Source organism: Triturus cristatus, chromosome 2_2, assembly GCF_964204655.1.
Source record: "Triturus cristatus chromosome 2_2, aTriCri1.1, whole genome shotgun sequence".
Taxonomy (NCBI): Eukaryota; Metazoa; Chordata; class Amphibia; order Caudata; family Salamandridae; genus Triturus; species Triturus cristatus.
This window is the reverse complement of record NC_140582.1, coordinates 115027600-115315957: the sequence shown is the minus strand read 5'-3', so window position 1 is coordinate 115315957 and position 288358 is coordinate 115027600.

Genomic DNA, 288358 nt, shown 5'->3' with positions numbered 1-288358 from the left:
GGAATGTAAGTGCAACAATGTTGAACTTTCAGCATTCCACAGACTCCACCCTCCTTGGCCAATAAAATATCAAGGGCAATTCGATTCTGCATAGACATGGCACGTACGGCAATCATCTCCGTATTTACCAAAATAAACCCTCCAGCGGTACTTGTTGATAAGCGATCCACCACTGTTGACAGTTTCCGAATTCCATATGCATTTAAAGAAATTCCCACTGCTGGAATTAAAGCTCCAAAAATATCACCTACAATCTCTGACCAAGTTTCTCTTTTAAAACGTGTTAGTAGATTAATGTGTTCTACATCTTCTATCCTATCTATATGAAAAATCTTTGGAAAGACCAGGCCAACATAACACGTGCCATACCAATGGTCAGGCAACCTGTAATAAGCCTTATTCCCACAAATATAATACACTCCCGGGAAAACTGGATCTTCTCCACCTTTAAAACCCCATCCTGTTGCAATAAAGTATGTATCATGACACTCACTAGTCCCAACAAAGTAGTTATCATATTGGGATTTCTTTCTGGTAATGCATAGTTTACCCTTCTGTGGTGCATCTAAAGCCAAAGTTGGACTGGCCCCATTCCTCAACTCCTTTCCCATCTCAATATCCCATATTGTCTCACTCACTTCATATTTCCCTGCCTTTTCATGCATTCTCACTCTCCTTTTCTCTACCAAGTCTAGGAAAGCTATTTCCTCTTCTTTCAAACTGCAAGTTAAATTGTTTCTAAAAATGTAATCTAATGTTAATTCTTCTGCCTCAATAAAAATCTCACCAAAAATGTTAGTTTCTTTAGCTGGATTCAGCTTCTTATCCATAGGTAATTGCCCAAAAATGTTATCTTTGTTAGACATCTCATAATCTATTTTCCCCAACAAATAAAAAACACTACTTAGCACACTACATGAAATCCCATACGTAGCTGGTAAATGGTGATAAGTAACACCTTCTGAAACGGATGCAGGTAATTGCATACAGACGTAGCAATCCCTAACTTCCATCGTCTTTACGTATTCGTACAACAACTTTGAAAAAACATTGCTAGAAAAATCATTAATTGACCTATCTTTATGTATGTAAATGTTACTAATTCTAGTTGGAACTACTTTCTGTGAAATCTTCTCTATATTAGTCATATTCTCAGTATGTATTCCAAAAGTGTCTATTGTAACCCTAAAGGTAACTAGTAAAGCAAGTACACCCCATAACAGCATTAATAATCCAGTACAGCAGCAGCACATTCTACACCATCTTTTCAGGAAGGCACATCTATTTTGATTATTTTCTGTGTTAGCCATTTTACTACTTTGGCAGTGTCTTTTGACTTAGCCTCTTCTACTCCACTACTAAAATTGTAGATCCCTATATTATTTCAAACAGCTAATTTCAGACTCTCTTCTTTTCAAGTGACTCCTTTAGTTCACTCAATTTGGATTTTCATCACTTTTCACTTCTTCTTCAGCAACATCAAATTGTATCAGATCTTCAACAACATCCTGAGCATCCGACTCTTCTCCAATGTCAGTCAAGATAACTTTCAGGATTCCAACAGTTTTCTCCTCCTCAACCACTTCTTGTACGGTCCCCTCTGGATTTCCTTGACTTTCTGTCTCTTCACCTTCAGACAGTGCCACGTACGTCCATTCCGGTGACCTATACTTCTGGTTAGGTTTTCTGATTCTCTTGATCTCCTCTGGTTCTTTTGAGACCTTTTGTTTTTCACCTTTTGCTTGATTCTGACTCGACACCTCATTCACCTGTTCAGCTTTCAATGAACTTGAACTTGCACTTGCTCGTGTCAGTCTGTACCTTAGCCTCTTTATCCTGTTGGGCCAAAGATCTCCTCTTACACTCCTTTTTGGTCTTACTTCTTTATTATTTCTTTCTCCGATCCAAGTTCTATTTCTCAGAACTCGACCCTCTGATTTCTCATTCTCACTTTCATCTGATTCTGTTTCATTTGCCTCTTGTTCTTCAACAATTCTCTTTTGCTCCACAGACTTCTTCCTAGGCCTGGGCGGTAAATTCCGTTCCGTTTGCGTAATTTGCGGAATTTGGGTAATTTCGCGTTCCGCGGAGAACGCGAAATTGCCCAAAAATCTGCATTCCGCAACTTCGCGAAATTTTTGCTTGTTCGCGTTCTCAATATGCATGTTCGCGAGATATTTCACCCCGAGCACGCAAACAGCGATCGCGAACAAGAAAAAAGTATCGCGAACAAGCAATTCCGCTTGCTCGCGGAATTTCTACATGTTCGCGGAGATTTTTTACCGTTTCGCGGAGATTTGCGTAACGCGATTACGCAAATTCCGCCCACCCCTACTTCTTCCCCACCGATTGAGATTTCCCTGCTACTGTCCCTCCTCGGGTCTCCGACACGCAATCTTCTTACTGTCTACTTGTCCCTTCACCTAGCTTATCAGGAATGTTCCCTACACCTCCTCGGGGGTCTTCCGCAATCTGTCCCTCTCTATCTTCTACTGACCCTGCTTCTTCAGAAGTAATCTCAGGTGGATTTTCAACCTCTTCATCTGATTCAGGTGTAGTCTCTGTGGAACTGCTCTTTTCTCTTCTTTCTTCTCCACTGCTTGTTGGAACTTCAGGCACTCTTACAGAATCCGATCTCTCCTCTGAGACTCTCAATGTTTCTCTTGAAGCCTCTCTTGGAAAGAAAAAAGAATCACCTGACTCTCTTTCTCCTTCCCCCCTTTCAGGATTCTTTTTTCTTCTCACTGGTTCAGTTTCTGCATCATCACTGGAATCTGACTCTTCAAAATACTCTTTACCAGTCCCATCCTTTGGATTTGGAACTCTCAGAGTATGACTCGCATGAACCCAGTTTTTCACACCAGCACACTTCACTGCAGTTGTCGTAGTCAGAATAACTTGTCTTGGCCTTCCCCACCTTGGAACCAAACAATTTCTACTTCTGTGCACCTTAATCCTCACCCAGTCCCCTGGACTCAGATCATGGGCTTGCTTCTTCTCAAGTGTGGTAGCGTCTTCTCCAACCTGGTGAAACACAGAATGAACTGCGTCAGCCAGGCCTTTACAGTAATCCAAAATCATGTCATCAGTTATTGTCATCAACTTGTTGACAGGCACGAAAGCATGTCTCATCGCACGTCCCATCAATATTTCATGTGGACTCAACCCTGTGGTTCTATCTGGAGTAGACCTAATAGTCATAAGCACTAGAGGCAAGACATCAGGCCATTTCATTCCAGTGGCTAAACACATCTTACCAATTCGGTTTTTGATTGTGCCGTTCATCTGTTCAACCACACCAGAAGCCTCTGGTCTGTCTGCACAATGTAGCTTCTGCTGTATGCTCAATGCTTCACAAATTAAACCCATGAGCTCATTGTAGAAGTGTCCACCTCTGTCTGACTCAATTGTCCCTGGGAACCCATACCTAGGAATTAACTCTCTTAACAGTAACTTTGCCACTGTTATTCCATCATTCCTCCTAGTCGGATAGGCCTCCACCCATCTTGAGAACAAACAGACTACCACTAGAACATACCTCAATCTGTTCACTTGGGGCATTTCAATGAAATCTATTTGCATTCTGGTAAAAGGACCTCCTTCTCTGCCTATTGTTCCTAGGCTCACCACTATCTTCTTTCCAGTATTTAACTGCTGACAAATCAAACATCTTTGACAGATGCTCTCTGCAATTAGCCTGAAATTTGCATTGTACCAGGTTTGTTTGAAGGACCTAATCATTGCGTCCCTCCCCAGATGTCCCTGACCATGATACATTCTTGCCATTGTTGACAACATGCTATTTGGCATGACTGGTCTTCCATCTCTATAGATCCAAACATGATCTGTCTCTCTTGGGGCACAACCTGCCTTGATCCAATCTCTCATTTCCTCATCTCCTGCTTCATCCTGCAACTGTTTCACTTCATCCCACGTTTCTAGGACATTAGTAAACATCACAGAACAAAAAGACATCTCCCTTTCTCGTCCCCGATTAATTGAATTATTGTTCTTTGCACAATACTGTGCTATGTCATTGGCAAAACGATTACCAAGAGTAACAAAATCATCTCCTTGTCCATGAGCTGCACACTTTACAACTGCTAGCTCTTTAGGCAGCTGTATCGCCTCAAGCAACTTTCCAATCACCTCAGCATTCTTTATTGGAGTCCCACTCGACGTCAAGAAACCTCTCTGAAGCCAAAGTTGGCCAAAATCATTAACCACTCCAAATCCATACTGACTATCAGTCATCACAGTCACTCTCAGATTCTTCCCAATCTTGCAAGCTTTCGTCAATGCCACCAATTCAGCCACTTGGCAGATCTTACTCCTTTCAAAGACGAAGCTTCCATAACTTCTGAAACCTTGCACACTGCATATGCTGCACTCAGCACACCATCATCAGTTCTCAGACATGATCCATCCACAAACAGCACATGATCACTCTCAGGTAATGGCAAATCTCTTATGTCTGGTCTTAGTTTTGTGCAGTAATCAAGCACATCCAAACAATCATGATCAACATCATCTCCCACATTCACATTTTCAGCATCTGGTAAAAGTGTCACTGGATTCACATTCACACATCTCTCAAGAGTCACATTTGATGCTCCCAGAATGATTTTCTCATACTTAGTCAGCCGACTATGTGACATATATTGAGTCCTGATTCTTGTCAAAAGAATTGCCACATCATGAGGTACGAATACCCGTACAGGATATCCCATTATTATGCCCTCACTCTGTTCCAAGCTTCTGCATGTAGCAGCTACTGCTTTCAGGCACACTGGCAAACCCACAGCTACGGGGTCAAGTGTTGATGAGAAGTACGCAATTGGCCTTCTCAGTTGTCTATGTTTCTGAATTAACACTGAAAGTGCACAACCATTTCTCTCACTACAGTACAACTCAAACTCCTTCTCATAGTCTGGCATTCCTAAAGCAGGGGCTTCACACATTCTACTTTTCAACTCTTCAAATGCTGCCATTTGTTCTGCATCCAGCTCCAATGGGTCTTTCACTTCACTTTTGGTCAATTTAATCAGTGGCTTTGCTATCAGGGAGAAATTACTTATCCACTGACGACAATAACCCACCATCCCCAGAAACATCCTCACTTCTCTCTGGGTCATTGGGGCTCTCATTCCTCTGATTATTTTGATCCTGTCATCGGTCACCTTTCTCAGACCCTTTTCAATATTATGTCCAAGATAATGCACCTCTTTTTTGCAAAATTGCAATTTGGCTGGAGATACCTTTAACCCTCCATCTGCCAGATGATTCAGTAAAGCTATGGTATCTACTTCACAAGCTTCACTTGTCTTCGATGCCACAAGTAGGTCATCGATGTACTGTACTAGTACTGAGCTTTCAGGCATGATTAAACTCTCCAATGATTTCTTCAATAACTGATTGAATATCGAAGGACTCTCTGTATACCCCTGTGGGATACGACACCATGCCAAAATACGCTGTCCAAACCGAAATGCAAAAATCGGCTGACTGTCATGATGCAATGGAATTGAAAAGAAAGCATGACACAAATCAATCACCGTGTACCATTCAGCATCATGAGGAATCTGATACAAAATCACTGACGGATTTGGCACAATGGGACAACATGCCACCACAATTTTGTTAACTTTTCTCAAATCTTGTACAATCCTGAACTTTCCATTAGGTTTCTTCAGCCCCATTATCGGTGAATTACACGGGCTACTCAGTAACTCTCTCAAAACACCCTGTTGAATCATCTTGTCAATTATAGGGGTTATTCCCTCAATTATCTCTGGTGTCAATCCTTGTTCACTCGCTATTGCTTTTAACCTGTCATGTGTACTTTTAGCCCTCCAGGTGATACTCTTGCACATAAATAACAACTCTCCATCATGATGGTTTTTCAATATTTCTGTAGGAATTGTTCCTGCAATAAGCCCCTCCAATTCTATGTGCAACCTGGCTACATCAATTGCCTGTGAATCTTTATCCTTCTCTTGAAGAACTTTCAACCAATCATTCAAATCTTCAGCTGTTATTTCAGTAGACTTTTTCACTGCACCCACTTGTTCTGCCATCCTCTGTGGTTCCAAAACCGTTCCTCCCAAACAACCAGTATTCAATCCTGAACTAGGCTGTACATCTGATCCTCCACTACATGTGTCATGTCTCAGCTGTCTCAAATTATTTTCTCCCGTCCTCATTCTTGATTCCTCCAAAGTGCAAGAACCAACCAAACCATTTCCTACATAGGGAACCGTCAAACCATTTTCACCCATTCTTTGTTTATCAAAAATAGGCACAACCGGACCAATGGTTACAGGCACTGTAACAGCTTCTAGATTTTTCGTCAGCTCTCTAATTTTCTCAGTTAGCTCAGATGTCGTTCTGGCTAATTCTCTTGTTTTCTCATCACCGATTTGATTCTCCCTCTCTTGCTCTCTCTCTCTCTCCCTTTCAGTGAAAGAGCCACCACTTTTCAGATCAGGTGTTACAACCTCAGTTTTAACAATTCGCAAAGTATCTCTTATAGGAGTAGCAACTGGCGTTCTTTCTTCTGGTTCTGGTCTATATGGAGGTGGTCTCTTGTAAATCATGTCATCCAAGACCTCATCCTCATAATCATTAGCCCCATACCTTCTCACTTCTGCATCAGGCACCTTTTCCGCACCTTTCCTCCCTTCCGCTTCCTCAACAGTTCTCATAGGATATAATCCCTCTGACATACTAGCATCTCGCCATCTCCTCATTCGATCATGATGAGTTTCACGATCATATTTCCTCCCGAACATATACCTATAATTGCCTCCACTCCTCTGCTTTTCTCGCTCATGCACCTCATCTTCCCATTCCACCAATGCCTTGAACTGTGTCGGCCTTGGTCTAGGCTCTAGACACATCATCTTTTCCCGTAAATTTCTCAACACGGCCAGATTAAATGAACCATGTTCCGGGAATGCTAAAACACCATCATCCTTAGTGTACTTAGCCCAGTTGTCTAACCATATACAGGTATGATACCCATATTTCGCAACCATGAAGGATGCAGGAGTTCTTGTCGGAGGTAGCAATTCACCTTCTCTAGTTATTATATTCTTATCCTTGTCGAACCATCTTTTAATTTTACCGAACAAGGATTTCTTTTTCTTTTCCTCCGGTTGATAATACATTTTCGCGTTTACAACAACCCTCTAGTCCTTTCCGTGACTGTACGATCTTTTGTCCAATAACAGCGCGACTCACACTAACGCACCAATCCTGGAGCGTTTACGTCACCCTGTACTCCTTCCAATCCCTGCGCGGCTCACGCCAACGCACCAATCCCAGCGCGAGCACGGTTCTGATCCACTGCCCAATCACAGCGCGGTCTGTATGACGTCAGTAGTCGCTGGCTGCAGCTTCTACTCCTGTCTCCTGTCACTCGTCTACCCCTCCTTTACAAAGCCTTCTTAGTAGACTTCGTTTCAGATTTCACAAAATCTATTAGTTACAACATATAAACATCTCCATTGTCTGCTTCGCTAACCACAGAATAGTAAAGAAAGTTATTTTTCACAGGAATCCCGCTTCTCTCTAGAACAGCGCTTGCCTCTGCTCTACCACGGAATAATTACTTTCGTTGACACAGTAGCACATCCCTCTACTCTGCCCTTCTAACATGCATCCGTTAACTGTTTCCTCCAGGAATGCTCCAAAGAGTCTCACAATCAACTAAATGCTCATACATTCACGCACTTTCACACCAGAAAATGTAGCACATCCACACAGAATCCTGCTTTTCCCGAGAACAGCGAACAGTCTGTCCCACTACAGAATTATAACACGCGTTAACCAAGCAGCGCTTACCTCTGCCCAGTCCTTCAGACAAGCTCAGAGAATACCTATTACTACTCCAGCAGTAAGCTTTGACGGCGAACCTTACGGATCCCTGGGACTTAAGACCAGAGTTTCACAGATAACCTTCGCTACCATACGCACTCCTTTTATACCGAAAATATGTCCCTAATAGTAACACACGGCGATGTCACTGATTCCTAACCCAGACAATGTGACGCGCAACTTCAATTGTCACACGTTTTTCCCCGCATACGTACAGGGCCAACAATCCCGTCTTTCCCGAGAGCAGCACTCACTTCCCTCTGCCCTACTACGGAACCGTCACCAGCTCCCTACGTTCCAGAAGCCGTACACACTACATAGAACTCAACTCAATACGACGACTTCAACATATAGTATTAGTACATATACCAACATCAATCAATAAATCAATAAATCAAAGCCTATGTACAAGCAATCTATCAGATCAAGACAATAATCTCAACCATCCTCTGCTACCAGGAAACTGCTGCAGATCGGAGCATATAAATTCTCCCTACTTCCACGGACAGAGTAAATCCACAGTCGCACGCACATACACTCATCATACGCTAGGGCCCATTACACTAACATTCATTCTATTACTCTATCCACACTGAATATATAGGAGAGAAACCTAAACCAATCTGCATCTAAAGTGAGGTCAATGCGACCTTAAAGAAATTGTCCTGAGTCATGATTTTTAAACATAGGAAATACATTTGAAACTCAATAAATGACAAAGAAATAACCACCCGACACTGGAATTCAAACAAAAGTCATCTTTTATCTAAATTAGTTCAAAGAAAGTCAATCAATAGCAAAATCATTATTCTCATAGTTACCTATTCTAGCTAAATGGGTCAGGACAGGTCTCTCAGTAAAGTCTCCCGAGTCGCCGTCCTCCTAATCAGCATCGATCCTCACGAGCATAGGTTCGGGAAGAAGTGGCCTTAGACCCTCTCTAGTCTAACATTATTTATAATGAAACTTACAAAATAAAAGTAACAAACAAACTCTAAACGTCCGTTGAGCTGCTGAGCAGAGCGAGCAGGAAAGGATGTTGACTGCCAACATTTAGAAAACCTCCGCTCAGAAAAATCACAAAAATAAAAACACGGAAGAAGGACACTCAAGCTAGAAAAACGATACATTCATGAATGCTTTTCCTCGGAACCATAGTGAAGCCACCGCAAGTTTATCAGAGTTCATTGTGGCTTTATTCTCCTCCAAGGGCAATTGGCAGCGAGCCTGGAACTGCTGTCCTCACGGAAACTTTTAATTCAGACAGAGGCTGTGGTCAAGTGACTTCCAACCATGTTCAGCAAGGCCTCTCGTCACATTTCAATCACTCGAATGCAGGCTGCAAATAGCGGCCATCTTGGTTTAGGCCAAAACGGACCATCTTAATTAAAAGAAACACAAAACAACGTTACCACATCGTAATGATTATACAGTGTTAATCCCCACTAATACCCTTATGTGTATGTAATTACCTAGCCGTCTGCAACACAAAGAAGCATTAGAGCACGTTATTTAAAAGCGCAAACACGAAACAAATAGCACTTTTGCGACACTCATTTAATTAATTTTCTCGCCAATTTAGTTCACGTATTAATAAAGCAACATAAACGCATTCCCACGTGTAATTTCTCTCATTAGTAATGTTGATTAATCAAGACTTTTAACAAAGCTAGTAATTAATGATTATTTATCAGTAATTTTAATCACGACATATAACATAAACTGGAGTTTAAATCTCAATAAATTTTCAATAGAAAACCCTGCTCCAGCAAGATTGCTAGTAAAAAACCAACAGTCCCAATATTCCCTGACGAATTTCGGCAGGTTTCAAACCTAAGGTTCCAAATTTTATTTCATTTGTTTGGATTAATTTAATTCGTGTGAGAATATTGCTTCCTTGTGCATATTATAGCCTGATGAATTGATGGCCGTTTTGTGATTGCACCTTTTTTGGTGTAAAAATGCGAAGTGCTTAGCTTTTCTACTGGCTAGGTTGTCACTAGCCAGATTCCTATGCTTAGGTTGCCATCTTTGATTGCGCTTCAAATTATTTTGCTAATCTGGTATAAATACACAGCAGTAGGCACGATTTCTGTCATAAAAGGTTGCTTGGCGCACGCTTGTGTCATCAAATATAAGTGGTGTTTTGGCTGTTATTGCACCCAAGTTGACTCTTTTGAAAGTATGTCTGTCTTGTGCAAGTTGCCATCTGTATCACTGATCCTTCTGTGATTATGCTTTTTCAGTGTAAATATGCACCATGCTTCTCTAGCCCTCTGGTTAGGAAGATGGGAATATTTATGCGCCTGGATGTTTTTCCCCTTTTCCAGTGACTGTGGGCAGAGCATATAGAAATCTAATTCCCGCATTCAATAGGAAGCACGAGACAGAACACCGTTCCCAGATCCAACAAAATGCAGCTTAGCTGCAGCATACAGGCCTCCATTACAAGTGCTGTGTAACTTCTGATTGAGCTGTAACTCCACTTTTGGGTGAAAAGTACTGGAGATGTTCTGGCTCCCTCTCACATGCTCCCATGGTCATTTCACCATGTAAAACCTTGTGAGATCTAGATGTGGGAATCCAGACAGAAATGGGAATTACAGCAGAATTAGTATATTTTAATCACATCATCTCTGGGTAATTTCCAGTTTCTTAAAGAGCCACCAGGGCCTCATCCAGAACAGATAAGTAATACAGCATCACAAAATCAGTAATATCAGCTGGAGAGTTACTTATTTGAGGTTATTGAAAAGCTTGTAATGGAGGCCATTGTTGGATAGTGCTGAGCGCACAAAGCATTCTCCCCAGGCACTAACACACATATTTACAAAACATCATAGTTGGCGCTCTACACACTTTTCTACACAGCTCATAAATTAAATATAGTTGAGTATTATCAAGCTCAGTACAGCACAAATGTTAGAACAACACACAACAACACACAACAGAGCACACTGGGCAGGGCTGCACATATTATGAGCTGGGCAGATGCTACTGGTACTTTGGTGCAGTGGGCACACAACCATCTACTAGGAAACTATACAGAATATGAAAATAACACACTAGACAAAACACTAACCACATGTGTCATACCTCAGACCTTACACATACATGGTTACCAGTGAGCTCCTAACAGCACTAAACAAAAAATACAACAATCTTAAGCTGCAACATAACACATTAAACAGAACATTGCACAAACATGCGATACAGCTCTTATAGTCAACATAGTTGAATCTCACAGAGCTCGCAACAACACCCCACCCTTCACATGCAATATAACAGTCCAGAACAATACATAATGGTAGATTAGCAGCCACCTAACAATTCACAGTTTGGGCTAGATGTACGACCATTTGCTTTTGCGAGAAATTACGAGTCGCAATTTGCGAGTTGCAAAAGCAAATGTACAACAGACACTGTTAGCGATTCCCAATGGGGTCGAAAAATGCGAGGCTCATGAATATTAATGAGACACTCGCAATTTGCGACGCCATTGGGAATAGCTAGCACTCCCAGGGATGGTGGCCTGCTGGGCTCAACAGACCTCCATGTCTGGGACTGCTTTTCAATAAAGCAGGTATTTTTTTAAATGCAGCCCGTTTTCTAGAAAGGAAAACAGGATGCATGTAAATAAAAAAATGAAACGTTCCCGTTTCATTTTTAAGGGCCTGTAGTGGTCCCTGGGACCACTGCCTGCCCTTAAAAAATATTTTTGGAGCCAGTCACAAAGAGGAAGGGGTCCCCTCGAGACTCCTTCCCATTTGCAACTCCATTTCCACCCTCTTGAAGAGGCGGTAATTTGGAAGTGTTTTGCGACCGCAATTGCGGTCGTAAAACATTCTTACATTGGGTAGAGACTCACTATTAGGAAGGGACGCCCTTGGCACGCCCCTTCCTAATAGCGACTCGCAATTCCTAATTAGCGAGTCACAAATAAATTGCAACTCATTATTTATGCTCCCAAATATCACAAAAAAATACAAGCCTAATTAGGGGATACTGTGGACCTTAACAGATCACCATAAACATACAAGTCATGTAAAACACGTACCAATCTTCATAACTGCCATCGACCACCAGCTACACACCAAACAATAGTAACCAGTGTAAACACGTACAATCGGCTATACGCAGAAGAAGCATACTATGCACACAGACACAACACACACAAACAAATTACTAGAAAATAGTCTTTGGGCTGTGAAAGAATCCTTGAGTCTGCGGTGTGAATGGACCTTTACTTTGACAGGCCTTGAGACATTAGTAAATGCAGAAAGCACCCTATATCTCTTTAGCATAGTTTAACATATTGTCCTTTTTCTGACATCCGCCAGCCTTAAAAAATCCTCACTGAGATGGTATAATCCATTTGTAATTAGGGCTGTATATTTGAAAGCTTTGCATCGCTTTTGTACCACTCAATGGGGTGCATGCGCAGTGCATCCTTTAAATGCAATTTATCAAGCCACTCAAGGCTGCCTTGCGTGGTTCTGAGTGGCTTGATAAATCCAGAGGAAAGCAACGCAGAGCAAAATGCTGTGCTGCGTTACTCTGACCAAGGGAGGGGTTCCATGGGTGGTGCATGGGTGTTCCCAGACATAGCCCATGGATTTTGATGCATTTCCTGATTTACCATAAGTGGTAGACCTGGGACTGCGTCAAAACTGCTACTCTTCCCCAGGTGAGGCAGAGGACATTGCTTCAAGGGATTGTTTTTGTGCAGGAAGGTGCTCCTTCCTGCACAAAAACAAACCTGCTTAGATCGCAGGCAGTCTTGCACCATGGTGTAAAAATGCCTGCATTGGCACTAGGCAGCACATTGTGCACCAGTGCTGGGAAAAGGAAGGAATGCCCCATATTATGTTTAATACAGTGCATTCCTTCTCTTTCCCTCACACACAGTGCAGTACAGCAACTTGACTTGCTGTGCTGCGTGACATATTGGTGAATACATGCCCCTTGATGCATAACTCACGAATAGGCAGAAACAGAAAATGTATCACATAGTGCAACTGTTCAAGGTATTATATTGTGCAATATGGTTGAATTGGTGAGGTTACAAAGCCAATATTAAAATAAAAACTGTTTAGGTACTTAAAAAAGAACTATAAACCTGGACTGTTTAAGTGTGGCCATAGAAACTCAGGGCCATACTTATGACTCGTTCTGCGCTGCTCGTGCACCACGTAACGTGGTGCAAGAGTAACGCAAACCTTAAGTCACATTTTTTAAGTCATGCAAAGCCACTTTGCGTTGCTTTCAGTGGCTACAAAATCTGGAGTAACGCACCTCAGTGCAACTCACTGCATCGCGTTTCTCTGCCCTGGGAAGACATTCCATGGACGTTGCATGGGAGTTCCCATGGTTTTTGACACATTCCAGGATTTACAAGACCATATAAACCTGTGAATGCATGAAAAACATACACCTCCCCAGGTGAGGTTTAACGAGGGGAAATGTCTTTATTTTTCCTTGTTACTTCCTCTTTCTATGTGTGCTGCAGAACATAGATGAAGGATAAAGAAAAAGAAATTGAAAAATGCCTCTCTGGATTGTTTTTGTGCAGGAAGGTGTACCTTCCTGCACAAAAACAATCTTGCATGCAATGAAGGTTCCCCTGCACCATGGTGCAGTGGGTCTGTGTTGGCGTTAGGCTTCCAAAAGGGCGCCAGCGCAAGGGGAAAAGTCAGAAATACAGCGTATGCCTTAAATATGGCAGATTCCTGCCATTTCCCAGTGATGCAGTGCAGCGCAGGGCAGAAAGGTATCAAGTTCATGATAATAGTGAAAAATAGGTACATTTGTATACAGCACTGGAATTGAAAGAAAACACAAAACTTGTTTGACAAGACAATTCATGATATCACTAATTAAATGAACTGACATGTAAAAGCGCAGTAAAAATAAACATATTATACTTGTCCGCCTCTCTCCAATAACCAGCTTTGCAGAAAATACCGCACTTCTCAGAAAAACAAATTATACCAACATATTGTCAGTGTGGGCTGAAGTGCCCACATGATCAAATTATGTGCTCCAATGTCTAACTCTATTATCAAGTCAAACCCTCCAAACCAGAGATGTAACAACAATCTAAAGAATTACCGTCTCTGTGCTGCATGTCTCTCGCCGTGGGAAGTATCTGCTTAAAATAACATACGTTGTGAAAACCATAGGTTTTATCCACATTAATAGAGGGGAGAAGGAAAGATAGATCATACCGGAAAAAGTAGTTGTAACAGCGACTAATAACATAACTTTCCTTGTCATTTTATTAAAACATCAGTTAAAATTTGAAGCCAGATTCACTGCATTTAAAGGAAAACTTTAGCAGATCTTGGCTTCTAGTTCCTGGATATACCCTTTTCGGCTAGACGGTATCTGTGGGAGCAAAAAAAAAACACAAAGCCCTACTGACCTGAACACTGAGGCACCACTTAGGAAATAACACATTCATTTCTCCTGGTTACCCTCTATCTTGGCTGCATTTTCGTCCCGAGGTGTTGGCTCTAGTGAGCCGCCAGAGTCCCTGGGAGAAGCAGAACAGGCCCCTAATCTTCCTGTATTTCTCATAATCTCGGATTACGGTGGCCGTCTGCCTCCAATCGTGAACGGTCTCACTTGCTGGATTTTTCACTTATAAATCATTGTTTTCATGTGTCTTAGTCTAATGAACTCAATGGAAGCAAAGCAAAACTACAGCATCCAGAATGCATTATGTAATCACCAAAAGTTCAGGACTGGACTGTACTGGACTGGTCTGAAGTGATCCGAAAGGTGGTGGTCAACCACCCTAGCCGCGATGGGCTCAGTGACTGTTGTTAAACCACATCAGGTGTGCACAATAATTTAGCGAAGCCATTCTTGTGCTCGTTCACTTTTACTACAGCTCTGGATCTCCATGTGGTGAAAATGAGATCACAATAGTCGTGAAACAATAAAAACAGACAATGTGGGGCATATGTACAAACCCCTATCACCACGGGAATGTCACTTGACGTGGCTTAACGCTGCCTTGTTCATAAGGCACCCTTTCACGCTATGTTTAGAGTGAAAGGGGCGTGCAGTGGGTGTTGTGGTGGGCGTTCCACTGCAACACCCATTGTATTTGACGCGGCCCCCTATGTACAAGGGTGCATACATAGGAGGCAGCACCAAAATTAAGACAAGGAAAACCCTGGTCTTAAGTTGGCGAAACGAGGAGAAATGCATTATTTCTCCTCATTTTTGCTTTTTCCATGTATGCTGCCTTGTGCAGCATACATGGAAAAAGCAAAATGCCATGGTTTGTTTATGTAGAGGAAGGTGTCCCTTCCTGTACTTAAACAAACCTTTTTAAAAAAGTGAATTTTGTAACTTTCATGTGTGCTGCATTTAGGCATTTTAGGATTGTGCAGGAAGGTACACCTTCCTACACATAACCAATCGTTCCTTGCACACAGACACCCTTGCACTCTGGTGCAAGGGTGCCTGCGTTGGAGCTAAAGTTATTTACATAAACCTGACAGAACTTTGACCAATGTGATGACGACTAGGTGACTCCATCATAAGAATTTTAACAAAACTCCAGTTTTCATAAAAGACTTCGGCCTATTCAAAAAGCAAAACGTAAATATGAACGGAGACTTGCACTTTTTTTTACTATTCACTATTTTTCCCTGCAGGTCTCGGAATGTCATGTACATCTCTCTTAGGGCCATATGTACGATGAAGTGGTGGAGCGTGTCGCTAGCTCCTGGGCTTAACAAAATGCTCTGCCACTTCGGAAACGCAAGGCTGCACCATATTTACAAGGATGTGGTGCAGCCTTATGTTTCCACCTACGATGGCGCTAAATTTAGTGCTGCTTCCAATGTAGGCCACCCTTATACATAGGGGGCAGCGTCAAATACAATGGGTGTTGCGGTGGAACGCTCACCACAACACCCACTGCACGCCCCTTTCACACTAAACATAGCATGAAAGAGTGCCTTATGTTCAAGGCAATGTAAAGCCAAGTTAAGTGGCTTAAATCTGCCTTGTACAACAGACAAGGCCCCTATCGCCACAGGAATGTCACAAAATGTGACCTTTCAGTGGGGATAGGGGCGTGTACAGATGCCCCTAAGAGTCACATTTCCCCTGCACAGTATTTAATATTGCTTAGAATTCTGCACTGGATGAAGTTTTACAATTCGCAAAATTCTGCACAGGAAGACTGGAGCCTCTTGAGACAATGCACATTTTTCCTGTGTGGAAATTTTTTTCCTTCTAAAGAAAGCTTTTCCCTTGCAGCCCCAGCAAATCCAGCGATGATTTATTCCCACTTTCATCCTGGAAGGGGAGTACATCTCCACCCACTTCCAATGTGGAAAGAGGTTAGATCAACGTTTAGCATAGCCCGAAAACATATATGGGGCATATTATCAAGCACGGCGTTAAAATTATCGCCGCTGTAGCAGAAAACTGCCGCTAAAGCGGCGATAATGGGTTTGATAATATGCAGCAGAGAATTCCAATAGAAGCCCATGTTGACACCAGAACATGGACTTCTATTGGAATTCTCCAGGGCATATTATCAAGCCCATTATCGCCGCTTTAGCGGCAGTTTTCTGCCGCTAAAGTGGTGATAATATTAACGCCGTTTCTTGATAATATGCCCTCTCTTTGTTAGCACTCCCAAACATCCAAGGCAACCATGCCTTGAGATGCCCACTTTTCAACCTTGTTTGGTATTTATTACTGTGGCGTTCTCAGCACTCTTGGTTGAGAAATCCACACTAGTAAATGCATTTAAGCCTGCCAGGAATCGCTTTCTGGATTCTTGGAATGTGTGAAAGTGGTATTTTGAGCCACAAACTTACATTTAGGGACAAAAATATCTTTGTGAATAGACTTCAACCTGTTTAATGATATGTTTGGCCTGCTGTGATGAATCTAATCTCTTCATTACTCCCACTCTAGTGTCTGTTACAATTATTGCACTTGGTTTTTGTATCCTTTTAATCAATTTGTTATACATTTTTGTACAGTGGAAACAGTTGTGTGCATATACAAAGGAGACATAATCTTTTTTGTATGTTTCTTTTAAAAAAAAGAGATGAACTTTACCTATACGTGAGAATAATGAAAAAAGAAATCAAAAATAAATAAAATAGAAAAATAAATACACATACAAGGTTGTTGTACTTTTTCCATGCGAACCCACAAATAATTAAAAGCAATCTAGGTCTAGAGGGATACTGTATATTATAGTTTGTTGTTCTTTGTTCCCCCTGTTCCCTGACCTGAAATTAACTTAGTAGGGGGTCACCTCATTTCATTTGATTTTATCAATACTGCACCAACAATTGTCACTTGCGCGAATTCCTTCTGTACTACTATACCTCTGAAACAGCTATGTCTAGTTTTTAACTTCTTTTGATGTAACTGTTGTTGGTGGTTTTTTTAAAGGCTCTCTGTGACACGTCTAGGTATGCGCTCTAGAAGTGCCAAAAACAAATAAAAATGAATCAATAAACAAATGGTGGCATTCGTATCTAGGTCACTAGTAACTAGAACATAGATTAGACACATTCAATTAAAATTAAATAAATATAAGCTCTAAAATGTTACTATGTATGACACAAAATTCGGGGGCATATCAGCAAGGGCCGGCGATAATTATCGCTCAGCGCTCTTAGCGTGAGGATAATAATCGCCGGCCAACTCTGAATTTTATCGTGGAGATAGCGTGCTATTAGCAACATTTATCTCCAAAGCGATAAAATTCAGAGCGCTAACAGCCAAATGTGCGATTATCACTGGAAATCCAGCGATAATCACACAACTTTTGGCGATAGCTTGCTGATAGGGCCTCACATACTTAGCCATGATATCCACCTTCCATAGGATATCATGGCTAAGTCAGTTTCAAAGCAGGCATAAGGAAAGTGGCAATAACAGAGGTTATCGCTACTTTTCTTGTCGCTATGCTGCTTTGAGTGAGGCTTGATAATAGGAAAAATGTCGCCTAGCGACATTTCTCCCGTTATCCTGGGGAGTAACGCCCACTTTGCATCTCATTAGAGATGCAAAGATGGGCATTAAGGGAAATGGCGATCAGGCAAGGTTTCATGCGATAGCTTGACCTTCCTGATAAGGCGATAAAATTATCGTCGCTTTTCGTCCGAAAACGGACGCAAAAGCGTAGATAATTTTTTATCGCCTGCTTGTTGATATGCCCCTTGGTACCCTATGGCCATCATTCCCAGATTCGGGGAATTACTGTGAGGTAGTTTCACATGATTTTTCCTGGTTCGTTAGTTTCACTGCACTCCTCGGTCTACAGGATATGGGAGTTAATATTCCATGTATTCTTAACATCCCATTTCGAGTTTCTCAGCACAGTATCCCCAGGAGTGTCCTGCTCCTGACAACTGCAAGTGATCTAGACTCTTTTACCTGGTGCAGATCCACCCCAGCTAAAACCACGGCTGGACAGTGGCAGTGGCTGCAGGCAGGGGAGCAGTCCTTTCGACCCCTGCTGCCCACTCAGTGGGACAGCAGACACAGCCTGGTATAGCACAGAACAGAGGGGTGGATTTCAAATTAACTGGCACATCCCTGCATATTAGCAGGTATACGCCAGTTATTTTGCATGACGTTAAAAAACCCTTGCACCACCATGGATTACAATGCGGCTCACTGTGGCCCAAGGATAGACAGATGCATCACGTATCTGTCGGCATAAAGGTGACGCAGTGCTGGAGTCGTGCCGCAAGCGCGACGCAACTCCAGCACTGCTCAGGGGCGGCCTATACTTGCTGTACTGCGTCACTCCTTATGCCTGTTACGAGCAGGTGTAAGGTTTTGACGCAACGGGGTAGTAAAAGTGACTCAATTAAATCTTGTAGATTTCACTGCATCACTTTTACGAGGCTTCCTTGTGATGGAACACCCACCCTGCATTCATTATACCTGATGCAGGTATAATGTAGCGCAGGGCTTTACAACGTGACGCATCTCCCTAGACGCATCACGTTGTAAATATGTCCCATAGTGCCACATTATTTACGTTGCCCCTGCGTCACACAAGTGATGCAACGGTGTCGTAAAGATGTCGCAAGGGGCTTGTAAATCTGCCCCAGACTCTTCACCTCCCACCTCTACCTCCCAATACCCATTTACAACTTTCTGTGGGTATGTGTTTAATTGGGAGCTAAAGGAGATACATTCCTAAACTGCTTTTATGGTTTGGCTGGACAGCACAGCATGCACATTCCATTGTAATGCTATTAAAATGTCTTAGATGACTAGATAATTTATTGTGTTTTTCTATGGCAGCAGCGCAGCTGTAAGGAGGGCAATTGTTAATCTACTTGCATTTTTAGATCTGGTTTGACAGTGCAACTGCCACCTGACCTTTTTTCCTACACCAGTATCATTCGAGAATTCTTTGCTTCCACACAAATCCATATCCTTTCCCATGCTAGCTACTTGTAATGCTTCAACATTCTTTTAAACCCAGACTTATTGGCATTGCCATTGCTTGTTTTGTCTTCCGAATGTTCCTGCTAGCCTGCTCTTTGCACCATGCCGAGCATTTTATTACATTATCTTTCGATTATGAATATTAATAGCCCTTCTCATCCAAGTTTATCCACACCAAAGTATACATTTCTTGCCAACAAACTGAAAGCGGATGTGGTTACTGTTGTACACACAAATGCAGCATGTGTGTGCTGCACTCGTGCAATGGAGCTTTAGTTTCTGCTTGTGTTATTGTTCAAAGTAGACACAAGTATGATGCTTCCCGCACACTCGGGTCTATTCCATATAATGATTGAGTTGTTGGTTGTTTTGTCTGCATGACTGGGCATGTTTCAAATACCAGGGTATATATAGGGGTCATGGCAACTGTTGCGGCATTCAACATGTTATGTTATGGTATGTTATGTTAATGAACTTTTAAAGCGCACTTCTACCCAAGGGTGTCCTGGCGCTGAGCACTGCCTAACTGGTTTCCAGGATTGATTTATGTCTAGATTACCTCTACCAGTACAAGAGTGGGAAGATGTCTGTTGGAAGGCGGACCCCGAGGAGTCGGCGAGACCACCGAGGGGGGCCCTCCCACGGTACGAAGTAGCCGAGCGCTGCCGAGAAGTCTCCTGAGAGATCCTTCTCCTATCACGTACTAGCCCAGTAACACCACCACACAGGACTCAAGGAGGTTGTCTCAAGACAAGCAATTCTTTATCAGCAATAAAAAGGTTACGAGGTCAATATTTACACGAAGGGATCGCGGGATCCACCAAAAGTCTCAGTGTCTCTTTGGAAGGGTAGGGGTAGCGGGACAGTCTTTGGCAGGAGTGCGGTACGAGGGTACCTGGGGCCCAGTTCTTATCCTCAAGCTGGAGGACCTCCGGATCTCGGAGGGGTCGAGCCGCGACGGCGTCAGCAGGGCTCTGGCGTACAGTTCGTGGAGAGCCGCGATCCAATCAGCAGGGCTCTCAAGATGGTTTCTGCTCAGCTCGAGCCGCGACGTCGTCAGCAGGGCTCCGAGGGAGGTTTCAGCGAGGTTGGGCCGCGACAGCGTCAGCAGGGCTCCGATGTTCCAGGTGGCTTCAAAGTGGTCACAAGACGGAGCCGCGACGCAGTCAGCAGGGCTCGTGATGGGTCCGACAAGAGTTCTTCTCCGTAGGGTCAGCCGCGATTCAATCAGCAGGGCTCTCGACTCCGGGATACAACTGCCGATCTGTGGCGGGGTTGCCCCAGATATAGGTCTGGAGCCCTTTGATGTCCGGACCCAGGCGCCCGGTGGGGGCGGAGAGGCCGGGTGGAGGTGGCCAGACGCCCAGCAGGAGAGGCGCCAGGCCCAGGGGAGTTGCAGGGCGATCACACCTCGAGAGGGGCGGACAGTTGGGGGTCCCATCGATACTGTCCTCCGCCGGGGGCGATGAATGGTTCCTGCGGCCCCCCCCTGGCCAGTTCGTGGTGCCTCGATGTCGGGGCTTCGCTGGGGTCGAGGCCGGGTTGAGCGGGGTCGCGCTGGCTGGTGCACAGAGTCACGTGGGTGCCAACAAGATGGCGGAGCCACGAGGGGTATGCGACCTCGTGCAGCTCCGGATGAAGGGCCTCGGTGCAGTTCAGAAGGGTGGCCCGTGAAGGCCGGGGCGGGGAACGGGCACAATCCACGGGGGTAAGGACCATGCCACGAGGCCGGGTCCAACAGGCGTCCCCCCCAGCCGAAGGCATGGAGAGTCAACCATCTCCTTGGGGATTCTCCTCGTCAAGGCGGAAGAAGCGGGACAGGCCGTCGGCGTTGGCGTGGTCATTGCCGGGCCGGTGTTCAACGTCAAAGTCCATCCCTTGTAGCGAGATGGACCACCGCAGCAGCTTGGGGTTCTCGCCCCGCATTTGCATTAACCACCGCAGGGGCCGGTGGTCGGTCTGGACCCGGAAGTGGGTACCGAAGAGGTAGGGCCGGAGTTTCTTAAGGGCCCACACCACAGCGAAGGCCTCACGCTCGATGGGGCTCCATCGTTGCTCCCGGGGCAGTAGCCGTCGGCTGATGAAGGCCACTGGTCGGTCGAGCCCCTCTTCATTGGCCTGGGACAGGACGGCCCCGATCCCATACTCAGAGGCGTCCGTCTGTACCACAAACTCCTTTTTGTAGTCAGGGGCCTGTAGCACCGGGGCAGTACACATTGCGGTCTTTAGGGTGTTGAAGGCTGCTTGGCAGCGGGGTGTCCAGTGCACCTTCTTGGGCTGCTTTTTGGACGTTAGCTCTGTGAGGGGGCCAACAATGCTCCCATAGTCCCGGATAAACCGCCGGTAGTATCCAGTGAGACCCAGGAAGGCCCGGACAGCGGTCTGGGTAGTGGGGGGTTCCCAGGCCTGGATGGCATCTATTTTCGGTTGGAGAGGGGCCACCTGCCCGCTCCCCACTTGATGGCCCAGGTAGGTCACGGATCCGTGGCCGATCTGGCATTTGCTGGCCTTGATTGTAAGCCCGGCCCGCTGGAGGGCGGCCAGGACGGCTTTAATGTGAAGGAGGTGCTCTGCCCAGTGGTTGCTGTACACGGCAATGTCATCTAGGTAGGCCGCGCTGAAGGCCTCAAGCCCGGCCAAAACCTTGTTCACCAGTCTTTGAAAAGTGGCCGGGGCGTTCTTCATTCCGAAGGGCATCACCCGAAAGTGGTAATGCCCATCCGGGGTCGAAAAGGCGGATCTTTCTTGGGCGCCGGGGGTGAGCTGGATCTGCCAGTACCCGGCGGTGAGGTCCAGCGTGCTCAAGTAGCGGGCGGCCCCTAAGCGGTCGATGAGTTCGTCGGCCCTGGGTATAGGGTGGGCGTCCGTCTTGGTCACAGCATTCAGGGCTCGGTAGTCCACGCAGAATCGCAACTCCGGGGGGTGGCCGGGAGCTGCGGCCTTTGGCACCAGGATGACAGGACTGGCCCACGGGCTGTCGGAGGGTTCGATGACCCCCAGGGCCAGCATCTTCGTTACTTCGGCCTGGATGCATTCCCGCACTCGGTCGGGTACCCGGTAGGCTCTGTGTCGCACGGGGGGGCTCTCCCCGGTGTCGACGTCGTGGACGCACCAGTGGGTCACCCCCGGGGTGAGGGAGAAGAGGGCTGCGTAGTCCTGCAGCAGTTGCTGGCAGTCGTTGCGCTGTTCCGGAGTCAGGGAAGAGGCGAGTTGGACACCCTCGATGGTTCCATCATGGACGTTGGACCGCAAGAGGTCGGGCAGGGGCTCGGAGTCGTCCTCGCCCCCCTCGTCGGTCGCCAGTAGCAGGCTCAGTTCGGTCTGGGCAAAGTGGGGTTTTAGCCTGTTAGCATGTAGGACCCGGAGGGGGTTCCGGGGGGACTCCAGGTCGACCAGGTAGGTGACGGGACTTTTCTTCTCCACTACCTTGAAGGGCCCGGTCCACTTGTCCTGGAGGGCGCCGGGTTCAACCGGGGCCATGACCCATACCTTCTGACCTGGCTCGAATTCTATGGTAGAGGAGTTCCGATCGTACCACCGCTTCATGTCCTCTTGGCTGGCCTCGAGGTTGGCTTCGGCCATGGCTCGGAACTTGCGGGTCTGGTTTCGGAGGGTCAGGAGGTATCGGTAGACGTCAGGAGGGGCGCCTTGGGGCTTCGTCTCCCAGCTCTCTTTGACCAGGCTGAGCGGTCCGCGGACCGGGTGTCCGTACAATAGTTCAAAAGGGCTGAACCCCAGGGACTTCTGCGGGACCTCCCGATAGGCAAACAGGAGGCACGGCAGCAGGACATCCCATCTCCGCCTGAGGGGCTCTTCTAGCCCCTGGATCATTCCCTTTAATGTTCTGTTGAACCGCTCAACCAGTCCGTTCCCCTGAGGGTGATAGGGGGTCGTGAACTTGTATGTGACCCCGCACTGCTGCCACAGGGACCGCATGTATCTGGAAATAAAGTTCGTGCCTCTGTCGCTCACCACTTCGCGGGGAAATCCCACTCGGGAGAAGATCCCCATTAAGGCCCGGCCTACCACGGGGGCCGTTATAGTTCTTAGCGGGACCGCCTCCGGGTACCTGGTGGCGTGGTCCACGAGGACCAGGGCGGTCTGGGGGTCCAGGGGCCCCACGATATCGATTCCGACCCGTTCGAACGGGGTGCTGACGGCTGGAAAGGGTTGGAGGGGGGCCTTGACCCGACCCCCCGCTTCCCGCTGGCTTGGCAGGTCTGGCAGGACCGGCAGTGGTTGTCCACGTCTCTCCGCATCCGGGGCCAGTAGAAGTGGGTCACCAGACGGCTGTACGTTTTGTCTTGCCCCAAGTGTCCGGCGAGGGGCACATCATGTGCCAGGTTGAGCAGGAACTCCCGGAAGCGGAGGGGGACCACCAACACTCGGCTGGCCCCGAGTTCTGCCACTTTCTGCTCACTGTATAGCAGGCCCTCGGCCCAGTAGACCCAGTGGGTGCCGGTCTGGTCCCCGTTGGTTTGGGCGGCCGCTTGCTGGTGGACCCCTTCGAGAGTGGGGCAGGACTGCTGCTCTTGTTGGAACTGCTCCCGGGTGGGGCCCCCTTCGTGTCGCCATTGTGTCAGCTCTGGTAGGGCGCACGGGGAAGCCATCTCTTCGGGGGAGGATTCCCTAGGTCCAGGGTCGGTGTCCGCCTCCCCCTCGCTGCTGGCGGGAGGTGGTGCGAGCCCCTCGGGCTGGGCGGCCCCGGAGGCTGAGGATGAGCGGGGGGCCCGGGTGGTCATGGACCGGGTGATGGCACAGGCCCAGTCAGATAGTCCCAGCATTCGGAGGTGCTCTCGTCGCTCTACTTGAGCCCAGGGGGAACTCTCCAAGTCGTTCCCCAGGAGGCAGTCAACGGGGGCGTCATCGCGTACCGTCACCTTCAGCAGGCCCGTCACCCCTCCCCACTCGAAGGGGACCCGGGCCATCTGGCACAGGCTTTCGCTGTTGTCGGCCGTCCGGACGGGACACAGCACATTCGGTAGGATCTGTTCGGGGGTCACCAGGTGGCAGCGGACAGCGGTGACACTAGCGCCGGTGTCACGAAGGGCTTCGGCCCGTTGTCCATTGACCGTGACCTGCTGCTGGTACTTCTGGGTGTTGCTGGGGATGGGGGTGCAGGGTACCATTTCTCGGCTACCCAGGCAGACCAGGGACATGGCTGCCGGCTCCCATTCAGTGGTCCCTCGGTCGAGGGTCTCCTCTTCCTCTTCTCCTTCTCCCAGGGCGGCGGCCGCCAGCTGTCGGGGCGGGGGCCCGCCGGCCCCGTTTCTTCGGTTCAGGGGGCAGACCGGATCGCTGGCATAGTGTCCGGTTTGTTGGCAGCCGTAGCACGTTACTGGTGGCCGTGGTCCGGGTCTGGCCGGGGGCGCCCCCCTTCGGGCCAGGCTCGGGGAGAGTTGTTGCTGCGGTGGCCCTCGAGGGGGGCTCCTGGGGGCCCCGGCGGGAGGGTCTCGGTTCCTGTTCGGCCCTCCCCCTCCACCGCGTTGGCGGGGGGGTCCGGTGGGGTTCCTCTGGTACTCCCCCATTGAGTTCCGGGGGACCCGGGAGTTGACCCATCGATCGGCCTCGACGGCGAGTTTTCGCGGGTCGGTCATTTTGCTGTCGAGGAGGTGCTGTCTCAGTTCCACGAAGCAATTGTTGGAGAGATGTTCCCACACGATGAGGTCGACCAGCTGCCCGTAGGTGGTTACTTTGCTACCTCTGATCCACCCTTCTAGGGCCCGACTGAAAAAGTCCACATATTCCACCCAGGTGGTGCCCGGGATTTTCTTGCAGTCTCTGAACCGCTGGCGGTACATTTCTGCGGTTAGCCCGTAGCGGGTGAGCAGAGCCTCCTTCATGTGATCGTAGGAGGTCATCACCTCCTCCGGCAGCTGGAGCAGTGTGTCTCGACCCTCACTCAGGAACCGCCCCCACAGGCCCGCGCCCCAGTCTTTTCGGGGCACCCGATGAGAGGTCATGGCCACCTCGTAGGCCTTGAACCATTGTTGGATGTCGTCATTCTTGTAGTACTCCTTGACGACCTCTTTCGGGATATGTACCTTGGTTTCGGCAGGCGGTAGAGTGTCTCTAGTACTGGGGGCGTTGGTCCCTCCGTTCTTGGCCTTGATTTCGAGCTCCTTGAGGCTGCGCTCGTGCTCAAGGGTCAGTTTCTTTTCCTCCAACTCCCGGTGTCGCCTCTTCTCCTCTATCTCCTCTTGAAGCCGTAGCTGCTCTAGGGCCAGTTTCTTTTCCGCCAGCTGGAGTTTGCCATCCAGCCGCAGTCGTGCGAGCTCTAGCTCATGGTTCCGGACCTTCTCCCGCTCTCGTATTTCTTCTTCGGAGAGGCCGGTTTCTAGGCTCTTTCTTCCTCCGGTTGCCGGAGTCAGTGCGGTTGATATGGTCTCAGTCAGGGGCAGGGGACCTTCTTCCTGGGAGGGGCCTGCCCCGGCCTCCAGCCATGTCCTCAGAGCTTTCTGCATGTCCTCTTTGGTACTTAGGCCGGTGGTTGCAATGCCTTTGTCTTTGCAGAACTGTTTTAACTCTTTGTGCGTATATTCTTCCAGCCGTTCGGGCTGGAACTCCATTGTCGCGTTGTTTTCCTGGCTGCTCATGATTACTGTCCGTTTGGATGGGTAGCTAGTGGGTACTGGCTGGTACGTACTGCGTTCGGCTCGGATCCCGTCGCTGGCCACCAAATGTTGGAAGGTGGACCCCGAGGAGTCGGCGAGACCACCGAGGGGGGCCCTCCCACGGTACGAAGTAGCCGAGCGCTGCCGAGAAGTCTCCTGAGAGATCCTTCTCCTATCACATACTAGCCCAGTAACACCACCTCACAGGACTCAAGGAGGTTGTCTCAAGACAAGCAATTCTTTATCAGCAATAAAAAGGTTACGAGGTCAATATTTACACGAAGGGATCGCGGGATCCACCAAAAGTCTCAGTGTCTCTTTGGAAGGGTAGGGGTAGCGGGACAGTCTTTGGCAGGAGTGCGGTACGAGGGTACCTGGGGCCCAGTTCTTATCCTCAAGCTGGAGGACCTCCGGATCTCGGAGGGGTCGAGCCGCGACGGCGTCAGCAGGGCTCTGGCGTACAGTTCGTGGAGAGCCGCGATCCAATCAGCAGGGCTCTCAAGATGGTTTCTGCTCAGCTCGAGCCGCGACGTCGTCAGCAGGGCTCCGAGGGAGGTTTCAGCGAGGTTGGGCCGCGACAGCGTCAGCAGGGCTCCGATGTTCCAGGTGGCTTCAAAGTGGTCACAAGACGGAGCCGCGACGCAGTCAGCAGGGCTCGTGATGGGTCCGACAAGAGTTCTTCTCCGTAGGGTCAGCCGCGATTCAATCAGCAGGGCTCTCGACTCCGGGATACAACTGCCGATCTGTGGCGGGGTTGCCCCAGATATAGGTCTGGAGCCCTTTGATGTCCGGACCCAGGCGCCCGGTGGGGGCGGAGAGGCCGGGTGGAGGTGGCCAGACGCCCAGCAGGAGAGGCGCCAGTCCCAGGGGAGTTGCAGGGCGATCACACCTCAAGAGGGGCGGACAGTTGGAGGTCCCATCGATACTGTCCTCCGCCGGGGGCGATGAATGGTTCCTGCGGCCCCCCCCTGGCCAGTTCGTGGTGCCTCGATGTCGGGGCTTCGCTGGGGTCGAGGCCGGGTTGAGCGGGGTCGCGCTGGCTGGTGCACAGAGTCATGTGGGTGCCAACAAGATGGCGGAGCCACGAGGGGTATGCGACCTCGTGCAGCTCCGGATGAAGGGCCTCGGTGCAGTTCAGAAGGGTGGCCCGTGAAGGCCGGGGCGGGGAACGGGCACAATCCACGGGGGTAAGGACCATGCCACGAGGCCGGGTCCAACAATGTCGAAATGGATAATTGTGAAGTGGCTTATACTGTGTGCGATGTTAATCTGCTTGCCATGGAGCTTCCTACTGTGCAAGAGGAGAAATGGCATAAGGAGATGGACAATAACAGGGAACTTACCTGTGTGAGATAATTTATTTTAAAGGGATTGCCAGAAGAGAGGAAGGTTTTTGGGGGATTAATGAGTTATTTCGAAGTGTGTGAGGAATTGACAGTTGAAAATGTTATTGTTGTGTGAGCGGACAAGCTGGTTCCTCCTTTCAAATTAAGGAAGTCTGTAGTGAGCCACCCGGCCACTGCAATACATAGTAGCGCAGTCAACTCCCTGGGCCGGGCGCGGACCAGGGAGTATATAATAAAAGGTGACGTCAGCGCACGTGACTGACGGCAAGAACTGAGCAACTGAGTAGACATCTTTTACTGTGCTCCGCCATCAGGAGTTAGGCCTCCCCTGCCCCACACCTCTAGAAGTCGGCTGAAGCTCCGGCCACATGCCCCAAGGGGTTTTCCCCCCTATTCCCTTTAGGCTACACGTGTGACTTGGAGGCATTACATTAGCGACGAGAGGAGAGCGGACCCCGCGGGCTGCCGCGTGGTGTACGTTGGGGCAGAGCAATCGCCTGTTGCTGGGTGGAAACTGCCTGGGCCCTCTTGGGAGGCGTGGCGTGGCCTAGTACACCCAAAGTGGCGCAGTTATCTTACCCTGCGGCCTTGGTGAGCAGCGACTACTCTGGTGAGGGAGTGTGATTTGGTTGAGGGGGGAGGTGTTCTCCGCAGTGATGCCCGATTCTCCGGACAGAGGTGTCGCCTCAGGAGCGGGGGCGGCAGGAGCCAGGCCTGGTCACATGCTTGCGAAGGCGCTCTCAGAATTCAGCCAATTGGCAGACCCAGAGACGGCGGCTCCGGGCTGGCAGAAGTGGTTGGGGCAGCTCGAAAACTACTTTGTCACGGGAGATGGATAACTCAGTAAAGCAGTCACTGCTGCTGCTGATGGGTGGTGATGAATTGTACAACCTGTTCCAGGATTTGCCTGACACTGGTGATCGAGATGACTATGAGAAGGCAGTCAGGGCCCTAAACCGCCATTTTGATTCGCAGGTCAACCCGAATTTTGAACATTTCAAGCTGCGGCAAGCGAAGCAACGTGACAATGAGTCCATAGACATGTTCTTCACAAGGCTGTGGAAATTGGGCAGTACCTGTGTGGGGATTAACCAGCAGTTCGAGACAAGAGCCCAGTTGATCGTGGGGTGCAAGTCCGTGGAGCTCCGCAAGTTGATCCTGCGGCAGCCAGGGATCACGTTGGATGACATCTTGGTGTTGGGACGGTCGCATGAGTTGGCTGACATGAGGGCCGGTGAGATGGAAGTAGCACTGGCGCAAAGGTCTGGAGGGACCCAGCCACTGTTCCTGACACCTGTCAAGGAAGAGAGGGTCGAGGCACTTAAGAGGGGGTATGGCCGGGAGAGTGAAGTTGGCGCCAAACGGGAGGAGAGGCGCCGGAAGCGTGAATGCCAAAACTGTGGCATGGGAGTGCATGCCCCAAGAGTGTTTCCTGCACAAGGGAGACAGTGCCTCAAATGTAACAAGTATGGACATTTCGCCAAGGTGTGTCAGAGTTGGTGCGCTGCTGGGCGGTGGTAGGCCTCAGGGACGAGGACTCCCGAAAAGTGCAAAGGCGGTGACGGAGGAGGAGGATCTGAGTGACTGGTGTCAGCAGCTGGCGGTCAATGAGGACGAGGAGTACAATGTATTTGTCATTTCCCACATCCGGGGGGTTAACACTGCCAAGAGATTGCCCCTACGTGCCAGGTGTGGATTGGGGAGTCGTGTGTGCGGGCCCTTATCGACACAGGAGTGTCAGTAAACATCCTGGATGCCGATCAATACAAGCAGCTCAACCCAAGGCCTTGGCTGATGCTGACAGCAGTCAGGATCCCCACGTACGGAGGGCATACTCCGATTCCGTTGCAAGGAGTCATTCATGCGGAGGTCAAGTACAAGTACAGGATCACCCACACTCTATGTCACGTGTGATCGAGCTGGATCGCTGATAAGTTGCCACACAGCCGAGGATCTGGGATTGGTGATGTTCGCAAAACACATCCACCAGTCACAGGCGAACCGGATTCTGGCTGAGTTCCCTGAGCTCTTCCGCAGATTAGGTTGCTTGAAGGGAGTAGAAGTTCAGCTATATGTGGATGAGACTGTTCAACCAGTGGCGCTTTGCCATCTAAGGGTGCCATTCCATCTCCGACCGCTGGTGGAAGCCGAGTTGGATCGTCTGGAACGGGACAGGGTGATCGAAAGAGTGTCAGGTCCGACACCATGGGTGTCACCACTGGTGATAGCGCCCAAGCCCAGGCAGCCGGGGGCCACCAGACTGTGCGTAGACATGAGACTGCCCAACAAGGCCATCTGCAGGTAAGGGCACATCACCCCGACCATTGACGAAATTGTCACGGACCTCAATGGGGCACAGTGGTTTTCGAAAGAGGACTTCAATTCTGGGTACCATCAACTGATGCTAGCAGAAGAGAGTCGATACATTACCACGTTCTCTACACACGCGGGGTTGCGATGGTTCAAGAGACTGAGTTTTGGTGTATCATCGGCGTCGGAAGTGTTTCAAGAAGCCATACAACAGGCGCTATCGGGCCTCGTGGGTGTTCTCAATGTCAGCGATGACATCCTGATTTACTCGAAGTCGCTGGAGGAACACCATGTGAGATTGCGGGCAGCTTTGCGGAGACTGGGGGAGCAAGGTTTAACCTTGCATCGCAACAAGTGTGATTTCTATGCTACGGAGGTCAAGTTTTTTGGGTATCGGTTCTCAGCCCGAGGTGTGCAGGTGGACCCCGCGAAAGTGGAAGCTATCAGGACAGCCGTGATCCCGCAAACGGCCTACCAAATGCGGAGTTTCTTGGGTATGGCTAACTACTGTGAACGATTTATTCTTCGCCTGGCCACCATCTCGGAACATCTACGGTGGCTCACAAAGAAGGATGTACAGTGGCAGTGGTCCGATAAGGAAGCACAAGCATTCTCCGACGTCAAGAGGGCTCTACTGAAAGGCACGACAGTGGCATATTTTCGACCAGGAGCGGCCACTGAACTTATAGTGGAGGCGAGCCCGGTAGGTTTAGGGGCTGTACTGCTGCAGCGGACGGAGCACAATGAGAGGGTAACGATAGCCTACACCAGCCGGGCCCTCACGGCGGTGGAGACCCGTTATGCTCAAATCGAGAGGGAACCTTTGGCCATAAGATAGGCGTGTCAACACTTCCACATATACATGTGTGGGCATGAGTTCACAGTGGTGACTGATCACAAACCGCTGGTGCCTCTCGTCGCAGGTACGGCCAGGAATGGGCCTCCACGAATTGAGAGGTGGGATGTCCAGTGCCAACAATACCATTTTGAAGTGGTTTACCACCCTGGGGCGCAAAACCCAGATGATTACTTGTCACGGCACCCTCTAGCGCCAAATTGTGTCCAGGGGCAGGAAGTGGATGAGGGAGCCGAGGTATTCAAAAAACAGTTGGTGGAGGAGGCACGCCCTCAAGCCATGCTCCTAGAGGATATCAGGGAAGCGTCGCTACAGATTGAGTGTCTGCAGGAGGTTGCCCAAACATTATGTGACCATCAGTGGAAGTGGTTCCTCTGGGGAAATAACAGCAGGATGGCCAAAGACAAGGAGTATTGGGAAGGCCTCTGGAGGTGCCATGGAGATCTGAGTGCATCCGGGGACGGTATCATGTTACGGGGATCAAGGCTAGTAATACCGGCAACGCTGCGGGCCGGACCGTTGATCTGGCACATCAGGGACACCAAGGGATAGAAAAGACCAAGGCCTGCCTGAGAGCGAAGGTATGGTTCTCAGGCATGGATCGGCTCGTTCAGGAGAGGTGCCATGCTTGCCTGGTGACGGGAGCTGACCCCCCGGAAGCGCCAATTATAACCAAAGGGCCGAGTCTATCGCCATGGGCGCGAGTCAGTTTGGACTTTGAAAGTTTTCCAGATGGTCAGCAAATGGCCGTGTTTGTTGACAGTCATTCGAAGTTTCCGGTGGTGGAAGTAGTCCCATCGACGGCATTTCAATACATACAGCCGGTGCTGGAGAAAACGTTTGCACTGCTAGGGATGCCAGAGGAACTCCAAACAGACAATGGGCCACCATTCCAGGATCAGGAGTTCCGTGATTAACTCGATAGGCATGGCATACGACATAGAAAGATAACCCCCCAATGGCCCCAGGCGAATGGAGACGTGGAACGGTTTATGAGGACTTTAAATAAAACATTAAGAATTGGGGTGGCTCAGGGCACCAACCTGGAGTCCTGTTTGCACCAATTTCTTAGTGCCTATCGTCAGATGCCGCATTGCAAAACTAAATGCGCGCCCAATGACATCCTGATGAAAAGAGCAGTGAGAGATGGTATACCGAACAGTGAAGCATGGGTGCCTGCGGTTCTAGATGTGGAGCGGTCCCAGGCTCGCTGATGAGGCAAAAATGAGTGAGCCAGCAGGAAAGGAGGGTCTCGATGGGCCGACATCCAAGTAGGTGACTATGTGGTGGGAAAAGACCGACATCCCGGATCCAAGTTCCGTACGCTGTTTGAGCATGAGCTCTGGAAGGTGGTGAAGGTCCAAGGAACTCTCATTGTGGCCGAGAAAGGAGATCAGCGGATTACCTGAAACATGTCCTGGTTCAAAAAAGCTTGCGGTCCGAGTGAGGCTGTGGCAGAGTCCGAGAGAGAGCTGTGGGACGAAGCAGATGCCGAGGTGCCGGGAGAAGGTAACCCATTGATCGAGGGTTCCCCCGAAGGACAGGAGGTGTGGCCGAGCAAAGTACCTCTGACCACGGCCATGACTGTCATCACCAGGAGGCCGACGGCAGGAAAGTCCGGAGCAGGCACACTCCTTATGGGTTGCGCAACAATCCGGAGCCGAGTTCCAGGCTGAGAGACTTTCTATGCTGAGGGCGGCTGGATGAAACAGTGGACATTCAGACTGCCGTGCAGCTGCTCCGGGAGGCTGATTATGTAAGTGACTTTAAAGACCTTCCATGTTGTTTTGGTTGACTTACAGTTATAGGTTGGATGCGATGTAGTGAGCCACCCGGCCACTGCAATACATAGTAGTGCAGTCAACTCCCTGGGCCGGGCGCGGACCAGGGAGTATATAATAAAAGGTGACGTCAGCGCACGTGGCTGACGGCATGAGCTGAGCAACTGAGTAGACGTCTTTTATTGTGCTCCGCCATCAGGAGTTAGGCCTCCCCTGCCCCACACCTCTAGAAGTCGGCTGAAGCCCCGGCCACATGCCCCAAGGGATTTACCCCCTATTCCCTTTAGGCTACATGTGTGACTTGGAGGCATTACAGAAGTCTATTGTGGATATTTCCCGTAAGGGACACTTTGGTATATTGGCTACTAGAAGACGTCTGAAAGTTAACTTTTGGTGGCCAGGTATCACTAATTCCATGGAACATCAAGTATTGTTTTGTGAATTGTGTGCAAATAGTAGAACATCTTCCAAGGTGCTAACCACCGATCTTCAACCTGTTGTTTTCCCTGCTGCACCTTGGTGTAAATGAGGTCTTGTTATTATTGGTCCATTTGCTGTCCAGCCAAGACAAGAGGCTTTTGGAATTGTATTGATATACTATTTTTTGTGTCTATTTCATATAATGCTTGAGTTGTTTGTTGTTTTGTCCATGTGGGTGGACATGTTTCAAAAACAGTGAGCAGGGGTTATATTGGGGTTATGGCAACTGTTGCGGCATTTGTTACCTGGCTGATGTACTTACTACTTACATTCAATACATGTGGATTATCTACTTACCTGCGAGTCGTCTCATCTTTTCATACTTGTGCTGGATTTCCTCCAGTTACCTACACATCAATGGTCTAATAAAGAGAAAAGTGACAATTTAAAATCCGGCAAATACCAGTACGTGTGTTATCGTCGCTGACATCCCATCGATGACGAACACACCATTGGATTTAAAACTATCAGTCCATTTATTTGGGTCTTTCAGATGTAAGGGTATATAGATCAGCATGCATTGTTTAAATGGTTATTGCATGTCTAAAGTAATCATACCAGGGTATGTTCTTAGAAAGTAGACAAGCATTGGTATAGCAAATAGGTCTCACCTTTGGGGCATTATAAGTGTTTAGACAGAGCTATTAGCTGTTGTTAATGTTTTTAATATGTGTTGTAGAGCATTGTGAATGTTGTGCAGCATGTTGAAAATGTATAAGTTATAATAAACTAAGTGTTATAACTATTTCTGTCCCCTTATATCGAACCAAAACAACTGAAGTATTTTACTAAAAACCTAAATGAATACAAAAAATGTTTTCTAGTTTATTTGTTTATGCAATGCTGTCAAATTTTCCTTGCTTGTTGTAATTAATTTTCGTTATAGTTTTTATTGTTAGGTGTGGGATATAAACAACAGGAGGGTGGATGTTGTGAAATAGTATTTTAATTAGATAGGAGTAGTGGAGAGCTGTTTGTGGAGAATTAATAGATGTAAAATTTTTATGCCACACTGAAGTGGTGTGGAGTGATGCTGAGGTGGTTGGGGGTAGTGGCGGAGGTGATGCTCAGGTGATCCGGAATGATATTGAGGTGATGCTGAAGTGGTGGTGCGCTGGTTCTGAGGTGATGCTTATGTGATGCTGAATGATACATATGTGGTACTGAGTGATGCTGAGGTGGTGCTGAGTGATGTTGTGGTGATGAGTTATCCCAATGTTGTGTAGCTGAACTGGTGCTTATGTGGTGCCAAGTGATGTTGTTTTTGTTCTGTTTTGAGGTGTTGCTGTATTGATGCTGAAGTGGTGCTGCGTTGGTTCTGACTTGCTGCTGGTGTGGGGCTGTGCAGGTGCGGAGCTGGTGTTGCACTGGTGGTGTTGCACTGATGTGGAGGTGGTGCTGTGCTAATGCTGAGAGGGTGCTGTGTTGATAATGAGGTGTTGCTGCAGTGCATCAGAGGTAGTGCTGTGCTGATGGTGACTTGTTGCTGCACTGGTGGTCGTGGTGCACTGATTTAGAGGTGATACTGAGTTGATGCGAATATTGTCATGCGTGGGCGGGTGAGGAGCCAGTGAAGGGAGATAAATTGGAGTGATAAGAAACAATACACAGACTGTTTACTGTAGAGCCGTCTGTTGGAAGTGTGGGAGAGGTGGTGGGTCTGCCTCCTGTTACAGTGGCTGTACTGTTGTGCTTCCTGTCTGGGCAGCACAGGGGCTCAAATGTTGCTGATGATGATTTAAAAACTAACAAATAGTGTTATAAAGGGCAATAATGTCAATGCCAAAGTTGCAAGGAATAATAAAAATGAATAATATTATTGTACTATCACAGCAGCTTGTGGCAGAGGAGTTTGTCCCTCGGCCGCGGTGGAGATGACGCGCCTTGTAAGGAAAGCTGTAAGGTCCAGCGCCTTGGTGCTTCTGTCAGGGTGCTTTATAATCCAGCTTATGGCGGTGGGGTCTGTCCCTCGGCTGGGGTGGAGGGGACGCGCCTTGTAAGAAAAGCTGCAAGGTCCAGTGAGTTCACAAATGCTAACATTGAAACCTGGGCATCTGTGTGTGAAATGTGTTTATTAAACAGAAAAAGAGAGAACCACTTGGGTGTGATGGAGGGGGCACGTGCAGTGGGGTGAAAGGAAGCACGCACCACAGCTGTGCAATGTGCAATAAGGTGAAAGGAAGAATGCACCACAGGTGTGCACTGGGGTGAAAGAAGGCACACACCACATATCTGCACTGTGCAGTGTTGTGAAAGGAAGCACGCGCCACAGCTGTGCAGTGGGGTGAAAGGAGGCACTCACCACAGCTGTGTACTGTGCAATGAGGGGAAAGGAAGCCCGAACCACAGCTGTGCATTGTGCAAAGATGTCAAAGGTAGCACGCACCACAGCTGCACAGAGATGTGAAAAGAAGCACGCACCACGGTGATGAAAAAACGCAAATGTTAAAAGAAGCGGTCCATTTTGAAGCTGTGTACTGTGCAATGGGGTAAAGGAAGCATGCACCACAGCTGTGTACTGTGCAGAGATGTCAAAGGTAGCACGCACCACAGCTGCGCAGAGGTGTGAAAGGAAGCGCGCACCACAGCGCTCAAAAACGCAAATGTTAAAAGGTGCGGTCAATTTTTAAGCTGTGTACTGTGCAATGGGGGGGAGGTAGCACGCACCACAGTTGCGCAGACTTTATTTAGCAGCCGGTGCCAGCAAGCACGCACAAAAATCAAGTGCTAATAATTAAGTGCCCATGTGCGTACCGGCAGACACCTGCTCAAATTAAGCCCCCGGCAAGGGCCTGCGTTACACCCCTGGATCGAGCGAGCCCCAAAAGCAATGTGGGAAAGGAAACACGCATCACAGCTGTGCACTATGCAAAGATGTCAAAGGTGGCACGCACCAAATCTGCCCAGAGGTGTAAAAGGAAGCACGCACCACAGTGATGAAAAAATGCTAATGTTAAAATGTGCGGTACATTTTTAAGATGGTACTGAAAAAGAGGCGACTATAGAGGCCAACTACAGAATACAGCAAATGTCTTGACAATAATCTTAATGCTGGAAAAAGAAGCGAGCACTCTTGTGGCGGTGAGGTCTGTTCCTTGGCCTGGGTGGAGGGGACGCGCCTTGGTAGTATCTTATTGTCATGAATGCGAGTGCTGGAAAAGAAGCGGGTACTCTTGTTGCGGTGAGATCTGTCCCTTGGCCGGGGTGGAGTGGATGCGCCTTGTAAGTAAAGCTGCAAGGTCTTGAAATGAAACATGATCCACAACCGATGGCACTCTGCGCGCTGCCTCTCGCTCCCAACAGAAACGTGGTTTAACTCCAGCTCAGAGCCAGACATCATCCAAGCACTACGCCCGGGATACTTAATGCAGGGGGTGGACTGAACGAACGACAGGCAAGGGCGGCGGTATCTCTATTATTTATAAAGACCATCTAACCTGTTGACTGCTAGGCAGCCCACTTTCAGACTGCGAAAAAGGCCCACTTTTCAATAGAATTTACACCTTCCCTCTCCTTCTCGGGCATTCTAATCTACAGTTCCCCCTGGGGTAACTGGCACATTCTGTAAATCTCTGCTCGAAGCAGTTGATATCTGGCCAGTACTGCCCCTAATTTCTCTCTCCTTGGAGATTTTAATCTGCACTTTGCCGATCCTTCAGCACTTACCACACTCAAATTAGCGCGAGGCCTCACAGCCTTACAACTAACACATAAGATCATGCAAGCGACCCATGTCAAAGGGCACCTCCTTGATCCCGTTTTTTCTACTCTAGGTGACTTAAAAGGGAAAGATCCCATCCCCCTCCCGTGGTCGGATCATTTCCTCATCCCCATTCTCTGGTCCCCTATTACTATCCCACCACAAACCCAGTCCATACACACCATAATTCGTCCCTGGTCCAAGCTCCCCTTGGACAATTGGGCTCAAGGACTAGACCGAATTCTGATCCTAACCCAGTCAAAGCCAATGGTAGCTTTTGTAACTGGATAGAGGAATCATTAAATGTGGTGCTCCCAAAAATATCAATCAAAAAGACAGGTGGACCCCAGGGTGCTACGAAAAGGCAATCCTGGGCGCTTGCCTAGAGTGTCACATGCAAGATGCGTTCTGGAAGCATTTGCACCAGTTGCCAAGTGTGTTTGTGTGTGTACGGGGTCTTGCTTTGCCTAGAGCACCACGGGGCATATTATCAAGAAACGGTGTTAAGATTATCGCCGCATTAGCGGCAGAAAACTGCCGCTAAAGCGGCGATAATGGGCTTGATAATATGCCCTTGAGAATTCCCATAGAAGCCCATGTTCTGGTGTCAACATGGGCTTCTATTGGAATTCTCTGCGGCATATTATCAAGCCCATTATCGCCGCTTTAGCGGCTGTTTTCTGCCGCTAAAGCGGCTATAATTTTAACGTTGTGCTTGATAATATGCCCCCACGATTTTGAACTAATCATTTCTCTCACTTATGTTACTATACATGAAAACTCCTAATCACCTGATATAAATATCTTCAAATGTTTTGGGATAAATAAACAATGCGGTTGCGCATCTAACAAAAATAACCTTGGTGACGGCACTGCCTTGGAACATCTGCAATCTGTTATCTGAAAATTGAGGGTTAAAAAGAAAGCTCCCGGCTGTTTCATGATATACCAAGCCCCAGTGTTAGTAGAGACAGGTTCCTATGCGGCATCGCTGCTGAAGCGAAACCCAACTTTCAAGAAATAAAGGAATTATTTTGTATTCTTGGAGGAAACGAGAAACCTCTTCACAACAGCATGCTTCATTTATTTAATCATTACTGGGAGACAAAGAAAACAAAATGCAATTTCCATTGCGCGAATGGATGAATCTCAATGCATGACGGTGTGCGTTTATCATTCTCACATGTGAAACCAATAGTGAATACATTAAGTAGGCAGTCTTATTGTGAGAGTATGTTTGATTCACGGGTGAGTTCACTTGCAATCAGCAGGACAGGACTGTGCAAAACCATAATTCTGTAATTCTAATAGGAGAACTAGGTTTTCTCCTCGCAGTCATGACGGATTTTAGGATTGATGATTTCTTGATGACACGCTATTTTTCCTCAGACATAGGTCAGGAAACATTTACAAACTATGGTGTGTAACGCATTAGGGGCTGAGTTAAACAGGTTACTCCATGACAAACATGGAGGATTTACATCCACCTTATTACAAGTGCATTATATCTGATGGCGCTTGTAATAATGTAAACAAAATATCCGTCATGTTTGTGACAGGGTACCCATCCGTCAAACTCTGAATCAGGCCATTAGGGCCATATTTAATAACAGTGGCCCACCACAGCCTGCCAAGCAAAGTCACTGCACTGCGTTGCGCCACCTGGAGAGAGCAGGACTGTGTCAAATCTTCAAACAAATGGTGCGGTTCTGCTCTCTCCTCTGTGGGTGCACTTTGTGCGGCCCAGCGCTCACACAGGCAAACTTGTAACACAGTGCAAGTTTATCAATGTTGTGGTCTGGATAGTTTTGTACAGGAAGGGGTACACATACAAAGGGAAATAACAACGGAAAATAAAGATATTTCTTACCATTATGCCCGCCTCAGGGAGGCGCAGGATTTTGGCGCAAATCCATGTCTACACGTCATTGTAGAAATTGTTTATTTTTACTAATTTCATGGGCAGTGTGAGAAATCAGGTTGCATTTCAACAAAAAAAAGTACCTTTATTCAAAGGCAATCACAGACATGATCAGCAGGCCACCATCCCTGTGATGAGAGGCCTTCCTAATGGGTCACAGACTGCAACCTACCTCAATAATATTTATGAGGTAGGTGAGTGACCCAATAGGAATCGCAAGTATGAAACAAAACGTTTCACACATAAGCAATAGCTATTTCTATATGGTTATTCAGATAAAATAGCCATTTGTAAATCGCTAGTCCAACTCTTTGTACATCTGGCACTTAGTCACTTTTTTGGAATACAAAACTCTCCAGTGTGGCCAGGCAGGATTCTGTAGCTGAAGACAGTTCCAGGAGGTCAATACCCCTTTGGCGAAGGACTGCAGAACTGAATTTGGTGCTGTGGAGAAGGACATAGGGGGAGCAGCCATGAAGTCAGGCTGACCGGCGATGCACTGTGGGCACATCAATATGCATACTGGTCCTGCTCTTCCCTCAGTTGGGAGAGGTTTCTTGAGGTTTCTCTTTGAACTGCTTGGAATATGCAGACTCCTTTGCCCTGGCTCCAATCTGGCTTCAGAGACAACGTGGAGGTGGAATGCCCTTTGTGTGAAGGCAGAGCACAGCCTAGTGAGTTGCAAGTGGGGCTGTGCCCAGATCTGCCCCTATCCTGTCAGCAGATGGCCCATTCAAGCACACCTAATCCCGCTATTGTGTGACTGTCTGCGAGGATTCACAAACTCTGTCTGTTAGACCCAGTCCTGTGACCCATGAGAGGATATAGGCACAAACTGGCTAAGGGCATCAAAAGGCCAACTTTCTAAAAGATGCATTTTCAAAATTGTAATTTAAAATCTGACTTCATCATTAAATAGGATTTTTAATTGCAATTTCATAGATACCAAACATGAAATGTGTATCTGTCCTCAATCAAATTTTAGCACTTACTACATTTAATAAGGCAACCCGTGGTTATCCAATGAGACAGCTAGGAGGGATCGGGGAAGTGGAAAACTAATTTAGGAGTATTTCACTGCCAAGACAAGTAAAACTTTAAAGTGCATGTCCCACCTTTGAATTACAGTTCACCTTGCACTCTGGGCTACCTAGGACCTATCTTAGGGGTGACTTATTTGCAATAAAAGGGGAGTTTAAGGCTTGGCAAGGGGTTTATATTGCCTAGTTGAATTGATGGTTTAAAACTGCATTCAGGCTGCAATTTCAGATCTGGGACATGTTTTTAGGGGCTACCTAAGTGGGTGGTACAATATGTACTGCAAGCCCATCATAAACATTTAACTTACAGGCCCTGGTATCCAATTATGCAAGAGACCTATAAGTAATTTAAATATGTCAACCAGGTGTAAGCCAATTTAACCATGTTTAGGGGAGTGAGCTCAAGTACTTTAACACTGGTCAGCAGTGGTATTTAGCACTCAGTCCTAAGGCCAACAAAAATGATTGTCAGTGGAATAATGTAGGTAAGTAGGCAAAGGTTTTGGGAGAAGACCACCCTAATGCAGACAGTGTAACAGGCGGATGCATGGAAATGCTCATACACCACCCATGGATTGCTGTTGTGATGTTAAGCAATGCAAGGTAGTGCAATGTGTTGGGTACTTTTTTTTGCACAAAGCAATGCAAATAGCCAATTGGTTGCCTTGTATATACCAAGGAGGATTTTGTGTTGGGTCTGCATTAAAAAAGTAATGCAAACTGAATGCTAAACCTTCGTTAATTTGATCCTTAATCTTCTTTGAACGTAATTGATTATTGATCTTTTTAGATATGCTCTCTTAAGAAAGACAAATGTTTCCCAATGTGATCAAACTTGGAAATATGTTTTTTATTCTACGTCCCATATTGCATTCTATTACCATACATAGAATAACCAAGTGAATACTGTACTTGAAAATGGCACGTCGCTTTTGTAATTCTGCATCAAAGTCACATAAACTGCAGGCCTTGGACGTTAGCAATGTTTTACATTATGCTATCTATTCATATCACAGTATGCAATCTATTTCATAATGAATTTAACACATATAATATTGTGTTAAAGTTCTTCTTCAACCTGCTTTCTAAATTACATTACTTCTTGGTAGTAAACCGGAACATAAATCGCATTGTGAGTCATATATAGAAAATTTGTTTCAGTTTTGGGGCTAGAAAATTATGCTTTTCAGATTTTTAATAGGATTTACTGAAGAGGTCATCCACTGACAGATCACAGTACCTACACTGAGGGTTCAGTTGAGAACACAGATGGTACTAAATCAGCATTCTCTTTGATGCAATTATCTTTACTTTTTGGTAGAAAGGAAAGATATTTTTAGGGTTGATGAATACTGCAGTTTCCTTTATATGAAATGCAAATTTTTTCGAAAAACAAAAAATTACACAAATATATGTATTGCATGAAATGTACTTGGCCACTATATTAGGTTAATATATCATATGAGGGTATCATCATTGAAAACGTTCTCAGAGGTAATGGTCGGAGTCTAATTTGAGAAAAAAAATTCTCCTCCAAGATATTTTCTTCACATATCAGTCCTGGACCAGCAAAAATGACACCAGATTGTAGAACGGCAGAATGGCAAAACAATGTGCATTATGTGGAGCACAAAATGTCCTCTTTTCACATGTGTAATAAAATCACAGGTTCAACTATGGATGGCTCTTTTTGCATGAGAATAAGACTGAAATCCTTCTTTTTTGGCCATTTAAATCCCTCTGCACTCCCTGCGGCCCATTGGGCATCCCTCTACTGCTCACAGGACAAATCTTAAATTTTGAAGTGTGGCCCTACAGTAAGGTATGATGCTTATCTGAGCTAAACCTTGTTATGAAATCAGCCTTTTGTCTTCTCTTTCTTCTCCTAAAAATCCAGTCTCACTTTTAAAACGCTCTAGTCTGCACAGTGGTTATGACTTTTCTAGACCACTGTATTGGAATGAAATGATACGAAAAAAGACCTTGTGCTCCACTGCTCTGAAAAAGGAGCAAGTCTGAAGTCCAAGGAGTGAGTGCTGCAACAGAAGAAAGATAGAAAATGATGTGCTTGCATTAGTACTGGAACATGGAAGGTACTCCAGCATGTTCTATTGATACCCTTGTGTAAAATCATTACAATTGATTAAACTGCATTTGTTTTGACACTGGATAAATAGCATTTGGACCCAGGGGTTTGCTGTTAGTAAGAAATGTGCCACTAACAGAAAGACTCCTGCACCTCTGCCACTTTTCTTTTGACAGGTGGTGCTCTAGCACTGTTAGAGACGAACAGTGGAGGGAAGGGTCTGAGACATACTTCAATGCTATCGGGATGTTAATTAAAAAACGATTGTGTTGTAATTACCCGTTTTCCCTTCGATTCTTGTAACTGATAACGGGGTGCAATTTACCTCTGATGAAATGAAAACTTTTCTGAAGAACTTCAACATCAAACACGAAAGAACGGCACTCTAGTGTCCCAAGGCAAATGGATTAGCAGAAAGAACTAATCGCATGATTAAGGATCATATCCAACTAGCGATATCAAATGGGTTCAATATCGATGATTCCCTCAGAGACTGTTTGTGGGCCTACCATACTGCACCCAACTGTGTGAGCGGCATCTCTCCGTTTGTGGCCCTAAGAGGGAGAGAGCCGGGCACCAAACTGAACCCTCTCTGGCTAGATGGGGGTAAAACAACGGCCTATGACAGGAAGGAGTGTCATCTCAAAGTCCAGCAACACCAATCCAACTACAAGGGTTGGTACGACAGGAAATATGGAGTGAAAGGTTTTAATCTTAATGTTAACGACCCCGTGGTGGTAAAGAGGCCCACCCGTGTTTAAGTGGGGCAGAGCAAATTTTTCCCTCCACAAAATGATAAGAGCTTTGGGAAAAATGTGGTGCAGTTGGAGGATGGACAAACCTGGAGTGGGGATAGACTGGCTACGTAAATCTTTTCCTTTTTGACAATTGTGTTTTGTTATATGGGTAGGGAGATGTGTTGTAATTACCCGTTTTCCCTCCCCTTGGTACCTTCCCTCCACCCCTTCCCTACACCCCTTATTAGTTTGTTCGGGAGCTCACCTTAGAATGTTCACAGTGTGCCTCGTGGATTCTGAGAGCGGATGGCCTGAATAAAGGACCTTCAGTTTTGTTGTACCGAACCTGAGTCTGTTCTTCATTACAATAGATTGCATTACTCAGAAAGATTTAGGGGGCATATTATCAAGACAGGCAATAAAATTATCGCCGCTTTAGCGGCAGAAAACTGCCGCTAAAGCGGCGATAATGGGCTTGATGATATGCTCTATGGAATTCCAATTGAAGCCCATGTTAGACGTCCTTCACATCTAACATGGGCTTCAATTGGAATTCCATAGAGCATATCATCAAGCCCATTATCGCCGTTTTAGCGTCAGTTTTCTGCCGCTAAAGCAGCGATAATTTTAACTCTTTCCTTGATAATATGCCCCCCAGGACTCTGAGGGTAAAGATATTTTTTTTAAAAGAATGAAACAACATCAAGAAAGGGGGTAAGAAGATGTAATCGACGAGTAGGTGTCTGCTCCTACGATAGTTGGGAAGATGTTTACTCCAAGGAAAAATGTAGTCAAGAAAGGCCACTTTTATTTTGGAAGGGAAAACCAATTGATAACAAACGACAATGTCTCAACAGGTAATATGTTTGAGAGACAATTCGATACGGTGCAAAATAAATTGCAAAAGGACGAAAATGGGAAATGAGATCAAACTTGGATGGTGCGTTCTTTGTTCAGTCTCTTAATACAGTACGTTTTAGTTATGTCAGCAAAATTACATCATATGCAAGTGTAATCCAAAAATTCAGAGATTACCAAATTCTCGCGAAAAGGTGACCGGCGCAAGTGAGACACAGGTTATAGGGGAATAAGCAGCGAATATGGTGCAATGTTTTAAAATGGAAACATAACATGAACAGTGAGAGAACAACCATTTGAGAACAAGTTAGGAGCCAAGAAGGCTTAGAGTACACTGAGTAGTCAATGGTGTTTCAACCTGTATGAGTTCAGGTCATCATTGAAGCGAAGCCGGTGCAATGTTTTAAAATGGAAACATAGCATGAACAGTGAGAGAACAACTATTTGAGAACATGTTAGGAACTTGGGGGCATATTATCAACAAAAGCCATTAAAATTTTAACGCCGTGCTTGATAATATGCCCCCAAGAAGGCTGAGAGTACTCTGAGTAGTCAACGGCGTTTCGACATGTATGAGTTTAGGTCATCATCAAGAAAGGATAAAACAATGAATCAGTCATTGCTGTAGGTTGAAGAGAAAACTTTTGGTCTAGAATAAGATACAGGATAGAAATGGGGAGAGCAGTTAGGAAAGGGGAAGAGGTGCTTGGTGTGTAAATAGCAACCTGATGGGTTTGTAAAGGGAGGGTATCCTAATTGACACCATTTGGTTTCAGGTGAGCAATTTAACCCAAGAGTTGATTGGGGAAGATCTGGATGAGGTGCGTAGTGGACTGCGCCTGTGAGATGAGGTGCATGGGCTGTGCCGAACTCATTCCATTCTGAAATAAAGGGAGGGTGTATTTAAATAAGGGGGATGATCACGCAGAGGCTATGCGAGCCAGTTTGGATACAGAAATAATCCCAAACGATGGAGGCGGTAAAGGCTATAAAGTGTATGAAAAGGAGGGGTCAATCGCACTTACCATCCAGGTTTGAGGGAGTGCAAGTGACCCATTCTGCCCGAGGATCGGGCTGCAGGTGCATGAAGGGATACAGTGGTGTTATCCCTGGCACCAAATACCACCAATTGTCCGGCGTTACGAGGCGAAAAGGAGAACAAAATACTGTGGGGCAGATTAACAAGCCCCTTGCGCCACTTTTGCGTCACTTTTATCATGGGAAAAGTGGCGCAAAAGTGGCGCAAGGGGCTTGTAAATAAGCCCCTGTATATATAATAAAATATACAGTTCGGGGCGCAATCTCTAGTGTATTTTTAGCATGGGCGGCATGGGGCACGTGTCAGCTTACCTCGTGTACGTGTTTCTCTATCGGAGATTTTCCATAAACGGAAAATGAGTGGCGGTCGTTATTCTTGGGCCGGCAGGCATACAGTTTGTAGCGCGGATGCAGCAATGGCTGCTAGGATTATACGGGTCCGGCTACTGAGAACACTAGACCGGGCCCGAGAGGGAGAAATCAACTGTTCCAGTAGCCCTGGGAGATGTGGAAGAGAGACAAGAGGAAAAGACTTGAAGAATGGAGCGGAAAACATGTGTCTATGTAAAGTGAAATGTAAAATCAGGGAGAGATATTTATACATAAAAAATGACATTTCTAATAATCTGTACATGTCAATCGAATCACAGTAGTAGGTATAGTACCCTCTGTAACATAGAAAAAGTAGAGGAGATTTAGGAAAGAGGAGTACATAGAATGAGTTCTAATATTAATCTAATTATATACATACTTGTGTTAATCTGCAGTTTCATAGACAATGGATTATGGCATGAGGAAATGGGGATATATAAAGGGGGCCCTTGTGTAAATTACACAGGTTATGCACATGTTATATTATATCCAATAAATACCAATCTCAATATCAAGTGTATAGAATAGAAAATAAGTTATTAATTTGTACACAACAGGAAAGGAATGGAATTGTCAGTTTATATATGATTCAACAATTGGGCAAAATGTTCTATAGAGGCCAAGGAGCCTTCGTTCATAAATAAATAAATGTGCAGAGAGAGAGAATACCAGCAGGTGTTTGATGTAAGAATCTGGAGCGAGAGGACATGTCTATGTGGAGAGTGTGCTATTCCACTCCTCCGGAGTATTGAGACTTGGGATTACTGAATTATATTGTGTTATCCAGCAACTTCAGTGACCCCAACTCCACCACCGTCCTGGACAACCTTGCCAACATCGGCCTGAAACAGCTCGTCACCATGCCCTCCCACAAGGCAGGGCACACCCTCGACCCCATCTTCGCAAGAGGCAACAACATCCACTTCAGCCACACCACGCAACCACCCTGGAAGGACCACCACTGCGTGCACTTCAACGAGGAAAAACCCACCACCCCAAAAATGGCAATGCACCCCCCACGAAGGAACTGGAGCAAAATCACTGAGGAGCAGCTCAACCACACCCTCAACCGTGACACCCCCACCACACCAACCAATGCCAACCTTGCAGCCAAAGAACTCCACAGATGGATCTCCAACTGCACAGACAAACTCGCACCCCTACGCAACTCCAACAGACAGTGCCCTAGAAAGGCCATCTTGTTCACCACCGACTTCCAAGAATCCAGACGCACCTGTAGATGTCTCGAGAAGAACTGGAGAAACAGCAAAATGCCGGAATATCGCACCACGTGCAAGAACGCCATGATAGAATGCCACCAACGCACAGATCCACCATAAGGACCTTAATCCAAAACAAGATCATTGCCAACTCCAGCAACTCCAAGGAAATTTTCAGCGTCATCCAGGAATTCACCAAGACCCCAGAGAAACCATGGACATCACCCCCTCCCAGGACCTCTGCTACAAGCTCGGATCCTACTTCCAACTGAAAATCAAGGGCCTCTACGACCACTTCAATGACCAGACACCTGACGTATAGACCACCTCCCTCTTAAGCAACGCCAGCTGGCCAAGCGTCTCCTCCTGGACCCCAGTCACAACCCAGGACACCACTTCGACCATGAAAGGCATCCACTCATGGGCCTCCATGGACTCCTGCTCACCGCACATCTACCACAGAGCTGCCATCGCTCCCAAACTACGGCGCACCATCAACACCACCTTCAAGACCGGCACCTTTCCCAATGACTGGAAACGGGCAGAAGTCAGACCCCTGCTCAAGAACCCGTCAGCAGACCCCATGGACCTCAAGAACTACTGACCCATCTCCCTACTCCTCTTCGCCGCCAAAGTCAATGAGAAGATCGTGAATGCCAAGTTAAAAATATTTATCAAAGAAAACTCCATCCTCAACCCCTCCCAATCCGGTTTCCGAAGCAATCACAGCACCAAGACCGCTCTACTCGCCGTCACAGATGACATCCGCACCCTCCTCGACCAAGGACACACCGCGGCCCTGATCCTACTCAACCTCTCTGCAGCGTTTGACACTGTCTCCCACCACACACTCACCGCCAGACTCCACGACGCCGGCATACAGGGAACTGCCCTCAAATGGATCCACTCCTTCCTCACCGGCAGAATCCAAAGAATTAGACTGCCACCGTTCCTCTCTGAACCTACGGAAATCAACTACGGAGTCCCCCAAGGATCATTGCTCAGCCCCATGTCTTCAACATCTACATGGCCCCACTTGCCACCATCGTCAGAAAGCACGGACTCAGCATAGTATCCTACGCCGACGACACCCAGCTCATCCTCTCCCTCACCAAGGACCCCGTCACCACCAGACTCAACTTCCAGGAAGGAATGAAGGATGTCGCATCCTGGATGGGCAGCAGCTGCCTGAAGCTCAACTCAGGGAAGACAGAGGCCCTTGTCCTCAGACCCTCCCCCTCTGCATGGGACAACACCTGGTGGCCCACCACCCTCGGCAGCCCTCTCACCCCCACGGACCACCCACTGGATCTCTGCATAGTGCTCGACTCCTCCCACTCCATGACCCAACAGGTCAACACCGTTGCCTCCATCTGCTTCAATACCCTCTGCATCCTCTGAAAGACCTTCAAATGGATCCCCCCGAAACAAGGAAGACCACCACCCACGCACTCATAACCAGCACACTGGACTGCATAAATGCCCTCTATGCTAGGATCAACAAGTCTCTGCTCCACAAACTCCAGACCATACAGAACACCGCAGCCAGACTCTTCCTTGGCATCCCTCGACACGAACACATCACCCAACACCTGTGCAACCTCGACTGCCTCCCTGTAGAGAAGAGAGTCACTTTCAAGATAGTCACCCACGCCTACAAATGCCTCCACAACACCGGACCACAATACCTCAACGAGAGGATCTCCTTCCACATACCCAAGAGAAACCTCCGATCCCCCAACCTCGCTGAATCCCCCTGCACCCGTAAAGCCAGAACAGGTGGAAGGGCCTTCTCCTACATAGCAGCGAAGACCTGGAACGAGGTCCTGATCGACATCAGATGCGCTCCCTCCCTGAACATCTTCAGAAAGACACTCAAGACCTGGCTCGTCGACTGAACGGAGCTGCTACCCCCACCCCCCGTGCCTTGAGACCAACACTGATTGATTGATAGGCATTTACCTCTGTTCAGGAGTTGTAAAAGGTCACCTCCACGTAACGGGAAGATATGCTGGTCAATCACTTGCCATATCATATCTGTTTCTGAGTGCTTTTTTTTCAATAAAGTGGGATACCAAATGGGCATTTTCCACTTTGTATCTGATGCGACTTTTGTGCTGTATGCTTCACGTGCTGTATGCTTCACTGTTTTATCATCTAGGTGGTCTGGCCTATATATAATAAGTTGCATGGGCAGCGTATGGCGATGAATGACATATGCTGTGTGACAATTGCTCAATTTCTTCAGTTGGTAAACATAGTTTCCCACTGTAAAGCACCCTGAAAGTATAATGAAACATGTAGGATTCTTTTCATTTTTTAAACACAATTTCTCAAGATTTTCTTGGAATTCTCACAGAGATGAACATAAATCCCAAACTTTAACTAATTAAACGTTTCACTGAATGTCCTGTGCCTGGCAATATGAAATATATAAGGGTTCTCATATGGGCGTGGTCTGTACAATCGGTTCTAAATTGATGCTGAATCAATGTTTATGGTTCACTCTTCATTAGAAGAGAGATATTAGAACCAGGGCTATACAAAAAGCATAACATTTAAATATTTTCTGATTTTCTTCAACCTAAGCAGGCTATTGGTGCCTGCCAAAGCTCCATCACCATGATTGGTTGGTCAGCAGAGCTTACAGAACATTGTCACTGTGCTCATTTTACTTTTTTTCATGACATTGTCAAATTATGACTTTTCTGTTGAAGTACCTTCACAAATTAACTGGTCAGCAGGGAAAGTGGCCAGTATTTTTAAGTTCACGTGTCTCCGGGGTATGAGGATAATAGTCATACATGGATTTTTATTAAGTTTGTTGGATTACTATGAAGAAAAAGGTAAGTGCATGCTTTTATTCCTCTTTGTTTTTCTGAATGTTGGGATATTAGGCATTTGTAGTTGTACATCTTAGTCTATTCCAGCAGCTAAAGGAATACCTCCAAGAACAGTTTTGAACTCTATATAGACACAAGCCTTGCATTCCTTTTCATAACCACCACAAGAATTTATGGTAGACTATAGTGAGAAAGTGGATTACTAGTTTGGATGGGGCGTAGTCTACCACAAGTGATAATGTCACTATTCTTATTAGGCCTAGTAAAGATTTCAGTAATTTAACCTTGATTTCAACCTCTGGTAGCCATGGCACAGAGCAGGCAGGCTTGACTTAAGAAAATGCGTGAAACATGCAGAAGTACAGAAAAACAGTTAAAAGGTCAAAAACACAGCACAATACAAATCTCACTCCAATCTATAAAAAGAGAAAAATTATGTAACAAAATGACACCAAAACACCAAAACTCCAATGGGGGAACCGGAGATGTGAATTTTTAAAGTTGTAATATAAAGAAAGAGTCAAAAAGCATTAAGGGACAACTGCAGTCATTTGTGCATTTGAGCAACAGTTTGGCCCAATTTAAGTATGATCATGTTGGAGCACTGGTCAGATACAGACACTTGTTTCTTCTCAGTCAAACATTTTACTGAAGTAAAATTTCCTCAGCGGATCAAAGCCGAGAATGGCTCTACGGGACCATATAGCAATCAGACGAGGACCTGGTGAAGTTGTTGACTTTTGGCTGGAAAGCTCAAAGTGGCAGAAATTAAAAAATCACTCCCAAGGAAGGCGTGTTTCCAGACGGATACTTTTGGTGCATTCACCCAGTGAAGAATTAAATGTTCAGACTTAGGGCACTTTTTTGCAGTTCATATTCTCCCAGTGGGCCAAGGCTACAAGCTATAGCCAAACAGGGCTCCACAAGCCCTTATATCTGTCTACATGCCGTCCCGCTAAAATAGATTTGCTACTGCAAAATGGCTGCAAGATGGAGCAACCTGAATCTTTGGCCCTGCAGCAATGCACCTTCACCAGATTGACTTGGCATGTTTATCACAATCTTCCAGAGTTCTTTGAAGCCTAAAAGTTTATAGACTTATATTTGTGTATAAAAAAGTTAATAAAGAGTAAACAAAAGTAAAATGGGCACAGTGACAATGTTCTGTAAGCTCTGCTGACCAACCAATCATGGTGATAGATTTTTGGCGGGCACCAATAGCCTGCTTAGGTTGGAGAAAATCTGAAAATATTAAAATGTTATGCTTTCTGTATATCTCTGGTTTTGATATCTCTCTTCGAATGAAGAGTGAACCATAAACATTGATTCAGCATCAATTTAGAACTGATTGTACAGACCACGCCCGTATGAGAACCCTCATATATACTACAAATGATGAAGGAAGTATTTGAATATGTTCAATTCACATATAGATTATCAGCTCCCCACCAAAATCTGTTGAATTGTTTTAAAATGTATGCCAGAAGTACTACTAGCTCAGTGGGTGGAACAGTTACCAGCCCAGGCCTGCAGTTTCAGTCAACACTTAACCTTCAGTATTGTTAGATCATACAGCTCCCCTGACAACTGAACCCAGGAAAAAGACCTGCTTATCCCGTAGTTGGTTTGCTACAGGCCTCTGGTAGCTTTACCGCTCATGATGCGACATTGAACGCCGATAGTCTTGCAATGACCACTCAGCTATTAAACCGCAGTGACAAAAAAGACAAATATGTATACAAAGGAATGACAGAGATAGTGGAGAAGGCAATGTTGAACGCAAGCAAGATGGGAATCGGGGATGCCACCTGAAACAGTGTTCCAAAAGAAACTTTACATTACATCTCAGCATCCACAATTATCTTAGAATGATCAAGGGGAAGGAAACCAAGCCCTCTGCAATGTTTGTGGTTCTTAAACCAACAATCCTGGTCAATATGAATTCTAAAGCTCGCATCAGCGTCCGTAGAACAGCCCAGGATTTTACATAGCTGGAAAACTTGTTAAGGTTGGCAAGTAGAGTGGAGGGAGATAGACAGAGAGTCACTGAGACTCACTGATGTTTTGGGGCAAGCAGGTTCTCCTTGGTTTTTTATGCATTTAACTCAAATCCATTGAAACCAAGTCAGTGAGTTGCCCTGACATAATTGATGTTTATTTCCTCACTGTTAGTAGCCGAAGCTAACATCTGCCCGTCACCAGTGGCCTTTGGGTACATCCAAAGACGAAGATGTGGACTCGCTGCGGATCCTGGCGCCCCTTGCATCTTTCTGGAAGTGGCAATGTCTCACAAGAGAACCCAGGGCAAAAGAGGGAAGGGACGAGAGAGACACACAGGAGCTATTCAGGTAGCAAAACCCTGACCAGATTAATGTTGGTTTCAGCAAGTGAGGCTGGTGGCACCAGTGGAATGAGGATATCTCTGGGGTGCTCTGGGTTGGAGACGGAGAGTAGAATTAAGAAATAATCCGCGAATGGTTATTAGGTCAATATTAGGGAACTGAGCGGGAACAGGAGAAGGAGAAACAAAACAAAGGTAAGAGGATGCAATACAGGTATTCGAAATTAATTCAAGTAAAAAAGCTAAGGTAACCTCAAAGAAATGTTGCCACAAAAAAAAGACCAGCTGTGAGTGAGGTTAAATGGTTTAATAGAGAGTGAATAAAGGAGGGGTGACAACCTTTGGGGCACCGTGCAACTGACTCTGAATGGGGAAGAGAGGGTGCCAGATCTATTCACTGCAAACATTATCAGTAGCAGCATACCAGCCATGATGACAAGTAGTTAAATGTCAACATCTGGCGTTTTGTAACCTAAATTCAAGTGCTTAATTTATACATCTTGTTACAGATGGAGGCATCGGTCCTAATTTTGGGAACTGGGATTTTTGTGTGTGTGTTTTTTTTAATTAAGCACTGCCTAAAATAGAAGGGAGCATCTCAATGTGCAATTAGGAGCTCCAAATGAATCTTACTAATGAAGCCTAAAAAGCAGAAACGTGTTTGTCGCTTATTGTTTTTTTGTTTTGTTTGTTTTTTTTGCTGCTCTTAAGTGGGCTTGGTCGAGCTTCGTCATACTTCTGGTTGAGTGAAGTCAGACTGATTTGCATATTGTTTGATCATTTTTTATGATGACCTTTGACCCTAGCAAAGCAAAGATGTGATCCAATGCAGTGCAATGGGCATATATCTGATAGCCAAATCAAGCGTGGTCATAAAGACGTTTGCAAGTTGCATAACAAAATCAAACTTTATTCAGCATTTTTCTCCTTTTATATCTACTGCTGAAAGAAAGAAAATGGCGCCCGAGGTACTGAGTTGTGTGCAAGCCCCTATAACAATGGGGGAAAGAAAATGTATATTTCTTACCAGGTTATTGAGATCCACTTGGCATCTATGTATCCTGTTCAAATTCCAATCTAGAATAAACACTGCAAAACCATTGTTAAGTTATTATGATTTTCAGTTCGAGCTCCTGGTAACGCCACTTAATATTTTACTGCAATGCTAAAATATTAATACGCACATTTATGTCTTCGCAAAACCGTCTCTTGTAGTACAAGGAAATAAAATCCCTGGAAAGATATTTGCATTTCCACAGCGGCTGCTCGGAATGCATTCTTGCAGCAACAGCCAGGAGGGAAGGAGAAAGCTAGTCATGTTTTTTCAATGTATGATAATTCGGTGTATTTTTTTTTTTTAAACAATGATTGCCCCGGGTCTCCCCAATCCCACGCGTATGGCCTGTTTCCTACTTTTCCAGCAGATTTAACTGCTCGAGGCGGGAATTCAGATCACCTGCAAAATGTCTGCGTGCAAACTCCAGGCTCTCAGAAGCGACTAGGTGAAAAGAGCAGCTTCGCTTGAATTTGTAGAATAAATCCAATGTAAACAAGGAAAAGATGATCTTGAAGTTTTATTGTAGTAAGAGGAATCACACCACGGGAGTGCGTCCTTCCTCTCCAAAGTATGAACGGTCACTGTCCAACAGAACCGTTCATAGTTCAGGGAGGAGGTTGAAAGCACGAGAATGCATGTTCATGAAACGCTCATTTAAAAGATACACACATAGCATGCGCGTGTAACATCCACACGCGCATGTAATTAACAGAATGTAGAGAAAACACGAGCTCACTAAAACAACATGAGCTCGTGAATATGTTATGCCGCAATGACGGTAAACATGGTAAGCAAGCTGTCACAATTAGTATCAAACAGTATACAGTATATTACACTAGGGGGCATATTATCAAGACAGGCGATTAAATCATCGCCGCTTTAGCGGCAGAAAACTGCCGCTAAAACGGCGATAATGGGCTTGATAATATGCTCTATGGCCTTCCAATTGAAGCCCATGTTAAACGTCCTGCACATTTAACATGGGCTTCATTTGGAATTCCATAGAGCATATTATCAAGCCCATTATCGCCGTTTTAGCGGCAGTTTTCTGCCGCTAAAGCGGCGATGATTTTATCGCCTGGCTTGATAATATGCCCCCATGTTAGATGTCCTTCACATTTTATCGCCTGTCTTGATAATATGCCCCGAAGAGCGCAAATTCAGAACCCATCTCGGGGATTTACCTAGCCTTCGGTGAGATATGGAGATGTCTTTTAATAGCCTCGAACCGGGGCCCGCTTTCAGCAGATTGTACGCGCGTTATTCACACCCGCGACATTTCTATAAACATCTGCGGTGTAAGGATACTTCATTCTCGCTTTTAGAAACAGTTCGTCCTGAAAGTGACTTACGATATTGAAAATGCGCAGGCTGAACTTTCCTTTTTCGCTTGTTTTTGTAGGATCGCACAAAAGAACCAACAATGGGGCTCATTTGAAAGCGCTGAACTCGGATGATATCAGATTTTCTTTCAGCGGCTCTAACGATGGAATTGTACAAACTGGGCTTTACAGGTTCACCTTGCAGCGTTGCACTCATAGCCTTTTATCCCTCGGAAGCGAATGAGATGAGAACCCAATTGTGCTCGGGTAATAACATCCTGTCGCCTTCATGTGAAGAGCTGCTCGGCCTCACACAATAATCTCGAAGTCGATGTGAAAGCTCCCCATTATTTCAAAAAGACCATACTGTCTAAATAAAACCTGAAAAGGCATAACAGGCGCTGCACTAGCTCCACCTGCACCCAAAAAGAAAGGGGCATATTAATGGACAGAATGGTGTCACTCTTGCACTATGCAACATGCTCCTAGTGCGACACAAGCGCAAAATGTGATTTTTGCAGCTTTGCAAGGCCACCTTGCACGGCCCTGAGTGGCTTCATAAATCTGGAGTAACGCAACGCAGCACCAATCGCTGCATTGCTTTACCCTGCCCTGGGAATGCGTTACATGGGTGTTGCGTGGGTGTTCCCACAAAATTACCATGGTTTTTTATGCATTCCCAGATTTACCAAGAGTGGTAGACCTTGGAATGCCTCAAAATATAAGCCTCAGGGGAGGCATAAAGAGGAGAAATATCTTTATTTCTCCTTGTTGCTTCCTCTTTCTATGTGTGTTGCATTCTGCAGCACATGTAGAAACAGGAATATGCCTCCCAGGATTGTTTTGTGCAAGAAGGTGCCCCTTCCGTCACAAAAACAATCCTGAAAGCAACACAGGTACCCTTGCCCCATGGTGCAAGGCAACCTGCGTTTGCACTAGGCAGCCAAAACGGCGCCAGTGCAGGAAAAAAGGCAGTAATGAACTTGTATTCTTTTAAATAACAGCACATTCCTGCCATTTCCTTGTCATGCAGCGCAGCAAGGTGACTTGCTGCACTGCGTGACATTGTTATAAATACTAAACTGTTTAAGCGAGGTCCTAGCTTGGCAGTTTGGGGATGACTATTCCTTCCTATTGGAGCAGGAACAAGGATGATTTATATAGGCCTGGGTCTATTGTGAGGTGGTATAATTAGTCAAAAAAGCATGGGGTTGAATGCTTTCCAGAGTTATTGATTGCCCATAGGCTATTTGCAAGCATTCCTCTCATCACCTTTTGTTTGTTTAATGTAACGCCCTAGGTGGTCCTGGGTGTGTCCAGACATGGGTTCTGTACTCATCGTTCCACTGAAACCAAGCTGCAACTGATAGAGGAAGCTCAAATTACCCCAAAACCAGGCTTTGATTGCTATGTTCCAGTTCAGAGAGGCTCTGCCTTGGCAGTTTCAACTGGACTGTTCCTATTGGAGCAGGACCAAGGCTGATTTGCATATGACCTAGGGTAATAGGAGGTGGCATTGTGGGCAAAAAAATAATTGTTGCATTAGTATCTAGAACCATTTCCATAGTTAGACTACTTGAAAGCATTTTTCCATCACCCTTTGTTTAACGCATACAGTTTTAAACAAACAATGCTTGGTTATTTCACAGAAATTCACAAGTACTCTGTCACAAATATTGTATTACAGTGAAATTTATAAAGCTCTTTGGACCCTACCAAAGCACTGACGTGCTTTGTGGACAGGTACACACTACTCATATAATACTTACATTAGATACATTTCTTATTTATATTGACTTACAATTTGTCATGCTGTTTTTCACGTAGTTGTCACACAGTTTGTAAGCAGTCTGAAATACAATTTGTCCGGAAATCTGTTTTATTAAGTGGTCACAGACTGTCATGTAGCATCTCATGTGATATGTCTTGAATAGATTATAAAATCTGTCATGCTGTCAGCCAATGAGGTGATTGTACATGTGTTGTGTATTGGTCCTGCAAGCAGTCATGCTGGTGGCCATGCAAATGACCATACATTGGTTCAGGCAAGAGGTCATCAATGTGGTCATTTTAATTCAACATTGCCACCAAGGTGAGATCTAATTTCCTAATCTCATCATTAAATGACAATGAGAACAGTCAACAGAAATGTGTTAGAGGTGCTCTCCAAAAAGTCAAACCCCTAAAAATAAAAAATATGGGCTAGCGAAGTAATAGGATGCAGGATCTCGTATCAAGTGCTGTGTCGCCTCCCGAGTGCGGTCAGGTGTCCATCGTCTCTGCGTCTTCGTGTCTGTTGCTACGTCAGCCCATGTTGCAACTTAGAATGAGTTTGGAATCTGCAGACATGACAAAATACCACCTAAATAAACGTCAGAACGTCACAGCCCTGAAGAATTCGTAGAGTGACCACACCTGAAGACGAAACACGTGTTGGCTGGTGGGAAGCTGAAATATATACCAGAATAAAATGAAGATCTGATGACTAGAGGACAACAATTTGATTACCTTCTTTCTTTATTGTTGGACACTAACAAGAAACATCTATTACTCAGTCCCAAGATTCCCTTCTGGGTGAATGTGTGCTTTGCAAATGCAAATGTTTGGTTATTTGGAGACACAAAATAGGTTTTAGCTTTAAACATGGTAACAACTTTTCATGCACCACTTCTAAATTCTTTGCCATGTTAACATGGCCATCTCTGAAGGGTCAACCCAAACTTTTTGCCTTCCTCCTCCTATTTTTCTCATTTTCTTTTGTTGGCTTTAGGACTCTGAACCTTTTATCACTGCTAACCAGTGCTAAAGGGCACGTTCTTCTACCCTAAACATGGTTACATTGGAGTAAATACAATTGACATATTTAGTTCACTTGTAAGTACCTTGTAAAAGTGGTATAACATGTACCCAGGGCCTGTTAACTAAATGCTTGTAGTGGGCCTGCAGCACTGATTCTGCCACCCTCCCAAGTTGCCTTCCAAACCTGACTCAGGCCTGCTATTGCAGGGCTTGTGCATGTAGTGAACTGCCACTTCAACTTAATATTTAAAACTTACATTTAAGTCACCCCTAAGGTAGTCCCCAGGTAGCCATAAGGGCAGGGTGCTGTGTCAGAAAAAGGTAGGACATGTACTTTTAAGTTTTACATGTCCTGGTAGCGACAAGCACCTACATTTGTATCTACTATGAGGCCTTCTACTCTCATAGGCTAGCATTGGGAATCCCTTAACACACTTTTAAGATGTAATTCCTAATCAGAAAGAAGTAGCTGCATAATATTTCATATCTTTGGCATGGTAACGACAAATCCTCCTTGAAGGTAAAGTTGGATTTAACATTACTGTTTTAGGAATGCCACTTTTAGAAAGTGGACATTTCTCTGCTCTTACTACTCTGTGTGTCTTGCAGCCTGTCTCCAATACACGGCTGGGCAACAATAGAGGAGAACTCTCAGCTGAGGGGAGGAGGACTCCCCCTGCCATGGGGCAGGGTATCTGCCGGAGGCCTATCACATATGGGGTTGGATAACAATGCCATTGAGAACTACAGCATGACTGAGCTGAGGAAGTTGTGCAGAGAGAGATAACTGCAAATCCCTGAGGTTGATCCCAGATTGCCCTTAGAGCCTAGTAGGAGGTCCTCAGACTACAATCTGCACCACAAGAAGAGCGTGAAGAAGACCACTTCACTTCTCTAGAGAATGCAACACCCTGGTTACACCTGACATCAGCATCAGGGCCACAAGAAGGCAGTGACCCTGAGAAGGAGGGGCAGAAAAATGACTGGAAAAAGCCTCCAGTAGAGAGAGGGGATCCCACAGATAGAGATTCCCCTGCTGGATCCTATCCAAGAAGCAGTGTCTCCTCCCAAACTCTCTCTCCTGAGGAGTTGAAGGGCAGACAGGTTGAGGGACCTGAGGCTGCAGCTGGCCCAGCTGGTTGCAGAGAAGATAAAAGCTGAGGCTGAGAGCACCTTGGCAGAGAAACAATCTGGCTTGCTGGCTCAGGATCTGGGTCTCAAGAAGCTGGACTTGAAGACTAAACATCTGCAAAAGTCTAGCAGAAATAGTTACAGCAAAACGCATGAGTCCATTGTTGAAGAAAAAGTTCACATACTCAAAGACTTGGTACCGGACTTCAAGGGGGTGGAAGACATAGACATGTGTTTTCAGACATAAGAGGTCGTTCTAGAGGTGCACAGGATCCCTGAGGAGGACTGGGGAGCTGGTGTATGAAGCCATATTCCTGGTGATTGGAGAGACGCCCTACTGGCCCTAGAGAAGGGAGAAAGGCTAAGGTATCCCAACATGAAGGAGACCTTTGTTAAAACGTATGGATTCACCACAGAAGGGTGCAGGTTGAGATTAAGGGGCAGTCGAAAACTTCCTCACCAGTCCAGGAGGAATTTGTGGAGTTCTTTTGTAAGGCACTGGATGGTTGGGTGAAGGGTAGCATGGAAAACACTTAGAAGGGGCTGTACAGTTTTATTGAAAGAGAGCACATGCTCAGTCACTGTTTTTCAGAGCTATTCCAACACCTGGTGGACTGTAGGTTCTCTGACTCTAGGGAACTTTCAAAGGAGATGGACATCTGGGTGGCTACCAAAGTGTCTGAGAAGGCATTTGGGAGTACGCCAAAAGAGGGTGTTTCACGTTCTCCTCAACAGAGTGACAGTGAGGTTCTCAGTGAGCCAGATAGGTCCCAGTATGGGAGGGAGAAAGGGCCCCTTTTATGAGTAGGACGAGAGGTGGGCAGAGGCACAGGGTGTACTATTCCCAGCCCCAGAGCTTTGAATGTTCCCAGAGGGAGCATAAGCAGGGATGCGAGGTCTGTACCAAGAGACTATGCACTGATGTGAGCCCCACAGTGTGGGGAGAGCTGGGGGGAGGGGCGACTGCCACAAGTGTCCTACCAGTTATGCCTTATGGGGGTACCACTCCACAGCAGAGAGTGTAGAGGCCCAGAGATAGAGACAGGAGGTGGAAACAGTCCACAGTGGGAGGACCAGTAGGTCAGGAGTTGCCAGCTCTGAGATCAGAGCATCCAAGACTGACTCTAGTCATGCCACTTCTGGCCTGGGGGCCCCATGCACTGTCACATGGACTAAGGGCTGGAAACCAGTGCCAGGAAGACTCTTGCACAACACATGCAGAGTGTGTTTCCCTTAGGGGGGTAGGTGTACTCCCCTGGAAGTCCTGGCTTGCCAGGCACATATTCAGCCTGAGGGTACAGACACTAAGTTGAGTGACCAGGTTTAGAAAATTACCACTGACTGGTGGGAGGGAGAGTGGAAAACAGTGCAAGTCACCTGGGGCTACTGCCCCCCACTCTGAGAAACCACAGTTGACAGAGACCCATGGATGGGCTGTGGCCTGGCTCTTAATACTGGCAGCTGTCAGTGGCCTCTGTTGGTTGCTGTCCTTGTGGGCAGAGTTTTCCTTGGGTTGTGGACATAATACAGACTGAATGGGTGGAATGGGCCACTTATCTTTGTTGGCCCTGGTGGTACTATCCGCCTACTTGGATACAGCTGTCAGTAAATTAAAGTTAGGTGCTGCACAGATGGGGCCACTGATGAGAAGGGTTTCCCATGAGTCAGTTCAGTGTCCGCATAGAGCATAGACAGATGGATCCAACTGGGTTCAGAAAGGCATAGATCTGGCAAGTGCCCCTGCAGTAGTGGACTATTGTCCATGTTATATTGCCTAGGCAGGGAAGTCCGTTAAGTTATTGATTCATATATTCTGGCTTTAGGTTATAGGGGGGTCATGTTGGAAAATGGCCCTCTCCGCAGGGTCATCACAAGCTATTTAATTCCTCCTGCTATTATTCTGACCTTCTTTTTGCTGACTTTAGAACTCTGAGCATTTTACCACTACAGAGCAGTGCTAAAGTGTATGTGCTTCTCCCCTAAAGATGTTAACGTTGGTGTATACACAATTGACATATTTAGTTTACTTCTAAGTTCTTTGTAAAAGTGGTATACCATATACCCAGGGCCAGTAACCTAAATGCTAGTAGTTGACCTGCAGCACTGAATGTGCCTCCTTCACAAGTAACCTTTCAAACATGCCTCAGGCCTTCCAGTGAAGGCCCTATGTGTGCAGCTTACTGCCACTTCTATTTGGCATTTAAAACTACTGGCCAAGCCATAAACTCCTCTTTCCTTCCTCATGCATAAGTCACCCCTAAGGTAGGCCCTAGGTGGGCCAAAGAGCAGGGTGATGTGTAACTTAAGGGTAGGACATGTACATTTCCTATGTTCTGGTAGTGACTTTCAGCTAAACTCGTTTTTCACTACTGTGAGGCCTACTCCTCTCACAGGCCTATATTATGAATTCCTTAAAACACTTTTAAACGGCAATTCCCGATCAGAAAGGAGTAGCTACCTCATGTTTTCTATCTTTGGCATTGAAATGATAAATCCTCTTTTAGGGAAAAGTTGGATTTACCATTACTGTTTTAGAAATGATACTTTTTAGAAAGTGGACATTTATCTGTTTTTACTGCTCTGTGTGCCTTGCAGCTTGTCTCCAATACAAGTCTGGGGTGGGAGACAGCTACACTTTGTGCATTTCCTCTAGACAATCACAAACACAGGAAGTGTGGGTATTACAGAGAACTAATCTGCATTCCTCTACATTCTAATAGCTCTTCCTGTGCAGAAAGAGGGGATGGAGCTGACACTTACACCTGAATAGGCAGTGTCCTGTGTCCCACACAGAGGGCTAATCATTACAACCGAAATCCTGGCACACAGAGTTGGAAAGAAAGGGGACCTGTGCACTTCAAGGGCCTGATTTGAAGTCACCCCCACTTCAAAGGAACATTTGGGTATAAGTAGTGGGACTCTGACCTTACCAAGACAGTACACTACTGGGTCTGTGAGGTCTCTACCAGGAATGAAGAATGCTGTGACATATGGATTGCCACTTTGCCTGACTGCTGCTCTGATTGAACTGCTTTCTGCTTTGCCGAGCTGCCCTGCTGCCTGCTGATCTCTGCCCTGCTTAGGACAAGGACTGGACCCACCCCACTTGAACCCAGAGAGACTCCAAGGGTTTGCTGGCTTGACCCCTGTTCTGAAGTCTCAGAGCCATCAAATACTTCCTGAAACTCTGCCATCTATGAGCCCTAGCCTGTCAAATGGTGCCAATCCAGTCCTGGACCCTTGAACGGTGATTTCTGCTATCCAGAACCATCAGAATTGATGCAGTGCTGACTTTGCCCCTATTGGAATCAATGCAGCGCCCTTCGAAGCTGATGTAGTGATGATCTAAGGACATCCCTGTGTGGCTCGATGATGACGCACGACCCAACAGTGTGGTTCTACGACAACCCAGCACCTGCATTGTAAGGGGTTCAACTATGACGTGGGACCCGACTGCAAGGTGGACTGAACTTTGGATTTACCCCCGTCAAGTGCAAACTTAAGTAACCACTAAGCCCTATCTGACTTTAAGCACTACTTTTTGATTTATTCTTAAAAAAGTCATAACTCTGGTTCTACTTATTGGATTTTTGTCATTTTGGTCTTGTGTTATTCATAAACACATTTCCCATGTGTCTAAACATGTGTGGAGTATTTTTGTGATGTTTTCATTGTGTTAGTCATTGTGTATGTTGCACAAATGCTTTACACATTGCCTTTTTTGATACGCATGACTGCTCTGTGCCAGGCTACAAGAGGGTGAGGCCCAGGTTATCTTTTAGTGTGTATCTAGCTTACCCTGACTCTAATTGTGGTCCCTATTTAGACAGGGTGCATACCTCTGCCTACTAGAGCCCCAATTTTTAGCACCATGGTTGGGGATGAATTTCTATTTTTCATATACTTTCTCTTTAGTTTGCAGGGTGTGATATCTATCTGTTTCTTCTATCTGTTGCAGATGTGGCATAAATATTTTCCTGTAGTATATTCAGTAAATGTCTACATGTTCCTGCATTCTTGAATGGCATTAGCGATTTTCTGCTGTAAAGAAAGAGTGAATCCAGGCACTGTGGAACATAGGGAGCTATTACAATATCTAATGAATAATGCAATTTAAAAACTTTTTTGAAAATCTATGGTATTAGAAGGCACACATGTAATCAATCCTTTTACAGAATTATTGAACTTAACAAGCCTTTCACCCCTCAAGAATCGAACTTCCCATTTTGTGGCATTTGCACTGATTTTGTTTTAAAGTTCACTGGCAGGCACAGGTGGAAAGAGCCATTATGGTTAAAAGATTTAGGGTGATTGATAAAAAAAGCTGACAAACACTCCTTTCAATTACAAAAGTTAGCATAACCGATTTGATGGTACTCAATGTATATTTAAAATATCCTACTTTCTTTTAAAATTGGCAAGTATGAGGTAGGACTCACTTTGCTCCTGTTTAGCATTTGTGCAACCTCAATAGGCAAAAGGATGAGCATCATACTTGTTGTGCACAGGCCAGTTTGGACACATTTTCAGTGTCCTGTTTAGTTCTCAGCCTGCAGCAGCCTTGTGGGAAAACTGTCTCAATCCATGTGTCCCAGCCACAGTCTATGAGTGAGTATACATGGAAGCAGGTTGGCATTTGTTTCCATCTGGTGTTATTTGTTCTGTTTTCTTTTTAGTCTCCATGAACTGAGGGTTACCTGGTCCGGTGAACCACTGCGTTGAATCAGGGCACGGACTGATTTGCAAAGATGAAGAGCAGAAATGTGGGCTGCCCGTAGTCCACGAAGGGGACTCTCCTAAGAGAGTGGCCGCCTTAGTGCCACATGAGGGCACACGAGACAGGCTAGTGTGGTGGACCCTCCCTTGAGGGGTCCGAGCGCAGCATCACTTCCGGTAGGGGGTGGGTGGGGGTAAGGTATAAGGGCCTCTCCCCACCCACCTGGCGGCCTCTTTGCCGCTGCCCTCGATGCCGTTTGGGTTGTGTCGCATCATAGCGTTCATGGGACCAAGTGTTGACCGTGGCGGTGAGTTTTGGGGATGGCCCTTGTCCTTCATTTGGGCGTGGGCCTCCTGTTGTCCCGGTTGTGTGCAAAGGCAGGGCAGACTGGGTGTTTGTCCCGTGTCTGGATGCGGTCTGCAGCACATGCAGTATTTTATCGGGGCAGTGCTGCGCGGTGTCTGTCCTTTGGTCCCAGGACAGAGTGGGTATTCGGATCGGCACGCGGAGTGTCCTGCGGTTGTTTTGGGCCCTCACCTACCTCAATTGGGACCAGTCTAGATATGGTCCATATGTATGGGTGGTCTGTGAGGCGTCATAAACTAATGTTGGTAGAGGTGTCCGTAGCGAGGGGGAGGGGATGTAGATGTATGCATGTAGGTTAGTTGCGTTGTGAACAAAGGTGCCATTGAGTTCTCAACTTTCTGTGTGAAAGGGGCGGGGCTAGTCCTGTTAACAATTGTCACGTATTTGATTTTAAACTGCCTCAGGCGAGCTACATGCTACCGATGCCTGTCTTTACTGAAGCCCTTCTTAGCTTTCAACTTTCTGTGCTCGTCCGCCTCTCCAGGTGCTAGTCACGGCGGCACCTTCTAATGTCGCACACATCAATGTCTAGCACATAGCAGATGGTGCTGAACCCTGCATATTATCACACCCCAGGTCCGCAGAGCACGTTCAATGCACGGGGGTATGTACGTAATATTGCACCCCAATTAGGTGGTCATACACGTTGCTGGCAGTGCACACCGACTAGTGGTCCACCTGTGCCCAGAGGGCGGGCCCCAGTTTAAAGTGGATTTCTGGCAGCGGATTGGCAGGCTGGCGAGATGAGGTGGCTCTGGGCTATCCCACCCACACACGGGCAGGACTGAAGGGGCTAATGCTGGGCGAGGGGGCAGGGTTACGAGGAATATCTTGGATAGACTGTGCACCACCCCTCGCAGTGTGTGGGGCTGAGGAGCCTGGCTGGCATCGTTGGGGGCACCTTTTCTTGGTTTCAGTGTCCTGGTCTGGATGGTGTCCAGCATGTAGCTTCCCCACAGTAGTTTGGTGGTGGAGCTGTTGTATTTTGTATGGGGGTAGGATGTACATGTGTTTGTGTACTGTGGGATTCGCTCCAAGTTGGTGCCATATAGGGCGGAATGGTGAGTGTCTTTTGGGTGCATCGGAGGCGGGGACAGATCAATGGCTGTGCTGGCCATGCTATTTCTCAAACTGTTAGGTTGTGAGGGAGGAGCTGTGCTTGAGCATTGGCCTCCATGTGCGCTAGCATATGGGGAGGGTGCGAGTGGAGGAGTACCTAGTCGCTGCCCGCATATGCAAAGTGTTTGCACTGGAAGTTCAACTGCCCCCTCTTATTTGCATGTGGTTGTGATGCTGCCGAGGGCACTGATCTATGCACGTATGGCCCAACTTTTAAGAATCCGGCGACCCTTTGAGAAAAAGCATCCACGGTGGGGGCTGGTGCTCTCTTTCCAAGACGTTTCTCCCCCGGCCCCACCTTACACTTGATGGAGGGAAGGAAGGACAGCAGATAACATCTTGCCTTTCTGCTTCCTGTGTTTTAAATCATCGTTGAGGGATACATGAGTACAGTATTTAATTATGTTGTCTTTGCGGGCTTGGTTTTCAGCCTCATGCTGGGTGGCTTGCGACCGTGCGGTCCTGTGGCTGGATGGACCGGTGCAGCGGCTCACGGGCAGAGCATGATTTTCAGTCGGGTGTTGTCCGTGCTGGAAATTTCTCTTAGAGTGATCCTCCTTAGCGCTGTGCCTTACCCGTTAAATCCCAGAAAACAGCGGCGTCGGCGGTTTGGTTTGGCCCAAGGATAGATGATTTCCACCACAGAGTATTCGAAACCCCGAGTCAAACATGCGTGAGTCAGTGCGGCAACCAGGGTGAAACACAGCTTCTGACTGTCAAGAAGCCCTTTAGATTGCACATATTATGAAAGTTAAGAATTCTATTGTCTCAAGCAGCTTAGACAGGAAAAGCAGAAAGGAATCAAGGCAAAAGTCACGTAGCTTGGAGCGTTCAAAAGATGGTCTCTTCAGCGAAGGTGACGCTGGTTTTACCAACTTCTGAACAGTGGTAATACATTGCCATGTGGCGTCTGCCCGATGGCGTGGGGAGAAATAATTAGTTTGGCGATGGCACATTGTGCGCTCCAGTTAATGCACAGAGTTCATCGTAATTTTAAATCCTATATGGGGCAGTTCTTAATTTGAGCAGGTGCTTTCCAGGGCTCGGCACCGGCACATATAAGTGGGCGCCGGCACTTAGGACAGCTGCACATTTAAAAATGAGCAAAAAATGTGTTGTTTAATGATTCAATACATGTTCAAAACAACTAATACCTGCCACCCAGACAATTCATAAAGATTGGAGGGCTCGACCAGTCTGAATTGTCACACTGGTAGCAGTGTGATGGTTAGTAGTTGGGTACGCTCTGACATTGGCAGCGCTGGCAGTGGCAAAGTGAGGTGCAAATTGCAGTGGCCCCATCACAAGGGCTCAGGCACTTATTCCTTTACAAATTATGCACTGATATGGGGCCATCGGGTGACTGTGCCACCAGATGACGCCACCACACTGTTATAGTCCCCCCCCCTTTTTCACCCGAGTTGTCATATTTCTATTCCTGATTTGGTGGGCTCTCACTTTCACGGAAAGGGCTTGAGTTTGGGGCAGTGGTGCTGCTATGGGGAGAGACCTTCATTGGGATGTTTGGTTACATGTTTCACTCGGGTCCACGTGGCGCAGGTGACTCGAGCGGTGAAGGACCTAGGGGAGATGAGTGATGTGACATGGCATTTGTCTGGAGGGTGGGCACTGTGGGACAACACAGGCTGGGTGGGCTTTGGCATACACGTGTGTCTTGGAGCCGATGCACATGTTGTCCACAAGCAAACGCAGATCCAGAATTTTACGTTTCAAGTTACTTGGTTTTTGCCCACAACTACTGAAAGCAGACTGGGGCAGGAGCTAAATCACAAAGGCTGGGATTCGACATGGGTGTTGGGGGCCACTCGTAGGCGAGGGTTCAAGCCCCCACTGGATGTAGCATGGTCATCTCCACTACACACTTACTCCAGGGTGATACCTTTAAATTGTCTGCTTTGACCCATTAGTGCTCCCATCCTTGCTTACCCTCGTCAGATGGGGGTCCTTGCACCAGCTGTGCAACAAGCAGAGCCAGCATCGGTTTTTTTTCTGTGCAGTGAGGGGGCGTGGGGCCTGACGTACCACAAGTTTCTCTGCGGGTTGGGCAGACACAGAATTCCCCTGTACCAGACAACCTCATTTAGAGTTAATAGTTTTGTTTTAAACTCTTAAGACCGAGAGCTAGACCAGCGCCCCCATGGCCAGGCCCGTCCGAGATGCCAGGGGTCCATAAACGGGGGTTCGGTCACCTGCATGATTTGGCATGCCAGGGGGAGGTTATGCAGTCTCTTCACCTCACTGGTGGGCTTCTTCCAGGTTTTCCCATGGGTGAGCACATCATTGTGTCTTTAACCTTATTCCACCATGTATGAGGCAAGCAAGGTAGCACCTGTTTCTGTTTGGTAATTTTACAGCATTACCTGGTCGCCTACATGTGTAAGTTAGGAACGTTGCAATATTGGAGGAGAGACACAGTCATGTGGCTAGGCCCTTCTCCGTCCCAGGCAATATCCAGGCCATATGCCACATGTGCATACTGCTGGGAGAGGAATTGTGCAGGGATTTTATTATGTTGTACTGGCACTTCTATTCTTGCGCCACCATGGGTGATCTCATTCTGTCTTTATTTAATTTAATGAAGGAATGCTGCCACGGTACCGATAGAGCAGAACGTTAATCTGCTGTGACTAGGAGGGCCCGGCGAGAAGGGAGAAATCTTTCTCTCAGCGGGGGTTCGACCTGTGATCAGGAATGGGAAAAGTCTGTCTTGCAGACCCTTACTTAATTCATGGCCAGGGATTATGTGGTACTGGTAGCTGCACTCTTTGATGTGAAAAGAGGAACTCTTGTTCTCCCGGGCCTGCTGCAAGACTGTGCAAAGACACAAGCTAGCAGGAAGGCATTTAGCAAGCCCCGAACTCAAGGAGACCATAATTGCACACATGACCCACAAGCAGGGAGCCTATTGAAACTACTCGGGGCAACCTTTACTAAGGTCATCCCTGTAGAGGTGTGCCACCCCCCCTCAGCTTTTCACCCTCCTGAGGCAGATAAATTGAGTACCTTCGAGGTGGGTAGCAATAACAACTGTTAATAAGTGCCAGGATATAAACAATATTTATTTAGTTGTTAAACAGGTACTAAGGTGGGGATACCTTTGACAGTATTTCCATGCCTGAAAGTATGTAGTGATGAAGTAATAGTGTCCCAAGTTGCGCAACATGATATATGCATTTGTATAGGGTGCTTGTTAAAAGCTTCCTTTGGTCCAACGAGTGCCAGGGCATCGGGGACGACTGGTACAAGAGACGAACATGAGTGGTTACTCAGCACTGTTTGTTAGAAGAGATGTTGTTTACAACAGACCTCCAACTAATCAGCCTTAAACGCATGATGGAGACGTTTTAAGTGACATGCCTATAGCTGTAAACCTTGTGCTAAAGGGATGGCATGCCAAGGGAGATATCTTCCACATTTCACGGGAGCCCCTCAATCCAACGTGCCTAAAGTAAGCAGAGGATGCCCGATTGATTTTGTTAAACCTGTTATTAGTTTTATTAAACACACCAAGTACTATGAAGTAGTGACATTTGTACTCAAATCATAAGTACTTCCAGGACACATTGCTTTCAGTATACACACCTCCAGACAGGACTGCTCTCCCCATGAGCACAGGGAAGTAAAACACCATATGCGGAATAATGCCAACATCGGGAGGCAAGAAAGATGGTGATGGAGGGTGAGCAATGAATATTGGGCTGCTTGCACAGGCTAGCGATTTCTGCGGGGGCTTCACTTGGCTTGCTACCCGGCAGTGGTCTTTTCCAACTAATGTGACAATGTTGAAAGGGTTGCAAGCAGGCGCCAAGAGATGGGTCCTTCAAGACCATCCAGGATTTCAACATGGTTGGATTCAGGCCAAAGAGTGCTGGAGATGGTTTGTTGGGTTGGCATGCTTTTACAGAAAGTGGTGGCAAGCTCGCACATGTGGTTGTTCCGCTGAGTTTGGGGGCATATTAGCATGCTTCTCCATGTCTCTTGTCAGAGCCAGCAAACCCCCAGGGTGACAGTGCGCTCAGATTCACGTCATGTTGGCACATACATACAGGACTCGTAGGCATAGCCAAAGGTTCATGCTTCAAGGATAGAGTAAGAGATCTGAAGGACCAATTTCAGCTGCATGTGTACCATCAATTGGTCAATATTAGTATAGATATAACTGATTTCAATAGGGACAAGTATTGGAGGCGCCTAGGCAGCTACAGCAGTCTGTGCCGCTATTAAAGGATAGGAAGGTTAGGACTGAGAGGTCCTGGGTGGGCCTGCCACATGGCTACTTGCAGGTTTCAGGGTGCTTTCTAAGGGCCTAGGAGGGGTCAGGCCAAAGAACCTTGAATGATTCACCTGCTGGATGTGGTGTTGGTTTCAACAGCAGGGTCACAAGGTCAAACTCCGGGATCTATTATCCTAAAAGAATGAAGTTACTGATAGAATTTAATAGGGTTAAATGAGCAGGGGACTGACGGACTGGGTGAGGCACAAATGGCAATTACCCAAGGGTACGGGACTATGAAACAACATTTTTTCAATCCTTTTTGTCAATAATTCAGGGTAGGTACAAACTTAGTGGCCAGTTAACGGGAATGTCCCTCAGCATAACCAGTGGGTACCACAGGAATGTCATCAGTAGAAGGGATAAGCGAGCGCCTGTTACAGTTTGCCCGCCTTACCGCCAGGCAACTGGGCCGATTGCTTAGCTGGTCATCCTAAACCATGTGGTGGTTTCAAAGCTCCAGGAAACACTGGGTTAGAGCAACAGGCCACAGTTAATTGAAAGCAGCCAGCACTCCCACGATTTAAGAACATGGCAGGTAATCAGGGATGTGGTTCTCTTGCTCCCACCATTCCATAAGCGCAGCATGGGAATTTGCAATTGTATAGGCATACATCCGCCCATATACAGGGTCTGGTTCACTTAAGACACTCTTGCGCTGAAACCGGATATGACAGATTATGAATTTTATCTGTCATAGTTGTATTATCAAGTTGTAAGGCAAACAGACGGGTCAAGACAACAGAGATGTTAGATAGTACTGGGTTGCAGCACAGCGGCTCATTTTATGGGACTCTCCCCAACCACCTGTCGGCCTCTTTGCCGCTGCCCTCGATGCCGTTTCCCTCCCTACCGCTTACCCTGCGTAAGTGCATGGGTGGGGGGGAGAAGTGTTCTAACATGTTATTTTGTGTTGCAGGCGGAGTTATAGGGTGATCCAGAGGCTGTAAGGTAAAGAGAGGTACCCATTGCAGAAGCACAACAGGGTGCAAAAGCCAAATATCCCCAGGGACGTTCTCGAGTTGTACCTTGGAGGAGTGACAGTGCCATGTTAGTCCTACGGGTGGTTCTGGACCTGAGCAACCGGGGGCATAAGTAAGGGGGTGGACTGACGGTCCACCGGTGGGAGGGGGTAGCCCCTCCCCCAAAATTGGTAAGCACCGATTGGTGATGGCCACGGTGTAACATGGCTCATCAGGCGGGCAGGCGGCGGAGGGGTTGCCTGCCCTTGCATCGCCCGTAAGATAACCCACCATGTTGGCATATTTATTATGCAAATAAACCTGCAGCAATTTTCTCCACAAACAAGATGTTGTGTGGTTTATTTCCAAATAATATTGCTGTATGCGGGATAGGAAGTGTTGCTGATATTGGCACTAAAGCAACGCCAGTTCCTTGCATGCTCAATTGGTTGTGAAAATGAGTTGAAAGTTGTCACTGTGCCTGCTCATGTATGTAGTAATTTTTTCATAAATGTACATTGTGGCAGTAACAGACGTTGGCCCAAATGATGAGTTGCACAGAACTGAGGTGATTTTACTGCATGGTAAAATTGCATGTGACACTATTTCCATGCGGCAAAATTACCCCAGTACTATGCAATTACAAGTAGATTTCTATAGAATGAGGAACAACAGTGTGGGGTCCTTTGTCCAGCCAGGAGAGCACAGCGAATCCCCATTCCACGCAGTCTTTCGGTATACATTTACCACCTGTTCTGAGCTGGTGGTAAATGTATGCAGGGGCAGGCTGGGCTTTAAGTGGGCCGGGCCCTGCCGTGCTCAGGACCGTCAATTCTAAAACACCGGTGCTGAAACGTGTCTCTATCGGGCTCTACATTTTTTTCCCCACCCTCAGGGTGAAAAAAATCTTAATTCTGCAGCAGTACCACCCTTCACTGCCTGGGATATAAATTCAAAGAGACTCCTTGTAGGTCTTTCGCAGTCTCATCATTTCAGAATTGAAGCGTTTTCAATATAATATGCAACAAAGCCATGGCTGTTGCTTATTTATGCTAGGCAACTAACAACCATTGACAAAGCCAATATTCCTGGCTTGTTGCAGGTATGATGTTACTCGCTGTATTATATATCTGAATGAAATGACAGAAACAGCAAAATTTCCAGTCCAGCGGCACACTATGCTAAGAACAGATTTTAAGATGATATGCTTTTAAGCCACGCCCCTTTGAGAGACCCCCCCCCAGTTTTTTAATCCCACTTAAAGCCCTGGGGGCAGGTATGAAGGGGTGGGGAGTTAGGGAGGGGATGGTTAGAGTAGGTGAAGAAAATGAAGAGTTATTTTTTTTTACGCGGGGGGGCGGCGGAGGCCCTGTATGCTTCCCCCTGTTGATAAAGTAAAAAATCTACCCCCTGTTGATAAAGTGATAAAGAAAGATACAAATTGAACCGTGTTTGCTCCTGCTTCCAAAGTCTCGCGATGTTTCTGGAATAGGATCAGGTTCGGCCACACCCGGTAAACCCGGGCCTGGAAAACCTAACCAAGCGGAGATACAGTAAAACATGCACGCATACTTTAATTTTGTTATGCCAGACTTGCAATCAGGCCCATGGTGGTGCCAACTTTATTGCTTTGATTTCGTTTTTGTTTGTCGCCCTTGTACTTTTATCAACCTGAATGCTGTCTTTCTCAAGGTATTAGCATAGCACCTGAAGAACATTTTGCGCGACATAGTGAACTGAGAAGAGATACGCAAAATCTTTAGCGCTGTGCATATGTGCTGGGGCCAGCAAAGCAAGCTGATAGGGAGAGCAGTTATCAAAAATGTAACGCAGAGTCTCAGCTGTTTTTCTTTCCCCTTCAGTCGTCAGAAATCGATTATACTTTCTGTATGTGCCTTTGTATGCTGTCAAAACTACTCATGTCTTAAGATGGGCAATTGATTCAATTCTTTCTGCTACGGTAATCCTAACGGGACTGGCTAAGTCGCTGAGGGACTCACCAAGGGCTGACAAGTAGATACTCATTCTTTAAAATATAGATCACTAAGCATGACATTTCAAGGTCAGCAGACTTAGTTCATCATGCTCTGTCTTAGTCCTTTGTCTTTGCGCTGCGGGTCACGCTATCCCAGCCACTGAACTACAAACACAACCATAGGTGAGAAATGTTCCCCATTCATTGAAATTACAGCACACGTTATCTCTGTCTCTGCTGTATTTTTGGCAAAACAGAGGCAGGCACAGTCCATTTTTAGGTCGAGCCTGGGAAGCGCATGCACTGCTCTGTGAGCCATGCTGTATTGGAGTATGAAATAGAAGCCCCGCCCACTCTCCGCCCATATTTGTCATTGGCTTGTGTCATTGTGCTTCTTAAATGCTGCCTTCTGATTCCTTAATAGGTTTGTTAGTCCCTCCTTGGTACCGAATTGTTGTAGCTGGCTGTGTTTCAGCTGTCCCCTGTCAAGTTAGCAAGAAGCAGATGAATATCCATATCAATAATCCTTTTACACATTCTATTCCATTTGTTTATTTAGACACATTGTGCCAAGCCTTTAGTTGTGATAAGCAATACAGCAAAGAAAGGGCCTCACATTTTAAAAACACTACAGGAAATATGTTTAGAAGATGCTTTGGTGTGGTGGGTGAAGTTTGGTACCTCAGGTTTCCTTGGCTAAAGCTTGCAATGTGTCGCTTCTTAGATTAGCGTCAGGCTGACGATATTTAGCAAGGAATGCGAAGCCCTAAAAAACAGAATGTAGCTGTAAAAGTGAAATGAGCACCCTCCAGTGCCAAAGCCCATGTTCTCATGAACTGAGGACTCATTACTTCATCAGTACCACACATGATGTGGGGAAGAATGCAGAAACCAGATGAAGGAAAACACATATAACCCCCCCATGCCCCTGGATTTCATTACCTGAGTGAAGTTGCCACATCACTTGTGAGATGCCACCATCAATATGCTCCCTTGGCTGCTTGTTGAGTATCAGGCAGTAACCCCATGTGAATCTTAGTGTTGTTCTCCACTCTCCAATGTGGGTGATGTCCTTGAAGTCTAGGGCTGGGTCTTCTCCTGGCCTACACATCTTCCCACATTGTACTGAGTATTCATTTAATCTTCTCTATTGTAGGCTCATGAACATAATCAATTCAGGAATATTTTTTCAGGCATCTGTGAGATGCCATCAATATGCTTCTTAGGTCTGCTTTGCTCAGTTAGTGCCTGCGGATCTATATATTTCCTCAACGTCAATATTGCAATGACATAACAGTAAATCCTCAAGCATAAATCAGAAGAGAGGAAAGTGTATTAACCTAAAGGACTTCTATACTGGATAGGTACAATAATATGAACATCTCTGTATAAATGCATTCCATGTAGAGGCAATATGAATGATTTCAGTGGAGAGTAGTTAAAAATATTGAAAAACATTGCAAATATAACACTTTTACATCCTCAGCTTGCTGGAACATCACACGGGATTATGAAAAATGTATTGCAATTGCAAGGATACCATGAATACGAATGCAGACCACGTAAATGTGTCTCTTGCCTGTTGCGTAATATAAGGCAGTCATAACTGTGATGCAGTGAGCCCCTTACACCTGTGGACCCAGGTGGACCATTCCTGCTGCACTAATTATACCTACACCTCTGGAAACAACATCTAAATCCTTTAAGATAGTTAAAAGATCCCATAAACATACAAAGCTATACACCTATACATCTATTACCTTGTAAGAGATCATGGAACCATTTTTAGAAATTCTGTAAAAAATCAAAGCCTTAAGGGCCTAAACAAAACCCTTAGTGATGCTGTAAAATATGGGTATATGATGTTTGAAAGGGAACCCCCAAAATCTCTTAAATTTTGATCATATTTCCTATTCTATGGTCTTCACATCCTAAAGTTAGCTTTCAGATGCTTCAGAAAGAATATCTTTGAAATCAAAGGCTCTGCTTCATATTGCTTTGTAAATCATCTAACGGAAACCATTTCTAACGCCCAATAAGGAGGTTTACATTACATAGATGATCCTATTGCATTGTTGCATCTGAAACCTTCTTCATGTGTGCCCACAGTACCACTTTCCCTCTCTTATCTGCATCCACACTGGGGTTTTCATTTATCTCTCAATCTTCGTCTTCTAAAATGTAGAAATTACGGGGAACAACCTTTACAACGCAACTTTTACAACGCACTACCTTTACAACGCATTTTTTACAACGCATAATCCATTACAACGCATGACATTACAACGCATACCATTACAACGCATTTTTAAAAACTACCTTTACAACGCATTCCATTACAACGCATACTACCATTACAACGCATACCATTACAACGCATAATATTACACTACACTATCCAACACTTACCCTACTGTTGCACCCCCTGGAGTTAGAATAGTAATTTTTACCCCTATATTATCCAACACTTACCCTACTGATGCACCCCCTGGAGTTAGAATAGTAATTTTTACCCCTATACTATCCAACACTTACCCTACTGATGCACCCCCTGGAGTTAGAATAGTAATTTTTACCCCTATACTATCCAACACTTACCCTACTGATGCACCCCCTGGAGTTAGAATAGTAATTTTTACCCCTATACTATCCAACACTTACCCTACTGTTGCACCCCCTGGAGTTAGAATAGTAATTTTTACCCCTATACTATCCAACACTTACCCTACTGATGCACCCCCTGGAGTTAGAATAGTAATTTTTACCCCTATACTATCCAACACTTACCCTACTGATGCACCCCCTGGAGTTAGAATAGTAATTTTTACCCCTATACTATCCAACACTTACCCTACTGATGCACCCCCTGGAGTTAGAATAGTAATTTCTACCCCTATACTATCCAACACTTACCCTACTGATGCACCCCCTGGAGTTAGAATAGTAATTTTTACCCCTACACTATCCAACACTTACCCTACTGTTGCACCCCCTGGAGTTAGAATAGTAATTTTTACCCCTATACTATCCAACACTTCCCCTACTGATGCACCCCCTGGAGTTAGAATAGTAATTTTTACCCCTACACTATCCAACACTTACCCTACTGTTGCACCCCCTGGAGTTAGAATAGTAATTTTTACCCCTATACTATCCAACAATTACCCTACTGATGCACCCCCTGGAGTTAGAATAGTAATTTTTACCCCTATACTATCCAACACTTACCCTACTGTTGCACCCCCTGGAGTTAGAATAGTAATTTTTACCCCTATACTATCTAATACTTACCTTAAATGTAATTTAATATAATGCGTTGTAATGGTATGCGTTGTAAAGGTAGTATGCGTTGTAATGGCAATGCGTTGTAAAGGTATTTTTTAAACATGCGTTGTAGTGTCATGCGTTGTAATGTCATGCGTTGTAATGGATTATGCGTTGTAAAAAATGCGTTGTAAGTGCATGCGTTGTAAAAGTGTGCGTTGTAACATCATACATCCAGAAATTACTGGCAATCCCTACTTCCAAGTACGACTGACCATCGATTGACTGTCTCTTGTCGCAAAGTGTCATGGATCATGCCATCCTGACTGCACCTTTCAATAGCATGAGTATGAGTTTGTTGATATATATATATATATATATTCAATGAAAAAACCATAGGTTTCACACATGTTATAGTTAGCTGGAAATTTTACTGATAAAAAACCAATGAAATTCCCCCGTTATAGTTACTGTAGGCAACTATAACTCACGCGACCGCAATCCTCTGCTGATGCTAATACTGTATTTAGACACTTATTTGCCCATGTCTTCTTCCATTAAATTTTAGCTATACATATATTACAAATATTTTTTTTTCATAAAGACACATATGTCATCAGCAGAGGATTGCGGTCGCGTGAGTTATAGTTGCCTACAGTAACTATAACGGGGGAATTTCATTGGTTTTTTATCAGTAAAATTTCCAGCTAACTATAACATGTGTGAAACCTATGGTTTTTTCATTGAATTAGCAAGGTTTTTTAAATGCTAATTCCTAACTATAACGTGTGTGAAACCTATGGTTTTTTCAGTGAATTTGTACGGTTTTTTAAATGCTAAGTTACTTTACGCCATTCGTGGCGTGCACGCCCACTTAACGCAGTTCGTTCCGTGCGCGCACGGTGCGCTTCGCGCACCGTGCGCGCACAGTGAGCACCGCGCGCCCACTTTACGCAGTTAGTGCCGTACACGCAAGGTGGGCACGCTACGCGCTACGCGCACCGCGTGCCCACGTTACGCACCGTGCGCACATGGAGGACATATTATGCGCTTCCTTGTGATAGGTAATCTGTTAAATTTAATTTGTAAGTGATGACAATAATATGCCATGCACAGAGAGTGTTTTTTTTTTTTATTAAAATTTTTAGCGTAAGCGCACCGTACGCGTACGGTAAGCGTAATCGGCGAAATTTTCAAAAAATAAAAATTTACAGTTTTTGGCCTTGGGGGATCTTTGAGGACTCAACTAACATGGCTATGTGCATGGGCGCTGTCTAAACAGCCCCTTTATATGTTTTTTGCCTTTGTTTACAGCCCCCCTCAGAGTGCGAGAGAGAAAATGGCGGCCGCCGCTTCCTGGTTTCGACCGATTCGAATGTTTACTTAGATGTAACAGCCAATCAGAATCGCGCTCGCGCACGCCACCGTACGCGTACGGTAAGCTTACGGTAAGCGTACCGTAAGCTGGCTCAGATATATATATTGATTTAAAGGCTATTTTCTCAGAATCTACTGAACAGATTTACACCAAACCTACAAAAGGCACTTCCTTGACCTGAGGACTACCTCTCTGCCAAATTTCTAGTAATTCTGTTCAGCCGTTCGGGCTGTAGCCCTGTCTAAAGGTCCTATGGAAAAATGCATGGGAAAAACGTGTTTTGGGACCCCCCTTTTATCTCAGCCCCCGCTTGACGAATCCCCCCGAGACTTTCAGGGTAGGAGCGGAGCGTAGCGCCCCACCTATTTTGAGAAATTCGCGAGGATTCGTCGACCGGCGCCAAAGTTATTCAAAATAGAATGTTGCGGATTTCCTATGGAAACAGGGTCCTAACTATAACTACCTACTGGCGACCGCCAGTAGGTAATATATATATATATATATATATATATATATATATATATATATAAATTCAGTGAAAAAACCATAGGTTTCACACATGTTATAGTTAGCTGGACATTTTACTCGTAAAAAACCAATGAAATTCCCCCGTTATAGTTAGTTCAGCTAACTATAACTCGCGCGCCCGCAATGCACTGCTGATGACGTCACATATTACATCACTCATGACATGGTCAGTGACATCACTCATGACATCACTGATGACATCTCAAATGACATCACTGATGACCTCACTGATGACATCATCCAGTGAATGTGTGTTTTTCTGAAAATTAAATATGTTTTATATATGTATATCTCAAGGTCGATGGAAGAATAAATGGGTATATTACTGTCTAAATGGATGATTTCTTTTTGAAAAATTGATTGTGTAACTGACTGATTAAGTGTATCATAGTGAATACATGGCTTAGTGAGTAATGTTTAAATATATAAATATCTGTATCAGTCTCTCACTTTGTGTATAAGTGGCTGCATGGGTTGGAGAGTAGCTACATGGGTGTCTATATAGGTTATTAGTTGGTTTTTTGAGTATCAGTATGAGTGTCTGCATGGTTCGGTGGGGGGTATGACGTAGTGCATAGGTGCATGAATGAGTGACTCACTGTTTGTATGTGTTGAACAGAGCATGTGTGCAGGACTGCATGGGTGGATGAGTGTGTGTATGGGTGTGTTAGTGAGTGAATGACTGCCTCAATAGTGTCTTTATGAGTAACTACATATGTTTAAAACTAGTATATGTGACTATTGGTTTATATATGTGAGTATATGTGAGAGTGAGAGATTGAAAGAGTTCCTGTATGAATAAGTATGTATTTCTATAAGTAATTGTTTAAAAGACTAAGTATGTGTAAGTTTCCGTAGAAGTAAGTGTGGTGGTGTGTGTATAACTGTATATGCAAGTAAATGTATGTTTGATTCTTTATTGGCATGAGTGACTATGTGTGTGAGTAGCTCTATGGATGAGTGGCATTGTGTAACAGGATGTATAGGTGTATGAGTACATATGATAAGTGAGTACATGTATGAGTGACTGTATTGGACTGTTGGTGAATGAGTGGATGTGTATGTGGATCTTAGAATTACTGAAGAGGTTGTTGTAACTGTTATTGGTATGTCCATTGTTTTGTAAATTTTAGTCTCTATTTTTGAATGTGTGTATCAAAGGTTTTATTAGGGGAAGAGGAGGTCTGCCACTCTATCACAAGGATGATGTCATCAGTGAGGTCATCAGTGATGTCATTTGAGATGTCATCAGTGATGTCATGAGTGATGTCACTGACCATGTCATGAGTGATGTAATATGTGACGTCATCAGCAGTGCATTGCGGGCGCGCGAGTTATAGTTAGCTGAACTAACTATAACGGGGGAATTTCATTGGTTTTTTACGAGTAAAATGTCCAGCTAACTATAACATGTGTGAAACCTATGGTTTTTTCACTGAATTTCTAAGGTTTTTTAAATGCTAATTCCTAACTATAACGTGTGTGAAACCTATGGTTTTTTCACTGAATTTCTAAGGTTTTTTAAATGCTAATTCCTAACTATAACGTGTGTGAAACCCATGGTTTTTTTCAGTGAATTTGCAAGGTTTTTTAAATGCTAATTGTTTTTTTTTTCTTCTATTTTTTTTAACATATTTTTATTTTAATTTTCTTACCTTTTATAAAGACTATGGTTACATTTTTAAAATTCTTTAATATGTTTTTTTTTAATATATTTTTTAAAATAAACATGTAAAATTTATTTGCAGTACTTTTTTTTTTTTTTTTATTATTTTTTTAGTACGCGTACCGTAAGCTTACGGTAAGCGTATGGTTTACGCAACGCCCGTAATTTTTCTACGCTGCTTGCGTATAGTTACGCAATTTGCGTAGCCGCGCGTACTCCGCGTGGGACGCGTGCGCGCGTACGCTACACGCGCACGTTACGCGGAAGTGTCGGGTAGTGACTGTTATGCGCATGCGCGCAAGCGCGTGTCTTTTTTACGCGCATACGCACTTTTGCCATAAGCATACCGTAAGCGTACCGTAAGCGTACGGTAGGTCATGTGATCATGAAACACAACTTTTGATTGGTTGAAACTACTTTCAGTTCTAGAACTCTCCTACACCACACCCATTCCTCTCATTTCTGCTTGTGATCCCTTAGGAGAAGGAGCTGGGTTGTCTTTGTGATACGATGGCAGAACAGCAGAGCTCTTCTGAGAGTGAGGCTAGCACTAGCAGCACTGTTTTGAGGCAGAGAGCGAGGAAACAAAAGCCCTCTTATGTATGGGATTATTTTACTTTTCCTGAAGGCCAGCAAAAGGTGAATGCACCCTTAGTAACTTGCAAGCTGTGTCAGCGTGTACTTTCAAGAGGTAATCCTGACAGGAAGTATTCCTTTGGGAATCATACCATGAAGAGACACCTCAAGGATGTACACAGAAGGACACATGGTCATCTTTTTGGAGGTAACTCTTCAGAAAGACAAGCAAGTACATCCACAGCAGCTCAGCCTGGACCATCATCTGCAGAGCTGACTCCTTCTTCTGCAGGTCAGGTGAGCCCTTCATCTGTGGGGGGAGCATCTCCTTTTGCTGGCCCTCTGGAAATGAACCCTCGATTTCGGAGGGTTGATATTCGATGCGCCTTTTGTCAAGATCTAATTTGCCATAGGGAGACCAGTGTTTCCCTAGTGAACAACAAAATAGATCAGCACACTTGTCGCTTTGAATAATTTTCCCATTCTTTCTTTCCTCTGTCCCTGCATGAACACAACGGTTCTTTTAAGAGCCAACCTTATCTTTCATCTTTTTTTACATATGTTTTTAAAAACTTTTTTTTTTTTTTTTTTTACCGTACGCGTACGGTGCGCGTACTTTTTTTTTTTTTTTTAAAAACACTAAAAATCAATTATCACATTACAAGGTCCTTGAGAGACTACAATTATTATTATTGACTTACCATACCCACTCAAAAAAACTGCTTTTTCAGACCACCACCATGTGTAACCTGGGTGGCTGCCTACATTCCAGCAAGGGCAACCAGCCTTAGTGATGCTGAATGTATTTGCATTACTGAGTCCAACCTCAAACCCTTAAACTATTCTTTTTTTTTCCAGTACACCTTAATTTATCGTGAAAACATAGTCCATATTATTTTACATGTTCCTCACGTTTAAATTTCTCCCAAAACAGAAAATGATAAACGCAACTTCAACAAAAAGAATTTCCATTTCTATTATTCATTTCTTAATTTACCATATACATCTCCTCTCAAACTCTAACCTCACCTTTAAAATTAGTTAGTTGTGAAAGAAATGTGGCACTCAAACAGCAGATTATCAGAGCCAGGATCTCTGTTCTCTACACCTCTCTCCTCTCAGCAGAACCAGATAATGGCAAACTTTCCCTCTATTTTTCCACACATATACATGTAAGTTTCAAATCTCAGTGCTTCCCCCTTTTTTTCAAATGTAATCACACATTTCTATTGGTTGAAAACCAACCCTTTTCCAAAAGTACCCTGCCCCCAACTTGACTTCTGCCTAGTACCCTTCCCCCAACTTGACTTCTGCCTGCTACCATAGCAACAGCTCATGGAACACTGCTGTGTGGAGTTAGGTCAGAAGTTCGCCACACAATGTTTCAATTCCACAGAGCAAGAGTGCTTGACTTTTCAAACCTAACAGCAAATCCATACTACTGTTCTTTGGTAACACATTTTTTTGTACCAATACAAAACATGCTTCTATTAATTTACACATACAGCCTAGTTTTTATTCTAGAATGGTATGAAACAGCCAATCAGTTCTTTTTGTTTTGAAAAAAATATGTATGCCTCCATTTCCAAACTGTCTTTCTTTTCATATTGCCATTCTACTGAAAGACACCTCCTGAGTGCATCCAGTTCTCCTTTGAAGATGTTCACAGTGTGGATTGTAGGGCACAGCTATGTCTTCTGGAGTGAAAAGTTTGCAGAGAAAACAGATATGGTGAGAGACCTTGCTTTGCCAAATGTAGACATTAAATGGATTGGTCAGAGAGGGTTAAAGTGGCACCAATTGATGCCATTGGTGAAATCCTTCATGCAAATCCAACACCCTGACCTCATAATAGTGCACTGTGGTGGCAATGACCTAGGCACTTTGACTGGGGTAGGTCTGGAAATGCTTATGAAGGACACCTTTGCACAACTGTTTTCACTTTTCCCTAAAACTGCCTTTGTGTTTTCCAACATATGCCAAAGGCAAAAATGGAACTGGTCCAATCATTTCTGTCCGCAGATTGACAAAGCAAGAAAGCACGTCAACAAATCTGTTTCTGCTTTCCTCCGTGACTATGGTATGGGTGCCATTTACCACAACAACTTGCGTTATGACATGCAAGACATTTATAGAGGAGATGGTGTGCACTTCAATGATGAAGGGAACAGAGTCTTCCTCTTGAACCTTAGACTCTGCATCGGTACTTACTTGTAGGTACCACTAAAAAATCATTTCATAAACACAACGGCTCTTTTTAGAGCCCCCTAATATCTAAACACTTAAATCTGAATTTCATTTTTTTTTTTATTTTTTTTTTCTACCGTACGCTTACCGTAAGCTTACCGTACGCGTACCCCGTGTTTTTTTTAAAAATCAATAAATGTTTTCTTTGTACTTTACAGTCCTTCTTTGACCCCCTCACACATGTAAGGGGGTCTGTAACTCTCCTCATTGCCCCCTTTTCTTGTTTTCACTCTTTTTTTTCTGAGTGAAACACACAAAATGGCGGCCGCCGCTTCCTGGTTTCGGCCGATTCGAATGTTTACTAAGATCTAACAGCCGATCAGAATTGCGCTCGCGCACGCCACCGTACGCGTACCGTAAGCTTACCGTAAGCGTACGGTAAGCGTACCGTAAGCGGGCTCAGATATATATATTGATTTAAAGGCTATTTTCTCAGAATCTACTGAACAGATTTACACCAAACCTACAAAAGGCACTTCCTTGACATAGGGACTACCTCTCTGCCAAATTTCTAGTAATTCTGTTCAGCCGTTCGGGCTGTAGCTCGTTCTAAAGGTCCTATGGAAAAATGCATGGGAAAAACGCGTTTTGGGACCCCCCTTTTATCTCAGCCCCCGCTTGACGTATCCCCCCGAGACTTTCAGGGTAGGAGCGGAGCGTAGCGCCCCACCTATTTTGAGAAATTCGCGAGGATTCATCGACCGGCGCCAAAGTTATTCAAAATAGAATGTTGCAGATTTCCTATGGAAAAGGGGTCCTAACTATAACTACCTACTGGCGACCGCCAGTAGGTAATATATATATATATATATATATATATATATATATATTGCCGCAGAACCAACTGTCCATAAATTCATCTGGGTTTCGATCAAGGGTCTGCTCATCTGCAAAATGTTTACTGAGGCTTGGATTTGAGCGTGTGCAGTAGTATGCAATGACTTCTACCTCCCAAACCAAAGTCTGTATGTTGAGTGGGCACAACACATGCTGTGTGAGAATCCCTATTGTTTGACTGTCCTATGAAGTGTAGTACTCTCATTGCAACATCATTGCAACCAGATTGCACGAGTGGTACTCCTACAACGCACTTTTACATACTCCTACTACATGCCTTTGTGAACTGGCCCCAAAACATCTAAAATGGGAATATTCCTGCAGTAGCCATATACAAATAGTATTAATATAATGGACTATTGCCTATTTATACTTTCACCAATAGAGAGTTGGACACTTCCGTGCATGTAGAACAACATAACAAGTACTCTTGTAGTACTGCTTCCCATACTCATAAAGTAATTGTAAATCAGCCCCATCAATGGGAATACAATTCGAGGATTCAAGGAACATCCATGTATAATTAATAGGAAAAGAAAAGACTGTGCACTCTTATAAATAATGGCGCTGATTCCCAAAGGCTTTCATAGGTATGTAAAAGAGTACTCCTTTAGCACTACCTCCCATAGTCATCAATATTTTTGTGAATCACCCCCATATGTTGATTTTTTTTTTCAAGTGCACCTATAGAGCGATCTTTGGATTTCTGTCCCAGATATTGGTTTCCTAATACTCTGTTAACCAACATTCATGGACAGCACATTCTGACACCCACTGCCTGCTCGCACCTTATGCAACTGAATAAATAACTAAATAATGCATTGTTTTAATCCCTATCAGACTCTGTAAAATATGTTAATACATACCAAAAGTAGGCCTTTTTATGTTAGATGGGGTTCTGATTCGCTGGCATGCAAGATTTTCCCCATGAAGTCCTTAACAAGCATTGTAATTATATACATATTGAAAACACCTCGAGGTGCCAAGTGATTAATTTTGAAAAAGTCTGAACTAAATTCCCTTGACATTTCGAAATAAAGAAAGCAACATCAGATGAGAGGCACTGCCGAAAGCACTTTTAGCAAGCCCTTTTAATAAGAGTGCCACTATTACCACGTGTTTCTAGTAGGAGCGCACTGCCATCGAAATGATGATCATGAAAACAGCCATCTTGACTACTCGCAGGCCATTACCCTAAAAAGGCTTTATTCACTCAGGCGTTTGCAAGTTTCAGTAAAGCGTGTCGATCAAATAAACACCGGCAGGGAGCAGAACGCATTCCTAGTCAACGTTAATCTGTTTCTCGGCGAGTGACGCATTTCCTCTGCCACTGCTTGTTACAGCATGGCGAAGGCAGCCGTGCTGTTAAGCCCTATTTAATGGGATACTGACGCGAGGCACAAACATGGTTCCTGGAAGGATGCTGTGCAGGGAGCAGGTTTGTGCATCTTTGTAATGTTCACCATTGTACACTAGGAAAGTGTTTAGTGGATTCACCTGTGTCAAACTACAAATACATGCATACTGTAAACGTTAAGACCTTGTGAATTTCACTACACCATGTTATGTATCTGTGTCACAGTGGTACCGATCCATCCATTCATTCTTCTTTATTTTCTCCTCCTTTCTGCCACCCTGGTAACTCGAAGTAATTTAAAAGTAACTGTTGGAAGCGTCCTTTTAAATAAGACAGTTTAAAACAGGAATGTGCAGAACACATTATAATGAATGTAGGAAGTTCCGCCCATTTGATCTTGTGGGACTTTTCGCTTGTTGACCTCCCAGTTCATGACTTTTACTGTGAGTGAGTCGCACTACCTGAATCTCACTCAGTGTACATTCTGTGAAAATATTGAGAGTGCTAATCTCCAGTGCCTGCTTCTAAAATAAGGCCACAGCTGCCCAGCTAGGGTAAGAGGGTCTGGGCTGATTACACCCAAACATGTAACCACATATGTATGCTGAGTGTGTTAGATCACCGTCTATCTGAACCTGGCATCTGAGCATAGGTAGCCTGTGACACAAGGAACTCTTCAGGGATTAATGCCAACCTATCGTGTGCCTCATAATGTGCATTAGCATTCACAGTGTACATGTCTAAATGTCTCAGAGTGCTGCACAGGGGGGTTGGGGCAGGTATGGGCTGATGATGTGGCACCCTAGAAATGGGCAGTGGTACCTACCTACCTCTTAGAACTTTCCACCCTCATTCAAAAACACCTGTACACTTGGGAGACTGTTAAAAAACTCACTGGATCTGGGAGCGACAATGGCAAAAAACATGCCTGGTTGGAAGGAGAAGTCACCTGACCAAACTGCAAGTTTTAACTTAAGGACTTCGACTCCAACTAACCCCAAGGGACTGGGAGTGATTATCAAGTGTCAGTAGTACTGGCCTCCTCATACCATCTTAAGGACTGTAGCGGGAAGGACCTGCTTGGGGGGACTCTTTTTGGTTCTCCTGGACCTTGAATGGCTTGGTCCTGCGGCTGGGTGACCCCCATCAGTATGGGGGAACTCTGACTCGGGTGCTGACACACAGCTGCCCTGCAGGATGGCCAATGACTCTGCTGGTGGCCTGCAGTGGTGGCTGCAGAAGAAGCCCCCGGATGAAGGGAACTACCAGAATTCCAGACAGGGGACAGGCCCAGTAGTTGGAGCAGAAAAACAATCTTTAGTGATAATAAACAAATCTAGAGGCTAGCAGGCCTGAATAACAGTAATAATAATAATAAGTGCTGGATTTGCTAAAGAGAGAGATCTCTATTTTTAAATGTCTGCAATTTAGCCAGTATATCACATGGGAGGAGACACACCAACAAATCAAAGAAAGAAGAAGCTGAGGGAAGCTGACAACCCTTTGGAAAGAGGAAGAAGAATGTAGAAATAAAGGGGCATATTCACAAGGAGCCATTGCCCAATTATCGGCACTTAATCGCAGCCAAAGTCGTGATAAATTTACCTCCCCATTCACAAGCTGGTGTTAACAGCCCACAGCACCAGTTTACCCGCGATAGCAGCCGCAAAAAACATCACCACAGAGGACCCCTGCAACTATCGCTAATCAGATGCAGAGTAGGCGTTCCCGTGCCAAAAGCCACGACAACACCACACCACAACATTCTCAACGACCAGCCAGATCGGCGATAAGGACGCAAATCCGGCGATAAGGCGTGTTAGCACCAGGAATTCTACACCTGCTCTGACCTGGTGTAAAGTCGGACGGCAGCCAGCACCACAAAATGGAGCACAGCCCAGGGCCACATCGGAAGTGCAACAGGTGCCATGGAGCCACTCATCATGCGGCCCGGAAACCCTAGAGGCCCACAACACCCACCAACACCACCCCCGAACCACCCCTCCCTGGCACCCCCGAACAAAGACATGCTACATCAGCTACACCCAAAAATGCACACAAAAATCTGCTTGATGTCGCACAATCACAACAGGTGAAATGCATGTTTTGTGACAGAAATGAGCATCACACATACATTTCCGAAGCAACAAATAAAAATGTATTTAAACGAACACAGAAGTTAAATGAAGACACATGGTGGCTCCACTCGGGACACTCAGTAGGTCACAGCCTGCAAGACAAAAAACATGATGAGAAGGTGTGTCCTGCGCACATCAAAGGACAGAGAGAGAGCCAAGGAGAGAGAGAGAGGAAGAGAGAGAGAGAGAAGAAGAGAGAGAGAGAGAGAGCAAGAGAGGAGAAGAAGAGAGAGAGCGAGAGAGAAAAGAGAGAGAGAGGAAGAGAAAGAGAGAGAAAGAAGAAAGAGAGAGAGAGAAGAAGAGAGAGAGAGAGAGAGAGAAGTAGAGAGAGAGCCGCCCCTGCACACCCAGGCCACACTGCTCACCTGCTGCAGCCGGTGTGTCTCCAACCACGTGCCGGTATGTATAGCAGTACACCAGGTCACACATCTGAGTCAGAGCCGTCATCTGTAACAGACTCCAGATACATGACTGGTACAGTACTCCCACTTGCATATGATAATATCACCTACCCGCCCATGCACACCCAGGCAGAGGCATCACAAAGGCTCCCGCCGCCCACGGAGCATGCCCGCCCATGCACACCCAGGACTCACTGCTCACCTTCCGCCATCGGTGTGAAGACAGGATGTCCCACCATGTGCCGCTGCAAGCCAGAAGGCCGGGGCCTGGGGACATGGCACCCTCCACAACATGCAGCCACGCTCCGCAGGCCACCAGGTCTCACGTTTAGTGCTGGGTCTTGATTACTCCATGGCATGGGACATACCAGTGCAACCGGCAACATCGCAGGCTGCACACCCGCTCAGTTTTGATTTGTTCAGCATTACGTACATCAATTGTGTGTCTTTTGCACACCCGATCAGCCCAAAGGGTGCCACTAACTCTGTGAACCCGGAAGCCACGCAACGTGGTGGTAGGCCCGCACTGCCCACTGGCTCTGGCCTACACTGCGGTCCAGCAGGGCACACAAAACCTGAGTTGACTAGACCATCGCGACGGGACATCATCGCCGGATGCCCACCCGCTCAGCAGCCTGAGGTGCCACTGACTCAGTGCACCCAAAGTCACTGTCCCGTGGTGGGGTGCCTGTGCCATCCGCAATGTGCCGGGTGCGACTAACCTTGTGCAACCCCAGTCAGTGCCACGTGGTCGGCCTGTGCCGTACGCAGGCCTGGGTTGCCACTAACCCTGTGCAACCCCAGTCAGCGCCATGTGGTGGTCGGCCAGTGCCATACGCAGGCCTGGGTTGCAACTAACCATGTGCGCAACAACTAATGGGCCCTTTATGTTTGAGGACCGTGGAGCGTCCGTCATCCAGTCACCACCCGCAGAGGGGAATGTGACGTCGTCGGCCACTTATGTTAGCGGAGTCACATGGCCTGTGATGCCTGTGCCGGATGGGAGTGGTGTGCGTGCGAACCTGCCCTCCGGGAGTGGCTGTGACATGCTGACAACTAGACCAGTGACTGGCACACCACCAGCGAGTTCGCCTGCAAAGGGGAGCAATGAGGGCCCCCCTCGGAGCGTAAGCAGCGTGGTCTGGCCTGCCATACACCAGACCGCGCAGGGCTTGCAACAATGACTCGTGGCCTCTGGGTGTGGTTCAAGGAAGTGAGTGATGCGTGTGTCCCGGTTGTAGTGTCCACGGGACCCGGTATACAAAATGCAATGTAGCACCCTCTGACAGGCATCCCACAGGATGAGCATCATTAACACAAGGGAAATCACTGTCCCTGCATTCATCCACACATGCATACATGACAGATGAAAGACATGACACAGCAGTGCGTCACTGGATGTTTATTGCACATCCAGTGCAGTCATGCAGCTGGAGCGGTACAGGGCAATGCCGAGCACACTACACGATATGGGCCCATGGAGGGCCAGCCTGAGTCCATCCGGGGATGACAAGTCTTGCGGAAGGGAAGGGTACAGTCCGCAGTCTGGTCGCCGTGTCATTGGTCATCAAACAGGATGTGGCAGTCCATGTCACTGTCCAAGGTGAGTGCACCGGAGTGTATCGGGGGTCAGTGGAAGGTCATGAGGCCATGTGCGGGACCAAGCAGAAACAGGCCAGGTGATGGAAATGAATGCTAGTGCCTGGTCCTTCTGACCACAGTCCCATCCACGTCCTCGTAACCGGGTGTGTGCCCTGCCCCACCTATGGGTGTTGCAGAACCGGCTGTGGCACTGTGTGCTACTGACACATCAGGGGCCTGAGTGGATATGCCTGCCACACTGGGAGCCACTGACACACCAGGGGGCGGGGATGTGGATGGTGTGGGGGCAGCAGCATTCATCAGTACCATGCCTTGTGGCGGCAATGCCATGATGGAGGTCTGCAGATCATGATAGATCCCAGCTACATTTTGCTGATGTGCAGTGGTGGCTGCCATCCTTTCCGTCTCCATCCGCACCATGTCCTCCATGAGCCTCCGCATGTGTGCCAGCTCACAGCTGACATCGCTAGAGCCACTCTGAGCGGACAGGTGTTCTTCTCTCTGCCTCATGACTCCAGCGATGTCAGTCAGGGCTTGTTGGAGACCATGGGCAGACATAGACACCCTAGGACGGCGTCCAGTTTGGCAGCCATGATGCCGAAGCCCACCCGCACCTGCTCAGCCGTCTCCATCTGGCACTCCAGCACACGGCATTGGAAGGCCATGTTTTGTTCCTTGAGGTCTTGGAAGAGTGCCGGGGCTGTGGGTGCCTCCTGCTGGGTAGTTTAAGTGGTGGGTGGGTCTCATCGATGCAGCTGGGCTGCCCTGATCATGGAGGTGAGTGGCGGATGAGGTCAATGATGTATTGGATGGTCTGTGTGTCGATGCTGGTGTTGTCCTCGTCGTCGTCAGTGAAGAGTGGCTGGGACTGCTCTGCAGGAGGTGTTGACGGTGCCCCTGCGATGTGAAGGGGAGATGGTGTATTACAATGTGTCCACATGTATGTAGCCATATGGTACAGGTTGACATTCAGACAGCATGGCATTGTACATTGTGACAGTCTGTAGATCTGGGCGAGCACCCTAAGTCATTGTGGGTGTGCAGTGTGCTCTGCTTGATTGTGCATGTGTGCCATTGTGGCCATCTCCACCCGTCCCCCCAGTACCTGGTGGTCACTCACCCTGTTGCGGTTGTGTTGTGTCCTGTCGAGCAGTGTCCACTCCCTCGACTCCGGCCACAGTCTCCACACTGATGACTGTCAACACCAGCTCCTCCATGTCATCCAGCTCCAGCTGTGGCGCTGGCCCCCACCTCCGGTCAGCGTTGCTGCCTTCTGGTTGGTGGAGAGTTTCTTCTTGGTCTTCCGCTTGATGTCATTCCATCGCCTCTTGACCTCGTCCGTTGTCCTCTTGTGCTCTCCGACGGCATTCACCTTGTCAACGATGTCCCGCCATATTCCAGTTTTGGTGCCCAGTTACACGTTGGAGGTGACGAAGAGTTGTTGATGGTGTTGCATCACCTCCGTGACTATGATCCTGTTCGCCTGCGGACTGAACTTCGTCTTCCTCGTCTTCTTGTCCTTGCCCTTCCCTGTCCCAGAGGTCCTGTGCTGGTCGTCCAGGGTGCTTGTGGGGTTGCGCTCTGTCTCTGCGCCTGCTCCTGCTGCCTCCATGGTGCTTGGGTGTAGGTCAGTTTGTGTTTGTTTTTGTTTTTTCTGCTTTTATGGTGCCTATTCCCACCTTCCAGGTGTGTGTTGCAGGCCTGGCGCTGCTTATCCCTGATTTCCTCATCGCGCTTTGGCCCATCGCAGGTTTTTTGGTGTTGTGGTTTGTGTTTTTATCTCCATCGAGGTGGTTGTATCGCGGACATTGTCCATGGTTTCGGCAGACTATCGCATGCTACCGCCTTGTTGTGAATTCCACGTTGACACAGGGTTATTTTCCCACGATGGGCTGCGATATTGAAAGTTGTGTTACGCTACTCTTGCGGTAGTTATCACACGTTCTTGTGAATATACCCCAAAGTGTATTAATTTGAGATTGAAATAGAAAGAAAAGTGGGTTAAGATGGAATGGAAGAGTTAAAAGAGAGAAAGTGAGAAAAAAGTTGAGTCAGACCAGCCATTCGGATAAGCAAGATGAGAGTGTGATGGAATGTAAGGGAAGAGTTAGTAAGAAAAAGAGGAGGAGCTAAAGATGTACCATTCACTTACTCATTTCAAATTTGGAAAGCAGACACTTATCAGCATGAGCAGTATTTTACTGCGAGCACACTGGAAGAATGAAATGCAAAGCGAGAACCTTTCCATGAAACGTCTATCAATTTCAAACAATTATTATTTCTACTATGATTATGATGATGATTATTATTTTTATTATTATTATTATTATTATTATTATTATTATTATTATTATTATTATTATTATTATTATTATTATTATTATTATGCCTTATTTATCCTGTGACGAATTTTTCATCTCACCAAACTGGTGTCTAGGCAAGCAAGTGCCTGCAACTATTTTCTTTTAACACACTTTAATCATTTTCAATTTCAAATGTTTTTTTTTTGTACATTTCACTTCAGCACTTATGTGACTGATCTGCCAGTCATAACAGTGCATTAGATAATCACAGGGCAGTCACATGCGTTGTACAATGTTTCAGGCTACAAAGCTAACAACAACAATTACAAAGACAAAAATTCAGGTCACCATGGGCACATGTCCAAAGTCATGACAGGATAATTTAAGCAGGGAGAGGTTTTGATTCATTACCATACCAATCTTCAGATGTGGGGCTTGGCAAAAATGACCTTCTCCCTTCATCACTCCGTAATTCTTACCTATATTGCTGGGTTTCTAGTATATCTATCTCATGAAGGGGACAATGGAAGTAACAAGGAAGGTGAATTGATTTTTGAGTAGCTTTGTTTAGCTCCGCTTCCCACACTCTGTGCATTTTGAGCCACCCCCAATGCCAGCATCCTAAAGAACTACTGTCCCCACCAAGGTTCACTACACCCAATCAGAGCAGAGGGTTGTGGTGAGCCTTTCACCACATGTCCCTCCTGCTTTTGGCTAATAACAGCACCAGGTGTGCCAATATATTAGTATATCTTGCCTTGCCGGATTGCAGAAAGAGCCCCAGGAGACAAGCCTCTGTGGAAATGTTCAGGGTGCCTGCGATACACTTGTTAATGTTCACAAGAACTCTGCCCCTGTGCCTGACATCCTCACACCATACGGTTGAAATCTGTATCTGAGATTGACTCCTAAGACAGCAACCAACGTGGGAAACCAATATCTTGCACATAATTAAATATTATTACTATACTGGTTAGTGGGGCAGAATCTGTGTCTTATAGTGTCACTGGTTGTAACCGGCAGAGTGGCAACACACACATCTTGCTTTTATTTACCCCAATGGCCAGGGTATATGAATCTAACTCCTTTTGCCAGGGCCAAATCGTCCTCTTTAATACATATAGCTTATCCCTGGGATAGGCCCAGGACAGAGCCCAGAAGGCAGGGTGCAATGTATTTGCAAATAGGACATGAGAACAGGTAACCTGTTCATGCTTAGTGTTTCTGGAATTAGAATTTGAAATCCTAACTAATGTTGAAGTTAAATGTAAAATTACAATTTTGAAACTGCAATTTTACGAAAGTTCATCAGTTAATGATGCCTTCATGGAATTTCTTTATCATGAAAACGTTTGTTACAATGTAGCACTTGCTTCAGATCACTCACCATGAAATCACAAATCATTTACAACAATGAATGTATCAGTTTGTCTAAGGAAATTAATTCCGTTAGCCAGGTGCATTTCTTCTTTCTGATTTTATATCAAAACAAAAAAGAATTAGGGGTCCAAAACAAAGTCCTCTCACAACATTGACAACAGATGTTACAGGTATTATGAAAGAAAGTTAACTAGTTATCAATGTATGAATGCCAAATTCCTGCAACATTACCTTTAGTGTCTGTCATATACATAGGAACTAGACCTCTTAAATTAATTTTAACAGTGACTAAAAGGAAGTTGGGTTACGTGCCGGCGTTTCAGTCTCTGTTGTAAATAATCTGTAAGACCATCTTCAGGGCACACAATTCGATTGACGATCCAAGACCCCTAATCAGGGAAGGCAGAATACTTGGGGACTTTAAAGCAAAACCTTTAGAAACTTCTCCCCCACGTCAAAGGCACAACTGGGTATACATACTGTACTTCAGACTTCAAAAGAAAATTCAATAAAATCTGACTTCAGTACACTTCCAGACCCATGGATACTCTTCCAAGAAGAAGGAAGGCTATGCTGCTACATAGATGGTCATTTGGCTGGACTATTGCTCTGAAAGAACTGCTACTCTGCTGCATGCTATCCTTTTGCCTGGGTAAGAAGCACTGTATCTGCATTACTTGAACCCAGCGTGGCTTAAAGGGCTAGTTGGCTGGACTCCTGATCTGAAGTCTCAGGGACACAACAGACTGCCAATAACCTTGCAACCTGGACTCTGCCTTTTGTGAGTTTACCCTGCCAAGTCGTGGTACTCAAGCCCCGGACCTTTGAAAGTGGGCCTAAGGTGTTCTGCCAGCCTCTGTGGACCAGGCAAAACATATACATCTACTGCTCATCGCAACCCTGAGCAGAACCAATGCGTTGCTGCTGCTGTGTGGATTGGAACCTCTGCCAAGACCCGCATCGCAGTCAGTTGTGGCACCAGAACCACCCCTGCAACAAGCAGCCTCGGTGCAGGCCCTCGCATCCCTTGCTTAAGGCATCCTCGACGACAACTTTAGACTCTGCATCACAGCCTCGCAGCTCTTCGGAACCAACGCATCAACCCGACAGCACAACGCATCCCCAACACTGGACTTCACATCGCAAGCCCTCATCAGTGGGATATTCTATGATAACGTAACAGGACCTCACACCACAGCCTCATCCCATCTTGGAAACAACAATTGATTTGGCTGCATGACACATCTTCAACGCAGATCCTCGTAACACTCTTCAAACCAGAATTGAAGTTCAGCAAGCCTAACTGGGTCCCTGCAGCCAGCCCACACTCCATGCCGGTTGGCCAGAACCTGTGACTTGTACCGGTTCGGTGCGACCAGATGTCCACAGCTTTATGACTTTTGGGGCTATTTACACTAAAATCGTTTAAATCGAATATCTACATTTCTACAGATTGGATGTTCGTCATTTTGGTATTGATATATTTAATACACATTACTTTATTTTTCTAACTCTGTTGTGGGCTCCTTTTGTTGTGTGTATTTACTGTGTTACTGCTTGAAGTGTTGCACAAATACTTTACACATTGCCTGGGAGTTAAGCCTTTACTGCTCTGTGCCAAGCTACCTGAGGGTTGAGTACAGTATAATTTAAGGGTTTGCTTGTGACTTCACCCTGAGGAGAATCGTGGTTGCTGCTTGAGAATGGTTTCAACCCCCACAACCAGTGACCCAATTTCATACACTGGTGTTCAGCGGTGAGGATATGAACTTGTGTCTGTGCAGTGCCATACAGTAATTTTGTAAGACCTATGTGCATTCCTCCTGTGTCCAGCCGGACAGAGGAACATTTATTTTGAAATTTACAAGGTTTGAAACAAGATAAAGAAGCACGAAAGCAATGAAACAAGGGCACAATCCTGTACCGAGTTTTCAACAAGGGAAAAGAGAAGTAGAAAAAAGTGGCGGGCAAAAACTTTGGGAGCAAACATGGAGGCTTACAATACAATAAAGAACTAAAGTAAGCTCAGACCAACAGAAACCACAATACATTTTTACAGTGGATACAATGTGGTACTGTTATGGAAAGTCGACGTATCGATCCCTAGCTCCTAATACAGTGGGATCATCCTCAGGACTTCAAATTACAAAAGTTGCCTGATATGAATTATACGCCTGTTGGAATGAACAAGGGAGAAGAGGGAGACAAGAAAACAAAACAAAAGCCCACCGTTAAAAATAAGAAAAGGAAACAAGTCAGCATTCATTAGAGGTGTACAATAAACAGTTGTGAGATCCTAGAATGAGAACGTGCCACATGCACTGATTGTTGTTTGAATGACAGCGAGCTAAAAAATGGGTTTAGTGAACAAAGTGAGCCAAATGAAGCGCGGTTTGGTGGCCATGAACGGGTGAGCGATCGACAGTGAGGATAAAGGACTTGTTGGAAGGTCCTGTGGAATAACGCGGTAGCGGTTGTGAGGGGGTGAAGAGGGCGACGGCGTCCTTGTGGATTGCATGCCGGTCCACTTGGAGTGATTGAATCTAATTGAGTGCAAAGCGTTGTAGTGATGGTGATCGCTTGGTGGCTAACCTTCAATAAGGTGGTAGCGTACGAGGCGTCGTCGTGCTGGCGCTGGGCGTAAGCCGTTGTGCTCAATCCACGGATGGCCAACTGGTGGCACGGTGGTGGGATTATTGCGTGGAGATGCCTTGAAATGAAGAAGGCAGAATGGTTGGCATACTGAAGGTGTGGGGAATTGAAGCGAGTGGAGGAGTCTAGAATACCTTGAAGACAGCAGATGGAGCCGCTCGTGGTTGCGTCCGGACGGTGTAGCAACCTGGCTGGAATTGAGGCAGGGATGGATTATGCAAACAAGGATAGGGAGCAGCTATCGATGGCTGCCGAAAATGGACAGAACTGCGGGAGAAGGAAAGACTTTAGGGGATGTGATGCGAACAATGGGGAAGGTGCCTGCAGTTGAGAATGGGGTTGCGGGCTTACCTTGAGAAATTCTCGTGATCGCATCAGGGAGGTAAATTGCTAGAGAAACCCCGGCTGGTCATAGAGCAGAGATTTCTTCTGCGTGTGGGGCAAGGAATGGGCGGCAGCAGCGATGGCTGTCGGTGTTCAATCAGAGCTGTTGAAGAGGGAAGCTCATTAAGGGGAGTGGAAGGCAGAGTTAGAGAGTTGCCTCTAGTTTGTCGTGGGAGTAGCGGGCTTACCTCAAAGGAGTCTCGATGCGTCGATGCGAATGATCTGTGGATAGCCTTGGATGGGGACTGGGCTAGCGGGTGCTGTCTGATTTGAAGCCACGAGATGGAGTGGACATAGAGGAAGGACTGTGCAACTAGTCAGAATGTCGGCGCAAGTGCGGGGGCCATTTTGGAGTGGGGGACCTAAGTCTAGTGTGGGGGCCATTGTTGGTTGGGTGATTGTGTAGTGAACTCCCGTGAGGGTAGGGTCGGCGAGGGAGGTGGTCTTGCTCATTGGTGAAGGGAATTTTGTGATTTTCATATGTGAATTGCAAAGTATAACCCAGTATGTTGAGCTGGTTAATAAATATGACATTTGTTTACAACAAGGAAAAACAAGATGAAAAACAAGGAAGCAACATTCAGGCAATCGGTCAAGGAGTATGAAACAAGTTAAAACATCTTGATAATAAATCACAAAATAGTGATTGGAAGTAATATGCACACTTGCAGTTCAAGGGGGCGGTTAACAAAAAAATTGTCCTGTAGAACTGTAGGTACAATATTGGCATGTTCAGAATAGAAGTTCCATGGGAAGTTGGTAAAAGAACTATGGAGTGTACTTTCACTATTACATTGCGGTCCTTAGAGCAGCGTTGTCCAGTCCTCTGTTCTATTCAAACCGTTTCGTATTGAGTCAAAGAGGATAATTGATTTCAGTTCTTCTCTGTTCAACAACTGAGCCATATTTCCTCCGCGTTGGGGTAATTTAAGGACTTTCAGAACTGTCCAACGGATGTCGTCTTCATTGTGATGGGCCTCAACAAAATGGTCAACAAGAGGCGCATTTGGAGTCCTACAACGGATGCGGCTTCTGTGTTGGCAGATCCTGGTTTTCACTCTTTGTGTGGTTTGGCCAATATAGATTTCTTGGCATGGGCAATGGATGAGATAAATCACATTCGCTGTATTACAGTTGGAGAAAGAATGGCTGTGTACAGTGATATCCTTAAAAGTAAAACTTTTACCCTCAACAGTAAATGCACAAACATTGCAACCACTACACTTGAAATGTCCGATGATGGGGGAAAGACCCCAGACAGCATCGAGAGTGGAAGCATTTGTAGAAAAGGTAGAAAGGCTCGGATCAGGTGATCCTTAAGATTTTTATTCTTTTTGAATGCAAACAGGGGTTTATCTATATTTAGACTTCCTACATTCAGAATGGGCCAATGGTGAAGTATCATCTTCCTCAATTTGTTTGACACCGGAGAGAATGTTGTGACACATGCTATTCTTTGTGTTTCTTTTTTGGGTTTAGGGGTCAGCAGGATTTCTCTAGGACAATAGCATGCTCGCTTTGAAGCGTTTTTAACAATTCTTTTAGGATAACCTCTGGCTTTCAATTTAGAGGAAAGATAGGTTGCCTCTCTAAAATAATCTGCCTTGCAAGAACAGTTTCTCCTGATTCTGAGAAATTGGGAATAGGGCAATGAGTCCCTAAGGGCCCTAGGGTGATTGCTGGTGTAGTTCAGAAGTGTATTCCGCTCTGTGGGTTTACGGTACAGACGTGTGAGCAACTCTCCCTCGGAATGGAAGATTGTCAGGTCTAGAAAGGCAATAGAGTTATTGTCAGTCGTGATTGTGAAGGAAAGGCCTGAACAGTTATTATTCATCCAATGTACAAAGGAGCGTAGAACTTCCGCATTTTGTCTCGAAATAATAAAGATATCATCTATGTATCTACGCCAGAAGCCAATACATGAAAAGAAGGGGTTTGTGGCAGTGAGAATGACATTTGTTTCAAGTTGGTCCATGAAGAGCACTGCTAAGTTGGGGGCAAAAATTGCGCCCATAGACGTGCCTTTGATTTGTTGGTAGAAAGTGTTGTTAAACATGAAAAAATTACTTGTCAGGCATAGTTCGAGGAGTTGTAAGATGAAGGTACTGGGGACAGCATGTGGGCGTGGACGTGAATCAAGCGTCTTTTGTATTGCCAAAAGAGCAGCTGTCTGTGGTATGTTGGTGTATAAGGACTCAACATCCATGGTGCAAAGGGTTTCAGATGTAGGGTTGTAGGGGTAATGTTCAATTAGATTTATCATTGCCATTGAATCTCTCACATAGCATTGGGTGTTTGGGACAAAGTATTTGATGAAAAAATCGACATATGCGCCAAGCGGTTCTAAGATTGAGCCGCATGCTGAGGCGATTGGGCGCCCTGGGGGGTTGGTTGTGTCTTTGTGAATATTGGGAAGTGTGTATATTACGGGAATGCGTGGTGTTTTCACATTCAAGAAATTAAATTCCTTTTTGGAGAGGAAACCGGCATGGAGCCCTTCTGTGGTAGTCTTGTGGATAAGTCCCTGAATAGTGTAGTGATCTTTAATATCTAGCTGGCGTTGGATTTCGGCTATATAGGCTGTTTTTTCTTGGAGGACTATGCCACCACCTTTGTCTGCACTTTTGATGACTAGGGTGTCATTAGCTTTGAGGTGACTAATCGCTTGTTTTTCTTTCAACAACATCACACTGAAAGAAAAACAAGCGATTAGTCACCTCAAAGCTAATGACAGCCGGGGCATCTCTAGCAATTTACCTCCCTGACGCGATCACGAGAATTTCTCAAGGTAAGCCCGCAACCCCATTCTCAACTGCAGGCACCTTCCCCATTGTTCGCATCACATCCCCTAACGTCTTTCCTTCTCCCGCAGTTCTGTCCATTTTCGGCAGCCATCGATAGCTGCTCCCTATCCTTGTTTGCATAATCCATCCCTGCCTCAATTCCAGCCAGGTTGCTACACCGTCCGGACGCAACCACGAGCGGCTCCATCTGCTGTCTTCAAGGTATTCTAGACTCCTCCACTCGCTTCAATTCCCCACACCTTCAGTATGCCAACCATTCTTCCTTCTTCATTTCAAGGCATCTCCACGCAATAATCCCACCACCGTGCCACCAGTTGGCCATCCGTGGATTGAGCACAACTGCTTACGCCCAGCGCCAGCACGACGACGCCTCGTACGCTACCACCTTATTGAAGGTTAGCCACCAAGCGATCACCATCACTACAACGCTTCGCACTCAATTAGATTCAATCACTCCAAGTGGTCCGGCATGCAATCCACAAGGACGCCGTCACCCTCTTCATCCCCTCACAACCGCTACCGCGTTATTCCACAGGACCTTCCAACAAGTCCTTTATCCTCACTGTCGATTGCTCACCCGTTCATGGCCACCAAACCGCGCCTCATTTGGCTCACCTTGTTCACTAAACCCATTTTTTAGCTCGCTGTCATTCAAACAACAATCAGTGCATGTGGCACATTCTCATTCTAGGACCTCACAACTGTTTATTGTACACCTCTAATGAATGCTGACTTGTTTCCTTTTCTTTTTTTTAACAGTGGACTTTTGTTTTGTTTTCTTATCTCCCTCTTCTCCCTTGTTCATTCCAACAGGCGCATAATTCATATCAGGCAACTTTTGTAATTTGTAGTCCTGAGGATGATCCCACTGTATTAGGAGCTAGGGATCGAAACGTCGACTTTCCATAACAGTACCACATTGTATCCACTGTAAAAATGTATTGTGGTTTCTGTTGGTCTGAGCTTACTTGAGTTCTTTATTGTATTGTAAGCCTCCATGTTTGCTCCCAAAGTTTTTGCCTGCCACTTTTTTCTACTTCTCTTTGTCCTTGTTGAAAACTCGGTACAGGATTGTACCCTTGTTTCATTGCTTTCGTGCTTCTTTATCTTGTTTCAAACCTTGTAAATTTCAAAATAAATGTTCCTCTGTCCGGCTGGACACAGGAGGAATGCACATAGGTCTTATTTAAGTCTATGTTGAAATAGTTACATTATTTACGTTTAAGCTAGGGACCTTTGTTCTTTTAAAATACATAATTACCTGAGGTCCAAAAGCTACCTATATCGGGTCCCCTTGTTACTTATAGTGTGATACAGTAATTTTGTATCACACTACCAACCCACATACATAATCTAAGACCAGTTAGAGTTTAAACTCTTCCTGACTAGTCTTTTTGATTTTTCTAAGTTTTCTTTCTGACTGTTGTGCTTCAATCCACTTCTATAGGTGTGGGGTTTGAGATGGCAAATGGCAAATGGCAAATATGGAGTCCTCCACTCTGGCCCAGTTCAAGGAGTTTTGTAAGGAGTGAGGACTTCCAGCTAAGAGCACCACCAGGAAGTAGGAACTCCAAAAGGTGCTGAGGGCCTGGGGGGAAGTCAACCTGACTCTGGCTCCACCAGCTAAAGATGATGAGATGTTGAGATAAGGAGAGGCTTTGGATACCAGTTCTGAGAGGCAGGAGTCTGCTGAAGGAGATGACTTGACCCCTGGTTTGGAGCTCCCTGCCCATGAAGGGAGTAGTTTATCTTCCTACCGCCTGTCCCTACATTAGCAAGCTGAAGATGGTTACGCTCAGGATGGAGGAGAGGAAACTTGTCATGGAGGAGAAGCTAGTTTTGGAGCACTTGCCTCACGTGAGGAGCCTTATGGCGCTGGAGCTAAAAGCAAAGCAGGCAGATTCCAGCAGCATAGGTGGCAGCATACCTGCAATGTCTGAAAGAGACAAAAAGGTCCACACCCCCAACGGTTGGTGCCCAGTTATGTGTTGGAAGATGTTATTTTTTTTTTATTCTGTCTACAAAATGGCCCTGAGGGTTCACTAAATCCCAGAAGAGCACTGGGGGTGGGTTGTGGAAACACATGCATGCAGTGCAGGGGTACACACAGTGCATACTTTAGAGGTTGAGGAGCAAACCAGGTACACACCCATGAAAGCCATCCTGATCACTAAGTTTGGGCTGACTCCTGAAACGTACTGCCAGAGGTTCAGGAACAGTTAGAAGCTCCCAACCAGAGGTGGGTAGATTTTGTGGACTACGTTAGCAAGGCACTGAATGGCTGGGTGCGAGGCTTGTAAAATCTAATTTTGAGAGAGTACCTGCTCAGTATTTTTCCTCCGAAGCTGCACCAGCACCCACCAGGAAGCCAACCAACCCCAGGTCGCTTTCTGAGGAGGCACCGGTTTTGGCCAGCAGGGCAGTGCAGGGCAGTGCAGGAGGTGCTTGGCAGGGCGGCTAGCACCAGAGTGACTAAAAAGGTACCTGGGGTGACTACCACAAGGGTGGCCAGGTGGCCCATCAGAAGAAAGAGGGGGCAGAAAATCTTAAAAGCAAGAAGTTCCCAAAAGGCTCCAAAAATAAGTCCCAATGTGAACTAAAGAAGAAGGGGTGGTGTGATAAGCAGACAGGGAGGTTTTGTACCTAAATACACAGAGTGCTACAAGTATGGGCACTCCAAGGGTAACTCCAAATGTCTCAAGCCTTCCACCAGTGTGATACCATTTTGTATAACTGACTCCATTTTCTATGCTCTCACACAGTTGCAGGGTGGGGAGGGGATGTTTTCTCTCTTTACCTGTTTTCGCTCTTCACCTTGCGGAATAAGCTAGAACAAATTGTGTTGGATGCATACTTAGTAACGTTCATAGGGTCGAGATTGTTTTTGTCAGAGAAATGTGCCGAATGTACAGCTCTGCCTCAAAGCAAACATGGGGGCCTGGCCAGCTTTTGTGAGTGACCTTGACGCAGACCGGTATGGCCAGCCTTGTTTTTGCAATAGAAGGAAGGGGCGAGGTTTCTAGAAATCTCTCCTTGGGTTTAGTAAAAGGTATTCCAGACAGGGAATCTTGGCTCCCCGACAGGCGAGTTGCTGCAGAGAACTTTTGAGGGTCCCAAGGGCAGTATGCCAATTGGAGTTTCTGGCAGAAACAAGGAAAGAAGAGGGTACCTTCAGGAGTTTGAGCAAGGAAGTTACCAGATGCTATAGGGCAGTACACTCCTTTCAAATAGCAGTTTCTTGCATGTTATTGGGCCCTGGTGAATACTGCTAAGTTGACCCTGGGGCACAATGTGATTTTGAGACCTGAGATTTCTATAATGCAATGGGTGATGAGTTCCCCCAAGACTCACAAAATAGGCCATGTGCAAGAAGCAAGCATAATCAAGTGAAAATGGTACATACAGGACAGGGCCTGAGTAGGTCCTAAAGTCACTACGTCATTGCATGAGCGGGTGGTGCAGGCCCCAGTGGAAGATACAGAGGTGTTACAGGATGTGCCCGAGATACACAAGTCCCCTGTGAAGTGGGGTGAGCCGTTTGCAGCATTGTCTTCAGAAGACAAAACACATATGTGGTTTACTGATGGCTCAGCGAGGTATGTGGGGTCTAAGTGGCATTGGAAAGCAGTGCCATACAATCCTTTGACCAAGAAATCATTGACTACTTCAGGAGAGGGAAAGAGTAGCCAGTTTGTGGAACTATACGCTGTGTATCAAGCTTTGATACAAGAATTGCCAGACAAGTTCCACATCTACACTGACTATTGGTCTACTGCCAATGGGTTAGCCACCTTGCTAGACACATGGTATGCCCATAACGGGATGATACATTCAAAAGAGGTGTGGGGTAAGGCGTTGTGGCAAGAAATTTGGGAAATGTTACCGCAAACTACACTTATTGCGTATCATATAGACGCTTACTGTCCCACGGACACACAAGATAGATGGTTTAATTTCTTTACAGATAAAATGCTAATATATCGGATGCCAATGTTTGGACGCAAGATTCTGATTTAGTGGGAATGGCACAATGGGTGCACCAAAAAGTGGACACCTGAGAAAATGCCACTAACAGGTGTGTAGGTAATAGAGGGATTCATTTTCCCCTAGATTTGATTAAAACTTTGATTATTAAATGCCCTTGTTTAACAACAGATTCAACACTGACCAGTCCCACAAATTGGTCAGCTAGGTAGAGTAAAATTACCCATGCCAAATAGTAGAGGGTGTCAATACGTGTGCACAGCATTTGATACCTACTCTGGCTATTTGATAGCATTTCCATGTAAGTGTGGTACTCAGTTGAATACTTTTAGAATGTTCGACTTGTTGATTCTGTACTATGGAATTCAACTGCAGATCCAAAGTGATAACGGATCTCGTTTTAAAAGCAAGTTGGTGGAGGATTATTGTGCACAACACAATATAGAGTGGATCTTTCACAAGTCGTAGCACCCGCGGGCTGCGGGCTTATAGAACGGATGAATGGAATGTTGAAAGAGCAACTTAGAAAGTTGTCAGATGAGTCATTGAAAAATTGGAGAGGTCATTAGAATGAAGTGTTACGATTGTGAACAATAGACCAGAATGTTGAAAGACACTCTTTCGGTGATGTATTTCTCTTACCTGCTTTGTGTATATATGTTATAAATTGCATTTCTCTGTGTATATATTTCACATGTTTTTATGCTGTGTATACAGGCTCGTTATGTTTGACTCTTTCATTTGACATTTGGGAAGAAGGCACCTTACTAAACATATATTTTGGTCTACCTTTTTAAAGTGTGGTACAAATAAATAAGTGTGTTTCATTTGCAATGCACCTGAATCAGTTTGCCTTATTTTGAGAGTGCTGAGTTCCTTTTCTACGTGTGTCATTTAAAGGTGCAGTAATGCATACATTTGCTTCATTTTGGGAGTGCTGAGTTTAAGTGTGCCCTATTGTTTCAGGTCAGAAGCAACACAACCGGTAGGCAGACACCTGGGTTGGTGAGTGTAGCGCTCAGGGAGCAGGTGGTCCCAGTTATCTTTAGAAAATGGACAGAGGAGATCCTAGTTTTCCTGGGCGATAAGGAGATGCTGCCAAAAGTCTACATGCCTGCCAATATTCCTAAGTACAGGCAGTGGGTAACCATCAATGGACAATGGGTGGATCCTCTGAGGGACACATGAGCCAGCACAATTTCCTCAAGGTGTCAGCTGGTGTACTCAGAGCAGGTCCTCCCTAACACATTCCAATAAGGCATAGTCACATGTGGCTCTGTTTTCCTTTTATGTGTGGGGGAGTCTCAGGTTCTCTAAAAGTAGCTGTGAGCTCTGCCATGCCTGTAGATTGTCTGTTAGGCATCAACCTGGAGCACACTCTCTGGAGGGAGGTGCAGCTCAGGAGACACTCAGAGATATTGGGATTGCCTGAATGGGTATATATGAACAGGAGTTCCATGGCTAACCTTGGAAGGGAGTGAAGGGCACCTGAAGCCTAAAACCATGGGCCAAGCAGCTGCCAAAAAGCATGAGAACAAGGGGTGTGGGTAACCAACCACTGAAGTCCCCCTGGTCTAGGTTGATGCGAAACCAGAGAAGCATTCCCTGAGCCAACCAGGGAGGACATTGCCACCCTGAATGACCTGTCTGAGCTTGATGGTTGGCAAGTTGAGGGTGGGCACACAAGGGAGGAATTATACAAGGTGCAAAAAGAGAGCCCCACTCTAGAGGTTTTGAGGCGGCAGCTGAGGCCCAGGCAGCAGATGACACCTCTGGGATAACTTGATCTATTGGAGAATGACCTCCTATATGGCTGATGGAGATCTATACTAGTGTGGGGTCCCCAAAGAGTTAGTGTCTGGCAGATGCGCTAACTTCATGGAAGCATACATGAAGTCCATATTGGACACGTGCGGAGTAACACAAGCCCCTGGAGGGCATGATAATGGGCCTACCTGAACTCATGAGGTGTAAGTGGGACATCCTCATTCCATACCTTTTCTTGGCCTACAGTGAGGTGCCACAGAAGAGTGTGGGTTTAGCCAATTTGAGCTCCTCTTTGGTCACCATCTTAGGGGACCTCTTGGCCTTGTGAGAGAGGAGTGAGAGCAAGCTCCCCGGAAACCCCCTGAGGATGTGGTCAGCTACATGCTTGCCCTCCACAATCAGATACACAGCTTCTGGGAGAAGGCGAAAAGCAATGTTGAGGCCATTCAAGAAATTATGAAGCTCTGATATGACCAGTAGGCCACTCTGGTAGAGTTTCAACCTGGCCCGAAGGTGTGGGTTATGGAGCCTGTGGAGCCCAGAGCTCTCCAGGTTTGCTGAACAAGCTCATATGAGGTGAAGGATTGGAAGGGGAAGTCCACCTAATTGATGGATCTCAAGGCCCCTAGAAACTCCTTAAGCGTGATCCACATGAACTGCCTAAAGCCATACTCCTGGTGACAGATGAAGGAGGGGAAGAGGAAAGCGAGCCCCTCCCTGACATCCTGTCTCCCTAAGAACACAAAGGCTCAAGGGCGGGCGTCAACCTCTGCCTTACACGTACCCGCAGAACAACAGAGTGACTGTCTCTAGTTGCTTGGATAGTTCCCATCTCTGTTCAACCTCATCCCAGGACTCACACAACTGTGCGTCCATGACATTGACACTGGAGACATTTCGCCTGTTAAAAATAAGATTTACAGGTAGCTAGACAAGGTGAGGGCCAGTATTAAGGAGGAGGTATCCAAAATGCTGGTGCTAGGGGTGATTGAGCCCTCCAACAGTCCCTGTTCCAGCCCCATGGAGCTGGTATTCAAAGCTGCCCCACCTGGCGCCAGTCCAGAACTTGAGTTTTCCCTACTGTTGCACTCTTGGGAGTTGGAATAGTTATTTTTACCCCTACGCTATCCAACATTTTCCTTACTATTGTTTTTGTTGGAGTTGGACTAGTAGTTTTATTGTGTCTGATATTTAATATGTTTTGTAATATTTTAGCTATTGTAATATATAATTTATAATAAAAATTATTCAAATTAAAAATATTGATTATTATTTGCTATATGTAATTATTTAATATTTGTTAATGTTATTGTTTTATGTGTATAGATGTATTGGTAATTTAAAAAAATATTTAATAATTTATATGTTACAGAAATTATTATTAAAAGTAATTATTAAGTAAGTGTATATATTATATATTATATATTTTTTTTTAATTAAAGTTTTATTTAATTATATATATTAAATATAAATTTTACATATTATAAAATATATTTAATTATGTTTCTTTTATTTATAAGTATTATTTGGTTTATTTTACATATATTTTTAAAGTAAAAAAATAACGATATTTTTTAATTACGATATTTTTGACATCGATATTAAATTATCGATATTTTTGTACTTACCATGTTGTAGATAGGATGTCGATATTCTTGACCACGATATTTTTGTTGCGATATTTTTGTAGGTCGATTTTCTGTCTTTCGAAATTATGTAATACAACCCTAGCAGATTACTCTGACTGAGGGGGAAAAAGAGAGTTCTGCATTCTCAACCACAGAGGATTACTGATAGTTTAGGGTGATGCACATTGGTTTGAAGAATGCCCCTGCCATCTTTCAGAGGTTGGTCAACAGGGTAGTAGCTGAGAAGAAGGCATTCTGTGTTGGCTACCTGGACGGCATAGCTGTATACAGCTCCAGCTGATAGGCACACCTGTACTACCTCCAGGAGGTGCTTCAGGTCCAGCAGTAAGCGGGCCTGACTATCAATGCAAGTAAGTGCCATATAGGGCAGGGTTCCGTGGTGTATCTGGAACCCATGGTGGATGGGGGCAAGATGCAGTCCGTCCAGGCCGAGATTGAAATTATCCTGGCTTGGCAACTTCCTAAAACACAGACTGATGTGAGGGCCTTCCTGTTCTTCACAAGATACTATAGGAGTTATGTTAAGTGATATGGAACTATTGTTGCCCCTTATCAGAGATGACTTTAAAGAAGCAGCCCTAGACAGGTGATCTGGACAGTGGCCTGCCTGAAAGCCTTTGATACCCCCAAGGAGGGTACAGCCCCCATTCTCAAGGAAACTGACTTCTCTAATGAGTTCATAGTGCAAACAGATGCATCAGAACATCACAGTTAAATGAGGAGGACCTAGACAAAACGGTAGCCTTTATTAGCAGATGGTTATGCCTACGGTAGCAGAGGTTAAGTAAGATTGAAACGGAGGTCTTTGATGTGGTCTTGGCTACTGAAGAAGCTGAGACCATACCTGTTTGGGACTCACTACTGGGTTCAGACAGACCACAGGCCCCTCAGATGGCTCATGCAAATGAGCTGTGATAATCCCAAAATGTTGAGGTGGTCCATCTCCCTTCAGGGAATGGACTTCAAGGTGGAACATCATCCTGGGCCAGACCACGCCAATGCTGATGGTCTATCCGGATTTTTCTGCCTTAGTGATGAGAACTCTCAAAGGGCTGGGTAGTTCTCCCTGCTTTCAGCTCGGGGGGGCACAAGTTAGAACTGTCAGCTTTAGGGTAATCTTCCCCTAAACATTTTGCCTTCCCCCTCCATTTTTGCTGATCTCGTTGTTGCTGGCCTTAGGACTATGCGTACTTTACCACTGCTGACCAGTGCTAAAGGGCTTGTGCTCTCCTTTCTAAACATGGTAGCATTGGCTCATACCCTATTGTTATATTTAATTTACATAAAAGTCCCTAGTACTGCATGTACTCAAGTCCTGTAAAGAAAATGTTACTTGTGGACCTGCAGCACTGATTGTGCCACCCACTTAAGTAGCACTTTGAACATGCCTCAGGCGTGCCATGGCAGCCTGTGTATGTAGTTTTAAACTGCGGTTTCAACCTGGCAAATTAAACATTTTGCCAGACCCAAACCTCCCTGTTTAATACAGATAGGTCACCCTTGGGGTAGGCCCAAGACTGCCCGGAGGGCAGGGTGCAATGGATTACAAATTTGGGACTTGTACATTTAAGTTTACATGGCAGGGAAGTAAAAAAACTCTTAAATTTGTTTTGCACTATTGCAAGGGCCACCTCTCACCTAAAATAACAATTTATACGTGAACTTTCCAAATGGGAACGGGTGACCTTTTCATATTTGGTGTCTCTGGAATTGAAATGTGAAATCCTAAATGATGGTGGAATCGAATTTTAAATTGCAATTTTCTTTTTAAAAACAGATTTTATTAGGTTATTCCAGTGAAGTCTGGGCAAGAGCCCTACATTTACCTGTAAAAGAGCAGGAATGAGCAGGAATACCATCATTTCAAAAGGTTTCTCTTTTGCAATCCTGCCAACATGCAGGAAACTCAATAAAACAATATGCAGACAGTTCAAGATTCCAGTCAATAGTTCCAGGATACAATCGTTGAACTACAGACTAGCCCAATGAGGAAAAGAAATAAATCTAGGAGAAATACCTACACAATGACCACAGTTAGATGTCCATTGATGGTAATGGGGGGGAGCTCAATCCCACAGTACGCTGCCCAACGGGCCCATATCTTGCAATGTTTTTGGGGACAGCAACATGCCATAAATACTGTAATTTCCGCACCTATACACCTATCTAGCTCCAACTTCCATTTGCCCAGGGTTGGGGAGGAAGTCCCTTTCCATAGCTGTGTAATGTCGCGTTTAGCAATAGTGAGGGCTAAAAAGAGAAAATGCTGCTTGTACCTATTGCCCCTATCTCGTCAGTGCTGTGTAAGAGGAAGTTAAATTGCATTTTTGAAAATGCCACATTTAGAAAGTTGGCATTTTTGCCTTAGCCATTTGGTGCCTGCACGTTGTACCTGGAGCACATGACTGGGCATAGCTGACAGAAGAGCTGTGTGTATTCCTCCTAGACAGCTACACACAATAGGGAGCTTAGGTGTGCCTGGATGAGCCATCACTGGTAGGATGGGAGGGAGAAGCTGGGCACAGCCCCACTTACACTTGAATAGGCTGTGTCCTCCCTCCACACAAAGGGCAAAAACAACAAGGTGATGGATGGAATATTTGAATGAATCTCAGTCACTGCCAACTGCCTGGGGCCGCATTCCATTCAAACATTTTTTGCCCACCATGCCACCTTAGAATGGACCCAACCATATGCAATTCAGTCTTAGCCCTGCTCCTCATAGGAAAAGTCCATCCCAAATAACCAGACCAGGTTCTCCCTGAGCCGGAACACAAGCAACCCAGGACATGTTTTGCGCTTTTTATGGGCTCTTTAGCTGGGTATAGCTTAGTTCCAGTGGCACAATGAGCCTGGGTCCCAAGTGTGGGCATACCTGATGCACTTAGGGCATCAAATGTAAAAACAACAAGGTGCTGGACAGAATGCTTGGGTTAATCTCAGCCGCTGGCAATTGCTTGGGCCACATCCCAAGCCATACATTTTTGCCCACCATGGCACTTGAGTTTAGACCCAAGCATATGCAAATCAGTCTTGACACTGTTTCTCATAGGAACAGTCCAGCATGAACTGCCAGGTCATGAATTGATTTATACTGGAATACTTTATCTAGCATGCCAATGCTAAAGGCGTCTTGGCGCTGGTGTCTGCTACATTAAGAAATCAAAAATTTACCGCCAGAAAGGGCCTATACCTGATCACACCAAATGGAGTAAAAAAACAGATTTTCAGATGTTTTCTGAAACTGGAAAGTTTGTACTGAGTTCTAAGCTGGTAGGGTAAGTTATTCTACAGTTGACATGGAATGTGGCTAAAGCTCCTTTCCCCTCAGCTTTCTCTTCTGATTTTAAAGACATTGACTGTCCTAGAATTTACTGAACATAGGGTTCTTGGGGGGTATACCAAAAGAGATTTCTCTTCAGATATGTAGGACCATCGCCATACAGAGTTTTATCTGCCAAACATAGGGCCTTCAACATCACTCATTTTCTCACAGGGAGCCAACGGAGTTCGGATAGAGCATCAGAGACTAGCTTAAACTTGGGAATTTTCTTCAGCAGTCAGGCTGCCGCATATTTGTAGGCCTTGCAGTTTCTTAACAGAATAAATCAGCCTTGTCAAAGAAGCCACATAAATATTAAAGAGTGTAGGGCTCAATGATGAGCCCTGGGGAACACAACACAGCAATGAGAAAGACTGAGATACAAAGTCCCACAGGGTGACGGATTGCTGTCTGTCTGAGAGAAATAATTGAAACAGATCAAGAGCCAGTCCTCCGAGTCTGATTTCCACCAAGCGCTGCAGCATGATCGCATGGTTCACAGTGTTTAAAGGCAGCTGATAGATCCAACAAGTCATCGCCACCTTACCACCATTTTTTCGAATACTTCTCAGCTCTTCTGTGGCAACTACCAGCGCTGATTCAGTTCCATGGTGCAGTCTAAACCCAAATTGAGTCTAAAATGTCATTTTCCTCTAGATATTTAGAGGATACAATACTCATGTACTTCTCGAGAATTTTTGCTGGAAAGGATAAACAAGATATGGGGCGGTAGTTCTTTACTTCTTTAGGTTCCAACATAGATGTTTTCAATAGTGGGAGGATCAAGGCTTTTTTCACTTGGTCAGAGAAAACTGAACCAAGCGGTTAGGTGAAACAAAAGTTGTTTCTTTTCAGTAGAAATTTATATTTGAATTTATGTATGTGCCGTGTCTTCAAATGAGGTTGGACTAGTTGCATGGACAGTCAGAGTCTAACAAGGGCTTCATTTTAGATGCCACCCTCCAGAATGGAGCAGGTACATACTTCCTGAAACAATGTGCCAGAAATGAGAACGAAGTCATAGAAGTGATGGTAGCATGCAGACAGGATAGGAAAGATTAGGCTCTCTGGCATGGGTGCAGAAGTCTCCAGGGGAAAACTAGCTCATGGTCTGCCATCAGATGCTTTAGTAGTCCTCGTTCCCTACCGGCAGTAGTCAGTCCTACTAGCCTATTCATAACGGGTGTAGAGGCATGTTCTCATTCTCTCGCACCACTATCCATGCCTACCCAAATTCAGTCAGGGTACTCAAGAGGTCGTACAATTTCCAATTTCCTACAGTTGTGTGTATAAACCAAGCACACTAGCAGCATTTAGCTCTGCATTAATTTTAGCAGTAAATAAAGATTAACACTTGGGGTATGACAAGGACGTCAGTATTCTGAGCAGGATCGATTTATAGAATGTAATAATTATGCCAAGGAGGAACTACATGTACACAGCACTTTCATCATCAAGTCTCTTACTAAATAATTTGTTATTTTAGTGGACAAGTGCGGCTTCTCAACAAGTCCTATATCAGGGGACTTAGTGGCCAGGTAGAATAGTGCCTTTTTTTTTAACTTAATGTAGTAAGTGGGACCATTCAATTTCAGGTATAAATTAGAGTGATGCTTGAGTACAAGTTTATTATCCCTATTCCCAAAATGTTGATAAAGATCAAGAGCAGAGGAGAGTTATGCGAAAGAGTGTGATGCAATGTAGACCTACAAGATTCTTGATCTTGGACCTACCGGCGTAGCGCAGGAAGAGGAAAGAAGGGACAGAGAAAATCTCTTTCCTGACAGTGCCCCACCCCCTTAGACCCTTAGACGGATGGCTGCAGGATTGTGAAGTTGAACTAGTTATTCATGGCTACCAATTGATAGACCAAGTAATGCTTATGCAGGCTTGGCAAAACTGCTCCACCTTCATAATTATTTCAATACGGGGATTCATGGATCTATTCCATGATTTTCCCACTATATCAGTTTGTGCAGCTCCCCCTTCAGTTGGTGAAAGGGTGCCACTGGGATTAAGAATGGTGTACTTCCGAGACCACAGACAAATTTGAGGTGATTTAATTTTATTTGTAACTTATTGGACAATGGTTATTTCTTCTAGTGATTAGCATTCTCACTGTAATTGTTCAGCCTTGCGTCTAGATAGATTGGTATGTATGTGTGGCTCTTTCTGTCTAGACCAAGTTGGCTCTGGAGCAGCATAATTTTGGCTCCACCCTTTTAAGTTTTGACCATGATATATATATGTGTATATGGTCTCATGTATTTGTGTGGTTTAATATCACTAATGCAATGTTGTGCACTTAAACAGATACAGAAGTGTTTTTACTATATAATCTTGACATTTATATGAGGGTGCGTACTAATGTTTTTCTTACAGTGTTTTCAGAGTGCATTTCTCATGCATATACGCACTTGTGTGGTTTGATAAATATTGTTAATTCATATATATTTACATACTCATTTGAAGAGTATTCTGCATTCATTTTATAACTGAATATGTATCTATAGCCTTGCATTTAAACGTGTTTTGAGATGATCAACACGTTAACTTGACTAAAGGCGATAACATTTGAATTTTATGTTTAATCTACAACATGAACGTTTTCTCAGGTTGCAATCTTTTTCTCTCCTCTGCAGGTGCATTCATATGATCTCATGGATAGAGAAAGACTCATTGTGTATGAGAGATAGTGAGGTTAGGGGGAATACTTTTGGCAAGAACAAGAGGCGCTAATAAACAAACAGAGGACTGCTATCTGTGCTGAATTGGGAGACAGAAAGATTCCAAGGACGTTCTAATGTGCAGACCAAAGGATCAAGTGTAGTTGCCAAGTATTACTGTGTGCAGCTGGAAAATACAAAGACATGTGATATGAGATTCTCGAATATTCTTTTGTGGGTTATATTGGTGATTATAATTCAGCTTTATTCAGATTCCTTTTAGAGCCTTTTGACTGTTGTGTGACTTTATTCTAGTAAATTCCACTGATTTTGGAGAACTTCTATAGAAGTCTCGGTAATGCTGACATCTTCCTACTTTTCTGGATATAATTATGGTTCCCCCAATTAGTTCTACCTAGAGAAGGCTTGGGTTAGGTAATTTAGATTGACTCATGCCTAGGCAAGAGGAACGCAAATCATATTCTGATCATCAAACCCTGTTCCTCATTTTCTGCATTGCTATTACTGAATTTCTCGTATGTTTCCTGTTGCTGAGACTTAACTTTGTTAGGCGATTTGGTTTGCAGTCGTGATTCTCTATTTTACAATATATTTTTGAGATTAGAGAACCTCAGCTTGGCTTTGAATTTGTAATAGATCTATACTTAATCCCATTTGCTGAATTTTAGGTCCTCGCTGTGTGGCCACATTGGTTACACTGTAAATTGAATTTGTGGAGGATGTTAACCCCCTTTAATTCCTTAGGCTGCTAAAAAGATCAGTTGCAGCAAAAATTGGACAAAGATCTCAGTGCTTTAGAAGCTCTCTTTTTTGCTTTCATCTGTAGGACACCACCTATTTATTCTCTGCTCATAATGATGACTTTTTAATTCTGTGCTTCCTTACGTATGTGGATTCTAAGCACTGTTAGTAAAAGGTGCCACAGTTATCCAAATACATAATGCTCTATTTATTAAACTCAGATGGTTTGAAGGCTAAGGGGGTAATTTTCTAACATTTTGCACTGGATTTGCATCATAAAAGTGATGCAAACCAGCACAAAATGTTTTATTTAATAGTTAATTTCCAATGCAAAACCTGTTTTGCATTGGAAATTGACTAAAAGTAAAGCAGAGAAGAGCAAACGTGCTACTTAGCATCAAAGGGGCATTACATGGGCATTCCCATGGAATCACCCATCGTTTTTGATGCAAAACCCTACCTAGCAAAAATTTGAAACAGGGATTTGCGTAAAAAAAATAACGCCAGGCATTAAAAGGAGAGATTTTTTAATTCATCCTTTCTTTTTCGACTTTGCATGTGTATGTCAATGTACAGCCTACATACAAAGAAGGAAACGTTTTAGAAGTTGTCTAGACATAGTATTCCAGTACAAAACCTATGCTAGACTCTCGCATACACCCTTGCACTATGGTGCAAAGGTGTGCGTGTGGTGCACAGCAACACAATTCTACCCTGGTGCTAGGGAGAGGGGATGAGAGTGCCATATCTCTGCAAATATGGCACTCTCGTGCTCCCTCCCTGTCACGCAACGCAGCATAGTATGTTTTGCTGTTGCGCTGCTTTGGGTGACAGTTTAGTAAATCTGCCCAAAAGTCCACACTGCTTCAATTTAAACTTGTGGTCTGCCTTTTCTTCTGCAAGAGAGTGTTTAGAAGGAGATTTTTAGGGAGTCATCTATCATTTCTTGATCTATCCTTAGAAAAAAAATACCTTTTGATACCATGTCACTAACTCTGCAATATTCCCATCCTCTTTTACCAGTTCTCACTATATCTTCAACATACCGCACATGTTCATCCAATTTCATTTTCTTTCCAGAAGTTGGAGAAAAGTTTGCTCTGGCAATAGGATGGGTTATTTCCGGATGACATTGTTAGGTAATAAAGCATATTTGACAACATTCTCCCTTCAACGATACGTATAATTCACCATGTTTCAATCAAATTTATATGAAAGCAAAGTTCAAATAAGTCTTATTCAAATGCTTACTAGTAAAGTACATTAAAACCTCAGGCTTACCCTTCCCTTCATTTGTGCTCCCACCTATCTCAGCCAAACACTGACCCTGTTTCCATTTGGAGTGACCTCAAAGTCTTCCCCAAACACAGAATAAAAACTCTATACAACACCAGCAGTATTAGTAATAATAGAAGGTCCCATCTAAGGGTCTTGTGAGGTGGTGCTTCATTCTAGAGGGTGCCCAGAACACCCAGAACCTCCCATTTGTAGTGATTTCTGATGTGGCCTAATGAGGGCCCCACTAGGCCCCAGAACCTAGCATGTGTGTAGCCGTGCAGGAGTAGACGACAGACATTGATGCCATGGCTGCTATTCTAGAGTTGATTTATAATCCTCAAAAGAGGGTTGTTCCCAATGTCAGAGGAAGTATTCTTACTGTAACGTTTCTGAGGAACGCCACAAGGTGGTGGTATTTACCTTACACTAAAACAACCAATCCTGTCACATAACTGTAAGTAAGGCTCCCGGTTTTCCGTTTAAACGGATTTTTACATATAAATGCAGACGGAAAACTTTTTTTCCTTTGTCTGCAATTATAAATATAAACGGAAAAATACTAACAAACAAGATTTCGACAAAGTGCTTTAGCCCAAGATTGTCTAATCTGGTGCACAGAGGAATGCTGCTGCACTCAGAGTGTACCACGTCTCGTAGTCTGAGAGTGCTTCACTTCATTTCGGTGAGCTCGGGCAGTGTTTCACTCCAGGGTTGCCTAATCTGATGCAAAGAGAAATGCGGCTGCCATCTGCACATGAAAGGCACCCTACTGAGAGGGCGTACTCTTAGTACCGCTTTTGAAACTCTTCTTTCGCAGCTCATTCATCAGGGCCCCGGGGGAGGTGGGGGGAGCCTGGGGTAGTCGTCCCCATCGGGCATGCTCACCCCTTGTCACTTCTGAATGTGTGCTGGGTCTCGTGGTCTGAGTGCTTCACTTTATTCAGGTGAGCTGGGCAGTGATGGAGCCTGTTGCTCCTGCCTTCCCCCGTTGAATGTGCATTACTTTACCTTTCAGCGGCCCCTTGTCTTTAGGTTTGCTCCAGGGGGGAAGGGGGAGGGAATGGGGAGGGCGAGCAGTGCATTGCTTTATTGTGTGCGCAATTTCGCAGCCCTTTTGTTGCAGGGCGAAACACTTTCGGCCAGTTAATCAAAGTACTTTCATTGAGTAATCTCGGATGCTGCATCTGAAAACCATCATGTGATTCTGGGCATATCACTTAATTTCCACATGCTTGTAAACAATGCATAGAAACAGGTAAATTGAACTAGTGCTAGGGTAAACCACTCGAGACCTCAGGGCCCAGTTCCATTGTACATTGTGTATGCTCCGAAAAAGAATGTTTCCGATTTTAAAACAAAGCCTTTTACACACTCCTCCCCTCAAAAATATGAATAGTCACCTTGCGTTTTAGCAAGGTATAAATAGTGTACACTGGAAAATTATCTCCTCCCTTTAAATCGAAATAGAAGAAAAATCCGCCAAAAGAATTCCTATGTAGTTTTAATTAATCCCAGTGAAATTATTCTTGTTAGAATCCGGGGTCTCTGGTTGGCGCAGGTATGCACTTGCGACAAGTAGGGACCCTTTTCATCTAAGTCAGGGCAAAGGATCACCTCTTTAAAAATAACCCCTGCTCACCCTCTAGGTAACGTGGTGCGAGCAGTCAGGCTAAGTTTCCAGAGGGCATATAGGTTAAGCGTTCAAGTTGTCCCACACAATAATCACCACCCCACCACACAGAGCCACAAGGCTGTATTTATATCCAAAATATAATTCTTTATATAAAAGGTTTTCTTTCAGGCAGGTTGCTCAAATACTGTTCTCTTGGTAAAATTACGTTCCAGTTACTTTTATAGGCTTAAGGGCAGTCCACAAGTCTTAAAATGCCACAATTCTGATTAAAAGGAAGTCTTTTGAGTATTTATACGCTTCGTAGCGCTTCTAGCCGCTTCCTACCGCTATTTCCAGCCGCCGTGCCGTTTCCCACGCTTCTCGCGTGAGGTACGCGACTACCGGCCTTGAACCACACGGGCCGTACTTGAGCAAAGACGCGTCGAACGTGCGCAGGCCACGTCCCACGCTTCTCGCGTGAGCGCTGACACTGCTTTGGTTACTGTACGGTCCGTACAGTGAGGAGGACGCGCCGTACACAGGCGGCAGCACCAGTACGGCGCGAACGAAGGAAATACGAGGCAAAGGCACAGCAAGGTCCTCACAGCAATTTAGAGGTCAGTGCGGTCCGCATGCACTTGAGTAAGAGCCGTACTAGCGCCCCAGGCACCGGCAGTTAAACAGCAGGTATGAAGCAAAGCTCCACACTCTGAAGGTGATCACGGCTCGTACGAAGCATGTACGGGCCGGACAAAGCAACCACAGTCCCAGGTACTTCGGTGTAGGTACGGCTCGTACAAAGAGCAGTACGGGCCGTACGTTGAGCGCGGAGGGGCACAACTACTTTACTTCTTTACCGGGAAGGTTTGTGGTGGGCGGCAGAGGCTGAACACGAGTGTCCCACGTCGCGTCTGGGTCCCGGCTCCTCCGAGGACAGCGATGCTTCATGGGGCCACTCCTTAGTTTCCACACACACCACGAGGGCAGGAGCCGAGGGGGGGCAGCCTGGGGGCAAGATCACAGCGCAGCGCGCTGTCGGCTTCGTCCGGTTGGGGCGAACAGTGCCCAAGTCCTCACGGTGATTTCTGCGGCCCGGGGGTCGCAGAGCTCGATGTTTCAGACCGGAATCTCCTCCTCACTTTGCGAGCGATGGCTCACGGGGGTAGTTGTTCACTTTGTTTAGGCTGGTGGGCCCTCACGATGTTTGCAGTCACTTCCAGCGGCAGATGGTCGCGTTGTTTAGGGGGATCGAGGCACAAGGTTCTCCAGAGTCAATGGTGTAGATTCACCCACGGCAGTCTCTTCTCCTTAGAGGGGGGGGTAGCGCCCAATGTTCCTGGGGCGCAGTTCAGGAGGCAAGTTCTCTAGCAAGCCCTTGGAGATAGTTCAGCACAAAGTGAGACAAAGTCCTTTCTTTAAGTTCTTTCCTCTCCTTCCAGCAGACAGGCACCCACTGCAGGCCAGACTCTCAGGCAGAGAGACAGTACTCCTCCTTCAGCTTCTCCAGGTCCTTCTCCTTCAGGCAGAGGTTCGTCGTAGTGCAAACAGGATCTGATTTCTTAGGAGCCAGGCTCCTACTTTTATAGCACAATTCTTTTGTTCTTTGTCGCCAGGGGGCCTGGGCCTGGCTCAGTCCAGTTTTGGAGCACTTTGTTGTGGCGACTCTGCGCTTTCCTTTCAGCAGCAGGGCAGAGACATCAGCCGCTCCACAGGGGGCGGAGCCGGCTTTGTGCTGGCAGAGCACAGGTCTATTCAAGAGTCAGGGTGTACTCCTCCCACCCATCCTGGTGTAATCTCTCTACCCACCACCTGGCAGCCAGCCTGTCCCTGGGGATTCCCCAGCCCTGCTCTTCCCTGTTACTAGGCAGAACACACACACACAGCGCAGAGGCGGACTGAATGGCCAGATCAGTAAATACTAACTTTCTAAAAGTAGTATTTACAAACGCAGGATATTAAAATAAACTTTACTAAAAGAAGTATTTTATTATTCTGAGTTCAGGCATACTAAACATAACTTTCTACCATGCTCTATGAGTCCACTGGGATTACAGGGTGTAGTAATTCCAGTAGCCCATTCTGGCCTATGGAGAGCAGGTAGCCTTCAATAGTGAAAAACGAAAATGGCTGTAATTCACTATTAAGACATGCCACACACATCAGGGCATGTCCTACCGTATGCCTACAATGCACCCTGCCCTTGGGCCTACCAGAGGGATGACTAATATGTAGTTAAGGGAAGGTTTAGGGACTGGCAAGTGGGTGCACTTGCGCAGTCAGCGCAACAGTACCAGACTGCGCGCAGGTTCTGCAGTGGCAGATCCTAGAGACATATTACTAGGCCGCTTCTGTGGGTGGCACAACCAGTGCTGCAAGCCCACCAGCGGTATTTGTATTTACAAGCCCTGGCACTCCTGGTGCACTTTACTAGGGGCTGATAGTAAACCAAATGAACCAATCATGGACACCAATCAATGTAGACTTTTTACCATAGGGAGAGCATATGCACCTTAGCACTGGTCAGCAGTGGTAAGGTGCCCAGAGTCATAAATCAGCCAACAACAGGTCAGGAAAAATACAGGAGGAAGGCAAAAAGTTTAGGGATGACCCCACAAAAAGGGCCAGGTCCAACAATTCTGCAATGAGGAAAAAAAAGAAGGGGTTGCTTCCTCAAAGACACAGCTTGACATTTGACCTCTGTCTTTGAATGCACAGCAAATGTACCAAGATAAGAATGGGACTTAAAGGCCTGTTTACAATAAGCTAGTTCTATCCTCCCCTCTGGTCCCTAGAGGCCCCACAGTAATGGTTTCCTAATGCAAGTTACTCAAGGTCTATTTAGGCCTATGTTCTCTCAAAATTATTTTTGCGAAGTTTTTAGATGACTATATTGTTTTTACTTGATTAGAGGTATATATATAAATATATATAAACCTATAACAACTGAGTGCAAGTGTGCAGTGTCTATTTAAATACATGTGAAAAAATACTAGCTGCAGCATCTTCTTTTGTTTGCGACAAAAATAAATGTGGATAAATACAGATAAAAAGACCCAAAAATAAATATGGATAAATACAGACGGAAATGTTAAAAAAATAAATACCATAAAACCGGGAGCCCTAACTGTAAGCCACCTTTCTTGCATAACAGTAAATCCCCCCTCACATAACATTAAACCACCCCATCACATACCAATAAGCACGCTGACAGAGCTCCACTTGATGGGTGAGGATTACATTCCCAAGGGTGGGCATTGTTTGCTAGGGATACTTGCCACAGGGGCAATTCTTTCACTCCAAACGTGACTTTAGTCAAACTTTGGACAGATGGTGCTTTTTAACTTGATTTGAGATCGGTGGCAATTAACTCTCTTTCGTTTGTATTTTCCATTTTCGAGTGTAATTTATAACACACTTCCTGGAAGTACAAACTGCCATTTTTGTACCATTGCTGCAGTATTAGTGGAATGAGAATTTAAGCTAAAGGAGAACATGTTTATGACCAGTAGTTAAACATAAAAGGAAGAGCGATCCCCTTTTTGTCAATGTTTATGGATAGATTTTTGAGATTTTTCTGCAGACTGATCGATCCGTGAAACCATGGAGTGTTACTAGATCTGATATCTCATATGCTGTTGGAAGGATCAGGTCATCTTCTGCAAGACTACACAGGGAAGAGGGCTGCCGGCTGGCCAGCACTGTGATGTCATTGATCATGTGATGTAATTGCTTGTGTGACGCCACAGCGCAGAATCCGAGCCTATAGCAACCAGAAACAAGCTTCTGAAGAGAGACGGTGAATGGCAGCAGGACAAGTTAGAGGGGACGAAAGGAGTCCACGTCTCCTAAAGCTTTGAGGGCCTTCATTTTTATTTTTTTGCATCTTTTATATAGCGCGAACTCGACCCGAAGGTATTGGAGCGCTGTACATGAGCACCGTATTTACATTACATATTCAGGTACGGGGAGATTAAGTGATTTGCCCAGAATCACAGTATGTGGACGCGACTTCGAGGCTCGAACCCTGGTTTCCTGCACCAAAGTCGGCAGCGCAGCCGACTGACCACATCCCCTCCCTTCATCGAAGAGTCAGCAACCAAGCGCCGTTACTCAAGAGATATCAGGTAAGAAAGCCTGGCAGCCGAGCTCCGAATGAAATTACTTTAGAAGGATTGAATTTGAGACACTGACGGGCAGAAAAACATTCGTGTCTGTGTCCCTCAGAAATGAACGACTTCCCGTGTTTGAGCTCCTGACACAAAACACCTCCGTGCTTAAATTATTATCAACAAGTGAACATTAGGAAGATATGCTTGGTGATATGTGCGTGTAGTGTATGTCGTGGGCGAACACTTTGGGAATAAAACCTTGAATTTACCTTCAAGTTCCGGACTCTTTCTCCACTACAGAATGTCACTATCTTTACTATTGTCAGGAAACCTCCGCCAATCTGTTTTGTTTCTGCTTCATGACGACGGATCTTCATGGGCTAGTAATTATAATTATAATATCACTTATCAGGTCTGTGTGGGAGCAAGAGTATGTTTTCCCAGTAGCTGGACTGTGTCCCATTTACAGAACACTGGGAAATAATGAACTGTTTTTTTATATTCAGCAAATGTGTGGCTTATAAGCGACGACTCCTGAAAAAAAGAAGTCAAGAGGACATTAAAAAAGAAGCACATTGTGGTTAAATAACAAACAATAAATATCTAGGGGAGTAGACGAATTAAGGTCTGTTTTAAAAACATGTTATGACTAATAAAACAGAAGAGAAAAGCATTGTGCTGACAATGCAGGAAAAAGTTTGGATGTGCTATGTAATTCAAAGGCGCGAAAGTAATATTTTCAAACGGGCGTGGTGCAGTACCAAATGGACCGCCTAGCGCTATGCTCCTCTGCTACTGCCCAGTGTTCTTCTCACCAACATTCACAACATCACTCCCATCAACTGATATCCGCCAGGCATGCAGTGGAGTAAGGCATAGATTTGTTAATGCTTTGTGCCAGGGTTGCATCACTTTTTGGACACAAACCTTGCGTAAAGTGTTAGGGTGGTATTCACTATTCAACACGTATCTGGATTTGCACTGGACAGTATCCCAAAGTAACTCAAAGTTGCATTACAAAGTTGAGGCATGTTCAAAGTGCTACTTAAGTGGTTGGCACAATCAGTGCTGCAGGTCCACAAGTAACATTTACTTTACAGGACTTGAGTACATGCAGTTACAGATGGCGGAAGTGGCCTATGGGTATTTAACCAACTTGTGACTTTGTTTTTAAGAGAGTCATAGGTTTCTGAATCAGAGTTGGTACACTTAGGAATTCCAGCCAATACTAGTACATAGGGGGCCGCCTCGGGGGGTAAATTACCACATCCTTCTTGCTTAACTTCCCCTGAGTATTAGTGTTGGTTTCCACTTTAGTACTATGGGCATTTAATTCACCAACATTATCCATAGGCCTAAGTTGAGCAAATGAACGGTTCTGAATTGGGTGAGGGGGAACGACAAAAGCCTGTTGGGGATTCAAGGATTGAGGCAGATCCTGTGAGTCGGTAGCCACCCCCACTCCTACCTGTTTGGTGGTGGCACCAGAACTAACCACACTAAGAGACGAGGACTCTGGGAATTGTATTTGAGGGACATTATCCGTTTTAGAAATAGAACTACCTTTATTCATTAAACAATTAGTAATAGTTCCTGTTGCTTTTTTTATTTCTATGAGCGTCTCATTAATAGAATCAAATCTAGCCAAAAGAGGGTCAATTAAGACTTTTAGCGCATTTACTAGGGAGCTAGTTAACAAGTCAGTCTCTCGCCCTGGTCCAACAGCACTACTGGGAGGGGAGGGGTGTTGAGAAATTTGGTTACAACTTGGGGTGGGTGATAAAGTATGAGTTTCAATAGTGCCTGGTAATACAATAGGTGAAACCTCAGTATCTAACCTGGCCTTTTTCCCACCCTTCATCTTCATCTTCCTCACCCTTTTCCTTTTGGATATCGCCCCCTCCCGTGAGCCATGAGCTAAACTTAAAGGTATTTCCTTCTCCAGCTCCGTAGCAACATCCGGTACCAAGGTTGAGCTAGTTCTTAGATCCTGGAGTACAGAATCAATCGTTTGGTCAATACTGTTCATTAAGGCAGTATGTGAGTTATCCAATCTCTCCGGGGTTCTTGCAGCTGCAAGTAAGCCGAGGGAAGATCTCCTGGCATTTTCGATACCTTCCGAGAGTCGTTGCTCCACCATTACCAGCTCATTATTGACCACCGAATTAGCCCTGATAAGAAAATTGTCCAGTGTACCTGAAAGCATCGAAGTTGATGCCTGTGTTTTCGACCGTGTGGCCATTTTTCCTCTACGAGGGCGGCGCAGGAAAGAGAAGGGGCCCGGTCCGGTCTTCACCGTGCTTGAACGGGCTTAAACGGGCCCGCCCTTTGCCCGGGCTTCGCCCCGGACTGCGCCCCGCCCGCGTCCCGCTCACGCGTAGACAACTGTCAATTAAATAGCGGTAGGAGGTGTATCCGGGAAGAGGATCAGGTGCGTTCAATGATTGTAACCCAAGGCACCCTGGGCCTCGCAGTCCCTGCACAGTAGCAGCCTCCCGTGATGACCGCGCCTTTCGGTCTCCCCCCGCAGTTCCGAAGCAGCTCCTCAGGGATGGTGGCAGGTAAAATGATTATTAAAACAAAGTCCGCGCCTACGAGCGGCACATTGGATCTTTTGACTGTTGAGACTCCCCCACATGTGCTCAATGCTGTGGGCTGTGCACCTATACTGTTGGCCGCCATCTTCTCGCATTGTTGAGGTTGCAGACTGTACTGACTGGCATTAAAGCTGCAGGTGTTCCTGAGCCGAGACTGTGATTGAGCTGCCATTAGATTCCATTAGATTCCTGGTAACACGACTAAGGACTTTGCACTTGCCAGACCTCTTTCATTTCAGACTCAACAGGGTTCTTATTCAGAAATCTCTTATCTATGCCGCTAATCTGGGCAGCATCAATTACCTATTATTTACTCTCTATATTGTGCTTGACTGTAGAGTGCTGTCCTTCCTTGCTGTCTGTTTAGATACTGCGTAACAAGCCCTGCAGTGTCTGCGACTGCACGCCGGGGTGCATAGGTGATCGACGACGGCAGTTACACTCACGCCAGACACTGCAGCTCCATTTACTGGCTGTTCCTTCTCGTTACCACCACTACCCTCCAATCTGCTAACTATGGGCAAACCCGATAAGCAACAGCCTAAGTTGTCCTTTGACACCCGCTGCACGCCTAGAGAGACGTCGACCCACTCTGACACGGAACTGGACGCCAATCATGCCGAAAAGTCCAAACTGGAAGACACTTTACAGGCTATTCAACAGAGTTTGCAGGTTATAGCTAACAAGATTGACACCCTGACAATGCGGCTGGACAGTATGGCAACCCAAATTGATAAGCATGGTGAACGCCTAGATGATGCAGTGTTGCGTATCTCAGCAGTTGAAAATGAATCCACCTCCACTACTAGAAAATGCTTAGAGATGTACAAAATACTAGAAGTTATCAAGAACAAAAACAAAGATTTGGAGGCACGATCGTGATGCAACAATGTTCGCATCGTAGGTATTCCAGAAAGTACCAACACCGGCCACATGGAGACATTTGTGGAAGACATGGTGTGTGAGATCCTTGGAATGGAGGCACTCTCCTCTGTTTTTATCGTTGAACGGGCACACAGAACTCTGGTTCCCAAACCAGTTCCGGGTGCCCCACCAAGACCCATTATTGCCCGGATCCTTAATTACAGGGATAGGGACACGCTCTTGTGTTTGGCTTGAGAAAAGCAACAAATCAACTATAAAGGTAATACAGTGGTGTTCTAGCCTGATTTTACAATGTCTGTACAATCAGCTCGCAAGGAATTTGCGCCCATGAAGAAGAAGCTGCGTGACATAGGAGAGGAATACGGCATGCTTTATCCCGCAAGGCTGCGTGTATCTCATGGAGGGCGTACTAAAATATTAATCACGCCTAAAGCCGCACAGGACTTCATTAAAACAATTGCCGAACAACATAAAACACTAGACAGGTCCACTGCAGCGTCAGACTCAGACTGATGCGGCATGCATCTCTGGTAATGTACCTACTGGGTTTCGGCCTTGCATTGTATTACTTGCAGCATAGTGCTTGCCTAAATGTGTATTTTGTCATTATTTTCCGTGCATCAGGCATGGAGTAATCTGGTACAACGAGGTGCATCGAGCGTCCTGCGGCATTGTTGCTGTAGTTATACATGGAAATGGTTCTGCAGTTGCCGGTTGGTAATGTTTAGAAAGTATGTCATCAGGCAAATTATCAACTGTTGATTGTACTTATGTTATCTTCCCCTTGTCCTTTGAAGATTGTCTGGTGTACCAATCTATGGAGCGCAAAGTTATACGTTCTAAATTCTGTAGGGTACTGTCGCCACATTTGTAGTAACAACTCTCTAAATGTGACTAATTATGCTGCAATGATTGTATGGAAGTTCTGATACTATAAAGGCCATGTAATATTGGTCTCTCCCGACCACATCCGCCTATGCGGGTGCTATTGTGAGCACTTAGCGGTGCCCCCATTGGGTGCTCCCCGTAACAGTTGATATGATGTTCATTTTGTTCTTCTGGGTGTGTCTTTGGCATAATTGGGATGCTTAAATGGGTGGGGGGATTTGGGTATTGTTAGTTTGTTTATCAGGCACTTACACACAGGTGCAAACTGGGCTGATAAAAGTATGATACTAATACACTACCCTTTCATAGGTGTTCTGGCGCATATACACCACCAGGGGGCACACCCATACAATACGATATCTCCTACTCGTCATAATGAGCAGTAAGGTGTTGCAGACGCAACTTAGGTTCTTGACAGGCACAGCATAGATATTGCCCTTCTGCAAGAAACTCACCTCACGAAAGCCACCAATCATCACTTAGGACGCAGATGTGCTGAAGCCACTTTCACATCGTCATATTCCTCCTACTCCTGGGGTGTTATGATTCTAGTGAAAAAAGGAGTCAACTTTACTGTAACTCACACACACACTGATGATATGGGCCAGTATATCATTATATCCGGTCATCTCAGAGGTCACCATTTGCGATTAGTTAATGTCTATGGTCCCACCATAGATGACCCTGATTGTTTTGATAATATCCGGGAACGGTTGAGAGAGTTATCTGTGATGGAAACATTATGGGGAGGAGACTTTAACCTGGCATTAAATGATGATCTTGATAGGTCTGGTACCACTAAAGAACCGCACATTCGAGCCGTAAGAATGCTACATGAGGGAATGGTGGAATTAAATTTAGTAGATGTGTGGAGATTAAGAAACCCTTCTGCGAGGCAAGCCACTCACAGTGACACAATACATCACAGCTGGTCGCGTATAGATTTTTGGCTCGCACCACATCAGCAAGTACTTGGATAGGCAAAAAACGCCATTTGCCAAAGACACTATCGGATCATAACCCAGTATTATTTTCTCTTGACCTGCCTAACTATATTCCGCCACCATGTATTTGGCGGTTTAATCCCAGAGCATTGTTAGATGAATCCTATAGAGTGGGCATTCAACACGCTATAGAGTAATATTTCCAATTTAATCAAAACTCTGTAGATGATGCTAGCCTAGTATGGGAAGCCTTCAAAGCCACTGTACGAGGAGCCTGTATCAATACTACTGCGGGCATTTTAAAGGACATTCATAACCAGATTAATAAATGTGAAAACAAACTTCAGAACTTAGAGCGGGAATACAAGCATACTCACAGCACTGCTTTATTGGGCACTATCCGTTAAACTCTCTCTGAATACTAGAACCTTGCAGATAGTGAACTTAAATATGTAACAAAGAGACCAATAGAAAGAGCACACAGAGAGGGTGGTAGATCAGGGCTTGTGCTAGCATATAAAATCTGTCATGAAGGTACACCACAAGTGGTAACGAAAGTTAAAGATTTACAAGGTACCCTAAAATATGATATTCAGGGTATATTGCAAGCATTCATGTCCACATATGGGGAACTCTATGCCACACGCATCACAGCTCAACAGCTTGAAATATTTGCATACCTTAAGGACATAGTCATAGCTTGGTTATCGGATAATCAACGAGAATATCTAGCACAACCAATTACAGTTGAAGAGGTCGCGGAAATAATGAAAACTCTGCCCATTTGAAAAGCCCCTGTCCCCAATGGGTTCACAAGTGAATTTTATAAGGCATATGTTGATCTTTTGGCACCTCCCCTTGTTGCAATGTATGGTGACGCACACGAAAACCAAATCCTCCCACCCACACTTCGAGAAACCATGAATATAGCCCTTCTGAAGCCTGATAAGGACCCTGAGAGCTGTGAATCTTACCGCCCACTCTCTTTAATAAATACAGATACAAAAACACTAGCCAAACTTATAGCCACACATTTGCAGCCACTAATGACCAATATTATACTCCCAGATCAATTGGTATTTATACCAAATCGCTCTACGGCATACAACATTCGCACCCTCTTCGCACTCTCCCACCAGCTTAACACAGAGCTCAAGGCGGCGGCGGTCTTGTCAGATGCCACCAAAGCATCTGACTCGGTAGAATGGACCTACTTATTTACAGTACTGCAAAAAATTGGCTTACCCCCAATCCTGTTGCAATGGATTAATATCCTATATACAAAACCTTTTGCACGGGTCAAAATAAACCAATATGTTTCCGATGAGATACAAATTACACGGGGTACTATGAAGGGGTGCCCCCTGTCACCCCCCCAATTTGCCATTGCTCTTGAACAACAGGCATGCAAAATTAAGGCAGCATCACCAACATACAGCATTGCGCTTTTTGCAACGACCTTTAAATATCTTCCTATATGCTGATGATATGCTGCTTTATGTCCGGGAACCGCAAGATAACTTATCTCCCTTATTACGGCAATACGGTAAATTTGGTAGGCAATCGGGACTCCAAATAAACTGGAGTAAATCCACCATCATCCCCCTGACGGAAATCACAGTACCGCACCAAGTAGACTTTCCACTGGAGTGGAAATCAGATCCAGTCCGATACCTAGGCATCTGGTATCAAAGGGATCCAACGGTGGTCATACAAACTAACTATGGTACTGCCATCAGTAAGCTGGAAGACAAAGTTGACAGGTGGATACACCTCCCGCTGTCCCTAGCAGACAGAATGGCTGTAGTAATAATGGTCATACTACCACAATTTCTATATTTATTTAATAATATTCAAATAACTCCACCAAAAGCAGTATTTAATAGACTGACATCCTGCGTAACTTGTCTTATCTGGGCTGGCAAGCAGGCCCGCATAGAACTGCGTGCGCTGACACTCCCATACTCTGCAGGTGGTTTTAAAGTCCCTGACTTTCTGCTCTATTATCTTTGTGCTCAGGCGCAATATGCGCATTTTTGGTATCATCCAATTAAATACCTCCCACATATGGAGGTCGAAGATGGAGACGCCCACCCAATACCACTTCAATATATTTTGCCACACCCTCGAGCACATGTATCGAAACAAGAAATACATACCATCCGTATGACAAATCTGGCATGGCAGAGGATGGGGAAATTGGCACACAAACTCCTGTTGTATGCACCAGCGTTACCCTTGCCGCAACATCCAGCTTTATCAGTAACTCAGGAACCGGTGGGCATGACACTATTGCAACAGGTTGGAATAGACAAGATGGGAGATTTATATAACAATGGCGTATTTATAGAAATTGATGACCTTCAATATATTAGCAACCATACTTTTTAAATTTTAAATTCACCTATCACAGGTTGCGTGGTGCAATCAAAGATCTCTATCCCTAATTTTCAGTAGAACCACCGGCTCTTCATGCATTACAAATGATCATCACTAATCCACACAATGTTCACTTAGTGACCAAGCTATGTGTCCTATTACAGACAGACATAGCAGAAAACACATACACAGCACATAATAGATGGTCGATAGTTTTAGACACGCCTATTCTTGAAGAGGAGTGGTCTAAGTGTTGTGCCCAGACTGACCTACTTACACCAAATGGTAATTTACGAATTATCCATTATAAATATTTGCATCAAACTTACTATACACCGGTTAAACTAAAAAACATGCGGTCTCCGTGCGGATGCCTGTTGCACACGTTGCGGTGCCGATGAGGCAGTTTTATACACCTAGCATGGCATTGTCAATATGTTAGCAAAGATTGGGAATCTGTAACAAAAACATGAAGTGCTATGTTGGGCATCACAATTGACTGTACGATCCGTCTATGTCTGCTGGGTCTGGTGTCCAATCTGAGGTCCAATAATCGTAAACTCTGCGTGATTGCGTTACTATTGGCTAAACAAAGGCTGTCTATGTACTGGAATGGAAAGAAATACCCCAGATGTAAACAATGGATACAGAATATGTTGTATTGAAAGGACACATTGAAAACCTATGAAGAAGAGCTTCCATCAGGATCCAAACCAAGAGATTACTGGCAACCGTTGACGGTCTACCTACCGTCCCATCCGATTGATTAATCCTCCTCGGTGTATCTTGTGTTGTAATCTAGACGGTAACTGTGTCAGGAATGTAAGGAGTATTGTACTGTATTACTGTGTCATACCCGCAGCTTGCCAGTTGGGGTGTGTGTGTATATTAGCCTGTATGTTTATTTTGGTTATGTTTTTCTTTCCTTGTAAGTCTTTACAATGTATGATTTTGCTTGAATATATAACATTTAATTTTTTTTTTAAAGTGCACGCATTTGCCCAGGGCCTGTAAATTAAATGCTAAAAGTAGGCCTGCAACACCTATTGTGCCACCCACTTAAGTAGCCCTCTAACCATGGCTCAGGTCTTCCATTCAGAGCCTGGGTATGCAGTTTACGCTTCCATTTTGACCAGGCAAGCTAAACCGCTTGCCAGGCCCAAACCTTCCCTTTTTACATACAAGGTAACTCTAAAGTAGTCCCTGGATAGCCCGAGGGCAGGGTGTAATGTATTTAAAAGACTCCACATGTACCTTTAATTTTTACATGTTTTTTACTACTATAAAGGCTAACTCTCCCATAGGATAACATTGGAATCACCTTATTCAATTGTCTAAGTGTAATTCCCAATTGTGAAGAGATAGACTATCCAAGTGTCTCTCGAATCACAATTTAAAATCCAACCTTATGGTAAAGTTGGATTGTAAATTGCAGTTCTGAAAATGCACTTTAGAAAGCTGACACTTCCTTACTTTAGGTATTTTGTGCCTGCTGCCTGTCTCTGATCGCATGCCTGGGGTGGGTGACATCTGGGCTTTGTGTATTCCCCCTAGACAGCCTCACACAATGGGATATTGGGTGTGACTTGATGGGCCATCCTGCCAAGATGGGAGGGAGGTGCTGGACCCAGCCTCACTTACACTTATATTGGCTATGTCCTGTCCCCCACAGAAAGGGCTGCATTCCCCCTTTAGTGAGTCTGGAGCCAGGGCAGGAAGGGATGACCTCTGTGCACTCCAAAGGCATGTCTTTGAAGTTTCTTCTGCTTCAGTGGAACAACTTTGTAGAAGTACTGGACCGCAGACAGCACCACCTCAGTACACTTCTAGACCTCAGAAGGCCCTGCCAGGAAGAATGACGGCTGTTCTGCTGAAGGACTGCCTCTCTGGTGGACTGATGTTTTGCTCGCCTCCTGTCTTGCTGCCATGCTGCCTGCTGTTCCCTTGCCTGGGCCTGCATCACTTGAACCCAGAGTAACACCAAGGGCTAGCTGTCTCAGGGACATAAAAGACTTCTAACCATCTTACTTCTGCACCTGGACTCTGCCATCTATAAGCCTGCCCTGCCAGGTGGTGTCATCCCAGCCCTGGACCCTTGGAAGTCGGCCTATGGTGCTTGTTACAACGGGACTGATGCATCCACTGTTGATCTGAAGCATTGCTGCTGCTGCGTGGATCAGAACTGGCGCATCATCTCTGCTATATGGATCGGCACCAACGCATCTATGTTGCTGCGTGGATTGGACCCGACGCATCGCCTTTAGAACCACAACTATGGGACGCTACCCAGCGCAAGGTCCTCACATCTCCGTCAATGCCGAAACTTCCACATTGCAGCTCATTGGAGCTGACGCATCACTACTGCTCCATGGATCAAGACCAGCACATCATCATCACTTCCGGGATCAACAGCGAGGCATCATCTCAACTCTGCCACACATTCTCAATGTTGAGGCACCCAGGATTAAAGTACTTTTGTTCAGCAGATTTCACTGATTTCTTGTATCCGGCCTACGCTCCATCGCAGTTGGCCTGAACTTTTGACTTTATAACAGTCTGATGCAACCAGATATTCTGAATAGCACTTTTTGCTACTAGGATTTGCTTTTACCTAAAAACGTTAAAATTCAATATCTCAAGTTCTCATACTGGATTTTTGTCATTTTGGTCTCGTTTTATTTTTTAAATTAAGTTCTATTTGTTTAACCTGGTGTGGATTACATTGCACATTTCCTCTAAGATTAAGCCCGACTGCTCTGTGCCAAGCTACCAGAGGGTGAGCACAGGTTAATTTAGGGTTTGCCTGCTTCTTACCCTGACTAGAATTGTGGTTGCTGCTTGACTGGGCCTCACACCCCAGTCAACCTACAACCCAATTTCTAACAGCATACAAATGAGAATATATGGAAGGCTGGTTCCTGCAAATATTTAGCATGTGCACATCACCAAGTAAAGTACTGTGATTTGTTTTGATCCTATTAAAATATTTGTTTCCATCACACTTCAGAACTACAAAATAATGTGTCATTTGTTCTCTCCTAATTGCTGAAACTAGATGCCTTAAGAATAGGATACTGCAAAGGTGAACAATTCATAGGTTGGTGATTTTAGAAAATCACATATTGTACCTGGCCTGCTGCCAGGCTCTATGGCCAAACCCCAGCAGATAGCCAACCCAGGGTGTGAGCTTGGTCACAGGTCCTGCCAGCTGGCCAGACCCTGCGGCCAACCCTCCGCAGGCTGCCAGCACCACACTGCATACAGCCTTTTGCAGTGTACGGTTGGTGTTTGGGCCCTGGAGACCCATCCCATGGGATTTGTTTTTAAGGAGAGGGTGGTTGGGTGGTCCCCTCCCTGAGCCACTTTGGGTTCGGGGCACCTCATCTCCTGGGGCCAAAAGATAGTTGTAAAGGGGAGGGGGGCATAGATGACTCTCCCTAAGCTAGAAGCGGCCATGGGGATCCTATCCCTAGGGGCCTTTATGGGGCTGGGGCTCACAGCCCCCTTCCCAAGCCAATAGTGTCGCTGGGTGTCCCATTCGCCGGGGCCAAACCATGTATGTTAATGGGAAGGAGGCACCCGTTCCCCCCTCCCCGAGCCTATATTGGCCCGGGTATCCCATCTTCCGGGGCAAAAACATATATGTTAACAGGAAGGAGGCACACGCCCCCGCCTCCCCAAGCCAATACTGTCCACGAGAACACCATTTCTCAGGCCAAAACATATATATTAAGGGGAGGGGATGTGCAACCCCTCTCCTTGTTCCTTAACAGACCCTGGAGACACCACCCCCAGGGCCAAAACATATACATTAAGGGGAGGGGGTGCACAGCCCCACTTCCTGCCTTACTAGGCCCCAGGGGCCGTATCCACTGGGGACGAATGCCAATAAAAAGAACAGGCCCCCTCTCCAAGCCTTAATAGGCCATAGGAACCCCATCTCTTGGGGACAAATTCCAATGAAAAAGGGAATGGGCATACAGCCCTCCCCAGCCCGGTGGGAGCAGCTATTTATGATTGCTCCCACCAAGCGAGAACAATGTGTGATTCTCTGCCCCTGGAACACAGGCAGGCAATCAGAATTCTCCACCCACCAGATGGGAGCATTTTTAAAGTTCCAGCCAAGAAAGAGAAGACATGTCATCCCAACCCGCGCTTTGCCCACCTGCTGCCCACTCTCCTGCAGGCAGTAAGGTCATGTTTGCTCCCACTCATCAGGAGCTTTAAAAATGCTCCCTTTGGGTGAGATCAAACATATGTTTCCCTTCCCGCTCCAATGCAGGCAGGGAAACTATTGTCAGAACGAGTAGAAGAAATCAAGTGTTCCCCGGAATTAATTCCAATTTAACCATTTTGGGCCATATGTAGGTAGCTAAATACCGGTCGGTAACGGCCAAAATTCGGTAAATATCCCGTTACCGACCGGTATTTAGTCAAGTGAGATGTAGGAGGCCAAAAACCAGTTTCCGGTAAATATGAATCGGTAAATACCGATTCATATTTACCGAATTCTAAAATACCGATTCATATTTACCGAATACATATTTTCCGATTCGGTAAATATGAAGTGGTAAATATGAAGTGGTAAAACGGGAAAAGATATGTAGGTAAATTCGGTAATTAAGAAATCCATGAAATTCGGTAATTAAGAGTCGGTAATTAACACAGATTGAAAGCAGGTGGTAAGCTTCAACAGTGCATATAAGCAATCCCAAAATGCAACAGCGTGGACAACATGGCCGCTCTGTATGTCATTGCAAGGCGCCTACGTCTACAGGCAGCAGGTCTGAGGATTTGGAGACGGTAGGAACGCATTTACAGACAGCGCATCACACTCTTCCAACAGACTGACGCAGAGATACATGAAAGGTACAGGCTACACCCACAAACCATCATGGACCTGATAAGGGACCTGCACCCACTCCTGGACCAGCCAACAAGGGCGCATGCCATACCACCACATGTGCAGGTTCTCTGCAGCCTACATCTATTCGCATCTGGCAGTTACCAGGGGGTGATAGCTGCGGTGGGCGGTGTATCCCAGAGTTGCCTGTCCCCTTTCTTCAGGAAGTTCCTGGATGCCATGATGCAGAGAATTCACCACTACATCAGCTTCCCAAACACACAGGCTGAACTGCAGAAAACCAAAACTGACTTTTATCACATGGCACAGTTCCCTCATGTCATAGGCTGTATTGATGGCACACACATCCCAATCTGCCCACCAGCTGCCACTGAGCACATCTACAGGAACAGAAAGTCCACCCACTCCATCAATGTGCAGGGTATCTGCGATGCAGGGAACATCATCACTGATATTGTTGCGAAGTTTCCTGGGAGCACCCACGACTCCTACATCTTCCAGAACAGTGGGATCTACACACGACTGCTTGCCGGAGAATTTGGAGAAGGATACCTGCTAGGTAAGTAACAGTGACGCTCCATAATACTTAGTGCAAATCATAGTGTATTGAGGTATGTGACTGATGGTTCCCTTTTACTCACCTAGGCGACAGTGCATATGCCGTGCGGTCATTCATCCTCACTCCCTACCTACACCCATCAACCCAGAGTGAGAGACGATATAATGTGGCACACAAATCTACACGCAATGTGGTGGAGCGCACGTTCGGACTATTGAAAAGCAGGTTCTGCTGCCTCCATAAAAGCGGAGGTGCATGCCAGTACACACCCATCCTCTGCTGCAAGATAATTGCCACTTGTGCAATGCTGCACAACCTTGCCACGAAGAGAGGTACAGAGGTCGAAATGACATATATTGAGGACAATGATGATGAGTCTGCACAGCCAGAGGCCAACGCAGCAGGAGTGGCAACAGCAACAGATGGGAGAGTGAGACGGGCAGAGATCACATGCAACTATTTCTGAATGAGTAAGGGGACACAGCCAGTAGTTGGATGCCATGACGTAGTTTAATCAGGCAGCACTACGCCACAACACAAAGGGAAACCTTTACCATCAACATTGAGAAATAAACATATGTCAGTCAAGGGTTACTTCACCCAATAGTGTCTTTGTTTTTCCTGACGCATTAGTGTTTGCGCCCACGTGCACCAGTGCAGGATGGCATTGAGTGAGCGTCTTCACTGGCTGTGGGACCAGTGGCACCACCTTGCCGCCTGCTGCTCCGACGTGTGTCTGGGACAGGGGGGTTATGCTGCTCCTGCTGGTCGTGTCTTCGGTGTCACCAGCATCCACAGCGCCAGTTGTTGCAGACTGGCTGGTGAGCAGCACTTCTAGTGCACTCGTGACCCTCACCATCCCCCTTGACACATCTGTGCTGCAGTGCGAAAGGCCCTCTGCATCGCCACAGAGCGCCTGCAGAGCAGCGAAGTGGCAGTTGCCAGCCGGTTCACTGCCCTTGAGTTCTGATCTTTTCTATGATGTTCCCTGCGCCGTGCTGCCCTGTCCTCATCATACTTTGAGCACAGCAGCATGATGGACTGGGACATGTCCCGCATGCCCTCTGCCATCTCAGCCATTCCCCCTGCCATGGCGCTGATGCCCTTGTCAATGTTGACAAATGTCTCATTGAGGCCACGCATTTGTCGCTGTACGGACACCATTGCCCTTGCCTGGATGCGTTGGATTTTCACCATGGTGGCCTCAAGCCCTGTGGAGACTCCATGGCCCAGCCCTAGGGGAGGTGAACTCTGCGGCCGAGCCCTGCGGCGCCGTCTGCCACCTGTGTGTGCTCCCTCAGAGTCGGAAGGCACACTGGCATGGGTTACATCCAGGGGTACAGTGGACGTTTCCGCCCCCCTCGAGTCTTCAGAGGATGAGTCTGTCACATACAACCTGGCAGCAGCACGCCTCCTCGACCTGTGCACTGCAGGTGGTGAAGATGGTGGTGACACCTGCAGGAGCGGTGATGCTGGCTGGAGTGGCGATGCTGGCTGGGGTGGTGTGACTGCGTGTGGTGCCGTTCCCTGGCCAGAACTGGTGGTGGCCTTCTCCGCGCTGTCTTTGTGGTGTGCCCTCTCTCACTTGTCATGGGCAGTTCTGTGCGCAGTAGTGCCTGTGGACAGAAATGCAACATCAGCTAAGTGTACCTGAAGCATAGATTTGCTGCCATGACAATACATTTTTTAACCAGTATCTCAATGTCCTCTGCCTGCTTCTCGCTACTGTGTGTTAAATGCCTTGTTAATCTGTGCTAATCGTATCATGTATGGCCTTTCAGGGACTACATCTCCCATGATACATTGCTAGCATGCACTAACACCTGTACTGGAGTGGGATTCTCATTGCACATTTGGGGAGTTGGGATAGGGGTAGGGGGGACACATTGCTGTGCAAGCGTCTTACCTTGTTTCGAGGTGCCTCTGCCGGAGCTGTCAGCGTCCCCAATCCCCACGATGCTTTCTGGCTCAATGGTGGTCTCCACTAGCTCCTCCAGTTTTGTCAGGGCTGGTGCCCTGTTGCGTCCACCTCCTGTCCGGCTGGCCTCTTTTTTCAATTCTGCCACCTTCCTCTTCATGATGATACGGATGTCGTACCACCGCTTCTTGAGGACATCAATGTCCCGGGGGGTCACTCCCATGGCATTCACCTGTGCCTGGATTCCAAGCCAGATCTTACGTTTCTCTGACTCAGCCACTTGCTGTGACTGTTTGCCAAAAAGCTGCTGGTGCTGCTTCACTACCTCCTCCACCAGTACCTGCAGCTCCTTCTGGCTGAATTTCAGCTTTCTCTTCCTCTCCCCTCCATCCCTCTCTGTGTCCTGGCTGGCCATTGTTGCAGTTTCCAGGGCTGAATCAGGCAGTTGCTAAGTTCCTCTCCTCTGCACTCCCAGCCTCTCCAGAGTCTGTGGATTGTGTGCACCTGCCTGGGTGTGGCCACTTCCTGGTTGGGTGGGGTTTAGGTAGCACAGGATTGGCTGATTCATCAAGTCATGTGTATTTGAATTACCGATTCGGTATTTACCGATTCGGTAAATACCGATTCTGTAAATACCACTTCGGTATTTACCGATTCGGTAAATTCCGATTCATGATTACCGAATATTACCGAATCGGTAATGTTTACCGATTGTTTACCTACATATAACTTACCGATTCTTAAATACCGATTCGGTAAAATTCGGTATTTATGAATCGGTAAAAATAATTTACCTACATATGGCCCTTTGTGTTTTATTGCAAGGTCACAGCATTTTATAGCCAACACATGCTTCACCCCTTTACAGCGGCCATCTGGCCTGGGGCATCCTCAGGGCGTTTAAGATGGGTAACTGGGATCAGAAGGGAGATCTGTCCTTTCCCAGAAATTATTGCGGTACAATAGAGCGTGGTTAGAGAGAACGTCTGTAGTAGTCAGTCGGCGTTTGGGCCCAAATGCCCTGAGGAAGCCCCAGGCCGATGGCTGCTGTAAAGGGGCGAAACACGTGTTGGCTATAAAATGCTCTTACCTTGCAATAAAACACGAAAAGGGGAAATTGGAATTGATTCCGGGGAACACTTGATTTCTTCTACTCGTTCTGACATATCCACAAGTACTCTAACACTAATGGGGAAGGGGTTTCCCATTGTCATGAATGAGTAAACTTCACCTGATCAGCTCTATTACTATTGGTTCACTGAGGCCTCGGACCCTTTAGCCCCCACCCCTTGAGCAGGGAAACTATTGTGTGCTGGGAGTGGGCTCCCTGGGACATAGTAACTGAGCAGGCCCTGGTGAAAGGGGTCTCCGGGGCCATTACCAGCTCAGGGAAGAGGGCTGCCTGGCCTTCCTTTCCCTTTTATTGCACTTCAGCCACAGGGCCTAGTAAGGTTCAGGGAGGGTTGCCGTATAGTCCCTCCTCATCTTTTCTATCCATTTAGGCCAGAGGGGGTAGGGTCCCTGGGGACTAATAAGTTTCGGGGAGGATAGGCATGTGGGCCCCCTCCCTTTTTTATGTACTGTGAGCCCAGGGGACGGGGCTCCCATGAGTCTCAGGGGGCGGGGCCATGTGTCCCCTCTCAAAAAAATACTTTGAAGGCCCACCAGAGGATTTTTTCATAAGAATTGAGAGGAAATACGCACTGTTTCTTTTGTAAATTGGCTGCAGAGTCACAGATCCTCTGTGAATTCACTTAAAAAATGTAAAAAAATTATTTTTGACCCCAAGCGAGGTCCCTCTGGATTCCAACCACCATACCTAGGGGGTCAGGGCATCCCCACCCTGCCTCCCTATGTCTTTTTTTGGCACTTTTTTTAGGATTCAAGACTGAGTTGCAAGTTCTAATGTAGTAGGTCTGGGCATTAATTTTGTCTCCGCTCAAAGAGTTTTCCCACTAGGCCTACCATGTAGCGCATGGAGAGTTTTTTTCTCACTCGCGCTCACCAATGTTAAGTTGGCGAGCGCAGAAAATCTTAATACCGTCTACCTGCTGGCAAGATTTCTCAACGTGGGTGGTCGCGGTTGGTCGCTGCCAGTTGCGTTGAGACACCTTACTTTCGCTTTGAGGAAGCTGCTGCTCGAGTAGAACATCTACTTGGGTTGCAGAAATAATGTAGTGCCTTCTTGCGCTGTGTGTGGTGCCGTTTGCACTTATTTTCCAGTGAGGGAAAAACACCTGGCGCTAAAGACCAGCACGAACGGCACAATATAACACACTTCACCCCTTGTGGAATTCCACGTAGAGCGGCAGAGTTTCTTTGGTCACTTTGATGAGTGCCGCGTAGCGGAACTCCACAAACTCCATGCAGGCCTATAATATAGCTGCTGCCACATCGTTGTTTCCCAATGCAATTACCCATATGAACTTTAGACAACGCTACAGCCAAAATGGCCGAACATAGTTGGCCCAAATTTAGGCAGAAAGCTAGATCTTTATCCAGAAAGAGTGCTTTTTTGTGATTTGGTGTAAATCTGTTCAGCTGTATGAGAGATATTAAGGGACAGATGTACGACCGTTTTTGCGATTGCAAACAGGAAATCGGCCCAATTGCGTCTGCAAAATTGGTCTGATGTATGTACAAACCATATTTTGTGAGTCGATAACCAATTACCCACTCGCAAAATAGGGTATGTGACTCACTACTAGGAAGGGGCGTGCAAAGGTCATCCCTTCCTGATAGCGAGTCCAAATGGTATGTACCATTGTTTTGCGACCACATTTGCGCTTGCGAAACACTCACAGTTTACCAAGGGGACCCATTCTCCTTTGTGAATGGGTGTGAAAATATTTTGTAGGAGCAGGCATTGGACCCAGGGACCACTGACCACTGCCTGTCCTTAAAAAACTAAACTGAATAGTTTCATTTTTCTTTTTTAAATGCTGCCCATTTTCCTTTAAAGAAAACAAGCTGCATTTGAAAAAAAACCTGCTTTATTAAAAAAACAGTCACAGACATGGTGGTCTGCTGACACCAGCAGGCCACCATCCCGGGAGGGCTAGCCATTCCTAATGGGGTCGCAAATAGCCCCAGCCTCATGAATATTAATGAGGCAGGCAATTTGCGACCCCATTAGAAATCGCTACCAGTGTCTGAGACACTGTTTTAAATTGCATTTTGCGTGTCGCAAATTGCACATCGCTAAGTGACACAATTTGCGACTTGCAAAATGTAAGGGTTGTACATCTGGCCCTAAGCATCAAAATGTGTAGATATCTAACAGTGAGGTATTACTGAAGGAGTACTCAGGGAGTACCGAAAGAGTACAGAGGGACTAAACGGCTAATGAGCCATTCTGATTGGCTGGGTCCGCTAGACCAAGAATGTTCCTGCCGAAATGAGGGCTCCGGGACTCAGTCCTCATGTCCTGAAAAAAAAAATTAAACACATATAAGGGGGAAGAGCAGAAGTATCCTGATCTCCTTGCCCTTGCATGGTGGAGGTCCCTGAGGAAAACTGGAGAAAAAAAAATTGCGTAGCGACAGACTCGCAGTATTCTTGCAGGACTCAGTGGGGAAATTTGTGGCTGTACTATGAATAGGCTTTATTAATGAAATTGTGCACGCAATTTACAAACATACTGAATGATGAGATAGACCGCTCTTAAACAATTGATTTATCCCGCATAGGTTTCTGTATCCCAGTGTTTCGGTGTCTTCAATCTTGAGCAGTATCAATGAGTGCACAGTAATACACAAGTTGAAGACAGAGTTAACAATTTTACAATGATGTTTAGACATGCCACGTAGAAAGGCTCACATTTTGCCCATAGGGCTATCGGAATCCATTCGCACATTAAAAAAATGGACTAGTTAGTGTAATCACTTCTAAAGAAATCTTCCACCTATATAAATTATACCACTGATTTTTATAACCATTGATTCAACAATTCAAGGTTTGTGCCGAAGCGGTCTTAGAAGATGAGGAAAGCTTATATATATACACACATTTTTTTTAAATGGCCTAGTAGGGAAACATGGGGATCCACTTTCTCTTGTTGCGTGTTACACTGTATAAAGCGTGATAAAAACAAGCATATTGGGTTGTAATTTATTGTGACATAGCAAACGAATCATCGGGAATTCAACATCATTATTGTGCATGCATGATGTCAAATTAGAACAGTTTGTACAATACACTCTATGTTTGTCCTACTGCTTTTGTTTTCATTTCAAAGGAGAACAGTGTTTTCTCCTACCCTCACATAGAGCGAACAAACCAAGCAAGGGGAAAGTGTCTCGACTGGTGCAGAAAAGGGATCTATCCATTCTTTTGGTCCTGATGGAAGCCACCGACTCCATGGGACGCAAATAGGCTGAAACATGAAAACTTGTTTTATTTTCTCGATGTGAGGGATACCTTACATATGCCTGCACACATTTTGTCTTTGTTTTCAACCTTACCCCTACTTATATTTTAATAAATCTCATTGTTATAGTTAGGAGGTCATTTTAGCTCACTCATTTGTCTGTTAACACGGTTCCCAAAAAGTCTCTTGGTTCTGGGACACTGCCTCCTGGTGGAGGTAAAGACCCGATGATGTTTGTTGTTAGTAAGTCAGCGACAAAAATATTCCATTGACCGAAGATAACTGTTGAGGGTCCCGATTAATTCTTTAAAATAAATATTTTGACAACATCTGGTCCCACTCTTTTTGATTCTTTGGTACATATCTTTGGAAGCAGATTGGGAAACAGACATTTCTTGCTTCTCTTCCCCCCTTGATATTTTCCATTTATGTGTGCTATGCAATTACCATAACATTACTGCTAGACTACTATAGCACAAATCCCCCCCAAAAAGTTGGGTGGGTGTCACTGGGTTATTGTGCGACCGTGGAGGTTTGTCCAGCAATGGGGGGTAGACCACTCACGGGGAGTTTTGTGCATGGGATGGCCACCCGCGAGGGGTTAGGTGCACTGCCTGGCCAAAAGCTGTAGCAGCATGGGGTAGGCTGCCACAGCTTTCGTCCATAATAAAATATTACTTTACATTTGAAACAAACCTACAAATTCACTGAAAAAACTAATGTTAAAGTTACTTTAGAGTTAAGTGATAATGTCTATTAAAACTTTACATATCTAACTCTAAAAACACTGAAATTCACCAGTTATAATTAACTCAAGGAAATATAACTCCATGAAGGTACACCACAAGTGGTAACGAAAGATAAAGATTTACAAGGTACCCTAAAATATGATATTCAAGGTATATTGCAAGCTTTCATGTCCACATATGGGGAACTCTATGCCACACTCAGTCAGTCAACAATAGCTTTATTCGGTTAATAATTAAAACCATTAAAGCATACACAAAATTTCATTTGCAAATAGTTACATTTGAAAATAATTAACAGAGAAGTTTCAAACAATACGCAGTTCACAATTATACATAAAAACATATTTTGGACAAATAATTGACGAATATTGACATTAAAAGGCAAGGCAGACCAAAATTTAAAAAACTTATTTCATGATTTCAGGAGAAAAGATAAAAAGGCCCGGTCTCAGACTGTCAAACATACTAAAAAATAGGGCTGAGATATATTAAACTACATTCGATTTCTACTTCTAATAGCCCCCGAAAGATAGCTGGCAACTCCGAAACAGACAAAATGAGAACCCAGCATTTGCAGAAATACCAACGCGGGCCTTACTTGCTCAAAATGGCAGTTCTTAAAAATGGGGCAAATGAATTTCTTACGCAACAGGGTGTAAAATTTACAGAAAAAAATCATATGCAGCGTATTTTGTTCGGAGGCGTTATCACAGGGACAGGGGCCCAAAGTTCCCTCTTTAAAAAAGCCCTTCGGGTGTGCTAAGAGCCAAGGTAGCATGCCATGTTTAAACCTAATCAATAAGAACAAGTGAAAAGGGTTATTTATATAGGTCAAGTATGGCTGAATCTCATTGCCCATACTTAACATGACAAATCTCCTAACGGACGGTTTACACACTTCCTCGCCTTCTCTCAACAACTTTGCCCTGCACATGAACTGAGACTTTAAGTCTTTTATTTCTAACTTAGACAGCTCACATGGTCTCTCAAATAATTCTAAGCAGCCAAGAATCTCCATCTTAGATTTAATATATCGTAGCCAAGGAATACACATGGCTTTGTCAAGGGCCAGACAATCTTGTATAATGAGCTGGTTTAGGCTTGGTGGGTGCTGCGCCCAAACCCTTAACCAACCCATTAATGGTGCAACGGAAATCTGATCCACTAGGTACTCAGCCCCCAAATCTTCATGAATATTAAAAATTGAAGTAGAAACAGGCAATGACAAAAGTTTCTGAAAAAAGGCATTCTCCGTTAATTGAATCTCCACTGACGACTTATAGCCCCAGACCTCCCTGCCAAACAGGGCCATCGGCACGCACTTAGCGTTATATATCTTCAAAATCGCGGGCAAGGGCTTACAGCCCAGCCGTTTTGCAAAGCCCAACAATGCTCCTGTTGCCCTAGCGAGAATGTTCTGTTTCTGTGCGCGTTGCGCGACCCATGATCCTCTGTCATCAAAGGTGACCCCCAAATATAGAAAGGTCTGGACTCTGGTAAGCTCCTGCTCATTGCAGAAGAATTTAACCTTTTTTGCAGATCCATCTCCTATTGTCATTGAATGTGATTTTTTAAAATTTATAACTAAGTCCAAGGAGACCATAAAATCATTAAAACCATTTAAAAGGGCTTGAAGGCCTCTCGCAGTTCTTGCCAGTAAGACCGTGTCATCTGCATACAACAAAGCGGGAATCATCTTAATACCTGCTCTTGGTATGTCTTTACAAGATAAGGACAAAACTTCCCCCAGGTTATTAATATAGAGTGAGAAAAGCAGGGGCGCAAGAATGCACCCCTGTCTTACCCCACGCTTCACCTGCCCGGCATCAGATAGGTTCCCGTCCTTATTATAACGGACCGCCGCAGTAGTGTCTTCATGTATGAGTGCTAAAAAGGAAATCAGCACAGGGTCAAGACCCATAGCTGCCAGTGATGCCCATCATTTTTGACGATTTACCAAATCAAAAGCAGTAGAAAGGTCCATAAATGCTAAGTGTAAGACCCCCTGCTTCGCAATCGTATACTTCCCAATAATGAGATGCAGATTAAGGCATTGACCCACCGTGCTCCTTCCCTTTCTGAAGCCATACTGGAGGTCCGAAATAATGGAGTTGTCCTCCAGCCATGATGTTAACCTTGCTAGGACAACTTTACCCATTATTTTCATTGCAGAATCCAGAAGAGAAATAGGCCGATAGCATGCCGGATCCTCTCTAGCACCTTTTTTTAAATATTGGTACTATCACGGCCTTACCCCAAGAACGGGGAACACCCTCCTTTGCAGCCGCGTTAAAAACTAAGGTTAAAAGTTTCACCCAGTAATTTGAATCTGCCTTGTACAGATCTGCGGGAACACCATCGGGGCCAGGTGCTTTGCCCTTTGCCATCGATTCAATGGCGTCCCGAACTTCAGCCTCAGTAAAGTTAATTTTCGATGACTGATTAATATCCCCAAAATTTACTGAATTCTGGTCAGGAATCTCAGAATAGAGCCCACTAAAGTGAGACACCCATTTATCTGGGGTAATAAGACAATCATTAATAGTATTTTCCATTTCATTAAAAAGTGGGCTGTTGATTACTTTCCAGAATTGGGAGCTACTTTTTAAAACACTAGCGTCTGACAATTCTTCCCACGCCATACTTTTTAGACAAATTTTCCTTGCCTTTAGTGTTTTTTTGAAGGATCTTCTTGCCTCCACAATCCTGCTGGTATCTTTAGCACCATCTTTTAGGGCCAGTAAAAGAGTGGAGTGCGCGCTACTACATGCCTGATCAAACCAGATTTTATGCTTCTTAGGTCTCGGTTTCCCAGCGAGGGTTAGATTATCCTTAATCTGGCTGGTTATTCTCTCAAAGGCACCAAGAATATCCCCTGGTTTAGATTCTGTTGCTACGCAGATATTAAAGTCCTCCAAATTGCTGTGATACAATTTCTCAAGAAAATCACTAGGGGTAATAACGTCCCATCTCAAACGTGTTCCCTGTTTAATAGGGACTATGTTTGAATTAGAGATTGTAGACAAATGGTTTGGCCTAAACACAGCATTAATATTTAATTCCAAAGATAGTGGATTGTGATCACTAAGGACATGTGCAGTGACACAAAATGGACCTATCAATCCCTTCAAAGTGCAGGAAATTAGTATGTGATCGATAATACTGTTGTGACCCTGACCAGTGAATGTGGGAACAGGAGATACTAAATTCTGCATTGGCACAAATAAATTAAAAGCAGATACAATACTGTCTAGAAACATCCCACCTTTTGAGAGATCAAAGTGGGCTTCCTCCTGCGGGCAATAAGCCTGTTTAAAATTTCCAACACAATTGGTTTGTCTTAAATGAATGTTAAAATCGCCAAACAATAACAAATAATAAGGAGTAACATTATTTGCATCAAAATCCTCCAAGAAGGTAGATAAGGCCTTTAAATGCTCCAATTCGTCTATCCTCGTAAATGAATTATAAAAATTCACAACTAACATTGATGGAAGGTTAACACCTACGGCTTTAACCGCCAATATGTTGGGTGAACTAATCTTAACAAGTTCTGTGCTATACAGTAGCTTAAGACTGAATAATAACAAGAGACCACCGCTAGGTCTCCCCGAGGATGAGGGCACAGCATATTTAATAAATGACTGAAACCCATCCAAATAAAAGGAATCTCTAGCCTCCCACGTCTCTTGTAAAGCAATTATGTGAAAGGAAGAGAGAAATGACTTCCAGCATGTATCCTCTCTTTTAGCTCTCAATCCAGCTATATTCCATGACAAGGCTGAAACCCTATTTGCTAATAAGTTTGCCCCCTCAAAGTCATTATCGTGTGCCACACTATTTCCCATAGACAATGGTTGGGAGGAGGGGTCCACTACCTCCTCGCTGACAGAAGCCCTTACAGGCGCAAGATTAAGCGCGGCAGCGGGAGCATTAACCTGATCGTCTTGAGTGAGCTTAATTAGTGGCCGGGTGATACCGTTATCCTGATAAGTCATTCGGGTGGCGGGACTAACACCCGAACCATAAGAAACGGTATTATCATTAACAGGCATCACACTTCCCTCTTCTTCCATACACACCCCACTGGGTTCAATATCCGAAGACTGGCTGTACGCTACATAGAGTCAGTCATTTGTGTCCAGAGAACTAAGGACCTCGTATCTGTTACTCAGGGCCAGGGTACTAATCGCAGGGACAGGTTGAGCATTAGAGCCACTATTCCCACTCCATCTCTGTAAATGAGGTGGATAGAAAAACCCCAGTGGGAGGATATTCACATAATCCTCATGTAATCTAGACGTCCCTGCCTGTCTAAAAATATTAGCTACCAATTCCGGGGAGCTAAAACTCACGACTACACAGTCGCCCTTAAGTGTCTTATTTAACTTCCCCACCCAGGGAACCCTTCTTACCATTTTAAAACACTCAAAAAGGTGGCTCCCCAAAACTGTCTTTCCAGCTAAAAAATGTAGGGCTTTGTTCCTCAAAGAGGACCAATTCTCTTCCTTCCCATCAGTAGGTGGTGGGACATTTGCCAGAATGACAGTATAAGGACAAGCCTCCGGTGGCAAATGCAAAGGGTATTCTTTAATTACCTGTGTGGGGGGCAAGCTTACTCTCCTTGACACATCCCGAGGTCTCAAGATAACACCCCCAGGTGGTTCAACAGCCACTGCGGGTTGGTTGGTAGCACCTACAGTAGTAAATATCATAGAATCAGCTAGGTCGGATACTCTGGAAATAGCTCCAGCTAAGGTAGGTCTCTCCAATAAATTACGATTTGCTAAAATTGTTTCCTGACCAGCTATGTGGCGTTCAATTGAAGTAAGTCTGTTCTCAATTTTATTGAGTCTATTCAAAACCGGCGACAGAGAAACCTTCAATTGCTCATCCATAAGCTTTAAAATTTCAATCAAGTTAAAACCAGCAGAAATAACAGAAACCTGCGCAGCATTAGCATCTAACCCAAGCGTCTTAATCCCCTGTACCAGAGGGGCCAATGTAGATTCCTGAGGAACTAACTCAATAGCAGACTTTACAGTCCTAGATTGTTTTACTTTTTGGCGAGTTCCATTAGGACCCTTGGTCGCTTTTCGTTTACCATTGTTTAAGTTAGTAGTAGCGGACATTGATACTCGAGATTGGCCAGAGCGAGTAGCTCGGGGTGAGAGAAGAGGACCATCAGTATGCTCTAATACAAGTGGAGCAACAACATCTCTCACTTCTGGTGCAGGCTCTACAAGAGATGGACAACTAGGCAAGCTCACATCAATGTCAGCAATAAGTGCGTTCAATTGCGATCCAGGGTTAGACAATAATACTGGTTCCTAGGAAAGTCTCCTCTCTACACTTGCGATTTCTCTGGCAACAACAGTTTCTGCTTTCTTCAAAAAGGCATCCAAAGTCCCCGCGCCCCCTTTGGCCACAATTTTGATATTATCTTTAGCCATAAATGCAAGCGTGCCGGACCGAGGAATAAGATAACCTGTTTAGACAGTAGAGCACACAGATACTGAAACAGTTATCATCACAATCCTTAGCAGCAATACGAGCGTGGCAGTGCTCCCAATTACCTTCAAAGTAGAAGAAATGTTGTTCATTAACTCAACGAGAGGTCCGATCAGTGGGAAAATCAGGCCCGAGGTTAGGGGAATGGCCCAGCCCAGCCACAGACGGCCCCGCCCTTGTCCCGGGCTTCTCCCGGCGCCACCCGCGCGCGTCCCGCGACGCGGAGGAAGCAGAGGGCTTTTAGTGCGCCTCCGGGCGCGTGGATGGCGTCAAACGGGCGCTGATGTGCAGAGAGCCCAGGAGCCCAGGAGCAGCTACAGCAGGGCAGGTGAGTAAATGCGCCAGCAGGGACCCAGCTACCAGGTTTGCAGGTCTCCGTTTCAAAGTTTCCCGCTCCCCCGAGGGAGCAGCGGGCTTTTAGTGCGCCTCCGGGCGCGTGGATGGCGTCAAACGGGCGCTGCGGCACCTGGGGAATGTAGTCTCCCCGCTCTCCGGCCGCTGAGTAGAATGGCGGCAGCGAGGGAGACCCGATGTGCAGAGAGCCCAGGAGCCCAGGAGCAGCTACAGCAGGGCAGGTGAGTAACTGCGCCAGCAGGGACCCAGCTACCAGGTTCGCAGGTCTCCGTTTCAAAGTTTCCCACACTCATCACAGCTCAACAGCTTGAAATATTTGCATACCTTAAGGACATAGTCATAGCTTAGTTATCGGAAAATCAACAAGAATATCTAGCACAGCCAATTACAGTTGAAGAGGTCGCGGAAATAATGAAAACTCTGCCCAATTGAAAAGCACCTGTCCACAATGGGTTCACAAGTGAATTTTATAAGGCATATGTTGATCTTTTGGCACCTCCCTTTGTTGCAATGTATGGTGACGCACACGAAAAACAAATCCTCCCACCCACACTTCGAGAAACCATGATTATAGCCCTTCTGAAGCCTGATAAGGACCCTGAGAGCTGTGAATCTTACCGTCCACTCTCTTTAATAAATACAGATACAAAAACACTAGCCAAACTTATAGCCACACATTTGCAGCCACTAATGACCAATATTATACTCCCAGATCAATTGGTATTTATACCAAATCGCTCTACGGCATACAACATTCGCACCCTCTTCGCACTCTCCCACAGGCTTAACACAGAGCTCAAGGCGGCGGCGGCCTTGTCAGATGCCGCCAAGGCATTTGACTCGGTAGAATGGACCTACTTATTTACAGTACTGCAAAAAATTGGCTTACCCCCAATCCTGTTGCAATAGATTAATATCCTATATACAAAACCTTTTGCACGGGTCAAAATAAACCAATATGTTTCCGATGAGATACAAATTACACGGGGTACTACGCAGGGGTGCCCCCTGTCACCACCCCTCTTTGCCATTGCTCTTGAACCAGAGGACGGCAAAATTAAGGCAGCATCACCAACATACAGCATTGCGCTTTTTGCAACGACCTATAAATATCTTCCTATATGCTGATGATATGCTGCTTTATGTCCGGGAACAGCAATATAACTTATCTCCCTTATTACGGGAATACGTTAAATTTGGTAGGCAATCGGGACTCCAAATAAACTGGAGTAAATCCACCATCGTCCCCCTGACGGAAATCACAGTACCGCACCAAGTAGACTTTCCACTGGAGTGGAAATCAGACCCAGTCCGATACCTAGGCATCTGGTATCACAGGGATCCAACGGTGGTCATACGAACTAACTATGGTACTGCCATCAGTAAGCTGGAAGACAAAGTTGACAGGTGGATACACCTCCCGCTGTCCCTAGCAGACAGAATGGCTGTAGTAAAAATGATCATACTACCACAATTTCTATATTTATTTAATAATATTCCAATAACTCCACCAAAAGCAGTATTTAATAGACTGACATCCTGCGTAACTCGTCTTATCTGGGCTGGCAAGCAGGCCTGCATAGAACTGCGTGCGCTGACACTCCCATACTCTGCAGGTGGTGTTAAAGTCCCTGACTTTCTGCTCTATTATCTTTGTGCTCAGGCGCAATATGCGCATTTTTGGTATCATCCAAATAAATACCTCCCACATATGGAGGTCGAAGATGGAGAGGCCCACCCAATACCACTTCAATATATTTTGCCACACCCTCGAGCACATGTATCGAAACAAGAAATACATACCATCCGTATGACATTTCTGGCATGGCAGAGGATGGGAAAATTGGCACACAAACTCCTGTTGTATGCACCAGCGTTACCCTTGCCGCAACATCCAGCTATATCAGTAACTCAGGAACCGGTGGGCATGACACTATTGCAACAGGTTGGAATAGGCAAGATGGGAGTTTTATATAACAATGGCATATTTATAGAAATTGATGACCTTCAATATATTAGCAACCATACTTTTTAAATTTTAAATTCACCTATCACAGGTTACGTGGTGCAATCAAAGATCTCTATCCCACATTTTCAGTAGAACCACCGGCTCTTCAAGCATTACAAATGATCATCACTAATCCACACAATGTTCACTTAGTGACCAAGCTATATGTCCTATTACAGACAGACACAGCAGAAAACACATACACAGCACATAATATATTGTTGATAGTTTTAGACACGCCTATTCTTGAAGAGGAGTGGTCTAAGTGTTGTGCCCAGACTGACCTACTTACACCAAATGGTATTTTACGAATCATCCATTATAAATATTTGCATGAAACTTACTATACATCGGTTAAACTAAAAAAATGCGGTCTCCGTGCGGATACCTGTTGCACACGTTGCTGTGCCGATGAGGCAGTTTTAAACACCTAGCATGGCATTGTCCATATGTTAGCAAATATTGGGAATCTGTAACAAAAACATTAAGTGCTATGTTGGGCATCACAATTGACTGTACAATCCGTCTATGTCTGCTGGGTCTGGTGTCCAATCTGAGGTCCAATAATCGTAAACTCTGTGTGATTGCGTTACTATTGGCTAAACAAAGGCTGTCTATGTACTGGAATGGAAAGAAATACCCCAGATATAAACAATGGATACAGAATATGTTGTATTGAAAGGACACACTGAAAACCTATTAAGAAGCGCTTCCATCAGGATCCAAACCAAGAGATTACTGGCAACCGTTGACGGTCTACCTAGAGTCCCATCCGATTGATTAATCCCCCCTCGGTGTATCTTGTGGCGTAATCTAGACGGTAACTGTGTCAGGGATGTAAGGAGTATTGTACTGTATTAATGTGTCATACCCGCAGCTTGCCAGTTGGGGTGTGTGTGTATATTGGCCTGTATATTTATTTTGGTTATGTTTTTCTTTCCTTGTAAGTCTTTACAATGTATGATTTTGCTTGAATATATAACATTTAATTTTTTTTTTTAAGTGCACGCATTTGCCCAGGGCCTGTAAATTAAATGCTAAAAGTAGGCCTGCAACACCTATTGTGCCACCCACTTAAGTAGCCCTCTAACCATGGCTCAGGTCTTCCATTCAGAGCCTGGGTCTGCAGTTTACGCTGCCATTTTGACCAGGCAAGCTAAACCACATGCCAGGCCCAAACCTTCCCTTTTTACATACAAGGTAACTCTAAAGTAGTCCGTGGATAGCCCGAGGGCAGGGTGTAATGTATTTAAAAGACAGGACATGTACCTTTAAGTTTTACATGTTTTTTACTACTATAAAGCCTAACTCTCCCATAGGAAAACATTGGAATCACCTTATTCAATTGTCTAAGTGTAATTCCCAATTGTGAAGAGATAGACTATCCAAGTGTCTCTGGAATCACAATTTAAAATCCAACCTTATGGTAAATTTGGATTGTAAATTGCAGTTCTGAAAATGCACTTTAGAAAGCTGACACTTCCTTACTTTAGGTATTTTGTGCCTGCTGCCTGTCTCTGATCGCATGCCTGGGGTGGGTGACATCTGGGCTTTGTGTATTCCCCCTAGACAGCCTCACACAATGGGATATTGGGTGTGACTTGATGGGCCATCCTGCCAAGACGGGAGGGAGGTGCTGGACCCAGCCTCACTTACACTTATATTGGCTATGTCCTGTCCCCCACAGAAAGGGCTGCATTCCCCCTTTAGTGAGTCTGGAGCCAGGGCAGGAAGGGATGACCTTTGTGCACTCCAAAGGCATGTCTTTGAAGTCTCTTCTGCTTCAGTGGAACAACTTTTTAGAAGTACTGGACCGCAGACACCACCACTTCAGTACACTTCTAGACCTCAGAAGGCCCTGCCAGGAAGAATGACGGCTGTTCTGCTGAAGGACTGCCACTCTTGTGGACTCATGTTTTGCTCGCCTCCTGTCTTGCTGCCATGCTGCCTGCTGTTCCCTTGCCTGGGCCTGCATCACTTGAACCCAGAGTAACACCAAGGGCTAGCTGTCTCAGGGACATAAAAGACTTCTAACCATCTTACTTCTGCACCTGGACTCTGCCATCTATAAGCCTGCCCTGCCAGGTGGTGTCATCTCAGCCCTGGACCCTTGGAAGTCGGCCTATGGTGCTTGTTACAGCGGGACTGATGCATCCACTGTTGATCTGAAGCTGTGCTGCTGCTGCGTGGATCAGAATTGGCGCATCATCTCTGCTATATGAATCGGCACCAACGCATCTATGTTGCTGCGTGGATTGGACCCGACGCATCGCCTTTAGAACCACAACTATGGGACGCTACCCAGCGCAAGGTCCTCACATCTCCGTCAACGCCGAAACTTCCACATTGCAGCTCATTGGAGCTGATGCATCACTACTGCTGCATGGATCAGGACCAGCACATCATCATCACTTCCGGGATCAACAGCGAGGCATCGTCTCAACTCTGCCACACATTCTCAATGTCGAGGCACCCAGGATTAAAGTAGTTTTGTTCAGCAGATTTCACTGAGTTCTTGTATCCGGCCTGCGCTCCATCACAGTTGGCCTGAACTTTTGACTTTATACCAGTCTGATGCAACCAGATATTCTGAATAGCACTTTTTGCTACTAGGATTTGCTTTTACCTAAAAACTTTAAAATTCAATATCTCAAGTTCTCATACTTGATTTGTGTCATTTTGGTCTCGTTTTATTTTTTAAATTAAGTTCTATTTGTTTAACCTGGTGTGGATTACGTTGCACATTGCCTCTAAGATTAAGCCTGACTGCTCTGTGCCAAGCTACCAGAGGGTGAGCACAGGTTAATTTAGGGTTTGCCTGCTTCTTACCCTGACTAGAATTGCGGTTGCTGCTTGACTGGGCCTCACACCCCAGTCAACCTACAACCCAATTTCTAACAGCATACAAATGAGAATATATGGAAGGCTGGTTCCTGCAAATATTTAGCATGTGCACATCACCAAGTAAAGTACTGTGATTTGTTTTGATCCTATTAAAATCTTTGTTTCCATCACACTTCAGAACTACAAAATAATGTGTCATTTGTTCTCTTCTAATTGCTGAAACTAGATGCCTTAAGAATAGGATACTGCAAAGGTGAACAATTCATAGGTTGGTGATTTTAGAAAATCACATATTGTACCTGGCCTGCTGCCAGGCTCTATGGCCAAACCCCAGCAGATAGCCAACCCAGGGTGTGAGCTTGGTCACAGGTCCTGCCAGCTGGCCAGACCCTGCGGCCAACCCCCCGCAGGCTGCCAGCACCACACTGCACACAGCCTTTTGCAGTGTACGGTTGGTGTTTGGGCCCTGGAGACCCATCCCATGGGATTTGTTTTTAAGGAGAGGGTGGTTGAGTGGTCCCCTCCCTGAGCCACTTTGGGTCCGGGGCACCTCATCTCCTGGGGCCAAAAGATAGTTGTAAAGGGGAGAGGGGCACAGATGCCTCTCCCTAAGCTAGAAGCGGCCATGGGGATCCTATCCCTAGGGGGCCTTTAAGGGGCTGGGGCTCACAGCCCCCTTCCCAAGCCAATAGTGTCGCCGGGTATCCAATTCGCCGGGGCCAAACCATGTATGTTAACGGGAAGGAGCCACCCGCCCCCGCCTCCCTAAGCCAATACTTTCCGCGAGAACACCATTTCTCAGGCCAAAACATATATATTAAGGGGAGGGGACGTGCAACCCCTCTCCTTGTTCCTTAACAGACCCTGGGAACACCACCCCCAGGGCCAAAACATATACATTAAGGGGAGGGGGTGCACAGCCCCACTTCCTGCCTTACTAGGCCCCAGGGACCATATCCACCGGGGACGAATGCCAATAAAAAGAACATGCCCCCTCTCCAAGCCTTAATAGGCCATAGGAACCCCATCTCTTGGGGCCAAATTCCAATAAAAAAGGGAATGGGCATACATCCCTACCCAGCCCGGTGGGAGCAGCTATTTATGATTGCTCCCACCAGGCGAGAACAATATGTGATTCTCTGCCCCTGGAGCACAGGCAGGCAATCAGAATTCTCCACCCACCCGATGGGAGCATTTTTAAAGTTCCAGCCGAGTAAGAGAAGACATGTCATCCCTACCCGCGCTTTGCTCACCTGCTGCCCACTCTCCTGCAGGCAGGAAGGTCATGTTTGCTCCCACTCATCAGGAGCTTTAAAAATGCTCCCATTGGGTGAGATCAAACATATGTTTCCCTTCCCGCTCCAATGCAGGCAGGGAAACTATTGTCAGAACGAGTAGAAGAAATCCATTGTTCCCCGGAATTAATTCCAATTTAACCATTTTGTGTTTTAATTAGGCCTGGGCGAAGCACTACGCTACGCTCGCGTAGTTTGCGAACTTCGCGCTACTTCGCGCTACGCGAACTGCACATAGCACAGTGCGAACACGCGTAGCGTAGTGTTGCGTAGTGCTGCGGTCATTTTTTGCTTGCTCGCGGTCCTCAACGTCAAGTTGGCGACCGCGAGCAAGCAAAATGACATCCTGGCGAGACTTTTTCCTTGTTCGCGATCGCGAGCATGGAAAATAAACCTCCCGGCGAGATTCCCAACGCGAGAAGGTCAGGTTTCTCATTGCGAGGGGTCGCGTATGCTCGCGACCGCTCGCGATGAGAAACTACCAGTTCGCGTTGAGAAAGCTGCAGCTCGAGTAAAAATCTACTCGAGCAGCAGAAAACTACAGCTCGCACTGTGCAAGATGCCATTTTCAATGATTGCACAGTGCCGGTTGCTTGTCCGCACTGTGCAATCATTGAAAACAACATCTTGCACAGTGCGAACATGTTACTTCGCAGTTCGCGAAGTGCTACGCGTAGCTCGCGTAGTGCGAACTTCACTTTGCGTAGCTTCGCGAAGTGCTACTTCGCGAACTACGCCCACCCTTAGTTTTAATGCAAGGTCAGAGCATTTTATAGCCAACACATGCTTCACCCCTTTACAGCGGCCATCTGGCCTGGGGCTTCTATAGGGCGTTTAAGATGGGTAAGTGGGATCAGAAGGGAGATCTGTCCTTTCCCAGAAATTATTGCGGTCCGGTAGAGCGTGGTTAGAGAGAACGTCTGTAGTAGTCAGTCAACGTTTGGGCCCAAATGCCCTGAGGAAGCCCCAGGCCGATGGCCGCTGTAAAGGGGCGAAACATGTGTTGGCTATAAAATGCTCTTACCTTGCAATAAAATACGAAAAGGCAAAATTGGAATTGATTTCGGGGAACACTTGATTTCTTCTACTCGTTCTGATATATCCACAAGTACTCTAACACTAATGGGGAAGGGGTTTCCCATTGTCATGAATGAGTAAACTTCACCTGATCAGCTCTATTACTATTGGTTCGCTGAGGCCTCGGACCCTTCAGCCCCCACCCCTTGAGCAGGGAAACTATTGTGTACCGGGAGTGGGCTCCCTGGGACATAGTAACTGAGCAGGCCTTGGTGAAAGGGGTCTCCGTGGCCATTACCAGCTCAGGGAAGAGGGCTGCCTGGCCTCCCTATCCGTTTTATATGCACTTCAGTCACAGGGCCTAGTAAGGTTCAGGGAGGGTTGCCGTATAGTCCCTCCTCATCTTTCCTATCCATTTAGGCCCCAGGGGGTAGGGTCCCTGGGGACTAATAAGTTTCGGGGAGGATAGGCATGTGGGCCCCCTCCCTTTTTTATGTACTGTGAACCCAGGGGACGGGGCTCCCATGAGTCTCAGGGGGCGGGGCCATGTGTCCCCTCTCAAAAAAACTACTTTGAAGGCCCACCAGGGGATTTTTTCATAAGAATTGAGAGGAAATCCGCACTGTTTCTTTTGTAAATTGGCTGCCGAGTCAGAGATCCTCTGTGAATTCACTTCAAAAATGTAAAAAATTTATTTTTGGCCCCAAGCGAGGTCCCTCTGCATTCCAACCACCATACCTGGGGGGTCAGGGCATCCCCACCCTGCCTCCCTATGTCTTTTTTTAGCACTTTTTTTAGGATTCAAGACTGAGTTGCAAGTTCTAATGTAGTAGGTCTGGGCATTAATTTTGTCTCCGCTCCCAGAGTTTTCTCACTAGGCCTACCATGTAGCGAATGGAGAGTTTTTTTCTCACTCGCGCTCACCAATGTTAAGTTGGCGAGCGCAGAAAATCTTAATCCGTCTACCTGCTGGCAAGATTTCTCAACGTGGGTGGTCGCGGTTGGTCGCTGCCAGTTGCGTTGAGACACCTTACTTTCGCTTTGAGGAAGCTGCTGCTCGAGTAGAAAATCTACTTGGGTTGCAGAAATAATGTAGTGCCTTCTTGCGCTGTGTGTGGTGCCGTTTCCACTTATTTTCCAGTGGGGGATAAACACCTGGCACTAAAAATCAGCACGAACGGCACAATATAACACACTTCATCTCTTGTGGAATTCCACGTAGAGCGGCAGAGTTTCTTTGGTCACTTTGATGAGTACCGCATAGCGGAACTCCACAAACTTCATGCAGGCCTATAATATAGCTGCTGCCACATCGTTGTTTCCCAATGCAATTACCCATATGAACTTTGACAACGCTACAGCCAAAATGGCCGAACGTAGTTGGCTCAAATTTAGGCAGAAAGCTAGATCTTTATCCAGAAAGAGTGCTTTTTTGTGATTTGATGTAAATCTGTTCAGCTGTTTGATAGATATTAAGGGACAGATGTATGACCGTTTTTTGCGATTGCAAATGGGAAATCGGCCCATTTGCGTCTGCAAAATTGGTCTGACGTATGTACAAACCATATTTTGTGAGTCGATAACCAATTACCCACTCGCAAAATAGGGTATGTGACTCGCTACTAGGAAGGGGCGTGCAAAGGGCATCCCTTCCTGATAGCGAGTCCAAATGGTATGTACCATTGTTTTGCGACCACATTTGCGCTTGCGAAACACTCACAGTTTACCCAGGGGACCCATTCTCCTTTGTGAATGGGTGTGAAAATATTTTGTAGGAGCAGGCATTGGACCCAGGGACCACTGTCCACTGCCTGCCCTTAAAAAATTAAACTGAATAGTTTAATGTTTCTTTTTTAAATGCTGCCCATTTTCCTTTAAGTAAAACAAGCTGCATTTGAAAAAAAAACTGCTTTATTAAAAAAACAGTCACAGACATGGTGGTCTCCTGACACCAGCAGGCCACCATCCCGGGAGGGCTAGCCATTCCTAATGGGGTCACAAATAGCCCCAGCCTCATGAATATTAATGAGGCAGGCAATTTGCGACCCCATTAGAAATCGCTACCAGTGTCTGAGACACTGTTTTAAATTGCATTTTGCGTGTCGCAAATTGCAAATCGCTAAGTGACACAATTTGCGACTTGCAAAATGTAAGGGTTGTACATCTGGCCCTAAGCACAGTAATACACAAGTTGAAGACCGAGTTAACAATTTTACAATTATGTTTAGACATTCCACGTAGAAAGGCTCACATTTTGCCCATAGGGCTATCGGAATCCATTCGCACATTAAAAAAATGGGCTAGTTAGTGTAATCACTTCTAAAGAAATCTTTCACCTATATAAATTTTACCACTGCATTTTTATAACCATTGACTCAACAATTCTAGGTTTGTGCCGAAGCGGTCTTAGAACATGAGGAAAGCTTATGTATATACACACATTTTTTTTTAAATGGCCTAGTAGGGAAACATGGGGATCCACTTTCTCTTGTTGCGTGTTCCACTGTAGAAAGTGTGATAAAAATAAGCATAATGGGTCGTAATTTATTGTGACATAGAAAATGAATCATCGGGAATTCAACATCATTATTGTGCATGCATGATGTCAAATTAGAACAGTTTGTACAATGCACTCTATGTTTGTCCTACTGCTTTTGTTTTCATTTCAAAGGAGATCAGTGTTTTCTCCTACACTCACATAGAGCGAACAAACCAAGCAAGGGGAAAGTGTCTCGACTGGTGCAGAAAAGGGATCTATCCATTCTTTTGGTCCAGATGGAAGCCACCGACTCCATGGGACGCAAATAGGCTGAAACATGAAAACTTGTTTTATATTCTCGATGTGAGGGATACCTTACATATGCCTGCACACATTTTCTCTTTGTTTTCAACCTTACCCCTACTTATGTTTTAATAAAAAGTCTCTTGGTTCTGGGACACTGCCTCCTGGTGGAGGTAAAGACCAGATGATGTTTGTTGTTAGTAAGTCAGCGACAAAAATATACCATTGACCGAAGATAACTGTTGAGGGTCCCGATTAATTCTTTAAAAGAAATATTTTGACAACATCTGGTCCCACTCTTTTTGATTCTTTGGTACATATCTTTGGAAGCAGATTGGGAAACAGATATGTCTTGCTTCTCTTCCCCCCTTGATATTTTCCATTTATGTGTGCTATGCAATTACCATAACATTACTGCTAGACTACTATAGCACAAATCCCCCCCAAAAAAGTTGGGTGGGTGTCACTGGGTTATTGTGCGACCATGGGGGTTTGTCCAGCAATGGGAGGGTTGACCACTCACGGGGAGTTTTGTGCATGGGATGGCGACCCACGAGGGGTTAGGTGCACTGCCTGGCCAAAAGCTGTAGCAACATGGGGTAGGCTGCCACAGCTTTCGTCCATAATAAAATATTACTTTACATTTGAAACAAACCTACAAATTCACTGAAAAAAACAAATGTTAAAGTTACATTAAAGTTAACTGATAATGTCTATTAAAACTTTACATATCTAACTCTAAAAACACTGAAATTCACCAGTTATAATTAACTCAAGGAAATATAACTCATGCCCTCCTCATTTACTACTTATGACCTCACATGTTACATCACTCATGACATGTTAGAATTCCCAGGGATAGGAATTACTCAGATGTTTGCTTGGTAACAACTATACCACTGTTTGACAAATCTTCACAACACTTTGCAGACCTATTCCTATTTCTGCATTGGTGGATAATGCAATGTTTCATAGTGATAGCTTAAGCGAGTGAAAAAAGTAAATGGCGGGCCACAAAACACGTTTTCCCTGTGATTTATTTTCCATTGTTGTTTACTCATACGTAGCACCTAAAAGGCAAGAGGTATTTTATTCAAAATTGGCAGAAATATAGATTATGGTGTAGAAAGGGGCCTTTTTGTTACTAGATAAGGCACAAAACCTTTGTGATATATTGAGCCATACTATACCACAGTAATCTGTGACATACCGCCGATGTACATGCCAATGACAAGCCAGTATATGATTGGATAATCAAAGACCTTACAAACTTTAAAGGCAGCTATGTCGTGTAACCCACACGTAGGGGCCGATTATGAAGTCGTTTGGAAAAAAGGGGGGTTGGGGAAAACCATGCACCCTGTGATGGGCACCCCATAGTGCCTGCCACATTGTGCATGGTTTAACAGGGGGGTCCCTTGGCTACCCCCATGAACCCCAACCGCAGACCTCAGGGTGAAGAGGATCCTGCTTTGTTTCCCCAAAGTCAGATTCTGACAGCCATTTCATGTCGGGCAGACCAAATTAGACTGGCTGTTCGCATCGGTCAACGTAATCGCTCGTTCGGAGACCGTGTCCATAGAGCTGTACGAGTGGGCTATGAACAACTCGAGCTATCCGAATGTCATTCGGAACCGATTTGGACATCCCGAACCGTTTCCTTGCATCATAATCGGTCATCCGGAAAGATGTCGAGTTCAGTTGGAAACAAAAGTATCATATCGGATTCGCCGAATCTACGTTTTTGTGGTTTATAACTTTAACGCTACCAATCCAATTTAGATCTACTACCAAAAAGGACACTTTCCATCCCAAAATGTATATTCCTCCCAAACATCATCTACATACATTCAGCCATTTTCCCACTACTTCTATTTAAACTGCACTCCACTCCACTCTGCTGTATGACATGCCACTCTACACTATGACATGTCACTCCACTCTATGACAGTACACAAAACTCTATGACACTCCACACCACTCCACTCTATGACACACCACTCCACTCTATGACATGCTACTCCACTCTAACACATACCACTCGTATCTACCACACGCCACTCCACTCTATGACCTGCCACTCCACTGTATGCCACTCCACCCTGCTACATTCCAGTTCACACTACTCCACTTCACTCCATGCCCTTCCACAACACTGAACCACACACTACTGTATGAAATGCCACTCCACTCCACTGTACAACACGCTCCTCCACTCACTTCTAGTCTACTGTACAACATGCCACTCCACTCTACGACAGTAAACTCCACTCTATTACACTGTTCACCACTCTACTATACGATATGGCACTCCACTCTATGACATGGCAGTCATCTCTACGACACGCCACTCCAATCTACGACCTGTCACTCAACTCTATGTCACTTCACTCTATGTGACAACCCACTTCACTTTGCCCCACCCAATTTATGAACCTCCTTTCCAAGACACTGTGTGACTTCCACCCTATAGCATGCCACTCCATTAGACTACGGGCACTCCACTAAACAACATGCCACTCCACTCTTATGCCACTCTGCAACACTTTTTGCCACTCTATGCCACTCTACGCTTCTCCACTCATTGTCATTCTACTCCACTCTATGCCACTCTGTGACACTCTACTACATGCCATGTCACTCTCCAGCACTCTAATCCACGATACAACACTCTACAATTACCTCTACGTCACTCTACATCAAATTACTCCATGAGCATCTCATCCGAAGTGCTGAGCCTAGCCAGAGTATTTAAGGTTGCAAAACTTTGGAGGAGGTCAAAAATGGGTCCTCAGTTGAAGGGGATAAATGGGGGAATCCACCTGTCCCTGCACTAAAAAGGGATTATTCAGCATTGCAGCAGGTGTACGATGATCTTATTAACATGCAGCAGAACTCCACACCTGCTGCAAATACGGGGAGGTCAGCGGGGAGCTGAGGTTGGAGCTGATTTATCGGTTAATTGAACTACATCAGGAACACACCTGCTCTGATAGTCATAAGGCAAGGGTGGTGACGAAGAAACTCCAAGGAGCAATCAGAAAGATCTCTAAGGCCTGCACTGAAATTGTTGAGAGTATCTCTGTAATTGAAACTTGCACCTCAATAGTAGAGACTGGCCTGGCAAGTCTTAAGCATCAGTCAGAGGCTCAAGAGTCTAACTTTAATAGAGGGTTCAATCTCCTACATATAGATGACTTTATTACATTCAGATTTGGTTTTCTGTTCTATCTGTGTGGACGGAAAAAAGGGGTCTTCTGCACAGGTTATATTCATGCCGGGAGAGAGGGCAAGTATCACAACCATCACTCAGGCTTTGGTCTGATTGCCTTGCCTAGTGGGATTGGGAGTGTGGGGAAGGGTGCTTGGTGGTAGTGGGTGGTTTGGGAAGAGTGCAGAGGGGAGGGGATGGTGGTAAACACAAGAGTAGTGGATTGGGATGAGAGAATAACTAAATTTCACCCTGATGACCGATCAGTATTTAAGGCGAGTCTTCAGTTTGAGGGTGGTTTGTGGATGAGTCTGTGTGGCTCGAAAATGTTTAAATCCTTGTAGATGGCTCAATTAGCTCATATATGTATTGCTACTACTTATATTTATGGGCTTAATGACCAAGCAAAGAGAAGAAATGTTGCTGAAGGATTGAAACTGTTGTGGGCAGATGTAATATGTCTTCAAGAAACACACATTGAAGGTGGTAGGAAGAACCTGCTGGAAATGCCAGAATATAATCCTCTGGGGTACACTACACATAGCATAAATACACGGAAGGGACAATATTGATACGCAGGAATGTTTTTAGGCTGATTTGCAGTTCTGCTGTTAAATATGGCAGGTGGGTTATAGCTGAATGTCAGTTTGAGAACGGGGAAGCCATGCTTTGTTCTGTGTATAGCTCCATGAATGATCCTTCTCTTTTTGATTATGTGAACACTGAGCTGGCGCTAAAAGAAGAATAAATGGGGTCTCAGATTGTGGGACACCGTAGACGAAAGCTTCGAACAACCAACCTACACAAGTAAGATACTAACAGGAAATAAAGGGGCTAAATCTGGAAGATAAAAGATAAGGAAGCTAAGCCTGTCTCGACTAGAGGCCCAAAGTAGAAACAGAAAATAATCAGAGAGGGTATAATTACTGCTGGTGGACCAAACTAAAGAGCAGTAGAGCAATACACAGAATAGAATAGAATATTGTGGTACCACAAGGCCAAACACACTCAATGACATGGCTACTATGAAAGCAAATGACTCATCACCATTGACCAATGATGCCCTTCATGGGATGCCTGTAATTCCTACATGAGAATATTGCTGATATTTTCTCTCAATCACAGCAATTACTGAATATAGAAATTACGGGTTCCCTGGCAGAAGTGAACACAGACATTCAGGTCACCGGAGGAAAAGTTGCCACCAATAAGGAAGATATTGTAGTACTCAGATAGGAAATCGAACACATCCAGGTACCGGCACAAGACAGGAAACTGATTTGGCTGAATTAAAGACCAATGCTGTAATCTGGAGGACAGATTGTTGTATATATCGATCGTGCTCAGCGTGGTAGTCACGAGCGCATTTCTCCTTTCCGCTCGTGGCTGTCACGCTCTACACGCTGTTGTTATGTTTTCAATGTGAGTTCCAGGTGGGGTGGTTAACGGGCTAGGAATGGGATGGCATTGTACGTTGATGCTGGACATGTGAAGATAGATTAAACTTCACCTGCCTTGCTTCTGTGATTATTATTTTGAATGCTTTAATCCTTTTCCAACACTGGTGACGAGGATGGGATGGTGGACGTGTTTGGAACCACAACAGGATTTCTCTGTTCAAAGGAAGTGTTCATTCATCTGAGGATTCAGGCAGCAATGTATCTTCAGATGATGATTACAGTGAGGTTCGTATCAAACAGTGTTGGAAAAGGAGTGTCCCTCGTGGGCGATCTCCATAATAATGACTCTCAAGGCAAAAGGTGGAATAATTTTATCATCTCTCATGACTAAACCATTTTCAATGCTAATTAACTCAATCCTTTTCCAACACAGATCAAGATCACGATGAGTCTGGAGGACAGACGAGATAATGCATGAATTAGCTATCTCAGTGGGGTGGCATAAGGTCCCAACATTGAGAATTTCTGCATCAAGCTCTATAGATCTCTGTTGCAAGTAAATTCTACCTGCGAGATCCATGTAATCTGAGCACACAGAGTGCGGGCCCCATATGAAAAGCTGTCCTAATTTTCGATAGATATACAAGCCACGTGGTTTTATCCTTGCTGAAAGACGGAAATATTAGTGAGGCAAGAAAGAGGGATGCTGTCACTTTTCAAGGTCACGAAGTAAAAATGTAACAAGGTCTCTCTCACGGTACATGAAATAAGAGACAAACCATCCGACTTTCAAATTGTCAAATTCAATAGAGGTCGACCTTCTGTCTAGGATTTTGGTTTCAACTGAACTTAAAGATTTTCTTAATTTGCACAATAGAGGAAGCCCATAAAGCTATTGGAACAATGGCTGATGACTGGTCGAAGACAACATACTTGTAAAACAAGGGGCAACCCAGTAACCCTGGGACCTGGGTTGTACAGTATTAAAGGAAACAGTGGTCCCTGAAGGGGGATGTGTGAACCTCAACTCCCACAGTAAACTAGTGAATAACCATCAATAGACTGGTTTCACTAGGAAAAAAACTTTTTTATTTAGTTTTTCAACAATTAGAATCATAGAAAAAAGAACTCATTAAGCTCTATAGTTTCATGCATTTGGAATAGAAGTGGTGTACAAATGAACCAAATGGGCAGTGATAGTGAGGTGTGACGCTGTACAAATAACTTTAGAGGGTCGAAACATTGACACAGTAATAGTGTACTTTGTTTATGTGTTTTAGGAGCCTGCAACTCTATGTCACAGTATTTACCAAATATCTGTGCATCCTCCACAGTCACTATTTATGTATATATATTGTGTAGCACTAGCGCACTTCTTACTCACTTACCTCATTATATCTGCACTGTTGCTTCATTTGGGGAACACCACTTCTATTCCAAATGCACAAAACAAGACATTAATAAGTTATTTTTTTTAATGATTCTAAATGTTGAACAACTGTATTCGTTTTTTTTCTAGTAAAATGAATTTATCGATGGTTATTCACTAGTTTACCATGGAAGATGAGGTTTACACTTACCCCTACAGTGACCATTGTTTCCTTTAAAACCGAGAGGACAAGCAGTCAATACAAATGAAAATGTTTTCCAAAAGTGGAATGGTGCAAAACACATCTTTCAGAGTGTTAATACAGCAGAATTGACAGAGAGAGGGTGCATAGAGATAGTCCACATAGTGACTGATGAGTGAAGGCTCCATAAGACGTTGAAGACTTGGCTGTCGGCTATGCGAATGGGGTTTGCAAACAGCTACCCCACCATGTACATTGGACCAGCAGTGTGGCAGAGGAGGGTTCAATTGGGGACAGACCCAAGTGCATCTCATTAGCCCACCAGGGTTATATTTAATTCCTTTCAAATGTATGGAACGGAAGCAAAATTAAGGATGAGGGAGTTAGTAGGAGAGGAACTAGGGGGGCAAGGGAGGGCTATCAGTGCGCCACCCTAAGTAAACCAACACTACACATCTTCTTTAAAAACACTCAAGGGCCAATTCAATTAGAGTTTCAGTAAAGTGAGAAATCAAATTACCAACACTAGCAATTCAAAAAGGTGAAAGAAAGTGTGTGGAATAAAGAGTCTAAACTCACTATTTAAATGCTGTAAGATTTGGAGTGCCGTAAAAGATTTGCAACCTGATATATTTGCGGTCTAAGAAAAACATTTGATTAAAAAAGATAATACGCTAATGAAGAATTAACTATATGCACTTCAATATTCCTCATCAGCTGATATTTCATTCGAATAAATTAAGATAATGTAGATCATAAAAAAAGAAGACACATCTACTCGGGTGGGTCCTTGGTTGTGAAAAGTCTTGGGGGCATATCAGCAACACCCGGCGGTAATTATCGCTCAGCGCTTTTAGCGTGAGGATAACTATCACCGGGTAACGTGGATTTTTATCGCTGAGATTGCGTGCTGTTAGCAACGCTTATCTCCTCAGCGATAAAAATCCTAACGCTAACTGCCTAACGTGAGATTATCGCTGGAAACCCAGTGATAATCTCACGTAGTGTGGCGTTAGCTTGCTGATAGGGACTCACAAACTAAGCCATGATATCCACCTTCCATAGGATATCATGGCTAAGTTAGTCCTGAAGCAGGCGTAAGGAAAGTAGCGATAACAGTGGTTATCGCTACTTTTCCTGCCGCTATGCTTCATAGCATGGGGCTTGATGATAGGAGAAATGTCGGTTAGCGACAATTCTCCTGTCATGTTAGGTCAGGAACGCCCACTTTGCATCTCATTAGAGATGCAAAGCTGGGCGTTAGGAATCCCCACGCTAAAGCAAGGTTTCACGCGTTAGCGTGGCCTTGCTAATTAGACGATAAAATTATCACCGCTTTTTGGCCGAAAATGGCCACAAAAGCGGCGATAATTTTTTATCGCCAACTTGTAAATATGCCCCTTGGTATCTTATCCACAAACACATGATGGAAACCCTACATGATGTACATTCTGGATAAACTAAAGAATGGGCACCACAGGAGCTATGTGTTGGAGAGTTTAATTTAGTTTCAGAGCCATCTCTTGAAAAGAAACCTGTATGATAGGTACCTGCAAGGTGCAATGTCTCAGAAATTGATAACTGAGTTCTGAAAGCATGGGCTACCCAAAATTTTGAAGGAACTACAGCCTAAACTAATGTCATACTTGTTTTTATAAAAGGTTATTTTAGTAAAGTCCTACTTGCCGCACACCAGTCTTATTTCTTGGGACTAGTAAACCATCATTGATCCATTTTAGTGTGCCTCTTTCAACTCCAGGATCATAGTATAATTTGTTTATCTCCAGAAACAATCATGTGAATGGTCCAACATTATCCAATTAATATTGAATCCCAATCCATAATTCTGTTAAATAGACCACTATAACTCAAGTAATGTTGCCCTTTTTTATTTTTATTTTCTGCATTAAAATCAGTCACAAATGGGTTCTTCACCAATGCTCCAATGCATGTTGGGCAACATATCATGGGCTCATTCATAGTTGAATAATACTAACAAAAAGCAACAAACAAAAAAGATTTAAGACATAATGCTTTACTTTGTTTATCTATCATTGTCTACTTATACTACATATTTCTTTCATTGTTTCAATATTTTTACTCATCTCAGACCAAAACCCATTTTTTTTCCTATGAGATCAGCATCTTGAGTGTACATAATCTCCATGGGTTGGGCAAAAAGCACTGCCTTGACCAGACTTTCATGACATGACAAAGTTTATGTGCACCACATGTCCTGGTGGAATAGTTCCAAATGATGGCCACTTATTTCGGTTTAGGAGACTGAAAGTGCAGGAATTCTTCAAAATCGACAAAGTCTCCCACCAGATCAAAGAAACAGCTACTTACAGATACTTTTGTTTACATGGAAATTCAAGTGGAACAAACACTTTTCGTTTACATGGGCAGGGATTAAAACAAGTTGATGAGGTACAGGAACCGCCATCTTATAAGTGATTGTAACACTTCAAAGACTGTTATTTGTGAGTTCTGTTATACGTTTAACAATTACTCACTCCCTATATTGTAACAATCTTGTGTATGTTTTGTTCTGTATATCACTTGTATATGAAAAACACAAGGCACCCTTGCTTGAGCTATGATTTTAACCAATGTTCAACACCATCAGGGACCTATTAGTAGGTATTTACACAGTTACAATGTCTACACCTTTCAAGTACTGTACTCCAATGTGTTCGCATAAAAACATGTCATTTCAATATGCTAATTTAACCCTTGAAATTTCCAGTCTTGACAAAGTTTTAATCCAGTTTCCCTTCTAAGTAACAGATCCTGATGGTCTACTTTTTTTGATTTCTGTACAGTCTCTGTAGTTTGAAACATCAGTTGACTAATGTTAAGCCCTAACTCCATGCTATGTTTAGCCACTGAAGATTTTTCACTGTGTTTACATATATTGTTCATGTGTTCATTCTATTTTACTTTGATTTTTCTTTCTGTTTACCAACATACATTGTATACCAGGAATATTTCAATAAATGAACACAATCGGATGTGTCACAAACATCAATTCCTTTACTTTTGAAGATCTTTTCTGTTAAAGGGTGTCTAATTTCTTTGTTCGGTATAACGGCATTGCAATGACCCCAAATCATACATACATGAGGGACAAATTGAGACTGTTTGTATTGCCTCTTTTTTTTGCATACCAATTATTTGAGGTTGTGATTTTGGGTATATGCATATATTGTTTTACCATCAGAAATGAGGTTGAAATCTTTCTCGGCCATATTTCATTACTGCTTTTTATTTGATTACTTACCATGGAATACTTAAACACAAACCCTATTGTTTTAACCCTTCCCTTTGTCCTTTTCTGTAACAGTTATCTGGGTAGTCAATTAACTTTATCTAAGGCTACCCTGACAACTTGTTCAGGATAATATCTTGTTCCAAAACTTTGTGTAGTGTAAATGGCTATTATGATCAGTAGTCTTGGAATGCAGAGTCGTAGACAAAGCATTCCCTTAGCCGTATTTTATATCCAGAAAATATTTTTCTAGAGGACTTATATCACTTCTGAACCTACTTTTGTAATTCTGTACCTCTAGACCAACACTATGTGCTATTGATGTTCAATTCCTGGGCAATCAATGTACACAGCAATACACGGTTGTGAGTTAGTGGGGATTTCTCCCTTGGACAAAACATTTAAAAATATGTTGTTTCCTTAGTGTAGGAAGGAACTCTCTTGATTATCATCCGTAAAAGATACTCAATATATTTCCCACATTCTCATGAAGGGAGCACAAACTTGTGGCTATATGTTAGAATGGTTGATACACTAGATTCATAAGTATTTTTTGGAATCAAATATATTTGTGGACTATGAGGAAAATTTGGGAAGGAGATACTCTTTAGTACAGGAGTCAATCCGCCATTTGTCCATCACTTCATTTATTATTGGCTCCAGCAATTGGTTACACTAATGTGTGAGATCTTTATCCAATTCTGCAGAAGTATCCTCATCAATGATGCATTCACTTAATTTCTCCTGTTAATATGTAGTATTGATGAGTATTTTTCCCTTCTGTGCCAATCAGAAGGGGTGCTTTTTAGATTGGGTTGTTTACATATAATTTGCTTCTCCTCATATGACATGTTTATGACATATTCTTGTTCATACTTTATCTTATTTATATCCTTGATAACTATTGTTTCAAATAGTTCCTAAGATTTAATAGTGATGTCCTTTATGTATGGTGCCCAACCCTTAGAGAATTATGTGCACTCGAGAGATTGATAACATGCAAATGGCGAAACGAGGTTTGGTCTGATATTGAGCAATAATATTTAAATAATAAGAAAGTATGTGGTTAATTGACTCATGATATGGTTCAAATAGAGACTGATAGTTGAACAATGTATTTGGAGATGCATGATTTGTTCTAATTTTTCTCCCATGTTCATAGATCAAAATCACTTCTGAAAAAGGGGGACCCCCTCTAAATATAATGTTTTAAGGTCTGGGAGAAAAGGGGGAAAAATTGAGCTGAGACCTCCCACTTGACCTCTATTTCTTTGCTCTTTATGGCTAAACCAGCTCTATTTGGTTACTAATGTACTACCTGAGACGTGCAACAATATTCCTGTATCAAAACATATTTTTTTTTTTTATTATTTCATTATAGTATCAAAAACATTAAAACCAAACATTGTATTAACTCTTTTTTGCTTATTTTAACATAGATAGTATTTTATTTCTGCATGAGTAAATCTCGTGACAATTTTTATACACAAGAGAAGGGACAATTTTCTCAAAAGTACCCCTAACAATTCATCAAATACTCATACTACCTCTCATATCCACATTTATACTCTTCCATACCATCCATACTATCAACCCGCTCAGAAACACATTCACATGAGGGTCAAACAAGGGACACAATCAAGCATCAATCTAATGTGGGGCTTGCAGGCCCTCTCCACTTGCCCACACTATCAGCGGCCAGCAGAGAAACCATGGAAGGTCCTATCTCTCACCAATAGGTAGCAGAGGCCGTCAGAGCAGTACCTGTGCCTTTTGTCTCTATCCTCCGTGCCCGTTTCTGCTGCCCTTTCCTCCCCCCTGCTGTACTCGCTCCTGCCTCCCAGCTGCGCTTCCCTCCCCCTTCCCTATTTAATGGAGGCCGCTGCATGGCAGTGCGTAGCAGGCGCACCAAAGGCAAGCCCATCTGCACCCGCCCGCGACCTGACTGCGACCAGCGCCAGAGACCCTGGATCTCCAACCACCCACTGCTACAACTCAGCTGCCCCCCTCGCGCTCAACTCCAGAAAGAACAACAACTGCCAGCTGTCTAGCCAAACACCACCCATGGCCAGTTCTCTTGCTGACACTGCCGTTAAACCTTCGCCACCCTCCGCACTCCCATGGCCGCACCCACACCGGATGCCAGCACCCCGAAGCCCTGAGGTGCATTCTCCTCAATGTGCACTCCCTTCACAGACATGCTGTAGAGATCTGGGACCTCCTCGACACCCTCCTTCCAGACGTCACCTTTCTCATGGAAACATGGACCAACCCCACCTCTGCCCTGACATCGCTACCATCATCCCTGATGGATACAAAATCCCGAGGAAGGACCGCCCCAACTGCCCAGGAGGAGGACTCGCCATGGCACACAAGAGTTCCCTCTGACTCACCACCTCCAGCACAAGTGACTCCCCATCCAACACTGAACATCTCCATTGCCAGATCCAGACCAGCCTCAGAACCACCCTACCCGGCACCCTCACCTACAGACCCCCAGACCTCAAACCACGTTCACCACCACCATCACCGACCTCTTTGCTCCCCATGCCATTGCCTCCCTGGACTACATACTCATCGGAGACCTCAACATCCACCACGACAGCCTCAGCAACCCAACTCCGCCACCCTCCTGGACAACCTCTGACTAAAACAACTCATCACAACTCCTACCCCACAAGGCAGGACACATTCTCGACCCCATCTTTGCAGGAGGTAACAACATCCACTTCTTTGCAGGAGGTAACAACATCTTTGCAGGAGGTAACAACATCCACTTCAGCCATACCACGCAACCCCCCTGGATGGACCACCACTGTGTACACTTCCACGTCAACAAACCCACCTCCCCCAAACCTGCACCCTGCCCTCAGTGAAGGAACTGAGCAAGGTCCCCAAAGAGCACCTCAACTCCACCCTCAACCGCGATGCCCCCCCACCTCGACCAACGCCAACTCTGCAGCCAAAGAACTTCACAGATGGATCACCAACTGCGCAGACCGGCTCGTCTCCCTGCACAACCCCAACAAGGGGTTGTGCAGGGGGTTGTCAAGGTCAGGCCCTTAAATGGCTAGAATCCTTTCTATCAGGACGAACGCAGAGGGTCCAATTAGCCGAGCAGGTATCAGACAAGGGCAACATCTCTTGCGGAGTCCCGCAAGGATCCGCGCTATCCCCCCTTCTCTTTAATATATACCTGCAGCCCCTGGTGTCCGCGCTAGCCAAAATGGACTGCAGAGTGTTCAACTATGCGAATGACACTCAGCTTATCCTAAGGATTGAGAATTCGACCCTTGCTCAACAGTCTGCCCAGAGCATACTCAGGTTCACGGTTGGCTGGATGGCGGCTAACTCCTTAAAAATTAATCCCGATAAAATGGAGGTCCTTGCCATTTCAACTAAAGGCAACCCCTGGAATGATCTTTTTTGGCCTCAGGAGTTAGGATCCCCCCCCTTGCCAACACCTGTGGTAAAAAGCCTGGGTATAAAGATCGACTCTGAGCTCTCTATGACTAATCAGGTCAACGCAGTGGTCGGTACTTGTGTCGGTCTGCTGCGACAGCTGAGGAAACTTGTTCCCCTCCTCTCGGTCTCGACCATGAAGACAATAGTAGCTGCTACGATAGTCTCCAGACTTGACTATGGAAATGCACTATATGTTGGGCTACCTCAGAAGTTGACAAATAAACTGCAGATAGTATTGAACGATGCAGCCAGGCTCATTTTTAGATTACCTAGAAGAACTCATGCTACCCCTCTGCTGAGTGAACTACATTGGCTACCCATTAGGCAAAGAGCCAAGTTCAAGGGTCTGTGTATTACACACAAAGCCCTTTATGGTCACGCCCCGGAATACATAAAAGAACGTGTACTCAAATACGTGCCAGGACGAGTGCTGCGCTCAGCGGAAGCCAGTAGACTTATATGCCCTCATTTCAACCTCGCATCGAAAGGAGGCAAAGCCTTTTCGATCCTCCTGCCCCAACTGTGGAATCAGTTGCCCGGAGAGCTTCGGAAGGAATCTAGACTTCTCCCCTTTCGTGCAAAACTTAAAACCCTCCTCTTCAGAGAAGCGTTTGATCTGGTGTGAATCCTTTCAGCATCCTAGGACCTGGCCTGTTTCCATGTTCTTGTTTTTTCCTCTGTTTGAGCGCTATGAGACCTGTCGGTATATACGCGCTATACAAGATTGAATTAACAATAACAATAACAATAACAATAACAACAAACAGTGCCCCAGGAAGGCCACCTGGCTCACTAATGACCTCCAGGAATCAAGACACAACTGCAGATGTCTCGAAAAGATCTGGAGAAACAGCAAAACTTTGGAGGGCCGCATCATTTATAAGAACGCCATGTCAGAATACCACCAACTTATCAGATCCACCAAAAGGACCTTAATCTGAAACGAAATCCACGCCAATGCTAGCAACTTTAAAGAACTCTTCAGCATCATTCAGGAATTCACCAAGCCCCCCAGCGCAGCCACAGACGTCACACCCTCCCAAGACCTCTGCAACAAACTCGGCTCCTACCTCCACTTGAAAATAAGATCCCTCTATGACAACTTCAAAGAACAGACTATGGACCCCAAACTACTCCTCCCCCCAGCAACAAAAGCCAGCCTACCATTTCCTTCAGGACCCCAGTCACCACCGAAGACACTGCATGGACCATGAAAGGCATTCACTCAGGAGCCCCCATGGACCCCTGCCCCCGCACATCTTCCACAGAGCTGCCACCGCCATTGCACCTGAGCTATGATGCACAATCAACGCAACCTTCAAAGCTGGCACTTTCCCCGATGACTAGAAATGCACAGAAATCAAACCCCTCCTCAGAAAGCCCTCAGCAGACCAGACAGGCCTCAAGAAATACCGACCCATCTCTCTCATCCCTTTCACGGCCAAAGTCACCAAGAAGATAGTCAAGGCTAAACTAACGTAATTCATAGAAGAGAACTCCATCCTCGACGCCTCCCAATCCGGATTCCGCAGCAACCACAGCACCAAGGCCGCCCTACTCGCCAACACAGATGACATCCGCATCCTACTCGACCAAGGCCAAACCGTGGCCCTGATCTTACTTGACCTAACTGCAGACTTCAACACCATCTCCCACTGCACTCTCACTGCCAGAGTCCATGACGCCGGCATTCAGGGAACCGCCCTCAACTGGATCCGCTCCTTCCTCACCGGCAGAACCCAAAGAGTCAGACTTCGCTCTTTCCTCTCTGCACCCACAGAGATCAACTGCGGAGTACCCCAAGGATTGTTGCTCTGCCCCATGCTCTTCGACATCTACATGGCCCCCCTTGTCACCATCGTCAGAGAGCAGAGACTCAGCATAGGATCCTATGCCGATGACACCCAGCTCATCCTCTCACTCACCAAGGACCCCCTCACCACCAGACTTAGCTTCCAGGAAGGAATGAAGGACATCACGTCCTGGATGAGCAGCAGCTGCCAGAAGCTTAACTCGGAGAAGACAGAAGTCCTCGTCCTCAGACCATCCCCCTCTGTATTGGACAACACCTAGTGGCCCACCACCCTCAGCAGCCTCCCGACCCCCTCGGACCACGCCCGGAACCTCAGCATCTTTCTCGACTCGTCCCTCACCATGACCTGACAGATCAATGCCGTCGCCTCCACCTGCTTCAACACCCTCCGCATCCTTCGCCAAACCTTCAAATGAGGCCCCACCGAATCAAGAAAGACCGTCACTCACGCACTCATCACCAGCAGACTGGACTACAGAAACACCCTTTACGTCGGGATCAACATATCCCTTCCCTGCAAGCTCAAGACCATAAGGAACACCGCAGCCAGACTCGTCCTCAGCATCCCTCAACACAAACACATCACCCAGCACCTGCAAGACCTCCATTGGCTCCCCGTCAAGAAGAGAATAACCTTCAAGATACTCACTCATGGCTACAAATGCCTCCACAACACCGGATCCCCAATATCTCAATGAAAGAATCTCCTTCCAAACACCGAAGAGAAACCTCCGATCCGCCATCCACACCCTCACCAAAACCACGCGCATCCGCAGATCCAGAACGAGTGGAAGAGCCTTCTCCTACATCGCGGCAAAGTCCTGGAATGAGCTCCAGATCAACATCAGACGCACCCCTACTCATCTTCAGGAAGACCCTCAAGACCTGGATCTTCGACTGACTGGAGCTGCACCCCCCTAGCGCCTTGAGACCCTCATGGGTGAGTAACGCGCTTCACAATTCCCTGATTCATTGATTGATTGAAAATGGGTTCTGGTGGTGTAACAAATGTTTTGTATAAACAATTTTAAATTTACCTTAGGCATGTTCTGCACCTCAAAGAAAAGCTCCAAAAGTATAATATCACTATACTCACACTCAATGCTAAAATGTCATTCAAGAGGGCAAATGGTGTTTTTTTAAGTTCAAAGTTACACATTATAGGTATTGGCCCAAACATAAATCTCTTAATCTAGCCACTTATAAATCACTGACTTCTAGAATATTGATTAACAGTAAGAAAACGCTGACAGTGCGGTTGGCGCAAGAAATCACCCTTATTTTGCCCCTTAACAATAGAACTGCTGGCAGCAAAGATAAAGATAAAGAAACAGGATTCTAAGAAGGTAAAATGACCTTTGGAAAGGAGCATCACAAATTTCACTCGTTTGCTAATGATACTCTCATAATAGTGACATACCCAAATGATCTCTGCATTCTGTTGTTTTGCTCCTACAAGAACATAGTGAGATTTCAGGTTTCAAGATGGAGAAATCTGAGTTACTGAGTATGGAAATTGCCAAGAAAACAGAGAATGGTTTTCAAATATTTTGGGCTTCAGTGTGCTAAGAAATCAAATACTAAGGTATCTACATCATCCCAGCCATTAGTAAATCATACAATGCTAATTATTCTCGACTTCTTTTCACAGCCATTATATTCAATATTCAGAGGTGGCAGCCTTTGTTTCTATCCTAGTGCCATGTGCCCAAGTTAGTCCCAGGGAGAAACACTTCCATTTGACTATATATACATTTCCAAAGTTACCTTCTCATTCACATGATGACTTTTGACATGCATTTGCATGTGTGACAATCCAGGAATAGTTTCTCTGAAACTACATTGCTTATGAATTATACTTAATAGGGACATTATCACAACACCTCGAACACTACATACAAGTCCTCGCCACACATTGTGCAAATGTCATTATTTGTTTTTATCCATAAGGAGACAAAGATATCAATAGATCATAATACTGTTGGCCTGACTAAGGTCTCGTCTCTAGAGCAAGGATGCTGTTTATTATAAATAAACAAGCATTACCTGGTTTTAGCCAGATGAGCACTTGCTGGAGAGGTCACTGCATGCTGAATCCTCGGCCCCACTGCTTGCTGATCCCTCTGTGAGGGATGTCCAACTTGTGACCAAGACGGGGATCTACATTCTTTCCCTTCAGATAATGGGTTGACTCATCCAATGGGGGATTCCTGGCAGAATACATACATACACCTTAGGCATCTATGTTAGAGAATGCATAGTAGGAGTACGATATATATATGTATATGTCCTGGCATGCACCTGTGGCTTCAGGTACGTTGGTAGTATGAAGCTACAGGTGCATGTCAGAATTTTGCAGCACCTGCGTGCACTTGTAAATAACGACACAGCATACCCAGTTGCCAGACACTTTAATTTAGCACATAGCAACGATCTTAAGTGTCTCAAATACTATGTATTCACGGCGGTACTGAATCCGCGCAGAGGAGGCAATAGGGAGCGGTCTTTGCACCAGCTGGAATCACGCATGATCCTAGAACTAGACAGCAGATTTCCCAATGGGCTCAATAACACAGAGGATTTACACAACTTCCTATAATATGATCCATAATAGTGACATGCCATCCCACATCTGTTATCTGTTATTTGCACATCCTACAAAAACATTAGGTAAACAATCTCATAACATATGAATACATTAATTCAGTTTTGAAGGGATTTTATACTTGTTCTCAGCTGCTAATCTATTTGTTTTATAACCCAAAGTCCTGATATTAAATTTAGTTTATTTTTTAGCACTAGCACTTTACAGGCTTGGGAGAGCGGCTGCCCTACCTATAAGCAACAGCACTTTTTTTGCACTGAATTTTGCACCTAACCGACAATGCGATCCAAGTTTTTAATCTATTTTATCAGCAGACATTTAAAGTATTTCTAGCTGTTTTACTATTTCTATTCTGACAGATATGCTATAATGGGAGCTTAGTTAGTTTACAGCATTTATGCAGCAATAAGAGTTTCACTCCATATTGTACAATATTCCCACTTTATATCCACCAGTCCAATCTTGGCTATGCCAGGCATAATCATGTGAGGCCTTCTTTCTGCACAGTACAATTAGTAAGACATATTAGACAGCATTATGCAGTAATATATGGTTTTAACATTAAATATTTACTGTTTATTTATTTAACATCTAGTGCATTTTAGATATTTAAAACATTTTTTGTATTGATTGTATGTATATATTTTCAGATTGTTTTAATTTGAAAGCATTTACAAAATGTATCGTACTCTGTTCAAAGTGCAATTAGATCATGCTCATACTGATCTAATTGCAAGACTCACCGATTTTGCCTGTGGGAGAATAATGAATAGTACAGCTTGTGGAAAAACACTAATGTTTAAAATAGAACAACTAGCGGATCAAAAAAAACAGACTATGTGAAAGTGTTCAACATAGTATGCTGTTTATGTTTATTACTCATGTGACACGGGGAAATGACACAACATAGAATAAAAACTGTAGGCGGACTGCGTTTCCGCATGTGATCAAGGGCACCTTGTCTGCCCGAAACGCGCCATACGGCTTTGGTGAATAAAGACCTAATTTTGCAATTCAGAGTCCGTGACTCTATCTTCATCGGCTGGAAGTAGGGAGAGCCAGCATGTTGTTTGATATATATAATTTCAAAGGTTTTTTAAATGCTAATTCCTAACTATAACGCCCCTGAAACCTATGTTATTTTGAGTGAATTTCAAAGGTTTTTAAAATGTTAATTGCTAACTATAATGCCCCTGAAACCTATGGTTTTTTCAGTGAATTTCAAAGGTTTTTTAAAAGCTAATTCCTAACCATAACATATCTGTAACCTATGGTTTTTTCACTGAATTTCAAAGGTTTTTTAAATCATAATTTTTTAATATATTAATTGTTATATTTAGTTTTTTGATACTGTCTTTCTACATTTTTTAAACTTCTTATTTTTACATATTTTGATTTTTTAAATAACATTACATATTTTTAATGTAAATTAAAAAAAAATGTTTTTAAAAATATTGAAACTCTAATATTTTATTGTATTTTATATTTATAATATTTTTTTATTGGTTTTTTTTCATTTTTTTTTTGAAGTCGCGCACCCAATGCGTACCGTTCTCGATCACTGCACGGAACCTAGCCGCCACTTTATGATTGTTGTGATTGCTATACGACCCATATGGGACTTCAGGCGCATACACGACACATACGTATTACGTTACGCGATGCTCGCGTGCTTCCGCGTGACATCATATACGTGTTTGATGCAGTGGGTGCGCGAGTCCCACGAAATTTTTTAATGTCTAAAAAGATATATATATATATTTAATATAAATATTAGTGCAAGACATAATCTGAGCTAATCATAAAAATAATATTCTTTTACTTTTAATAAACCTATATTAGATTTTAATGCGATTTCGCGAAGTCGCACTGGGTGCGTGCTGCCTATGCACAGGGTGTGCGGACCCCATGTGACCTGAAAAAAAGAGATTTGATTGGGGTGGCGTTCCCCAGGGCCATCGACTGCTCCAAGAGGGGGGCCACGTGGCCCCCTCCCACAATATAAAAAGCCCCAGGGGGTGGTGGTCCCTGGGGCTTGTGGGGCTTTTGAGCCCCCCACCCATTTGTTTTAAAGCCCCAGGGGGTAGCGGTCCCTGGGGCTGGGGGGCCTTTGAGCCCCCCACCTATTTATTTTGTAGCCCCTAATTATTAAAGAAGCGCATTATTTTACGGCAGGTTCGGCGCACCCAGCGTGCATTTTGCCATTTTAAAAAATATATATATTTTCTGGGGGGCCCTGGGGTCCTTGTGGGACCCCCTAAGTAGGTCTAGAGGGTCAGGGTATTTCTACCCTGCCCCCTTTATACGTTTTGCACACTTGATCCACTGATATCTTGAGCCTCGCTTCTACCGAGGCACAAAATGGTTGCCAACACTTCCTGGTTTGGAGTGTTTACAGCCAGTTGACAGCCAATTAGCATGCAGCTCGTGATCGGGAGGGTGCGCGCTGGGTGCGCATAGGGTGCCCGGATCCTCCGAGGCCATAGATATAACTATGATTTTACTTTTGATTTTCTCAGCAACTACTGAACGGATTTACACCAAAAGGCATGCGGGTGAACCAAGGGCTACCTCTTTGTCAAATTTGGTGTAATTCCGTTCAGCAGTTCGGGCTGTAGCTGCGATTAAAGGTTCCTATGGAAAATTGCATGGGGAAACACGTTTTGGGAGCCCCTTTTTTTTCTCTGCCCCCGCTTGTCGAATCACCCCGAGACATTCAGGATAGGAGCTGACCATAGCGCCCCACCAGTTTTAAAAATTTCACGAAGATTCGTCAACCGGCGCCAAAGTTATTCCAAATAGAATGTTGAGGATTTCCTATGGATAATAGGTCCTAACTATAACTACCTACTGGCGACCGCATATATTGTTTTATATGCCTCCATATTTACATTGTCCTAGCAAGATGGTGGAACTTTTCATTCTGTTCACTGTCACTATATTGCTAAAAACTAGGCCTGGGCGAAGCACTACGCTACGCTACCGTAGTTTGCGAAGTTCGCGCTACTTCGCACTACGCGAACTGCACGTAGCACAGTGCGAACACGCGTAGCGTAGTGTTGCGTAGTGCTGCGGTCATTTTTTGCTTGCTCGCGGTCCTCAACGTCAAGTTGGCGACCGCGAGCATGCAAAATGACATCCTGGCGAGACTTTTTCCTTGTTCGCGATCGCGAGCATGGAAAATAAACCTCCCGGCGAGATTCACAACGCGAGAAGGTCAGGTTTCTCATTGCGAGGGGTCGCGTGTGCTCGCGACCGCTCGCGATGAGAAACTACCAGTTCGCGTTGAGAAAGCTGCAGCTCGAGGAAAAATCTACTCGAGCAGCAGAAAACTACAGCTCGCACTGTGCAAGATGCCATTTTCAATGATTGCACAGTGCCGGTTGCTTGTCCGCACTGTGCAATCATTGAAAACAACATCTTGCACAGTGCGAACATGTTACTTCGCAGTTCGCGAAGTGCTACGCGTAGCTCGCGTAGTGCGAACTTCACTTTGCGTAGCTTCGCGAAGTGCTACTTCGCGAACTACGCCCACCCTTACTAAAAACATTAATCTGCTCGGTCTATTAATGATTGCAGCACATATATTATATACAAAAATCATGCTGGTTCAATAAATATTGAAAACACCCCACTGTGTATTCCTTATATACTTCTCTGAGAGAAAGAGAACATGAGAAATTGACCAAAAAGGTTCTAGATCTGTTACCACAATTCCTGAGAGGGCTTTAGAGTTGTCATGTTCAGTGGTTGCCAAAGCCACTTGCCACCTGTCTAGGTTTAGGGGTGCATATGGCGGTACTGTAAGCTAGCTGGACTCTAGGACGACATAACCTGCAGGGGTGCGCAGAATCAGTCTGGCACCATCCGTACGTTTATGTTGCCCAACAAATACGCAGTTCCTGCTGGGAAGTGGCGAACTACATGACAGTAGCTGAAAAGGGTCATCATAATAAAAATTAGCATACTACCCAGAGCAATGTATTTATTCCAGGCGCTCCTTGTAATAGTATCTTAGAAGAAGTTCACTAGTCTAGTCTGTTATAGGCGATTGACACATTTATATGGACAGGCAGATCACCGGCTACACCCACACAGATAATAAGGGCCAGATGGAAATTGTGAGGGCTAGCACTGCCGGACCTAAACAGACACTATCTTGCCGTACAACTTTGCATGCTCTTTGAATGGTCTCTGCGCATAACAGAAACGCACTGGGTGCCTTGGAAGCAAATATGTTTAGTAATTGGCCGGAACATAGTGTGCCAACCTAAAAAAGATAGACCTGCGGTTGGCTGTGTTCAGCATTGTACAAGCCACTTTTAAAGCCTGGATAGGTTAATCAAGAGCCACAGAGATTGAACATTCTCATCACCATTCAAGCCCTGACTGCCTAATCCTGAGTTTTCACAAAATAAATATTGGGCCTGGTTTCAATAGTGTAGCGGGGGTACAGAATGCTCATGGTCTCCTTCATAAAGGTGAGGGAAAAGTCTTGGAAACATGTAGGAAATAATTCAGCATAAGAGAAATGGAGCAAATGTATTAGCTCCAGTGATGCCACTGGGTCCTCGATCCAACCAACAAGGCAGCCATAACAAGAGAATTAGCACTCTGTAAAAAGGTGTTCCTTACACAAAAAAACAAAGGAGGCAATTTCAAATATGTATAATACACCTGGCGACAACTCACTAGAAAAACACAATTGGACCCATATGGCTAAGTGGTACTGCATTCTAGGCAAAGACATTTTGCTGAAGCGATGGCACAAGCATTAGGAAGATATCCCAAAAACATGCACACGTTTACAAAATAGTAAATTGTTGTATAAAAACATAATCCTCTGGCAAATTACAGGAAAAAAGTTCAATGAAATGATGGTAAATGCTGGCATGAGAGCAGGCAAGACAGAGATAACCTGCACATCTGTTTGTTGTGGGTAGCAAAATCTACGTTGTGGTAAGAAATCTTGAGCCGCATAAAGAAGAAAATGGGTTTCAAATTTCTTCAGACTCAGCTGAAACAAAATTGTGGATAACAACTCCCAAACTGCAAAAATTCCTAAAATGAAATTGAGATAGATCAACAACCTCACCCTCGCAATGAAACATTTGGTAGCCACAAATTGGAAATCCCCAGCTTCTCCACCAGTCCTGAATAGAAGACCGAGCTATGAAGGTTGATAGTGATGCAGAGATTGACATTAGACTTGCAAGATGAAAGTGGTAAATTTGAGAAAATGTGGCTGCTATTGATGCAATATTTGAATGCAGGGTCTTTAATAAAAATGCTCCATATGCTATTGTGATCTTATTCCCTGTGTTAACATGACAATGATGCTCACCAATGGTTCTTGTTATCTCTAAATAATTATGTGAATATTAACCATTGTAAGTGGGGTTATAGTATGTGATTGGGGAAAACAATCATTGAGGGTTTGGGTGTAGGTAGAGAGAATATTATATACGTCAACATGGTGCAATGTTTTTACAAAAAATTCAACCAATGTTTAGCTTTTAAAAAACAAGTTTTCAGTGTTGCTCACCCATGCCTTTAGAAACCACATTTTAGTCATTTCGAAATTGGCTGAATCAGACTCTTATTCAGAGCCCTGTCACAGTTTATTTCATTTTGGAGATCTGTATTTGTGATTGCCCCACTCAAACAGTCATAACCTAGCTACAATGGAGAGAAGAATCATAGGATCACTGAAAAACAACAATAGCATCACAATAATAATGGCAGAGAAGGGAGACACAGTTGTCCAAATGAACATGAACTCCAGTGAATATATCCAGAAAGTGTGCAGACAACATGAAGACCTGATATACTATACCAATATGCAGGAAGACCCAACCAAATAATGCAAAAGGAAACTTATCAGGATTATAATAACACTCTTGAGTGATACCAGGGAAAAGCTTTGAGAGGTTAGTACCAGCGACAACAGTTCCTGCTAGACTTTGCATGGTAGCCAAAATACACAAAGAGAAAAAATCCTGGGTGCCCTTTCATGTTTGGATCAGATACGGTAATACAGAACACATCTGGCTGGTTATAAAACATCCTAAAGCAGGTCATGATAAAGACTCCCAGCTCCATCCAGGATACCAATGATCTATTAAAAACATAACAATATTGTCTCTCTTCCAAATGAAAATTACTGGCATGCATGGAAGTGAAGTTACTGTTTATCAGAATTCAACAATAGGACAAATGCTTGAAGCTCAGAACCTTGTTGCGGATACTGGAGTCAAGTGAAAAGAATTGATTTTGACCCACAAGTATTTCTCATTGAGAAATAACTTATATCTCCAACTGATTGTTATTGCTTAGAAATAGGACAATCTATGAAATAAGCTGCTATGCCACATGGGCCTACCTTGGAAATATAACACCCACTCCTCACACTAACGGTTGATTTATAAAAGCTATCATTTAAGCCAGCTGGACATTTAAAACCGTTAAAAAACTACTCCTCAAAACATCTAAAAGCTATCTAGAATCATTCTAAGAAGTCTGCAAAGCTTGATAACATGTAAGCTAAAAAAAGCCTTACAACTGATAAAAAATCATCTCAAAGCAAACTTCCATTAAAAATATCTCATAAAGGCCTAAAGAGTTAATATACTGTTTGAAATCCCAAGCACTCAGAAAGCCATGGAGCCACATGGATCAAATTTGGAAATTGCTGAGAATCGCAATTTCCAATGTATGAAACTCCATGAGTTTCATATACTGATTCCTAGTGGGGCCGCAAATTGACCTATCTCATTAATATTAATGTGGTAGATTGCAACTTGCAAACTCCTAGGAATCACTAAAAATATGGGGATGGTGGCCTGCTGAGTTCAGCTGACCACCATGTCCGTGATTGCTTTTAAATAAAGTAATCTTTTTTTTTTAAATGCACCTCTTTTTCCTTAAATGAAAATGAGTTGAGTTAAAAAAGAAAAATTAAAAGTTTTCTTAAATTTTTTAAGAGCAGGCGGACCACTGCCTGTACTTAAAAAGTTTTTACAGCCATTCCCAAAGGGGAAGGGGTCACTTGGGGGTCCCTTCCCATATGCAAATGGGTTACCACCTACTTGAAGTATGTGGTAAATTGCAAATATTATGCAACCCCATTCACGGTCACAAAACATGCATACATACGATTAGAATTCGCTATTTGGAAGGGACGCCCTAAACACGCCCCTTCCAAATACCGAATCGCAAACCCATTTTGCGATTTGGTAACAGGTTTCTGAATCACAAAATGGGTTTTGATACATGTAATAGCCTTTTTTGTGTTCACAAACGGGCCGATTGCGAACGCAAAATTGGTTTATACATGTGGTGCCTAGAAAAGAGAGAAGAGTAAAAACAAAATCTTTTTTGGTTTATTTTGTTGAAAAACAGGCCAAATTGTTCCCACACGCGAAAGCTAAATGTTTGTTTTGTGTTCCTAGTGGTAGACGCAACATTGCTGTTGCACACAACCGCAGACAACGATCCCAGAGGCGCACCTTAAGCAGGTTTATGGAGCAAAGGTGATGCCATCCAATTCCCATGGCAACCACTAGATTCAAATACAACAAAGATACCACACAATGCAAAAGATAAAAAAAGAAACAACAATTTGTAGTACTCCAAGGTCATTTCAAGACGAAGAGGGGAGAATGAGGCATATAAATATAAATACATGCAACTGTTCGAAATACTGAGAGCTTGCTTGAATTGGCACTTCAGTTTCATGAGTCACTATCCTGACTGAAAATCTCATATCTCATTCTCTGTACACTCTGAGACACACAGGTTGCAACATCCTGGCAAGTTTCCTCACACCCTTCGTGAGGCACTCACCTGACTTGTAAAAAAAAGAACCTTCAGCAACCAGCCTACATTGACCTAACATGCGGCTGGTTCTACACAAGTCTTTCTAGCCTGGCAGAGGTTCTAACTTAAAATGCAACCGAACACACCAAAGCCCTGCCAGAAATCTAAAAGCATTGACCTGGCACAGGAGTAACCTCGCAAAATCCTTTCTGGCCATCTGCACACACTTTGGTGAAGTACACAACAGATTCCACCACAACTTCAAATTTCAAGAGCAGGTGACTATTACTGTCCCTACCAGTCATCAACCTATCACATTACTGGCTCTTACCAAGCCCTGTGCTTCTTTCTGTGACACCAGCGGAGTTTGTGGTCAACTGCATCACACATGTTCTACCTCTCCAGAGGCACTGACCTCACATATAATTAACTTTGAACAAGCCCTACCAACTGACTCTACCTCAGCCTAGTGCCGGTCCTGAGCCACTGAATCACAATGTGGCTATCCAGATATGTAACTACTTTTAGTTCTGTTGCTTTTACCTGTATATCACACAAATATGCTCCTTACATGGTGGACTCAGAGATACATCTAGAATCTAATAAACTCTACTCCAGCCCCACATTTCTTCCAGAGGAACTGATCTTATTTGACTGACTCCACCCTGGTACTACAGGTCCTCCATGAGCCAAAGAGACTGACATGACATCTGACTGAACAGACACTTGTATCTGTGTCTCTCGGAGACATCAGCTTGTAATTGTATCACTGTGACAAACTGCATAACCTCTCAGAAACAGCTGCAAGACATACTGATGATACTGTTTTATCCACATGAGCCCCTCAGAAGTGAAATTGCTACCTGAAGACTGCATGCCTCGAGGTTTATGCTTGAAATGTGTCAGAATTAAAGGACAGCATTAGGCACAGCAGACTTTGCACACAACCTACATTTCTTTAAAGTTCCAATATGTGCTATAGATAACATTTCTATGAATGAATGTTATAACAAGATGGCTGTATTATGTAAGTAAGAATTAAAATATTATTGCTATGATAGCTTCTGCTGGTGTCCCATTAATCTGGCCAGAGTCACTAAATTCTTTGAACAATTCAGGAGTGGGAGAGTGAGTGTCGAGGAGAAGCACTTGTAAAATTTGGCATTAAACCCATCAGGGCCCGGAGCTTTCCCAACTTTGAGGGCCTTTATCGAGCTTTCGATTTCGGAGGCAGTAATTGGGCTATTAATTTCAGTTTTTTCTTGTTCGGAGAGGGTAGGTAGCGTGCATTTATTTAGATAGTCCTGCGTTTCTGTGCTATCCAGATCCTGGTTCTTACTATATAGAGTGTAATAGAAATTCTTAAAAGTCTCTGCAATTTTGTCAGGGTCGGAGTGGGCCAAACCTTTTTGGTCTATGAGATTCTTAATCGTGTTCTCCTGCAGTTTAAACTTTAAGTATGATGCTAAGCTCTTCCCTGCCTTTTTGGATTCACAAAGCTTAATGCTTTTTTGTTTATTTATCCATATTCCTGCCCTGTCACTAATTATTTTATTGTACTCATATTTCTTTTTCACTATTTCGTTCAAGACTATGCTATCTCTGGATATTATATGTTTTTCTTCTAGTATAGCAAACTCTTTTTCTAATTTTTCAAGATTGTTATTGGAGTCCCTATTCATGGCAGTTCTAATTTTAATGATCTCTCCTCTAATGGTGCTCTTCAATGCCTCCCATCTTGTAAGGTCCGATGTGTCTCCTATTTTATTAACCATGAGGGAAATCTGTATTGCGCTTTCAATGATTTGCCTATGAGATTCTTTTTCTAAGACTTCATTATTGAGTCCCCAGAGAGGTTGCTATTTAAAAGGCTTCGGGTCAGATATAGACAAGCTAATACATGAGTGGTCTGAGATCAACCTTGGCTGTGGTGTTGCCTGAAATAAATAGGTAATCAATGCGTGAATAGGAGTTATGTGGGGATGAGTAGAAGGTATATTCCCTCCCTGTGGGATTCTGTAGCCTCCAAGTGTCTATCAAGTCGAAGCGTGTGCAAAGATTAATAAGGGCTTTGTGGGATTTGTTGGTACGAAAAGGCCCCGCGAATCCCTGTCTAAGGTCGGGCAAGTTAAAGTCACCCACTAATATGTGCATACCAGTATCTGGGATTGTGTCAATTTGTTTGCTTAGATCTTCCCAAAAGACCGATTCATCCCTATTGGGGGCATAGAAATTAGTAATGTAAAATTCCGTATTGTCCTTTGTCAATTTTGTTGTGATCCACCTCCCTTTAGTGTCAGATGTGCTTGTCACCATATCTATGTTTGATTTTTTAGCTACCAAAGTCAGGACATCGTTTTTCTTCCCTATTGCATCAGAGCCAGCAACATCACTGTAGAACCTATTTCTAAGTGAATTAAATTGTTTGGAGTCGATCTCCGTTTCCTGCAGCAAGAAAACGTCACCCTTCTGTTTATGAAGATAATCAAGGATCTTTCTCCTTTTGATAGGGTGGTCTAAGTCCTTAACATTCAGTGAGACTATCTTGAGATTGCTATGAGCTAAAGCACCTGTGGAAATTTGCGACATCATAAGTGCATTATATACATTATAAGTGATTCTTTAACTCTGAAGTAAGTTTTGTATGGTTTACAGATCAGCCATCTGTACACTTCATGTGTATGAAGCTTACCACTCAAAGAGGTACCACATATATAAACAAGATTGTCAAAGCAAAACATTTGACTTTAGAGAAAAATATAAAGCATGCCACCCAGTGGGTAGTTCCATTTTTGTACAAGGTTATCACAGCGGAAGATGGCACTTGAGTGAAAACGCCTGGCATTTGAGTAAAGAAACATGTCACTTATATGGTACTTACTATTCATCAAGATACCCTGTAAATGTACAAGGATAGTACTGTAAAACATTGCACTTGAGTGAGAGAACATGGCACTTGGGTGAGAAGATACACCATATATATGAAGCATACCTTTCAATGTAGTATCGCCTGTATGTGCAAGGTTATCATTGTGAAAATCACTGCGAGAATCGTCACTTGAGGAAAGAGGCAAGGCACTTGAGTAAAGAAAACAATTATGAACAGCATGACAAAAACAGCAAGTAAAGAAAAATAAAATAAGGAAAAAAAGATCCAAAACTCTAGCCCTACCCACCCGCATCCCTAACCCTCCCACCCAACCCTGAGAATAGATATCTGACATGGTGACAAGGGAAGAGAGCTCTCCTCCCATGGGAGCCAGACAAAAGAGTCTTGGACACATGAGTCCAGCCTATGGCTTAAGGAATAATAAACTCTAGAATCTAAGAACTCTGAACGAGTGCAATTAGAGTGTGATATGGCTCATTGCCATACATAAACATACTGCTAGTCTATGCATTTTGCATATTAACAGTCTTGCATAGAGTGAAGTGGGTAGTGGAATTGTAGCCCAATAATCTGGCAATAACTGTTAGTGGGCTGTTCCAGTACATTAACTTACTGCTAGTCTGTGTATTACGTATTTTAACAGTATAACACTGAGTGAAGTGAGTAATGGAATTTTAACCCCATAATCTAGCAGTGGCTATTGGTGGACGATAAGAGTTATCTAACTAGACAAACAATAACAAGTTGCCTGACGTCCTGTATTGAGGGTCTTGTAAAAAAGCCAGATTCAATAAGGACAGGATAGTCGAACCAGGCATAAGACATTGACCTGCGCCATTAACACAGAACACAGTTACACATTAAGTTTGCTTAGATTAACTTAAAATGACGTCAATGAAAAGCAGGTGAAGGTCAATAGAGATCGCGTGTCAATCTGCAATAAGTATCAAATACATCAAGTTAGATTAAAGAGTCTTTTGTGAGTATCCGGTGATGGTCATATAGCTTCGGATGAGGCCAGAAGATTACATATTCATATGAAGGCTAAGAAAGTTCAAAATATTGCTAAGCAGCTCGCTGCAGGGTTCTTGATATAATGGAGATTTGATATAATGGAGATTTAAGAGACAATGAAGAAGACCCGGAGGCCTCCATGTCCATAGAAAGATCATCTGGTCCATCAAGGAACCTTTTCAGTTGCAGATGGTCTGTGAAGAAGTGTGGAGATCCCTGAATCATTACACGGAATATTGCTGGACCCGCAAAGGCAAACTGGTAGTTCAGGTGTCTTAATCTTGGTCGAAGTGCTAGGAACCCTTTTCTAGTGTCCACCGTTTCTTTGCTGTAATCCTGAGAAATCAAATGTTTGTTGTTTTTCCCGAGGATATGGTTATTTTTATGCATGACGGCAAGGATCTGTTCCACGTGTTGATATTGGAGAGGTTTACATACTATTGGTCATGGATTTTTCAGATTTGGCATGATTCTTGTTGGGACCTGATAGGCCCTGTTAAACTCTAGGGGTTTATTGAAAGACAAGTTAGTAGCTTGCGCTAACCAGCATTCTAAAAAGGTGATGCATGAGCCTGAATGATCTTCTTCCCCATCAGGAATTCCCAAAATTCTTAAGCTACCTCTCCTGTTTCTGTCTTCAAGCCCTGACAGACGTTTCGTTAGAGAGTCTGTCGTGATTGTTAGGTTTTTGAGGGATTTACACACTTTGGCTTCAATGTCTTCTAACTGGCTGATTCTGTTCTCTGTTTCTGTTAGTCTGACATTGGTATCTCTAATATCCTGTCTCATTGCAGAGATTACTTTTTCGTTGATTTTGCAAGATCATGGACCTCTGCTAGTTTACTTAAGATGGTATCCATTGTTGCGTTGATGTCGCGTTTGCCTTTAGTGGGTGAATCTGAATTTGGAGGATTAGCTTTTAGTCTCTTGAGGTTCTTGGCTTCTTTGTAGGCCATTTTGGGTGATTACCGTTTTTCTTCAGTGTTTACTCTATTCGCTCTGCTTGCAACAGCACTGAAAGTTGATAACTGCTAGATGCTGGTGTGCACTGGTGTGGTGCACTGGTGTGCTGGTGTGCACTGCTAGATGCCGGTGTGCACTGGTGTACAGGTGTACACTGGAACACACAGGAACACACAGGTATGTATTCACATTGGCAATCACTGTTATTACTGTTATTATTTTTTATACTGCTGTTATTTTTTATTCACTGGTAGTTCACTGGTAGTTGCTGAACATTAGGTGTAGGTTGGGCCTGATTTCTAGTAGACATTGAAATACTCTGAAATACTGTTTGCTGGAAGTTCCTGACTGTTAGATACAGGTTGTCTTATCTTGATTACCTAACTAGTCACTCCAGACTTTGACACTAGACACAGCTTCCTTGATAGGTAGTTGATAGGTACTGAACACAGATTGATTGATTTTGGAGGCACAGATACCAGCTGGAGGGTACAGGGTGCGTACAGGTACAGATACAGGGTGCAATAGCTTGAAGAGTTTAATCAGTTCGAGCAGAATAGTGAGTTTACAGGACAGAAACTGTAGAGACAGTTTTAGACCTCACATGACAGCCGCCATTTTAAGGTTAGGCATCTCGGGGACAAAGCATGAGTAGAATAGTACAGTACTGCACTGCCTCGCGTTAAATTGCCCCGTTAACTTGATATATTGAGCACTGAAGCGTAGTAAAGCACTAAAACCTGTGGCTGCTATGTGTAGGGGTAGGGGGTACAGCAGTAATTATACAGTAATTATGAACCGGATTTCTCTGCCATTTTGTGTCCAAGCCACTCTGTGCACATGGGATTGTAACGAGGTTTCTCTCAACGTAGTGAGCCTGGTTAAACAGTGCACTGTTCTGCCTCTGTTACTTTCATGATGGTTGATGTCCGATCTCTGATGTTTCTTAAAAGCCCCCTAAACGTGACACCGCTGCAGCATTGTAGTTATAACTGTCTCTGTAACTGACGGTTATAACTGTCTCAGTAGGTTCACCATTTCGCCCGCGCCAATTGCTTCCAGACATCACACCCATCACAAATCACAGTTCACTACATAATCTAGCGAGCAATTAATCGAGCAGTTAATCTTCGTGCTTAAATATTGTCAATGCTTTGCTGCGCTATAGCGAGTGATTGCAGGGCTGATTGTCAGTCATGGCTTAAACTTAAATGCGGATTGTAGGAATGGCCGCCATCTTATGCGCACACATCTACGGGCACAGCGGGCTCAGCGCAAAAAACCTTACTTTATGGCTTAAAAAGCTAGAAGAACGTCGGTGTAGTTCCGGAGCCTTTAAAATTGATCTGTCCTACATGCAGTGATTATCCGGCGCGCAGGAAGCACTCTCACTCCTCTCTTGAAGTCAAGAGGCGCCGCGAGGTAAGGTCTGGTAGCCGAGTCGAGTGACGATAAGCGGGCAGAAATGAAGAGACTGTCGCTGCACTCCAAGTAGGCAGAGCACCCAACTTGGTACCGCTGGGTGCCTCACGGGTTCCGCCACAAAATCGCTGGTAGTGGTGACTTCATTCAATGCTGAAAACAGATGCAAATGCTGAATCTGGCAAAACAATGGGACGAGATGAAAGCTCACGCCGCCGTCTTCGCCGACATCCAAACCATGCCCCCAACACTCCCTAAAAATTACCGACCGATATCTCTAATTAATTTAGACTGCAAAATATATGCAATGATCCTCGCTAAGCGCCTACAAATTTTTTTACCCAAACTCATTCACCCTTCACAAGTTGTTTTTAAAAAAAAACAGACTATCCAGTGAGAATACTCGTATCCTAGCTCATGTCCTAGAGAAAGCCAAACTTACTGACTCACCGATAGTCGCTATCAATTTGGACGCCGAAAAGGCTTTCGACAAAGTTGATTGGGCATACTTGGAAGCAACACTTGATAAATTTGATTTGGGTGAGAATTTTAAATGTATGGTAATGGCCCTATATTTTAACCACTCGGCGAGGGTCAGAGCGGGAGGTTGCCTCTCATCTTCTTTTACATTAGAACAGGGTACAAGGCAAGGCTGCCCTCTTTCACCCTCTCTATTCCTCCTTGCAATTGAACCTTTCCTCTATCATCTTAGAAACAATCAACAGATCACAGGGATACATTTCAACAACTGCACGGTCAAAATAACTGCTTATGCTGACGATGTGTTAGTTGTCTTTGAAAATGCGGAAGCACCTATCCCGGCACTTATGTCCTCGATCGATGACTTTGCTGCACTATCTGGTTACAAGTTGAATAAAGATAAGATGGAGGTTAAACTCCTGAACAACCTTGGAGGGAAAGAAATTATTGGTAACTCTGGCCTCGTATGGCAACCAAAGTGCTTTAAATACCTAGGCCTAGAATTCACGAAAATCTCTTCATTGTTAGATGGCTGGTCACCTACATTTTTATCCTGGTGGGGAAGAGCTAAGACATTAAAAATGATGATTACTCCTCTTGTGAATTATCCAGCTAGCATGCTACCAATGACGTTTTTCAAATGACTTCTTGAGCAGGATCTATAAACTTTTTAACATGTTCCTTTGGCAAGGTAAGAGACCCAGAATATCTATGACAAAACTTCAATTACCCAAAGAAATTGGTGGTCTGTGCCTTCTGAACTTTTAGAACTATCAAACCGCGTATCTTTGTAAACAGGGATCTAGCTGGCTACTCACTCAGACTGACTACACCCCAGTCTGGATGGACATAGAAAGATCTATCATCAACGATATGCCTTTGCCTGCTCTCCTAACCATGGATATATCCTCCTTACGCCACTCGAAATATATCTTGCTTAATACTAAAACAGCCCTACTACGGCTGGAATGCTTCTCCACAGTCAAAATTGACAAATCCAACTTATCCTCTCTTTGGCACAATCTGAACCTGAAGGTTGATGGAGGTATGCTCCATTGGGAACATTGGTCTAAGAACGGCATTATTCTAGTCAAAGACCTCATTACAGGAACCCTCCCCTTACCCTTTTCCGTGCTCCAGTCTTGTCACGATGCGCACTATTAAACCTTCTGATCCGTCAATACTATCAAAGATGGTACAACTACTAAAGTCAGGACACACCGTCTGTAAAGTATATAAACTTCTATCCCCTAAGCCTCGCAAATCTCACATGAAGTTTGAAGAAAAATGGTAATCCGAAGCCAACTCTAGCAATATCCCATTCAATTGGGAGAAGATACACATCACCCCCTTCTCGAATAAAATGTCTCCAATATTATCGCAAACCAAGCTGATGCTAATAAATAGGACATACTGAACTCCGGAGAGGATTTTTAAACTCAATCTCAGTGAGAGCCCTACATGCTGGAATTGCAAATCTCACATAGGTAACCTTGCCTACATGCTCTTCCATTGCCCTATCCTACAAACATATTGGGATAAGATCTACAAATGTATAGGCAATACCTTCAACATAGCCCCCCAAGGGAATTTTCCTATGTCCTACTAGGTGCTCTGGACCCTAAGATCACAGATGCGAATGATCGATACTTGCTAGATCTTATGTTCACTTTAGCCTGTAAAATTGTTCTGAACAAGTGGAAAAACTCCAAAGAAGTCTCATTTAGGATGTGGCAAGAATAGTTATCCTTCCTTAGAGGAGCAGACAATGTTGCACTCCACGCCTCTCCCGGGCATGAATCACACAGTAAGCTGTGGAAGTTCCTTGACGCCTTATCTTTCTCATATGACCCTCCGTGAAAGTAGATTCAATTTCTCATAATGTAATACTTATAGAAGGTTATACACTCCTGTATTGTATTGTATTTTCCACTATTGCAATTATGAAATCTGCATTTGCTTGATATACTTGTACTGTATAGTAGTTTTATTACTATCCAGGTGGTAACTATGCTTGACTATCCACATGTATGCCACTACAGCTTCACTGCGATCAACAAGGCAAGGCACTTGAGTAACTGGTTGCTTTCTATTTGTCTTCTGTTTACTTTACCTTATATTTCTTATGATTTGACAGCATTCTCATTTTCTTTGCTGGTTATCATCTCACCAATATGTTTATCATTATTATTGTATCACCATTATTTATTTGTACATTTCTTTAAAATTTAATAAAAATGACTTGAAATAAAAAAAAGAATTAAAATATTATTACAGAGAGTGCTGGAGAGATTGACAATTTCTTCTTTAGTATTCTGCACAAATGAAATTAACCCTGTGTTCTTATTCTACTTATATATTATTGTGTGGTACTGTGAGTTCAAAAGTTAAAATTCTGACTACCAGTCTAACTTTAATCCAAGACCGGCAGTTTGCCATTTCTTAGGATAATTTATAGAGATGAGAGACAAGATATTTGAGCATGTTTTTGCATTTTTCTTTCCAAGCTCATTTGATACTTTACTTTCTCCAGATTAATTATGTCTCTTCTTTTGCTAACACAGTATACTGAAACTAAGTACACTTTAATTCCTTGTTTGTGGGTGTGGGTGTGTGTGTGCGCGCATCTACTTGTGTAACAAAAATATAGGTATTCAACTTTTTTAAACCCAAGGATGAATGAACAACAGAAGTTTATTCACCCTTAGTTCATTCATCGACGAATTTGAAAATCAACTTTTTTTCTACACGAGTTATCAATAAAAGTATGTTAGGTAACAGAGATGCAAGCAGCCAAGTTTAACCGTGATGGAAATGGATGGTAGGTTTCCTGAAGTCAATTTTAATGTTAAAATATTTCTTTGCATAATAATAATACAATAGTTTGTGAAAATGAAGAGCTAAAGGAAAAATAAATTCTTTGTTAAAGCCACATCTTAGTTTAAGCTGGCACAAGCTTATTTTTAACAATGTGTTTTAAAGCAATAGTGTTTGAATACTCCCCTGTATGTTCCACTCACATCTTCGCTTTCAATTTTTCTTTTTTTGTTTATTCTGCCATTTTTACATCATAGTTATAATATTTCTCAATGTTAAAAGTGCGCAGTAAAGCCATCTGCAGAGTTGTCTAAAATGTTTCCATTTTTAAACCTGTTTGACCACCACTGTTTTGGTTTTAGTTCGTCTAGCAAATTGATTTGGTGCTATGAATAATGGCTCATGTTTTAACAACATTCCCTTTCATTTCCAAACTGTTTTAGGTTTATGTTTTGAACATGAGAATGAAGAGGCAAAGAATGAAAAAATGAGAAGTTGTCAAATAGTGATTCAAGGACAGAAGTTTCAGTATCACAGCGATCACTCTGGCATCGGGAAAAGCGTCTATTCAGGCACTGCTACCTGACGCAAAGGAAGAGGGAAGCAAACAGTCATATAAATAAAGATAAATCAATGGCTCGTGATTCCTTGAGTGAGTCCAGAAAAGTAGTTTTTTGTCCACAATATACTACAAGAGGTTCTCATGATATATTGAATAGGGGCAATATTTTAAAATTACTGAATGCAATTGCTGATTTGAAGGATGTAACGTCAGATGACTTAGAATCAGTCGAGTTTAGGAAAGACCAGATTAACCCTAACAATGAAATAACAGTAATGACTTGGCATCATGAGGAAACTATTAGTAACATCTTAGCCAATATTAATCAATTTGACAAATGGGGCATTAAAGTTTGGAGAATCTGTGATTCCCAAAACCCGACACTGCTCATCCCGATGACAGCATCTTATAGTCCAGCCCCAAAGACCAGTGTACATAAATCAAGACCGGAATCTCAAGTCATAGTTCTGAAAGGAGCCGTAGGGCCATCATCAAAATTAGACCTGTCACTTGGGATCAAGATCAGGAGTGGTAAACCGGGCATTCGAACTTGCGAAGAGTTAAAGAATTAAATTCCTTTCACTGATGACTGGAGCTGGCTCCCAAAAATATTGGTTAAAGGGAGCCCCATAAAGCATGACTGATGCCTAAATTCTACTAACAAAGTGCTAATACCACTTAATATTTGCTCCTGGAACGCAAATGGACTTAAAACCCTTGTAGAGGATCCTGATGCAATAAACTTCCTTAGGGATTTTGATATACTAATGTTCCAGGAAACATGGAATAAGGAATGTGAACCCCTTATTGGCTATTATGAATATCTAAATGCTGCTCGCTGTAAGGCTGCCTTTGGTCGTGCAAGTGGAGGCCTTTCCACTTACATTTCCTTAAGTTTGGATGTTAAACATTTTGAAATTGACTTTCAAGTGGCATGGCTACAGTGTATTAAGTTAGTTTTTAATCATCCTATTATCTTTTTAAATATTTATATAAGTGCAAAAAACTCGGATAAGGCTACTCAATTTTCGAGCTTGTGGGAAATAGTAAAAGTGCTGTATTATGACCATCTGGATAGAATGAGATTCATCTCTGGCAATTTCGATATGCACTTTTTTACTCGTAATACCCCTAACATACGGACGAAAATGTTATTGAGGTTGATTAAAATGTAACCTTAGGTTGTTATTGGATGATGGACAAACTCCTACATTTGAAAAATGGGTAATCCAACTAATATTTTTTTGACACTTCAATAATCTCGAATGTGTTAATAAACTCACTCCGCAGCTATCGTGTAATACAGAGGATAGAAAGTGACCATAATCCGCAAATAATCTCTTTGGCACTTCTGTTAGATCATTTACCGGAAGTGAAAACAATCGAAACTATTCCAACATCTTTTAATTTGAAAAGGCTGGTATGGAACCACAGAAATGAAAAGGAGCTATTGAAAGTTTTATCTTCCTTAATTAAAACAGCTCAAGGAGAAATAGTAGCAGGTAAATCTATGGTTGATTCCTGGCCTCGTCTCTGTTCAGTCATTTTGGAACATTTTCCTACCCCGATAAAATCGAAAAGTGCGACCATGAGAACAAAAAAATCAGGATGGTTTACTAACCAGCTGCTTCATTTGAAAATAAATCTTAATAGAGAAACTAGGGCATTCTGCAGAAAATCGAAAGGTTCACTTACTTTTTTGGATCCCAACAACTGATGAAGCAAAGAAAACGATATAAAAATTAAATATGGAAAGCTGAACAAGTGTAATATGAAGGAATATGGACCAAATTACATCATTCATGTAAAACAAGAGACTTAAAAACATTCTGGGGCATTATTAATAACCTTGAACTTGGTAATTACAGAGGGAACAGTGCTAATATTGAAGAATCAAGTTGGGCTTCTTTTATCTACAATCTTTATGTTGCTCCCTTGGTTGTTCACTCTGATTTTAACAGTGTTTGTCAAAAAATAAACACATTGGAAAGTAAAGAACATAAAAAATCTTATTCAGATCATTATAAGAAGCAAGGAAAATTAAAGGATGATGTTTCGAGCTCTGAAGCCTATGATTCATATATCATACAAGACAATGAGCCTTGGACGATAGAGTGAGTTAAAAAGGCAATAAGTAGGATCAGATCAAATGGTGCGCCGGGACCAAATGGAATTCCTAATTCTCTGTTTAAGGCAACTCTTAAACACTAGCCTGAGGTTTTAACATATTTATTTAATGATGTTCTTAAAACCGGAACTGTTCCTGAGTCATGGCAAGGAAGCATTATACAGCCAATATATAAAAGCGGCCCACAAGATAATCCCGCCAATTATCGACTGATTGCCCTAACGGATGGAGAGGAAAAATTATTTGTGAGTTGTCTTCTTGAAGAATTAGAAGCATGGGCATCGAGGAATTATCTGATCCCAATTTTCAAACTGGTTTTAGAAGAGGTGAAGCGACCAATACGAACTTGATGTTAATGACTTTATTGGCCGACAGGGCAAAATATAGGAAACAAAAGCTGAATATATGTTTTATTGATTTAAAAGCCGCCTTTGACTCGGTACCACAAAATCTATTATGGGCCAAACTTCTGAACTGGGGCATCCCAAATCATTTATTAGATATGATTAAACTTTTATACACTGATACATGGGTCCAGATCAAAGTCGGCGATGGTAGAAGCACAACACGCCGGCTAGAAACAAATACCGGTCTGAAGCAAGGCTGTGTTTTAGCTCCCTGTCTTTTTAATCTTTTTATGTCTGACCTTCCTACTCATCTTAAAGATGTTAATGCCCACTCTCCAACTATACAAGGTAAAGAGATCAAATATTTGCAATATGCTGACGATACCATTTTATTGAGTCACTCGGTTATACGTTTAAGTAGAATAGTTGACTCTTTTAATCGATATATTGCCCTGAATGGTCTTAAAATAAATGCTAAAAAGACAAAAATAATGACTATAGGAGGAAAAAAATTAGGTACGAAAGTATGGAACATCAATGAGTTATTTATTGAATCAGTAAAATCGTACAAATATTTAGGAATTACGTTTGATATTAATATGTCATTTGGGCAGCATTTTAGTAACCTTGAGGCAAAGGCAACATCATTACCATTTGCTTTTAGAAATTTAAGAGATAAGTTATCATGCCCAAACCACGAGCACTTGCTGAAAGTCATGAAAGCTAAACTGATTCCATCTCTGGAATATGGGTCGATGATTTTCCAAGGCAAAGATGCAAAAATCTTAGATGACATCCAGATAAAAGTTTATAAATCAGTTTTTAGGATTCCTAGATACATAGGCCATGCCAATGTAAGATTAGAATTTGGACTAAAAATACAAACTCTGGCATGGCAATCTACTTATCTAAAAATGTTACTATCATTGTCACGCTCAGAAAAAGGTTCTCTCTCAAGTCAGTGTTGGCATGAGATAATGAGGAGTGAGTATGCAAGTAGTTGGAGATCATTTTTAAATGAGTGTTTACTTAATTTCGAATGCCCAAACTTAGAAGATGAAATTAGAAGTAAACATGTATTTAAAAGAACAATAAATCAATCCGCTAACCTACTGTCAACTATAACAGACAGTGATGAGCTTAGGAAAAAAAAACATTCATGGTCAGTTGCTAACTCTTTTAGAAAATTGGAACCACAACCCTATTTGTTGTCCCATTTAAAACCATTTTTTAAGAATAGATTTATGCTAGTATGGTTTGAGAGATACCCAACTAAAGACGGATTTCCAAAATGGGAAAAAAATGGCCTTCTAAAGTATGTAGGCTGTGTGGATTATATGAAGAAACATTAGTACATATTTTAACCATGTGTCCCCAATTATTAGATGAGCGGAAATTCCTTTTAAGATCCATTTTTAATGAATTGGGGGTAAGAGCTTGTAGAAATGCTATCATCACATGCCTCACTGGTGCCTCGCCACGAATGACTTCTCATTTTGTTAAGTTTATTTTAATATTTTAATAGTTGAAAAAAAACTATTATCTTGTGAATATTTAGTCTTATAATATAGGTACATATACTATTGCTGTGGTTACTCAATTTCAATTTGCTTTATTCGATAATTGCTATCATAAAAGCTTTCACAACCATAAAATCGATATTATACATTTCAAAATTTGTGATATTTAAAAGGGATATATATGTATGGGGCCGGGGTTTGGGGCTACGTCAATACGGAAATTATCCAAAAAGTAGAAAATGGCTTTTTCCGGTATCTTTTGGCTACTCCCAAAAGTTCGCCAAATTATGGTTGCCATATGGAGTTGGGGGAGGATTACATTTCCGATCTCATTGCTATCCAACCAATTCTCTTATGGCATCGTATTTGGGAAACTAAAGAGTGTAAAATGACCCGTCTGCTTATCTCTGATTGTCTTACACTGGAAAAGTGGAAAAACATTCCATGGTTGCTTTATGTCCATAACCTTTTGAGAGACGTAAACCTGGAGTCTTTTTTCACGTTCCCTGAGACCATAATCGAAATGTCACGCGAAAAGCTGAAAAATGCGTGTTTATCTCATTTACGTGAGCTTCGTTTAACAACGGAGATTCTAAAACCCACAAACCTCCATCTTGTTTCAGTACAAGTCTCATTTGGGATCCAGCCGTACCTACTATCTAGTGTTAACCCCTATGAAAAATATCTCTTAACACGATTTCGGTTTAATACTTTCCATCGGCTGATAACATTCCCAAAGACAAAAGATTGGTCTAGTAACCTAACCCCTTGTCCTTGTAATGGACAATCAGAACAATCACCACTGCACATAGTCTTTTTCTGTAGCTATTATGAATTACCACGTAAGAAGTGGATCATTCCCTTATTAAAACTCATAGGCTTACGCAGGTGTCGCCCGGCCCTTCTTGCTTTACAATGTTTGGACACTGAGTGTAGCATTTTCCCAATAGCCCGTTTTTTAAAGGTTTGTGTTAAATACCGTGCAAACTATGATTAACTATAAAATGTCAGATCGTGATTGGGATCCAAACTGAAAGTAATAATGTGTAAAAATGTGTTTTTATTATTCACATATAAGAACTTCTGTGATCTATATTAATTCTTTTTAAGTTTTAAAAAAATCTGTTTTAAACTTTTGTATACTTTTATGGACACAAAATTTGTATCAGAATAAAGTTTTAATTGATTGATTGAAAAGGGATATATAAAAATTTAAAACGCAAGCTGTAACGCCAATAAATATAACAACAATTCATAAAATACGGGTTCCCATTAAAAACGAAATTCAAGTATCAACAGGGAATCTCAAAGTCACAGTTCATTCCTTTACTCCTCTTGCACAGAAAAGACGGTTCAAATTTGTTGGATAGCTGCGTTGTCTGATTTTGTAGCTTTAGAAATGGCTTTCGTGCGAATGATCCAAGCACGACCCGAAAATTTGGCAACTCCACACACAAAGGCCGGCCTGGACGCATCAGATCTCAAGATGCGAAGTGCAACTTGATGGTTCCTTGTTCCTAACTGAACACAGATGGGTTTGAACCATTTATTCCTGGCCTGCCAGTATGCCGGGCATGCAAATAGGCAGTGAACTATAGTTTCGTACAGGACATTGCAACACGGACAACTGGAAGAAAGATTTTTTGCTGGGTCCCTTTGGCAACTGAAGCATTAAGGTACAATGACCCAAACCGGAAAAGTATATACAGCTTCCTATCCATAGGGACTCGAATGAAGTCTAAATAGGGTTCCAAATGGCCAACTTGTTTGTGCTGTAAGAAGTCCTCTGATAATTTCCCATGCCTTGGGCAGGATAGGAGCCGTTGGTGTATCCAGTTCCAATAGATCTTTTTTAGCTCAGCCTTGGATGGCTGTGCTTGGTTCTCCCATGCATCAACTAAGCCCAGAGACAATAAGATTTCGTTGAGTTCGTTGAGCCATTTTACCCTTTTGCCCGTGTCCATAGTAATCAGTTCACTGAGACCTGCCGCATAGTGTGATAACTCAGGAGTGGATCTTAGTCTTGCCCAATACAAGAGGGGGTGTAATCTGACTGTATCGCTCACCCGGTGCCTCCCCATGTCGAGGAACAGAGGTGTTAGGGGGGTACATTGGGGGACAGAGACCATGTCTCTTAACAACTTGTTCTCTGACTTTTGGATCTCTGCTATTGGTTCGAACCCCCAAAGTTCCGCTCCATAAGATGCCGAGCTTACTGCCTTCCCCTCATATACAACCAGGACAGGGGAAACCAATCCAGAGGTGGACAGGCGATGCTCCCTTAGAATTGCCCCCGCTGCCCTTTTATGATTTAAGAGCATCTTGCTCAGGTGGGGTCCCCATGACAATTTGTCCGATAGCCTCATCCCCAGATAGTCAAAGCAATGCACTTGCTCAAGGTGTGAGCCGTTAAGGATAAGTTTGGGTCTAAACTGTTTTCCAGGATTAAAAGCCATAAATGTTGTTTTAGAAATGTTGATAATAAGGCCCCTTTGTGTAAAAAAAGCCTGGAAGCGAGTAAGTAGTGTTTGAAGACCCATAGGGGATTTGGAGATCAGGAGAGTATTGTCAGCAAAGAGAAGTGTAGCTATTTTTTCTCCCGCCAGGGTTGGTGCATCAGCTGGAATGTGACTCAGGAAATCCACCACACCATTCACATAAAGCGAAAATAGTGTGGGGGCTGGAACACAGCCCTGGTGCACTCCTCTCCTTACTGGGATGCTCTCTGTAGTCTGCCCTTGGTCTCCCCATCTAATTCTTGCAGAAGTATCGTCATGAAGACGAACTAAAACATACGTTAGCGCAAGCTTTCAGGCATTTTTTCCATCGCTTTGCATATCAGCGATAATTATTGCTAATGACATGCAAGGTAGGCGTTCCTTACTTAAACTCTCTTAAAATAGTCGCAAGCTCAACATCGCCCTATTATCAATGCGGCCGAAGCGATAATAAAACTCGCGCTAACCGCGGTTATCGCAGACATTTACCTCCTGTTGAAAACGTAACCATCTTTCCAATTGGAGGTGGATTGATGGGTTAAGTCTACACTTGCGTATAAGCAAGCTTTCTCATATCGCTATCATTTTTTTTTTGCACGATTTCTCTCACTATCGCAGGTTATCAGCCCTATCGCTGGATTTTACATTGCCTTTTGGTGGCGTGTTGATAATATGCCGCCAACAGGGCGATGAAATACAGCGATAATAAAAACCTCGCTAAAGTAGATTGCGATAATCATCGCATTCCGTTGCTAATATGCCCCCCAGTTTTTAGTGAGGCTCTTAATGAGGTTTTAATGAAATAAGGTTTAATTTTTGCAGTGATATTTGTAATTCTTTAAAATGCTCTAGTTCCCATTTTTATAGGGAATCACACAGGTAGCACAATTTACCCTACCTTGCTCTCTACTGATTTATCACACATTTTGATTGTTTTTGAGGTACTGGGTTGTTGTATAAGTGATCGCAATCCACTTAGTAGTACCCTGAATCCTACTATCGAGGAACTAAATCGCAAAAAAGAGGATAATTTGGAATTATCTCAAAACAAGGACTTGAAACTCAAATGGAGAAAAGTGGATCCAGCTCTATTTATTCAGACCTTAGTTACTCACTCTTGGGAAGACATAAAGACCTATTTAACCAAGGGCTTAGGACCTGAACTCATTTAAGGTGCTTTTGCAAACATATGTAGATCTATAGTTAATAATCTCACACCCACGTATGCCCCTAAAGACTCTCGGTTGTGTCGTTGGTTTGACGAGGCCAGCTCTGCGGCACGTAAATGCTTGATGGCTACCTTGAGGTCAGGCCCATGTGAAATTTGATGTTAAACAGGCAAGAGCGGACTGCAAGAAGGCCCCAAAGGATAAAAAAACTGAAATTAGGAAAATGGCATTGGAGGATCTTACAAAGGATGGGGAGCTGAAGGAGAGTGCCAAATTGTGGAAAGTCATCAACAGAACCTTTTTTAAAGAAAATGATGCCTAAATAATAAATACCATAATCACAGTTAATGCATGGGTGACCAATTACACAAAGGTTCTCTTTCCCCCGAACACTCCATGCTCTGAGGATCAGGCAGGCTCTGTGCACACATCTCAGAACAGAGATTTTCAATATTCCATCACTGTGTCCGAGGTTGGTGCTATAAATTCCTGATTCCTGATAATACCCCAGACCCAGATGGTGTCCCTGTAGACCTTTTTAAGACCACATCTCCTTGTGGGCACTAATATTAGCAAATGTGTTTAGATCGGCAATCCTAGCCCCAATTGCGACTTATGGTTGACCGCCACATTGGTCCCAATATTTAAATAGGGGGATAGGTCTGAACCGTTGTGTTACAGCCCGATCTTCCTAATCAATTCTAGTGTTAAAATATTGTAAGGTGTCTTATTGGCACATTTGGAAGACTGGACATTGTCTAATAATATTCTTTCTGAGAAGCAATTTGGTTTTAGCATCGCTCTATGTACGATAGAGCAATATTCAAATTTAAATCTAATTATGCGGAAGTATACGAAAGCCAAGAGTGTATTCGTACACTTAGCATTGATATATCTATCAGGCGCATTTCATTTATTTATCCCGAGACAAGTTGTGGGACATAATGAGTTGGATGGGCATGGAACCGGAATTGTTATTACTGTTACACCGGCTCCACCGGGTTCTCTCAGTAAAGGTGCGTTGTGATCCCTCAGGTGAATGCTCCCCACTCATTGAGTCCGCACAGGGTGTTAGATAGGGTTGCATTTTAGCCCCTATTCTTCTCCTGATTTACATAAATGGGATAAGCTCTTTCTTAGTTGAGAATGGAAAGGACTTGCCAAAAATGGGGACCAAGTTGGTCCAAATATTGCAGTATGCAGATAACACAGTGCAGTTCGCCTGCACAGCAAACAGCCTCCAATCCCTATCAGATCTTTTCTTGAAATACATGCTTAGGCTGGACCTTCAAGTACATTTTATCTAAATCTTTTGTCATGACATGCGGGCACCCAAATACCAGGACAAAACGTATAGCATGGGGGACCATACTTTAGCCAAAGTAACATTTTAACATTATTTGGGGATCCCTTTTAACAATTTGTTGAGTTGATCACCCCTTTTGACGGCCAGACTCTAATCTTTTAAAAGAAATTCAAAAGCTATTTTCAGTATCGCCAACAAATTAAAACATAAACCATTAAATTAAATGTTGGCCCTTTTTGGGAGTAAATATATTTCAGTTAGGACCTACGGTGCTCGTTTATGGGGCTATAGTAAAGCTGGCCCGCTGGTAAGAGAAGAAAATAGCTTTATTGAAAGATTGCTATCAGTCCCAGGCAGTACTTTGAATTTAATTTGCATGAGGAATCTAGGTTCCCTATATGGAAGACCTAATTGGTTTGGCCCCGTTATTGGTTTGGGCAAAAATTTGGGTTACATCTGTACTTGCCGTTACAAGATATTTTATAATTGATTGTCATTCATTAGACAAAGTGAAGCAGATTCCCTGCTGTCTTATATCAGGAATACTTTCTACTCACTAGAACTGCCTGGATTTTATGAAAATCCATCCTGCATTAAGCACAACCATGAATCTTTTATAAAAGAGCGCTATCTGAATTTTTGCTCAAAAATCCACTTGGATCTTGCTCAAGCTAAAGTATCTGTTATTTGGTAGGTTGCCGTCGCTACAACATACAACATTGAACCTTACTTATATTGGGCAGAAAATCCAACCCATCGATATAGGCTGACAAATTTTAGACTAGAAACGTTGCACTTTAAATTTGATTTTCTTATAGCTGGGAGCTGGAGCGGGGATCTTCAGGCATGTTGTTGTGATGGAATTTCTGCTCAGAGCACAAGTCACTTTATTCTATCTTGAACCGAACCGAGACGTGCCGTTTTAGTCCCAGTCCTCCATGAATCTAAAGTTGGTATTTTAAAGAAGAGCTAATATTTTTGCAATCCTTGAACTCCAGAGACCTGTGTTATTCAGTATTAAATTTGATAAGATCTGCTTTTAAAATCAGTACTTTTATTTTGAAGATATTCAAACTAAAAGTACTGTATTTTCCCTTTTATATTAATGATTTCTAGAACTTGGCGTAATTTATCATTTTAAATCCTGTCTTTTATGTATTACGGTTTTAAATTGTTAATGATAATATTTGATGTATTGCTTTTATGTTCTTTTGACCGAATAAAGTTTGTTATGAACTGAACTGAGTCATTTGGATGTGCTTGAAGACTTTGAGTCTCACAAATAAATTGTCCTCTAAGAAATGGTCCAAGAGACTTATCTGGAGGTCCCAGCAAGAGTTTAAAGTATTAGTGAATCCTACAAAAAGGCCTGGGACAAGAGCTTCTTTTCTCTGATAAGATATGCCGTATGACCTGAGCAGAGAACTTCTAGACAGACACAGATGAAGCAGTTAGGTTGAAATGAGAGCCACTCTAGGTCAAACATAACAAAAAAATGAACACGAAAAACTATGGATTCACAGGTGCCACAAATAGAAAAACTAACATCCATTCTACTACCTCTTTCTTTTGAGTTCAAAATGTTTTATTACATTTTTCTTAATAATGAACAAATACAGACAATACAGAAAAAATTTACCATGAGCGAAAATACCTATATAAAATAAGAAATTTCCAAAAGCAACTCTAAATTACAATATGTAAAGAAGTATAAATAATCAATTAAAGGAGGGAAGATAAACAAAAAAGAAGGGAACGGAGGGAGCCATGAAAAATTGCAATGTCAACTTATTATAAAAAAGAGCTACGTTCATCATATAAGGCTTTAAGTACAATGACTGTAAAACGGTGGATCGAGTATAAATATACAATTATAAAGATAAGTATACATCTATAGGTAACCAAAAAGAGTGAAACAAATTAGAGTTATGATTGATCCCTTTCAGGGATAATTGAGCACCTCTTCTTGTAAAAATGACCCAAGACCACCAAGCATGAACTGATAAAGACGAAATATCCTTCCAGCAAAATGTAATGGACTTTAAAGCAACTGACAGTAGGAAATTAAACAGTTTACCTTCTAATTCAGTCAAGTTATGCAAAAGACTAACAGATTTACATAATAATATTTTGTAAGAAATAACATCATGAATATGAAATATTTGTTGAATAATATCCCAAACATCAGACCAAAATTAAAAAATTAATGGATATTCAAAAAGCATATGTCGTAATGATCCAGGAAGTAATTTACAATGCCAACAAATGTCGTCTTGCATCAGTTTAGCACGAAATAAACGTACTGGGGTCCATAAACAATTAAATAAAATATAAGAATTGGTTTGGTAAAGTGAAACAGGCAGCCAGCCTGAAATACTATTAAGCCAAACAGTCGTCCAAGTATCGTTGGACAAAGAAAGTGAAAGCTCAGCATTCCAAAATGTTGAAATAATATTTAAATTGTTCCCTATAGAATTAGATACGTTTTTATATAAAATAGAGACAGTATGTGATGACGTAGAGATAGTTCGAATATATAATGTTAAATCTGCTTTAACATTAAACGGAATACCATGAGGGAAGGAGTCTAAAATTGAATTACATAAAGACTCATATTTAATAAAATCAGATTGAGGTAAACTAAATTTCATTTGTAAAGCTTCAAAAGAAATAAAAACATTGTCGAAATAGATATCTTTAAGATAAAAGATACCAGCTTAAATCCAAGCATTCCAAAAATTAACATTTCTATTCAATTTAATAACATTACTATGCCATAATGACATATCTTCAGTATGAATCATAGGGGTCAAAAAAATTGAATCCAGGTCATTAAAAATGAGTTTAGTAGATTTAATAATAACCGATTTTTGCACATATGTTGACCTATTAGACATTGTTAGCAAGGTGGTCAATGGAAAAGGATCCACCAGAGACTGCTCTATATGAAGCCATGTAGGTTGGTTATTTAAAGAAGAAGGAGGAAACCATATGGAACTTTGTTTCAGTATAAATGCCTTGTGATATAGAAAAAAGTCAGGCAAGCCAAATCCAGCATTGCATTTGGGTATTTTTAATTTTTTATAACCAATACGAGTTGATTTATTGTTCCAGAGAAATTTGGAGAGACGTCTATCAATGTCTTTATGGAATTGTAATGGAAATTGAATAGGAATCATAGCAAGTGTATAACATTTTTTAGGAGCAATAGTCATTTTAATGGAGTCCATTCTACCCCACCAAGAGAGGTGAAATGAAGACCATTTAGACGTTTTATCTTTGATATAATTCAGAATAAATTTACTATTTAATGTTAATGTTGCTTTTATGGAGGACGCAAATAGAATCCCAAGATATTTTAATTTATCTTTTTGCCACATAATATCAGCCATGGGTAACATATCAGGAGTACAAAAAATGTTTAAAGGGAAGAAATCAGTTTTTATTAATATTAAGTTTATAGCCAGAAACCATGGAGTATTTTGCAATAATTTCTAATAAGGCAGGCATTGAGGATATAGGTTTACTAATAAATAACAGCACATCATCAGCATAGGCTAAGGTTTTGATATGAATCTCCTTAATCTTAATACCTTTAATATTAACACATTTTCTTATATGAGTAAGGAAAGGTTCAATTCCAATGAGAAATAAAAGTGGAGAGAGGGGACAACCTTGTCTTGTGCCTCTAAAAAGAGAAAACTGACTAGATACTTGGCCATTGATAAATAAACGAGCGGTAGGGGCATAATACAAAGCAGAAATAATGCGTATAAACGAAGTACCAAAATGAAATGATAATAAGGTTTGAAATAAAAATTGCCAATGGATTTTGTCCCCAGACCCCTCTTGACACCTACTGCTGAAACCTGTACTAGATTGTTTCTTTCAACAAATGGCCCAGGGTCAATAGAGCTGCCCCATTAGATATGGCTGTTTTGAGAAGGCATAGCTGACCTCTGTATGGGGGACAGATGACACCTAAAAATAGGCGAGGATCCCAAAGCCCCCGGTGATGCCACAAATTAGTCCCCCGCCAAAAATAATTCCTCCACTATGTGTTGTAGTCCCCGGACCTGTGGCAAATAGTGAGATCGTTCCTGTTGTGGGAAACGAGGCTGTGGCAGCTCCATCTTGGAGGGGTATAGAAGGGGGAATTTTGGAAAACCACTCCTTAAGGATACTGGTTTGGAATGTGGCTGGGATCTCAAAGTTAATGGTGTACCCGGAATGGTGTTCCTTTGTAGACCCCTTTGATGTAATCTTTTTCAAGAAACTTGGAGCCTCCAGAATCCGCACAGAAGTGGTTTTTCCACCTATACAATTGATGCTTCAAGGAAAGGGCTGAGTAGGCCCTTGGGAGGACTAGTAGTATGGGTGAAAATTGGCCTAGGGCCAATGGTGAAACTCCTGCATGTGAACTCTCAGGACATACTTGCTTTAGAGCTTACTTTTTATAAAGGCTCAAAAATTAGGATGTTTAATGTCTATAATAGAGTCCAGAAGGCCCAGGAGGAAACCAACACACTGTCAAACCGACCATGCACTCTCTTACCTTCACTTGTGCTTGTTTAGATTTCACAGAGCCGCCATGGACCAACTTCCCAGTACCCTAACTTATAACCAGCGTATATATGAATATTCACTAAGGCTATTTATTAGGATTCAGGGAGGAGGGCCGGATATTGGACGCTTGAGAAGGTTCTTATTGTCGACCTGCGAGGCGACAACATCCTGATTAATTTGGTATAATAGTTGTGTTGTACCTTAACTCACAGTGTCCTTTTATATAGTTGGAGGACATTCTTAACTTTTCCCTACCTGCGATCTTGAGCTGGTAAATGTTGCGTCCTAGTAGGCTTGTGATGTTCATGCTGCGGAGAACCTTCTATCGGGGGGGGGGGCGTATATGTGAAGAATATTGTTCCTCAAGCATCTTTTTCTGAAGAAATAATCAATACCAATTATTTCTCTGCACACTTATTAATATTACACTTTTTAATTTTACATCATCAAATTTACCACTCTTTAGTTTAACACTCACTTTTCTCTTTCAGGTTCCCCTCCAAGTGTTCATCACTAGAAGATAAAAACTCACAAAACAAAACTACATAACATCCACTAAAATGCACAGAAGGATTACACTTTCAAAGGTAAATGTTGCTTTTTCTTTTTATAAAGCTTTATGTCCAAATGTCTTTCATTTTTGTTCCTTAGATAATTGTCTTTTCTTGTCATAAAAAAAGTTCCAAAATTTTTACTTAATTAAGTAATTGTACTTAATACAACTGTCTTGTGATGGGCGCTTTAATTAAAGATTTTCTTAGCTTTCTCATGTTCTTTCTTTCCTTTAAGGTCCCTCTGGATTGAGGAGCTCTCTGAAAACGCGATGGTCCGGAAGAAGAAACAGGATCCAGTTTCGGTAAGCGCCCTTGGAAATAGGTCCTTCCCTGGAAACTGGCGGAAGGCAAAGCACTTTCCAGAAGTTGGGTGTGGCTTTAATAGTAAACATCGTTTACTAACATTTTCTTGGACTCGGTCAGTTCAATTGGGAATTTGACACAGAGATGATAAGCAGAGTAAGTCTCTTCTTTGAACTCTGCTAATCTTCTTCAGCGGTCACAATAGCAGAAATAAGAGACCGACCAGGTCAGTGTGTACAATTTTCTGTTTTATAAACAATGCACAAATTTCTATGCCTAATTACAACACACTCGAGTTCCTATGCCTAATTACAACACGCAACTTCAATACCATGTAAATCATTACCATACATAAGAACATGATGTCATTACAGTAAACATAAGGTTAAACACATTGACATATTGCACCCATGACTTTACATTGCTTAACATTATGGTTGTGCATGGAAGCACAGGACAGGGGTGGGTTTTTTAATACTGAAAACTCTGCGCTTTAGCAGGGGAATCATGACAGTACTCCCACCTCAAGATCCCCCCTATAACCAGAGGAACTGGTTTAGGTTTATCTGGGTATACTGAATGAAAATTCTCAATACCTTTGGGTTGTTTTTTAAATGAGCAAGAGGTTCCCAAGATTGCTCTTCAGGACCGCAACCTTTCCACTCCACTAAATAATACAACTTTCCTCGCACTCTTTTTGTATCAAGCACCAATTTTACTTCGAATTCGGGAACTCCTTCTATGTCAATGGTAGGAGGAGGTTTTTTTATGCGAGTCGTGAGATGGAAAGGTTTAACAGAGAGACATGAAATACAGGACGAAACCGATATTTTGTTGGCAGGGTCAATTTCATGCTCACTGGTTTGACAATTGTTTCTATGGGAAATGGCCGAATAAATCGAGGACAACATTTTTTATTACCTTTTAATCGAAGATGTTTCGTAGATAACCATACCTTGTCTTCTATAACGTATGTGGGTTGTGAAGAGCGATGAACATCTGCTGAACTTTTTTGACTTTCAAGTTTTTTCAATTAAAACTTTTATTACGATCTCAGAGATTCAAAAAAGTACATCACATCGCAGAATCCATAGAGAGGGAATAAAACCATTAGATAAAATCAATTAAAAAGTTTTTCTGATATACAAAATACAGCAATTCGTTTTCCTGTTAATACAGAATCACACATAGAAAAGAGAAATTAAGAGCATTAACTTTCCACCTAATCCACACAGCGTATAAGAAACGAGATATACCAAAGACTATCAGCCTACGGGTATCCATAGACAGTAGCCTCAGGATTTCAAGGTAATTACCCGGACCAACGGCTCTACACAATGGTGTTATCCATTTCTTTCTCAATATCGCATAGTGGGGGCAAAAAAAAAGTAAATGAACAATAGATTCTGTCGAAGCTTTGCACGCAGTGCATTGGTCGACTACTAGGGGACACATGCGCCACCTTGAGCAGAAAAGATTAGTTGGTAGGGTGTTGGACCCAGCCTCGTGGCGTGGTCCTGACCCCCGTGGATTGTGCCCGTTCCCCGCCCCGGCCTTCACGGGTCACCCTTCCAAACTGCACCGAGACCCCTCATCCTGAGCCGCACGAAGTCGCATACCCCTCGGGGCTCCGCCATCTTGTTGGCATCCACGTGACTCTGTGCGCCAGCCAGCGCGACCCCGCTCAACCCGGCCTCGGCCCCAGCGAAGCCCCGACATCGAGGCACCAAGAACTGGCCAGGGGGTGCCACATGAACCATTCACCGCCCCCGGCGGAGGACAGTATCGATGAGGCCCCCAACTGTCCTCCCATCCCTAGGTGTGATCGCCCTGCAACTCTCTTGGGCCTGGCGCCTCTCCTGCTGGGCGTCTGGCCACCTCCACCCGGCCTCTCCGCCCCCCCGGGCGCAAGGGTCCGGACATCAAAGGGCTCCAGACCTATATCTGGGGCGACCCCGCCACAGATCGGCAGTTGTATCCCGGAGTCGAGAGCCCTGCTGATCGAATCGCGGCCGACCCTACGGAGAAGAACTCTTGCTTGAACTACCACGAGCCCTGCAGACTGCGTCGCGGCTCCTTCTTGTGGAAACCTTGAAGCCACCCGAACATCGGGGCCCTGCTGACGCTGTCGCGGCCCAACCTCGCTGAAACCTCCCTCGGAGCCCTGCTGACGACGTCGCGGCTCGAGCTGAGCAGAAACCATCTTGTGAGCCCTGCTGACCTGAACGCGGCTCCCCACGAACTGAACGCCGGAGCCCTGCTGACGCCGTCGCAGCTCGACCCCTCCGAGATCCGGAGGTCCTCCAGCTTGAGGATAAGAACTGGGCCCCGGGTACCCTCGTACCGAGCTCCTGCCAAAGACTGTCCCGCTACCCCTACCCTTCCAAAGAGACCTTGAGACTTTTGGTGGATCCCTCGATCCCTTCGTGTAAATATTGATTCCGTAACCTTTAAGTACTGATAAAGAATTGCTCGTCTTGAGACAACCTCCTTGAGTCCTGTGTGGTGGTGTTACTGTGCTAGTACGTGATAGGGGAAGGATCGCTCAAGAGACTTCTCTGCAGCGCTCGGCTACTTCGTGCAGTGTGAGGGCCCCCCTTGGTGGTCACGCCGACTCATCGGGGTCCGCCTTCCAACATTTGGTGGCCAGCGACGGGATCCGAGCCAAACGCAGTACGTACCAGCCAGTACCCACTAGCTACCCATCCAGTCAAACAGTAATCATGAGCAACCAGGAAAATAACACGACCATGGAGTTCCAGCCCGAACGGTATCATGAGCAACCAGGAAAATAACACGACCATGGAGTTCCAGCCCGAACGGTTGGAGGAATATACGCACAAGGAATTAAAACAGTTCTGCAAGGACAAAGGCATTGCAACCACCGGCCTAGGTACCAAAGAGGAGATGCAGAAAGCCCTGAGGACCTGGCTGGAGGCCGAGGCAGGCCACTCCCAGGAAGAAGGTCCCTTGCCCCTGACTGAGGCCACATCAACCGCACTGACTCCGGCAACCGGAGGAAGAAAGAGCCTAGAAACCGGCCTCTCCGAAGAAGAAATACGAGAGCGGGAGAAGGTCCGGAACCACGAACTAGAGCTCGCACGACTGCGGCTGGACGGCGAACTCCAGCTGGCAGAAAAGAAACTGGCCCTAGAGCAGCTACGGCTTCAAGAGGAGATAGAAGAAAAGAGACGGCACCGAGAGTTGGAGGAAAATAAACTGACCCTTGAGCACGAGCGAAGTCTCAAAGAGCTCAAAATCAAGGCCAAGAACGGGGGGACCAACACCCCCAGTACTAGAGACACCCTACCGCCTGCCGAGGCCAAGGTACATATCCCGAAAGAGGTCGTCAAGGAGTACTATAAGAATGACGACATTCAACAATGGTTCAAGGCCTACGAGGTGGCCATGACCTCTCATCGGGTGCCCCGAAAGGACTGGGGCGCCGGCCTGTGGGGGCGGTTCCTGAGTGAGGGTCGAGACACGCTGCTCCAGCTGCCGGAGGAGGTGATGACCTCCTACGACCACATGAAGGAGGCCCTGCTCACCCACTACGGGCTCACCGCGGAAATGTACCGCCAGCGTTTCAGAGACTGCAAAAAGATCCCGGGTACCACCTGGGTGGAATATGTGGACTTTTTCAGCCGGGCCCTAGAAGGATGGATCAAGGGTAGCAAAGTCACCACCTACGGGCAGCTGGTCGACCTCATCGTGTGGGAACATCTCTCCAACAATTGCTTCGTGGAGCTGAGGCAACACCTCCTCGACAGCAAGATGACCGACCCACGAAAACTCGCCGTCGAGGCCGATCGATGGGTCAACTCCCGAGTCCCCCGGAACTCAATGGGGGAGTACCAGAGGAACCCCACCGGACCCCCCCGCCAACGCGGTGGAGGGGGAGGGCCGAACAGGAACCGGGACCCTCCCGCCGGGGCCCCCAGGAGCCCCCCTCGAGGGCCACCGCAGCAACACCTCTCCCCGAGCCTAGCCCGAAGAGGGGCGACCCCGGCCAGACCCGGACCACGGCCACCAGTAACATGCTACGGCTGCCTACAAACCGGACACTATGCCAGCGACCCGGTCTGCCCCCTGAACCGAAGAAGCGGGGCCGGCGGGCCCCCGCCCCGACAGCTGGCGGCCGCCGCCCTGGGAGAGGGAGAAGAGGAAGAGGAAACCCTCGACCAAGGGACCACCGAATGGGAGCCGGCAGCCATGTCCCTGGTCTGCCTGGGTAGCCGAGAAATGGTACCCCGCACCCCCATCCCAAGCAACACCCAGAAGTACAGGCAGCAGGTCACCGTCAATGGACAACGGGCCGAAGCCCTTCGTGACACCGGCGCCAGCGTCACCGCTGTCCGCTGCCACCTGGTGACCCCCGAACAGATCCTACCCAATGTGCTGTGCCCCGTCCGGACGGCCGACAACAGCGAAAGCCTGTGCCAGATGGCCCTGGTCCCCTTCGAGTGGGGAGGGGTGACCGGCCTGCTAAAGGTGACGGTCCGCAACGACGCACCCGTAGACTGCCTCCTGGGGAACGACTTGGAGAGTTCCCCCTGGGCTCAAGTAGAGTGACGAGAGCACCTCCGAATGCTGGGACTATCAGAATGGGCCTGCGCCATCACCCGGTCCATGACCGCCCCGGCCCCTGCTCGTCCTTGGCCCCCGGTGCCGCCATGCCCGAGGGGCTCGCACCACCCCCCGCCGGCGGCGAGGGGGAGGCGGACACCGACCCTGGACCTAGTGAATCCTCCCCCGAGGAGATTGCTTCCCCATGCGCCCTACCAGTACTTGCACAATGGCGACACGAAGGGGGCCCCACCCGGGAGCAGTTCCAGCAAGAGCAGCAGTCCTGTCCCTCTCTCGAAGGGGTCCGACAACAAGCATCCGCACAACTCAACGGGGACCAGACCGGCACCCACTGGGTCTACTGGGCCGAGGGCCTGTTGTACAGTGAGCAAAAAGTGGCAGAACTCGGGGCCAGCCGCGTGTTGGTGGTCCCCCTCCGCTTCCGGGAGTTCCTGCTCAACCTGGCACATGACGTGCCCCTCGCCGGACACTTGGGGCAAGACAAAACTTACAGCCATCTGGTGACCCACTTCTACTGGCCACGGATGCGGAGAGACGTGGACAACCACTGCCGGTCCTGCCAGACCTGCCAAGCCAGCGGGAAGACGGGGGGTCGGGTCAAGGCCCCCCTCCAGCCCTTTCCAGCCGTCAGCACCCCGTTCGAACGGGTCGGAATCGACATCGTGGGGCCCCTGGACCCCCAGACCGCCCTGGGGCACCGCTTCATCCTGGTCCTTGTGGACCACACCACCAGGTACCCGGAGGCGGTCCCGCTAAGAACTATAACAGCCCCCGTGGTAGGCCGGGCCTTGATGGGGATCTTCTCCCGAGTGGGATTTCCCCGCGAAGTGGTGAGCGACAGGGGCACGAACTTCATTTCCAAATACATGCGGTCCCTGTGGCAGCAGTGCGGGGTCACGTACAAATTCACAACCCCCTATCACCCTCAGGGGAACGGACTGGTTGAGCGGTTCAACAGAACCTTAAAGGGAATGATCCAGGGCCTGGAAGAACCCCTAAGGCGGAGATGGGATGTCCTGCTGCCGTACCTCCTGTTTGCCTATCGGGAGGTCCCGCAGAAGTCCCTGGGGTTCAGCCCGTTTGAACTATTGTACGGACATCCGGTCCGCGGACCGCTCAGCCTGGTCAAGGAGGGCTGGGAGATGAAGCTCCAAGGCGCCCCTCCTGACGTCTACCGATACCTTCTGACCCTCCGAAACCAGACCCGCAAGTTCCGAGCCATGGCCGAAGCCAACCACGAGGCCAGCCAGGAGGACATGAAGCGGTGGTACGATCGGAACTCCTCCACCATCGAATTCGAGCCAGGCCAGAGAGTCTGGGTCATGGCCCCGGTTGAACTCGGCGCCCTCCAGGACAAGTGGACCGGGCCCTTCAAGGTGGTGGAGAAGAAAAGCCCCGTCACCTACCTCGTCGACCTGGAGTCCCCCTGGAACCCCCTCCGGGTTCTACATGCTAACCGGCTCAAACCCCACTTTGCCCGGACCGAACTGAGCCTGCTACTGGCGACCGACGAGGGGGGCGAGGACGAATCCGAGCCCCTGCCCGACCTCTTGCAGTCCAACGTCCATGACGGATCAATCCAAGGTGTTCAACTTGCCTCTTCCCTGACCCCGGAACAGCGTGACGACTGTCAACAACTGCTGCAGGACTACGCAGCACTCTTCTCCCTCACCCCGGGGGTGACCCACTGGTGCGTCCACGACGTCGACACCGGGGAGAGCCCCCCCGTGCGACACCGAGCCTACAGGGTACCCGACCGAGTGCGGGCATGCATCCAGGCCGAAGTAGCCAAGATGTTGGCCCTGGGGGTCATCGAACCCTCCGACAGCCCGTGGGCCAGCCCTGTCGTCCTGGTACCAAAGGCCGCAGCCCCCGGCTACCCCCCGGAGCTACGATTCTGCGTGGACTACCGAGCCCTGAATGCGGTGACCAAGACGGATGCCCATCCTATACCCCGGGCCGACGAACTCATCGACCGCTTAGGGGCCGCCCGCTACCTGAGCACGCTGGACCTCACCGCCGGGTACTGGCAGATGCAGCTCACCCCCAGAGCCCGAGAAAGATCCGCCTTTTCTACCCCGGATGGGCATTACCACTTTCGGGTGATGCCCTTCGGAATGAAGAACGCCCCGGCCACTTTCCAGAGACTTGTAAACAAGGTTTTGGCCGGGCTCGAGGCCTTCAGCGCGGCCTACCTAGATGACATTGCCGTGTACAGCAACCACTGGGCGGAACACCTCCTTCACCTCAAAGCCTTCCTGGCCGCCCTCCAGCGGGCCGGGCTCACGATCAAGGCCAGCAAATGCCAGATCGGCCAGGGATCAGTGACCTACCTGGGCCATCAAGTGGGAAGCGGGCAGGTGGCCCCTCTCCAGCCAAAAATCGATGCCATCCAGGCCTGGGAACCCCCCACTACCCAGACAGCTGTCCGGGCCTTCCTGGGCCTCACCGGATACTACCGGCGGTTCATCCGGGACTATGGGAGCATTGTTGGGCCTCTCACGGAGCTCACCTCAAAGAAACAGCCCAAGAAAGTGCACTGGACTCCCCGCTGCCAATCAGCTTTCGAGACTCTCAAGGCAGCGATGTGCACTGCCCCTGTGCTCCAGGCCCCGGACTACAAGAAGGAGTTTATCGTGCAGACAGACGCCTCCGAGTATGGGATCGGGGCCGTCCTGTCCCAGGCCGATGAAAAGGGGCTCGACCGACCAGTGGCCTTCATCAGCCGACGGCTACTGCCCCGGGAGCAGCGATGGAGCACCATCGAGCGTGAAGCCTTCGCCGTAGTGTGGGCCCTTAAGAAGCTCTGGCCCTATCTCTTCGGTACCCACTTCCGGGTCCAGACCGACCACCGGCCCCTGCGGTGGTTAATGCAAATGCGGGGCGAGAACCCCAAGCTGCTGCGGTGGTCCATCTTGCTGCAAGGGATGGACTTTGCTGTTGAACACCGGCCCGGCAATGACCACGCCAACGCCGACGGCCTGTCCCGCTTCTTCCGCCTTGACAAGGAGAATCCCCAAGGAGATGGGTGACTCTCCATGCCTTCGGCTGGGGGGGACGCCTGTTGGACCCGGCCTCGTGGCGTGGTCCTGACCCCCGTGGATTGTGCCCGTTCCCCGCCCCGGCCTTCACGGGCCACCCTTCCAAACTGCACCGAGACCCCTCATCCCGAGCCACACGAGGTCGCATACCCTTCGGGGCTCCGCCATCTTGTTGGCATCCACGTGACTCTGTGCGCCAGCCGGCGCGACCCCGCTCAACCCGGCCTCGGCCCCAGCGAAGCCCCGACATCGAGGCACCAAGAACTGGCCAGGGGGTGCCACATGAACCATTCACCGCCCCCGGCGGAGGACAGTATCGATGAGGCCCCCAACTGTCCTCCCATCCCTAGGTGTGATCGCCCTGCAACTCTCTTGGGCCTGGCGCCTCTCCTGCTGGGCGTCTGGCCACCTCCACCCGGCCTCTCCGCCCCCCCGGGCGCAAGGGTCCGGACATCAAAGGGCTCCAGACCTATATCTGGGGCGACCCCGCCACAGATCGGCAGTTGTATCCCGGAGTCGAGAGCCCTGCTGATCGAATCGCGGCCGACCCTACGGAGAAGAACTCTTGCTTGAACTACCACGAGCCCTGCAGACTGCGTCGCGGCTCCTTCTTGTGGAAACCTTGAAGCCACCCGGAACATCGGGGCCCTGCTGACGCCGTCGCGGCCCAACCTCGCTGAAACCTCCCTCGGAGCCCTGCTGACGACGTCGCGGCTCGAGCTGAGCAGAAACCATCTTGTGAGCCCTGCTGACCTGAACGCGGCTCCCCACGAACTGAACGCCGGAGCCCTGCTGACGCCGTCGCGGCTCGACCCCTCCGAGATCCGGAGGCCCTCCAGCTTGAGAATAAGAATTGGGCCCCAGGTACCCTCGTACCGAGCTCCTGCCAAAGACTGTCCCGCTACCCCTACCCTTCCAAAGAGACCTTGAGACTTTTGGTGGATCCCTCGATCCCTTCGTGTAAATATTGATTCCGTAACCTTTAAGTACTGATAAAGAATTGCTCGTCTTGAGACAACCTCCTTGAGTCCTGTGTGGTGGTGTTACTGTGCTAGTACGTGATAGGGGAAGGATCTCTCAAGAGACTTCTTTGCAGCGCTCGGCTACTTCGTGCAGTGTGAGGGCCCCCCTTGATGGTCACGCCAACTCCTCGGGGTCCGCCTTCCAACATAGGGTCTTATATCTAAACTGCAGAAAAACTTACGGGCCAGCGGAGGAGTAATTACATCTATTGTCATTTCAAAATGTGGGACATTTTTATAGGTTAAAAAATCTTTTGTTAAGCCTGAGAAATGTTCAGTCAATTCCATTTGGAATATTTTTTCCCAATACATCTTTTTCAGCTTGTCTCTCGAAATGCTACTCATAGTTTCTGGACTAGACCACAAACTTTCCATCCCCAATTTCCCTAGTAAATCACACAGGCAGGAAAACCACCTTATTGATGCAGCCTGAGGGAATCTTAAAAGATCCCTTAAGGCATCACAATAGGAATCCAACTCTTCTGTCGTCCAGAGTCTGAACCAAAATGATAACATTTTGTAATTTACTTTGTGCTTTAGTTGTGTATGAGCAATATCAAAGTAAAAGGGAATCAGAGGGGTACTGACAGGGAGGTCAACCAGTGATCTAAGAAACCGATTTTCAACTGTAGTCAGAGAAGCCTGGGACCTTACGCCCCAAAGCTCAGCACCATACAGTACCCCGCCCAAAACCTTGGTATTGTAAATTTCAAGAGCGGGGGCGGATATGGCTGGATACTGTCCTCCTATGTATTTTGCTTAAGTGTGCACATTGTTGAATTAGTTGCAGTTTTAATTTTTTCACCTGAGGACTCTAGCTGATTGATGGGGTGAGTCGAATACCCAAATAATCAAAGGATTCAACCTTCTCCAGTTTAGTACTACCGGCCCACATTGGCCTAGTCTTTGCTACACTTTTACCTTTCTCAAAGATCATACATTTTGTCTTAGTTTCATTTAGACTAAGCCTTCTTTCTTTACAAAACTTTAAGAAATCATTTATAAGTTGCTGCAATCCTTGTGGAGATTTTGAAATTAAAAGGGTATCGTCAGCAAATAATAATGCCAGTGCTCCACCTAACCCTATTTTTGGGGCGTTGCAGCCATCTTTATCTAAAAACCCAACCCCTCCATTGATAAAAAGAGTAAAAAGTGTTGGAGCCAGCACACATCCTTGTCTCACTCCTCGCTTGACTGGAAAAGTTTCAGTCACTTGGCTATTGACATCCCATCTGACCTGTGCAGAATTTTCTGAATGTAATCGAATTAAAATGTTTAAAATATTAGCTGGAACGCCTTTCTCCAATAATACCCACCATAGTTTCTTTCATGGAACTAAATCAAATGCTGTACGCAAATCCACAAAAGCCATATAGAGCTTTCCTCCCTTTACAACTACTTCCTTCCAGTAAATACAAATCAGTCGGAACACCTGGTCCAACGTACTGGTTTTGGAGCGAAAGCCTGCCTGACAATCACTTAAAATTTGTGCTTCCTTTATCTAATTTTGAACCCTTCCTAAAACCTGCTTACAAAAGATTTTCCGAAGGGAATCAATAAGGCTGATGGGCTTATAATTCATCGGAGCAGATCTATCCCCTTTTTTAAAGATGGGCACTATTTCAGCTATCTGCCAAGAAGGTGGGATAGGGGCACCTGCCAATATCAAGTTGGTAATTAGATTTATATATTGGCCCCACAGCATTTTATCTTCTTTATATAGATCATTAGGAATTTTGTCTGGACGAGGGGCACATTCTGACACACAAGAGGATATTGCTATTAATGTTTCCTCAAGTGTAATAACCAGGTTTCCTTCTTCACACCCCCTAGGAAACTCCATTTCCACTAGTACATCACTAGCTATAAAAGGATCATCTCCATAAAGGTGTCAGGGTCAAGGTGACGTTCTCCAGAAGTGCTTGCACAGGAACAGAGATACTAGTTCCCAACTCCCTCTACAAGGCAGCCAGAGTTCCAGTAATATTCACCTGGACTCCGCAACTACCCTACAGGGGGAAGGGGGAGTGGATAAAATAATAAACCAAGAAGAGACAGGTCCTGAAACACCGGTTCTCTACTATTCTCCTCAGCTTCTTCTTAGCGCTGCTGGCTGCTCTTGTAAATGAGAACCTTAAAACAAGAACACAACACGATAACTAGCAAATTCCCTTCTACTCCTAAACCTCTCTCTATGTGTTAACACCTACCCTGGGTTTCAAGCACTGTGCCCCTCTTCTGTATGTCTGTCTTCTTGTGTTGTGCTTTTATATTCCTTTCTGTAGGTCTAGATACTCCTCCAACTCCTTTCTCTACAAAACATCTTTCTATTAGTCTTTTCTCATAACCTCTTTTCCTTTTTAAATTCGTTAACCTTGAAATTTACTATTGGTTGACTTACTTCTAGAGTGGAGTATTTCTAGCTAGTCTTCTTCTTCTATGTGTTCTTCTTGTAGTGTGTTTCTCTAAACGCAAATACTATTCTAAGCTCTAAGCTTGTGTATTCCTTACTTTTCCCTTATTTCTAGTTATCTACTACTTGAAACTGTGATGAGTATGTTTCTTCGTATTGTCTTTTTCAACACTATTGCATAACACGTCTGTCTATTTTTCCTCAGGTTGAATTACGGATTACTATTAGGGGTGGGCGGAATTTGCGGAATTAACCTTCGCAAATTATCGCGAGAATGTTTAAAATTATCGCAAACAAGCAGAAATATCGCGAAGATGCGGAAGTTTTTTTCCGGCATGTTCGCGAGATTTTCTGCATGGTTGCGGGTCGCCAACTTACCCATGTGGTTGCTTGCGGGCGCGGCCATCTTGTTTTGAGTTGTTCTCGCGGTGCATGATCGCGAGAAGAAAGACGTGATCGCGCGACGCATGACGTCACTGCGGGCGCGAACTGTCGCGAGACAGCGCAAATGGCTAAAAACAATACAACATCTCATGGAGAACGCGACCGGATCAAGAAAACTTGTCGGCGAACGCAGGGATTCAGGTAAGGCGATCGCGCGCGCGCGAGAATGTATTATTTTACAGCGCGAGCAAGAAACAAATTATCGCCAAGCTGCGGAAACCGGAATTTTTGACATTTTCGCGCTCTCCGCGGAACGCAAAAATGTCAAATTATCGCAATTTCCGCGAACGGAACGAAATTTTTGCCCTGGCCTAATTACTATGGCTATTCAGGTAAGTCTTCTATGTGATCTTTACTATCATATTCTCTTTTTTCATTCAATCTCTCATGCCTCTCAATTGTACTTAGCTTCGGTCTTCTCTTTTCTCTCACAGGATGGCGCCAAAAGACCTCCGAATTTCTGCTCGGGAAAACGGAGAAGTAATTGGAAGTCTTCACAAAGGTAGGAGTGAATTTGTCGTCCTTTCCGTCTCTGTGGAATTTTCGGAATTCTCTTCTATTATTTCTCACGGAGTTATGTAACGTTCCTGACTAGGAAAACTATTCTGTTGCACTGACGCTGACTAACCAACTCTAATTCTGCTCTAAAACTCTTTTACTCGGGAGCTCTAAATTTCTAGCTGCGATTCTCTGAATTACCTCAGTGAAGTGCGCATTCCTCTTGAAGTGAGCGCCTCACCTAACCTCTGGACACCTGTGGGAGAAAGACGAGACTGCCGCTATGCTTCCAGCGCGGCCGCCATCTTGGAATTCCTTTTTCTGTTTAATTCAGTCCATAGATTGTTCTTTGCCCGTCTGTTCGGTCTTGGGCGGCAGAAAGACCCCAGCGTTGCCCCCATTACCGCCTCTTCGTCCTCTGAAGGCCTGACAAAAGGGGCCCAAAATGCGCAACCCACCACTCCGGTTGTACAGTATATTCAAGTGTGGGTCCTTCCCCTTTTAACCAGTATGCCGCTTGTCTCCAAAACCCTTTGGGATCGCTTCCCGGCAGGGCAGTGTGCAAAGATTCCCAGAGTGAGTCTTCCCACTCCTTCTTTGCTTTGTCGATAGCCTTTTTATATCCAACTCTACAGGTAGAAATATCTGAATGAACCTCTCTTTTAATTGCGCCAATAAGCGCCATCTTTGCCTTACTGCAGTCCTGGTTAAACCAGGAACTCTTATTGTCATGCTTTAGGCCAGCACATTGTCCCTCGTTACTCCTTGTTTTTTTTGGTTGGCTCAGCAAGTTTCTTATCTCACTAAAGAGAAGGTCATTGGAGGGCCCTAAAATCGCAATGGCATTTTTAGGGCAGAGACCACACAGTTCCTTAATCAACTGTCTTGCTTTAGTCTTAACTACTTCTAAGGCTTCTGGGTGTTTCTCCACCCATGTCCGTTTTAGAGCTTTGTTTGTAGTAGTGAGGATACCCAACATCATGATGTACCCTGTGGGTTGGCTGCAAAGGGCCCTCTGTTTATAGAGTAAGGGCGAGAGGATGATGGTCACTTTCTGTCCTTTTCACCACCATCATGTCAGATAATTGAGGCCATAAGTTTGGGGTAATTAGGCAATAATCAATTCTACTGGTTTTACCTGGTCTATTAAAAGCGTGTTCCCATTTTAGATCAGATTTTGTCCTACCATTTGTGGTTCTAAGCTCATGTTGTAGAGTTAGCGCAAGCACCTGTGCTCCTCTCTTTGACCACCTTACTGTTGGTAGATCTAAGGGGGGTAATAGACCATAAACAATCCCAATCCTCAGTGAGATCTTGGGGGGTAGAAATAAAGGGTTCAAAAGTGCAGTTAAAATCACCTGCAACTATAGTGGGGGTGCTATCCGAGTATTTAGTTAAGGCATCATCTAACTTGCCCATAGTGGTTGTATCTTCAGTTGCACAGTCTACTCTATTGTAAACATTAAATATTCTGACCTTCCACCCACAGGTCAGTTTGAGTGCCAAGATATCCTGTGTGTCGACTTTTAACAACCTAACTTCAAACCATAATGTGTTTTTTACCCAAATGGCCAGACCTCAATAGGGTCTACTTTGTTTTTTTCTTTTTGCCTCAATTTCGTATACTGAATAGCCACTCCTATGCGGGGTAGTCAGACTCCATGTTTCCTGAAAGAGAATGACATCAAAAGTATCCACAAAACGACACTAATCAGGGTCCGATAGTAGTTTCTGAATCCCAGCAACATTCCACACCAAAATACATACCTCGGATGCTGAAACTATCCCACCTTCATGCTCACGACCGGAGATTGGGCCACCTACTTGATTTACTGGTGGACTATCTGCGATTGGAAGAACCAATACCCTTCTATCTTTGCTACTAGGGCTTTTGTTTGGGCTGGAGTTTTCAAGTCCAGCTAAAGGTCTTTGGTTATCCACCTTTTCACCCCCTTCTGACTAGTAATTAGTGTTTTAGAAAGTGGCAGGTATATCATTTCCCCTGAGTTGGTCGGATGCCTTACAGTCAATTGTAGTCATTTTGCATCTGTTTCACCTCTACCCAGCCCTAGGCGGATGTCTCCTGCAGTAGCCCTCGGATATACTTGCTCAGGTCCCAGGGGTCGTCTATATAGCAATAGATGTATTTTGCAGAGGAATAGTGCGGGACTCTAACGAAAGCAGACCAGAGACTATATCATTATTATAGAACCCCACCTCAATCATGTCCCTTGCTATCCCTGGTTGGTTAGATCTCTTTGCATATTTAAAATCATCTCTTATTATAGAGTAGCATTGTCGGGAGAATCTTAACCAATGAATGACCTTATTTTTTACAGAATTATGATCTTCAGACCCCACCTGTGCAAGCTTTGGTACATTTGTAAGATAGATCACATTTCCATCGCAAAGATCTCTCTGCTTCATATAAATCCCATCCCTTACTGACCTCAGTACAATATTCCCATCTAATATTGCTTTATTGCCATCCATTCTCTTAGTACAAATGCCTGGCAGAGCAATTCTTGGGTTCTCAGCATTAGAGGGCTTATAGGGGCAGTGCCCAGGAATATATTTCTGGTGATAAGAGCTAGAGCTAGAATTTGAAATTTCAACAAATGGTTCCTCTTCACTTCTTCTATCGTATGGCCTTTCCTTCCTATTCGCCATTTGCGATTTTGTCAGTAGTTGAGAAGCTCTTGGCAGACCAAAACCTTCTTCTTTCCTCGGAGGTGCCATCTTTGTTACAGTTAGGGAGGCAACCTCCTTTCTAAGTGCGGCAACCTCATCTCTTAAGGTCTCAATAACTTGTTTTAATGCTATTAGTTCTAGTAAAGGGGCATTTTGTGAGGGTTCGGTTGAAGTAACGGCCGCCCCCAGGGGCTCTGGGTCTATCATCGATAACTTCTCATATGTATTGTGACTTTCCACTGTTATTAGTTGGGCTGAATCTAATGTCCCACTTATCTGTCCTGTATGGGCCTGTGTAACTAGGTCGTTTTCAGGTAACTGTTGCTGAGACTCCCGTATTTTTCTATTCCTCTTCTTCCCCCGGGTAAACATATGGTGAATACTTTTGACACAGGACTCCCCTTTCATGGGGCCCACGGTACTATCTTTGGGCACTACACAATTTTGAGCTTTTTGGACCTGTGACAAAACAGAATTACTATCATTATCATTGTTCACATTTACTAGTGGGATTGGTGAATCGTGATCCACAATTTCCTGTTAATATTAGCTCAATTCTATCAATGGTATCATGACAAATAGCCCCAAGCGACTTCTTTCTTTTAGAGTTTTTCAGACCCTGGGCCTTGTCAAGAATCTTCCTTTTCCCCATCTTCACTCAGCCTCAATAAAGAGAAATACAATTCTCCACTATATGGGCAGGTTAAGGATCTCTACACAACTCAGTACAACACTTTTTAAATAGTATTTGTGCACCGACCGGGCAACCCCTTGATCTCCCTCACCCTCGTCTCTCAGCCAACTAAGAAGCAGTTAAAATACGCCTGGGCACTACAGACAAGTAAATCACAGATAAATGCCACAAGTACGATACCAGTCACTGGTTATTGTCCATCAGTCTCGTTCCTGGTTTCCTGGGCTTTCTGTGAACAAACTCAAAGGATACGGCCCGCCCCACCACTTTCTGGCGCTGACTGGCGCAGTTGGGCCCGCCCTTGGCCCGGGCTTGGCCCGGGCAAGCCTGAGCGCTTTCCGCGCTGCTGGAGCCTGCCGGTGTTTAAATGCGCCTCTGGGCGCTGCAGGCGTGATGAAGCGGTGCAGGGGAGCCTGGGAATTGGAGTCCTATGGACCCGCTGTGCGTGGCTCTCACCCCGATGCTGCCGGTAGTGTTATCTGGCGTCTCCTGTGGCATCCCGCACTGCGGGAGCCTGCTGGTGTTTAAATGCGCCTCCGGGCGCTGCAGGGGTGATGAAGCAGTGCAGGGGAGCCTGGGAATTGGAGTCCTATGGACCCGCTGTGCGTGGCTCTCACCCCGATGCTGCCGGTAGTGTTATCTGGCATCTGGCGGCTCCTGTAGCTTTGGCTAAATGAAACTGGGCTTGTTGTTGAATAGTTATCAACTTAGAGACATAATAGCATATTGATGGAGTCATCAAATGAGAAAAGACTTTTCCTGGAACACTCTTTGGATGATAACCATAAGCACAAAAAAATAGTGACATACCAATAGATGAATGTTCCATGTTATTATAAGCAAATTCTAAGGACCACAAAATGTCTGACCACTCTTGATCATAATCTACCAACATACAGAGTAAATACTGTTCTATGGTTTGATTTGTGCGCTCAGTTAAACCCCCCATTTGAGCATGATAACTGGAAGAGTTTCTCACTTCCATGTTTAATGCTTTACTGAAATGATTCCAAAAATGGGAAATTAATTGAGGGCCTCTGTCTGTAAATATAATGGATGGAATTCCATGTAAGCAAATGATTTCTTTTGCAAATATCTGAGCAGTTTCCACCGCTGAAGCGAGTTTTATTAAAGGTATAAAATGGACCATACGTGTGAAATAGTCAACTACGGTTAAAATGGTTGTATAACCAGTCTTGGTCAGAGGAAGTTCTACGGTGAAATCTAAGGAGACTGTGTGCCAAGGTTGTGGAGAAATAGGTAAGGGGTGCAATAAACCGCTAGGGGCTTGATGTTTTGTCTTATTTTGGATACATATGACATATGTGTCTACATAGTCTTGCATTGCATTAAACTTGGAAGTCCACCAGAATTTCCTTTTCAGTGATTGATAAGTCTTTGTAATTCCAGGATGAGTGGACAGAAGAGTATCATGATGCAATTGTATAACTTGGTTTTAAAATGCTTTTGATGGTACAAATATTTGTTCATTCATGAATAAGACATCATCCTTCCATTGTAGTAATGGGTATAATTCCTGCCACTCCAAAGATGTTTTGGTTTTAAATTCCTTTTGTATTTCTAGTACTATATCAGTATTAATGATGCTGGCTTGAAAGCACCGTGTAGGCAAAATTGTTTGTGGTTCTTCGGGTTGAATACTAGAGTCATCATTAATGCCAATACGTGATAAAGCATCAGCTTTATTATTTTTTTCCCTGGACGATATGTGATTACAAAATTATAATCCTTATAAAATACTGTCCAACGCGGTTGGCGAGCAGAAAGAGCTTTTACAGAACGTAAGGTTTGTAGATTACGGTGGTCTGTGTAAATTGTGATTGAATGTCTTGCCCCTAACAGGTAGTTATGCCATTCTTCAAAAACTGCTTTCATGGCCAATAATTCCCTGTCAGCTACGGCATAATTTTGTTCAGCAGGAGCTAATTTTCTAGAATACTAAGCTATCGGGTGCATTTGTCCTGTGTCGTTATGTCTTTGTGACAAAATGCCCCTAAAGCAAATTGTGAAGCGTCAGCTTCTACTATGAATGGGCGTGAAGGTTCTGGATGCATCAGTATTGGTGCCGAAGTAAACTGTCTCTGTAAGTCTTGAAGGGCTTTTTCAGCCAAATCGTTCCATTTAAACTTAACACCTTTATGAAGAAGTTTAGTAATTGGGGTTATTGTTTTGTAAAAATCACGAATAAATTGCCTATAAAAATTGGCGAATCCAAGAAAACTTTGGACTTGTTTCACAGACGAAGGACTAGGCCAGGTAAGTACTGATTCAATTTTCTTAGGATCCATTTCGATCCCTGAAGGAGAAATAATGTAACCCAAAAAATCAACATTTGAGGTGTGGAACATGCTTTTTTCCAATCTTACATATAATTAATTTTGTAATTATTGTTGAAGAATGGCTTGTACTTGTTGTACATGTTCTTTTTCTGAATTTGAATAAATGAGTACATCATCAATATAACCTATACAACAGATGTCTAAGAAATCTCTAAGAACCTCATTTATGAAAAATTTAAAAGCTGCTGGAGCGTTGCAGCGTCCGAAGGACATGACTTGGTATTCGAAAAGGCCAAATTTTGTGCGAAAAGCAGTTTTCCACTCATCGCTCTCTTGGACTCGTACAAGATGGTAAGCTCCACGCAAATCAAGTTTTGTATAAATAGTTGCATCTTTTATCTGATCTAGTAAGGTCGGAATTTATGGAAGGGGATAACGATTTTTTACTGTTACATTATTCAAGGCTCGGTAGTCGATACTCAGGCGCAGTTCGCCCCCTTTTTTTGGTAATAAAAAAAGAGGGGAGGAGACAGGTGAGTTTGAATGTCTGATAAAGCCGTTGGCCAGGTATTCATCTAAGTAAGTTCTTAAGTACTCATTTTCTTTTTCTGTGAGGGCATAGATATGGCTACAAGGTAAGGTTGCACCAGGCACTAGATCAATATGACAATCGTAATCTCTATGGGGCGGTAAGGTGTTTGCTTTTTGTTTATCAAAAACATCCAAGAGATCTGAATATTCCTTTGGAATGCCGTCAAGAAGCAATACACTTTTAGATTCTTTGGGAAAATCATAACCTTGTATAACATGCTCCATTGTGCTATGCTGGAAACAGACATTTCAACACTGTTCAGAAGTAATCAATATGGTTTTCTTTAACCAATCAATTTTAGGGTCATGGTGAACCAACCATGGAATTCCTAATATCAATTGGAACTGAGGTGCATCTATCACATCAAAGGTGATATGTTCACAAAGAGTAGAATAACACATCATTATTAAATCCTCAGTATGATATTGTATTAATCCAGAAGTTACTTCTTTACCATCAACTGCTCTTACTACCTCTGGTCTGGGATTAGGCAATTTTTTTATCCCTAGTTCCTGCAAAAAGTGTGTATCAATGAAATTACCTGTAGCACCTGACCCAATTAAGGCATCTACGGACCATGAATGTGTATCAGAACTTGTTGGTTGTATAGTGACTTTAATACAAAGGTGAGAAAAGGAGGCTTAAGGAGCGGTAGAGTCCAAATTAGAAACATTACTCGACAAATTGACCTCATATTTCTTCGAGCTAACTAGTTTTCCGAGTGTTGGATTGCTACCACTTTTGACATCTTAGTTTTGGGATTATTTGGATGGGTAAGGCATTCTTTTACAAAATGTCCAGTCTTTCCACAATAAAGACATTGATTTAATTTACAAAGTTTTTCTTTCTCTGCCTTTGAGAGGGGTCCTCTAATAGTACCGATTTGCATGGGTTCACCCATGTCAACTTTACTAGTGGATTCAATTCTAGTATTAGCTTTGTCTTTAAACATCAGTACTTTATGATCAGTTCTTCCTCGTTCACCTTTGCATTCCGAGAGACAATGGTTTAACTTAACTACTAGATCGATAAATTTGCTGCAGTTCTCTGGGGGTTCTAAGATTTAAAAAGATGGTGAACTTATTGCTATCGCCATGAAACCTTCCTGGGGGTGCTAAGGGAACTGAAACTGGAGTAACTACCTCAATCTGTGTAGGTGTTGTAACAGTTGAGATATGCACTGTTTGAGTGGGTGGTTGGAAACTTGGTGGTTTAAAGAGAGGTTTTTGCATAGATGGGGAAACTCCAAGCTGATCGATCTTGCATATTACTTTTCAACACGGAAATATCCCTGCGTAAGATGGCATTTTCAGATTTTATATCAACGAGGATAGTGGCTATGTCCTCCAAAGATATTTGCTGAGCTTCGTCCATTGCGTCTGGGTGAAAAATTACACGTGGGCTTTGCCTTCTGTCAAACCGACCATGCACTCTCTTACCTCGCTTGTGCTTGGTTAGATTTCACAGAGACCCCATGGACCAACTTCCCAGTACCCTCTCTTATAACCAGCGTATATATGAATATTCACTAAGGCTATTTAATAGGATTCAGAGAGGAGGGCCGGATACTGGACACTGGTGAAGGCTCTTGTTGTTGACCTGCGAGGCAACAAGATTCTGATTAATTTGGTATAATAGTTGTGTTGTACTTTAACTCACAGTGTCCTTATATATAGTTGGATGACATTCTTAACTTTTGCCTACCTGCGATTTTGAGCTGGTAAATGTTGCTTCCTAGTAGGCTGGTGATGTTCCTGTTGCGGAGAACCTTCTATCAGGGGGGGCGTATATGTGAAGAATATTGTTCCTCAAGCGCCTTTTTCTGAAGAAATAAACAATACCAATTATTTCTCTGTACACATATTAATATTACGCTTTTTGATTTTACATCATCAAATTTACCACTCTTTAGTTTAACACTCACTTTTCTCTTTCAGGTTCCCCTCCAAGTGTTCATCACTAGAAGATAAAAACTCACAAAACAAAACTACAAAACATCCACTAAAATGCACAGAAGGATTACACTTTTGAAGGGAAGTGTCTGTTCTTCTTTTTATAAAGCTTTATGTCCAAATGTCTTTAAGTTTTCTTCCTTAGAAAATCGTTCAAAAAATTGTACTTAATTAAGTAATTGTACTTAATACAACTGTCTTGCGATGGGCGCCCTAATTAATTACTTAGGTTTGTCATGTTCTTTCTTTCCTTTAAGGTCCCTCTGGATTGCGAGTTGAGGAGCACACTGCAAGCGCGATGGTCCGGAAGAAGAAACAGGATCCAGTTTCGGTAAGCGTCCTTGGAAACAGGTCCTTCCCTGGAAACTGGCGGAAGGCAAAGTGCTTTCCATAAGCTGGGTGTGGCTTTGATAGTAAAGCCACACCCAAGATGGCCGTCACGCTACGCACGCTCTGCGTAACACGGTGTGTCATGTTCTTGTACTCAGTCAGTTCAATTGGGATTTTGCCACAGAGACGATAAGTAGAGTAAGTCTCTTCTTTGAACTCTGCTAATCTTCTTCAGTGGTCACAATAGCAGAAATAAGAGACCAACCAGGTCCGTGTGTACAAATGTCAGTTTTATAAACCGTGCACAAATTTCTATGCCTAAGTACAACATGCTCGAGTTCCTATGCCTAATTACAACACGCAACTACAATACCATGTAAATCATTACCATACATAAGAACATGATGTTAGTACACAAAACATAAGGTAAAACACATTGACATATTGCACCAATGACTTTACATTGCTTAACATTACGGTCGTGCGTGGAAGCACGGGACAGGGATGGGTTTTTTAATACTGAAAACTCTGCGCTATAGCAGGGGAATCATGACACACACTGCGCATCCTAGATTTCGCCCTGTCGCAGTAAACAGATAACACTGCTCTACTGGTGGCAGGTGACTTTAACTGTACCTTCGTACCACTTGCCCCGATTCCCTAAGATTTGACTGATGAATGGGATAGAGAGTGGCAAATTTCACAGTTAGATCTTCCCTTAGCAAGGTGGACTAATAGAGGAGCCCAGCTGATGGCACTCACAATGCAGCATGACTTGAGAGCTACGAATGGAAGGACAATTTCTGACCCAAATGGTGACCCCACCTTCAATGGACCAGGCCACAAAAGCAGGATTGACTACTGCCTAGTATCCTTAAATGATTGGCACTCAGTTATAGATATGGCAGTGGTCAAAAGAATTGATAGTGACTCTAATGCCCTAGTTCTTACCCTCACTAATCAGGGCTCTGGTGGGCCTGTTAAAGTGGGCTGCCCAGACTTAGGCACTCTAACAATTACCAATAATCAGAGGGCAATTAAATGAGACTGTGTGGAGGCCCTCCCGGGGGCTCTAGATGCACTTGAGAGGAAGGTCCACCTGCTACTTGTGGAAACTGCCAGTTCCACTTCTGTCGTGGATACACTAGGCTCCAGCCATGAGCTCTTATATAAAGAGATAAGGGAATTGCTAGGTCGCCCGGGACACCTCCAAAAGAAGGAAAGTAATAGCATATACCAGAGACCAGCTCAGCAGGGTGCATGGTATAATAAAGATTGTAGGTTCAGTAAGGAGGCGCTTTTAAGGGCTGTAAAGCAAAAATCACCAATTGAGATAGTGACTCGCAGAGCGAAGTATAAGCAGGCCACTGAGATTGCGAAGAAGGAGTGGGAGGGCTCCCTTTGGTCTGCCCTACGGAATGCTCTGACAGTTAAAGATTCAAAGAGCTTTTGGAGCAAAGGAGCATACTGGCTCAAGGGGAATGGGTGAGCCTTAGAATTCACAGTACAGCTAGAGGATTGGGTTGCATACTTTTGCCCTCTTTATGAGTCAAGGGATGCTATAGTTGAGGAAGAACACCAGGGGTCAGATGAAAGCGAAAGGAGGGTGGTAGATGAGGGTGAAGGCCTCTTTTGTTTTTTAGAAGATACGCCAGTAGCAATCCGCTCTTGCATTCTGGCCCGTGCCCCCAGACCAGATAGAATCCCCAACGATCTTTACAAGGAGGATGTAACACTCTGGGGATCTTACATACATTTATTAACCAACTCAATCCCTCCCTTGTGGAAAAATGCTGAGGTCGTCCCAATCAATAAAAAGGGGGACAGAGCGAGGCCATCTAGCTATAGGCCAATTAGTCTCATTAATTCTCTGCAGACGATCTTTTTCAATCAAATTTTAGGTCAGCTGCAGGACTGGATTACAGAGGCACATTGTATGAGCGACCTTCAAGCAGGTTTTCGAGCCAAAACTAGCACCCTGGATAAAACCTTCCGTTTGTTGTGTATTTATTGGAAGGAAGTGCAAGTAAAGGGAGAAAAGCTCTATGTGGCCTTCGTAGATTTACAGTCTACTTTTGACCTACTCCCGCGTGCAAAACTCTGGAGGGTCTTAAAGAAGCAGGGTATACCAATGAACCTTTTAGCTGTTTTAATTAGGCTGCATTCACATGTGAGGGGGGGAGAATTAACAGCTTACAGATCCCTTCCCGGGTCAGTGTGGAGTAAGGCAGGGCTATGTTCTTGCCCCCACTCTTTTCATTCTTTTTATCAATGATGTTGTTAAGTTTTTAGATAGAGACGGGTGTGACAACCCCAAAATTGGCAGAAAAATAGTACCCGCCCTGCTTTTTGCCGATGATGCATTGTTAATTTCAAAATCACTGCAGGGTTTATAGCAGCCTTTAAATGATTTTATTAAGTTTTGTAATAAGCGAGGGTTGGTTTTAAATGAATCAAAAAATAAATATATGATTTTTAGAAAAGGAGTGGCCAAGCCTAACAAAAGACCTGTGTTAGACCTGTGTTAGTTGGTAACAGTAACCTAGAGCGTGTTGATGATTTCCATTACTTGGGCATCTGCCTGACCCCAGCAATAAATTGGGGGAGCTCATATTGAAAAGGTGAAGATGCAACTTATACATCAGACCGCTAATATTACCAAAATACACAGAAAAACATTATCAAGACAGCTTGCACCCACACTGGAAATCTACAACATAAAAGTACTAGTGGGTGCCCTTTATGGGGCCGAATTATGGGGCACAGGTGTGACAAATTGTTTTTCAACAATTGAAAACCGTTTTCTTAGATCTTTGGTAGATCTCCCTGTTAGCACCCCATTGGTGCCCCTATATCTGGATCTTGCGCACAGGCAGTTGGCCCATAAAGTAAGCTATAAACTCTTGATGTTTTGGTGCAGGCTGTGGACTGTGGATGAACTCTTGCCATACAGGGAGCCCCTATCTGAGTTATTAAAGTCTCCATCGATCACCTCGATCCCCTGGTTTAGAGTATTAAACGAGTTACTGGGGAGGTTTGGTATGATGGGGTTCTGGAATCACCCAGATAGTCTTGAAACTATATCCAGATTGAAGCTGAAAGAAAGGTTCTGGGAAGCAGTATCATTACAAGTACTGATAAAAGCAGAGGGCCACTTGACTACAGAATCCCTTCAATTTAAATGTGTCCCATGTTTTAAGGACACACTGGCTGGAATTGTACCTCCTCTGGCCCGGATATTATTTATTCAGTTCGGTACAGGACTATACCTACAAAACTCTTTTGTAAAAAATGGAGTAAGGATGGTTTTATTGATGATCTTTGTCCTGCCTGTAATGCAAGTCCTGAGTCCACTGTGCACTTGTTATTTTTGTGTCCTAATTATAAATTGCTCTGATTAAAATGGATAATACCACTTTGTAAATTAGTTGGACCAGGCCACTATCTGGAGGTGCTAAGAATCCTGAGTACGGACACATGTAGAGTTGTGGTCTTTTGCTTGTCCAGATATTGGCATGCATTGTGGAAAAAATTAACAAAATGCACTTTAAGATAGTCTTCGACCTGTCCAAGAATCGATATGCACTGTAGATCAAACGTACTGCAAATTCTGTATGATGCAACCCCCCACTAATTTAATGTGTTCTATATATATTTCTATATGAAATGGTTTTTATTATGTTTTTCTACTTGTCATTATTTTATTATAAACTGTATGTGCTGTGTACTTTTATGACCTTTTATGATCAAAATAAAGTGATGATGATTACTAAAATACCGAATAAATGCATTCATCGTTTTAACTCCTTCCTCTCTTCAGCCACAGTTAGTAAATCATATTTGCCCCTTTGAATTTATCATTAAAGGTTAGTCACACAAGTATGTTACATAAAGGTGATACATGCAGTGAAGAGTAACAAAATGTACAACATTTCGTTTCAAAACATTCCTAAAATGTGTTTCATAGAAATATCTGCAATGCCTTGATGAAGTAATATTTTAAAGAATAATAAAATAGTATTTAATAAGTGAACAGTGAATGCATCTGTTCCCTTAGTACACATTTTTTAAATGCTTAAACTTGTTTCATTACCTCTATTTTGGTTCCAGTTTATATTGTGACTTGGTGCTGTTCTTTGAAGAATGCCTCTTTTTTTAAAAATATTCCCTTTCACTTCAGCACATTTGGTATTGTGGTAGGGCTTGGTAAGTTACCTCAGTGCTATTTGGCTGTTGGTATGCTGTTGGTATGCACCATTGTCACCTTGATGAGACAATTTTCTTTAGGAAAATTCTATATTTATTGCAAGAAAGCTCACTGAGGATGTAGGAGGTCAAAATTCTGGTCATGTGAAAGGCAAGCAAATATCATTTTTCAGGACCCAATCTTGTAGCTCATGTTTGTACCATTTGTATTGATATTAAATATGTTCTGCAAAAGCATGCTGAACAAAGACAAAAACCTATTTGCTCCAAAAATGATGTTAATGGTTAAACATCTGGCTACTGTTTCAATCATTTCAATGCATCCCCATAAGCACGTACAACTTGATGTGTTATTATTAAAAATGACACACATATTTACATTTCCTACAAGAAAGACACAAAAATACACATACTTCAATATCTAAATGTTCATGCATGACTAAATGCAGAATAAAGGCAGGCTGCATCCTTGCATATTCAGGCTGCATCTCTGCATTTCCTTTAACCCTTGCATCCAACAATTTTTAGAGATTAAATATTTCCTGCCTACACAAGTTATTTATGCAAAGTTTGTAACAAAAGTGTGTAATGTACTGGGATGCAACCAGGGATGTGCATCTGCCATTATCCAAGATTAAAGATCACACATCAGGGATAGTGTTCTCCTCTGAGACACAACACAAATAAAAATAATATGGCTGGTAGAAAAATGAATATATATCCTGTAGTCCAAGAGTAAAAAAAGTAGACATTGGTGCTGAAATCCCCACAGTCATCAGAACTGCCAGTTAGTTTGCCAATCTTTGCAACACTTCCTCTAGTGCAACTTGTAGGTTAATCAAATGTGCTAATCCTTGACACTGGTCTTCATTTGAGATATTGATCAGCTAAGAGTGGAAGAGATATGAAAAAAACCATCCTTAATTTTTCACTACAGTGGTTTAAAAATGTGACATTGTGAGGTTCCTGAAGCTTTTGAGATTGTCTATTCATTATCCCCCCACTACAATAGGTCCAAAAGACTTGGATGTATTTTCTGGCAGTTTTGTGCAGCATGTTTAAATCACACAACTGAACTTATGATCAGGGCATGTTATGCCAGGTGAGATATGTCTTATGAGCCCAAGCACAGAGCTTTAGGATAGACATGCGTGTATGAATGAGTTGAACTAGGACACCCACCTGATCAGTCCTAATTGCTGAATAAACATGACAACCATGGGGTCACTGGTGGCACAAACAAATAATTCTCATGGTCATCAACCAGTCTCCTGCTGAAAAGAATCATGCACTTTCCCACTGACTCACACTCTTCAATATAATGAACAGGAATCGGCACATAATTGTAGTAGTTTTGTTTTTTTAGGCCTCACTCCTGGAGCTCTGAAGGATATATAGTAGGCTAAGGGAAATATTTCCTCTCAAAGTCAAGATGGTATTAGTCTTGCAAAACAGTTTATCTCCTGATATGTGCACATACTAATTTCAAATAGTTCTACACTATGCAACATTTCCTAACTTGAGACAGCATATTTCACTTTGGACAAAACTGTATAGATATAGCCAGAAAGCACACTGCCAATATAGAAGGCCAAGGTCATGCTCATGCAGAGGGTGAGCAAATAGCTCTTTTGTGGAAGAAAGCTGGTAGCCCAATTATTTACACCTTGCAATGATGTTAAGGATCTTCTGTTCTTACTAGCTATATACTACCTGTTGAATGTATTTTGGCTAGATCCCACAAAGAGATACATACATAATTTGCCATACACATACATAAGTATATCTATATGTATATACAATCACAAAAATCAAAAATGCAGCATCAGTGCAGGTATCAGATCGGCCTTCTCTTTATCACTTGTATCCATATACCCTCAGATATTAAATCAAATTTGCCTAAATTAGTTAATTATGTAAAGTAATCAACAAAAGTGTTTTAGGAAAACCAGATCCAACCAGGGAAAGTGTACCTCACTCTATAACTTTTGAAAATGCATTTATTTGTAATTAATGTTTCATAGACACCCTGGATGAGAACAGAATGATAAGTCAAATTTGAAGGTATCAAATAAATAAAAAGTAAATGGAGATTCAATATTTCACTAAAGCCACTTGTTAATATAAAAGGCCAAATGCTTCTTTTAACTCTGCATCTTAAAATATTAGTGTTTGCAGTAAGACTATGCTGTTTATTGCACTCCTTCTCTTCTCATTTTTTTCTTTCTTTTTTTAATCCCAATTTTCATATATTTTCCATAATGACAGCACTGTGCGGTCCGTTGAAGAATGCCTCATAGTTTTACAATATTTCCTTTGACTTCAGATCATCTATTAGTAGAAAAGTTGCATTAAATGTGATATTTGTTTCTGAATTTATTGAAATTATTTATATTTATTTTTTTAATCCCAAACATAACTCTTCACTGAAAATATGTTGTAGCCTTTGTTTTAATATACAAATTTTGTTTTAAAAAAAGAAAGTTATTGAAATCTAATTGTATCCTATTGAGCTCATTACGGTATAAGGTTTGGGTAAAATATTCCAGTACATTCATTGCTGTAAACCAGAACCCCAATCTCAGAAATTATGGTTAAAAAGAAACACCTTTCTCTTACTTGACTAGAGTATGGTTTTGACTCTTTAGTTTAAATATCATCTTCGTGGAGCAGGTCTAGTCCAGATCTCCAGCGGTCAGTCACCTCCTCCTGACTGTTTCCAGAAACCGCAAGCCTGCCAGACCTGACAGTCAGAAAGCCAGTAGCAGTAAGTGCTGGTAACACAGCCCCCCATGACCAGCGGCAAGGCGTCTAGTGCCCTTAGGAGCTTTGCCATAATTGTTTTCACCGCCATCCCACTTCACTGATTTTTCTTGCCCTCCCGCTTCCTGCTCTCCCACCTCCCAATTGTCCCTCCCAGGACCTTCTTAATGGAGGTCGCAGCGGGGGTCCATTGAGCAGGTCCAGTCCAGCTCTCCAGAGTTTAGTCACCTCCTCCTGACTGCTGCCAGCGGCCGCAAGCCTACAAGACCAGACAACCAGTCATTTCAACACTTTACACTAGGCTTTTTCAGACCCATTATCGAGGAATTAAATGGACTCCTCGAAATCTCTTTCAGAATTCCATGTTGTAACATGGATTCAATTACAAGGGCAATTCCAATCACTGTTTCCGGTGATAGATTGCACTGGGGTGTTCTTAGATATTCTCATTCAGTTTGAAAGTTATTCACAGTGGCTCTAGATGTTCTATAACACCAATGTCCTTGCCTGAGAAGCCCTAGACTTCAGGTCTTACTGAATCTTTCAGGGCAGGGGCAAACCATCTACTGTCATCATGGGAAACAACCCAACAACAGTCCAGTTTGGCCTGCTTGAAATTCACATCTTCATCGTGACTCTGAAATTCAACACCCTCAGGTGCATGATATATTCATCAGGTCAACTTGCAGACTAAATCCCTGTCCAATAGGTTTTCTAGACTTGAATCACACACTTACAAGTTGAAGATCCTCTTTAACCCCTTCGACGCTTGTGACGGAACGGTTCCGTCATGCACGTCGGTTGGGCTGTGCTTATGACGGAACCGTTCCGTCATGGCCCCGCCCGCGCTCAGATCCTTCAGCACTGCGCGGGAATCCGCGCAGCGCTGAAGGGGTTAAAGAATCCTATATTTACATTAACCTTTTCTGCCACAAGGTTTCCAATATGCTTAGTGACAACACATACAACATGGTCTTGCTTTACCAAGAGGGGCAGGTTTGGGACTTCTACTGTCTTAACATTAGAATGGGTAGAGCTATTGTTGATCAACAATGGCACCTGGTGGCCTTTCACCTCAAATTCCACAAATGGCCCACTCTGGTCTGCCTCCAAGAGTGTGCCAAGTTCGCAATCTTTCCGGTAATGTTGAAGACTCGAAACCGCTGAAAACTGGCATGAATTTCAAAGGGATTCAACTTAGCTCTTGGAACTTGGTTCGTATTGAACCTCTGATTTCCCAGATTCTGCTGCGCCTTTGGAGCTTGGGGCATCTGCACCATTGGGGCTTGGGTCATCTGCATCATTGGGGCATGTGCATATTAAGATTCTGAGATCTCTGCATCTGCATGCTCTGTATCCGCCTCAAATTTACATTTGGCATTTGACCATCACCTGATATTATGATACTGTTAAGCGGCAGCCCCTCTTCCAATTGCCCAACATATCAGAGTATAGAGACAGGGATTAGACATTTTAAGGGTAGCCAAATCTATTCCAGTGCTTGGGTTAATCTGAACACTGTGGCCTCTACCCAGTGGAACACAGTCACCGCTATGCACCACCTGTCCTCCACCTTGACATCCAACTCCCTGCATCCCACCACCAACATCATTAGTGTAACTGGCATTTCCCATGAAGGGACCATTCTGAAATCCTTTTTGTGCAAACATTGTCTGGGCCAACATTACATTTTCTTTAATTTTTCTCCTTTTCATTTCCAATTTATCACTGCAGTACTTTGTGTAACTAAATATTTGATCTAGAGCTTTAACCTGCCAGAATATGCTGCTGAATGTGGGAACAAATTTCTGGACGTGGCCAAATCACAAACTGGGACACAAAATTACTCAAATTTCCTCTCTCTGGGTTTTTAACACAGCTATGTTGTCTGAATACCTGCACGAGGCATTCATAATGTACATTCCCTGATGCTTTAGATTCCTGTGTAGTTTGCTTTATTTTCAACCAGTTATTTGTGGGTCCTTCCCTTTAAAGAAATGTATTACTTGTTCATACTTTGCATGACCTCAGGGTCTAGAGCATTTGTCAGAGCTACCCTCAGGGGCTCAGCATTTTGCCACTGTACCCCCTATTGGATTCCGCCCATAAATCACTGGGAACCACAGAATCAATAAAGATATTCAACTCTTCCCATGACACCTTTGAAACCTTCACAAACTGCTCAACCTTGGTGTACCCCACAAATCAGGACTCTATTTAATTTTGAAAATCAATTAGTATATGTAGCAAGGTCACCTCAGCTCCAAGGCACATGCAGATATCCCTATCCCTGCACCTCTCTTAGAGGATACACACTCACTTCAGAGTCACTCTGATTAGCTCTCCTCAGCTTCTTGCTGGAATTCTTCCTGTCTTTCTTTTTATTATCTCTCTGAATCCACATGTCCATGATTTTCTCAAGATTACTCCATATCAGTGTACTGACTACTACCCACCTTAAATGTGCCTTCAACACAGGGGTCAAAGTGTCTTCCTTGACATGCAGTAGAAAATCATTTTTGCAGAGTCTGACTCTTAGATAAGTAAACACCAAATTCCTCAGCAACTTTTTCTAGCCGCTCATAGGCAAATCAGAAGGTCGGGTAACTTCTTTATACAGGTACACAAGTTCCTCTTCCTGATTTCCATCAACCGATCTCTCATCCAAATTTCCTTTGATAAACTCATCTAGCTCTACATGTAGCCTAACGAAATCTATGGAACCTGCGGCCACTTGTAAGGTTGGACTATTGTCAAGTGGGGTCCCTTTCGATTGATGTCCCTTCTAACTTTGCTTGTGCTTCAAATGCCACAAATTCTGTACCATCCCACATAGTAGGCATTGTATTCAATGCAAATGGATCAGTTGCAATGGCAACTCCTCGTGTGATGGGAACTCGTACAGATAACTGTGCATTTGGGGTTGAAGGAATAGCAGTGATCACTAGAATTCCTACTGGCATGACTGGGTGTTCCGAACTGGCGCTGTCATGACTGGGACTGTCTCGACTAGGGCTGTCACTATTAGGGTTATCACAGCTGGGGCTGTCAAAACATTTGGGCTTGAGCTGGATTTGTAGGTGCAGTCACATTATTTCCGGAAGGATTATCTCCGGGTGGTGGAATTACATTATACACAGGTAGGTGGGAACACAGTAATTCCTCCAAGAAATCATCACTAGAAACAATGCTATCTCTGCTTGCCTCAGACTATGCATCCTTGTCTACCTCTCCATGTGTAGTCTTCTTCTTCATTTTGCTATCCATTAATGAAGGATACCAGCCACGGCCCGTATAGGGCGTGTTACCGGGGCGGTGACGTGGGGCGGGGCAGGGTGGGGGGTTGTAAAATGCAGCATACAGCCGATTTCAGGTATGTTACAGAAAAAATAAATAAAACGAATTTCGTTGCGCGTGCTGCATCGCCAAATGCGATGCAGTGCGTGCAACAAAATTCATAGGGGCATATTTGCAATAACTGGCGCATCCCTGCATATCAGCAGAGATGCGCCAGTTGTTGTGCGCCACAGCTCCGCCACCATGGATGCGCCACATTTACAATGCGGCGCACCATGGGGCAAAAAGGCACAGATGCGTGACGCATCTGTGCCGTAAAAGTGGCGCATTGCTGGAGTTGAGCACAGCTCCAGCAATGGTCTGGGGGGCCCTATCTTGTTAATGCTGCATCAATCCTTACTCCTGCTTCAGGTAGGCGCAGGCTTTTGATGCAGCATGGGTCTAAAAATCATGTAGATTTCACTCAGGCAGTTTTAGGAGGCGTTCCTGCGCCGGAACGCCCCCCCTGCGCAGGAACACCTACATGTGGCGCAGGGCTTTACAACATGACGCATCTCCCAGATGCGTCACGTTGTAAGTACCCCGCACCATGTCACAAAAGTGACTCAACGGCGGCGTAAATGAGGCGCAAGGGGCTTGTAAATCTGCCCCGTTTTTTTTTTTTTTTTCGTAACTTACCTGACATCGGCCGTATGCCGCATTTTACAACCCCCCACCCTGCCCCTCCCCCGCCCCACGTCACCGCCCCGGTAGCACGCCCTATACGGGCTGTGGCTGAAGGATACATCCTAACTCCCTCAGTAATATCTCTCCTACATTCCTTGGGGCAGATTTATGAGGTTTTGCCATAGGGAAGCGCAGTAGGCCTTCCTGCTGCGCTTCCCTACGGTAAAAGAAAAGGGCAGGGATGCGCCGTACCTATACAATGCGGTGCATTCCTGTCCTTTTCCCCTGCGCCGGCGCACAATGGGCTGCCTGCGCCAACGCAGGCACCTCTGCACCATGGTGCAAGGGTGCCTGCGTTGCGGAGATGAATATTTTTGTACAGGAAGGGAAACCTTTCTGTACAAAAATAATCACAAGAGGTTTTTCCTCTTTGTATGGGTGCTGCAGAATGCAGCACACATAGAAAAAGGAAAAACGAGGAGAAATAAAGATATTTCTCCCCGTTGCGCCTCCCTTACACCTCCCCTGGGGAGGCGGAAGCTTTTGGCGCTGCCTCAGATTTACGATTTCTCGTAAATCTGGGGCAGTGTCAAAAGGCCATGGATGTTGCTGGGAACGCCCCCAGCAACACCCATTGCACGCCCCTTTAACGCAGAACACTGCGTTAAAGGGACTGATATTTATGAGGCAGCATTAAGCCACAAAAAGTCGCTCAGTGCTGCCTGATAAATATCACGCAGGCTTCTACGCCACGGAACGTCACAAAAAGTGACGTTCCGATGGCGCAACGGACCTCATAAATCTGCCCCCTTATGCTCGGCATCCCAGTTAGCATCTGTCCAACTACGAACTGTTATTTTTAGTGTGGGTATGATATTTCTCTTTGTCTCTCATGTGTGCGGCACGTTCTCATGCATTCACAGTCTCATACTTTGTGGGCAAGAACAATGTACCACACCATGGTAGAAGTGTTAAATGACGTTCACGCTGTACTCACAATACACAGAAGTACAATATGTTATTTCTAAACAGAATACCTGAACACATATAATCCAGCTCTCAGTCAACTTTAAAACCAAACCACTACAAACAGACTTACGGTGCATGGTTATTCTCCTTTCCCTAGCAAAGGTTAGTGCTAGGCCTAGAGTGCCCTGGGAGTGCCTGTGCGGTGCATCACTGTCCAACAACAAGATACCGCCTAAAGCACACCACAAGAAGATACACCTAACTTAATAATAAGAGGACCTGAAATAAGATAAAGAACAGGTCACAGAAAACAGGTCATTTTATATCAGCAAGACATAAGAGTTCTACATTAAATTTGACTCAGCATAACTAAAAGAACATGGCATAATTGAACAGTACAGTGAGGCCAAGAGAATATCAGTGATAAACACAGTCGACTTTGCACTCACACTATAAAGCAGTACAGTATTGCATATCACAAAAGCAATGCCTTCCACATTGCACTCCAAAATACAGACATACTGTATTGATATCTCAGCAGCAAGCCTAAAACACATCTAGATCAACTCTCAGTGAATTCTACAGCCTATCCACTTCAAAGACATTCTCAGAGTGCATGCTGAAAGACCATACTCTAAGGCCCAGATTTACAAACATTTCATGCAAAGTAGCTCAGCAAATGAAGCTGTGTCAAATTCCATGGGTGGATGCACGGGAATCACCATGCACCATGCATAGAACACCTCCCTGATGCAAAGTAACGCAAGGCAGCACAATGTGCTTTGGTGCATGACTTTTTTTGTACAAAGCAACTTAAATCGACATTTAGGTTGCTTTGTAAATGCCAATATGGATTTTGAATCTGGTCTGCATCAAAAAAGGGGCGAAAATCTGATGCAAAACCTTTGTGAACCTACCCCATAACATACCATCATAATACACACATAAATTAAAAAACCAGTAACTAACTTAAGATAAAGAAAACCTGGTATACTAGCAGCACATATTAAGTTTGAGGAACCCAACAGTGCTAAAGTTGACTCTGCTTAACGTAAAGGACATGGCATAATTAATGTAAGATGATAGATGGTTCAAGAGACATGTTAACATAACCTGGTATGAGTCTGAATCGCATTATTTATATATTTACCTATTTATGAATACACTTAAACCCTGAGCCGAGAAAAAAAACATTGACTAAAGGAAAAGAACTACAAAGTATAGGGAATCTGCAAAGTTTTGAGATTTCAGAGGAGGCTTAAATGGTCATCTATAAGTCTGGTAGCCAGGGAGAGAGCATTCCTTGCCTCAGTCTAGTACTAAAAGCATGCATCCTCCATTTCAGGTTTTACAAATTTGAGGGAATAAAACACAGACGAGCAGGGAAGAGCTTGGGAGAGCTGACCAAGCACTATGTTTTACGGAGATCCTGATAACCGGCCCTTTGTTAAAGCAGGCATGGTGTGCTATTCATAACACCACACAGCTGTTTTCTAATTGAAACACAATGTAAAGTCATGAGATGAGAAGAAACACGCTCACCAATTTAATTCTAGGATAAGCATCTATATAATTACCTAAAGTCTTTGAATTATGAACATAGGCAATCCCTAGAAACAGTACATTACAATTATCTAGTCTAGACAAGATGCAGGACTGGTCTATGACTTTCTTGCAAGTTGAAGGAAGAAGCTGGAACATTGTTCTTAAGACCTTGCTAAGGAAAACACAAGATCTACAGTAAAAATATTATAATATATCCTTTATATGCTTGATTCAAGCCTAAAACACATGTAAGGAATGTTCAGTCAGGTGGAACAGTGATTCCTAATCGGCATGGGCTTAACACACATTTGTGTAGTCGAATTACACAAAATTACGATAAATAACTTTCCGTTTGGGTAAAAATTCTCAAAATGTAAGTTGACTTCTGGTTATTCACATTCAAAACACTGCAGCGCCTTTTTGGATTTGTAGTTTTACACGTTCAAAAATTATCCTACTGTCTGCTCGGGTAAAAATCTAGTGGAAATGTTTGTTGATCATACACATTAAACGAACAGCCACTGTGGTTCAAACTACTGCATTTCGCATTCGGATTTGTAGTTTGTGATAAAAAAATGACCTGTTCAGTCTGCTCAGAAAAAAAAATCCACTGGAAAAGGTGCTCGCATTCACAAATTTTTCAAATGGTACCCTGGGGGTCCACACCGCTCTGCGATTGTTTAGAAAATAAAAGGGATTTGAAATTGGAGGGCAATATTTAAATTAGTTTCCTTATCTCGATTTATGGCAGCAGAGCAAAGCAAACAAAAAATAGTATGGACGATGAGTGGCTCAATTGAAGTGGCAACAAAAACATACATTAGAGGTAAAAAAAAACAGTGATGTGCCAGAATCCAACATATCAATTAATATTTCAGCATTAAAATACATATTTAGAAAAGCCCCAACCTTCCCATTTGACTTTTATAAATTTGTTTGTGAATTACATAAAATATGTAATCATTTGTGAATTTTATTTATGTATACTTGTGTGTATTTTTGTATATTGTTTTGAGGTTTGTGGAAGCAAAACCATGCCCCAAAATTCAGACACCCAAAATCCCAAAATATTAAGTCAAGTGATTCTCCCACAAATTGAATTTCGCATTAAGGCACATCTCCAAACAATGGGACAACATCATTTGCGGCAGGGTAGAGTCGTCTTAAAATCTCCCAAAAAGTATGGTTCACCCCAAAATCAAGAGGTTCCTTATAGACAATTATTGCATAACAGATTAGAGAAACTGCAGAATGATCGTGGTGTGAGAAAAATGATCATTTCATAAGCAAATCTGAAAACAAAAATAATACATTATCACCATCCAAAACAGTAGTCATTACCCTCTATGCTAATTTCATTCAAAGATCTTCTAACTAATATGAAACATTGAACAACAAAAACTTCCAGCTAACGAATTGACTAGTGATCCCATTGGAAGGCAATGAAAGTGTCCTTTAGAACTGTTACAAGTCAATTAGAACAAGGAAAAGTTAACCAAAATCAATGTAATCATAGCAGGGGAAACACACTACTAATTGTTATGTCAGCTTGACTGTGCTCTTTGGAACCTGTGGGGAGAGGATATGCATGGGGAGGTAAGTAGGAGTGAGTGACAGAGATGGTATCCATCATGTCTAAAATTACGTTTTGCATGAAAATGTGGCATAAATAAAACACATTATTAAACATGTTTCTACACATCATATGAAATTTGTTTCAATTGCAATTATGTGTCATTTCGATATATATATCTATATCTATATATACCCATATTTTATATATATATCCAATAAAAAACCAAATGTTACAGGGACATATAGTTTGGATATAGAATTAAAATGACCTTAGAAATTCACTAAAAAAAGCAAAGGTTTCAGAGTCGTTATAGTTAGGCTGACATTTCACTCATGCAAAATCAGAGAAAATCAGCAGTTATAGTTAGCTGAGTTAATTATAACGCGCACCCCTACAATGCACTGCTTATGATCTCACATATTACCTCACTGATGACATCACTGATGATACCTCAAAGAGAGCTAGCACTCGAAGGTAGGAGTAATTTAAACCTTTTTATTTGATCTGGCCTCTCTAGACACAGCAACAAGAAAAAGAGAGACACCTTACGGCAGTGCAACTGCATTTCTCAATCTAAAAAGCACCAATTGGTGCTTAATTTAAAGGTGTAAAACAATAAACATAGAAAATGCACTTTATCTCTGCAGCTTGCAATGTTCTCTTATTCAAAATATCAATTGTGTGTGAACCATCAATGCTTCAAACATTAGTGTATAATATTCTTAAAGCATATCGGTTTAAAATTTAACACAAAATGTAACCTCTATTGGAAAAGTATACACAGTGCTGAACCAGTGCCTCTAAGCACTATACATGTCATTTGTAAATCAGCTGTTGTTCTGAAGTTCCAACACACACCAACTTAACATAATTAAAACACAGACTGGATTGTCACAAGCTGCCAGGGAAAAAGGCTTATTTTATGAAAGTCTTTGTGAATAAATAAATACACTACATAATGGCTGTGTTAAACAGCTGCACAACATTTCAGTCACAGACCTAATGTTATTAACAAAATTTAAAAAAATTGAAACTTAAACTTTTAGTTTACAATTTAAGGTTTTTACTTTGGTGTACCTTTTAAAGTGCCATACTTGGAGGCTTTCTGAAATGTAGCAGCACAGTGACAATCCAGTCCATGTTTTATTTCTGTTACGTTGGTGTGTGTTGTTGTGCTACTGGATCCCCCTTGTATAAATAAGTGGCCATGGGGGATGGGGTACCCGGGACTGGTAATGGCTTGCTCCCCCCCACTTCAAAAAATACACGGCCCTGGGGAAGGGGGTATCCAGGGCCTATAGAGGCTTGGGGAGGAGGATAGCACTGTCCTTGAATTTAAAAAAAAGTGCACTGGGGATGGGGTCCCCAGGACCAGGCCCTGTACCCAACACTTAAACCCATTAAATGGACACAGGCTGTACAAAATTAGGTAGAAATGTAATGTGGTAGTTGCTCGCCACTATGTAAACTATAAAACAAACTAACACACTCATTGGATGATGTCGTCAATGATGTCATTTGAGATGTTATCAGTGATGTCATAAAGTATGTCATAGAAAATGCCATGAGTGGTGTAATATGTAAGGTAAAAAGCAGTGCTTGGTGGAGGCTCAAGTTATAGTTAGTTGTCACTGACTTCTAACTATAATGCTACCTTAACCTTTGTTTGTTTCAGTGGAAATATATATATTTATATCAAAAGTATGTCCAAGTAAAGAGCACATTCAGATCCAACATGAAATGAAGTGAAATGGATTTATTTCTTCATAAATCTCATTACGTATCAACCAGACCTTCGTCGTAATCTTGCACAATGTCATGTTATTGAAACTAATGCAAATGAAGGAATATAAGCCAATCTAATTGCTCTGCCCATGATCACCTCATGAGATGAGAGATCAATCTTTTTTATCAGGGGTACATCTGATGCTCATTAAAACAAGAGGAAGAGTGTCAGGTTACTTTAAAACAGCTGAAGCACAGACTATGTCCAGATTGTTCCATTTACCCTCTCAACCTGAATACTGAGGACAATAACTGCAATGAAACCCCTAACTAAGAAGGCAGTACAAATTATTTGCAAAACGTTTTTAAAATTCGAGCCACGATCTGTCTAAATAGAATTTTGCAGGCCAAATCTAGGTATGAAGTTCGTCAACAAAAATGTTGCAACTGTAAGGTTTTTAACCTCCAGGCGGGGTTTGCCACAACTCATTTAGACTACAACTAGACAATGACCAAGATATGTGTTAAGCCATTACAAACTGGCATCATGACAAAGTCTTCTTGGAGTCTTGTAAATGGGCCTTTTGATTTGCAAATATGATTAATTACAGTCAATGTTTTCTTTTCCTGATTGTTTAGCCAAAACATAAAGCACCTGAAAAATAAACTCTCAGTAACATTTCTAAAGTTTATATTTTCCCAATATTTTCTAAATGTACAGACCATGCTGCATCATCCTGAGTCTGATTGGTTAAGGAAACACCTCTCAATAAGATATAACATGGCATCAGGAAAAATGTATTTGTTTTCAGCAGTAATATACAAATCTTGATTTTTCTTATACCCCAATTTCACCCATTTTATTTTCTCTTCCTCCGTAGCTTCCTCCTGAAGGTCCCTGACTCTCTCGAAGAAGTTTAAATTGAGTTTAAAAAGAAGCTATTCACATCTTCTGTATTTTTTTTCTTGATTCATTATTCTCAGTTTCCTGATCCACAGTTTCATGCACAGTATTTGGCTTCTTAATCAGCATAGTTATTCCCAAGAGTAACCAAATATTTTCCAGCTTTATGGGCAGCACACTTTACTATAATAATCTCTTTGGTTGCTGACTTACTTTCAAGACAACAAGTATATTAAGACTGGTCTTTTTGCAGCTCCAGAAGATGTCATGAAACCTCTCTGCAATCACAGATGATCATAATCACGTACCACACCAGAACAATACTGGCTGTCTGTATAGCTAGAAGAAAACAAAAAAAGAAAAAAGTCTGCGTAGATTGTCACATCTAGATTGTCTGAGAGGTAAGAACCTTTTGTTAGTGCAAACATTTATGCCACTTGAGCTGAAGTTGCTTTCAACAAATAGGATGCTTTAATATTTCTGAAATGAAACATACCTCATAGCCAGCCTCTAAAGCTCCATATTGGTCTCTCAAACAAGAACCTATCAAAATGTAAAGAACAGTGATTTTTTAAAGAAGTTTTTTTCATATCTAGTTTCGGTTTGGTACATAATTGGGTAACTGCAATACAGCCACAACCTTTGTCTGGAATCAAAAGCAAGGTCGCTGGATTAAACAAATTGCATCTTTTAACTGAAATAGTCTGTGCTGCAAGGATGACTTGCTCATAACTTGTCAGTTGACTGTTTGTCATGTGCTGAGTCCTTGCATGTGTCAATAGGATCTCCAGTGATTGTGGACATACAAAATTAAAGTATGGCCCATCACAATTCCTTTACTTTCTTAAATGGCAATACAGCTGCAACTGATTTCAGACACACTGCAAGATATGATATGATATGATGTAGTTTTTGTAAAGCGCGGCTTACACTCCAAGGAGCATCTTGGCGCTAGTGGTGAGAGTGTCATTGGAGAAAGAAAAGAGAAAGTGCTGACAGAAAGAACTAAGGAGAGTTAGGTTAGATTAGTTTTAGGACTAACGTGTCAGGCGCATTAAAAATCCAGGTTTTGAGGGCCTTGCGAAATAGGATTTCAGAGGGGATCTGACGCATCTGGGAGGGGAGTTTGTTCCAGGCTCTAGCTCCCAGAAAACCTAGCGATTTGCCACCTTTGGTTGCGAGCCTGAATCTAGGGACCACCAGTAGGTTCAGGTTGGAAGACCTGAGTGATCGAGAGGGGGTGTATTTTCCAAACCTTTGGGACAGGTAGGAGGGACCCGACTGGTGGTAGGCTCTGAAGGTGATGAGCAGGATTTTAAATAGTACTCTCTTATGAATGGGCAGCCAGTGTAGGGTTCTAAGTGCTGCTGAGGCAGATGACCTCCTGGGCAGCCTTAGTACTAGGCGGGCTGCGGTATTCTGCGCCATCTGCAGTTTGTGCAGGACGCTTTTATTGGAACCTGCATAGATGCTATTGCAGTAATCCAGGCGGGATGTGATGAGGGCCACAGCGATTGTCTTCCTGGCCGTCAGGGGAAGGAGGTCGAAGAACCTTCTTAAGCCCTTGATGATGTTAAAGCAGGACCCTGCCACGGTACCTGCTTGTTGTTTGAAAGAGAGGGCTTCATCAAACCTAATCCCGAGGTTGCGGGCTGATTTGATTGTGTTTGGCGGGACCTCAGCATCTTGGGGCCACCACTGTTTCGGGCAGAAGAAATTATCTTGACCGAAAGGGAGGATTTCCGTTTTTCCTGAGTTACACTTGAGGTGGTGGGTTCTCATCCATTCAAAAGTGGCGGTAAGACAGGCTTTCAGATTTTCTTCAGCTGAGGTAGTGTTGTCTTGGACCAGGATGAGCTGCGTATCATCAGCATAAGATATTGTGCTGATGTTGAAGGAGCTGATGAGTTCTATCAGGGGGGTCATATATAAGTTAAAAAGAATTGGGCTTAGGCTAGAGCCCTGTGACTTACTGCTACTTACTGCTACTTACTTACTGCTACTGTATTATGTACATCTTAAAGATGGGCTATTGGTCTCATCACTCCACCATGTTGTAGTATAAAAATTGATAATACACACCCACCCTTTTCATGACAATATAAATGGAAATATAAGTTGTAGTCAGGCATTTCAGGGGTGGGTGCATTGCAGAAACTCTCTCTCAATATTTAGAATGCCACTGAACATTCTTTGTCAAATGACATTGAATAGTTTATGTCATTGTGAGTCAACCTTCACAATCATAAAAAATTTGGAATCAGCCAACGACAGTAGCCAACAATTCTCAGAAACATCCTCACCTCCCTCGGTGTGGTAGAGAGACTTTGTTTATTTTTAGAATTGCAGAAACCTGTTCTTTTGAGACTTCCCATCTCCCAAGATAGATTACCTCTTATTAATAATACTGCATCTTTGTTGGGGAAAATATGCGACCACTCTCAGCTAAGTGATTGAACAAAGCAATTGTGTCAAGTTTACATTCGTCTTTTGTCTTGGATGTGACCAATAGATCATCTATAAACTGAACTGAGACTGAGCTACAGGGCAATCTCAAATGGTCTAGATCTTTCTTCAGAATTTGGCTAAAGCCTGAACGACTTTCAGTGTATCCTTGTGGGTTTCTACACAACATAATAACTTTATTTTGCAATTGAATCACAAAGAGGAGCTGGCTTTCCTTATGAGGAGGAGTTGAGAAGAATGCTTGGCATAAGTCAATGACTGTATACCATTTTGCATCTCAAGCAATTGGAAACAAAACTATTACTGGATTCAATACCACAGGATAACATGGGATGACAATTTTATACATTTTTCAAAGATCCTGAACAATACTACATTTCCCACTAGGTTTCTTTATTTCCCATCACAGGAGACTTACTAAGCACTTCCCAAAGAAATCCCCGTTCAATAACTTTTTTAATACCTGGTTTCATGCCATCCTCTCCTTCTTTTGAAAGTTTATACTCTTCAGTGTTTTGGGAATTAGCATGAGGTTTTATTTTCATTTTAACAGGTTTTGCATTTGTTATCAGACATATCTCTTTACCAGAGAAACCCCACACCTCTTCTTTGACAGTTTGCCTTAAATCTAGAGAGAGGTCCTCTTTCATTAAAGCTGGAAACAATTGAACCCTTGCATCTTGTAATTTTATTTTGAATACTGAATCCTCATCTTGAACATGGACTTCTCTTCCTCTCATCCTGAGAGGGGTACATTTGGAATTTCCATTGAATGACAGGCCGTTGACTTCATCATCAATGTATGCGTCACTTTGATCTACCTACAACTGCTCTAAGTGAGAAATATTTCTCATCTCTAAGGCGCTGTCATTGTGAATTATTCCCTAAAGAAACTGAGAGCAATCATTTAACAGAATTAGTGGATTCTCTTGGCACCCTGGACTATTTGGCATGTCATCCTTCATGTTTTGCTGCATCACTGAGGCTGAAGGCATTGTCATGCAAAACCATTTCTGGTCATGCATGCACTGCCCCTTAGTTGATAGGGCAGGGGCCCTAGACAATGTACTTTTGTGCATCTGAGGAACAAATTAATTCTAGACTCGATGTGGATTTTTTCTGCAGTCTCGCTTCCAGTGAATAATTTTAACATAGAAGTAATCAACAGTGTTCCACTTTCAACATTTTAACATTTAGATTAATTCCAGGATTATTCATAGTCCCTTTTCTACCAATGTGCATCAGCATTGCTCATTTCCCATTGTCACCCATTTACTCCAGCATTTCTAGAATGAACATATCCATGTCTGAACACATCAACTGATTTCAGGCATTTCTCACAAATTGCTTTGTGTGAGCAACCTTCAGCTTCTCCTTAATACCATTCTGTTTCACATCAAACCAATAACTACTGTATTTAGCCAGTTTCAAGATCTCATTGATATGCTTTGTCTGCCAACACATTTCACTTTGTTGTATATAATTTCATACTAAACTCTCTTTTAATATGAAGTTCTTTTTTTAATAGTGCTTTTAATCCTTTTGTGTATGAATTGCAATGATTTTAATTAATTGTGCAATAAACATTTATCTAGCTATCTTTGTTGTATATAAATACTTAGTCCTGAACACAAACTTATAACAAAAGCAGAAACTAAAGTGCTGACATCATCTTTCTCATGATCATCAACTCCACTGTGCTTCATGAAAATCTGAATGAGCCTCTCATAATAAACATGCACTGAGTCTCTCAGCTTTTGTGAAGTTCTCAAAATCTTTGCCCAGTTGATATCCTTTTCTGCAACCTTTTTGTTTAAATTTTCAATAACCTGTCTGTATTTATTAGCTGCCTCCTCAGAAGGAAGATTGCTAGGAGCAACTCTTGTTAATTCTTCAGTTGGCCAATAAACAGTAACCTTACATTTGGGCCACAAATCAGGGATTGCAAACTTAAATACAGAATTCAAGTCAGTCAACTGCATCTGTGTACTTGTTGACAACCTCTGAACCTCCTTGTACCAGCTTTCAGATTATTCTAGCAGTTTCAGAAAATTTGTAGTAAAAGCATCAAGATCAGCTCTCATCCATCACACATGTACTACATTTCCCCCATGTACTTCTCTGATTGGAAATTCCAAACTGATTCTTGATCCCAAGACTGAATCACTAGCTGATCCCTTCACCTTGCCATCTGATTCCTTGACTTTCTTTTAACTTGCTGTCCCTCTATTCCATCTATCCCTATTTTCTTCAAATTACTCCACTCCTTTATCTTTTCAATTAAATCTTTAATGTGAGCTCTTAAAGTTACAAAACTATTCTTTTATTTCATCATGTGTTGAATCTATTTTACAATTTTCACTCACCTTCGTCATCTTACTGATATCAAACTCACATTTATCAGCTAATTCCTCTAATTTATCATGTGTTTCATTGGCACATCTGGCGGATTCTTTTATCAAATACCTCATTTTATCAAGTCAACATTGTCCCTCCAATAATCTTTTAAAATAAATTGTCTATTGTACAATCCTCCAAATTCAATTTCAATAAGCCAACAATAATAGTCTTATTTCAGTGTCTATTCAACCACGACTGTAGTAATAGGTTGATCAATTTGAATTTGAGAAACAACTGGGGTATCTCTCCAAGTACTTGGCAATGCTGCAATTGCAATTTCAGATGAGACACTTGCTTTTGTACATCCTCAGCGGAAGGTGAGCTCTTTATCAGTACCACTGTACTGTCTCCTGCCACACCTATATCTGGTACACTACCATCAACAGCACCAAATTGAACACCCCAAAATGTTACCTTACAGGGTTCTCCCACAGATTGAATTGTATGCCAAGGCACTTCCCCAATCATTAATCAGCATAGTAAAACAATTCTATTAAGTAATGGGGCCCACTCACTATCGGAACTCTAGATCAACAAAAGTGAAAAAGTTAACTTACCATGTGGGCAGTTTTTACACCTGCGACATAACTGCAAGACAATACAAGATTTTGATACACAAGAGCAAGGCCTGGCTAAAAATCTAGAAACCAGAAAATACCCACATCACTGTGTAAGAACGGCATGTAAACGTGCAAGGAAATGTAATAGAGATACATTAATTGAACCACGCACTAGACAATAAGAAGATATCCTCACATGTGTCACCACATACACATCGCAATAAAACAAGATATGGAGGATCATTAAAAAGCACTGGCTGATCTTTCAAACGGTACAGTTGCCCTTTCCACCACCCAGGTTGTCATTTAAACGGAACCCCAACCAGAAAAACATGCAAATACACACATGTCCCAGAAATCTAAAGGGACCATAACATAGACCTCTATGGGGCCTTCCCCCAGTAAATGGATACTTTCCCTGCAGCTCATGTGTGACCTGCACCTGCACAGAAAAGACTAAGCAGGTACGATTAAAAACTGACTGGGTTTGGACACAGAAAATGCATACCAACTGCAATTGAGAAAACTGTATCTATTTTATCACATGCCAGTGTGTCGAACAATATGTAGGGATGGCCACTCGGCCAGTAAAATTGTGAATCAATAAACATTCCAGCACAATACGCTGCAGAAATTCAAACACGTAAATGAGCATGTACTTCTTGTGTGAGGACCATACCCCAGACGGCATACACTGGACGGTGATTGAAGCACATCCAAACATAAACCAGAGAGGCCTCTTTAGAAGGTAAAAACATTGGATATTCCATCTGTCCTCTAACACCATTGGTCTTAATGATGAGATTCCTTGGCACGAGAAACATGTTTAAAACACAAGGTTTTTCTCACAAATGATTGTGAAACAGATACATTATCCAGGATGACTATGTACACCTAACCTGTAGTTTAACCAAGAGGGGCATGTGTAGTAATGATATCAGCCCACCCATGCTGAATATAACCACCTCTCTATAAACTTAACATTCAGGACACACATACACTGGTTTTTATTGATCGCCCTTATTTAGTTTCAGGGGATTACCAATATAATGTGAGTCTAACACGGACAGCAAAACTAAACTTAATTGAGCAGTTCAAAGCCCCCACAGCCCCTACATCATGGCTGCTGGTTTTCCAATATGAGATAGAGACTCATTGTTGACTGTAATCCACACAGTGAATTGAATTTTTAAATATATGTTGCATTTGTTGTTTGTGGCCTGTGGTGTGTGTCACGTATTACAAGATGGTAATCACTTAAGCTTGAGCATGATCAACAATGCAGCACTTGCTTTGGTATCCCATGCCTTAGGTATAATATCACAACATGTGCTTGATGGTGGTGTCTATGTTTATTTCTATGCTACAGGTCAATTCCAAAGATTTCTTTTAAAAAACAACCTCAGAGAGGTATGTGTGATTGGTAGAACATAGAAGTAATCAGCCATTTAAACTCCAATCACTATGTGGATTAGGTTGCACAGGTCCAGAAGAAAAGCCAAACGATTGATTATATGACTTATCTAGGCTTGAAACATGTTGACCCAACAGCTATCTTAGATAATTAAATCTAGTAAATAGCGTCACTATTTCGAACATTTCATTAAAATTAGGCTTGTGGAATACCCCCTGTCCTATTTTTAACATTCCATTTACACCCATGCACTTACTACACCAATCTACACCCAGGCCCACACATCTAGCCTTCACAGATAGCTTATTAAAAGACCTACGGTAAAGAGCCCCAATTGTGGGTGCCCGTTGGGCATTACAGTCCAGGCCTGATGTGGAGCAAACGCCCAATGATGAAGCATGAACCTGGCTGGGTGTGTGAGGGCACTTGTTCTTAAATATTTGCACTCTTTAGAACTTGTTTGACCCAAGTAGAATCACATGATCTGATAAGAACTGCATACTCTCTTTCTTGTAGTCTTTCTACCTCCCCTGGAGGGTTTGGGCTGCCCAGTATTAGCATGGCTATACCCCTACCCCAAGTAAATGGCGAAACAGTCTTTCTGGCCCCTCTGGGGGTATTTGGGGTTAATTGCCCCTGATCTGCCCCCTAGGGGGATTGAAAGCCCACTAGATGCCAGTGAGTTAGAATTAATGTATATATATAACTAAAGGGGGCACCAGACTTTCTGGATCCTGGGGGGGCAGATTGGGGTAATTACTCCTGATCTGTCCCCTGGTAACCAGAAAGCCCACTGTATGTGCAGCAATATATATTTTTAATAAAAGAATGGGGTGGGGCTTTCCATCTTCACCTGTAAACCTCAACAGTCTTTCTGCTCCCCTGTGGCTTAAAGCATCCTTCCTAATGGCAGGCAAGCAGCCAGTTTATTCTTTAGGGTATTGTTTTTACATATGGGCCAGGAGAGTGTGACTAACCCGCAATATCGTCCCATTGCAATGGTGAACAGCTGAACGTTTTGGGCTTCGGTAGGCTGCTACCTGGAAAAACCTGCCAGACATCTGGGAGAGTCCAGGTTGTCTGTTTTGCTTACATCCAATCCCATTTTCTTATCCACAGTTCCCTGCAAACCTCAAATGATGACTTGAAACACACCTTTTCCTCACATTTCTTTGAAGAAAATGTCTGAAATCTGTGGGGAGACACAAATTTCCTACCACACAGCATTCACACAAGTCTCCTGATAAAAATGGTACCTCACGTGTGGGTGAGCCAAGAGACCTTGAAACAAAAGGCTACGTGGAGAGATCAGCAATGGGGTAGCTGCAGGATTTGGAGCTGTGCTTGGCTGCCACCCAAGGAAACGTGCCCACCACAGACATTTGTAAAAACTAGTCAAACAGGGGATTCCAGACTGGTGTGTCTTGTATGAATCCCATGAGGATTTCCTACCCACAAGGCCCTGCAAACCTTCAACTTTGCCTGAAATCATGCATTTCCCTTATATTCCTGTGATGGAAACTTCCAGAATCCGAAGTAATCCACAAAATTCCTAACATCGCCCCACTTGTGCTGATACAAATGATGCACCACTTGTGTGTTTGAGCCTAATGCCTGCAGCAGGAATGGATCAAACTGAGATCAATAGGAGTCCCCTTGCTAGGGCTTCCATCGACCTTTAAAAATGTGCAGGTTTGCTGGGTTTGACTAAATGTCCCCTGAGTTTGGGCCCAAAATCCACAGCTACCCACTTTTCAAAAAACAAGTCAGTTTCGAGTGGAATAATGCATTGCATCCATGTTGTGTTTCGGATCATTTCCTTATGTGGTACCATTTTCATCAGAGGACTTAAAGGAATCATGGGTGGAAGGACGTTTGTGGCTCTCCAGAGATTTCAGAACTTTCCATCACAGAAATGTGAGGAAAATATATATTTTGGTCAAAGTTTGAGGTTTGAAAGGGATTGTGTGTGCAAACAACCTTGTGGGAGTCATGGAAGTCACTCCATGAAGTTTGTGGCTCCCTGCAGTTTCCAGAACGTTCCATTACAGAAAGGTGAGAAAAATAAGTTTGAGGTCAAGGTTTGAGGTTTTCAAGGTATTCTGGCTAAAATAACCTGGTGAGGGCCACGCAAGTCACCCCATCTTGGATTTCCCTACATGTTCAGTTTTTAAAAATGTACTGGTTTGTTAGATATCCCTCAGTGCTGGCTGAGCTACGACCCGGGTCAGTTTTGAGGGGAAAAATGTGATGCCTCCATGTTGTAATTTGGCCCGTTTCCTGTCGCAGGCACTAGGCCTACCTGCACAAGTGAAGTGCCTTTTTATTCAGAAGAAATGTGGTAGCACAGAACTGTAGGATATTTTTCATTACCGTTGGATTTCACTGCATCTGTAACTTTCAAATGTAAGACAGTGTGTAAGAAAGAAGACATTTTGAAAATACTCTCTAAATCATATGCTAGTACAGGCACCCACAAATTCAGAGATGTACAAATACCACTGCTGCTAAACTCCACATCTTGTGGCCATTTCAGAAATTCATTGATGTCCTTCATACCCATTTTTCACTCTACATATTTCACCAAATGAATTGGTCTATACTCAGAACACAAAGAAAAAACATTGTACGGTGCAGCTCTGTTATTGTCTCTGGGTACATCTGGTTCTTAGAGAACCTACAAACCCTATATATCCCCACAACCTGAAGGGCCTTGCAGACGTAATGGTATACTGCTTTTGCAATTTGGCCATTGTGACAAAAATTTACGGATGAAAACGTTGTCATAAATGGGCATTTTTCCTACTCATTTTCAGTACTTCTTTATTTCAACAGTTAGTTTATTTGCCAAAACCTTGAGAGATCTATACATCTGACTCCTTACTGAATTAGAAATGTCGACGTCTTTTCATAAATCTATAGCTTTTCTAGAGCATCCAATGGGTTTCACACTGATTTTCACCACAACTGGAAGTAGGTTGAGAGCACAAAAATAGGAGTAATGGGCTACATCTATAAAAAATGCCAAAACAGTGGAAAATAATTCGTTTTTTTATTCAGCTACTCATGTTCCTGAAACTTGGGAAGTTGATGACTTTAGCACAATAACCCGTTCCCTGATGCCATTTAAAAAGAAAAAACAGACACTTTTATTCAGGGCACTTTTTTTATATTGTTTCCCAAAAAAACTCAGAATGTGACTGTTAGACTTGGGGGTCTCTAGTTGGCACAGGTATGCACTTGTGACAAATAGGGACCTCCTCCTCTAGTCAGGGTAAAGGGGTACACTCCTAAAATAACCCCTGCTCACCCCCTTGGTAGCTTGGCACATACAGTAATCAAGTGACAACACTACAAATGGACACCACACAAGTAGTATAAAAAATAAGTATTCTTTATATAGATTTATCACAAGACCATTAAACGACAAAAACACACAATACTGTTACTTTTAGATGGTAGAATTTAGCTTAGTTCTCTTAAGTTCTTAAATGCGACACTTTAAGTCAATGTACCTTTTATATGCGACACGCAGGGCAACGAAAGTGTTGCAATGATGTTGATGCGATGAAGTTTTTGGTGCAAAGAAATAAAGACGTGAATATCTTCCAGATGTGGCACGCTTCTCTGATGTTGCGAGAAGACTCGACTCGATGCTTCAGCTGCAGCGGCGACACCCTTTACGCGATGCGATGACAGCGGCCTTGGCAGCGACACTCTTCTCCGACATTTGCGAGACGTTTCCGCTCGATGCAATGTTGCAGCGGCGACACCCCTGTACACGATGCAACGACAGCAGCTCCGACGACGGCATGCTTCTCTGTGGATGTGAGGCATTTTTCTTGATGCGGTGCAATGCGACAACTATGATGGCTGCGATGGCGACACGCTTCCTCCTCGATGCGAGACTCTGCTCTTGATGCGGTGTAATGCATCAGCTATGATGGCTGCGATGGCGACACGCTTCTTCGGCGTTGCGAGACACTTCCTTGATGATGCGAGACGCTTCCGCTCGATGCGAGGCTGCAGCGGCGACACCCTTCACACGATGCGACGACAACAGCTCCGACGGCGGCACGCTTCTCCTTCTTGAGTTGCGCTTCCAGCTCCTTGTGACGCACAGTCCCACAGAAGGCCCAAAACAGCAGCAGGCACTTCCAAAGAACTCTGGGGAGCTGGGGGTTGAAGTCTGTTGTCCCTGAGACTTCAGCAGGAGGCAAGCTCTTTTCCAAGCCCTTGGAGATCCTTCACAAGTTGAGCAAAAGTACACACAAAGTTCCTTTCTCCTCTCTTTGGCAGTAGGCAACCCCTGCAGGCCAATCCCCCAGTTTCAGGGAAAGTCTCTCCTCAGTTTCTTCTTGGTTCCTCTCCTCAGCAGAGTTTCTTCTTGTTTCCCAAAGTGATCTAAATACTTGGGATCAGGGTCCCAATACTTATACCCCAAAATCCTTTGTCCTCTGAGGGCAGAGGGGCGTTTGCCTTGTTCAAACCAGTTCTGGTCAGTCATGGAGCAATTTGTTGACATGACTCCTTCTTTCCTTTCAGAGTGCAGGGCAGAGACATCAGACGCACCACAGGAGGTGGAGCCAGCATTGTGGAGGAAAGGCACAGCCCTATTCGGGTCCCAGGTTCAACTCCTCCCACCCATCTACATGGAGATCTCTCTATTCAGCCCTGTGCTCACCCTGTCTCCGGGAAGTCCCCAGCCCTGTCATTCAAACTCCAGACAGGGACTTCACAGCCTAGCAGAGGCAGGTTTGAATGGTTAGACAAGAAAATGCCTACTTTCTAAAAGTGGCATTTTCAAACACAGAATGTTAAAACCTACTTCACTAAAATATTTATTTTATCATCCTGAGTTCAGGCATACTAAATTCGAATTTCTACCATGTTCCCTGAGTCAGTTAGGATTATAAGATGTAATAATCAAACTGCCCATTCTGGCCTATGGAGAACAGGTAGCCTTGCAATAGTGAAAAACTAAAATGGCTGTAATTCACTATTAGGACATGCCACACACACCAGGGCATGTCCTACCTTATACTTACAATGCGCCCTGCCCTTGGGCCTACCATAGGGGTGTCTGATATGAAGAAAAGGGAAAGTTTAGGGACTGGAAAGTGGGTGCACTTGCCCAATCAGCATGACAGTACCAGACTGCACACAGGCTCTGCAATGGCAGGCCATAGACACACTTTTACAGGCTGCTTCTGTGGGTGGCACAACCAGTCCTGCAGGCCCACCAGCAGCATTTGGATTTACAAGCCCTGGGCAATCCTGGTGCACTGTACTAGGGTCTGACAAGTAAACCAAACCAACCAATCATGGAATCACAAATTATACATGAATTTACAATAGGGAGAGCATATGCACTTTAGCACTGATCAGCAGTGGTAAAGTGCCCAGAGTCATAAAACAGCCAACAACAGGTCAGAAAAAATATAGGAGGAAGGCAAAAAGTTCAGGGATGACCCTGCAAAAAAGGGCCAAGTCCAACAGTGACTATATTTTGCTTATTTTCAGCGTCCTTTCCAGGGTATTCCACACACCCTGGGTACTTTTAAAATCCTCAGGATGTTGGAAAAAAAGGACCCAAATTTGGCATGGGTAGCTTATGTCAAAAAACAGTTATGGAGCCCTACGCACAAATTACCCCAAATAGCCAAAACAGGGCTCATCACTGGGGGGTGGAAGCCCAGCAGCTAAGGGGTTGAGGTCACTTAATATATCAGGGTAAGTGGTGTCCACACTAGAGTGGTGACAGTTCTACTTTCATATACCATTGATGTGAGTGATTATTGGATCAATTCAGAAAAATCCAGAATAATGGGCCCACAATATACCCATATGATATATATTGTGCAACATTAACTGCAAGTTGTGCACACTCCTTTCCAAATAAACGGCCATTCCAGAAAGTGCCAGGGGTGATTTATTTCATTTACAGATTCCAAGCCGACAAAAAACCTAAAGCGTTTCAGTGTCTACACACTTTGATCTCGGGTGGAACAATAAAGTTTACGGCCTTTCTTAAACAAAACTAAAGGTTACATTCAGCGTCAACATAGTGCATGTGATACAAATAATAAACATAAACGACAGACAATTCATGAGCATACTCTTTACAGATACTATTTCAGCCATTTTGAAGTGATGTTATTCAACGCTCTCTATGCGAATTATCTTAATATCCCATAGGTTTAAACATCATATAACGTGGACTTACTGTTAAAATTTACAATAATTCCAATAAGTTTAACACAATGTCCAAATTATGAGAGCCTGTGATTAGTTCTCCCTAAGCAAGAGGACACAAAATGCTGTGGCCATACATTATTTATGAATTTCTAAATTTCATATTGTTGTACACTCTCAGTGTCTTTTTTAGCCATGTATACAACATTGAATATAACCTTGAAATATCTAATGGTAATTTCCTTTATATCGCACATATGCACACATCAAATAATCACAAAGGATAAGTGACAATTTTTGCCACGCCCACGCCCACCCCCTAGCACCCCCACACCGCAGCGGAATTCGCGCCGCGGTGATTGGGTTAAACACCCACTCATTCTTCAATACACCTTGGCATATATATATATATATATATATATATATTTACTTACCAACAAAAGGTCCCTCCTTTAGGAAACCCAGGAGCACTCACGGGTTCTCTAATCCGTTCTTTAATTCACCCAGCATGACGCGTTTCTTATTACATGACTTTCTCAAATGCTGTTTTGTGATCAAGAAAATGTCTGGTAGTCCGATGTTTAAAAAGCCACATAGGCTCCTCCTGCATAGAGTTTCAGCAAGGAAGGACTGTGGGTATAAGCCAGTCCCTCCTGATTTACATAGTCGCCATCTTGGAGTAGATATCCCTTGTCATAACGTTCTATAGTAGTGAGTTTATTCCAATTAAATATTATTCCTAGTGAACTTCCATTTGTGATGGGAACTGGGTCCATAACTCGTTGATCGCACTGTCTCGCTGTGCATTAAAGAACGGAGCCTCAAAGCTCAATTTACAGTTCTTTCGTCAGCCGCTTACTTGCCATTGGGTGTCTTCTGTGCCTGAGAGCGCCGATTATCGTAATCCCCGCTCTTCATGTAGTCATGATCCAACTCAGTGTTTGGCAGGTTTAACAGACTGGCTGCGGTGGTTCCGGCAGTTCACAATTCAATATCCCAACAAATGCCACTAACTGCTGAACTCATTGCATGACGGGTGCCTCCTACGTGCAAGTGGCATGCACGTTTAAAATTTACCAACAAAAGGTCCTGTAAATCAGGAGGGACTGTCTTATACCCACAGTCCTTCCTTGCTGAAACTCTGTGCAGGAGGAGCCTATGTGGCTTTTTAAACATCGGACTACCAGACACTTTCTTGATCACAAAACAGCATTTGAGAAAGTCATGTAAGACGAAACACGTGATGCTGGGTGAATTAAAGAAAGGATTACAGAACCCGTGAGTGCTCCTGTGTGTTCTTAAAGGAGGGACCTTTTGTTGGTAAATTTTAAACGTGCATGCCAGGCAAGAATGCCAGTAGATAGTTATAGTTAGGACTGAGTTTCCATAGGAAATCTCAAAATTTTATTTTGAATAACTTTAGCGTCGTTTGACGAATCTTCACGAAATTTACAAAACTACTGGGGTGCTCCGCTCAGCTCCTACCCTGAAAGTCTCGGGGTGATTCGTCAAGCGGGGGCCGAGAAAAAAGGGGGTCCCAAAACACGTTTTCCCCATGCATTTTCCCATAGGACCTTTAGTCGAAGGTACAGCCCGAACGGCTGAAATGAATTACTTGAAATTTGGCAAAGAGGTAGTCCTCAGGTCAGGGATGTGCCTTTTGCATATATGGTGTCAATCTGTTCAGTAGTTCCTGAGAAAATTGCAGTTAAAAGCACATAAATATCTATAGCCGCGCACCGTGCGCTCACGGTGCGCGCACGGTGCCGTGCGCGAGCGTAATTCTGATTGGTGGTTACATGTCAGTCAACATTCGAATCGGTCGAAATCAGGAAGTGTTTTGTGTGTGACAGTGAAAAATAAAGGTGGAGAACGTGAAAAGGGGGCAGGGTACAGAGTTCCTGACCCACTAGCTTTTGTCAGGGGGTCCCTGAAGGACCATGAAGGGTGAAAAAAACTTTTTTTTTTTTAAATCGCGGGGTGCGCGTATGGTGCGCGCACCGTACACGCACATTCGCGAGGTGCGCGCACGGTGCACGCACGGCAGAATCATAAAAAAATAGAATTAAAAATCAAATTTAAGTGTTTAGATGTTAGGTGGCTCTAAAAAGAGCCGTTGTGTTAATTGAAGGACAGAGAGAAAAATAACATGGCAAAAATTATAGGGTGCCGCACGTGTGCTGCTGTATCTTGGTCTCTATTAGGGGAATGCTGGTGTCCCCATAAGAGACAAGAGCATTACACGCATTGCACCGTATATGCACCCTCTTAAACAGAGGGTGTATATCCAGAGGAACCGAAGCAGGTGAAGCTGCCGCCGCAGATGAAGTGCTCGGCTGAGCTGCCGATGATGTGCTCGGCTGAGCTGCTGCGGATGTGCTCGGCTGAGCTGCTGGAGGGTTTTCTCTAGCAGCTCGAGCATAAGCCACAGGATGTACATCTCTAACGTGCCTGATCATGGTGAAGATACTAAAAGAGTATTTCTTTTTAGGATCTCCTCTAGATAAGAAACGATCACAAAGAGTGCAGGTGACTTTTGGAGCATTCACCTTCTTCTGCCCGTCTGGAAATGTAAAAAATTGCCATATAAAAGTGTCTTTCTGTTTCCTCTGTCTCTGTCTCACTCCCAGAAGATGGCTGCTGCTCTGCCATTCTCAAGTACTGGCGTACTGGAAAAGCTGCTCAGCTCCTTCTCCCAGGGAATCAGAAGTAATAATGAGGGGAGTGGGTGTGGTGTTGGAAGTTTCTGGAACTGAAACTACTATAAACCAATGAAAAGTGTTGTTTCTTAATCACATGACCTGAAACTACTATAAACCAATGAAAAGTGTTGTTTCTAAATCACATGACATGCCGTGCGCGCACGGAGTATGCGCGTACGGAGCACGCGCGCATGCGCCTACGGAGCATGTGCGTACGGAGTACGCACGACGTACGCATGCGGACGTGGAGCACGTACGCATGTGCACACGGAGCACATACACATGCGTGCACCATGCGCGCACCGTGCGCGCATGTTCAAAAACACTTAAATTTTTTTTTAAAGTGTTTATAAGTTTATAGAAGATATTAACTATGCTGTTCAACTCTATCCAAATAAAAAAAAAAACTGAGCCATTCCATATTACAGGATAAAGTTAATCTATAACTATATAGTAGTAGTATAATACTTTATTCGATAACAAGGTATCATAAAAGTAAATACAATACAGAATAAATCAAATTAGATATAATAAATACAATTTCATAAAAAGAATAATATAAGTTGATAAAAAACAATGTACAAATACACTCAAAAAAGGAGCATTTAAAAGATGAGTTTTCTTACAAGAATTCATTCATATGAATAAAAAGAGCAACAAGGCCAGAAAAGTAAATTTAGAGCAAATACTTATCAATTGAAAGAAGCTAATTCGTAAAATTGTACAATTACGCATAATGACGATCTACCCAGTACTCAATTCAACAAGCTTAGTTCGTATTTGCCACGCTTTCCCCAAATATTTAGCAACCCCACAGATAACCATCAAAGATGTAGTATCCGTTGTTAGGATACGAAGGGCCACTGCACACTGCCTAGTTCCCAATTTTCTACACACTGGGCTTAGCCATCTTTTCCTGGGTCCCCTGTATGCCTTACAGGCAAACAGGAAATGGCCCAGTGATTCGGTTGGATTAGAGCACCCTGGGCAAACTGGTTGATGGGAGTTAAAGTTTTTCCAGCTGCTCGTAAAAACATTCAAGGGTAGCGTGCCATCATGCAATCTTTTAATGAGTTCCAAAAGATATCGTGAAAGTCCCATATCGTGCAATACCTGCCAAAATTTGACCCGGGGGACAAGATCAAAAGCGGTTTTAAGGTCAATAAAGGCCAAGTACAAAGATCCCTTACCAATTAAAACGGTCTTCCAGTAAGTGGATATAAATCTGAATACTTGGTCCAAAGTACCTATCTTCTTTCTAAAACCCGCTTGTAAATGTGTTAGGAGGTTTCCCTCTTCTAGCCAGGTCTCCATTCGTGAGATAAGGACCCTACCAACCACCTTTTGAGTGACATCAATTAGACTTATCGGTCTATAGTTGGCAGGGTCCTCTCTCGCCCCCTTCTTATAAATTGTGACTACCTCTGCGCCCTTCCAGGAATCTGGAACTGCATGGCCCCCCAGCAATAAATTCATCAAATTAAAGATGAGGTTTGCCCATGCTATAGGGTCATGAAGAATCTGATCTCCTGGCAGCCCATCCGGACCTGCCGCCTTCCCGGGTGCTATACTTTTGATAGCTGTCTGTACCTCCAAAAGTGTAAAACAATCTGTTGGTTCGGACTGTATAGGTACTGGCTTAGGGTCCGGACTGGCAGTCAAGGAATAGTCAGACTCTACCTCGCTACAGTAAAGATTTGAAAAGTGCAGAAACCACTGCAGGTCAGTTATGTTATTGGGGATAGGAACGGAGCCTCTTTTAGTTAGTTGTGTTATTAAAGCCCAAAAAATACTAGAATCTTTTAAAAAGGCTGCCTTCTTTAATTCCTGCCAATGATCCTCCTCCCAAACCCGTTTGGCAGCTTCTATGGATTTTCTGTAATCTTGTCTGGCCAATCTTACAGCTACTGGGTCTTTTTTCTGTAGCGCTAATGAAATGGCCTTTCTCCGGGCTCTGCACTCTGCTGTAAACCATGGGCTACCTTTCTTAACTGCAGGTTTTGTCCCACCTTTAGACCCCATTGTTTTAAAATGAGAGCCTATGCCTTCTATAAATTCTTTATAAGAATTACTAAGGTCTATACAATTCATCTCAGCTGGCGTGGAATTAAGGAGGGCAAAGTCTGCTGCCCTAGAGGCCACTTGGAGACCTATAGCAGATAAAATATCCTCATGACATGACACTTTATGCCATTTAAGCCTTCTGTTGCAATTTGTAGGGATCACTGCTTTTGAGACTAAATGCGCATTTGTAGTACTTTCCCTAGCTTGCCATTTGATATCTGCACAGAGTGGGTTGTGATCACTGTCTGGCATCTGCTCTACCTTCATATCAACCACGTACCCCCATGAGTTTGTGTCTAGAATGATATAATCAATACGCGATGGCCCATTTAATCTATTGAAGGTCATAGCCCCATGGGGGTCAGAAAAAGTTCTTCCATTTAATGCCCGAAGGTTAAATTCCATAGTTAGGGCAGTGATCTGCAATGCCCTCACTGTCCATCTCTTAATGGGGCTTAGATTTAAAACAGGGATGCAATTTTTTATATCATCCTCGCTAGTCCCTAAAAGATCTTCCTCACTTAGCGGTTCGTATGTACAGTTTAAATCACCTCCCAAGATAATATTAGAAAGTGGGGGGATACCTGCTAGGGCTTTTTCCAAGGAGGAGATAGTAACATAATTTTGATTAGGGGGGCCTCCTCTTGCATACACATTGAAAAGGTCAACTCTGGTACCATTCAATGGTCCTTTAAAAGATAAATGAAGAATGTCTTCTGAATTGTCATTATGGACTTTAATATCCAAATTCAGTGCTACCTTAACCCAGATGTGTAGTCCCCCCGAAGGGCGGCCCACACCCTGGGTCACGGCCGGTATATAGAAGGTAGAATAGCCGGACATGTAGAGGGGTTCCAGGCCTCCTGGAACATGCAGATCTCATATTTATTAACAAAGTCATGCCAATCAGGGATTGTCAGATTCTTCTTGAGGCCTGCAATGTTCCAGGAGAGTATGTGGATTGTTCCAGAATTACCCCCCTTGATAGCTGGTACTGTATTGGTCAGTGGGAGAGAGCAGTGATCACTATTTGCTTGTACCCTCGATGTGTCACAAGATGGGCCCCGGGTATGATCTCCTAAGGAAAGTCAATCCACATCCTCTAATCCTCTAAGAGGGGAAAAGCGATTGGAAGTAGATAAATTAAAATTAAAAGACCCTACTTGGGGCCGTGAATAAATACTGGGCTGTGTTAAATTCTGGGTTAGTGTCTGTGGGTAGAAATAGGTCAAGTCATAGGTTCTAATGGCACTCTGGTGTTGGCCTTGAAACCAATTAATTATATGTCTAGTTGCCCTGTAATCTCTAAAATTAACAATAATTACGTCACCTTCAATTTCCTTTGGCCGTGAACCAACCCAACCAAGCCTACGGACGTTCAGGATTTCGCCATTAATATTAGGAGGTAAGGGCCTATTCTGTCCCAACCAGTGCATGAACTTATTTTTTAGGTCGTGATAGCCCTCTTTCTTTCCTGTTTCTAGTACTGGGACTCCTGTCATAAGTACAACTTAGGGGACCGCCTCCGGGGGTAGATCTATATGATGGCAATTGACACCGTGTGTTTTACTCGAGGCAATGACAGCAGATGCGTTACGTGTATTAGGAACGGGGCCGTTAGTTCGAGGATTGGCGGTTGGCTGGCCATGGTCTAGCTCAGTGTTGTTCTTTCGGTTGGGTGGCAAATTAATTAAATTTAATGAGGATGGTAAAGATTTAATTTTGGTTGCCTCTAAACCAGTTTGTCTATCGTCTACCGCTAAAGGTGGTTTAGAAAAAGTGGTACTATTTGAGGGTACCACTGTGTTAGACGATGGCTCTTTTAATTGGTCAGAATTTTTTAAGATCAACTTCTCCATTAGCCGAAGTTGTTTCGACATGCCCTTCATTCTTTCTAACAGTGGGAGAAGGAGTGATTTGACAAGTGACTCCAGTCGGCTCACTATTTCGTTTGTTAATGAGTCATAATTGTGAAAATCCAACTGTGTTTCTGAGTCTTGAGATTGTTTAGCAACTGAGGGGGAATGAATCACAGTATTTTCCACTTGGTTACACTTATTATAACCAGGTGGATTCGTTTTATTATATTTCTTTCCTCCCTTCTTTCTTTTTTTCAGAGGAGGAGGGCCTTCATTAGTCATTCTCCTTCCCTTCTTTTGTGGACTAGCAATAATGGCAGTAGTAGTAGCCCTTGAAGATTGTAAGTCCGATAATATGCAATCAGAAGAAGAATTAACCTGGAGATTAGTAGCAGGCGATGTTAAGTATGTGTGAAATTGTGTCGCTAGATTAGAGTCTCGAGTGGGCGAAGAAGATCTAGTGGCGATCTGAGAATTATTTATTAAACAGGGAGTAGGTAGTACAGAAACCGGTGAGATGGCCAACTGAATAGGACCAAGCGAGGAGCGTTTATTTTGCAAATGTTCGGCCGATAGGCGTCGCTCCACCATGGCAATCTCCTTCTCAAGAACTGAAGCGGCCCTTGTAATGAAGTTGTCCAGTGTGCCTCGCACTGAACCCCCCAACAGTGATGTTCGAGGTTTTGTAATACGTGTTGTCATGATGATAATTTAGTGAGGCAGTTATAGACAATAATGGAAATTGACAATGACAATGTCCAGTTTGTGCAGAACACGAACACAAACAAGAGTAAATAGAATTATGGCAATTGAACTATACATAAATACAGGTAGTACCTTTCAATGACACTACGCGGATCTCAGAGAGTGGGCCCAGCCCTGCCTCCTCCTGCCCCGGACGGCCACAGACGGCCCGCCCTTTGTCCGGGCTTAGCCCGGCACCGCCCGCACGCGGTCCCGCGATGCGGGGGTTGCAGCGCTCTTTTGTGCGCCTCCTGGCGCGCAAACGGCGTCGGCGGCTCCCCTGCCGCTAAGGATGCTGGTATGTGTGGTCCGTCCCCACTCCGCGGCCGCAGTTGGAAGTAGCGGCGGCGGGAGACTGGAGCACAATGAGGGGAGAAGCACTGCTGGAACAGGTAGGCAGACTCACAGCAAGGTCCACAAATTAGAGATGAAAGCCCGCTCTGCCGGGGTTGCAGCGCTCTTTTGTGCGCCTCCTGGCGCGAAAACGGCGTCGGCGGCTCCCCTGCCGCTAAGGATGCTGGTATGTGTGGTCCGTCCCCACTCCGCGGCCGCAGTTGGAAGTAGCGGCGGCGGGAGACTGGAGCACAATGAGGGGAGAAGCACTGCTGGAACAGGTAGGCAGACTCACAGCAAGGTCCACAAATTAGAGATGAAAGCCCGCTCTGCCGGGGTTGCGGCGCTCTTTTGTGCGCCACCTGGCACGAAAACGGCGTCGGCGGCTCCCCTGCCGCTAAGGATGCTGGTATGTGTGGTCCGTCCCCACTCCGCGGCCGCAGTTGGAAGTAGCGGCGGCGGGACACTGGAGCACAATGAGGGGAGAAGCACTGCTGGAACAGGTAGGCAGACTCACAGCAAGGTCCACAAATTAGAGATGAAAGCCCGCTCTGCCGGGGTTGCGGCGCTCTTTTGTGCGCCTCCTGGCGCGAAAACAGCGTCGGCGGCTCCCCTGCCGCTAAGGATGCTGGTATGTGTGGTCCGTCCCCACTCCGCGGCCGCAGTAGGAAGTAGCGGCGGCGGGAGACTGGAGCACAATGAGGGGAGAAGCACTGCTGAAACAGGTAGGCAGACTCACAGCAAGGTCCACAAATTAGAAATGACCATTCCACAATTTCCCACACAAATACTTGTGATCACCCGTTTTTTTCGACACATCCCAGTGATGCTGCCAATCATGAAAGTGACCTTAAGCAAGAGTCCCGCAAAAATTAAAGGAACATCCAGTCATACACTAGATGAGATGGTCTATTTGATCTTCACTATATATATATAGGTAGCTTATTGTAAAATAAATATTTAAAAAATGTAATAATACATTCATAAATTAGCATTTAAAAAACCTTGCAAATTCACTTAAAAAACCATAGGTTTCACACACGTTATAGTTAGGAATTAGCATTTAAAAAACATTTGAAATTCACTAAAAAAACTATAGGTTTCACACACGTTATAGTTAGGAATTAGCATTTAAAAAACCTTGCAAATTCACTGAAAAAAACGTAGGTTTCACACACGTTATAGTTAGGAATTAGCATTTAAGAAACCTTGCAAATTCACTGAAAAAAACATAGGTTTCACACATGTTATAGTCAGCTGGACATTTCACGCGTAAAAAACCAATGAAATTCCCCCGTTATAGTTAGTTCAGCTAACTATAACTCGCGCGCCCGCAATCCACTGCTGATGACGTTACATATTACATCACTTATGACATGGTCAGTGACATCACTCATGACATCACTGATGACATCTCAAATGACATCACTGATGACATCACTGATGACGTCATCCATGTGATAAATTTACCACATCTTCTCACACCCTATTATAACCTTTGATACACCGAATCAAATTTAAGAGTTCCATTCTCAAAACCATACATACTGCAATACCAATAACTACATACCCACTTATTAACTCTTAGGTCTACATACACCTCCACTCATTCACCTGTACAGTCACTCATACTTACAGTCACAACATACAAAACTATCAAATGCATTTATACACCTATATAGACACTCACACACTACCAATCATCCATAGAGGTACTCTCACACCTACTCAGTCATGCAAATAATCACACTCCCATTTACTCACCTATGCGGTTATACACACTCAAGTTCACTTACTCATAAAAATAGTATCACATTCTTACGCTCTTATAGAATCATTGATACAAGCACACACTCATCCATACAGTCACTCTCACAATCACACACTTTTATACTCTTACACGCATATATACTGCCTTTCACATATGTAGTTAGTCACAAATGTACCACTGAGATATACATTCAATCCCTAATACACCCATACATAGACTCACTCAACCATACAGTCCATCACAGATGCACTCTTAAAACCATGCACCCAGAGAATCACCCACTCACACATCCATGCATAGAGTCACACACACCCTACCCACACAAACACTCAGGAACCCATACTGATACTGAGACAAGCAATCAATAACTCATATAGACACTCATATAGGGATGCACAAAACCATGCCGCCACTTATACACCAACATACAGAAACATACAGACATTTACACAGTTTAGTCACTACTCTGCAGTAAGATACATTTAATGACTCACTTATAGAGTTAGTTACACACCACAGAAAATCATCCATTTACACACTTGTACACCCACTCATTCTTCAATAGGTCTTTCCCTATATATATTAAACATATTAAAATTGTTAAGAAACACATACTCAATGGATGATGTCATCAGTGATGTCATCAGTGATGTCATTTGAGATGTCATCAGTGATGTCATGAGTGATGTCACTGACCATGTCATGAGTGATGTAATATGTGACATCATCAGCAGTGGATTGCGGGCGCGCGAGTTATAGTTAGCTGAACTAACTATAACGGGGGAATTTCATTGGTTTTTTACAAGTGAAATGTCCAGCTAACTATAACATGTGTGAAACCTATGGTTTTTTCAGTGAATATATATATATATATATTATCTACTGGCGGGCGCCAGTAGATAGTTATAGTTAGGACCGAGTTCCCATAGGAAATCTGAAAATTCTATTTTGAATAACCTTGGTGCCGGTTGACTTATCTTCGTGAAATTTTCAAAACCAATGGGGCGCTCCGCTCAGCTCCTACCCTGAAAGTCTCGGGGTGATTCGTCAAGCAGGGGCCGAGAAAAAAGGGGGGGGTCCCAAAACGTGTTTTCCCCATGCATTTTCCCATAGGACCTTTAGTCGAAGGTACAGCCCAAACGGCTGAACAGAATTTCTTGAAATTTGGCAAAGAGGTAGTCCTCAGGTCAGGCATGTGCCTTTTGCTTAAATGGTGTACATCCGTTCAGTAGTTCCTGAGAAAATCAAAAGTAAAATCACATATATATCTGGGCGGCGCCTAACCACACATCTCATCGTGAGATCTGATTGGCTGTCATCACTTCATCCAAGAAGTGTTGGCAGCCATCTTGGGACCAATATACATGATAGCACCTCATTAAAAAGCATTGCAGTTAATAGAAGGTTTTAAGACTTTAGTTACATTTTAAATCATTTGTTGATGGTACCATACTCATTTTAGGAATTGTGGTGTGTTCTAAGGTGATTTTACCATGTGAAAAAGCCTTCTGCTGTGATATCATGAATCATGTTTGAGAGAAAACTATTTTCTCATGCTTTTCCCACAGAGGTTTGGAAGGTGATCTATAAGCTAACTGAGAGCATATTTTCTGTAAATTCACATTATCTTTCTCAGTCATGTGAGAATGAAGTCTGACATTCTCAGTAAAACATGTACATCCAACAAGGGCAGAGACTGTCAGTTGATTCCTTTGTGTTCTACTGCAGCTTCCCAGAGTGTTCTAAAGAACAACTAGAGCACTAACAGTCCTACTTATGACAAACGTATGGCACACCTGTAGCCATCTTGGTTGGAATAAAGTGGTAATTCTTAAAACATTTAATTTAAAAAGGAACAAAATGAGGGGGTTCATTTTGCCATAGAAAGTATGATTAGTGCTGCAGAAAAAAAATTAGGGCACATTTTGAGTGACTTCTCAAATCCTCTTCTATTTCATTAACAAATTCTGACATGCAGACTGAAACATGCACTTTCAATACCAGCAGCAGACTTCCCTGGTGAGCAGTAGCTTTACTACAGTGATCTAATAAGCAACTAGAGTGCTAACATTCTGAATTTATGGCAAATTTGTGACACATCTGAATGTCGGCTTCAGTTTATGGTTCCACTGAAGATGATCCTGAAATGCTCCAGTTCTTGGATACAGAATTGGCTTTGTGGCCTGAGCCGATCATTTGCTGTGGGGATTTTAATATTCACTCTCAGGTTGGGGCTACGGGATACACTGGCAGAAAGAAAAAATCTTATAGGGCATTAGAGGATCTTTTAGAGCACAACTCATTGATGGACCTGTGGGCCGCTGCTTATCCCTTTATAGATGGCAGTACTTTTTTTTCTGCTCCTCATAGAGTTTTGGTAAGATTAGACTATTTTTTTATATCCAACTCATTGCTTAATAGGTCACAAATAGAGAAGCATCCTCGGATCGTATCCGACCATAACCCTCTAATTCTAATTATTAAAATGGGTTGTCAGCGGGGAAAGTTCTCCGCTTGGACTTTCGAAAGGTCTCTTCTAAGGGAGGAAGCCTACATTCTTCATATGAATTCCTGGATTAAGAATTTCTGGGAATTTAATAGGGGGACGGTAGACTCTGGGATTGAATGGGACATCTTTAAGGCGGGCATACGGGGAGAGACGTTGAGCTACTCACTGCACAAACAGAAAAAGGAGAGGGCAAGGTATAATGAATTAATAATGGAAATAACCAAAGCGGAAGAAGAATTACATTTAGCAATACAGGCTCAAAGGTCTGTCGAACAGCAGAGTTTAAAATTAATCAGTTTAAAGGCGAGGGTCAGTGAGAGTATTGCTAGCAAGGCAGCCGCTAGATATTTAATAAAGAGAGAGGACGCCTACGAGATGAGCGAAAGAGTGGGGCACCTTTTGGCTATTCGCTCTAGATAAAAAGCTTCAGCGGCTGAGATCAAAAAGATTACAGATGCTCAGTGTAATACGATTACGGATCCAGATGGGGTAAGAGAAGTGTTTAGGCAGTTTTACGTAGATCTATACAGATTAGATAAGGATTTAGATTCGGGCCAGATTTCAAATTATCTTGATAATATTCAGCCAACGCTCCTATCTGAGGAAGATAGGGAGCAGCTAGAAGGACCAATCAATTTGGAAGAAATGGTGGGTGCACTCAATGATCTTCCTCCTGGTAAAGCCACGGGCCCGGATATGATCCCAGTCGAATTTTATAGAGTATTTAATGACATATTAGGTGATATACTTCTATCTACTATGCTTCAGGCGCAGAAAGGGGCCTCTATTCCTAATTCATGGGGAGGAGCCGATATTATTGTTATTTTGAAAAAAGGCAAAAACCCTTCGGCAGCTTCATCATATAGACCCATTACTCTAATGAATTCAGACGTTAAAATCTATTCTAAAGTGTTGGCAAAGAGATTGGCAACTATAATCGAGTCCCTCGTTAGCCCTATACAGCATGGCTTTATTCCGGGAAAGGGTACGACTCAGCATATTAGGCAGGTACTTACGCGCTTTGACGCCGTGGAGATCCCAGGAGACCCTATGGCAGTGTTGTTTTTGGACGCCGAAAAGGCATTTGATAGGGTCTCTTGGGAGTTCTTATGGTCTGTCTTGAGGTGGTTTGGGTTTGGCGAGAAATACATTAGAGCCATCCAGACCTTATATAATAAACCCTCGGCCAGAATTAGAGTTAACAGCGGCCACTCAGCCATAGTGCAAATAGAAAGGGGGACTAGACAAGGGTGCCCATCTTCCCCCCTCTTATTTGCGTTGTATATGGATCCCCTTCTGCATAGTCTTGTTGCCAATGTTAATATCCCACCGGTAACAGTTAATAATTTGCATATCAAGGCACAGGCATATGCAGACGACGTTGCAATCATTACAGCTAACCCTACTCTTGCTACGAGTGCAGTAGAATTAGAAGCTCGGGATTTTGGCCAGGTGTCAGGGTATAGCCTCAATAAAACAAAAACACAGATAGTAAAAAACTCATATGTCATATGTAATGATAACAGGGTAATTAGATCGGCAGTTTACCTAGGTATAGAAGTATCAGCAGATTTGGAGAATGTAGTTGAGCAGAATACAACTCCTTTAATGGCGAGAGTAAAACTAGATCTTGGTAGAATGAATAATCTGCATCTTTCTTTATTAGGACGCACAAATGTTATCAAAATGATTGTACTGCCCAAATTTGTATACCTATTTCGTGCAATACCCCTGTTTTTTGGTGTAAAATGGTTTCAGGCTTTGGAACTGGTATTAAATAGATGTATTTGGGCCCATGGAAAGACTAGGAGAGCGTACAGATTTATGACTCTTCCAAGGGCTAGAGGTGGGTGGGGCGCCCCCGACTTTAGGCTATACTATCTAGCTACTGCACTGCAATATATGCAGGGATTAATTGGTGGCGGGGAGCATCCTAGAATCTCCAAAACGTCAACTGAGGTTTATTCTATAGTTTTGGGGGTGGAGGCGGAGAACTGTTTTTTAAATTGCACAGATTTCGCATACTTTAAAAGAACAAGGTTCAAGACAGTCATTGCTGCTGTTAATATCTGGAAAGCTTTTTTGAAAAGATCTGGGATGGGTAGATACAATAGATATACTCGTTTGTTTAAGAATAAATCCTGGCCAGGAGATATATTTGCAGATTCGATCTTTGCATCCTGGGAACACAATGGGATCAGAAGGATAGGGGATATAGTTGGGCTGGAGGGAATTGTGCAATTTGCGGATTTAGTAACCAAATTTCAAATAGACAGTAGGAGTTTTTTCAAATATCTACAGGTCAGAAGTTTTTTGAATACCAAGCGAGGAGGGTTTATAGGGTTTAAAAACAATGAAATACTGGATATGATCGAGAAAGGGGGAGACTGTAATATACGTAGTTTCTATGCATGCCTTCTCACTGCTAAGAAAGATGATCTTGTTAAATATGGTATTAAGTGGGCTACGAAGTAGGGCATTGAAGCTGCTTGGTTTCAGGAATCACTGGCCCTGGGTCATACGGTTTTATGTTCGGCACCATTACAATCACATCATTATAAAACTATTTATTGTCTGTATTATACACCAGCTAGAATTGCACAATGGGGCGGCACCCTAGGGACAGCCTGCCCACGGTGTAATCACTCACAGGCGGATATAATCTACATTTTTGCTACTTGTTCTCAACTTGCTACATTGATTAGGGAGGTAGAGGGATTTCTACTAAGACATCTAGGTATTCAAATTAAAATTACACCCACGGTGGTTCTTTTGGGAATAATAACAGAGGGTGTGGCTATTCATCAAGAGTTTGTCTTTGTTGCTATGGCAGTATTTCGGTTGGTAATAGCAAGAGCCTGGCGTGACAAAGTTGCTCCCACTAGGAATCAATGGCTGGCCAATCTTTTGTTTGCCTATAACTTAGAAAAAGGGATTTACGAACGGAAAGGCCGAAGGGGGAAGCAACTGGGTCTGAGAATTTGGGATCCAATACGGAGATGGAAAGATCAAATGGTGTAAATATGTTGGCTTGTTATGATTTGATTGCTTGGATTATATTATCAAAAGGAAATTGTGATAATGGCTTTATTGAAGCTATATATTGTTTATAATAATTGAACTGTATATTTTCTTTGATTATTAATTGTTGAACCCTATGCTGTGCTGTATTGTTATATCTGGTATAAAAATTTTAAAAATAAAATTAAAAAAAAAAAAAGAAAAAAAAAAAAGAAAGTATGATTAGTGCTGCAGAAAGAAAAATTAGGGCACATTTTGAGTGACTTCTCAAATCCTCTTCTATGTCATTAACAAATTCTGACATGCAGACTGAAACATGCACTTTCAATACCAGCAGCAGACTTCCCTGGTGAGCAGTAGCTTTACTACAGTAATCTAATGAGCAACTAGAGTGCTAACATTCAGAATTTATGGCAAATGTGTGACATATCTGAATACCTTCTTGATGGAATCAAAGTAAAAAACTGAAAGCATTTCCTACTGAGGAGACTGCAGTAAATGAGGAAATTAGGAAACTTCATAACAAATAAATCTCCCAAGCAAGATGGCCACCAGACACAAAAGAGCCTAAATGCAGCACACATATCACCCATATGTAGCCCAATGACAGAAGTTTGCAGTTTTATATAGTGCAGACTTGTCAGGTATTGGAATGCTTTACATGAGCATTGGTTACATCACACAAGATCAAATTCATTTTGGTTGTATACATGGGGAGATTAAGTGATTTGACCACAATCACAGAATGTTGAGCTGAAGCAGAAACTCCAACCTGGTTCCCCAGTTGCAAAGTCTGCAGTTCTGGAAGTAACACCACATCCTCTCGCCAAGGTGCAACATTTAATCAAGTGGTCAACTGGATAAAAAAACAGAAAGATTACAAATAATTTAAAAGTTCTTTGTCGCTATTTGAAAACTCAGAAAATATGTCCTCATTTTAGTTTTTTAGAGCACTAACCATAATTTTGATGCAAATAAGACCCTCTCATATATGTAATTTCTAAAGGAAATACTCTAGGTATTACAGTTTTGATTACATCAAGATGACGTCAGGCGTTCCACACTTTTGTAATAAATATAGAATGTTAGCAATCTAGTTGTTCATTGGGATACTGTTGAGAGGCAGAGGCCAGGGGCATGGACTCTGAAAATTGAAGGCAGGTAGGAGAGTGCAGAGGCAACAATTTGACCACACTGGGCAGGCAGGAAGGGCAGTGGCAGCACAACAGAGTATGGAGGGCAGTGGAAAGGGGGGCAGGGGCAACAAACCAACAATACAGGACTGGCAAGAGAGGCTGTGGCAATATAATAGACCATTGTGGGCAGAAGGAAGAGGCAGTGGTAGTACAACCATACATGCCAACAGACCCGTTTCAGCCAGGAAACGTCCAATGTTTTTAAGCTCAAATGGGCTTTATTTGATCTGTCTCATGTCTACAATCTCCTCTTTTTCAATGTAACTCAAAGGGGAAAATCAATACCCCAGTTTTTATCAAAATCTCCCTCTTACCAAGTTCAAAATGTTCGCAAGTATGGTACATTGAATCATGGTAGGCAGGAGGAATTGGGGTAGGGACATGGACTCGGATAACAGAGGACAGGAGGGACATGGAGAGGTGCACCAAACTGACCCTACAGGGCAGGCATCAGGGTTTGCAGCAGCACAATACACCACACAGCGCATGCGGGACGGGAGTGCAGCACAACAATCCATAGAAAGCAATAGGGAGGGGACAGGACCATGCACATGGACAACAGAGAACAGATGGGAAAGAGGCAATGGTAGCTAGCTGATCATAATGGACTGACAGGAGAGAAAGCTGCAGCATAACAGACCATAAAGGGCAGGAGGGACAGCTCAGGGGCATTACAATGGAACAGACAAGCCAGGAGGGAGGGAATAGGGGGTCTGCACATGGAGACAGAGGGCTGGGGGCAAGGTGGCAGGGCAGGAGCAGCAAGATGACCATGGAGGTCAGGCAGGTTGGGCACTAGAAACAAAACACACCATGGAGAGCAACAATGAGACTATGATGGCATACACACAGACCATGGAGGGAAGGTGGGAGGGGGCCAGGGGGTGAGGGGCAGCTAGCAGACCATGCAGGGAAGGTGGCTGTTGGCTTGGTGAATTACTTGATGATGGTGAAAAGTTCCTTGTAGCTAGATTCTATTTTAATGGTCAGCTTACTTGATGGTGATAGTGTCTAAGTGCAGTCTTGTAGGTGTTTCTTGCAGTGGTTATTCGGGTGGTTTTCCATTTCCTTTTGAGTAGTGTCCAAATTCTCTTGGATTCTCTGGGGTCAGCATTGTACCAGCTAGCTTGTTTGTTGGATCCTTTGAGTTTGCTGTTTTTCAAGGGCACAAGGGCATTCAACTAGGTGGTGATCCAGTTGTTGAAGTTGTTTGTGTTGTTGACAAGGTTATTGTTGAGGTCTGGAAAGTTTAATTGGGGTGCATTGAGTCATTCTATAACTTTCTTCCAGCAGCAGCTTGCAGTATTGCTAAGCTCCTTAGGGGTGGTTGGTAGCCCTGTTATGTGGATGTGGATGATAGAGTGGTCTGTCAAAGTGAGGAGAATGATTTGGCTGACTTTAACCTTGTCACCGGAGGAGAAGATGGAGTCCTGGGTGTGTCCAGCAATACGGGTAGGGCTTTGTACGAGCTGGGTGAGGCCCATGTTCTGCAGCCTTTCGAGCAAGTCCTTGGAGTTGGAGCCCATGGGTCTTTGAAATGAAAGGTGAGATCACCTAGGAGTATGAAGACTTTGGTGCTCATTGCAAGAGGTGCAGGAAGGTCAGTGAAGAGTTTGCTGAAGTGAGTGCGAGGTCCTTAGGGCCGATAGACAATGGTGCCTTTGATAGTGGTTTTACTTTCCATCTGAAGTTTGAAGTGCATGGGTTCCATAAAAGTGGCTTCTGGGTCAGTGCAAGAGTTACACTTGATGGTGTCTCTGTGGATGATAGTGAGTCCTTCTCTTGGTTTATGTGGTCAGCCCTGGTGCAGGATTTTGAATCCAGTAAAGATAGCTGCAGGAATGTCCACCACCTATGTGAAATTGAGCCAGGTTTTGGTGAGGAAGAGCTGGTACGATGCATTGGAGTCGATGAGGTCCTAAATCTTGGTGGAGTGTTGCCGAGTGAGTGTGTGTTTTGAAGCATGCATGCAAATGAGTGTTGTAGAAGAGAAGTACTGAAGCACACACCAAACTCCAGTATGAATAGTTTAGATGCCAAATGAAGTATTCAGATGTAAGGGTAAACAAAAGTTGTTGTTTTGTCCTCAATTTTCACAAGGATCCCCATTTATTTGACACACCATTTAAAAAAACGGCAATCGACATGTGCTTTGTCACTTGGACTTTTTCAAGGCTGCAAATAATATATACAAAAGTCTTACTTTCTTGTGAATTTTGATGACAAAAGAAGGAAAAGAAGATTTACTCCCAAATAGAATGATTCAGTCAAAGGGCTAAAGAATTGTGACACCCCTGAAAAAGGAACATCTAAATAGCCCAATGCAAGTGTACACATACATCCAAAAGTTTGCACGGTGCCCAAAGTGTGATTCTAAAAAAGTACTACAAAGTGGCTGCAAACACATTCCTCATGTTATTGGTAGAACCAAGACTCTAGGTAGTTCCCAATATTACACCAAATTAAACCTCCTTATACATTAGAAGCAACAGAATACCTGTAATTCTGTAAGAAGTCAGACGCCCATATGGCACAGTATTGAATGGCAATGAAGCCAAACTCCGACATTTCTTTTAATTTTGTGTCATATAAACAGGGATCCTAAAGAAAATGTAAGAATAAAAACAACGTTTGTTCACGGTTACATCTAATGACATCATTTGGCTACTAAACCATTCATAGTTGACTTTGGTGTGTGCTTCAGTACTTCTCTTGTACATGCTAACCATTCTGGGACTCTGTTCCAGGCGGGACTCATCACCCTTGGTACCATGGTGATTGTACCATCAGAGCACTATTGACAGGCATAAAAGTCGAGCGAATACTATATCCCCTCACTTTGGCCGCTTTGGGATGTGCAAACATTATAACATAGCCATCGTTCTTTTGGGGTTTTTATGTGGTTGAGTGTTGTTGTGTGGGGTGGGTGTGTGGTGTAGTATGAGTGTGGGTCTTGAGCTGTAAATTGGTGAGGGGTGCGATGTGTGTCTGGGCAGTGGTAGCGGGTGCCTGGAGGCAGGTGAAGTGGCAATGCAAGCAGTCAAAGAGGCCCACTGTGGATTGAGGTGTGGCTCAGCAGCAGCATTCTGGTGGTGTCCAACGTTGAGCAGGGGGAGTTCATTGATGGTGTAGCTGTGAGAGGTGTTTGGACCAGGGTTCCTGGTGCTGGGCATGATAAAGTCATGGATAGTCACATACATGCTTGTCGTTTGCACACCTTAAGTTCGACGGCAGTGCACTTGCTCTCCAAGGCCTTACTTAATGGAGGCCGCACAATTCCTCCATTAGGTAGGGCCTTGAATAGTAAAAGGAGCTTGGGGTAGTGGGTGGCCTCAGCAAGAACAGGAAAATTTGAAGGGGAGAACAGGAAATTCCGGCAGGAGCAGCAAGGTGGGAAAATAGGATTAGAGGAGCAAGTCGAGAGGCAAAATTGAAACTGAGAGCGACCAAGATGAAAAATGGAGCAGTAAGTGGAGCAAAAGATGCAGAAAAAGGTCAGTTTATCTATCTATCTATCTATCTATCTATCTATCTATCTATCTATCTATCTATCTATCTATCTATCTATCTATCTATCTATCTATCTATCATCTATCTATCTATCTATCTATCTATCTATCTATCTATCTATCTATCTATCTATCTATCTGTCTGTCTGTCTGTCTGTCTGTCTGTCTGTCTGTCTGTCTGTCTGTCTGTCTGTCTGTCTGTCTGTCTGTCTGTCTATCTATCTATCTATCTATCTATCTATCTATCTATCTATCTATCTATCTTTCCAAGCCTCTCTATCAATTTGTAAGTCTGTCTGTCTGTCTGTCTGTCTGTCTGTCTGTCTGTCTGTCTGTCTGTCTGTCTATCTATCTATCTATCTATCTATCTATCTATCTATCTATCTATCTATCTATCTATCTATCTATCTTTCCAAGCCTCTCTATCAATTTGTAAGTAAGTCTTACAAAAATATTACATCATTATTAATAATGTTGTCAATTTTGGATGTTTGTGATTTGAACTTTAAATAGTTAGCTAGCATTTTTCCTGCTTTATTTGGCGTCCCTAGTTTTTAGCATTCATTTTTTGTAAAACTCCAGATGCATCCTCAGTCGCTTTAAAATCGAATTCTTATTTGGCATGGATAAGCCGCTTCAACGCTCTGTCCGAGTTAGATGAATTGTTTTCCTGCTCTTAAGTCTAAAGTTGAGTTATTGAGGGAAACATACTTACAATTCTCCTTTTTGATGCAAACCTGGAATCCAATCTGGTCCAAGATTCCTCACATCTTTTGCACTGCAAGCACTACGCAAACCTTATACTATTTTTATAATCGGCTATTTGCAACTCCAGTTACTCTTCATAAATGCAATCATAAATGTTGACAATGCATGTTAGGCCTGTAAAACATCACCCAGTTCTTATATGCACATGTTTTTTCACTGTCCTTCCATTATGAATTTAGATTGGAGGTTTGGAAAGTAATTTCGAAAACCTGATTGATTACCTTTTCGTTTGAAATTCAATATATTTTTTGGGGGAGCTCATCTCATATTTGGGCTGATAATCTCAAACTGGGTAGGTTTGTTGACTTGCTTATTGCCATTGCTTTGCAAATAATTACCTCCAGCTGGAAAAATACTACAATGGCAACCTTTTCTAGATGGTGGAACTTACTTTATTATCAGAGGCTTGATAGAGAATACGCTGTCTCCACGCAACAAATGATTACAGAGGATTTAATCTGGTTAATCCTAACTAATGTTTGAACTTTACGTCAGCTTGGACTTTGGACACATCTACAACATTCAAACCTCTATGAACTATTTCATTACTTTATTCACAGCTGCATGCTTGTATAATTGAATTATTTATGAGACAGCCACTTTAAAAATCAACTTATGTAAAGTTTTTCATTCCTTCTTTTTTCTTTTTCTTTTCTTTTTTTCTTCTTCTCCTCTTCCTTTTCTCCACAAAATATAAAAATTTAAAAAAAACAAAATAAAAAGCTACTTTGTAAGGTAATGAGGTTTATATAAGATATACTTGTTATTTAAGTGTACATCCTTATTTAAATTTTAGAATTCAATTATCTCATTAATATTACCTTGGCTTGTTCACATGGTGTTTGAATATACTGAAATGTTTACTATGTACTGCTGTTGCTATAACTTTCAATAAAGCTTTTTCAAACAAATATAAAAAAGGAAAAAAACAAATGTGATGGAAATGCTTTAACACTATATAAACAGTACAATAGTATAGCCGTATAGCCCGCTGTAGAGGGCTATATCGGCTATTAAAGGCCTGCTCCAGCGTTAAAGAGAGGGCCTTTAACATGGGAGTGGGACTTTGATAGCCGGTATAGCCCAGCTACGAAGGGCTATAAGGCTATTAGAACATTCTACCACTAGAGGGCAGAATGTTCTAATAAATAAAACAAAGGCCTCTCGGAGCCCGAGGGGATTTAAATCCCCTCTGGCTCCAAGAGGCCTTTGTGAAAACAACATAGGAATGTTGCTTTGCGGGTCTTTACCGGCCCATAGAAGCTTGGAGCACTCCATTGTATTTAATGGAGTGCTCCCCATTCCAATGTTCTAATATCTTGTAAAGTTACAATATAAATAAAAGCGAGTAGTATTGTTTGAAACATGACAATAGAGAGAAAAGTTACTTGCTATGTCTGAACGTGTTTCAAGAGGGCCTGCAAACAATCAAATTATAATTGTAGTCTTTCGTTTAGGCTGACACAGAACATTATTCCCAAAATGTCTATTATCCATAAAAAGTTGTTTTAGCAAATATGTTACCCACTGGCTTCGGTGGTTGCCATGAGACAAAAAGCCCGTGGGCAACGATTCACCAAAATGGCAGGTGTGGAGGAAGTGACTTACGCACTGTTTATATCTATCAATGTATCAGGCTTGACCACGTGGCCCTCCCTTACTTCATCAAAAGTCTCCTAGTCACCTAGGGCGTAATGTATATACAAGGAATTAATGCTATATATGGAAGGGTCCTATAGCACTCTTTACTTTCTGTTCCTTCTACTGAGCCATGCTAAGACATGCAAAACTTTCAGCTTCCCTACCAATTATTAAGAACAGTCAGAAGTCCCATCTTAATAATAAAAATATGTTTTTTTATTTAATTGCTATCAACTGCTCTACCTTGGTGTAGCTAGTCTCTTTCTACATTTCCAAAGATAAAATCCTCACCCTCCCCTCTACCTCATTTCTCTATTGACCTCACTTTCTGGCTAATTCTATGTCCCCTCATTCTGGTACCCTCAACCTATTTTTCTCTATCTCACTGATCTTTCTCTTTTATGTCTCAGTTCTTACCTCATCTCACATCTTCTACCTCACTCTTCTCTACTTACCTATCGTTCTCTCTCTAACTATGTTGGCTTCCCTATGAGCCTCGCCCCTTTATCTAACCAGTCTTTTCCTCACTCTTCAATTTAACCCTCACTCTTCCTTACCAATCTTTCTCTTCCTTACATCTCTATAGTCTTCTCTTTTTATCTTTACCTCACTGCTGTGTGTCCTGCACCCTTCACCCCTCTCTTTCTCTATGTTTCCTTCTCCATACCTCTAATTCACCATATCTCGCAACTTCTCTCTCTTTATCTGCCTTTTTCTGTTACTATCTTTGTAAATCGTTCTTTCCGGCCATGTCAACCAACTTTCTACCTCATCTTTATCTCTATCACCCATATCTATCTACTTCATTTCTCACCCTATTTTGTTCACTATACACCACCCACCTTCGTCTGTCTTCCAACGCTTCCCATTTCTATTACTCAGACGAGCCGGTGATTACTTTCTAGCCAGAGAAACATACATATATAAAGGTAACACAAGAGGCAAAGCAGGGCAAGACAATGAAGAAAAAAATTATCGAATTATACCTGATGAATATCCTCAGTGCAGTGCATTGTTTTTCAATATTACATCATAAATGCCAGCTGTGAATGGGGATGTCATTTTGTTTGCAAATGTGCAGCAATTAAAGGCTACAATTTCAAGTAATGTGCACATATTTCTTATCCTAATATTAGACGCGAGTGCTTTAAACATTCACCAACATTATTAACAAACGATGCTTAGGGACAAATATATACGATATAGTAGAATGAAGGAAAACTTGAATTATTTCTCCCCTTGAGTTTTACTCTCTTGACTGATTCATTATCAATTCAAATCATGGACAACGGGCAGTTCAAACAAGAGTCTTGAAAAAGATTTTTTTTAACCTTTTTATACGTATCTTTTTTTGTGTATGCATATATACAATTGAATATTCTTATATACAATACATCTTCTTTTCTTCAACAAAAACACAATACTTAAACCTAATCAAAATATTTCTACTATTCCCTATTACCCTATAAACAAGTCAGGATGCTTTCAAATTTTTAGAAAAAAGAGCATTCCTTTCAACAAAAGATCACCCTATAAGAAAGTACTGGGAGGTATATTACTCCACCTCTAACTTTTTGTACTTTCAAACTTTTTAGCACAACACTTTAAATTCACAAGGGCGTCCTCCAATCCTAAAGTCAACGTGTTTCAGCCCCATTAGTTTCGGGCCTCATCAGGACTAGGGTGTATAAGGATAACTTTCTAACACAATCCCCACTAAGACGTAGTTTATGGCAACTTCTGTGTAATTCAACATCCAGGTGCCATACTTCGATGGTGCGGTACTCCACGGGCAGCCGATTTCCCGTGATGTCAATTTATTTAATGGAGACTCCTAAAACTTCAGAGTCTGTTTCTCAAACTCTATTTGCCGCCATATGGGCCGTCTCATTATCTCTCGCAAAATGATTCCGGGTCTGCGATGGATATCTACAAAAAGTTAGAGGTGGAGTAACATACCTCCCAGTACTTTCTTATAGGGTGATCTTTTGTTGAAAGGAATGCTCTTTTTTCTAAAAATGTGAAAGCATCCTGACTTGTTTATAGGGTAATAGGGAATAGTAGAAATATTTAGATTAGGTTTATGTATTGTGTTTTTGTTGAAGAAAAGAAGATGTATTGTATATAAGAATATTCGATTGTATATATGCATACACAAAAAAAGATACGTATAAAAAGGCTTTGATTTAAAAAAAATCTTTTTCAAGACTCTTGTTTGAACTGCCCGTTGTTCATGATTTGAATTGATATTGAATCAGTCAAGAAAGTAAAACTCGAGGGGAGGAATAATTCAAGTTTTCCTTCATTCTACTATATTGTATATATTTGTCCCAAAGCATTGTTTGTTTATAATATTGTTCATTTACCCAGATGCTGTTGGGTTATTTGGGTTACCCCTTTGGATATAGCAGTTAAACATTCACCAAATCATCCTTCCTATACCTTTCCTACACTAGAAGGAACAGGCTAATTAGACTGTGAATTTCATGTAAAATATTGCACATGCAAGACCAGAATATCTAGTTACAAGCGCAAATAGGAAATTATTTTGTGGTACCATGTGGATATTGTCACTAGACTTCTGGTGAAATTCCAGATCTGAGCGTTTAATGTGGAATTAGGTAATATTTTGCGTAATGAGGGCTTCAATTAATGGACAAAAAGATGAATTTGATCAAAACAAGGGGCCCTAAAATGTATCTTGGATGGGGCAACAAAAGTCATTAAGAGGGCACTGCACTTATAAAAAAAATGTTGCAGATCTGTGATTGCAGCCTGTGTGTACTTTTAAACTGCCATTTCGACCTGACAAAACAACACTGTTGCTAAGCCTAAACCTTCCTTTTAATACATGAAAGTCACTGACAGAGTAGGCCCTACACAGACCAAAGGGTAGGCTGCAGTGTTTTTAGAAAGTTAAACATATACTTTTAAGTTTTACATGTCCTGGTAGTGAATAAATCTTACATTTGTTTCTCACTACTGCTAGGACTAACTCCTACATGCGATAACATTGGGTTACCTTATTACATTTAATAAGTCATGACTTTCAGTTGTGAGCAGGTAGGAATGTCGAGTCTTCTGTCTAAACAATTGTACGTTAAAATCCTCTTTTATGGTAAAGTCAAATTTTAACTCACAATTCAGAAAATGTCACTTTTCAAAAGTTGTTATTTTCTTGTCCCAAACATTTATTGCTAGTAGCATGTATCCTGGATCACATGACTAAATGTAGCTAGCAGTTACGCTTCTGTATATTGCTCCCATATAGTGAGACAAAGGTGGAAGTGCTAACAGCTACCACACTTGCACATCACAAATACTCTATTACAGCACACTCACAAAGGATTCTACACTAGTCACAAAGACTGTATTACAGCACACTCACAAAGGATTTCACAGTAGTCTTTTGTGCCCCCAGACAAGCTGAGGCCAGGGCAGGAAAGAAGTAATTTCCAGACCTCTGAAAGGGGGGGGGGGGGCTCTTGAACCTTTTCCCTCTTCAAAGTTGGCAAAAGGGTACAAATAGTGGACCATCAGACCCAACTGTTCTGATCACGTCTGGACCTGTAGACTCCGCCAGGAAGAAGGATTTACCAACTGTGAAGTCTGCCCTGCTGTTTAATATTTCCTGTGCTGCCTAAGGACTATTATAATGCTGTGGTCTGTCTTGCTGAATCCAGCCTCCCTGTGTGGACACAGGACTCCAGGAAATCTACAATTGTCCAAGGCCACCTGTTCAAGCCACAAGGACATAACAGGCTTCTACGATGTCGCCACATCTCTGTGTGTCTCAATGCAGAGCAGGGCAGCTCGACACTGAAACTAGCCCAGTGCGAGTAATTTCCTGCCCTACACCAACTCATCACAGCCTAACACATCGCAATGCCCGGTGGCTCATTCGACGCTGGCGCAGCGCAATACCAGGCCAGCACAATGCATCTTGTTCACAGTGCAGACGCATCGCAGAGCAAGTCTTCGCAGCCCCACATCTCTCTCGATGATCATGCAGGATCACACATCACAATCTCCCATTGACCGTTCATTGGCTCAGCTACTTCGTGATGCAGCTTGATGCTAGACTTCACATCCCAGATTTTTATCGACAACTCTTCAATGCCGGACCGTGCAGCTGGGCGCAAGGATTTTGCTTCTTGACGCCCAAGCTTCAAGGTACTTTTTCAACAGACTGAACTCAGTCCTGAATTCGGCCTATACTCTATCACGGTCAGTCTGAACCTTGTCTACTGTGACCAGATAACCGTGGTTGTGCTTTTTGCTTCTTGGCACTTGATTTCTGAAAACCTTTAAAATTGCATATTTCCAGTTCTACTAATTGGATTTTTATTGTTTTGGTGTCAATTAATTTATTACATTTTGCTGGAGAAGTGTGGCTCGATGGTTAGAGCGGCAGACCCTGATGCAGAGGTCTGGCCTGGGACCAGGGTTCAATTCCTGCCTCAGTGGCTCTTGGATTCAATTTCCCTGGACCTGATAATTCTCGCCTCGGTGCCTATTCTAATCATGGGTCCCACTGTGCAACTCTGGGCAATAGCTTGCTTAATCTCCACAACGGCTCCCACAGCGCTAGGATGCCTGGCTTCACCTTGGGGGGTGCCCAGGAGTGGACATCTCACAGGAAAACCAGGAAGGATTCCACAGCGGTATGAATACAGCGCTACGAGACCCCTGGGTAGAAGTGCGCTATATAAGTACATTTACATTTACTTTATTTTTCTAAATTGGTTTGGGATTTTTCTTGTGCTATATTTTCACTTAATCACTATTTATGCTCTGCACAAATACTTTACACATTTCCTCTAAATTAATCCTGACTTCTTTTTTGCCAAGCTATCAAAAGGCTAAGTACAGGTAAATATAGTGACTTTAGTGGTTCACCCTGATGGAGACTATCTGACACAAGCATCAAAAGTAGGATTTGCGATTACTAAATATCGATTTTTAAGGAATCGCTATTTGGGAATCGCAAATCCTTCTCCATGTAGGAATCGCAAAATAAATTGTGATTCCTTAACATTACCTATTAGAAATTCGCAAATTGCGAATTGCTATTATCTAATGTCACTTCATTCATTCCTATGGCATATAAGAATGAATGGCATTGCATTCGCAAATTGCGATTACCAAATTGGTAATCGCAAATTGGGAATGCAATTCCAAGGGTACCAGGGGGCCTAAGGCCTCCCTGATGCACCACCCAAAAAGATAAGTGTGCACATGTGGCATGTGCACCACATGTCACTTTGAAAAATGCACCTTTGTACATTTTTCAAAGAATACACAAATTACCATCAACTTGAAGTTGATTGTAATTAGCGTTTCCTAAATGCACAGTTTGCATTTAGGAAAGGCTTGATGCATCACCTTTAGGGAATTGCAAACTGCGATTCCCTAAATGCATTTGCAATTTAGAATATCGCAAAAAATTACGATTACCTAATTTGAAAATAGAAATGGGTTCAAGCATCAGAAAAGGGCTTTTTCCAGTCGCGAACCAGCCAATTCCGCGAGTCGGCCCGTTTGCGACCGGAAAATAGCTTGATGCATGTGGCCCTATGTCTGCTGCTTGAAGAGGGTTGAACCCCATCCCCTCATCCAACAACCCAATTTCTCACTTGCTTGTTACAAAGAGCCATTGTTTGTATTTTTTACTAGGAAGAGGTGTGGCGCAGCGGCCAGGGCGACTGCCGCTGGACGCTGGGAATCATGGTTCGATCCCTGGCTCTGGCGGCAGGGGTCTGCCCAGCACCATGTGACTCTGGGCAATAGCTCGCTTAATCTTCCCGATTTCCCCCAGCGCCTTGACACCTTCGGGTAATTGTTCGCGCTTTACAAATACTGGACATTTACATTTAAATTTACTGACACAGGTGCTGGATTGTGCGAGACTACAGAGGGGATAAGCCTTGAATAAGGGATGAGTTCTTTGCCATCCGGGAGGCACCCCTGCTTCATCATGCAACCTCAAGAAAATGAAATTGTACACTCAGGGAGTATTTAGAGTTTGGCAGACGGAATTCTCGGTCAAAACATGGAGGATATCCATCTGCTGCATTACAAGTGTCGTGGGATATAATACTGTTGTTTTAATGTTGACGGGATACCCGCCAGGTTTGTGACGGGGTATCACATCTTCCAAACTCTGACTCAGTCCTTAGTAGGTGGGCAGTGTGTCAGATACAAACATGTGATCCTATCCTATCTTCAGCCCTTCCTGCCCTCTGATGAATGTGCTGTTACATAACCTACTGTTTTGAGCAAAACATCTTTCACAGATACAAAACGGTTTCAATATCAACAAGCAATTAATAGTTTTGCTGCAATTATTCAACTTCTTAAACTTAATATTTCTCATATACCAACCAGATGCTGCAGAATTACTCATTCCTCCATGGCTTTCATTAGGTTCCTGCTTCAGCAAAATTAGTATTAGTCTCGCTCATCATAATATTAATTAAATCGTGCCTCAAGGTAGAGAACTGTCAAATACATTTCAGTCTGAATGCATAAACATGAGACGTGTTTTATTACCAGCTTAAACTACAGCTTAGCTAGAGATTTGCCTACCTTCCCTCAGCAGGTTTGTTGTAAAGGATAGTGTTCAAGCTGTACTTTTGCGGTTTGAAACTTTATATTTATTTCCATTTCATTAAATTTTGAGGCAACATTGAGGGTGATAAAAAACAGTACAAACATCACAAGAAATAGCCATGGCTGACATTAATAAAAATTTAGTCCCCCAACATTGGTCGATAAAAGATACGGAAAGGTTAGCAATATATTACAGTTTTATGTACACTGTGGCCCAGTTTTACTAACACATTATGCTTTTACAAAGGTACCTGAAGTCAAGCACAGCGGCATAAAACAACAGGGGGCATATCAGCAAGGGCCGGTGATAATTATCGCTCAGCGCTCTTAGCTTTCTGAAGCACACTTAGAAAGAGAAAAACACCTCTCTGGATTGTTTTTGTGCAGGAAGGTGCCCCTTCCTGCACAAAAACAATCTTACTTGCAATTGAGACACCATTGCACCATGGTGCCTGCATTGGCACTAGGCACTAAATTCTGCAATAGTGCAGGGGGAAAGGACGGGAATGCACAGTATTTCTTTCACATTGGCGTAGAGCAGCGAAACAATTTCTCATAAATAAGGCCCCTAATGTTTAGTGTTGTAAGAGTAATGAAATAAACATTAGACAAACAGTTCTGGTTACTGTGCTTACAGTGGTTGTTACGATTTATTATTCGCTAATGAAGGTGGCATTATATTTTGTTGAAAATGATTTTCGAACAGCTGGAATGAGGATTTTGCTCACTTTGTGAGGAAATTAAGTGTGATCATCCTTGCCTTAATGTCAATTGTTGCATATTTTTTGTTTTACTTCCATTTTTTGTTGTAATGTATATGCTCCTGTTTAATAAGTTTTAACTTAAGCTAAGTCAACTTTTTTGAGGTTTTATTCTGGTTCCACAGAAATTTTTCAGGAAGTTATTCTCAAGAAGAGAGAAACAAGTGAATTCCCCCTATCAATTGTAATGCCTTATCTTACATGTAACGGCTATGGTGAGGAAGGCAAAGAGTTGGTAATGCCACTTTAGCATCAACCTCATAAAACTTGCTCTCCCGTCTATCTGCAATAAAATTGACACAGAGAATTTTGTTTAAATGTACCAAGCATCGGACAAGCTGTACCATGAAACAATGCAAAATTTATGAAAAAACAAGTACAAACATTTGCATCAAAGTCCACTGACTTCGTATTCATAACATAAATATATAAAACATTAGAACATTGGAATGTTGGAAGCTCCATTGAAAACAATGGAGTACTCCGGGCTTATAATGGCTGGTATAAGCCCGGAGCTCCAACATTCCAATGCTTCTTTGTGGCTGTGAAAAAAGGCTTCAGGGAGCCTGAGGGGATTTAAATCCCCTCGCGCTCCCTGAAGCCTTTGTTTTATTTGTTAGAACATTCTGCCCTCTAGTGGCAGAATGTTCTAATAGCCTTATAGCCCTTCGTAGCAGGGCTATACGGGCTATTAAAGTCCCGCTGCTTTGTTAAAGTCCCTCGCCTTCGTCTCGGGCCTTTAACGATGCAGCGGGCCTTTAATAGCCGGTATAGCCCGCTACGGCGGGCTATAAGGCTATATTACTGACCAAATTTACACCAAAGAAAAGCAGAGTTCTAAAATTTGGGAGGCAACAGCAATTTTTTCCGCCATGTTCCATGCAAGTAACAGCGGTGGGGCGGTGGGGCAGTGGGGCCACATTAGGGGGGATTTCGAGGGACGATGCAGATGGAAAATTAAATAAATAATTAGTTTTCTCTCTGCATCGTCCATCAAAATCCCCCCCCCCCAACAGGACCCCACTGCCCCACCTCTGTTACCTGCATGGACCGCGGCTGAATTTGTGGTGTAGCCTTGAGTGAAAATTCATATGGACCTTAAAATGGAAATACTACTTCTATATCACCACATATTTTTTGACCAATCTGTCCAACATTCAAAATGAAGAAACAATCCGCCCAAGTGTCTGTCAAATTCTGAGCAAATACGTCAACATTATTTGAAATCCAAAATGTCCTTTCCTATTAACTACCAAATGGAAAAATAAAAACAGAAAATGCTTGTAACACCAGGGCAAACCTAGTATTCCTAAAGACTACTATTTGCAGGGAAGTTAATGCACAAAAATGCATTTACTTTTTTCCCTCATAATAGACAAAGGGCAAGTTCAAATGTTGTCAACTGTTAAAAGTGCAAACACAATGTGAAAAGAACCCTGAAGAAAGCCCTCCCATCCAATGATTCACCCATATCAGTGACTTTTACCAAGAGTACAGGTGTTCACGTTGCTCAAATTTATGAACAAGAAAATAAAAAATACATTGGCATAAAATATACAAATACACACAATCATCATAATGCGAAGCAAAGAATGTGTGACCGGGATACAAGGCTTCAAAAAGCAAAATACATATTATTTGCTAAAAAATCCCTAATCCATAATGTACACTTAGATACCTCAACTCAGTTCTATTGCTATATAATAATAATTGTAGTTGTCTGAAAATTTCCCATAATTAAAAAAACATGAGATATACAGTATCTAATACAATGTAATGGAATGAGGAACTAAACTGTTGTTAAGAGACAGTTTCAGTCACTTTGGAATGCAAAGCAAATATAGTGTGACACCAGATTCATTCATCACAAGAATACATTTAAATCAAAGAAAAGCAGTTTCAAGAATTTGAGAAACACATTTATAATAATTCCTCATCATCTAAGCATATATACATATATGGACAGTACACAATTAAGAGAACACAGCAATATCTATATATCTATAGATAAAATCAGTCTTCATTATTCGTGTATGAAATAGACTAGTACTTCTGACCTATTGAGTCCCATGGTTTTCAAGGTAGAGAGCATATTCATAATTTTGTTGTCTAATTGTCTTAAATGTAGTTCCCGATATCCAACACATGGATGATCAGTTACAGTACAGACATTTGTAAATTTAAGGTGTATTAAAATCACTAGTATAGCACGAGTTATTATTAGCAATTATAAGCTACTTCTCATCATTCCTTCTGAGTGAGCAAATGTGTTTGACTATTCTAATTCCGTATTGTCAAATCGTGCTCCATATATATAGGTGTTTACAAGATAATTGAAGGATCTACAATCTACAAAGATATGTTCATCGACAATTGAGATTTGCTCTCATAAAAAACAATTTTGTCAATAGTTCCTATGATTATATCATATTTATATGATTCAAAATTACAAATACTTCGATAACAACAATTGAAAAATCATTTGCTTTCTGTACAAACAGCAGCGGAACCTCACTATTTACCCAGCTGATATCTAAACAGCATGCATTTTGTATTTTTATACCTTATTTAAATTTCAACAGTTACTTACATCAGGTAGAAATGCAAACAAGGACTGAACTCATTTGGCAACCAGCTCCTTATAAATTTTTTTTTTTTAAATTATTATTTAGCTAAACGTGGTCGCAATTTCCACATTTAGTTTTGTGAATGGAACAGTATTTTGCAAACCGACCTATGTACTGTTCGGTCGGTTCACAAACTACAGCATCGCAGGAGGTTGCTGAACGACCTGTTCAATAAATATATATAAGGCAGGTGCCAATTTGCCACCCTCTATCATTGGCTCTTATCACAGGGATAGCGGCCTGCATGGGACAGCACACTCTCATTTCTAGGACAGCATTCCAAAATGGAAACCTTTTTTTTTTCCAAAGCAACCCATGTTCTTTACCTAAGTGGTGCTCTTCCCCTTTTCAAATTAGTTACCACCCCGACTCAAGGGTTGTTAGCTCAACAATTGGCTGGGTCATCAAATCCTGTCACAACCATCAATAAATTCCTTTCCAGATTGGAAAAAAGAGGACGGAAACCCATTTTCTGATCCCTACTATTTGCAATTCGAAAACAATTTCAAAAGTCCTTTTAATCGTTTAAATTTTTTAACTACTCATCAAAATGGTTTTGTACATATTGATAAGCACATTTGTGGTCACAAACCATGTGATTTTGTGACATGAGGCGCTTGATGCTAAAACTGTCTTAGATGCAGGCACTAGCCTATAGGTCTAAAGGTACCAAATGTTTGAATGTTTCCAAATAAAAAAGTTATTTTGAAAGACATGGCACAGAATGCCACTTCAACACACCATGGGCCAAGACATAGAGAGGTGGGAGGACCTTTAGGGAGCTGTTTTGTGTTCCACCAATGCTTCTACTCCTTTATGTTTAACTGAAGCAGTGACTAATCTTGAAGATGATTAGAACCTTTGCAAGACTAGTTAAAGCAGTTTACTCTTCTTAAGCTATATACTGACTCTACCTCACAAAGCCATGGGAAATGTACCAGGGCCAGATATAGGATTACCAAAGGTCTCCATGTTATCAAAACACTTCCTTCTCTGCAGCAAATTGGTACATTCTCAATTTATTAATTCTGGCTCAGTTCAATTAAATAAGTCAGACTTAAACACCTGAAAACAATGATTTGTGATAGCAAAAATCAGAACTGGAAATGTTGTATCCCAATGAATTAAAGCCACCTAATATTTAGGATGATTTTATCAAAATAGAAACAATTGCATAGTGTTTTTTATGAAGTGACCAACTCAGTATATTTGGAGGCTTCATTCCAATCTCATGATAGAAGGAAGAAAAACTATGGGCTTGATTTAGAGTTTTTGCCTGCCAAATCTGGAGTTTTCTACTGGCCCTATGGACAACTTTCTACATTGATAAGAACTGATGTCATGGTGGTTCCTTTTTATGCATGAAACATTTGAAGTACAGTACCTTCAGTCACGATGGCCGGCCAGCAAACTTTAAAAAAAAATTGTTTTCAAAAACAAACACCATAATCATTCCCTTTTTGCTGCTGCTTGTTGACTGTTGCAGTATTGTCAGGTTTGAAATACTAAGTAAGCACAACCCCCCTTAAAAAAATAAGAACAAAGCTAGCACAAAGCCTTCCATAAGAAACCCAAAATGAGCGCAGCCCTAAAAATCCTGAAAAATTTCTAGCTTTTGCGTCAATAATTTTCAATTGTATTAAAGACATGGAGGTGAGGAATGTGCTTTCCTTTCTTTACTTGAAACTTACAGAAGCCAATCAAAAACACTTTAAACAAAAACGACATTTCTCATCATTCTAATAAGTGTTACATCACACAGTCCACCAATCACCTTACAGAAGACGCTACAAATATGGCTTGCTCTGTTTCTTTCTTTATGAATCCCATTGCTTTGATTGTTCATATCCCACAGCCTTGTAGAAACTTAAACTTCAACTCCGAATCCAGGATCCAGACACCTTAATAGGAAGTGTCTAAGGAATAAGAACCAGCAGAACCGCTACACTCCCCTTGAATGAGAGCCTGAACTCTTTCCAACACAGGAACTGTGAAAAAGATTACTACTGCTTCTGCTCACCACCTAGAAAAAGAAAAAAACAACCGTAG